General features: G+C 49.7%; 1 protein-coding gene across 1 annotated transcript; it reads left to right on the forward strand.

The window, feature by feature from the left end:
• The first annotated feature begins 9,650 nt into the window (after positions 1-9,650).
• On the forward strand, positions 9,651-212,430 carry LOC147090597 (zonadhesin-like). Its single transcript, XM_085977363.1, has 56 exons — positions 9,651-9,742; positions 31,452-31,495; positions 33,228-33,389; positions 36,483-36,745; positions 39,177-39,264; positions 40,751-40,885; positions 41,819-41,983; positions 42,997-43,094; positions 47,968-48,046; positions 49,569-49,793; positions 51,615-51,839; positions 53,663-53,887; positions 55,709-55,933; positions 63,678-63,759; positions 66,666-66,709; positions 69,546-69,716; positions 74,889-75,151; positions 80,936-81,020; positions 83,707-83,841; positions 85,216-85,380; positions 86,877-86,971; positions 88,186-88,264; positions 93,609-94,139; positions 94,235-94,261; positions 98,120-98,233; positions 99,364-99,488; positions 112,118-112,260; positions 114,943-115,086; positions 120,216-120,317; positions 123,581-123,750; positions 124,786-124,985; positions 125,714-125,855; positions 127,586-127,833; positions 132,618-132,795; positions 135,470-135,578; positions 141,382-141,467; positions 144,556-144,735; positions 146,863-147,065; positions 148,718-148,862; positions 152,206-152,447; positions 155,517-155,681; positions 157,476-157,603; positions 160,814-161,082; positions 162,072-162,280; positions 163,105-163,246; positions 165,944-166,191; positions 168,381-168,510; positions 172,514-172,742; positions 176,365-176,538; positions 187,028-187,158; positions 190,388-190,587; positions 191,741-191,879; positions 196,161-196,262; positions 203,271-203,378; positions 207,652-207,742; positions 211,893-212,430. Exons 1-56 carry the CDS (start codon positions 9,669-9,671, stop codon positions 212,035-212,037), a joined length of 8,826 nt encoding a protein of 2,941 aa, XP_085833489.1. The 5' UTR covers positions 9,651-9,668; the 3' UTR covers positions 212,038-212,430.
• Positions 212,431-259,705: the final 47,275 nt, after the last annotated feature.

A 259,705-nucleotide genomic window follows, 5' to 3' on the forward strand; every position in this document is an offset into this window, starting at 1 on the left:
AAAACTTCAGTAATAGTGCTGACTTGGCTCCCGGTATCCAGTAAACAGTTAGCAGTAACCCCCCCAATCTTGAGATCTACTACTGGACATTTACCTACTGCACGGTCAAGAAATCTGTCACGAATACCAGTACTGTTCTGAGAGCCTGCAGGTTTTCCTCGCATTGCCCGGCTCATGGCAATCGAGGGAGTTAGTTTTCCTGCACCCCAGCCAGCATTGGTGGATGTGTTTGCTACCTCGTGCTTCTGAGGACACTGTTTGGCAATGTGCCCCGCCCCGTTACACTTAAAGCAAATAGGCTGACCTTCATCAGTGAACTTTGGCTTGGCTCTAGGTTTCCCAACCTTGTCATTACCCGTGTTTTCCTTCTGTAGAGCAAGACCCCGTACTGCCTCTGTTAGTTCCCCGATAGCTTTACCCTGTTCCGCCACCACTTTAAGAACATCCTGTAAAGTGACAGCCTGGCTGCCTGGTACCCCAATGGCAGAACACTGAAGATCCCTCCCCGTACTGTCACACACTACATTCTTGCTCTTTGCAACTTTAGTGCTACAGGGCTGGTCTTCTAAGGACCATAAGACAGCTTCCTCACGTACATCGAACAGGGTAGACTGGGGGTTGTCTCGTACAAACTTGCGCAACTCTCTCCGGAGTGAGGGATCTCTAACACCATCAACAAATCTGTTTCTGACAACCCGTTTTGTGTCCGGCACAGCATCAGGTGATTGCTTTACCAAAGTTCTAATAATCTGAGAGAGTGCATGTGAGTATTCTCGGAAATCTTCACCCTCTTCTTGCTTGCGTCCATAGAAAGTTTCTAACAGCTGGGACTCACTGCGTTTTTCGGTGAAAGCCCCCCTTAGGTAACTGAACAGGTCACTGGGCTGCTTAGACTCTCCACCCAACCGTAACCTAATTTCCTGTAGGGCTGCCCCCCTCAACAAAGATCGAATGAAATCTACCTGCTCTGCAGGAGTCTGATCTCTAGCTCGTAGTACACTTTCAACCTCTTCAATGAACTCATCAACTGAACGACTATCTTTGGATACCTCACCACTGAATGGTTGGATCTGACGCTCTCTGGGTACATACACATATGACTTGGTTGCCCCATTACCTAGAGTAGCAATAATTGCCATTGCTTGGTCATGGTTTTTTTTCAACTCTGAAATCTGTGCCTTGAGTTCATCTATCTGGTTGCCCTCACCCACACTAGAGGTATTGTCCTCACCATCCGAATTGTGAGCTCCACCCGCCTCCTCAGGAGGGTCTAACATTTTGACTCAGTTCACAAGTCCCCGACAGTCACTGAATGGGATGGCCGCTGCGACGATTCTTCTCCAATGGTGTCCCTCCTCGGTGCCTTGATGGGTCCTCTCCCAGATTGGTCCTGGCGCCCTCTGGATCCCGTCTGTCTGGTCTGGTCCTCCTTAGCAACCCCAGGCAGCACTCTCCGTCCGTCTCCAGGTCCACTTGGCACCACACCGCTCTTCCCCCACTGCCGTATTTTATGTAACTTTCCCAAACCTGAGAAACTCCAAGCTAACAGACCCCACTCCTGGTACCAAAATGTGTAGCCTGGCGAAATGGAGCAGCACAGGACACGAACTTTCGTTTTTGGGGTTTTTTATTCTGTATTAATAACTTGGGTCTAGGTTTAGGATGAAATTGTAAATACATAAAACACAGTCGACAAAATACGGCAGTGGCTTGCTGTAAAACAGAACATGAGGTAAACCACAAATCATTATACAAAACAAAACATATCATACCATACATTCGTATGTCCCGTTATCACTTGTCACCTCTTACAAGCAAACAGAAAGTATTTAACTCGTTCGAAACGTAGCCCCAAGGACTCAACAACAATTTTAACAAAGGTTAACACCAGCACATGGTGGGACAATCTACAAGCATCCCCGTGATATCGAGTGATTTGGGAAACAATATCACTTTAAAACTATGTCTGGCTGCACTAAATGTTGTTTTAGTTGTACTTTACGCAGACTAAGTTCATTTCAAAAGTCATATTCACCCCAACTCTCCTCAGAGCACATCCCTCATGCTGGATCTAGAAAATGGAGGCTGTGAAGAAAGGGGAGGTTCCTTTGGCATCACATGGCCCCAACCCCTAATCCTTTTCTCCTTTTTTCAAATTCTAAAGGGGAAAATGAACCGCGCCATCTAGTGGACTTAAATATTCGCTGCATTTTCCCACTTGGCTACATTTGTGCAGACTTTGGCCTACTCCTGTCTTATGTTCATTAATAAATAGACATTCTTATTATGAACACAGCTAGCTTTTGCTAGACACTTTTATTGAGCACATGTGGACTAGGTACAGTATCTGTAGAGGCATCCATCTTGACTGCTGCCTTGTGGGTAGCCTAGTGCCTCATGGGTAATGTAGTCTTAATATACATACAGCTGGGTAGTGTAGTCTTATACATACAGCTATATACAGCTCTACACAGCTCTACGGCTCCACCTAGTGTCCACTATAGAATGACATGTTATTGATCATTACATCCCCCTTTCTTTGAGGTTTAACAAAATCAATATCAATCAACTTTCAAGAAAACAATAAAGATAATATCAGTAACACTTTTGTTAGTGCTCTATAAACATAAACATTTTCAAAACAGTCAACACATTTTCAAAGCTTTACATTGTACTCAAAGATTAAGTCTATCAGGCTTTTTTACTTCACATGTGGATCTTCTCAACACGGGTAAGTCTGATGTGTCTTCATGAGATTGTTCTGGCGGTGAATGACAAGATGCAGTTGCGGCATTGTCATCAATCTGCTCTTGTATAGATCGAGGTCTCCTTGCGATCTTTGCTTGGAGAGGGTTTCAGTGTTTCCTTCACTCTTCATGCCATAACTCTCAATGTAGTCAATGCACTCTCGAAAAACTGCTGGCAGCTGGATCCCATCATACAGCATAGTCCTCTCAGCAGCCTCGGCTAATGGAACACCAATGATTGGCCTGAGGGAAGAAGGAGTATCCACCGGAACTGCTTCCTGCTCTGGTGCAGGCTTCTTCTTTTTCTTTTTCTCTTTCCACTGCTTAACAACATCTGCTGCGGTTATATCTTTGGACTTTTTCTCCCTGTGTTTTTCCTCTTTGTGCTTTTCTTCCTTTGGCTTCTCTTTGACCTTAAAGCCTTTTTCTTTCTTCTTGGAGAAACTAGGCTTTTTGAAGACATGGATACCCTTTGGCCTTTTCATCCTTGATGGGCTCTCTGCTTCATCACTTGAGTCATCTGGTCTGCTTATGGCACAGTTTATACGGTAGACTCTCTTGACCAGTTCTAAGTCTTCACAAGCTTTGTCACCTAGTATCGAATCAAGTCTTTCAGCCACAACAGAAAACATGAGATGATGCACTTTGTCTTTGACTGTCACTTTAAGTCTGCATACACCTAAGCTATCTATTTTCTGTCCATTATAGTTCTTCAGTAGTACTGACATTTTCTGTATTTTGGGCTTTTCTTTCATGTTTTTAATGTCACTCATACTGATTAAGTTTGCTTTTGCCCCAGTGTCCAGTTTCAATGTAACTATTGCTCCATTTACCTGCAGTGGGATCATCCATTTGTCCACTTTTACTGCATTAACTTTATGTTCAGCATTGTCCATTTCTGAGGGCTGCACATTTTCTGTATCCTTTTTGCTATCGTCACATGACACCATTCCTACAAAAAATGTCTCACTTAAATCAGTGTCCTCAATCACATTAACTTGTTGCCCTTTCGTTGTTTTTACTTTTGAAAAGCATTGTTTGGCAAAGTGATTCTTTCCATTACACTTTGTGCACATTTTTCCAAACGCTGGGCATTGTCTTAACTGGTGTTTGTAACCACAGCGTTTACAATTAAAAATTTCATCCTCCGATTGCTTTTCATTTCTGTTCTGCCCACGTTTCTTCCCCTTGTAGGACACAGCACCGACAGCAGCATTATCACTCATTACAATCGCATCATTATTGATTTCACTGAAAGTCTTCACGTGCTTTCGAGCTAGCTCGCTGGCTTGGCATATTTTCACTGCATTTTCCAAATTTAGTTCTGTTTCTCTCAACAGACGTTCCCTGACTTTTTTATCATGAATACCAAACACAATCTGGTCACGAATCATGGATGATTTCAGCTCAGAGAAATTACATGTCTGTGCTTTCAGTTTCAGATCAGTTATAAAGCTATCAAAAGTCTCATTTTGTTGCTGTGTCCGAGAACGGAAGATGTATCTTTCATACGTCTCATTCTTTTTGGGAGAGCAATGTGCATCAAATTTTTTTAGCACATCTTCTGATTTTTCTCTGTTCTCCTCTGGATTAAATACAAATGTATTAAATACCTCTATTGCCTGTGGGCCTGCAACCGTAAGCAGCAACGCTTTTTTTCTTGCATCTGGCTTCGTACCGAATCTGATGGCAGCAATGTAGAGTTCGAATTGTTGTTTAAAAATCCGCCAATTGTAGTCGACATTTCCCTCGAGATTCAAACGCTCTGGTGGCTTCAAATTCTCCATGTCGCTTTTCACAATTTTTTAGCAGATATTTACAACTCTTGGTATCCTGGTACCATCTTATGTTCATTAATAAATAGACATTCTTATTATGAACACAGCTAGCTTTTGCTAGACACTTTTATTGAGCACATGTGGACTAGGTATAGTATCTGTAGAGGCATCCATCTTGACTGCTGCCTTGTGGGTAGCCTAGTGCCTCATGGGTAATGTAGTCTTAATATACATACAGCTGGGTAGTGTAGTCTTATACATACAGCTATATACAGCTCTACACAGCTCTACAGCTCCACCTAGTGTCCACTATAGAATGACATGTTATTGATCATTACACTCCTGGACATATTGGCTGGAGGAATCTATCACAGCATTGGCCATGAAGTTTAAAGTCTGCAGAGAAAGCAAGGCTGCTTGCAGTCTTTAAATCCAGCAGCATTGATGATGTCATCGGAGGCGACTTTCAGAATGGAAAGACTCATTGGGCCAGGGGTTCCCACACGCTGGGAGTCAATTGGCCAATTAGGTGAAAATCGCATTTTTCCCCCACATCAAAGTGGAGTCGGGAAACCGGCACTTCCGTTCCTCTGAAAGCAGGGGTTCAGAGGTCGAACGCGTGCGCGGGGGAGTCTGCGCGTGCGCATTGAACTTACATTTTTTTTACAGGTTTTCCCGTGAGGGTAAGTCTGCAGAAGTTAGAAATGTAAAAAGCAGGTGTAAGGCCTGCTTTTTACAAGGTAAGTGGTGAATTAATTAAAATTAAAACATTTTTTCCATAGGTTTATTTTTAAATACTTTAAAGCAAGGTAAGTTTACTTTTAGCCCCGTTAGAATATAAAATTATTTTTTTCAAAAATTTAAATTATTGTTTAAAATAGTTATTTAATGTAATTTATAGTTTATTTAAAAAATGTGATGTTCTTTTAAAATTTATTTGAAGGTTTAGTACTATTTTGGGGCCGTAGTATTTATAAGTCTTGACAGCACTTCCTGTCAAGACTTATGAATGGAGCATTCCCTGCTCTGATTGGCTCCCCATGGCCCACGTGATCCCAGGGGACGCATCGAACTAACTGCGCCCCTGGGATACGCAAGCACTGCGCGCCGGCAGCTGGAGGAGGCCCCGGAGCGGAATTCCACGGGGCCCTACAGCTCAACTGCCGGCGCGCAGGTTAAGTGCAGGTCGGGGGCTTGCACCCGCGGGAAGCCCCCGACCCGAATTTCTGGGCCATTGACAGATTAAGCGAGTGGGCGAAACTGTGACAGATGGATTTCAATGCAGGTAGGTGCGAGGTCATCCATTTTGGGCCAAAAAAAGGATAATTCGAGTGTTATTTAAAGGGTGAAAAGCTAGGAACAGTGGAGGTCCAGAGAGATTATGGGGTCCATGCACACAGATCACTAAAACGTAGTGGCCAGGTACAAAATATAATCAAAAAGGCTAATGGGATGTTAGCATTTATATCTAAAGGGCTAGAATATAAAGGGGAGTTGGTTTTGCTACAGCTACACAAAGCCCTGGTTGGACCACATCTGGAGCACTGTGTACAGTTCTGGGCACTGCATCTTAGAAAGGATATATTGGCCTTGAAAGGGGAGCAGTGCAGATTCGCCAGAATGATACCATGGCGCCATGGGTTAGATTATGAGGAGAGATTACATAAACTAGGCTTGTAATCCCTGGAATATAGAAGGCTAAGGGGTGGTCTGATTGAGGTTTTTTGGACTTTGAAAGGAATTGAGAGGGTAGATCGAGAGAAAGGATTTCAGCTGGTGCAGGGGAGTCAAGGGAAAGAGGCCACAGCCTTAAATCAGAGCCCGGCCACTCTGGAGAGAGGTTAGGAAGCGCTCCTTCATGCAGAGAATGGTAGAAGTGTGGACCTCTCTCCTACAAAAAGCAGGAGGTGCGAGCTCAATTAATCATTTTAAATCTGAGAGCGATAGATTTTTTGCTGGACAAGGCTATATAAAGGATATGGAGCCAATGCTGGAGAGAGTTAGGAGACCGATAAGCCATAAATGTGAGGTTATCCACTTTGGTGGCAAAAACAGGAAGGCAGATTATTATCTGAATGGCAATAGATTGGGAGAAGGGGAAGTGCAACGAGACCTGGGTGTCCTTGTGCACCAGTCGCTGAAGGCAAGCATGCAGGTGCAGCAGGCGGTAAAGAAGGCAAATGGTATGTTGGCCTTCATAGTGAGAGGGTTTGAGTACAGGAACAAGGATGTCTTGCTGCAGTTGTACAGGGCCTTGGTGAGACCACATCTTGAGTATTGTGTGCAGTTCTGGTCGTCTTATCTGAGGAAGGATGTTCTTGCCATGGAGGGAGTGCAGCGAAGATTCACCAGACTGATACCTGGGGTGGCAGGAATGACGTATGAGGAGAGATTGGGTCGATTGGGCTTGTACTCGCTGGAGTTTAGAAGAATGAGAGGGGATCTCATTGAAACTTATAAAATTCTGACAGGACTGGACAGACTAGATGCAGGAAGGATGTTCCCAATGGTCGGGGAGTCCAGAACCAGGGGTCACAGTCTAAGGATAAGGGGTAGGCCATTTAGGACAGAAATGAGGAGGAATTTCTTCACCCAGAGTGTGGTGAACCTGTGGAATTCTCTACCACAGAAGGCAGTAGAGGCCAATTCATTAATATATTCAAGAAGGAGTTGGATATATTTTTTAAGGCTAAAGGGATCAAGGGGTATGGGGAGAAAGCAGGGACCGGGTACTGAATTTGGATGATTAGCCATGATCGCATTGAATGGCGGAGCAGGCTCAAGGGGCCGAATGGCCTACTCCTGCTCCTATCTTCTATGTTTCTATGTTTCTATGATCTCTTTGAATGGCGGAACAGGCTCGAGGGGCTGAATGGCCCACTCCCGTGTTCCTGCGTTCCGCGTTATCAGGTTAATATCTATGTTATCGGATTGCTACAGAATCATAGAACGACACAGTACAGAAGGAGGCCATTCAGTCCATCGGATCTTTTGAACGCGCTATCCAATTAGACCCACTCCCCTGCTCTTTCGCGATAGCCCTGTAAAATAGAATCATAGAATGATGTCCATGTTGCCAGGTTGATATCAGTCTGAGAGCTAGATATTTTTCACTGGCGGACCCACCACTGAAATAGTAATGAAACTGCATTTTCACCAGCCTCATTTGGCAATGGGCTTGGATCTCAGTCAGCCCTCAGGCGATGTGCCCGCGGGTTGTATGCCAGCTGGCACAAGCACGCTACTGCCTCAGCTTTGTGAATCATTGCCGAGGGTGCCCCATTATATAACAGGAACGGTGTCTTAGTGGTTATGTTACTGGGCTAGTAATCCAGTATAGGCCTGGGCATAATGATCTCATGAAGCGAGATAAAGAAAGAAAGACTTGCATTTCTATAGCGCCTTTCACGACCACCGGACGTCTCAAAGCGCTTTACAACCAATGAAGTACTATTTGAAGTGGAGTCACTGTTGTAATGTGGGAAACGCGGCAGCCAATTTGCGCACAGCAAGCTCCCGCAAACAGTAATGGCCCAGAAATTCGGGTCTCCATGGGTGAGTACGCACGGGGTACTCACCCGTAGGCCCAATGGAAGTGCCGGTTTCCTGCATGCACTGCGCATGCGCGGGAAACCGGCACTTCCGTTCCTCTGAACGAAGGGGTTCAGAGGTCAAACGCGTGCGCAGGGGAGGCTGCGCGTGCGCATCAAACTTCGGTCTTTTTTACAGGTTTTCCCAGGAACGTAAGCCTGCAGAATTTAGAAATGTAAACAGCAGGCGTAAGGCCTGCTTTTTACAAGGTAAGTGGTGAATTAATTAAAATTAAAACATTTGTTCCACAGGTTTATTATTTTTAAATACTTTAAAATAAGGTAAGTTTATTTTTAGCCCCGTTAGAAAATAAAATTATTTTTTTCAAAAATTTAAATTATTGTTTAAAATAGTTATTTCATGTAATTTATAGTTTATTAAAAAATGTGATTTTTAAAAAAATTTATTTGAAGATTTAGTGCTATTTTGGGGCCGTGGTATTTATAAGTCTTGACAGCACTTCCTGTCAGACTTATGAATGGAGCATTCCCTGCTCTGATTGGCTCTCCATGGCCCACGTGATCCCAGGGGACGCATCGAACTAACTGCGCCCCTGGGATACACAAGCACTGCGCGCCGGCAGCTGGACCAGGCCCCGGATCGGAATTCCACGGGGGCCCACAGCTCAACGGCCGGCGCGCAAGGTAAGTGCAGATCGGGGGCTTACACCCGCGGGAAGCCCCCGACCCGAATTTCTGGGCCAATGTGATAATGACCAGATAATCTGTTTTTAGTGATGTTGATTGAGGGATAAATATTGGCCCCAGGACACCGGGGGAGAACTCCACCCTGCTCTTCTTCAAATCAGTGGCCATGGGATCTTTTACGTCCACCTGAGAGAGCAGACTGGGCCTCGGTTTAACGTCTCATCCGAAAGACGGCACCTCCGACAGTGCAGCCCTCCCTCAGTACTGACACCGGGAGCGTCAGCCTAGCTTTATGTGCTCACGTCCCTGAGTTCAAATCCCACCACTGCAGGTGGGGAAATCAAATTCAGTTAATTAAATAAATCTGCAACATAAAAGCCAGAGGTGGGATGGGAGATAAATAGGCCACACTACCATGTCATGTTTCTGCCCCCCGCCATTGTCATTTGAACATGGCGTGGTGGGGAGAGGGGGCAGCAAGAAGCAACAGATGAAGTCCATTCACAGTGGGGACGGTGGAAAAGATAAGAGGTTGTTTTTTTTTAATGAGGGGTGGGGGGGGGGGCGAGGATCTGACAATAGGCCTCCTCCACCACACCCTCTCCATTTTCCACCAATTTAAATCTCGTGCCCACCCGAAAATTGGACAGGTTCCAAGGCGGAAACCTGCGCTGGTTTAGACAGCGACCTTTTGACACTTCCTTATCTGCTTGGCTGCACGTTAGTGACTTGCTGTGATACAATCTTTCTTGCTTTGTGTAATCCTTGTCGCTAACATGCGATAAAACGATACCGAGAGCCAATCAAGGCCGCCGGGCCCCTCCTTTTTATGACAGGGAGTGTTTAAATCTAACGAGTGTCCCCCTCCGGGTTTTGCCAGGCAGGCAGTGTCCAAGCTCACCGCCATGGCAACGGGTGGTCGCAAATTCCACTTCTTGAAGATTTTAATTTTCTTCGCAGCGAGCATCGAGAGCGTGAGGTGAGTAGTCAGAAGGTCAACATCGGCCGGGGTGCTGTTTTCATTTGTTAGATAATAAGTGGTGATCCGGTTGAGATTTTGCTCGAAAGTTGGTTTTTTTTTTCCCCAGTTGTGTTGCCGCTTCCCGTGCCTTCATCCACAGGTGTGTCGAGCAGAACTGCACGCGGTCGCAGTCTTTTCACCACCCTTTCCTTCTCCAGTTCTAAGATGCGCAAGCAGTGGGTGTTTGAGACGGGTGTAATTAAGCCGTTCCCAGTCAGAGATTTTAGCAAGGCAAAGAATGTGTGTGACATTCCCCCTCACCTTTTATAAAATAAATAATCTCGGGATGCGGGTGTCGCTGGCAAGGCCGGCATTTTATTGCCCCCATGCTCTTGAGAAAGTGGCCTTTTTCTTGAACCGCTGCAGTCCGTGTGGCGAAGGTGCTCCCACAGTGCTGTTAGAGTGGGAGTTCCAGGATTTTGACCCAGCGACGATGAAGGAACGGCCAATATATTTCCAAGTCAGGATGGTGTGTGACTTGGGGGGGATCTTGGAGGCGGTGGTGTTCCCATGTGCCCGCTGCCCTTGTCCTTCTAGGTGGCGGAGGTCGCGGGTTTGGGAGGTGCTGTCGAAGATACCTTGGCGAGTTGCTGCAGTGCATCTTGTAGATGGTACACACTGCAGCCACGGTGCGCCGGTGGTGGAGGGAGTGAATGTTTAAGGTGGTGGATGGGCTGCCGATCAAGCGGGCTGCTTTGTCCTGGATGGTGTCGAGTGTTGTTGGAGCTGCACTCATCCAGGCAAGTGGAGAGCATTCCATCACACATGTATATGCATATATTTTCCTTGGAATTGTTCATAAGGTAGATGTTTTATATATGTTCTATCGGCTGTTGTGTCACAGGCATAACGTTATCACAGAGAGAGGAATGCCCGACAAGATTTGCCGCCTAAGGTCACCAAGATTTATTCGCTCACATCACTGAGAGTGTTTAGACGTGTGCAATTTGCATAATGTTGATCTCTTGACCCGTGAGCTCACTCAGCATTACGCCGATAAATTCTCTCCTGCCGAAGTTATCTATGTATCATTTAATCACTTCAAAACGCTGCCAAGCACTTCAAGACAAGGAGCTGCTTGGAAGTGGCTTTTATTACATAGGCAAGTGCCGCAGCCATTCCGCGCACAGCGAGATCCCACGCACAACACTGAGATGAATGACTTGCTTGGTCTGCCTTTGGAGTGGAGATGCTGGTTCGAGGGAGGAAGGGTGGCCCAGGAGACCGGGCGGACTCCCCTTGCTCTTCTCTGCACGCTGCCCAGCGATCACCCTGGGTGAGGTGCGGGCGGGCGCAGGTCGGTCAGCGGCGCTGGTCGCAGTGGGAGAAATCTGGATGTAAGATCATTGACTGACAAGGTTATCACACAGCATTAAAGCATATTGGGTTTGTGTGTGTGTGTGTTTGTGGGGTTTTTTTCTGCGTGTGATGCGTACCAGTGAATTGTCTAATGTGGCTGGTCAGAATGTGATGACCGCGTGGAGCTGTGTGTGGGGAACGGCCGTGGTCAGTTAGCAGATCACGCGCAAGCCCACTTATGGGGCAGTCTGGTACAAACACGTCGAGTTACACCAACATTACAGCACAGAAACAGGCCATTCGGCCCAACTGGTCTAAACATAGAAACATAGTAAAATAGGAGCAGGAGTAGGCCATTCAACATGATCATGGCTGATCCTCTATCTCAATATCATATTCCCGCTCTCTCCCCATACCCCTTGATGCCTTTTGTGTCTAGAAATCTATCTATCTCCTTCTTAAATATATTCAGTGACTTGGCCTCCACAGCCTTCTGTGGTAAAGAATTCCACAGGTTCACCACCCTCTGAGTGAAGAAATTTCTCCTCATCTCAGTCCTAAATGTCCTACCCCGTATCCTGAGACTGTGACCCCTCGTTCTACACCCCCCCAGCCAGGGGAAACATCCTTCCTGCATCCAGTCTGTCTAGTCCTGTCAGAATTTTATACGTTTCAATGAGATCCCCTCTCATTCTTCTAAACTCTAGTGAATACAGGCCTAGTCGACCCAATCTCTCCTCATACGCTGGGCTTTATGCTCCTCACAGACCTCCACCCACCCCTCTTCATCTCACCCTATCAGCATATCCTTCTATTCCTTTCTCCCTCATGTGCTTATCTAGCTTCCCCTTAAATGCATCTATGCTATTTGCCTCAACTACTCCCTGTGGTAGCGAGTTCCACATTCTCTGGGTAAAGAAGTTTCTCCTGAATTCCCTATTGGATTTATTACTGACTATCTTATAAGACTGTCACTGACCGCATCTCCTCTGGAGATCTTCCCTCCGCGGCCTCCAACCTCATAGTTCCCCAACCCCGCACAACTCGCTTCTACCTCCTTCCCAAGATCCACAAACAGGACTGCCCTGGTAGACCCATCGTTTCAGCCTGTTCTTGCCCCACGGTACATATCTCTTCCTATCTCAACTCTATTCTTTTCTCCCCTTGTCCAGTCTCTTCCCACCTACATCCGTGACTCTTCCGACGCCCTCCGCCACTTTAACAGTTTCCAGCTTCCTGGCCCCAACCATCTCCTTTTCACTATGGACGTCCAATCCCTCTACACCTCCACCCCGCACCAGGACGGCCTGAGGGCGCTCCGCTTCTTCCTTGAACAGAGGCCCAACCAGCCCCCATCCACCACCACCCTCCTCCGCCTGGCTGAACTTGTTCTCACATTGAACAACTTCTCCATTGACTCCACTCACTTCCTCCAAATTAAAGGAGTTGCTATGGGAACCCACATGGGTCCTAGCTATGCCAGCCTTTTCGTGGGATATGTGGAACATTCTTTGTTCCAGTCCTACTCAGGTCCCCTCCCTCACCTCTTTTTCCGGTGCATCTTTCGATTAGGCACTTTACAGCCTTCTGGACTCAACATCAAGTTCACCAACTTCAGACCATAACCTCAGCCCCTATTTTTTTTTCTCTCACAGGGCAGCTGTCGATGATTCTTCCATTGCCATTTACACCTCATCTAGAGCCATCTTTTGTTTCTTAACTTGTAATATTACCATCTCCTTTTGCTTTACACCATCATCCCTTTTGTCTTTTAATCTCTCCTGCCTTCCAGCCTATCACAGACCGTCCCTATTATTCTTTCCTCCCCTTCCCCCCTTTCCCTGACTCTGCACTTGCTTAACCTGTTACATCTCTAACTTTTTCCAGTTCTGACGAAGGGTCATCGACCTGAAATGTTAACTCTGTTTCGCTCTCCACAGATGCTGCCTGACCTGCTGAGCCTTCCCAGCATTTTCTGTTTTTATTTCAGATTTCCAGCATCCGCAGTCTTTTTGCTTTTATATTTATAGCCCCGAGTTCTGGTCTCCCCACACAAGCGGAAACATCTTCTCTACTTCTACCCTATCGAACCCTTTCATTATCTCAAAGACCTCGATCAGGTCACCCCCCTCAGTCTTCTCTTTTCTAGAGAAAAGAGCCCCAGCCTGTTCAATCTTTCAGCACGGCGACACTTACAATAAAACTTCCCCCTGTCCAGTTTCCATTAGAACAAAGAAAAGTCAAGAGGAGATCTGATAAAGGGGTTCCAAATGACGAGGGGTTTTGATGAAGCAAATCGGAGGTAACTATTTCCACTGAGCCGTAGGCATTCGGAACAAGTTGGAAACTCCTTCCCTTTTACGGGAACTGACTGGCCGCCAAGAAACACCAGTTGCGTTCAGCGCGGCGCCAATTCAGTCCAAATCCCTCGGAATAAATGTCCTCATCACCGCAAAGACTCTGTCGGGCAAATTGTGGGGATCCTTGCTCAAAGGGAGCGTGGGATGGAGAACTGGCACGACAGTGTTGTGTCCTTACCTCTTCCAGTGTGGCTCCCTGCTGGGAGAATGGCCGAGACGGGTACTTACGTCCCTTCAGAACCCTCTTGAAAGAGGGAGCCACACCATCAGACTTTCTTTGAAGATTGGACATGTTTTACTGTTGAGAGAGGGGTACGTAAGGGTGTTTGTGTCTTTATTTTGCCTTATTCTCGGGATGTGGGCATCGCTGGCAAGGCCGGCATTTATTGCCCATCCCCACATTGCCCTTGAGAAGGTGGTGGTGAACTTTTTGAGTGTTGATGTAGCTGCACCACTTGGCAAGTGGAGAGTGTTCCATCACACATGTCCATATATATATTACTTCAGATCTCCAGCATCTGCAGTATTTTGATTTTCTTTGTGTGTGCTGATCAAAAACTGGAAAAGATTCGTCAAGATGATACCAGTTCATCTATTAACTTTTTAACAAGAGTGACTGGAATAGGGTAAACTCAAAAGACAAGGGCCTAGAAATTCGGTGGGCTGCGTCACCAGTTAGCGCCTAAAGAGGGCACTCAGTGGCTTTAGCGCCACTGGCCGCGTTTCCCGCGATATTTAGCTGGGGCGCTAATGGCGGCGTTAACCTGTTGCGCTGCGCCGCCTCCGATGACGTCATCGGTGTGCGCAGCGCCCCGCTACCGCCCGATCTCAATATTTGGCAGCGACCGCCTCTGTAGCGCCGTTCGCAAATGGCGCCCGGTTCACGGGGCCTTCCTGTGGCAGCAGTGGCGCAAATTAAGGTGGAGGTGCGGGGCGGCCGTTTTTTTCGGCGGCCGCCTGCCAGCACCTCCGTCCCCGGCTTCCTGATCGCCCCCCCCGCGGCATTGCCGGCTGTTTTCCGAGAACCTGGCACTTCTCCTCAGTGCCGGGCTCTTTTGCCGGCACTCGCGATCTCTGATCGCGCTGGTGCAGGCCCCTCCCCCTTAAGAATGGGAGGAAGGCCTGCAGTACCGCAGCGTGCCGTGCCGCAGTGTGTGGCGCTGCGGCACGTTGGGCTGCGATATTCAGTTTCAGCGCCCTAAGAGGGACGCGGAGCACCTCGAGCCTCGCCCCGTGTCCCTCTTGGGGCGCTCAAGCTGAATTTCCGGCGGTCGCTACTGCTCCAAAGGCTGCGCTAAATCCGGCGCCCAGGCGTGCTTGGCGCCCCGTTTGCGGCTCCACCCAATTTCTCCCCCAAGAACTTTTAATTGTGGAACTTCCACATCTGCCAAAATGGAGAGGATCGCCCCCACGCCCGGCTGTGTCAGCAGTTGCCAGAATTTAATCTTGTACTTTGTTACAGCAATGCCCCAGGCACAGAATGATGACAAGACAAGTACAAATAACAAGAAATAAATTGTACAGTTTGATTTGCCATATAAAGGAGATGAAATACAAAAAAAAACATTAGCAAACTATCAATTGAGGTGAAGTTTCATTAGGAATAATCTAATCAGGAAGGCAGACAATTAGCATTTTGGTGCTAGTGACCATAATTCAGTTAGATTTAAGGTAGTTATGGAAAAGGACAAGGATAGACCATGAATAAAAATTCTAAGTTGGGGAAAAGCAAATTTTGCTGAGCTCAGAGGGGATTTAGCCATAGTGGACTGGAAACTATTTACTATTTACAATCTACATTAATGACTTGGATGAAGGGACTGAGTGTAATGTAGCCAAGTTTGCGGATGATACAAAGATGGGTGGGAAAGCAAATTGTGCAGAGGACACACAGAACCTGCAAAGGGATATAGACAGGCTAAGTGAGTGGGCAAACATTTGGCAGATGGAGTATAATGTGGGATAGTGTGAGGTTATACACTTTGGCAGGAAAAATAAAAAAGCAAATTATTATTTAAATGGAGAGAGATTACAAAATGCTACAGTTCAGAGGGACCTGGGGGTCCTTGTGCATGAAACACAAACAGTTAGCATGCAGGTACAGCAAGTAATCAAAAAGGCAAATGAAATGTTGACCTTTATTGCAAGGGGGTTGGAGTATAAAAGCAGGGAAGTCCTGCTACAACTGTACAGGGTATTGGTGAGACCACACCTGGAGTACTGCGTACAGTTTTGGTCTCCTTATTTAAGGAAGGATATACTTGCATTGGAGGCAGTTCAGAGACGATTCACTCGGTTAATTCCTGAGATGAGGGGGTTGATTTATGAGGAAAGGTTGAGCAGGCTGGGCCTATACTCATTGGAATTTAGAAGAATGAGAGGTGATCTTATTGAAACATAAGATACTGAGGGGGCGCAACAAGGTAGATGCAGAGAGGATGTTTCCCCTCGTGGAGAAATCTAGAACTCGGGGGCATAGTTTCAGAATAAAGGGTTGCCCTTTTAGAACTGAGATGAGGAGGAATTTCTTCTCTCAGAGGGCCATAAACCTGTGGAATTCACTGCCCCAGAGAGCCGTGGAGGCTGGGTCATTAAATACATTTAAGGTGGAGACAGACAGATTTTTGCAAGATAAGGGAGTGAAGGGTTATGGGGAGTGGGCGGGGAAGTGGCTTTGAGCCCAAGATCAGCCATGATCTTATTGAATGGCGGAGCAGGCTCGAGGGGCCAAGTGGCCTATTCCTGCTCCTATTTCTTATGTTCTTATGTTATCTCCCTTGGCATTGTTCAAGATAAGCTAGATGATAAGTGTTTTACGGCGCAGATAACTGCTGCTAAAGGTCAGCTGCCTGAATGCAATTTTCTTTAAGGCCATAAATGGCACATACTTGTAAATTCCTGGCTCCGGTTCAGGAGAAATGACTGGCTTTTTCCTTATAGATACATAGATACATAGAAGATAGGTGCAGGAGTAGGCCATTCGGCCCCTCGAACCTGTTCCACCATTTAATGCGATCATGGCTGATCATCCAAATTCAGTACCCTGTCCCTGCTTTCTCCCCATATCCCTTGATCCCTTTAGCCATAAGAAATATATCTAACTCCTTCTTGAATATATTTAATGAATTGGCCTCAACTGCCTTCTGTGGTAGAGAATTCCACAGGTTCACCACTCTCTGGGTGAAGAAATTCCTCCTCATCTCAGTCCTAAATGGCTTACCCCTTATCCTTAGACTGTGACCCCTGGTTCTGGACTTCCCCGCCATCGGGAACATCCTTCCTGCATCTGGTCTGTCCAGTCCTGTTAGAATTTTATAAGTTTCAATGAGATCCCCTCTCATTCTTCTAAACTCTAGCGAGTATAAGCCTAATCGACCCAATCTCTCCTCATACGTCATTCCTGCCACCCCAGGTATCAGTCTGGTGAACCTTCGCTGCACTCCCTCCATGGCAAGAACATCCTTCCTCAGATAAGGCGATCAAAACTTCACGCCTTCGGGCGTCACGTTTCAAAATGACTAAGGAAGATGAGGTTGGTCATGTTTCGCGGCGTAAAAGGGGCCACTTCTGAATCTCAGACGTTAAGACTTTGATCCGAGTGGTCCCTGTTCAGGAGCTAACCATCTCATCCCCTCAAGCACAGTAGAGAGAGATGCAGCGCATTGTAATAATTTAACAGTACAGTCCCCAACCGTGTACACCGTCCGCGCTTATCACCGGCAGCCAACTATAGCAGGCAAATGGCGCCAACAGTTTGCCATTACCATAGACATCAATTACAAAGTCGGCACTTATAACAGATTAAGTGTGCTGGCTATTTCGGGCGACTCAGTAAATTCTTCAGCAAGTTTGCCCCTTGTCAGCTGTGGCTCAGTGGGTAGCACCCTTGCCTCTGAGTCAGATGGTTGTGGGTTCAAGTCCCACTCCAGAGACTTGAGCACAAAAATCTAGGCCGACACTTCCAGTGGAGTGCTGCGCTGTCAGAGGTGCCGTCTTTCAGATGAGACATTAAACTGAGGTCCCGCCTGCCCTCCCAGGTGGACGTCCAGTCTGGTTGTTTTTTGGACGGGAGGAAGGTATACAGTGGCGTTCCCCAGGGTTGGTTCTAGGACTACTGCTTTCCTCGATCTATATTAATGACTTGGACGTGGGTGTACAGGGCACAATTTCAAAATTTGCAGATGACACAAAACTTGGAAGTACAGTGAACAGTGAGGAGGAGAGTGATAGACTTCAGGAAGACATAGACAGGCTGGTGAAATGGGTGGACACGTGGCAGATGAAATTTAACACAGAAAAGTGTGAAGTGATACATTTTGGTAGAAAGAATGAGGAGAGGACTGTAGTGTCCGTGTGTAGATAAAGACACTGAAGACAGGAGTTGGTTCATAGGTATTTACTAAGCAAGTCTGGGGGGGGGGTTTCTAAAGGATATACACAATACACAGGCTTATATAGCCCAAGTGGCAATTACCGGCATTACGCACACCTGGGGCTCTTAAAGGCACATACACCATAATTCCTCCCCTTCTAGCTAACTAGTACATCATATTTTAAGTAATTATTAATTACATGTTATATGCAAAATAATATACATTGCTGTATTAATTAATTATAAGTTAGTCTCTCAGGAGGCTTCCTGACTCGGTCCGGATAACACCTCGGGGGTGTAGTAGTTTCTGGTGGTGTAGTAGGTTCTTCTGGCAAGGCTGATTCGGCTTGAAGGCCAGTGTCGGGTTCATCGGGCTCCAGTATCACCGGATCGGAGGTAGATATGGGTATCTCTACTTCATCGTTAGATGTATAGAGTGGTGGTGTAGGTTGTCCCTTTTCGGATGACTTGATGATTTGGTCAGCATGGCGCCTTATTATGCTGTCTCCGATGTCCACGGTATACATCAGTGGTCCTAATCGTGTGCAGATAGTTCCAGGCTGCCATTTCTCGGTACGGTAGTCCCGGGCCAAAACCGGTTGGCCTATCTGGAAGGCCCTAGTTGGCCTTTCATTCATGCCCTGAAACTGCCGGTTCTCCACGTCCCTTCGGATGTTGGGCTTGACCAAATCCAGCCGGCATCTTAGGTTTCTATTGTAGAACATCATGGCGGGAGTTTGGTTAGTAACCATATGCGTTGCATTCCTATATGCAAATAAGAAGTTATCCACCTTGTGCTGAAGTTTTATGTCTTCATTACCCATGGCCTTGATGGCCTTCTTGAAGGTCTGGACAAACCTTTCAGCCAATCCATTGGTGGCGGGATGGTATGGGGCGGACGTGTAGTGCTTTACCCCATTGTTCTTTAAGAACTTTCTGAATTCTTCGGACACAAATTGCGGTCCATTATCAGAACATATCTGCTCCGGCAGCCCATTCCTGGCAAATATGGTCCTTAATACTGTGATGGTTTTTTCCGTGGTGGTGGAGGACATCTTTATTACCTCCGGCCACTTGGAGTGTGCATCAACTGCGATTAAGAACATAGAGTCCATAAATGGACCAGCAAAGTCGATGTGCACCCTTTGCCAGGGAGATGAGGGCCACTCCCATAGATGTAGAGGGGCCTGTGGCGGAGCATTTTGGACCTTCTGGCATCCTAGGCAGCTCTTGGTCATATCTTCGATGTCTCCATCGATACCTGGCCACCATACAAACGCCCTAGCTAGGTTCTTCATTTTCACTCCACCCAGATGCCCCTCGTGAAGCTCCTTTAGCACTTTATCCTGGAGTTTGGGTGGAATCACCACTCTGGATCCACACATCAAGGTTCCTCGGCACACTGACAGCTGTTCTCTTCTTTGCGAGAATGCTGGCAACAGTGGTTCGCCATGTGCTGGCCATCCCTTCACTGTTAAATCGTAGACCCGTGAGAGAGTAGGGTCATTTCTTGTCTCCCTTTCAATGGCAGAATTTGTCACCAGTAGACATTCCACTATGGTAGAGTGGAATATCTCTACTGGGTCTACTGTAGGTGCCTCTTCTATCGTTGGCAACGGTAGGCGTGATAAACCGTCAGCATTCCCATGCTGTTTTGACCCTTTGTATTCAATGTTGTATTGGTGTGCCCCTAGAAAAAGGGACCACCTCTGTAGTCTTTGTGCCATCATAATGGGGACACCTTTTTTAGGGTTGAATATGGAGATGAGGGGTTGATGGTCAGTCAGCAAGGTAAATTTTTGTCCGTGTAGGTAATGGTTGAATTTCTTCACTCCCCATACCAGGCTGAGTGCTTCCCTGTCTATCTGGGCATAGTTACGCTCAGCTGAGTTCAATGAGCGTGACGCAAAAGCTATCGGCCGTTCCGAGCCATCAGGGAATCTATGGGACAATACCGCTCCTATGCCGTAAGGGGATGCATCGCACGCCAGTCTGATTGGTAGTGATGGGTTGTAATGAGCCAAAATTTTCTCGGATGTGATTAAGTCTTTACATTTATGGAAGGCACGTTTACAGTCTTCGTTCCATTTCCAAATCACTCCTGTCTGTAGAAGATCATTAAGAGGGTGTAGAATAGTTGATAAGTTCGGTAAAAATTTATGATAGTAATTTATTAATCCCAGGAATGACCTTAATTGTGAAACATTTTCAGGTGCTGGGGCTTTTATAACTGCTTCAATTTTTTCAGGTGACTTATGCAACCCTTCCTTATTAATTATGTGGCCACAATATGATATCTGATTTTGGAAAAATTCGCACTTGGGGCGATTTGCTCATAGGCCCCGTTCTTTCAGCCTAGTGAGCACCTGCTCCAAATTGGCAAGGTGCTCGTTGTCGTTTTCTCCTGTTATAAGGATGTCGTCTAGGTAGCATTGAGTCCCCGGAATCCCTTGCAGGACTTGCTCCATAGCTCTTTGCCAGATAGCTGGAGCTGATGCTATTCCAAAAACTAGTCGATTGTACTGGTACAGGCCTTTGTGTGTGTTTATTGTGAGATACTTTTTAGAGGTCTTCTCAACCTCCATCTGTAGATATGCCTGTGCCAAGTCAATTTTTGTGAAACGTTTCCCTCCGGATAGTGAGGCGAAAATATCTTCTATCCTCGGAAGAGGATACTGTACCGTGTGAAGGACCGGGTTTACAGTCACCTTAAAGTCCCCACAGATGCGAATTTTTTTCTGTTCCTCAGAGTTATTTTTCAATGTTTTTTTTCATGACTGGAACGATGGGTGTTGCCCATTCGCTCCAATCTATTTTGGATAATACGCCTGCCTTTTCCAAATTCTTCAGCTCTGCCTCGACTGCCGGACGTATTGCGTATGGCACCGGTCTTGCCTTAAAAAATTTTGGAATTGCTGTATCTTCCACTTTTATTGAGGCGGTGATGCCTTTCAAGGTTCCTAGTTTCTCTTGAAACACTTCTTTGGCGTTGGCCAAGATGTCTTTTAATCGTTCAGGTATGATGTCATCATTGTTTTTTTCTTTACTGGTCACCGTCAGTGCCTGAATGGAGTGCCAGTCTAAACGTATCTTCCTTATCCATTCACGTCCCAACAACGGTGGACCACCATCTTGTAGAATGTATAAATACAACTTTTGCATTTCTTTGCCGTTGTATACCACAGGCACCCTTATTTTTCCTTTGGGGTAGACTTTCTGCCCCATATATGTTTTTAAGATAATGGATGTGTCTTTTAGAGGTATATGCGAAAATAGCCTCTCGTAATCTCGTCGATTTATTACGGTTAGAGCTGATCCTGTATCTAGCTCCATTTTAACTGGGGACCCTGCTATTGTGCGGGTAACCCAAATGGTTTGGTAATCCTCTTTGGCAAGTACATTATGTAATTTGAGACAGCTTAGTCTCTTGTTTCCGGAGTCGCTATCGCTATTCTGGTCTTCGGAGCTATTGTCCGTCATCATTTGTACCTTCCTGTACTTTTCTTTACTGATTTTTTGTTTTCTGTCAGTGGATTTATTTTGTCCAGATTGGCATACCCGTGCAATGTGTCCAATCTTACCACATTGCCTGCATGCTTTGCCCTTGAACCAGCAGTCCCTCTGGTTATGGGTGGATCTGCCGCAGCGATAACATCTTCCGAACTCCTGTGTCATTTTATGGGTGCCGAAGTCCTGTGTCTCTTGTTGTATCTCTGCAGCTCCTTTTGCTGCTGCTTCGTATGATACAGCCATACTGAAAGCTTTGTCCAATGTTAAATCTTTTTCAGAAAGCAGTCTTTTTTGTGTTCCTTCACTTAAGAGACCGCAAACAAATTTGTCTCGAAGATAATCCGATAGTCCTGCTCCGAATTGGCAGTACTTTGATAGCTTTCTTAATTCGTTTAGGTAATCAGCGTTACTTTCATTCTTGTGTTGATTTCTCTTGAAGAACTTGAATCGTTCCGCTATCAGCAGCGGTGTTGGGTTTAAATGCTCCTGCAGGGTATCAACAATTTCTTTAAAAGTCTTGTCCTTTGGTTTGGCTGGAGTGATTAAATTTCGTAACAGCCCGTATGTCTTCGCGCCCATTAAGTTCAGAAGTACTGAAGCTTTTTTTTCATCTGTTATTCCATTTGCAGTGCAATAAACCTCTACTCTTTCCACGTATGTGGTCCAATCTTCTATTTCGCCATCAAAAGCCTCAAAATTACCAGATTTAGGCATTTCAGAAAAGATATGGCGCTCCCCGCGCTTTTTTTTTTCTCTCTGTAGCAACAATATGGCGCTTCCCGCGCTTTCCCGCCGCTGCTACCGATAACAACGCTGTTTTACTGTGGTTTCCGTTTATTCACTGTTGGAGACTCGTTCCCGACGGAAGTCTAAACGCTGACCTGCTTGCCGCGCCGGCCGTCTCTCGAGTGCACCCTCCCAGTCCGTTATTGCTTGCCTCCGATTTTGCTGCCTGTCTCAGCTGTAGAGCCCGCCGCTGGAGCTCCAGCCTGACGCCCAGGAAGGATTAGCGCAGTACCTGTCACCAGCTTGGCCAGCTGGTGAAACCACAGTTTCTCTTACTTCCTTGAGTCTTCTGGACGCTGGAGGAATCGATGTCCTGGAGGTGCTGCCGAATTGCAGGTAAGTCCGTTTCCACTTCGTCGCCACTGTAGTGTCCGTGTGTAGATAAAGACACTGAAGACAGGAGTTGGTTCATAGGTATTTACTAAGCAAGTCTTGGGGGGGGGGGGGGGGGGGGGGGGGGGGGGGGGTTTCTAAAGGATATACACAATACACAGGCTTATATAGCCCAAGTGGCAATTACCGGCATTACGCACACCTGGGGCTCTTAAAGGCACATACACCATAATTGCTCTTAAAGGCACATACACCACAAGGACATATAAACTAAAGGGTACAATCCTAAAGTGGGTGCACGAACAGAGAGACCTGGGGGTATATGTGCACAAATCGTTGACGGTGGCAGGGCAGGTTGAGAAAGCAATTTAAAAGGCTTACGGGATCCTGCCTTCATGAATAGAGGTATAGAGTACAATAGTGTGGAAGTTATGCTGAACCTTTATAAAACACTAGTTCGGCCCTAACTGGAGTATTGTGTCCAATTCTGGGCACCGCACTTTAGGAAGGATATGAAGGCCTTAGAGAGGGTGCAGAAAAGATTTACGAGAATGAATCCAGGAATGAGGGACTTCAGTTGCGTGGATAGACTGGAGAAGTTGGGGTTGTTCTCCTTGGAGTAGAGAAGATTGAGAGGAGATTTGATAGAGGTGTTCAAAATCATGAGGGGTCTGGACAGGGTCGATAGAGAGAAACTGTTCCTATTGGCGGAAGGGTCGAGAACCAGAGGACACAGATTTAAGAACCAAAGGCGACATAAGAAAAAACTTTCTTACTCAGCGAGTGTTTAGGATCTGGAATAAACTGCCCGAAAGGGTGGTGGAGGCAGACTCAATCATGGCTTTCAAAAGGGAGTTGAATAAGTACCTGAAGGAAAGAAATTTTCAGGGCTACGGGGAAAGGGCGGGGGAGTGGGACTAGTTGAAGCGCTCTTGCAGAGAGCCGGCACGGGCTCGACGGGCCGAATGGCCTCCTTCCGTGCTGTAACCATTCTATGAAAAGATTCCAGGGCACTATTTCAAAGAAGAGCAGGGGAGTGCCTGCTCGGTGTCCTGGGCCAATATTTGTCCCTCAATCAACATTACTAAACCAGATTGGGCTAGAAATTCAGTAGGCTTTGCGCCCAGTTTTCGCCCAAAGAGGGCTTTTGCGCCACTTGCTGAGCTTTCGCCGATATTCAGCGCTGCGGTAATGGCGGCGTTAGCCAGTAGCGCTGCGCCGCCACCGATGACGTCATCGGTGTGCGCAGTGCCCCGCTACCGCCCCGCTACCGGCCCGACCGCCATATTTAGTTGCGGCCGCCTCTTCCGCAGCGGCCGCAAACAGCGATCAGAAAACGGGGCCGTCCTGTAGCCTTAGTGGGGCACTTTAAGGTGGAGGTGCGGCCGGCTGCTTTTTCGGCGGCCGCCTGCCCGCACCTCCTTCCCCGGCCTCCTCCACCGCCCCCCCCCCCCCCCGCGGCATTGCCGGCTGCTTTCCGCGAACCCGGCAATTCTCCGTGGTGCCGGGCTCATTTGCCGGCACTATCCAGCGGCGATCTCCCCGTTGCAGGCACCTCCCCCTTAAGAGAAGGAGGAGGCCTGCAGTACCGCAGCCTGCCGCTCCGCAGCGGGTGGCGCAGCGGCGCCTAGAGCGCTGAAATTCAGTTTCAGCGCCCCAAGCGGGGGCGGGCACACCCTGGAATAGCGCCCGGTTCCGACTTGGGGCGCAAAAACTGAATATCTGACGGGCACAACTGGCTCCGCGCTCAGCGCTAACTTTTGGGCGCACACCAGCTGGCGGGCCCAAAGTGAATTTCTAGGCCATTATTTGGTCATTATCACACTGCTGTTTGCTGTGCTGCGTTTCCCACATTACAACAGTGATTACACCTCAAAAAGTGCTTCATTGGCTGTAAAGCGCTTTGGGACATCCGGTGGTCGTGAAAGGCGCTCGAGAAATGCAAGTCTTTCTTTTTCTTTCTCGTATTTGTCAAATCAGCCTGTTTGTCTTGGTCGTCGGATTCAATATAAGGCCTCAAAGTAGAACCATGAAGGAGAAAGAGAGGAGAGAAACGCACAATCGAAACTGGCCAGGAATTCGCAATTTTATCCTTAGCACCTTGAACATTGCTTGATTTAAGGCGGCCAAGAAGATGTTAGCTCACCTCAGTCTGTTAGAGCAGCGAAATGAAGAGGCTTAAAACTGACAATATAGTCTCCCCAATTAATTTTTTTTTAATTCATTAATGGGACGTGGGCGTTGCTGGCAAGGTCAGCATTTATTGCTCATCCCTAATAGCCCTTGAGAAGGTGGTGTTGAGACACCATTTCAGAGGGCAGTTAAGAGTCAACCGCATTGCTGCAGTCTGGAGTCACATATCGGCCAGACCGGGTAAGGACAGCAGATTTCCCTCCCGAAAGGACGTTAGTGAACCAGATGGGTTTTTACGACAATCCGGTAGTTTCATGATCACCATTACTAGTTTTTTTTTTTAATTCCAGATTAATTTAATTAACTGAATTTTAATTAACTGAATTTAAATTCCCCAGCTGCTGTGGTGGGATTTGAACTTATGTCTCAAGATTATTAGTTGAGGCCTCCGAGGATTACTAGTCTAGTAAGATAACCACTACACTACCGTACCCAAATCCTAGTATCACTCTGGTCAATCTGCGCTATACTCTCTTTCAAAACCAGTACAGGAAACTTTCCATTAACCGGCACCTAAATAACCGGAAATCTCGGTTAACCGGCAAAATTCAGGAGTAGGTTCAGGTAAGTTTTATTACTTGCCTTCCTCCATGTGTTGCTGTGCAAGGGTGTGGCTGCAGCTGTTGCTAAGCTACAGAGACGCTTGCAACTTGTGGCCATTTTTCTGAAGCTGTTGCTAAGCAACAGGGTTTGTTGCTTCTTTTACTATAGCGTTCGGTTATCCGGAATTTTTGATGAACCGGCACCACGTCAGTCCCGTCGGTGCCGGATAAAAAAAAGTTTCCTGTATATCCTTCCTGAGGTGTGGTGTCCAAAACTGATTGCTCCTATCTGCACTACTTACTGCGGCTCCTAACGTAGTGTCATCAGCAAACTTGGATATACGGCTCTCTGTTCCTTCAGTCAAGCCATTGATAAATATAGTGAAAAGTTGAGGCCCCAGTACAGGTCCCCGGGGGAAAACCACTAGTCACATCCCACCAATTAGAGTACATACACTTTATCCATGGATCAATGCTTGGGCCTCAGCTAGTTACAATCTACATCTATGATCTGGATGAGGGGAGCAAATGTAATATCTTCAAGTTTGCTGATGATGCAAAGCTGGGTGGGAATGTAAGTTGTGAGGAGGATGCAAGGAGGCTTCAAGGGGATATAGACAGGCTAAGTGAGTGGGCAAGAACATGGCAAATGGAGAAATGTGAAGTTATCCACTTTGGGAGGAAAAATAGAAAAACAGAGTAATTTTTTAAATGGTGAGAGATTGGGAAATGTTGGTGTTCAGAGGGACCTAGATGTCCTTGTACACGAATCACGGAAAGTTAACATGCAGGTACATCAAGCAATTAGGAAATCAAATGGTATGTTGGCCTTTATTACAAGAGGATTTGAGTATAAGAGTAAAGGGGCTAGATTTTCAGTATAGACAGTTTTGGGGCGCTAAGCTTAGCGCCCACCCGAAGTTAGCGCCCGCCCCAAAGTAGCGCCCCGTTGCCGGAAATTCAGTGGCTTCGCCCTAAGAGATTGGTGGAGCGCTAAAAGAGGCGTTCCACTCCTATCTTTAGGCGCTAAGCCGGCGGTCCAGAGGGATAGCGCCCAGGCGGGGCGCAGCGCGGGTGCGGTCATTTTTGGACTGACAGCAGACCCCGTGGCGCCGACCAGCTCTTAAAGGGGGAAGGGACGAATTGGTCTGCTGCCACGCCCTGCACACTGCAGCCTTGCAAAGAGGCCTCAACACTGCTGCTCAGCCCCAGGGAGTCATGGCAACGCCAGAGAAGGCCCGTCAGCGTGCCCTGCGCTTCTCAGAGGGTGATCTGGACATAATGGTCACAGCTCTGGAGGTGAGGCGCAAGATCTTGTTCCCAGAGAGTGGGAGGAATCCAACCCACCACGACTACACCAAAGCCTGGAAGCAGATCGCCCAGAGGGTGACGTTCACCGGCGATGCCCCCAGGACCCACAAACAATGTCGTAAAAAATACAACGATCTGACCAGGGTTGTGAAGGTGAGTAGCCTTTCCAGTCTCCTCCTCATTCTTGCATGTACACCTGACATGATGGGCAAAGGGAGCTGAAAGCCCTATTGGCCAGCCCTCAACCAGCAGCATTGGGACAGTCATGAGCATCACATGGCCATTCGGCACTCTACACTTTGTCCAAGCTATTCCACCATGGGAGGCAGTGCACACTACATCAGGGCTTCACTCTGTCCAAGCTATTCCACCATGGGAGGCAGTGCACACTACATCAGGGCTTCACTCTGTCCACGATATTCCACCATGGGAGGCAGTGCACACTACATCAGGGCTTCACTCTGTCCAAGCTATTCCACCATGGGAGGCAGTGCACACTACATCGGGGCTTCACTGCGCACTTACAGCCCGTCCTTTCTCTTGCAGGCTAAAGTAGCGTTTAATCGCCAGGCGCGTGCCAGGGGTGGCCGCGCCAAGCTGCAGAAGCTCACTCGGCTGGAGGAGCGCGTGTGTGTGCTCATGGGAGCCCGTGTGATTGTCCCCACAGCGTGCGGAGTATCCGACCCTCCACTGCCCGGCAATGGTAAGGACCTCGCCTTTTGGCCCTCTCGCGTCGCACTGGCCCATCCGAGCTACCTCCTTTGCCACTGTCCCACCAATGCGCTGAATGCCACCAGTCCTAACTCCCTCGCTGATGCCGTCTCCTCACTCTGAAGCTACTCTTGTGCATTCCTGCTTTCAGCTGGTGACGACCAGGACCCTGAAGCTGCCAGTGACAGCACCTCCGACCAGGAGGAGGAGGAGGAGCAAGCCGGACCTTCGGGGAAACAGTCACGTCCCGCAGGAGAGGAGGAAATGCTTGACACCTCCTCACTGGATGAGTGCCTGGAGGAACTGTCGCAGGGCAATGCAGCTTCTGGGACCAGTGGCGTCCAGCCACCCAGGAGCCGTGCGCGTGGCCCGCGGCCTTCCCCCCAAAGGGGGGAAGGGTCAGAGGGGAGTGCTGCTGATTGGCACACTCGCCGCCACCAACGCGGCAAGGGTCCCCTAGTTCGGCCCCCTCCTCCCCAGCGGGAGAGTCGCGACTCCAGTCCGGACACCTTCACCTCGGAGGAGGTGCGGAAGCTGGATAAGATGGCCGAGGATTCGGACCGGCGCCACACGGAGCTCATGAGCGTGGTGGGGCGCATGCCTGAGGCCATCGAGTCGCTGGCGACCAGTGTGCGCGAGTTCGGGGCAGCAACTGCCGCGAGTGGCCGCATGCTGACTGATGCCGTCAAGACCCTGGCGGCTGTGATGCGCGCGCACACCAGGACCACAGGGGCACTCACTGCTGCCACACGCGCTGTCTCAGGCAGGCATCGCCAGGGCAGCCGCCGCGCTGGACCATCCCAGCAAGCCGCCCCTCGGCTGATTGTTGCGGATCCTGCAGTGCGGGCCCGGCCGAGTGCCACCGCGCCACAGCACCAGCCAGCGCATCCCAGACGCCAGCTGGCCCACATTGCGCCATCCGTCGCCGCCATTCCCCCACTGGGGCGTCAAGGGCAAGCGGCTGCAGCTGATGGTGGCCAGGCTCAGGTGCGCCACTCAGCAGACGGCCCCTCGAGGCCCAAACGCCGTGTAGGCCGCCCCCCAGCGGCATCTGGCGGAAGGGCATCTGAGCCTCAGGCGCCTTCCCCCAGCCTCGCAGCAGCCACTGGGCAGAGCTTGCGAAGGAGCAGCAGGCCGGGCAGGGGAGGCAAAAGGCTGGGCAAGGTCTCGCCCTCGCGGGCCACTCAGTAGAGGGTGTGGGCAGCTTTCCTTTTATATGGCGGTGGCCATCTTTATTTTGCCCATGGTTGTGTTGTTGGAGGGCTTGTTTTTTGCGTTAGGCCGACGTTGAGGCCCGGTTTGAAGAAAGGTGGAGTGACTCCTCCCCAGTTTGTGGGAGTGAGTCGTTTGTTGGGCTTTTTGTGGGGCCCGTTTATTGTTTTTGGGGATTCATGTGGGAAGGGCTTTTCATTTTTGTGTAATAAAAAATTATCTTTATTCATGCAGTCTCCATGGTTGTTCTTCTTAGTGTTTGTTGGCTTCGCCGGCTGAGGGCTTGCGGAGCGGCTGCATTCATCTTCCCTCATGGCCCCTGGCCATTCCCTGACAGGGGGCTTAGAAGTACCGTGTAATAAGGTGGCGTCGTGCGGCCCTTGGCCCTGGTCGCTCCCTCCTGGGAACGTACTCCTGCTCCTCCTCCTCCTCCTCCTCATGCTCCTCCTGCTCCTCCTCCTGAGGTGCTGGTCCAACGTCAGGTGGCAGTGCCTGAGTCCTGCGGATAGCCAGGTTGTGTAGCATGCAGCAAACCACCACAAATTGGGAGACCCGGTCCGGCGAATACTGGAGAGCTCCTCCGGAGCGATCAAGGCAGCGGAACCGCTGCTTGAGGACCCCAATAGTTAGCTCGATGATGTTGCGGGTGGTTTGATGGCTCTCGTTGTAGGCCTCTTCAGCAGCGGTCCTGGGCGCGCGGAGCGGGGTCATGAGCCAGGTGCACAAAGGATAGCCTTTGTCCCCGAGTAGCCATCCTCTTGGGGGAGGCTGTGCCTGGAACATGTCATGCACAGTACTCTGCCGCAGGATAAAGGCATCGTGGCTGCTGCCTGGGAAGCTGGCATTGACTGCCATGATGCGCTGCTTGTGGTCACAGACCAGCTGCACATTCAGAGAATGGTTGCCCTTCCTGTTGCGATACTGCTCGCCATGCTCCAGAGGGGCCCGCAAAGCCACATGCGTACAGTCAATGGCGCCCTGCACCAAGGGGAATTCCCCGAGTCTGGAAAATCCCAATGCGCGCTGATGCTGGCTCTCCAGGGCCATGGGGAAGGAGATGAATTGGCTTCTCCTTCTGAACAGTGCTTCGGTCACCTGGCGGGTGCAGCGATGCGCGCCGTACTGGGAGATGTTTGCTATGTCCCCAGCAGCGTATTGGAAGGAGCCGGTGGCATAGAAGTTCAATGCCACCGTCACCTTCACTTCCACCGACAGAGACGTCCTGCACCTGAGCTTTGGCCGCAGATCTCGGCGAAGCAGGTGGCAGATCTCTGCAATCACCTCCTTTCGGAATCGGAGCCTTTTAACACATCACGCGGCACTCATGTTTAGGTAGGAGCGCTGCTGGCGGTATAGCCTGACTGGGTAAGGCCTACGTGGCCGACGCCTGTAGCCCCCTCTGCCTCTAGCCAGGGCTGCCCCTCTCACAATGCGTCTGCGAGCCCTACGGACATGGAGCTGCAGCTCCGCGTTGGCACCCCATGCAACCCCCATCAAATCCTGGCAAACACTCTAATTTCCAAAAGGCCACTTGCAGCGCTCTGGCCTGAGTCCAAAAATACCTGGCTCTTGCTGCTTGAAACAGTTAGCTATCCTCCTTGTTGTGTCTCCAGAAATGCGTTGCACAAGAGTGTTTTCTGAAAAAAGGCTGGCCTTTATACTGGAGAGTACGTCCCCTTTAATTTGCGCCCCCCGGGGCCCGCTAGTTGTGTTGCGTTCCTTTTTCCAAACGCTCCGGCCGCCAGCCGCACAATGGGGCGGTCCGACTGAAGTTTGGAATCGGGGCGCACAAAGGGCGTTGCACGAGGATGTGACGTCATTTTCTGCGCGCGCATCCGGGCGGGCGCTAAACTTTGCGCCGGCGCTAACGGGCAACTTAATTTGGGGCGGGGCGCAAACTGCGCTGCGCCCGGGCGCTACACGCATAGCGCCCGAAAATCACTTCTCTTAAGGCGCTAACTGCTGGCGCAAGCGACTGAAAATCTAGCCCAAGATGTCTTACTGCAATTATATAGGGCCCTGATGAGATGACACCTGGAGTATTGTGTACAGTTTTGGTCTCCTTATCTAAGGAAGGGTATACTTGCCATAGAAGGAGTGCAACAAAGGTTCCCCAGACTGGTCCCTGGGATGGGGGGATTGTCCCATGAGGAGAGATTGAGTAGACGAGGCCTATATTCTCTAGAGTTTAGAAGAATGAGAGGTGATCTCATTGAAACATACAAAATTCTTACAGGGCTTGACAGGGTAGATGCAGGGAGGATGTATCCCCTGGCTGGGGAGACTAGAACCAGGGGTCACAGTCTCAGAATAAGGAGTCGGCCATTTGGGACTGAGATGAGGAGAAATTTCTTCACTCAGAGGGTGGGGAATCTTTGGAATTCTCTACCCCAGAGGGCTGTGGAGGCTCAGTCGTTGAGTATATTCAAGACAGAGATCGATAGATTTTTGAATATTAAGGGAATCAAGGGATATGGGGATAGTGCAATTCTGGCCTCTTATGAATCCCCGATTTTAATCGCTCCACCATTGGCGGCTGCGCCTTCAGCTGCCTGGGTCCCAAAATCTGGAATTGTCTCCCTAAACCTCTCCACTTCTCTCTCTCCTCCTTTAAGGCAATCCTTAAAACCTACCTCTATAACCAAGCTTTTAGTCACCTGTCCTGATATCTCCATATGTGGCTCGGGGTCAAATTTTGGTTGATAATCGCTCCTGTGAAGCGCCTTGGGACGTTATACTACGCTAAAGGCGCTGTATAAATGCAAGTTGTTGTTGTATCATACCAGATACCTCTTTGAATGGATCCCAGTGTTTGTTTGCAGGTTTACCCATTAACGGTTCGCTTTGGGACGTCCTGAGGATGGGGGCGGCCGCCATATAAATGAAAGCTCTTCCTTATCCTCAGGCGCCCCTTGCAATTGGGGCGCTTCTCTTGATGTCGTTTTTGCGTGTGCCGGGGGGGGGGCGGCGCTGTTGTGGAGGAGGGTTTCACTCGAGCTGCAAGAATAATCTGACTTCTTCCTTCTGTTTTCACCCAGACCCTCGCAAGTCCTGGATTGCTATGCCGACGACCCCGTGAAAGGTACAGTCCATTATCACATCGGGCACGTCCCATCAGGACTGAACCACAGCGGCTTCTGGCCAGGCTAGCCGGTCAGGTAGCATCTGCGGTGGGGGGGGGAGCGGGGGGGGGAAACAAGGGGAGTCTTGGCCAACGGGATCAGGCCCGGCTGTGATGCCTCCATTGGTTGAATAGCCCACTTAGACTCCCTGCCCAAGACTAACCCGTGGAGAGTGGCCACTCCAGCAAGCTACCGGGGGGATGACGCCAGTTCCCAGCAAGGAGGGGAGGGAAAGTTAGCGGAAAAGCGGAAATTAAGCAAGCAATTCTGCTGCTCCGTCTCTCTGTGCTTCGCGCCCAGTCTGACCCTTTCCAACCTCTCGTCACAAAGCCTGGTCCATCACTTGCAATGAACCATACTGTCCTCAGTCTCTGGCACTGCGGATGTTGTCCTTCGGTCGACTCCACTCCCCCGATGGTAATTTTCGTACTCGTACTCAGGGATGACGGCTGGGGGGACCGAACCTCTTGTGTTGTGGCTCAGTGGGCCGCACTCTCGCTCTCTCTCTCTCTCTCTCGCCTCCGAGCCAGAAGGTCGTGGGTTCATAGTCCCGCTCCAGAGACCCGAGCGCAAAAAACTGGGCCGACGCTCCCGGTGCCAGTGCTGAGGGAGCGCCGCACTGTCGGAGGTACCGTCTTTCGGGCGAGACGTTAAACCGAGACCCCCCCCACCCCCCGTCCTCCCTCTCAGGTAAAAGGTCCCACGGCACGATTCGAAGAAGAGCAGGGGGGATCTCCACTCCCCCGCCACCAACCCCCACCCCGGTGTCCTGGGCTAACATTTATCCTTCAGCCAAGACCTAAAACTGTTGTTCTGATCATTTATGTCATTGCTTGCTGTGGAATCTTGCTGTGCACAAATTGGCTGCCACGTTCCCTACATTACAACAGCGACTACACTTCAAAGGTACACCACACCTGGAGTACTGGGCACAGTTATGGTCTCCTTATCTGAGGAAGGATATACTTGCCTTAGAGGCGGTGCAACGAAGGTTCACTAGATTGATTCCTGGGATGAGAGGGTTGTCCTATGAGGAGGGATTGTGTAGAATGGGCTGATACTCTCTGGAGTTTAGAAGAATGAGAGGTGATCTCATTGAAACATACAAGTTTCTGAGGGGGATTGACAGGGTAGATGCTGAGAGGTTGCTTCCCCCTGGCTGGGGAGCCTAGAACCTGGGGTCCCAGTCTCAAGATAAGAGGTTGGCAATTTAGGACTGAGGTGAGGAGAAATTTCTTCACTCGGAGGGTGGAGAATCTTTGGAATTCTCTGCCCCAGAGAGCTGTGAATGCTGAATCATTGAGTATATATATGAGATCGATAGATTTTTGGACTGTAGGGGAATCCAGGTATATGGAGATCGGGCGGGAAAGTGGAGTTGAGGTCGATAGTCAGCCATGATCTTATTCAATGGCGGAGCAGGCTCGAAGGGCCGTATGGCCTACTCCTGCTCTTATTTCTTATGTTCTTAAGACAACACTTCAAAGGTACTACATTGGTTGTGAAGCACTTTGGGACATCCTAGGGTCGTGAAAGGCGCTATAGAAATGCAAGTTCTAAGTTACGGTTCCCTCCCTGCTTACCAGAGTCGCAATGGCCCACTCTCCACCAACGCCATCAAGCCTGCTTGGCACGAACTGACCCGGCCCGCGTTACTTGTTTTTTTGTGTGACTGTTGTCTTCCGCCTGTAGTATACATCACGCGCTGTGACTTCAACGATGACGCGGAACCCTACTGCGACTGGGTCCAGCCAGCCGGCATCGATGGCGGAGACTGGAACAGGATCAAAGCGTCGGCGCTAACCAAGCCATCGACGGACCACCCTGCACCATGGGAGAACGCGAGCAAGACAGGTAGGGGCCTTTTTCTAAATTTGTTTTATGGGATGTGGGTGTCGCTGGCGAGGCCAGCATTTATTGCCCATCCCTAGTTGCCCTTGAGAAGGTGGTGGTGAGCCGCCTTCTTGAACCGCTGCATCCGTGTGGTGAAGGTGCTCCCAAAGTGCTGTTAGGGAGGGAATTCCAGGATTTTGACCCAGTGACGATGAAGGATCGGCCAATATACTTCTAAGTCAGGATGGTGTGTGACTTGGAGGGGAACTTGGAGGTGGTGGTGTTCCCATGAACCTGCTGCCCTTGTCCTTCTAGGTGGAAGAGGTCGCGGGTTTGGGAGGTGCTGCCGAAGAAGCCTTGGCGAGTTGCTGCAGTGCATCTTGTAGATGGTACACACTGCAGCCACGGTGCGTCGGTGGTGGAGGGAATGAATGTTTAAGGTGGTGGATGGGATGCGAATCAAACGGGCTGCTTTGTCCTGGATGGTGTCGAGCTTCTCGAGTGTTGTTGGAGCTGCACTCACCCAGGCAAGTGGAGAGTATTCCATCACACTCCTGACTTGTGCCTTGTAGATGGTGGAAAGGCTTTGGGGAGTCAGGAGGTGGTGGGGTGGGTGGTGTTGGGGGGCGTTTCTTGACTTCAGCGGACAATAACGGGAGGGGGAGTCAGTGTTACGGCCCCCTGGCTCTCCTCTGGCCTCATTTCAATTCGCCCGAGCCACCCGCGGTCGCCAAACGCGCGTTCCGCTGTCGGCAACTTTGAGCGGCGGGGAACGAGACGATTTGTGCATGGCGTTGGCCGGCAGGTAGGGCAGGTTGGGAGGGGGGTGAAAGTTTGAGAATGAGCCAACTTGAATACTCCTCCTGGCCATATAGTTGTACAGAGCCTTGGTTAGCCCCCCCCCCCCCCCATCAGGTATGGTAGCATATTGGTCATATCAATAGTCTAGTAATCCAGAAACCTGGACTAATGATCCAGAGACGTGAGTTCAAATCCCACCACGGCAGCTGGGGAATTTAAATTCAGTTAAATAAATCTGGAATAAAAAACTAGTATCAGTAATGGTGACTCATGAAACTACTGGATTGTCATAAAAACCCACATTGGAGGTTGGGTCAATTGAGTACAAAGGTAGAGAAGATATGCTGAACCTTTATAAAGCGCCGGTTAGGCCACAACTGGAGTATTGCGTCCAGTTCTGGTCACCACACTTTAGGAAGGATGTGAAGGCCCTTGAGAGGGTGCAGAGGAGATTTACCAGAATGGTTCCGGAGATGGGGGATCTGAGCTACAAGGACAGGTTGGAGAAGCTGGATTTGTTTTCATTAGAGCAAAGGAGGTTGAGGGGTGATTTGATCGAGGTGTAGAAGATTATGACGGGTTTGGATAGGCTAGACGGGGAAAGGCTGTTCCCACTAGTTGATGGTACAAGGACTAGGGGGCACAGATTGAAGGTTTTGGGCAAGAGATACAGGGTGGAATGTGAGGGAAGAACCTTTTTACGCAGTGAGTGGCGAGGACCTGGAATCCGCTGCCGACGGAAGTGGTGGAAGCGGAGACACTCAATATTTTCAAGGGGAGACTGGATAGGCACTTGAGGGAAATAAACTTGCAGGGCTACGGGGATAGAGCGGGGGAATGGGACTGACTGGATTGCTCTACAGAGAGCCGGCACGGACTCGATGGGCCGAATGGCCTCCTTCTGTGCCATTATGACTCTAAGGGGGCGATTTGCCAGCCCTGGGGAGGCGGGTTTGGAGGTGGGACTGCCGGGAAAATGGCAGAATTTGGGGGCGGGTGCCCAACCCGCCCCCAACCCGCCTCCATGCCATCTTGCCAGGAGGCGGGTAGCCGTCCCGCGCCGGGTCCCGTCTCCTTCGAGGCGGGAAGGGATAACATCCACTTAACTGCCTGTTAACAGGTAGTTAACAGGCAGAAAATAGGATTATCCCCATTTTGCCCACTCAAGTGCGGACTTCCCGAAGGCTCCAAAACCCGCCAGGGTCACCGAGTCGGAGGGGTCCAAAAGTGCGCTGTGGAGGTGAGTGATGGGTGCAAGTGTGGCGAGGTGAGTATCTGAGGTAAGTGCAAAGTGTTAGAAAAAGTGTACTTACCTTTGTTTCTTCCTGCAGGCTTCAGTCGGTGGGTATGCGGAGAGTCTCGCACCTCCGCGGTAGAGAGGACAGATGGCCGTTGCATTCTCCAACGCAGCAAGCATTTAATTTCTACAAAAGAAAGAGGTTTGATGAGGTCTTGAATTCAAAAACTCATCATACTACAGAGAATGTCAATGTTTGACACCTTCACAGAGCTGTCAAACGATGACAATTCATCTGTCAAAAACTTTTGACAGATGAAACGTCATAAGCTGAAGTTCTCTGCAACCGGCTTTCCCTTAATTGGTCTGCTGAGCCCGCTGGGGTCAATCAAGGTCAATCAAGGGAAAATAGCGTGGGTTGGCCAGAAGTTGATGGAGGCGGGACTGAAACCCGAAAAGCGGGAGTCCCGCCTCCAAAAGCACCCCATTGGCAAAATCCAGACCTAGGACTCCATAAGTGTGGTCTAACCAAGGTTCTTTAAGTTTAAAATAACAACAGAGGACGCTGGAAAAACTCAGCGGGCCAGGCAACATCCGTGGAGAGAGAAATAGAGTCAACGTTTCGGGCCGAAACCCTTCGTCAGAACTGAGAAAAAAAGGCAGGAAATGAAACAAAAGGCAGTTTGGGGGCTGGGAAATGGGGGAGGGGATGAAAGAAGAGACATTAAGAGATATTCAAGGCGAGACGAGATGGTAATAGGACAGGTAAAGAAACAAACAATGGCTCCAGATGAAGTGTGAAATGCACTGGCAGAGTGAGAGACAGTTGCCATGTGGGAGAGAGGAAAAAAGGAAAAGGCACAAACCAAAAGTGTGGATAAAAAATATAAAAATATAATAGGGGCCGAGGTTATGATCTGAAGTTGTTGAACTCGATATTGAGTCCGGAAGGCTGTAAAGTGCTTAATCGGAAGAACTTCCCTGCTCTTCAATTCTATTCCTCTAGAAATGAACCCCAGGCTTTAATTTCAATGACTGGCTGAATAAGATGTCTTATTATCTTGTCTCTCAAACAGGCTATTACATCCACCAGGAGGCCAGCAACCTCGTTGGCCAGCAGTTTATCCGTTTGGAAAGCCCGCCTCTGAACATCAGCGAGGACGTGTGCGTCGAGTTCTCATATTACATGTACGGATGGGTTGGTGACCTGGCGACGCTCAGAGTTCTGGTCGGGAACGGTTCGGGTGAGGCGCTGCTGTGGATCCGGATCTCGGCGCAGAGTCACGCCTGGCTGTCGGGGGCGGTCACCGTCCCGGTGCAGACGGCCAGCAACACTCGGGTGAGGAGCCGCTTAATTACCGAGGGTCTTCCCGCCTCTTCCCATCAGGCCCCCGTCCCCCGCTTATCCTCCCGGCTGACAAATTCACTGCCCAGACATCAACAGGAGAACTTTCAACAGCTCAGGACGTCCCAAAGCGCTTTACAGTACTTTTTGAAGTGTCGTAAATGTAGCCAATTTGCTCACAGCAAGATCCCATAAACAGCAATGAGATAAATCACCAGATAATCGGTTTTAGGTGTTGGGTGAGGGATAAATATTGGCCCAGGACACCGGGGAGAAATGCCCTGTTCTTTAAATCAGTGTTTCTCAGACTAGTGTCCGCGGACCCCTGGGAGTCCATTGAGACTTTTCAGGGGGGCCGAGACCAGAGGCGGCCGCAGGGCATTTCAAGCCTGCTCCTCTTTGTAAAACCGACACTGAATTATTCTCAACGGCTGGACCCACCCTCCTCCCAGAGGCCCACGGTCATGAAGTAACACTGGGCGGCCAGTTGGTGGCGCCGTCCAAGGAGTATAAATACTCGGGCGTGGGCCCAGCTTGCTCAGGATGTTTCTGTAACCAGGAACTAGTGATGTAACTAGAATCTCATGGTTTTGAAATAGTTGATTAAAGCCTTGTTTTATACCCAAACCAAGTGCTCAGTAGTCATTTTACATCAGCCCTCACTTCACTTTGTGACCAGCACTCCCTTCTGCTCGAGCCAACTCCTCCCGCCAGCGCCGGGGCCGGAGCCGCCACCCCCGTGCCATCCTCCCGACTGCGGGGCCCTTCAAACACGTGCCTGAACGCCTTCACGCGAACACGCACGATCCCACAGTGCCGCTGTTACAGAACATGCCGGTGGGACAGGACGGCGGTGAGTCGCGCTTCCAGCAGCGTCCCGGCATGTGCGCGGGAGCTCGTGCCCTCACTCACCTTGGCCAGCCTGCTGACGGCTTTAAAAATTGTCCAGCACTAACTGGCTAATAGTGCCCATCTGTCGCTGCGGAGTGCCCAGGACTGGTGTGAGAAACTGGCACACCCATCTCACTGATATCTGTCAGTAAACGCCTGCTTTCTTAAAAGCATTATTGAAACACTCTTTATAAGGCAATGACTATCTCCAACAAGCGAGAGTCTAACCACCGCCCCCTGACATTCAACGGCATTACCATCGCCGAATCCCCCACCATCAACATCCTGGGGGTCACCATTGACCAGAAACTTAACTGGACCAGCCACATAAATACTGTGGCTACAAGAGCAGGTCAGTAGCTAGGTTATTCTGCGGCGAGTGTCTCACCTCCTGACTCCCCAAAGCCTTTCCACCATCTACAAGGCACAAGTCAGGAGTGTGATGGAATACTCTCCATTTGCCTGGATGAGTGCAGCTCCAACAACACTCAAGAAGCTCGACACCATCTAGGACAAAGCAGCCGGCTTGATTGGCACCCCATCCACCACCTTAAACATTCACTCCCTCCACCACCGGCGTATCGTGGCTGCAGTGTGTAACATCTACAAAATGCACTGCAGCAACTCACCAAGGCTTCTTCGGCAGCAACTCCCAATCCCGCGACCTCTACCACCTAGAAGGACAAGGGCAGCAGGTGCGTGGGAACACCACCACCTCCAAGTTCCCCTCCAAGTCACACACCATCCCGACTTGGAAGTATATCATCGTTCATTCATTGTCGCTGGATCTAAATCCTGGAACTCCCTCCCTAACAGCACTGTGGGAGCACCTTCACCACATGGACAGCAGCGGTTCAAGAAGGTGGCTCACCACCACCTTCTCAAGGGCAACTAGGGATGGGCAATAAATGCTGGCCTTGCCGGCGACGCCCACATCCCATAAGCGAATTTTTTAAAAAGGTACCGTCTTTCGGATGAGACTTTAAACCGAAGCCCGGTCTGCCCTCTCAGGTGGACGTAAAAGAATCCCACGGCCACTACTTTGAGGCAGAGCAGGGGAGGAGTTAACCCTGGTGTCCTGGGGCCAATATTTATCCCTCAACCAACATCACTAAAAAAAAACCAGATGATCTGGTCATTATCACATTGCTGTTTGTGGGAGCTTGCTGTGCGCAAATTGGCTGCCGCGTTTCCCAGGTCACAACAGTGACTACACTTCAAAAAAAAGTACTTCATTGGCTGTAAAGCGCTTTGGGACATCCGGTGGTCATGAAAGGTGCTGTAGAAATGCAAGTCTTTCTTTGATAACGGGAAGCTGAGTGGGGTGGCAGGTTGGAAATCTTCCCCATTGTTCATTCTCCGTGGCTGATGGGAGCCCTCCTGGGATGGGCCTCAGCATGTGTGGCTCGGAGTCTACGGCCTCCATCCTCCAAATACCCGTCGGTCCTGCCCGACCGATTCCTCACTTTTAAGTCCACTTCCTTCGACCGGCCGTCAATGACATTTGCGGATTCTTTCTTTTTGTTTTTGCCAGCAGGTTATTTTTGAGGCGGCCCCGGGCCAGAATAAAGACTTTAACACTGCGCTGGACAATGTCGCCATAACGACGGGGCCTTGCTTCTGTAAGTGAAAATCAAGCCTGAACTAAGGGTGGCAGGTGATAAGGATGGAAATACCGCCAATTGCCAATTGGCCGCCCGTTATAGAAACCGCCTGATTCTCGTTTCTATTAGGAACATAGGAACCATTCAGCCCCCCTCGAGCCTATTGCGTTGTGCAATGAGATCATGGCTGATCTGCGACCTAACTCCATATATTAGGCCTTTGCCCCACCTCCCTGAATACCTTTGGTTAAAAGAAAGCTATCAATCTCCGATTTAAAATTAACAATTGATCTAGCATCAATTGCTGTTTGCGGAAGAAAGTGCCAAACTTCTACCACCATTTGTGTGTAGAAGTGTTTCCTAATTTCACACCTGAAAGGTCTGGCTCTAATTTTTAGACTATGCCCCCCTAGTCCTAGACTCCCCAACCAGCAGAAATAGTTTCTCTCTCTCTACCCTACCTGTTCCCCTTAATATCATGAAAACTTCGATCAGATCACCTCTTAACCTTCTAAATTCCAGGGAATACAACCCTAGTTTGTGTAATCTCGCCTCGTAACTTAACCCTTGGAGTCCGGGTATCATTTTGGTAAACCTACGCTGCACTCCCTCCAAGGCCAATATATCCTGCCTAAGGTGTGGTGCCCAGAACTGCTCACAGTGCTCCAGGTGTGGTCTAACCAGGGCTTTGTACAGCTGCAGCATAACTTCTACCCCCTTGTATTCTAGTCCTCTCGATATAAAGGCCGGCATTCCATTAGCCTTTGAAGTCAATGGTAATTACAATCCGTTTCGATAAGGGGTTGTGATCCACGGGGCCTGTTTCACACTAGGGCGCCAGTTGGAAAATTCATCCCAATTTCCTCATGCTCTACCGCACAGGTTTTAGCAACTGGACTCTGGGGGTCCACAAGGAGTCGGAAGAGTGGGGGGCGGAGAGGTGACCTCCAGGTTATCGGGCGTCTGTATAGATTGATTTACCAGGACATAAGTTCTGTTGCTGTCTGCCATGGTTCTTCTTTGGGTGTCTGAAGTTAGGATTAGGGGGGCGGTGGCGGTGGGTGGGGTGGTTGTCTCTCAGTCGGTGCTGATATTCGGAGGGGGCTTCCCGGGGTCTGTCAACATCTCGGGAGGTTCCCCCACACGCGGAGTGCTTATGAAAGACCCAGACGTGAGGCGAGGAGAACGCCCCGCGGCGGAGAGCTTTGGGACCCCTAGGTCCAAAGTCGCCTGTTCCTCCCCAGCGCGCTACGCTCTCCACACGTCGCGTCTCAAATTGACTCCCACACTGTCTCTCAAATAAACAAGAAAATGAAGAGTGGGGGGGGGGGGAAAAAAACAACAATTTTTTTCATGGGGGGCCCCCAATGATTTTCCTCCCGAGTTGCTGGCTGCAGCGTCCAGGTGATTAGTCTCCGGGAGAGACAATCCCGCAAGGGTGGGCAACCCCGGTTAGAACGAGAGCAGCACGGACTCACTGTGTTTATCGCACTGTTCTACGCAGCTTGTATCCATGGCTGTGATTTTGATGAGGTGCCAGACAAGTGTGGATGGACCACAGGGAAATATAATGGTGATCTTCCCTTTGAAGGCTGGATACAGGGGATTGGTGCGGCGGTCGACTTCTCCAGGCCTGGCTGTAAGAAAACATTGTTTTTATTCATTCTCTAATTTTAGAGGGTCAAATATATAATTCTGTGGAAGTAAGTGAAACACACAAGCACGGGTGCACACATGCATGCACAGATACACACACGCACAAACACGTGTACATATACACATGCACAAACACACACACATGCACAGATACATGCACAAACACGTGTATGTATACACACGCACAAACACACACACATGCACAGATACACACACGCACAAACACGTGCAGATACACACATGCACAAACATGTGTACATACACACACGCACATACACAAACACATATGCAGATACACACACAAAGACATGTAAATATATACATGCACAAACACACACACATGCACAGATACACACATGCACAAACATGTGCAGATACACACGCACAAACACGTGTACATACACACGCACAAACACACACACATGCACAGAAACACACACACACAAACACAGGCACATACACACACGCACATACACACACATATGCACAGATACACATGCAGATACACGCACAAACACACGTATACACACACACGCACATACACACAAACATGCACAGGTACGCACACGCACAAACACACGCGCAGCTACACACACACAAGCACATGTAGATACACACACGTACATGCACACACACATGCACAGATACACACACACATAAACTCATGTACATACACACACACAAATGCACACACACTCGCACATATGCACAATCGTGCACATGCACGCACACACGCACAACACACAAATGCATGCACACACGTGTGTGCGGGCACATAGCCAGACACACAAAAGACATGCATGCTCGCGCACAAAGCGAAAATAATACCCCACTCACCTAATCATTAGCAGAGCATTGGGCAGGGCTGTGATACCCTTTAATAGATGCTGTCTGAAGTCTATCCATCCTGTTCCAGTGGGTAGCTACATGCTGCTTGATCCAAAGTACACCGCACCAGGACACAGGTTCTACTTGAAGAGTCCGTTAGTCAAGTTATCCCAGTGCCTCTCTCTGACTTTCTACTATTACCTGTATGGGAACGCGACAACAGTGGCAATAAACGTATACGCACAGCGACAAGGCAAGTAGGGACCTTCCAATCCAGTCACTTTTAGGTGGTGACCCTGCTGTCCAACTTGTGTTTGGCTCTACCTCACATTTTCACACACCTCGCTCCCTCCCCCTCTCTCTCTCCGTATCTTTCCCCAGTTCTCTCGCTCCACTCTCTTTCTCTCCCCCTCTCTCTCCCTCCCTCACTCCCTCCCTCACTCCCTCCCTCGCTCTCTCCCTCCCTCACTCCCTCTCTCGCTCCCTCCCTCACTCTCTCCCTCCCTCTCTCCCTCTGCCCCTCACTCCCTCCCTCTCTCTCCCTCCCACTTTCTCTCCCTCTCGCCCTCCCTCTCTCTCCCTCTCTCACTCCCTCCCTTTCTCTCCCTCTCTCGCTCCCTCCCTCTCTCTTTCTCTCTGTCTCTCTCTCTCTCCCTACCTCACTCTCTCCTCCTCTCTCTCCCTCCCTCCCTCCCTCTATCTCCCCCTCTCATCCCCTCCATCTCTCTACCTCTCTCACTCACTCCCTCTCTCTCCTTCCCTTGCTCACTCCCTCCCTCTCTCCCTCACTCTCTCTCTCCCTCCCCCACTCCCTCCCTCTCTCTCCCTCACTCACTCCCTCCCTCTCTCCCTCCCTCTCTCTTTCTCCCTTGCTCTCTACCTCCCTCGCTCTCTCCCTCCCTCCCTCACTCCCTCCCTCTCATTCCCACCCTCGCACTCTCCCTCCCTCCCTCTCTCTCCCTCCCTCGCTCACTCCCTCCCTCTCTGCCTCACTCTCTCTCCCTCCCTCCCTCACTCACTCCCTCCCTCTCTCCCTCCCTCACTCCCTCTCTCCCTCCCTCGCTCTCTCCCTTCCTCACTCACTCCCTCTCCCTCTCTCTCCCTCACTCTCCCTCTCTCTCCCCCTCCCTCACTCCCTCTCTCTCCCTCTCTCTCCCTCTCTCTCCCTCCCTCGCTCTCTCCCTCCTTCTCTCCCTTCCTCTCGTGGACACGCTCCAGTAAGACCCCTCCATCAGCATCCTAATGGCATTTTCTTGTTTTCGATAGGAGGATCTATCGGAAGCCCATTACTGCACATTGAGGGCAACAAGGGGCAGGAATGGCGAAAGGCCAAGGTTGTTCACTGCGGAGCCTCGCCAGTTCAGGTAAGTGGGTGAAGAGTCTCGCTCGGGGTGACCCTGAGGTGGTCCCTGTTACGTCCGTGTATAATCAGACACAGACTGCGGAGAACAGTACAAATGATGTTTACTCAACGTGGCTCAGACTGCAACTGAACTGTACAGATTACTACTCAGCGTTATATACAGGTGTGGTCACTGCCGGTACTACAGTATACATGAGCTGTACAAAGTAGTTCCCCACTTAAAGGTACATACATTACAATTCCTCCCCTTTTAGATTAATAGTACCATAACACTCATTTAACAATTAAATATCAAACTAATTACAATTAACACTTTTAACATGCAACATTAGCTGAAAATAGTCTATTTATAAATTCAGTCTTTGGGGAGGCTTCCTGATCCTTTCTGGATAGCGCCTTTCCCGAGTGTCTTGCGCTTGGTGCGGAGGTGATTCTGGCCCCCTGTCGTCGGTTGGTTCATCAGCTTCCGATGCTACTGTTTCTGGGGTAGATGCGACCTGTACATCGGGTTCCTCACCAGGTACGTATGGGCGAGGCATGGGGTTGACTTGTTCCTGTGACTCTAGGATCTGGTTAGCATGGCGTCTCACGATGCTCTCCCCAACGTCCACTGTGTACACTAGTGGGCCCTGCCGTGTGCATATCGTTCCTGGCTGCCATTTTTCTGTTCTGTATGATACGGGGCGGATGTGTAATGCCTTACCCCATTCTTTTTCAAGAACCTCCGGAACTCTTCGGACACAAACTGTGGTCCGTTGTCGGAGCAAATCTGTTCTGGCAAGCCATTCCTGGCAAAAATGGTCCGTAGGACTGCAATAGTTTTCTCCGTGGTGGTGGAGGACATTTTGATGACCTCAGGCCATTTCGAGTGCGCATCCATGGCTATTAAAAACATTGAGTCCATGAATGGACCAGCAAAATCAATATGCACCCATTGCCATGGAGATGAGGGCTACTCCCATGGGTGTAGAGGGGCCTGTGGTGGTGCATTTTGGACTCTCTGGCATCCTGAGCAGCTCTTGGTCAGGTCCTCGATTTGTTTATCGATTCCCGGCCACCACACATAAGCCCTGGCTAGGCTTTTCATTTTTACCCCTCCCAGATGACCCTCATGAAGCTCATTGAGCACTCTATCCCTTAACTTGGGTGGAATTACCACTCGGGATCCACACATCAAGGTCCCCCGGCACACTGACAGCTGTTCTCTCCTTGTCGAGAATGCTGGCAACAGTGAGTCGCCATGTGCTGGCCATCCCTTCACCATCAAATCATATACCCGAGACAGTGTCGGGTCATTTCGGGTTTCCTTTTCGATACAAGCGTTAGTTACCGGTAGGTATTCAACTATAGTTGAGTGGAATATTTCGACAGGATCCACTGCTGGTTCTTCCTCCGCAGTAGGCAGTGGCAGGCGTGATAGCCCATCAGCATTTCCATGCTGTTTCGTGCCCTTATATTCAATCTCATAGTGGTGCGCCCCTAGAAAAAGTGACCATCTTTGTAGTCGTTGCGCAGTCATCACTGGAACGCCCTTCTTCGGATTAAAAATGGAGACAAGAGGCTGGTGATCAGTCAGCAAGGTGAATTTCTGCCCGTGCAGATAGTGATTGAACTTTTTCACTCCCCACACTAGGCTGAGGGCCTCCCTGTCAATCTGGGCGTAGTTACACTCGGCTGAGGTTAGTGATCGTGACGCAAAGGCTATTGGCCTCTCTGAGCCGTCCGAGAATTTGTGCGACAGCACCACTCCAATGCCATAAGGCGGCACATCACATGCCAACCGAATTGGTAATGCTGGGTTGTAATGGGCCAATACCTCTTTCGATGTGATTAGTGTTTTGCTCTTCTGGAAAGCTCGTCTACATTCGTCACTCCACTTCCATGGCACCCCAGTTTGCAGTAGGGTGTTCAGTGGGTGTAGTATTGTAGACAAATTTGGCAAGAACTTATGGTAGTAGTTTACCAGCCCGAGGAACGACCTCAGTTGTGACACATTTTCCGGTGTTGGAGCCTTGACTACTGCCTCAATCTTCTCTGGGGACTTATGTAACCCCTCTTTATCGATAACGTGGCCACAATACGAGATTTGTTTTCTAAAAAACTCGCATTTGGGGCAGTTAGCTCGGAGCCCATATTCCTGCAATCCAGTGAGCACCTGCTCCAGGTTGGCAAGGTGATCACGGTCATTTTCACCCGTGACCAGGATGTCATCCAAATAACACTGCGTCCCTGGGATCCCTTGCAGGACTTGTTCCATTGCCCTCTGCCAAATAGCCGGAGCTGATGCTACCCCGAATACCAGCCGGTTGTATTGGTAGAGACTTTTATGGGTGTTGATTGTGAGGTATTTTTTTGATGCTTCTTCTACCTCCATTTGCAGGTACGCCTGGGCCAGATCAATCTTAGTGAAGCATTTCCCTCCAGATAGCGAGGCGAAAATATCTTCAATCCGCGGAAGTGGATATTGTACGGTGTGAAGGACCGGGTTCACTGTTACCTTAAAGTCCCCACAGATGCGAACCTTCTTTGGTTCCCCAGGCGTGCTGCTCAACGACTTTTTCATCACAGGGATGATGGGTGTAGCCCACTCGCTCCAGTCTACCTTGGACAGTACACCTGAACGTTCCAGACTCTCCAGCTCTGCTTCGACGTCTGGGCGGATCGCATAAGGTACCGGTCTGGCCTTAAAAAATTTGGGCTTGCGTTTTCTTCAATTTTAATCATCGCTGTCATGCCTTTTAGTGTTCCGAGTCCTTGCTGGAACACTTCTTTCGCATCAGTTAGGATCTTTGACTGTCGCCCAGGTGTGACGTCGTCGTCCTTTTTGTCAGCCACAGTCAGTGCCTGTATGGAATGCCAATCCAGTTGTATTTTCCGGATCCATTCACGTCCCAGTAATGGTGGTCCTCCATCTTGCAATACATACAGGTCTAGTTTTGGTGTTTCCTTACCGTTATATATGACGGTCACCCTTATTTTTCCTTTGGGGTAGACTTTTTGCCCCGTGTACGTCTTCAAAATAATTTTTGTGTCTCTCAAGGGTATGTGTGAGAATAGCCGCTCGTAGTCCCATCGGTTTATGACTGTTAGGGCTGATCCTGTGTCCAATTCCATCTTTACCTGGACTCCTGCTATCTTGAGAGTGACCCAAATGGTTCGGTGATCCTCCGTTGTGATCACATTATGTAGTTTCAGACAACTCAGCTCCCTGCTTTCGGAGCCGTTATCACTCTTTTGTTCGTCTGAACTATTCTCTGTCATCTTATGTACCTTCTGGTACTTTCCTTTGGTAGTTTTCTTATTGCTGGTTTTCTTTCCCAACCTGCAGACTCGTGCTATGTGTCCTACTTTTCCACACTGTCTGCACACTTTGTCTTTGAACCAGCAATCATTCTGGTCGTGTGTTGTTCTGCCGCAGCGATAGCACTTCTCTGTTCCATATGACATTTCGTTTGTGCCATATTCTTGCGGTCTCTGTTGTATCTCTGCAGCACCCCGTGCTGCTGCTTCATATGATACCACAATGCTGAAAGCCTTTTCCAGCGTAAGGTCCTTTTCAGATAAAAGCCGTTTCTGGGTTCCTTCACTTTGAAGCCCACACACAAACTGGTCCCTTAAGGTATCTGCCAGTCCCGCTCCAAACTGGCAGTGTTTCGATAGTTTGCGCAGTTCTGTTAAATAATCAGCATTGCTTTCATCCTTATGCTGGTTCTATTTGTGAAACTTGAATCTTTCTGCTATCAGCAGCGGTGTGGGGTTTACATGTTCCTTTAGTATCGTTACTATGTCTTCAAAATGCTTTTCCATTGGCTTCATTGGGGTTACTAGATTTCACAATAAACCATACGTCTTTGCACCCATTAAATTCAACAATACTGACGTTTTCTTGTCATCTGACACCCCATTTGCCTTGCAGTACACCTCTATTCGTTTGACATATGTAGTCCAATCTTCGACTTCATTGTCAAATGTGGTGATACTGCCACTCTTCGGCATTTTGGGTCTGGTTTAAAATGGCGTCTCCCAATGGCTTAAAATGGCATCTCCCACGCTTTCCTTCCTCCCCCGCTGCTGCCGACGCCGCTCCCGGTGGTTCTCGTGGCAATGGCAGTGCCCTGTAGGTTTCGCGTGCTTCTCTCTCCCTCTCTCCGACGCTGCTCGGCCCCTGAACACCAGCTGCGCCCTGTGCGCTCTGCCCTCTCTCTCTCTCCCCCGTCGACGCTGCTCGGCCCTTTGCTGTGCCGCTCGGTCGGGCTCTAGCCCGCCGCTGTCCGGGAAGGGTCTGCGCACTACCTGTTGCCAGCCCGTTTCGCTGGACCACCTCGACTGGAAAGCCAAGCCTGGCTCTCGACAGCCTCCCCCGCAATTCTCGAGTCTCTGCTGGATGACTGGGCGGTTGCCCGTGGTCGACGCCCGAGTCTCTGGCCTTGACCTCCAATCCACTGATCTCCAGGAACGAATCCCCGGGAGGAGATGCAGAGTTGCAGGTAGGTTCGAACCTGCCTCGTCGCCAATGTTACCTCCGTGTATAATCAGACACAGACTGCGGAGAACGATACAAACGATGTTTACTCAATGTGGCTCAGACTGCAACTGAACTGTACAGATTACTACTCAGAGTTATATACAGGTGTGGTCACTGCCGGTACTACAGTATACATGAGCTGTACAAAGTAGTTCCCCCCTTAAAGGTACATACATTACAGTACCAGTGGGGGTGGGTAACAGGCATTGATTAGGGTGGCACTGGCGGTCTTAAGCGCGTCGAGACAGGGTGTTAAGGTTGCCAACGGCTCAGTGCCACTTCCTGCGGGCACCTAACCAATCTAACCGAGGGCTTCCCTGGAGCTTTTATCTAACTTGATCCTCTCCAGTTTGTTATAGAAGGTGTTCAAGGAACGACCCCAGACTTTGAAGCTGCCGTGGACAGAGCCTGCATCTTTCCCTGCCGCGGTAAGAACTAAATGAATATCTCTAATCCCTCCCCTCGTGGCTCAGTCACCCAGTACAGACCCGGAAGGTTCCGGGGCTTGCGCTGACCTCAGCTGAGGAGGCCGCTACCCCCTCAGCGCTCCTGGGCGAGAGGGAGTGGGGAGGGTGGGGGGCTGGAGCGGGGGATGGGGTGAGGGGAATCGATCAGGTTTTCCCACTCGTCTCTGCGATCTAGCTGGGCAGGTGTGAGTGGAACTTTGCAAAAAGGCAGCAGGATCGGTCCCAGCAATGAAGGTGACGTAATAAAGACTCACTACGCACTTGGTTGCACAGAAAGCAAGGCTTTAATCGACTTGTAACAAAACATGGAGGTCTAGTTAGTAGTCACTAGCTTCCTGTTTCCAGATTGTCTCTGGCCAAGTTGGGCCCACGCCCTAGTATTTATACTCCTCGGACGGCGCCCTCAGCTGGCCGTTCAGTAGTACTTCCTGAGTTACTTCTTCTAGAAGTTGCGATTTATGACAGAAGGCTTCACAGCGCCCAGCGCCAGGATGCAAGCCCCATTGGAATAGTCCGCCAGGCAGCTCAGATCGGCGATGACGGCTTGTTATCGTAACACTGAGTTGAAGGTCCCACATTCCAGAATCTTCACCGGTCACTAAGAAGGGGCAAAACAGAGGTTGTAACCAACAGTTACAGGCCCCAGCCCTGAAACGGATGAGGCGTTTGGCGCGATTTTTAAAAATTAATGGGGGGGGAAATTTCGGTTGACTTGCACCTCCCGTTCGCGCCCTAAGAGCGCCCGGGCGTGGCAATGTTAGCGGCGCTCGCGAAATTGACCAGTCGTTTAGAGGTGGCGCTAAACACTACCGCCGGCATCTCCTGCGCCCGCAGATCACGATGCCAGTCGAGAGTGCAACACCCCGGACCGAATATTGAGTCGCGCTCCCTGCCTTAGTGCCTGCCGCTAGGAACGACAGGTAGAGGGGAACGTTTTCAAGTCGGGAAGGGGCTGGGGGAGCGCTATTTAAAGGCGGGCGCTTCCTGCCTTTACTTGTCGGCAAAATTTTTAGTTTTAACGCCGTCCTAAAGAGTTTCAGCCCTCAGCACCACTTTTGAGGTTCCTAAGCGCCGAGCTCTTTCCCTGGGCCTATCCATTAGTGCTTCCAACACAATTGCTTTCGAGGTCTCTCCAGGCCGAGATTCAAGGCTGCAGTGAGCAGGGTGTGGCTGGACAGCAAGATGGCCCCTCCCCTTTATGAACTGGATGGCGCTAGTCTGTCTGGCTTCCATGGTAACGGTCATCGCCTGAGCTTCAGTAGCGTTCTGAGGTAGCGCCTCGCTCCCTGACGTTAGCGCCTTGAGAGAGGTGTGCAGCGCCTGATTTAGCGCTCAAATCACCTCCAGGGGCGATAGAGGCGAATTTTGCAGTCGGAGGCGATAATTAGTGCCGGGCGCTAAACTTTGCGCCCCGCCGATATTAGCGCCCCAAAATGGGCGATACCCAATTTTAACCCGCATGATCTTTTCTTTTGTCAAACAGGCACTTCGACTTCAACCATCAGCTCAACGACCACAAGCCCAACCATGACTACAGGTGTCCAAACCAAACCTACTACTACAGGCCTCCCTACGACCACACCTCCATCGACAACAATTAATTGTGACTCACAGCGCACGAGCACAGCCTCCTCAACAACAGTGCTCCCCACCCAAATCACAACAACCGGAGCCATCCCGCCATCGACCACCCAAACTTTTTCAACAGGTAAGACAGGTGGCCCCAGTTACCAAATGTTCCGTTATTAGAAGCCATCGTGAATCCTTCTGACCCGTTCCGGCCTGCGACTGGCCGCAGGTTATCTGTCACTTTAGACTCACTTCATCCAAACCCCTCCATTAGAGAAATGACGAAGGGTCATCGACCTGAAACGTTAACTCTGGTTCTCTCTCTACAGCAGGTGCCTGACCTGCTGAGTGTTTCCAGCATTTCCTGTTCCCTAACCATTAGATACTGGCCCGTAACTTGCTCAGTCTAGTTGTAGCTTTAAGCGTGCGGTGGATGACTAACATTCCAGTTTAAACAAGTCAAACGAATCCCAGATGTCCATGCTTCTCAACATAACTGGAGCATGTTCGTCTCCAATGCGTTTATCTGATTTATTTCATAGAACAATACGGCACAGGAGGAGGCCATTCGGCCCATCGTGCCTGTGCCGGCTCTTTGAAAGAGCTCTCCAATTAATCCCACTCCGCCCCTGCTCTTTCCCCACAGCCCTGCAAATATTTCCCCTTCAAGTATCTATCCAATTCCCTTTTGAAAGATACTATTGAATCTGCTTCCACCGCCCTTTCAGGCAGCGCATTCCAGATCACAACTCGCTGCCTGAAAAAAAATGTTTCCTCATGTTGCCTCTGGTTCTTTTGCCAATCACCTTAAACCTGTGTCCCTCTGGTTACCGCCCCTTCCGCCACTGGAAACAGTTTTTCCTTATTTACTCTATCAAAACCCTTCATGACGTTGTTCTGTTATGGTATGGATGGGGTTAAAAACCAGGCAACACTTACAGAAGAGATCCAATTCCTTTTGATAAATTACCAACTATTAATATTTGGGAGAATACCTGAAGGAGAGGCTATTACATTCACCTCAAAAATCTTCAAAGTTGTGATTTTTTCCTATTCGTTCCTGGGATCTGGGCGTTGCTGGCAAGGCCGGCATTTATTGCCCATCCCTAGTTGCCCTTGAGAAGGTGGTGGTGAGCCGCCTTCTTGAACCACTGCAGTGCGTGTGGTGATGGTACTCCCACAGTGCTGTTAGGGAGGGAGTTCCAGGATTTTGACCCAGCGACGATGAAGGATCAGCTGATATACTTCTAAGTCAGGATGGTGTGTGACTTGGAGGGGAACTTGGAGGTGGTGGTGTTCCCATGCGCCTGCTGCCCTTGTCCTTCTAGGTGGAAGAGGTCGCGGGTTTGGGAGGTGCTGCCGAAGAAGCCTTGGCGAGTTGCTGCAGTGCATCTTGTAGATGATACACTCTGCCGCCACGGTACACCGGTGGTGGAGGGAGTGAATGTTTAAGGTGGTGGATGGGGTGCCAATCAAGCGGGCTGCTTTGGCCTGGATAGTGTTGAGCATTTTGAATGTTGTTGGACCTGCACTCATCCAGGCAAGTGGAGAGTATTCCATCACACTCCTAACTTGTGCCTTGTAGATGGTGGAAAGGCTCTGGGGAGTCAGGAGCCGAGATTCAAGGCTGCAGTGAGCAGGGTGTGGCTGGCCAGCAAGATGCCCCCTCCCCTTTATGAACTGGATGGCGCTAGTCTGTCTGGCTTCCATGGTAACGGTCATCGCCTGAGCTTCGGTAGTGTTCTGAGGTAGCGCCTCGCTCCCTGACGTTAGCGCCTTGAGAGAGGTGTGCAGCGCCTGATTTAGCGCTCAAATCACCTCCAGGGGCGATAGAGGCAAATTTTGCAGTCGGAGGCGATAATTAGTGCCGGGCGCTAAACTTTGCGCCCCGCCGATATTAGCGCCCCAAAATGGGCGATACCCAATTTTAACCCGCATGATCTTTTCTTTTGTCAAACAGGCACTTCGACTTCAACCATCAGCTCAACGACCACAAGCCCAACCATGACGACAGGTGTCCAAACCAAACCTACTACTACAGGCCTCCCTACGACCACACCTCCATCGACAACAATTAATTGTGACTCACAGCGCACGAGCACAGCCTCCTCAACAACAGTGCTCCCCACCCAAATCACAACAACCGGAGCCATCCCGCCACCGACCACCCAAACTTTTTCAACAGGTAAGACAGGTGGCCCCAGTTACCAAATGTTCCGTTATTAGAAGCCATCGTGAATCCTTCTGACCCGTTCCGGCCTGCGACTGGCCGCAGGGTATCTGTCACTTTAGAATCACTTCATCCAAACCCCTCCATTAGAGAAATGACGAAGGGTCATCGACCTGAAACGTTAACTCTGGTTCTCTCTCTACAGCAGGTGCCTGACCTGCTGAGTGTTTCCAGCATTTCCTGTTCCCTAACCATTAGATACTGGCCCGTAACTTGCTCAGTCTAGTTGTAGCTTTAAGCGTGCGGTGGATGACTAACATTCCAGTTTAAACAAGTCAAACGAATCCCAGATGTCCATGCTTCTCCACATAACTGGAGCATGTTCGTCTCCAATGCTTTTCTCTGATTTATTTCATAGAACAATACCGCACAGAAGGAGGCCATTCGGCCCATCGTGCCTGTGCCGGCTCTTTGAAAGAGCTCTCCAATTAATCCCACTCCGCCCCTGCTCTTTCCCCACAGCCCTGCAATTTTTCCCCTTCAAGTATCTATCCAATTCCCTTTTGAAAGATACTATTGAATCTGCTTCCACCGCCCTTTCAGGCAGCGCATTCCAGATCACAACATCTCGCTGCCTGAAAAAAAATGTTTCCTCATGTCGCCTCTGGTTCTTTTGCCAATCACCTTAAACCTGTGTCCCTCTGGTTACCGCCCCTTCCACCACTGGAAACAGTTTTTCCTTATTTACTCTATCAAAACCCTTCATGACGTTGTTCTGTTATGGTATGGATGGGGTTAAAAACCAGGCAACACTTACAGAAGAGATCCAATTCCTTTTGATAAATTACCAACTATTAATATTTGGGACAATGCCTGAAGGAGAGGCTATTACATTCACCTCAAAAATCTTCAAAGTTGTGATTTTTTTCTATTCGTTCCTGGGATCTGGGCGTTGCTGGCAAGGCCGGCATTTATTGCCCATCCCTAGTTGCCCTTGAGAAGGTGGTGGTGAGCCGCCTTCTTGAACCACTGCAGTGCGTGTGGTGAAGGTGCTCCCACAGTGCTGTTAGGGAGGGAGTTCCAGGATTTTGACCCAGCGACGATGAAGGATCAGCTGATATACTTCTAAGTCAGGATGGTGTGTGACTTGGAGGGGAACTTGGAGGTGGTGGTGTTCCCATGCGCCTGCTGCCCTTGTCCTTCTAGGTGGAAGAGGTCGCGGGTTTGGGAGGTGCTGCCGAAGAAGCCTTGGCGAGTTGCTGCAGTGCATCTTGTAGATGATACACTCTGCCGCCACGGTACACCGGTGGTGGAGGGAGTGAATGTTTAAGGTGGTGGATGGGGTGCCAATCAAGCGGGCTGCTTTGGCCTGGATAGTGTTGAGCATCTTGAATGTTGTTGGACCTGCACTCATCCAGGCAAGTGGAGAGTATTCCATCACACTCCTAACTTGTGCCTTGTAGATGGTGGAAAGGCTTTGGGGAGTCAGGAGCCGAGATTCAAGGCTGCAGTGAGCAGGGTGTGGCTGGCCAGCAAGATGCCCCCTCCCCTTTATGAACTGGATGGCGCTAGTCTGTCTGGCTTCCATGGTAACGGTCATCGCCTGAGCTTCGGTAGTGTTCTGAGGTAGCGCCTCGCTCCCTGACGTTAGCGCCTTGAGAGAGGTGTGCAGCGCCTGATTTAGCGCTCAGATCACCTCCAGAGGTGATAGAGGCGAATTTTGCAGTCGGAGGCGATAATTAGTGCCGGGCGCTAAACTTTGCGCCCCGCCGATATTAGCGCCCCAAAATGGGCGATACCCAATTTTAACCCCCATGATCTTTTCTTTTGTCAAACAGGCACTTCGACTTCAACCATCAGCTCACCGACCACAAGCCCAACCATGACGACAGGTGTCCAAACCAAACCTACTACTACAGGCCTCCCTACGACCACACCTCCATCGACAACAATTAATTGTGACTCACAGCGCACGAGCACAGCCTCCTCAACAACAGTGCTCCCCACCCAAATCACAACAACCGGAGCCATCCCGCCATCGACCACCCAAACTTTTTCAACAGGTAAGACAGGTGGCCCCAGTTACCAAATGTTCCGTTATTAGAAGCCATCGTGAATCCTTCTGACCCGTTCCGGCCTGCGACTGGCCGCAGGTTATCTGTCACTTTAGAATCACTTCATCCAAACCCCTCCATTAGAGAAATGACGAAGGGTCATCGACCTGAAACGTTAACTCTGGTTCTCTCTCTACAGCAGGTGCCTGACCTGCTGAGTGTTTCCAGCATTTCCTGTTCCCTAACCATTAGATACTGGCCCGTAACTTGCTCAGTCTAGTTGTAGCTTTAAGCGTGCGGTGGATGACTAACATTCCAGTTTAAACAAGTCAAACGAATCCCAGATGTCCATGCTTCTCAACATAACTGGAGCATGTTCGTCTCCAATGCGTTTATCTGATTTATTTCATAGAACAATACGGCACAGGAGGAGGCCATTCGGCCCATCGTGCCTGTGCCGGCTCTTTGAAAGAGCTCTCCAATTAATCCCACTCCGCCCCTGCTCTTTCCCCACAGCCCTGCAAATATTTCCCCTTCAAGTATCTATCCAATTCCCTTTTGAAAGATACTATTGAATCTGCTTCCACCACCCTTTCAGGCAGCGCATTCCAGATCACAACTCGCTGCCTGAAAAAAAATGTTTCCTCATGTTGCCTCTGGTTCTTTTGCCAATCACCTTAAACCTGTGTCCCTCTGGTTACCGCCCCTTCCGCCACTGGAAACAGCTTTTCCTTATTTACTCTATCAAAACCCTTCATGACGTTGTTCTGTTATGGTATGGATGGGGTTAAAAACCAGGCAACACTTACAGAAGAGATCCAATTCCTTTTGATAAATTACCAACTATTAATATTTGGGAGAATACCTGAAGGAGAGGCTATTACATTCACCTCAAAAATCTTCAAAGTTGTGATTTTTTCCTATTCGTTCCTGGGATCTGGGCGTTGCTGGCAAGGCCGGCATTTATTGCCCATCCCTAGTTGCCCTTGAGAAGGTGGTGGTGAGCCGCCTTCTTGAACCACTGCAGTCCGTGTGGTGAAGGTACTCCCACAGTGCTGTTAGGGAGGGAGTGCCAGGATTTTGACCCAGCGACGATGAAGGATCAGCTGATATACTTCTAAGTCAGGATGGTGTGTGACTTGGAGGGGAACTTGGAGGTGGTGGTGTTCCCATGCGCCTGCTGCCCTTGTCCTTCTAGGTGGAAGAGGTCGCGGGTTTGGGAGGTGCTGCCGAAGAAGCCTTGGCGAGTTGCTGCAGTGCATCTTGTAGATGATACACTCTGCCGCCACGGTACACCGGTGGTGGAGGGAGTGAATGTTTAAGGTGGTGGATGGGGTGCCAATCAAGCGGGCTGCTTTGGCCTGGATAGTGTTGAGCATTTTGAATGTTGTTGGACCTGCACTCATCCAGGCAAGTGGAGAGTATTCCATCACACTCCTAACTTGTGCCTTGTAGATGGTGGAAAGGCTTTGGGGAGTCAGGAGCCGAGATTCAAGGCTGCAGTGAGCAGGGTGTGGCTGGACAGCAAGATGCCCCCTCCCCTTTATGAACTGGATGGCGCTAGTCTGTCTGGCTTCCATGGTAACGGTCATCGCCTGAGCTTCAGTAGCGTTCTGAGGTAGCGCCTTGCTCCCTGACGTTAGCGCCTTGAGAGAGGTGTGCAGCGCCTGATTTAGCGCTCAAATCACCTCCAGGGGCGATAGAGGCAAATTTTGCAGTCGGAGGCGATAATTAGTGCCGGGCGCTAAACTTTGCGCCCCGCTGATATTAGCGCCCCAAAATGGGCGATACCCAATTTTAACCCCCATGATCTTTTCTTTTGTCAAACAGGCACTTCGACTTCAACCATCAGCTCAACGACCACAAGCCCAACCATGACGACAGGTGTCCAAACCAAACCTACTACTACAGGCCTCCCTACGACCACACCTCCATCGACAACAATTAATTGTGACTTACAGCGCACGAGCACAGCCTCCTCAACAACAGTGCTCCCCACCCAAATCACAACAACCGGAGCCATCCCGCCATCGACCACCCAAACTTTTTCAACAGGTAAGACAGGTGGCCCCAGTTACCAAATGTTCCGTTATTAGAAGCCATCGTGAATCCTTCTGACCCGTTCCGGCCTGTGACTGGCCGCAGGGTATCTGTCACTTTAGAATCACTTCATCCAAACCCCTCCATTAGAGAAATGACGAAGGGTCATCGACCTGAAACGTTAACTCTGGTTCTCTCTCCACAGCCGCCGCCTGACCTGCTGAGTGTTTCCAGCATTTCCTGTTCCATAACCATTAGATACTGGCCCGTAACTTGCTCAGTCTAGTTGTAGCTTTAAGCGTGCAGTGGATGACTAACATTCCAGTTTAAACAAGTCGAACGAATCCAAGATGTCCACGCTTCTCCACATAACTGGAGCATGTTCGTCTCCAATGCTTTTCTCTGATTTATTTCATAGAACAATACGGCACAGGAGGAGGCCATTCGGCCCATCGTGCCTGTGCCGGCTCTTTGAAAGAGCTCTCCAATTAATCCCACTCCGCCCCTGCTCTTTCCCCACAGCCCTGCAAATATTTCCCCTTCAAGTATCTATCCAATTCCCTTTTGAAAGATACTATTGAATCTGCTTCCACCGCCCTTTAAGGCAGCGCATTCCAGATCACAACATCTCGTTGCCTGAAAAAAAATGTTTCCTCATGTCGCCTCTGGTTCTTTTGCCAATCACCTTAAACCTGTGTCCCTCTGGTTACCGCCCCTTCCGCCACTGGAAACAGTTTTTCCTCATTTACTCTATCAAAACCCTTCATGACGTTGTTCTGTTATGGTATGGATGGGGTTAAAAACCAGGCAACACTTACAGAAGAGATCCAATTCCTTTTGATAAATTACCAACTATTAATATTTGGGACAATACCTGAAGGAGAGGCTATTACATTCACCTCAAAAATCTTCAAAGTTGTGATTTTTTTCTATTCGCTCCTGGGATCTGGGCGTCGCTGGCAAGGCCGGCATTTATTGCCCATCCCTAGTTGCCCTTGAGAAGGTGGTGGTGAGCCGCCTTCTTGAACCGCTGCAGTCCGTGTGGTGAAGGTACTCCCACAGTGCTGTTAGGGAGGGAGTTCCAGGATTTTGACCCAGCGACGATGAAGGATCAGCCGATATATTTCCAAGTCAGGATGGTGTGTGACTTGGAGGGGAACCTGGAGGTGGTGGTGTTCCCATGCGCCTGCTGCCCTTGTCCTTCTAGGTGGAAGAGGTCGCGGGTTTGGGAGGTGCTGCCGAAGAAGCCTTGGCGAGTTGCTGCAGTGCATCTTGTAGATGGTACACACTGCAGCCACGGTACGCCGGTGGTGGAGGGAGTGAATGTTTAAGGTGGTGGATGGGGTGCTAGTCAAGCGGGATGGTGTCGAGCTTCTTGAGTGTTGTTGGAGCTGCACTCATCCAGCCAAGTGGAGAGTATTCCATTACACTGCTAACTTGTGCCTTGTCGATGGTGGAAAGGCTTTGGGGAGTCAGGAGGTGAGACACTCGCCGCAGAATACCCAGCCTCTCACCTGCTCTTGTAGCCACAGTATTTATGTGCCTGGTCCAGTTAAGTTTCTGGATTGTACGTGTTGTGCAATTGGCAGCTCTTTTTGGAGATTAATGGACACATCTTTAAATGAGATTTCTCCCAGTCATTGTTTTGAAAAGTATTTCTCCGCCGGTCTTATAACGCTAAGTTGTCTATCTGAAGCTATCAGAGAGAGAGATAGGCCAGAGAGTTATTCCGGGAACTTTGGAGTAATTTTAACTTTGGGCGATAGTGTCAAACAGGCGATATCCAATTGATCGCCCATTATACATCCCACCCAATCTTCACTTCCACCAACTTTATTGTGTCAGCCATGGCTCAGTGGATCGCACTCTCTCTCGCCTCATAGTCAGAAGGTTCAAGTCTCACTCCAGAGGCTCAAGCACAAAAAATCCAGGCCGACACTCCCAGAGCCAGTACCGAGGGAGCGCCGCACTGTCGGAGGTGCCGTCGTTCTGATGAGACGTTAAACCGAGGCCCCGTCCGCTCTCTCGGGTGGACGTAAAAGATCCCATGGCCACTATTTCGAAGAAGATCAGGGGGGCGTTCTCCCCGGTGTCCTAGAACCAATATTTATCCTTCAAACAACATAAAAATAAACAGATGATCTGGTCATTATTACATTGCTGTTTATGGGAGCTTGCTGTGCCCAAATTGGCTGCCGCGTTTCCCACATTACATCAGCGACCACACTTCACAATTCAGTTTACCCTGAAATTTAGCGTAACTAAGACAACCATTACCTCTTTATCTTCCAACAATGAATACTCACAATTAACAATGCGAGCACAGCGATCCCAGGAATCACACTATGGGCTGTATTTTCGGGATACCAGGCATACCAGATGTAAATGGCATTCGCACGGCTGAGGCCAATTTGTTACCTTTGAAAAATGTTGAGTAGTTAGGCTAATTCCAGTCAGACTGTGTGGGCCCGCCAAAGTACAGACAACCTGTCCATCGAAAACTGCTCTTCAATACATTAAAAATGAATTCAGTTAGGAGGAGGTTCGTGTGGAGCATAAACACCAGCATAGGCCTGTTGGGCCGAATGGCCTGTTTCTGTGTTGTACATTCTATGTAACTCTACGTAACAACAAGAGCAACGCCGTGCACTTCTAGAGCACCCTTAACACAGAAAAAATATCCCAAGGCGCTTCACAGAGGCGTAGTCAGACAGAAGAGGAGGCTGAGGGGCGACCTGATAGAGGTCTTTAAAATTATGAAGGAGTTCGATAGGGTAGACGTAGAGAAGATGTTTCCGCATGTGGGGGGGACCAGAACTAGGGGCCATCAATTTAAGATAGTCACTAAGAAATCCAATAGCAAAGTCAGGAGAAACTTCTTTACCCAGAGAGTGGTGAGAATGTGGAACTCGCCACCACAGGGAACGGTTGAGGCGAATAGTATAGATGCATTTAAGGGGAAACTGGATAAGCACATGAGGGAGAAAGGAATACAGGAAACTTTTGTTTAACCGGAGGTTAAAAGTCCGGAAAGCTCTATCTACTGGCAAAATTGAGGAGCCGTTTTCTATACGTTTTTTTACTTCTCATTGCTTTTTTTTTCCCCAGTCAGGCTCTGCAAGGTCTGTAGCTATAGCAACAGCTTCAGCTAGAGACGCTTGCAGCTGCAGCCAACTGTTTTGAAGCTGTTGCTAAGCAACAGGGTTTGTTGATTCACACGGAGCTGAAAATCTCCGTAAGTTTCAACATTAGCGCTGGTTTATACGGCAGTTTTGATCTAACGGCACCAACTCGGTCCCGTCAGTGTCGGATACCAGAAAGTTTTCTGTAGAAGGATATGCTGATCATATGAGATGTCTCAGAGCGGCTGCAGAACATTTTGGAGGGGGAGGGCGAACAGCCAGTTGTCGTGGTGCATATAGGTACCGACGATATAGGTAAAAACCGGGATGAGGTCCTAAAAGCTGAATATAGGGAGTTAGGAGGTAAATTTAAAAATAGGACCTCAAAGGTAGTAATCTCAGGATTGCTACCAGTGCCACGTGCTAGTCAGAGTAGAAATAGAAGGATATTTCAGATGAATACGTGGCTAGAGGAATGGTGCAAGGGGGAGGGATTCAAATTCCTGGGACATTGGAACCGGTTCTGGGGGAGGCGGGACCAGTACAAAACGGACAGTTTGCACCTGGGCAGAACCGGGACCGATCTCCTAGGGGGAGTGTTTGCTAATGCTCTGGGGGAGGGTTTAAACTAAACTGGCAGGGGGTTGGGAACCTGAGCGAGGAGACAGAGGAAAGGGAAACAAGGATAAAAGCAAAAGACAGGAAGGAGAAAAACAAAAGTGGCAGGCAGAGAAATCAAGGCCTAGAAATTCAGTTAAGGCCCGCCAGCAGGCTAACGCCCAAAAGTTAGCGCTGCGCGCGGAGCCAGGTGCGCCCGTCAGATATTCGGCTTTTGCGCCCCAAGTCAGAACCGGGCACTATTCCAGGGTGTGCCCACCCCCGTTTGGGGCGCTGAAACTGAATTTCTGCGCTGTAGGCCCCGCTGCGCCACCCGCTGCGGAGCGGCAGGCTGCGGTACTGCAGGCCTCCTCCTTCTCTTAAGGGGGAGGTGCCTGCAACAGCGAGATCGCCGCTGGATTGTGCCGGCAAATGAGCCCGGCACCACGGAGAAGTGCCGGGCTCACGGAAAGCAGCCGGCAATGCCGCGGGGGGGGGGGTGGAGGAGGCCAGGGAAGGAGGTGCGGGCAGGCGGCCGCCGAAAAAGCGGCCGGCCGCACCTCCACCTTAAAGCGCCCCAGTAGCGCAGCAGTACGGCCCCGTTTTTCAATCGCTGTTTGCGGCCGCTGCAGAAGAGGCGGCCGCAACTAAATATGGGGTTTGGGCCGGAAGCAGGGCGGAACCGGGGCACTGCGCACACCGATGAAGTCATCGGTGTCGGCGCAGCGCTACCGGCTACCGCCACCATTACCGCAGCGCTGAATATCAGCGCACCTCTTACACTGGCGCAGAAACCCTATTTGGGCGGTAACTGGGCGCAAAGCCCACTGAATTTCTAGCCCCAAGGGTTTAAATCAAACATGGCCACAGTAAATAATAATTCTAAAAGATCTAAGAGCGTTAAAAAAACAAGCCTGAAGGCTTTGTGTCTTAATGCAAGGAGCATTTGTAATAAGGTGGATGAATTAGCTGCGCAAATAGAGGTAAACGAATATGATATGAGTGGGATTACGGAAACATGGCTCCAGGGTGGCCAAGGCTGGGAACTCAACATCCAGGGGTATTTGATATTCAGGAAAGATAGGCAAAAAGGAAAGCGAGGTGGGGTAGCATTGCTGGTTAAAGAGGGGATTAACACAATTGAAAGGAAGGATATTAGCTCTGATGATGTGGAATCTGTATGGGTAGAACTGAGAAATACCAAGGGGCAGAAAACGTTAGTGGGAGTGGTATATAAACCTCCAAACAGTAATGCAGAAGTCGGGGATGGCATTAAATGGGAAATTAGAGAAGCGTGCAATAAGGGCACAGCAGTTATCATGGGTGACTTTAATCTACATATAGATTGGGCTAACCAAATTAGTAACAATACTGTGGAGGAGGAATTCCTGGAGTGTATACGGGATGGTTTCCTGGACCAATATGTCGAGGAACCAACCAGAGATCAGGCCATCTTAGACTGGGTATTATGTAAAGAGAAAGGATTAATTAGCAATCTTGTTGTGCGAGGCCCCTTGGGTCGGAGCGATCATAATATGATAGAATTCTTCATTAAGGTGGAGAGTGAAATAGTTGACTCAGAGACTAGGGTCCTGAATTTAAATAAAGGAGACTATGATGGTATGAGGTGCGAGTTGGGTAGGATTGATTGGGGAATGTCACTCAAAGGGTTGACGGTGGATAGGCAATGGCAAACATTCAAAGACCGCATGGATGAACTACAGAATCTGTTCATCCCAGTTTGGCATAAAAATAAAACAAAAAAGGTGACTCAACCGTGGCTAACAAGGGAAATTAGGGATAGTATAAGATCCAAGGAGAGGACATATAAATTGGCCAGAAAAAGCAGTAAACCTGAGGATTGGGAGCAGTTTAGGATTCAACAAAGGAGGACAAAGGGATTAATTAAGAGGGGGAAAATAGACTATGAGAGTAAGCTTTCAGGGAACATAAAAACTGACTAAAAGCTTTTATAGATATGTGAAGAGAAAAAGATTGGTGAAGTCAAGTGTAGAAGTCAGAATCAGGGGAATTTATAATGGGGAACAAAGAAATGGCAGACCAATTAAATACATACTTTGGTTCTGTCTTCACAAAGGAGGACACAAATAACCTCCCAAAGATGTCGGGGAATATAGGGTCTAATGAAAGGGAGGAACTGATAGAAATCAGTATTTGTAGGCAAATGGTGTTAGGGAAATTGATGGGATTGAAGGCCGATAAATCCCCAGGGCCTGATAATCTACATCCTAGGGTACTTAAGGAAGTGGCCCTAGAAATAGTAGATGCATTGCTGGTCATCTTCCAAAATTCGATAGACTCTGGAACAGTACCCATGGATTGGCAGGTAGCTAATGTTACCCCACTGTTCAAAAAGGGTGGTAGAGAGAAAACGGGGAATTACAGACCGGTAAGCCTGACATCAGTAGTGTGGAAAATGCTAGAGTCCATTATAAAGGATGTAATGGCAGAGCACTTGGAAAAAAGTGACCGGATCGGACAAAGTCAACATGGATTTACAAAAGGTAAATCGTGCTTGACTAATCTACTGGAATTTTTTGAGGATGTAACTGGTAAAATAGATAAGGGAGAACCAGTGGATGTGGTGTATTTGGACTTTCAAAAGGCTTTCGATAAGGTCCCGCATAAGAGATTAGCGTGTAAAATTAAGGCACATGGGATTGGGGGCAAGGTATTGACTTGGATAGAGAACTGGTTGGCAGACAGGAAGCAAAGAGTTGGAATAAACGGCTCTTTTTCCGAGTGGCAGGCAGTGACTAGTGGGGTACCGCAGGGATCGGTGCTAGGACCCCAGCTATTCACAATATATATTAATGATCTGGACGAGGGAACTAGATGTAATATCTCCAAGTTTGCAGACGACACAAAGCTGGGTGGGCGAGTGTGCTGTGAGGAGGATGCCAAGAAACTCCAGGATGATTTGGACAGGTTGGCTGATTGGGCAAAAACATGGCAGATGCAATATAACGTGGATAAATGCGAGGTTATCCACTTTGGTGTCAAAAACAGGAAGGCAGATTATTATCTGAATGGCAATAGATTGGGAGAAGGGGAAGTGCAACGAGACCTGGGCGTCCTTGTGCACCAGTCGCTGAAGGTAAGCATGCAGGTGCAGCAGGAGGTTAAGAAGGCAAATGGTATGTTGGCCTTCGTAGCGAGAGGGTTTGAGTACAGGAACAAGGATGTCTTGCTGCAGTTGTACAGGGCCTTGGTGAGACCACATCTTGAGTATTGTGTGCAGTTTTGGTCGCCTTATCTGAGGAAGGGTGTTCTTGCCATGGAAGGAGTGCAGCGAAGATTCACCAGGCTGATACCTGGGATGGCAGGAATGACGTATGAGGAGAGATTGGGTCGATTGGGCTTGTACTCGCTGGAGTTTAGAAGAATGAGAGGGGATCTCATCAAAACTTATAAAATTCTAACAGGACTGGACAGACTAGATGCTGGAAGGATGTTCCTGATGGTCGGGGAGTCCAGAACCAGGGGTCACAGTCTAAGGATAAGGGGTAAGCCATTTAGGACAGAAATGAGGAGGAATTTCTTCACCCAGAGAGTGGTGAACCTGTGGAATTCTCTACCAAAGAAGGCAGTAGAGACCAATTCATTAAATATATTCAAGAAGGAGTTGGATATATTTCTTAAGGCTAAAGGGGTCAAGGGATATGGAGAGAAAGCAGGGACAGGGTACTGAATTTGGATGATCAGCCATGATCTCATTGAATGGCGGAGCAGGCTCGAGGGGCCGAATGGCCTACTCCTGCTCCTATCTTCTATGTTTCTATGTTTCTATGAAGAGGGGTGGGAGGAGGCTCGTGTGGGGCATAAACACCGGCATGAACCAGTTGGGCTGAATGGCCTGTTTCAGTGCTGTATGTCGTTCTATGAAAGGTGGGGGAAGAAACAGGTTGACCTGTAACTGTTGCAAGCAATAGAAAATAGTTTTTGCAGTCGAACAAGGCTTCAAAGATGGAACTGTTGTTACTGCCACTGTCATAATGTATTTGAAATCATTTCCTCAGGTACACCTGGGTTCACTACACATGACCCAACTACAACCTGGCCCACACGGACACTACCGACAACACACCCGTCTCCCATAAGGTGATGAAGAGAAAGGTCCACGAGACAAATCCGACCACACAATCCGGCGCTGTTCGACATCGGCCGCTTCCGTTCCACGGGAGCCACAGACCCTGAATGTCCGCGGACTCTCTGCCGGCCTTTCTCTGTGGCAGCAGCCCGGGTTTTGCCCGTGTAAACGGGGTCCCTGCCGCACTCCCACTGGTGACGTTACGGCAGCGTGGTGGCAGAACGTCTGAGGAAATTCAGGGCCTATTCAAGTGTCGCGCGGGGTATCCTTATCTATCCTTGTCTTTAACAGCCCACTTTAAAGGCGCTAAGCTGGCACTTCAAATCAACTACCCTGTATGGTCATCTTTCCCTTCTGATCCCTCACTTGACTAAGGCTTAGTTAGACATTCAATGGACATTCCACATTCTTGACTAAGGCTTAGTTAGACATTCAATGGACATTCCGCATTCTTGACTAAGGCTTAGTTAGACATTCAATGGACATTCCGCATTCTTGACTAAGGCTTAGTTAGACATTCAATGGACATTCCGCATTCTTGACTAAGGCTTAGTTAGACATTCAATAGACTTTCCGCATTCTTGACTAAGGCTTAGTTAGACATTCAATGGACATTCCGTATTCTTGACTAAGGCTTAGTTAGACATTCAATGGACATTCCGAATTCTTGACTAAGGCTTAGTTAGACATTCAATGGACTTTCCGCATTCTTGACTAAGGCTTAGTTAGACTTTCAATGGACTTTCCGCATTCTTGACTAAGGCTTAGTTAGACATTCAATGGACTTTCCGCATTCTTGACTAAGGCTTAGTTAGACATTCAATGGACATTCCGCATTCTTGACTAAGGCTTAGTTAGACATTCAATGGACATTCCGCATTCTTGACTAAGGCTTAGTTAGACATTCAATGGACATTCCGCATTCTTGACTAAGGCTTAGTTAGACATTCAATGGACTTTCCGCATTCTTGACTAAGGCTTAGTTAGACATTCAATGGACATTCCGCATTCTTGACTAAGGCTTAGTTAGACATTCAATGGACTTTCCTCATTCTTGACTAGGGCTTGTTTAGACGTTCAATGGACTTTCCTCATTCTTGACTAGGGCTTGGTTAGACATTCAATGGACTTTCCTTATTCTTGACATCGCTTCTGCTTGTCTATTTCCCACTCTGGTCCTCTGATCAGAGTTCATGTTTGATTGCCCGTCTACACCCTCGTCACTGAAGATCTGAAAGGCTCCGATCATGTTCTTTACCAATCTTCCATTCTCAAATGAGAAGGCATCCCTCTTTGTCAGCCTTTCGTCAAACTTCCACAGACTGTGGGTTCGTAGTCACACTCCAGAAACTTGAACCCGTAACCTAAGCTGACACTCCAGTGCGGTGCTGAGGGAGTGCTGCACTGTCGGAGATGTCTTTCAGATCAGAGGTTAAAGCAAGGCCCCCCATCTGCTGGTCCAGGGGGAGGGTTACGGTCCCGCGGCACTCTTTGAAGAGCTGTCCTGTTCTCCTGGACAGCAATCCTCCCTCAGCCACAAACAGATTATTTGGTCTAAAAGCAAAGAATGCTGTAAACACGCAACAGGTCAGGCAGCATCTGTGGAGCGAGAATCAGTGTTAACGTTTCAGGTCAATGACCTTACATCAGAACTGATGAGACAGAGGGCTAGAAATTCAGTAGGCATTGCGCCCAGTTTTCGCCCAAAGAGGGCTTTTGCGCCACTTGATGAGGTTGCGCCGATATTCAGCGCTGCGGTAATGGCGGCGTTAGCCAGTAGCGCTGCGCCGCCGCCGATGACGTCATCGGCGGGCGCAGTGCCCCGCTACCACCCCGATACCAGCCCGACCGCCATATTGAGTAGCGGCCGCCTCTCCCGCAGCGGCCGCAAACAACGTTCAGAGACTGGGGCCGTACTGCAGCCTTAGTGGGGCGAGTTAAGGTGGAGGTGCGGCCGGCCGCTTTTTCGGCGGCCGCCTGCCCGCACATCCTTCCCCGGCCTCCTCCACCACCCCCCCCCCACCGGCATTGCCGGATGTTTTCCGGGAGCCCGGCACTTCTCCGTGGTGCCGGGCTCATTTGCCGGCACTAGCGAGCGGCGATCTCGCTGTTGCAGGCACCTCCCCCTTAAGAGAGGGAGAAAGGCCTGCAGTACCGCAGCCTGCCGCTCCGCAGCGGGTGGCGCTGCGGCAACTAGCGCGCCGAAATTCAGTTTCAGCGCCCCAAGCGGGGGCGGCCATACCCTTGAACAGCGGCCGTCTTCGACTTGGGGCGCTGAAACTGAATATCCGACGGGCGCGAGTGGCTCCGCGCCCAGCGGTAACTTCTGGGCGCAAGCGAGCTGGCGGGGCCTAACTGAATTTCTGGCCCAATGTTTCTCTCTCCAATCTGTTCTCGCTGGCTTACATTGACTCCTGGTCCTTGAACACCTCCATTTTACAATTCCCACTCTTGTGTTCAAATCCCTCCATGGCCTCGCCCACCTCCCTATCTCTGTAACCTCCTCCAGCCCTACAACCCTCCGAGATCTCTGCGCTCCTCCAATTCTGACCTCTTGTACATTCCCCGCTTCCTTCGCCCCACCATTGGCGGCCGTGCCTTCAGCCATCAAGGCCCTAAGCTCTGGAATTCCCTCCCTAAACCTTTCTGCCTCACCACTTCTCTCTCCTCCTTTAAGCCTCTTCTTAAAACCTACCTCTTTGACCAAGCTTTTAGTCACCTGTCCTAATATCTCCTTACGTGGCTCGGTGTCAATTTTGTGTCTGATAATTGCTCCTGTGAAGAGCCTTGGGGATGTTTTACTACGTTAAAGGCGCTATATAAATGCAAGTTGTTGTTGATGAAGTTTATTCTATTTTCTTGGGTCTTAAGGTTCTGTTGAAGAACCAGCTGATTTCTTTATTCTGTTTCTACGCAGCCCCTCATGGCCTCTGGAGTGTAACATTGACGAGCCGTCGAAAGGTACGGTCCATTCTCTCGTTCTACATAGGTGAACGTCTCCTTCTCCTCCTTCCAATCAGTCCACACTACAGCACCGTCTGTCATATTCCACTGCAGCCAGTCAGAGGAACAGGACGAGGCCACTCAGCCCCTCAAGCCTGTTCCGCCATGCCATTAGGTCATGGCTGATCTTTATCTCAGCTCCAATCCTTTCCTTGTACAACCGGCTCATACGTTAAGTCTCCTCATGACCGTTCAAAAAATCCTAGAAATCGCTGATGATTTGTCACTCGACCCTGCTCCCCGTCAGTTACAATCAATTACGAAGTAATCAATTACGTTCGCAGAAAGGCCACCTAATATCCGATGTGCGTGCACCAGATTTCAATGCGTTGTGCGATCGAGACACTGAGGCATTTAAGCATCCCATTCCGGTGAACAACTAGAAGACTTGCAAGAAATTCCTGAGTATTAACTGCAGAATACTGACACTCCCAGTGCCAGTGCTGAGGGAATGCTGCACTGTCGGAGGTGCCGTCTTTCGGATGAGACGTTAAACCGAGGCCCCGTCTGCCCTCTCAGGTGGACGTAAAAGATCCATTTTTTTTTTTTCAATTTTTTTTTTATTTGCCATATATGCAGCAAACGTGTGTACTGCACAATGAAATGTTGATTTTTACGAGTCCTCTCAACATTGGAATAAATATGGCATAACAATGATAAAAATACTAATAGAAATACAGTAATAATAAATAAAACAACAGTAATAAATAATAATAAATTAATCGTTCATGAGTCTTATGGCCTGGGGGTAGAAGCTGTTTCGAAACCTGCTGGTACGAGACCGTACGCTTCGGTATCTCTTACCGGACGGGAGCAGGGCGAAGAGGTTGTGGCTGGGGTGGCTCATGTCTCTAATGATTCTCAGGGCCTTCCCCCGGCACCTCTCGGGGTAGATATCCTGCACAGCAGGTAGTTTAATTCCTATGGTATGTTGTGCAGCTTTCACCACCATCTGTAGAGCCTTGCGGTCTGTGGCGGTGCAGTTGCCATACCAGGTAGTGATGCAGCCGGACAGGATACTCTCGATGGTGCACCAGTAGAAGTTGGTGAGAATCTGGGGGGCCATTCCAAATTTCTTCAGTCTCCTGAGGAAGAACAGGCATTGGCATGCCTTCTTCGTTACGATCCCACGGCCACTATTTCGAAGAAGAGCTGTTGAGTTCTCCCCGGTGTCCTGGGGCCAATATTTATCCCTCAACCAACATCACTAAAACAGATTATCTGGTCATTATCACGTTGTTGTTTGTGGGAGCTTGCTGTGCGCAAATAGGCTGCCGCGTTTCCAACATTACAACAGTGGCTACACTCCAAAAAGTACTTCATTAGTTGTAAAGTGCTTTAGGACATCCTCAGCTGGTGAAAGGTGCTGTATAAATCAAAGCCTTTCTTCCTTTAATGAATACCCGGGAGTAAGATACTGGCTGGAGCCAAATCGAGGGATCAGATGATTTATATATTGAATAACAGATACCCGGGAGTGAATCACAGGCTGGGATCTAATGGAGGGGTTTGGGTGGTTTATATATAGAATAACAGATACCCGGGAGTGAGTTACAGGCTGGAATCTAATCGAGGGGTTTGGGTGGTTTATATATAGAATAACAGATACCCAGGAGAGAGTTACAGGCTGGAATCTAATCAAGGGGTGTTTATATATAGAATAACAGATACCCGGGAGTGAGTTACAGGCTGGAATCTAATCGAGGGGTTCGGGTGGTTTATATATAGAATAACAGATACCCGGGAGTGAGTTACAGGCTGGAATCTAATCGAGAGGTTCGAGTGGTTTATATATAGAATAACAGATACCCGGGAGTGAGTTACAGGCTGGAATCTAATCGAGGGGTTCGGGGGGGATTTATATACAGAATAACAGATACCCGGGAGTGAGTTACAGGCTGGAATCTAATCGAGGGGTTTGGGGGGTTTATATATAGAATAACAGATACCCGGGAGTGAGTTACAGGCTGGAATCTAATCGAGGGGTTCGGGGGGGTTTATATATAGAATAACAGATACCCGGGAGTGAGTTACAGGCTGAAATCTAATCGAGGGGTTCGGGGGGTTTATATCTAGAGTAACAGATACCCGGGAGTGAGTTACAGGCTGGAATCTAATCGAGGGGTTTGGGGGGTTTATATATAGAATAACAGATACCCGGGAGTGAGTTACAGGCTGGAATCTAATCGAGGGGTTTGGGGGGTTTATATATAGAATAACAGATACCCGGGAGTGAGTTACAGGCTGAAATCTAATCGAGGGGTTCGGGGGGTTTTTATCTAGAGTAACAGATACCCGGGAGTGAGTTACAGGCTGGAATCTAATCGAGGGGTTCGGGTGGTTTATATATAGAGTAACAGATACCCGGGAGTGAGTTACAGGCTGAAATCTAATCAAAGAATTCCAATGGACACCACACTGCCACCATGGATTTTCTTCCCTCTTTTGAAAGCTTTGAATCCCTGAATCCAATCCTTTGCCCAAGCTGTCAGGCTTGGTAGGTCAGACTGGGCCATGAGTGCTCGTGGGCTATTCAACCACGGAGAGCCTCAATGCCGAGGCTAATCCTGTTGATGTACGCACATGCGCACAACACAGCGTTGCACGACTGGACGGTGATCAGGGCTGGTAACCCTGGCTGATTTCCCCCCGCCCCTCCCTAGCAATGGGGAGCTGAGATGAATAGATTGGCCGCCACACCCCCACCCCCCCCCCAGGTGAAATCAGCAAAGTCGACCTGGGATCGCGCTCGCTCTGTGAAACGAGATTAACCGGGTCATTTAACCGTCCGCAGATTACATCACGCGTTGCGACTTCAACGACAACCTGAAGCCCTACTGCGACTGGGTGCAGATATGCAATGCTGACAGCGGAGATTGGATCAGGACTAACGGGGAGACGCCCACCGAACACACTGGTCCCTCCCATGACTACCCAGCACCGTGGGACAAGGAGCAGACGAACGGTAAGAAGGTGGCAAAGTGAGCATGAGTAGCACAAAGGAGGGATAGCGGTGTGAGTCACAGTAAACTGGCTGCACCAATCCTCTCTCAGCTTCAGTGGCACCAGGGGGTAGAATCCGCCCAATATCCCTGAGCGATACTGTACCGTGTGACCTTTAGCGATACCGTATCGGTTAAGCGGCGCCTCGATTTTAAAATTCTCACTCTTGTTTTCAAATCCCTCCCTGGCCTCGCTCCCCCTCCCTATCTCCGTAATCACCTCCATCCCCGCAACCCTCCGAGATCTCTGCGCTCCACCAGTTCTGGCCTCTTGAGCATCCCCGATTTTAATCGCTCCACCATTGGCGGCCGTGCCTTCAGCTGCCTGGGCCCCAAGCTCTGGAATTCCCGCCCTAAACCTCTCCGCCTCTCTCCTCCTTTAAGACGCTCCTTAAAACCTACCTCTTTGACCAAGCTTTTGGTCATCTGCCCTAATTCCTCCTTATGTGGCTCGGTGTCAAATTTTGTCTGATAATCGCTCCTGTGAAGCACCTTGGGACGTTTTACTATGTTAAAGGTGCTATATAAATGCAAGTTGTTGTTGTTGAACCATGTGACTTTTAGCGATACTGCACCATGTGACCCTTACTGCAGCAATACTGTATCACATGACTCAGTAATTGTGCGCCAAGTGACACCAGTGACATCACAGCACATGACACTGCAGTGATGCTGTATCACATGACTTAACCAGCTGAGAGACACTGTACGATAGGAACATAGGAACAGGAGGAGGAAATTCAGTCCCTCGAGACTGTTCTGCCATTCAATGAGGTCATGGCTGAGCTGTGACCTAACTCCATCTACCCGCCTTTGGCCCATATCCCTTAATACCTTTGGTTAACAAAAGGTTATCAATCTCCGATTTAACAATAACAATTGATCCAGCATCAATTGCCGTTTGCGGAAGAGAGTTCCAAACTTCTACCACCCTTTGTGTGTAGAAGTGTTTCCTAATTTCACTCCTGAAAGGTCTGGCTCTAATCTTTAGACTATGCCCCCTAGTCCTAGACTCCCCAACCAGCGGAAATAGTTTCTCTCTATCAGTTCCCCTTAATATCTTGAAAACTTCGATCAAATCACTCCTTAACCTTCTAAATTCTAGGGAATACAACCCTAATTTGTGTAATCTCTCCTCATAACTTAACCTTTGAAGTCCGGCTATCATTCTGGTGATGTAACTTAGTGATGTTGTCTTCTTCTCCTTCTTAGGCAGTCCCTCGGAACCGAGGATGACTTGCTTCCACACTAAAAATGAGTTCTCAGGTGACTGATGAGTCCAATGCGGGACCGACAGTCTCTGTCACAGGCGGGGCAGACGGTGGTTGAAGGGGGCGGGTGGGTGGGGTGCTTGGGTTGACGTGCGCTCCTTCCGCTGTTTGCACTTGGCTTCCGCTTGCTCCTGGCGAAGAGACTCGAAGTGTTCATAAAACATAGAAATATAGAAGATAGGAGCAGGAGTAGGCCATTCGGCCCCTCGAGCCTGCTCCGCCATTCAATGAGATCATGGCTGATCATCCAAATTCAGTACCCTGTCCCTGCTTTCTCCCCATATCCCTTGATCCCTTTAGCCTTAAGAAATATATCTAACTCCTTCTTGAATATATTTAATGAATTGGCCTCAACTGCCTTCTGTGGTAGAGAATTCCACAGGTTCACCACTCTCTGGGTGAAGAAATTCCTCCTCATCTCAGTCCTAAATGGCTTACCCCTTATCCTTAGACTGTGACCCCTGGTTCTGGACTCCCCGCCATCAGGAACATCCTTCCTGCATCTAGACTGTCTAGTCCTGTTAGAATTTTATAAGTTTCAATGGAATCCCCTTTCATTCTTCTAAACTCCGGCGCCTTTCCGGATGCTTCTCCTCCACTTTGTGCGGTCTTGGGCCAGGGATTCCCAGGTGCCGGTGGGGATGTTGCACTTTTTCAAGGAGGCTTTGAGGGTGTCCCTGAAGCGTTTCCTCTGCCCACCTGGGGCTCTCTTGCCGTGTCGGAGCTCCGAGTAGAGCGCTTGTTTTGGGAGTCTCGTATCGGGCATGCGGACGATGTGGCCAGTCCATCGGAGCTGATCGAGCGTGGTCTGGGGCTGTTGTATCAAGCGACTCGCATGAGAGTGAAACTGTACCTTACGGCCAATGTTCCCTTTAATTTAGTTTTGGGGTGCGCAGCCCCCTTTAAGGGGCTGCGCGTCCCATTCAAAATAACGTGTACGCCCTGGGCTACCTTCCGCACTCCCTGCACAACAATTTCCCCCCACTCCCCGCTCCCCCATCCTGTAAAACACAAACCTGCAGTAAAATGCAAGAAGAAATAGTTCTGTAGAATGTTTACGCAATGTATTAATATTAACGCAACTCATATCAACAACAACAACTTGTATTTATATAGCGCCTTTAACGTAGTAAAACGTCCCAAGGCGCTGCACAGGAGTATTTTAAGACAAAAAATTTGACCCTGAGCCACGTAAGGATAAATTAGGGCAGGTGACCAAAAGCTTGGTCAAAGAGGTTTTAAGGAGCATCTTAAAAGAGGAGAACGAGGTAGCAAAGCGGAAAGGTTTAGGCAGGGAATTCCAGAGCTTAGGGCCCAGGCAACAGAAGGCACGGCCACCAATGGTTGAGCGATTATAATCAGGGATGCGCAAGAGGGCAGAATTAGAGGAGTGCAGATATCTCGGGGGGGGTGGCGGTTGTAGGGTTGAAGGAGATTACAGAGATAGGGAGGGGGCGAGGCCATGGAGGGATTTGAAAACAAGGATGAGAATTTTGAAATCAAGGCGCCGCTTAACCGGGAGCCAATGTAGGTCAGCGAGCACAGGGGTGATGGGCGAATGGGACGTGGTGCGAGTTAGGACACGGGCAGCCGAGTTTTGGATGACCTCGAGTTTACGTAGGGTGGAATGTGGGAGGCCGTCCAGGAGTGCGTTGGAATAGTCAAGTCTAGAGGTAACAAAGGCATGGATGAGGGTTTCAGCAGTGGATGAGCTGAGGCAAGGGGCGGAGACAGGCGATGTTACGGAGGTGGAAATAGGCGGTCTTTGTTATGCTGCGGATATGTGGTCGGAAGCTCATTTCAGGGTCAAATATGACACCAAGGTTAAGAAGAGTGCAGTTTCAGCCTCAGACAGATGTTAGGGAGAGGGATGGAGTCAGTGGCTCGGGAACAGAGTTTGTGGATTGTCGCCGTATATTACACTGCTCCAGCGGCTGTGTGCATAGACATAGAAACATAGAAGATAGGAGTAGGAGTAGGCCATTCGGCCCCTCGAGCCTGCTCCGCCATTCAATGTGATCATGGCTGATCATCCAAATTCAGCACCCGGTCCCTGCTTTCTCTCCATATCCCTTGATCCCTTTAGCCTTAAGAAATATATCCAACTCCTTCTTGAATATATTTAATGAATTGGCCTCTTCTGTGGTAGAGAATTCCACAGGTTCACCACTCTCTGGGTGAAGAAATTCCTCCTCATTTCTGTCCTAAATGGCCTACCCCTTATCCTTAGACTGTGACCCCTGGTTCTGGACTCCCCGACCATCGGGAACATCCTTCCTGCATCTAGTCTGCCCAGTCCTGTCAGAATTTTATAAGTTTCAATAAGATCCCCTCTCATTCTTCTAAACTCCAGCGAGTACAAGCCCAATCGACCCAATCTCTCCTCATACGTCATTCCTGCCATCCCAGGTATCAGCCTGGTGAATCTTCGCTGCACTCCTTCCATGGCAAGAACATCCTTCCTCAGATAAGGCGACCAAAACTGCACACAATACTCAAGGTGTGGTCTCACCAAGGCCCTGTACAACTGCAGCAAGACATCCTTGCTCCTGTACTCCTGTGCAGTTATGGTGAATTTTACCGAGGCATCCCGTATTTGGTTAAGCCCCTCTCCCCCACCGGAGATGGGCCTGTGCGCTAATCCGCCCGCTCGCAGGAGTGGCGATGTGCTTTGAGAGTGTCCCGCCATTTATTTTCAGTTGAGCTGCAGCCTCTCAGGGCCTGGCTTGCTCAGTCGGTAGAGCATGAGACTCTTAAGCTCAGGGTCGTGGGTTCATGAACCACGTTGGGCGAATATTTTGTGTCGGCCGTGGCTCAGTGGGTCGCACTCTCTCGCCTCCGAGTCAGAAGGTTGTGGGTTCAAGTCCCACTCCAGGGACTTGAGCACAAAAATCTAGGCCGACGCTCCCAGTGCCAGTGCTGAGGGAGTGCTGCACTGTCAGAGGTGCCGTCTTTCGCACGAGACGTTAAACCAAGGCCCCGTCTGCTCTCTCAGGTGGACATAAAAGATCCCCGGCCACTATTTCGAAGAAGAGCAGGGGGAGTTCTCCCCAGTGTCCTGGCCAATATTTATCCCTCAATCAACATCACTAAAATAGATTATCTGGTCCTTATCACATTGATGTTTGTGGGAGCTTGCTGTGCGCAAATTGGTTGCTGCGTTTCCTCCATTACAACATTTGTAAGAAGTCACACAACACCAAGTTATAGTCCAACAGTTTTATTTGAAATCACAAGCTTTCGGAGCGCTGCTCCTTCATCAGGTGAAGTGGAGAGATGCCTATAGACACAGATTATATAGTCAGAGAATAATGCCAGATAATTACAGGTAATCTTTCCAACTGCCATTTATCACACCTCGGCATCTACACAGATGCGGCCGGACCTGCTGTGATTTCCAGCAAAGAAAATGTTTTTTGTCTGTTTTTTGTTTTTCATACAGACCCCAGCATCTGCAACATTTTACCCCTTGTGACCCCACCTCATTGTTCTTTGATGCAATGTTTTCCTGACTGACCTGTTTGGACACCATTCACACCTTTGATTGCTGTGATTATCTCTCTGCCGAGGTGTGATAAATGGCAGTTAGAAAGATTACCTGTAATCATCTGGCATTATTCTCTGACTATATAATCTGTGTCTTTATGCATCTCTCCACTTCACCTGACGAAGGAGCAGCGCTCCGAAAGCTTGTGATTTCAAATAAAACTGTTGGACTATAACCTGCTGTTGTGTGACTTCTTCCATTTGTCCACCACCGGCATCTCCACACCATTACAACATTGACTGCAAGGCGCTTTGGGATTTCCTGAGGTCATGAAAGGCTCTATAGAAATGTAAATCTGTCTTTCTTCTTTCAAACAGGCTACTACATCTACCAGGAAGCCAGTAACTTGGTTCCCAATCAGTTCATCCGTTTGGAAAGCCCGTCGTTGAACGTCAGCTGGGACGTGTGTGTCGAGTTCTCGTACCACATGTACGGATGGGTTGATGACGGGGGGATGCTCAGAGTTCTGGTCAGGGCCGGTCCGCACGAGACGCTGCTGTGGAACCGGACCTTGCCGCAGAGCTACGTCTGGCTATCGGGGGCGGTCACCGTCCCGATGCAGACGTACACCAGCATTCGGGTGAGAAACCACTTTCAAGTTTTTTTTTAATTCGTTCCTGGGATGTGGGCATCACAAGCATTTATTGCCCATCCCTAATTGTCCTTGAGGGTTTTTTCCTAGCAGTTTGATACAACTCTAGGCCATTTCAGAGGACAGTTTAGCATCAACCACATTGCTGTGGGTTTGGAGCCACATATAGGCCAGACCAGGTAAAGGCAGCAGATTTCCTTCCCTAAAGGATATTGGGTTTTTATGACAATCCACTAGTTACATAGTCACCATTTCTGATACTAGCTTTTTAATTCCAGATTTATTTAATTAACAGAATTTAATTTCCCCAGCTGCCGTGGTGGGATTTGAACTCATTTCTCGCGGACCATTAGTCCAGGCCTCGCTGGATTACTAGTCCAGCAACATAACGGCTATGCTACCATTCCCTGATGTACCGAATAGGGTTATTCCTGGACGTGTTCCTGGAGGCTTCATCATGTGACTGCCCGCCTCCAACTGCCCCGCCCCCCACCAACTCTCCCGCCATTGGTCAATGCACTCGGCGCCACGCCTTCCCACGGCCCAATCGGAAAGCCAGCAGGCTCTTCGCTACCTGATTGGATGATTCTTGACTCTCAATCAAACAGCCTTTCTCCCCATCAAAAAAACAACCTACAGGAAACTTTCTGGTATCCGGCACCGACGGGACCGAGCTGTTGCCGTCCCATCAAAACTGCCGGAAAAACCAGCACTAATGTTAAAACATACGGAGCTTCTGAGCTCCGTGTGAAGCAACAAACCCTGTTGCTTAGCAACAGCTTCAAAACAGTCGGCGTAGCTTGCAAGCGTCTCTGTAGCTAAGCAACAGCTTCAGCTAGACCTTGCAGAGCCACGACTGGAGAAAAAAAGCAACGAGAAGTAAAAAAACTTATCTGAACCGACTCCTGAATTTTGCCGGTGGATAGAGCTTTCCGGACATTTAACCTCCGGTTAAACGAAAGTTTCCTGTATATTAAATAAACGAAAGTGCTCGAGCAGAATGTAAAAAAAAACCACACCACATAAATCTTTTTAAATGTCCTCCCCTATGACTTTTCTCCCGGGTGTGTCCCGGAAATTAATCTTCAATTCCTGGAGACTCCTGGAAGGTTAGCAACCCTATCAGTGAAGATTTTTGAATCCGTACTTAGCAGCATCTTATATAAAAAGGTACAAAGTGAGGAGAGGAAGTGACCCAAATTGTTGGCTGCATCTAGAGCCCACTAATAATGATTCTATCATCAGAATCCAGCTCCTCATTAATCTACTTTAATGAGCAGGCAGTTCATTACCTAGCTGAAATAGAAACCTCAAGCAGCGCTATTAACATCTCTATAACCTTCATATCAACCCCCCCACCACCACCCCCCCACCCCCCCCACACCCCCGCCTCTCTCTCACAGCAGGTATCAAACCAGCTCTTCATAGAATCATAGAATCACCGAATGGTTACAGCACGGAAGGAGGCTGTTCAGCCCATCGAGCCCGTGCCGACTCTCTGCAAAAGCGCTGCAGCTAGTCCCACTCCCCCGCCCTTTCCCCGTAGCCCTGCAAATTTTTTTCCTTCAGGTACTTATCCAACTCCCTTTTGAAAGCCACGATTGAGTCTGCCTCCACCGCCCTTTCAGGCAGCGCATTCCAGATCATCACCACTCGCTGTGTAAAAAAAAATTCTTTTTACGTCACCTTTGGTTCTTCTGCCAATCACCTTAAATCTGTGTCCTCTGGTTCTCGACCCTCCCGCCAATGGGAACAGTTTCTCTCTATCTACTCTGTCCAGACACCTCATGATTTTGAACACCTCTATCAAATCTCCTCTCACTCTTCTCTGCTCTAAGGAGAACAACCCCAGCTTCTCCAGTCTATCCACCTAACTGAAGTCCCTCATCCCTGGAATCATTCTCGTAAATCTTTTCTGCACCCTCTCTAAGGCCTTCACATCCTGCCTAAAGTGCGGTGCCCAGAATTGGACACAGTACTCCAGTTGGGGCCGAACCAGTGTTTTATACCGGCTCATCATAACTTCCACACTTTTGTACTCTATACCTCTATTCATGAAGCCCAGGATCCCATAAGCCTGTTTAACTGCTTTCTCAACCTGCCCTGCCACCTTCAACAATTTGTGCACATATACCCCCAGATCTCTCTGTTTGTGCACCCCCTTCAGGATTGTACCATTTAGTTTATATGTCCTCTCCTCATTCTTTCTACCAAAATGTATCACTTCACACTTTTCTGCATTAAATTGCATCTGCCACGTGTCCGCCCATTTCACCAGCCTGTCTATGTCTTCCTGAAGTCTATCACTCTCCTACTCACTGTTCACTGTACTTCCAAGTTTTGTGTCATCTGCAAATTTTGAAATTGTGCCCTGTACACCCACGTCCAAGTCATTAATATATATCAAGAAAAGCAGTGGTCCTAGAACCGACCATATCTAAAGAGGATTGGAATATTATGGCCAGTACCTCCGCGATTTCCTCCTTCAATTCCCTCAGCATCCTAGGATGCATCTCATCCACTCCTGATGATTTATCTACTTTAAGTACAGCCAGCCTTTCTAATACCTCCTATTTATCAATTTTTGTCCTATCAATTATCTCCACTACCTCCTCCTTCACTATGTCTATGGCAGCATCCTCTTCCTTGGTGAAGACAGATACAAAGTACTCATTTAGTACCTCAGCCATACCCTCTGCCTCCACACATAGGTCTCTTTTTTGGTCCCTAATCGGCCCCACCCCTCCTCTTACTACCCTCTTACTATTTATATGCCTATAGAAGACTTTTGGATTACCGTTTATGTTGGCTGCCATTCTATTCTCATACCCTCTCTTTGCCCCTCTTATTTTCTTTTTCACTTCTCCTCTGACCTTTCTATATATAGCCTGATTCTCAGATGTATTTGCAACCTGACATCTGTCATACGCCCTCTTTTTCTGCTTCATCATATTCTCTATCTCTTTCGTCATCCAGGGAGCTCTGACTTTAGTTGCCCTGCCTTTCCCCCTAGTGCGAATGTACCTGAACTATTTCCTCTTTAAAGGCAGCCCATTGTTCCACTACAGTTTTGCCTGCCAATCTTTGATTCCAGTTTGCCCGGGCCAGATCCGTTCTCGTCCCACTGAAATTGGCTTTTCCCCCAGTTAAGCATTTTTACTCTAGATTGCTCCCTGTCCTTTTCAATAGCTAATCTAAACCTCATGATACTATGATCACTGTTCCCTAAATATTCCCCTACTGACACTTGCTCCACTTGACCCACCTCATTCCCCAGAACCAGATCCAGCAATGCCTCCTCCCTCGTTGGGCCGGTAGGTGTCAGTAGATCGTCAATTAACTCCCTTTTCAAGTCCGCTCCACACATCCTCCACCCTGTGAGAGAACAAAACTGTCGTCTCCCCTTTACTTGAGTCGTGCATATTTGTATCCTGTAGTCATAGAATCATAGAATAGTACAGCATAGAGGGAGGCCATTCGGCCCTTCGAGTCTGCGCCGGCTCTTTCGAAGAGCAATCCGGTTAGTCCCACTCCCCCGCTCTTTCCTCATATCCCTGCAATTTTTTTCCCCTTCGAGTATTTATCCAATTCCCTTTTGAAGGCTACTATTGAATCTGTATCCACCGCCCTATCAGTCGGTGCATTCCAAATCCTAACCACTCGTTGCCTAAAAAAGTTTTTCCTCATGTCGCCTCTGGTTCTTTTGCCAATCACCTTAAATCGGTGCCCTCTGGTTATCGACCCTTCAGCCACTGGAAACAGCCTCTTTATTTACTCTATCTAAACCCTTCATGATTTTGAACGCCTCTATCAAATCTCCTCTTAGCCTTCTCTGCTCCAAGGAGAACAACCCCCAGCTTCTCCAGTCTGTCCGCGTAACTGTCATCCCTCACCCCTGGAACCATTCTAGTAAATCTCTTCTGTACCCTCCCCAAAGCTTTCACGTCCTTTCTAAAGTGTCACAGAATTGGACACAGTACTCCAGCTGGGGACGAAGTAGTGTCTTATATCGGTTTAGCCTAACTTCCTGGCTTTTGTACTCTGTGCCTCTATTTATAAAGTCCAGGATCTGATCTGCTTTATTAACTGCTTTGTTCTGTGCACATCCCCCAACTTAAACTGCTTGATAACTTCAAACTTATCTGTCCCTTACATTATTTATGGAGACGCTTAACCACCTCTCGGGTGGGCATTAAAAGGTGGGCCGCTATTTCGAAGAAGTTCTGCCCGGTGTCCTGGGGCCAATATTTACCCCTCGACCAACTTCACTAAAACAGATGGTCTGGTCATTATCACATTGCTGTTTGTTGGGAGCTTGCTGTGCGCAAATTGGCTGCTGCGTTTCCCACATTACAACAGTGACTACGCCTCAATAAAAGTACTTCATTGGCTGTAAAGTGCTTTGGGACGTCCTGAGGTCATGAAAGGCGTTATAGAAATGCGAGTCTTTCTTTTATATGCTCCTGTCATCAGCAGGTTTAATAACAATATACTGCAGACACCGCGAGCCGTATCAATCACAAACATTTAAATAATCCTGAGGGAGTGTTTGGCCGAAGTTTTGCAGAAGGCCACAGTTTTTACGTTTTCCCGCCTTTCAATTGGGGCCTTCTCGCAGCTGGTCTCCATCGGCCGCCCGCAGCTCCCGATCGTCGAGGCCCCCCGTGAGTCCTGCCGCTGACGTGTCAGGCCTTTACCACCAGCACCAGGCCTTGCCAGGGGTTTGGACTGCATCTGGGCTTCCCCCCTCCCCCCCCCACCCCCAGCCTGGCCACTTAAAGGATGCGCGATTGGAAGTAACAGCGGTCTCAGGGCTGCCGCACTTCGGGTAGGCTGCTCCTGTTTAGTGTAGGGGGTGGGTAGCGCCTACTCTGAATAGCATGAGCCTCAACCTTTAACCAGCGCCTTTAACTTCGCAAAACGGCCCAAGGCGCTTCACAGGAAAAAGAAAGAAAGACTCGCATTTGTTTAGCGCCTTTCACGACCACCGGACATCTCAAAGCGCTTTACGGCCAATGAAGTACTTTTTGAAGTGTGGTCACAGTTGTAATGTGGGAAACGCGGCAGCCAATTTGCACACAGCAAGCTCCCACAAACAGCAGTGTGATAATGACTTAGATAATCTGTTTTTAGTGATGTTAGTTGAGGGATAAGTATTGGCCAGGACACTGGGGATAATTCCCCTGCTCTTCTTTGAAATAGTGCCGTGGGATCTTTTACATCCACCCGAAATACCAGACAGGGCCTCGGTCTAATGTCTCATCTGCAAGACAGCATCTCCGACAGTGCAGCACTCCCTCAGCACTGCATTGGAGTGTCAGCCTAACTTTATCTGGAGTGGGACTTGACCCCACAACCTTCAATGACTCAGAAGCAAGGGTGCTGCCAACTGAGCCACAGCCGACACTAGGAGCACAACCCAAAAAAAAAACTGACAGAAAGCCATAGAAGGAGATGTCGGGACAGATGACCAAAACCTTGGTCAAAGAGGTAGATTTTAAGGGGCGTCTTAAAGGAGGGGAGAGAGAGAGAGGGGGAGAGATTTAGGGAGGGAATTCCAGAGCTTGAGGTCAAGGCAGCTGAAGACATGGCCGCCAATGGTGGGACAATGGGAATCGAAAGATGCGCAAGAGGCCAGAATTGGAGGGTTGCGGGGCTGGAGGAGGTTACAGAGCTAGGGAGGGGGGCGAGGCCATGGAAGGATATGAACACCAGAATGAGAGTTTTAAATGTTCTCCCATTAATGACCCTTGCGGTTTCTTTTGCTGACAGATTATCTTTGAAGCGGTCCAGGGTTCAACGGAATTTGGTGACATTGCTCTGGACAACATCGCTGTAATAACCGGGCCCTGCTTCTGTGAGTGAAATTAAACACAAACCTTGCACGCGTTACATGTTCACACTGAGCGACTGACGGGATATTTGATACTGGACGTAGAAGCACTGGCGAAAGCGCAAGAAAGATTTACAAGAACCAAACCAGAACTGAGAGGTTGGAACTATCAGGAAAGATTGAACAGGCAGGGGCCTTTTTCTCCAGAAAAGAGAAGGCAGAGGGGTGACCTGGTAAAAGTCTTCAAAATTATGAAGGGTTTCGATAGGATAGACGTAGAGAAGATATTACCACATTGATGAGGCCAAAACTAGGGGCTGTAAACAATGTTCCTTTTAAACTAAGCACAACCACAAAAAAAATTAAAGTGAACTCTGGCCATAAATATCAGACAGTCCAAAACTCAGAAGACGAAAGTGGGACAGATCCTGAGTTTGGTAATGGGACAGATCCTGAGTTTGGTAATGGGACAGATCCTGAGTTTGGTAATGGGACAGACCCTGAGTTTGGTAATGGGACAGATCCTGAGTTTGGTAATGGGACAGACCCTGAGTTTGGTAATGGGACAGATCCTGAGTTTGGTAATGGGACAGACCCTGAGTTTGGTAATGGGACAGATCCTGAGTTTGGTGGTGGGACAGACCCTGAGTTTGGTGGTGGGACAGATCCTGAGTTTGGTAATGGGACAGATCCTGAGTTTGGTGGTGGGACAGATCCTGAGTTTGGTAATGGGACAGATCCTGAGTTTGGTAATGGGACAGACCCTGAGTTTGGTAATGGGACAGACCCTGAGTTTGGTAATGGGACAGACCCTGAGTTTGGTAATGGGACAGATCCTGAGTTTGGTAATGGGACAGACCCTGAGTTTGGTAATGGGGCAGATCCTGAGTTTGGTAATGGGACAGATCCTGAGTTTGGTAATGGGACAGACCCTGAGTTTGGTAATGGGACAGACCCTGAGTTTGGTGGTGGGACAGATCCTGAGTTTGGTAATGGGACAGATCCTGAGTTTGGTAATGGGACAGATCCTGAGTTTGGTAATGGGACAGATCCTGAGTTTGGTAATGGGACAGATCCTGAGTTTGGTAATGGGACAGACCCTGAGTTTGGTGGTGGGACAGATCCTGAGTTTGGTAATGGGACAGACCCTGAGTTTGGTAATGGGACAGATCCTGAGTTTGGTAATGGGACAGACCCTGAGTTTGGTAATGGGACAGACCCTGAGTTTGGTAATGGGACAGACCCTGAGTTTGGTGGTGGGACAGACCCTGAGTTTGGTAATGGGACAGATCCTGAGTTTGGTAATGGGACAGATCCTGAGTTTGGTAATGGGACAGATCCTGAGTTTGGTAATGGGACAGATCCTGAGTTTGGTAATGGGACAGACCCTGAGTTTGGTAATGGGACAGATCCTGAGTTTGGTAATGGGACAGACCCTGAGTTTGGTAATGGGACAGACCCTGAGTTTGGTAATGGGACAGATCCTGAGTTTGGTAATGGGACAGATCCTGAGTTTGCTAATTGGACAGACCCTGAGTTTGGTGGTGGGACAGACCCTGAGTTTGGTGGTGGGACAGACCCTGAGTTTGGTAGTGGGACAGATCCTGAGTTTGGTGGTGGGACAAACCCTGAGTTTGGTAATGGGACAGACCCTGAGTTTGGTAATGGGACAGACCCTGAGTTTGGTAGTGGGACAGACCCTGAGTTTGGTGGTGGGACAAACCCTGAGTTTGGTAATGGGACAGACCCTGAGTTTGGTAATGGGACAGATCCTGAGTTTGGTAATGGGACAGACCCTGAGTTTGGTAATGGGACAGACCCTGAGTTTGGTAATGGGACAGACCCTGAGTTTGGTAATGGGACAGACCCTGAGTTTGGTGGTGGGACAGACCCTGAGTTTGGTAATGGGACAGATCCTGAGTTTGGTAATGGGACAGATCCTGAGTTTGGTAATGGGACAGATCCTGAGTTTGGTAATGGGACAGATCCTGAGTTTGGTAATGGGACAGATCCTGAGTTTGGTAATGGGACAGATCCTGAGTTTGGTAATGGGACAGACCCTGAGTTTGGTAATGGGACAGACCCTGAGTTTGGTAATGGGACAGATCCTGAGTTTGGTAATGGGACAGACCCTGAGTTTGGTAATGGGACAGACCCTGAGTTTGGTAATGGGACAGATCCTGAGTTTGGTAATGGGACAGATCCTGAGTTTGCTAATTGGACAGACCCTGAGTTTGGTAGTGGGACAGACCCTGAGTTTGGTGGTGGGACAAACCCTGAGTTTGGTAATGGGACAGACCCTGAGTATTGTAATGGGACAGACCCTGAGCTTGGTGGTGGGACAGACCCTGAGTTTAGTAATGGGCCAGACCCTGAGCTTGGTAATGGGACAGACCCTGAGTTTGGTAATGGGACAGACCCTGAGTTCGGTAATGGGACAGACCCTGAGTTTGGTAATGGGACAGACCCTGAGTTTGGTGGTGGGACAAACCCTGAGTTTGGTAATGGGACAGACCCTGAGTATTGTAATGGGACAGACCCTGAGCTTGGTGGTGGGACAGACCCTGAGTTTAGTAATGGGCCAAAAAGTATCAAGCTTCCTTAAGGATTTAGCTTTCATGGGTACCACTGCAGTAGAAAGACTCACTGTGCGTACAGTTAGAACAAGAGTAGCTTTGATCCACTGTGTTTATCGCACTGTTCTACGCAGCTTGTATCCATGGCTGTGATTTTGATGAAGCATCGGACATGTGTGGATGGACCACGACGAAATATGTAGGTGATGGAAACGATGACGGCTGGATACAGGGGATCGGCGCGGTGGTCGACTTCTCCAAGCCTGGCTGTAAGAAAACATTGTTTTTATTCATACTCGGGATGTAGGGGTCCTGAATTGTAGGGGTTCAAATATCTAATTCTGTGAAAAGGCGTTAAACACCCCCACTGTAGGGGTTTTGGTTTGGGGTTTGTGTCTGGTCAGTCAGTCGTGTGCCTGAGCTGCCCCAGCCCCGTGCGGTTCGAATCGCTTCCCCTTTTTGGTTCTGACCACCAGACTTATTTACAAGTAGTGATATAGACAAACAAGACCAGTGGTTCGATGCAAAGAAAACCAATATTTATTAAAATAGAGAACAATTACTATAGAGAAAATCACTATGGATGCAGCACAATTATTCTTAACGGGGGAGGAGAAATGGACACATCGAGGGAAAATAACTAGAATGACTCTTTAGCAATTCCCCTTAAATCCCACCCTTTACACCTATCTAGGTTGTCTTGTGATGGGCCAGAAAATTGATGCTCACCAGTCTAGGATGTTGAAACGCCTGCTCCGTGCCCTGTTGCCTGTCGATGTCTTAGGTTTTCACCGCCCCAAAGCAGAGATACCTCAGAAATTAAACGTAACTGCGGGTATTCTACTTCCCTGGACGGGCTCTTCATCGACGGTCCTTTTTGCTGGGTTGATGGTACGGCAGGGCACCAGAGGCGAGGCAGGAAAGAGAGAGAGAGAGAAATGGCCTCCCGAGGGACTAGTTATACCCTTCCCGGTAGCCCTTATCTCCCGCCAGATCAGCTCATTTCTTTTGTCTAATCTGGACGTATTGAAACTCATACAAAAGGTACCGATCTGGGCCCATCGACCTGGATGGCCAGTAATCGGTTTTAAACGCCTCATCAGTGTTCCCCTTTGTCCAACTGGTTTCGTAATGGGGCCATTCCAGTCTGAATGCCCCGTTGATCGTTTTGAAGCACTTGGGTAAACAATGTTGACGTCCTCTAAACGAAGGCCTGAATGCAGCTGAGCTTGTCCCACTACATATTGAATAGGCCTTGTCTGCTCTTGATTGTTTGTGCAAACAACCTTGATGGCTTTTAATCAGAGGCCCGAATGCCACTGGGTTTGTTTCTCATGCATAAATGCAGAAGGTCTGTCTGCATTCAAGTTCTGGAAAGTTCCTTCTCACAGTCATCAGAATACAAGCTTGTCAGTCCAAACTGAAACTTACAGGCTTTGGCCATGAGGCTGACCGCAGCCATCTTGTTGAGCCCTGGATTTTAAACTCAGTCCAACCAGGGCTTCTTTAATAAACCAAAAGTAAATCCTCGGGGGAAGACATGAAACTTGCGAATCCTTTCACCACGATCATTTGTAGAGTAATGGGCAGAGCTGTGATACCCTTTAATAGACGCTGTCTGAAGCCTATCCATCCTGTTCCAGTTGGTAAATACATGCTGCTTGATTCAGCGAACAACAAACCAGGACACAGGTTCCACTTGAAGAGTCCATCAGTTCACTTATCCCAGTGCCTCTCTCTGACTTTCTACTATTACCTGTATGGGAACACGACAACAATGGCAATAAACGTCTACGCAGAGCGACAAGGCAAGTAGCAAGCTTCCAGTCCAGTCACTTTAGGCCCTGTGTGCTATGGGAAAGGACCAGCTAAACATACACACACACACACGCACACATACATACATAAAAACGTAAGTAGGAGCAGGAGTAGGTCATTTGGCCCTTCGAGCCTGCTCCGCCATTCAATAAGATCATGGCTGATCTTCCACCTCATCTCCACTTTCCTGCACTATCCCCATATCCCTTGATTCCCTTAATATTCAAAAATCTATCGATCTCAGTCTTGAATATACTCAACGACTGAGCCTCCACAGCCCTCTGGGGTTGAGAATTCCAAAGATTCACCACCCTCTGAGTGAAGAAATTTCTCCTCATCTCAGTCCTAAATGGCCGACCCCTTATCTTGAGACTGTGACCCCTGATTCTAGACTCCCCAGCCAGGGGGAAACATCCTCCCTGCATCTACAATGTCAAACCCTAGAAGAATTTTGTATGTTTCAATGAGATCACCACTCATTCTTCTAAACTCAAGAGAATATAGGCCTAGTCTACTCAACATACACACGCATATACACACATGTACGCCCATACACACCTACACACAGGCATGCGCACATACAAACGCATATACACACACGCACACACGCTTATACACACACACAAGCACATGTAAAGACGCATATACACGCGCGCACACACGCACATGCATATACACACATGCGCACGCTTATAGACCTACACACACACGCACATACTTACATATGCGCACTCACACACACACAAGCATATACGCACACACATGCACATATGCAGTAGCACACATTCACACACAAGCACGCGCACGCACACACCCATGCGCACGCCCATACATACACATATACTTCTTCTTCTTCTTAGGCAGTCCCTTGGAACCGAGGATGACTTGCTTCCACACTAAAAATGAGTTCTCAGATGACTGATGAGCCCAATGCAGGACCTACAGTCTCTGTCACAGGTGGGGCAGATGGTGGTTGAAGGGAGCGGGCGGGTGGGGTGCTTGGGTTGACGTGCGCTCCTTCCGCTGCCTGCGCTTGGCTTCCGCTTTCTCCCGGTGAAGAGACTCGAGGTGTTTGGCGCCTTCCCGGATGCTTCTCCTCCACTTTGTGCGGTCTTGGGCCAGGGATTCCCAGGTGTCGGTGGGGATGTTGCACTTTTTCAAGGAGGCTTTGAGGGTGTCCTTGAAGCGTTTCCCCTGCCCACCTGGGGCTCTCTTGCCATGTCGGAGCTTCGAGTAGAGTGGTTGTTTTGGGAGTCTCGTATCGGGCATGCGGACGACGCGACCCGCCCATCAGCGCTGACATCGATACACATATACACACAAGCACGGATACACAAGCACACACACTTCCAAAGCATCCTCTCTGCTTGCAATAAAGCCCTTTCGCCCAAGTAGATCTTTACACACACAGGCTATCTCTTCCTGATATGCTGCTGTAATTCCCCGTCCAATGACACTTTGTTACCCGTCTTGTTTGGTGCATTAGGATTTTTAGAATGGCGGTTATTGAGCATTACTGGAAACCTCGGGCAGCAATGGACACAGGCCCAGGCGGTTTACTGTGGAGCATCACCGATTCAGGTAAAGGCATGGACGGGGCTGTCGATTGGTGAAGGGATGGACAGTACTGTGGGATAGTGAAGGGAAACTGGGGTGGAGTTGACCACTAGTGGGGGTATCTGGATCATTCTGCTCTCTGTGACGGACCTGTGTTGGCCAAATTCGGTGCGGCTTTTTAGTAAGGGCTGGAATCCCAAGCTGTGCCTCCCTCGCCGGCTGCTCTTGGCCGGAGTGCGATATGATGCACTCCGGGGGTAATGGGACGAAAGAGCGCCCGCCCCTGCCACCCACCCCCCCAACCATCTCCCACGCACTGCGCTCCTGGCCGTGGCTCGGTGGGTAACACTCTTTCGCCTCGGAGCCAGAAGTCCATGGGTTCAAGTTCCGTAGAGACCTGCGCACATAATCCCCATAATCTGAGGGAGCGCTGCGCTGTCGGAGGTGCCGTCTTTCAGACGAGACGGTAAACTGAGGCCCCGTCTGCCCTCTCGGGTGGACGTAAAAGATCCCACACCGCAAGAGGAAGAAGAGCAGGGGCGTTTTCCCTGGTGTCCTGGGGTCAATACTTATCCCTCGACCAACAGCACTAAATACAGATGATCTGGTCAGTATCACATTACTGTTTGTGGGAGATTGCTGTGCGCAAATTGGCTGCCACGTTTCCCACATTACACCAGTAAAAGTGCAGTGGTAAAGTGCTTTGGGACATCCTGAGGTTGCTCCCTTGGGCAACAGCAACTCGCCAAGGCTTCTTCGGCAGCACCTCCCAAACCCGCGACCTCTACCACCTAGAAGGACAAGGGCAGCAGACGCATGGGAACACCACCACCTCCAAGTTCCCCTCCAAGTCACACACCATCCTGACTTGGAAATACATCGGCTGTTCCTTCATCGTCGCTGGGTCAAAATCCTGGAACTCCCTCCCTAACAGCGCTGTGGGAGCACCTTCGCCACACAGACTGCAGCGGTTCAAGAAGGCGGCTCACCACCATCTTCTCAAGGGTAATTAGGGATGGGCAATAAATGCTGGCCTTGCCAGCGACGCCCAGATCCCATGAACGAATCAAAAAAAAAGGAGATGGAAATCATGGAATCCTGGCTCCGGATACAATCTATGGGCACAAAGCAAAGGCCAGAGACACTTGGAGCGTAGGGAGGCTCCTGAGGGTCACAGGTCAGGAGGAGTTGGGGCCACAGGTGTATCATGGTCTAATTCGATGTGCTTCTCTTTCCAGTTTGTGATAGAAGGAGTTTCAAGGGATGACGCCACCTCTGAACTTGCAGTGGACCAAGTCTGCATCGTGGCCTGCACTGGTAAGAAAGTCTTCAGCTACGGCACCTCAATTATTGACACTGCTCCAAGTCAAAGGTCCAGAAAAGTTCAACAAAGGGGGCATTTTAACCTCACCCATCCATCGGGAATCCCACAGGATCGAGTGGGACTCTGGTTTTACACCCTGCTCAATATTACTCTCCGTTCGTTTCTGTAACACCCTGCACCAACGCCTCTCCTCCATTGTCCAGCTGTGGGACAGATGTCGCTTGGCTCCACACTTAGAACAACAGCAACTTGTATTTATATAGCACCTTTAGCATAGTAAAACGTCCAAAGGCGCTTCACAGGAGTGGTTATAAGACAAAAAAAATTTGACACCGAGCCACATAAGAAGTTAGGGCAGGTGACTAAAAGCTTGGTCAAAGAGGTAGGTTTTGAGGAACGTCTTAAAGGAGGAAAGAGAGGTAGCGAGGCGGCGAGGTTTAGACAGGGAATTCCAGAGCTTAGGGCCCAGGCAGCTGAAGGCATGGCCACCAAAGATTGAGCGATTATAATCAGGGATGCTCAGGAGGGCAGAATTAGAGGAGCGCAGGTATCTCCGGGGGGAGGGGGGTTGAAGGAGATTACAGAGATAAGATGGGGGGGTGAGACCATGGAGGGATTTGAAAACAAGGATGAGAATTTTGAAATCGAGGCGTTGCTTAACCGCGAGCCAGTGTAGGTCAGCGAGCACAGGGGTAATGGGTGAACGGGACTTGGTGTGAGTTAGGACACGGGCAGCCGAGTTTTGGATGACTTCAAGTTTACGTAGGGTGGAATGTGGGAGGCCAGCCAGGAGTGCATTGGAATAGTCAAGTCTAGAGGTAATAAAGGCATGGATGATGGTTTCAGCAGTGGATGAGCTGAGGCAAGGATGGAGACGGGCGATATTACGGAGGTGGAAATAGGCAGTCTTAGTTATGGCGCGAATAGCCAGTTCACGTTCCTAAGTGTAGCTGTTACGAACTCCAGAACCTACTCGTCCTGTACCGTGCTCTCTTAGCTTACAGGCCATCCTTGGATGGATATTAGTTAAGCAATGCCTCGATTTTAAAATCCTCATCCTTGTTTTCAAATCCCTCCATGGCCTCGCCCCCCTCCCTATCTCTGTAACCTCTTCCAGCCCTACAGCCCTCCGAGATCTCTGCGCTCCTCCAATTCCGGCCGCTTGCGCATCCCCGGTTTTAATCGCTCCACCATTGGCGGCCGTGCCTTCAGCCGCCTGGGCCCCAAGCTCTGGAATTCCCTCCCTAAACCTCTCCGCCTCGCTCTCCTCCTTTTAAGACGCTCCGTAAAACCGACCTCTTTGACCAAGCTTTTAGCAATCTGCCCTTTATGTGGCTCGGTGTCAAATTGTGTCTTTATAACACTCCTGTGAAGGGCCTTGGGACATTTTACTACATGGAAGGCGCTATATAAATAGAACTGTTGTAGGGGGTTTTGGTTTGGGGTATTTGCCTGGTCAGTCAGCCGTGTGTCTGAGCTGTTGACAGCAACCACTTAAGCCCTTGAGTCAACACTGCTGAGGGCTTGTGCAAACAGAGTCCTTTGTTCCGTGTTGAAATTTCCTAACCGCAGTTGATTGACAGCTTCAAGTACTTAAGTACTCAGAGGCTGGTATTTTTTTCAATCCTTTCGTCATCCAGTGCTGGGAGATATTCAGACAGGCTGTCTTTCTCTTTTGCCACGAGGCCTGCTGCAGCCATCTTTGATGCCCTGGGTTTTTAAAGTACATTCCAACCAGGTTTTCTTTCATCAAATAATCTTCGGGGGCTGCCGAAATTTTGCAAACCTTACACTGTGCAACTTGAAACCAATAAACAGGCTTTTCTCAATGGGATTGAAGCGGTTCCAAAGTGCCCATTATATATCGCACAAGTAAATTTGGTTTAAGCTGCAAGGACATCTTCTGGTTTTCGTTGGAAGTTAGGAGACTTTTGAGGCTGTCTAATTGAGGTTTTCACAGTTACGAAAACTTCCATACAAGTCCCGTTCACCCATCACCATTCCTCCCCCACCACCCCCCACTCTGCTCGCTGACCGACATTGGCTCCCGGTTCGGCATCGCCTCAATTTTAAAATTCTCATCCTTGTTTCCAAACCCCTCGCCCCCCCTCCCTATCCCTGTAACCTCCTCCAGCCCTACAGCACCTCCGAGATCTCTGCGCTCCTCCAATTCTGGCCTCTCGCGTGTCCCCCGATTTCCATCGCCCCACCATTGGCGGCCGTGCCTTCAGCTACCTAGACTCTGGAATTCCCTCGCGAAACCTCTCCACCTCTCTCTCCAATCCTTTAAGACGCTCCTTAAAACCTACCTCTTTGACCAAGCTTTTGGTCACCTGTCCAAATATCAATTCAATTCAATTCAATTCAATTCAATTCAATTTTATTTGTCATATATGCAGCAGACGTGTGTACTGCACAATGAAATGTTGATTTTTACGAGTCCTCCCAACATTGGAATAAATATGGCATTACAATGATAAAAATACTAATAGAAATACTAATAGAAAGACAGTAATAATAAATAAAACAACAGTAATAAATAATAATAAATTAATCGTTCATGAGTCTTATGGCCTGGGGGTAGAAGCTGTTTCGAAACCTGTTGGTACGAGACCGTATGCTTCGGTATCTCTTACCGGACGGGAGCAGGGCGAAGAGGTTGTGGCTGGGGTGACTCGCGTCTTTAATGATTCTCAGGGCCTTCCCCCGGCACCTCTCGGGGTAGATATCCTGCACAGCAGGTAGTTTAATTCCTATAGTGTGTTGTGCAGCTTTCACTACCACCTGTAGAGCCTTATATATCTCCTTATATGTGGCTCGTTGTCAAACTTTGTTTGATGACGCTCCTGTGAAACACCTTGGGGGCGTTTTACTCAATGCAAGTTGTCATTGTTATGAGGGAAATTGGCTAGAAATTACACCTGGCAAATTGCTTGCTCGGCCACAGGGTTGGAATGCCAGGAGATGCCCAGTTGAAAGTCGGAGGTTGGCAGGACCAGAAAAAGAAAGTCAGTCACACCTTCCACCGAAAGGCACTTGAGTTGTGGAATAAGTTACCAGGGCCGCATAGCGAAATGGGTTCGAGGCAATTGTGGAGGGGCGACGGGAGATGGGAACGGCAGATATGTTTGGTTGACATAGGCAGAAGGGGTGGAACTTGTTACGGCCCAGAGGACTTTCTCCTGTGTCCCTCAAAGTCCTTCTATTCTCAGGTTTAATATGCATTCTGGATCTCTGTGCGACGATAAGGCAAAACGTGATTCATATTGTATCATAATCATAGAATGATACAGCACAGAAGGAGGCCATTCAGCCCATCGTGCCTGTGCCGGCTCTTTGAAAGAGTTATCCAATTATTCCCACTCCTCTTCTCTTTCCCCCATAGCTCTGCAACATTTTCCGATAAAGATATAATGCATAGCTAAAGATTAGAAAACCATTTTACATTGTTAATTCTGATACATTATCTATAAAAATCTAAGCATTTTAGCTCAAGACTGGAGACAGTTTCAAACCTGGAATAGAACTTACAGAATTGGCGTTACTGTAATTGGAGTTTCAAAGATCAGTGCTGGGACCACCGTTGTTCACAATTTACATTAACGATTTAGACTTTGGAATCAAAAACACAATTTCTAAACACTAGTACGATAGCAAAATACTGCAGATGTTGGAAATCCGAAATAACAACAGAAAATGCTGGAAAAACTCAGCAGGTCAGGCAACATCCGTGGAGAGAAATTTGAGTTGACGTTTCGGGTTTGACCCTTCTTCAAAACTGGAGAGAAAAGGAACTAGATCGAAGGCAGGGCTGCGATCGGACAAAAGAATAAAAGAACCAAAAGAAGTAAAAGAGATTAGAAGCTAGACGAGATGGTAATATGCTGGGATTAGGTGTAAAGTGTACTGGCAGGGCAAAAGACAGCACCTCATCTTCTGATTAGGCACTCTGCAGCCTTCCGGTCTCAATATCGAGTTCAACAATTTCAGATCATAACCTCGGCCCCTATTTCATTTTTACTTATATTTTTCCACTCCTTTCCTCCCCCCCCCCCTTTCCTTTTGTTTCTCTCTCACACCTGGCAGCTATCTTTTGCCCTGCCAGTACACTTTACACCTAACCCCAGCATATTACCATCTCGTCTAGCTTCTAATCTCTTTTACTTCTTTTGGTTCTTTTATTCTTTTGTCCGATCGCAGCCCTGCCTTCGATCTAGTTCCTTTTCTCTCCAGTTTTGAAGAAGGGTCAAACCCGAAACGTCAACTCAAATTTCTCTCCACGGATGTTGCCTGACCTGCTGAGTTTTTCCAGCATTTTCTGTTGTCATTACACAATTTCTAAATTTGGGGATGACACCAAATTGGGGGGATTAGTCAATACTGAGGAGGACTGCTACAAATTACAGGAGGACATTAATAAACTTGCAGAATGGGCATATAATTGGCAAATGAAGTTCCACACAGATAAATGTGAGGTATTACATTTTGGTAGGAAGAATAGGGAGGTCACTTATCACTTGGAGGGAGCGAGTCTAGGTGGGGTAGAGGAACAAAGGGATCTCGGAGTACAAATACACAAATCACTAAAAGTAGCGACACAGGTTAGCAAGGCCATAAAAAAAGCAAACCAAGCACTAGGGTTTATTCCTAGAGGGACAGAATTGAAAAGTAGGGAGGTTATGCTAAACCTGTATGAACCTTGGTTAGACCACACTTAGAATACTGTGTACAGTTCTGGTCGCCATATTATAAAAAGGATATAGAGGCACTGGAGAGGGTGCAGAGAAGATTTACAAGGATGATACCAGAAATGCGAGGGTATACCTATCAGGAAAGGATGAACAGGCTGGGTCTCTTTTTTCTTGAAAAAAGAAGGCTGAGGGGTGACCTAATAGAGGTCTTTAAAATTATGAAAGGTTTTGACAGAGTGGATACAGAGAGAGTGTTTCCACTTGTGGGGAAGAGCATCACTAGAGGCATCAATATAAGATAGTCACCAAGAAATCCAATAGGGAATTCAGGAGAAACGTCTTTACCCAGAGAGTGGCGAGAATGTGGAACTCGCTACCACAGGGAGTGGTTGAAGCGAATAGTATAGATGCATTTAAAGGGAGGTTAGACAAGCATATGAGGGCAAAGGGAATAGAGGGTTAAGCTGATAGATTTAGATGTGGAAAGACAGGAGGAGGTTTGAGTGCAGCATAAACGCCGGCATAGACTGGTTGGGCCAAATGGACTGTTTCTGTGCCGTATATCCTATGTAATCCTATGTAATTACCTAGAAGTGGCAAACCAGCTAAGATTACTGTGATTTGTGTCCTTCACAACCAACCACAGATTGGACAACTCCACAGTCTACCACCGGTGGGACATCTCCACAGTCAACCACCGATAGGATATCTTCACAACCAACCACAGATTGGACAACTCCACAGTCTACCACCGGTGGGACATCTCCACAGTCAACCACCGATAGGATATCTTCACAACCAACCACCGAGGGGACACCTTCACAACCAACCACCAGTGGGACATCTTCACAACCAACCACCAATGTGACATCTTCACAACCAACCACCAGTGGGACATCTTCACAACCAACCACCAGTGGGACACCTTCACAACCAACCACCAGTGGGACACCTTCACAACCAACCACCGGTGGGACATCTTCACAACCAACCACCAGTGGGACACCTTCACAACCAACCACCGATGGGACATCTTCACAACCAACCACCGATGGGATATCTTCACAACCAACCACCAGTGGGACACCTTCACAACCAACCACCGGTGGGACATCTTCACAACCAACCACCGATGGGACATCTTCACAACCAACCACCAATGTGACCACACCTCCAGGTCAGTATTTGTGGCCAGTAATTTGTGTAGTCAGTAATTTGAGTGGTCAGTAATTTGAATGGTCAGTAATCTTTACAACCCTTTTTATTTTACAGAAACAACATCAAAACCACCTCCGCCAGGTATGTGACATTCCCATCGCACATAATAAGCAAGTAACGGTCAACCATAACCCCTATGGCCCTTTCAAGTTGCTTAGGAACCCTTATTGTCCTTCCGTGAAGTGTCTAACAACCTCACCAGCTCAGTCACGAGTCTCCCTTCAAGGATGGAATTGAATTAATTGAGCTGTACGGGCTGGAAGACCCCAAATTTGATCTGATCCCTGGTGCGTTGCAGGGCATTACTTGGTTTACAATTGGCCTCAGCGCCCCTCAACGGGGGAGAGTTGAAAAAAAATCAGGCTACCGATTATAACCCCACCACCTCTGTTGGAAATTGACTGTGTTCGGACGTCAGTGGAGGACAGGGATGACTTCAGCTGCGATTCCCCCCCCCCCCCAAGGCCAAAGAGCCTGTTAATGCTCACTGTCTGGGCTCACATAGGAAGAATGGCTACTTGGGTTACATGCTGGAGAATGGCTGGCACAATGGAGCTGTACCCTACCCTAGAGTTAGCACCTTCAAAAACAGCTTACCTTGTCATTATCACATTGCTGTTTGTGGGAGCTTGCTGTGCGCAAAATGGCTGCCGCGTTTCCCACATTTACAGCAGTGACTGCACTTCAAAAAAAGTACTTCATTGGCTGTAAAGCGCTTTGAGACGTCCAGTGGTCGTGAAAGGCGCTATATAAATGCAAGTCTTTATTTGTTCTGGAGAGGAGGGAGAATATTCGGGGGAAAGTAATCCATGTAACTGAAACAGCCCCATGTATTGAAATCAATGGGTAATTTTTTTACTTCATTCACGGGATGCCGGCGTCGCTGGCAAGGCCGGCATTTAATGCCCATCCCTAATTGCCCTTGAGAAGGTGGTGGTGGGCCACATGCTTGAACCGCTGCAGTCCCGTGTGGTGAAGGTGCTCCCGCAGTGCTGTTAGGGAGGGAGTCCGAATCCGATGCCTAGGTTGAAGCCGGGTGGTACGTCTGGTTTTATTCTTATTGTTTTTCCTTAGTGCTTTAATACAACTGAGTGGCTTGCTAGGCCATTTCAGAGGGCAGTTAAGAGTCACATATAGGTCAGACCGGGTAAGGACGGCAGATTTCCTTCTCTAAAGGACATTAACCCCCATACATTGAAATCAATGGATAATTAAGATCCATACATTGAAATCAATGGATAATTAAGATCCGTACATTGAAATCAATGGGTAATTAAGATCCATACATTGAAATCAATGGGTAATCAACACCCATACATTGAGGCCTTCAAGTTTATGAAAGGCTTTGATTGGGTAGACGTAGAGAAGATCTCTCCACTTCCAGGTGAGACCAGAACTAGGGGCCATAAATATAAGATAGTCACTAATAAATCCACTAGGGAATTCAGGAGAAACTTCTTTACCCAGAGGAGCGTTAGAATGTGGAACTTGCTACCACAGGGAGCAGCATAGGTGCTTTTAAGGGGAAGCTAGGTAAGCACACGAGGGAGAAAGGAATCGAAGGATATGTTGATGGGGTGAGATGAAGTCGGGTGGGAGGAGGCTCGTGTGGCGCACAAACACCAGCACAGACCAGTTGGGCCGAATGGCCTGTTTCTCTGCTGTAAATACTTTGGCCGTGAAATTCGGTAGGTTAGCGCCTCCCGTTGGCGCCTGGCAGGAGCGCTTGCCTGGTCGCGGCGAATCCAACGCCACACGTGGCCTTAGTGCTGGCGCTAACTGTTAGCGCCTCGGCCTCTAGCGCCTCTCACATGGTGACGTCGATGCGTGTGCAGCACCCCGTTAACGGCCCCGGCGCAAAAATCACCTTCCGCCCCCCCCACCTCGCTTTAGCGCCTGGCGCCGACAACGCCGGTGAGAGGCAGCGTTGCGCAGGAGCGGTAATTAAAGGGAATGCTTCCGTGCCGCTTGAACATCGCGAAAAAAGGCGCTTTCAGCGATCGCACCGTGTGTTACTAGCTCTAGTCTGCCGCCTGCACAAAAACCTTTCACACCTTCTCCCCAAACATCTCCAAATGCTGCATTTTCTGAAAGTGATGGGGGGAGCGGGGGGGGAGGCTGCAATGGTAGTGGCCCAGGTCACGTTGAAAAACACCACTGGTGACTGTGGGGTTATACAGCGTGACTGGCCCTTCCCTTTAAGAGATGGAAGCAGCCTGTGAGATTAAAGAGCGTCGTCTGGACTGCGCGTGACCTTCTTTATCGCTCTGCTGGTAGCGCCCCGCCCCGCTCTCAGAGGTTAGCGCCCTAGGTTAGGAGTGTGGCGCTTGGTTTACCACTTATCGACGATGGTAGCATAGTGGCTATGTTACGAGACTTGATCCGGAGACACGTAGTTCAAATCCCACCCCAGGCAGCTGGGGGGAATTTAAATTCAGTTAATTAAATAAATCTGGAATAAAAAAAACTAGTGTCTGTAATGGTGACCATGAAACTACCTGCCTGGTTCACTAATGTCCTTCAGGGAAGGAAATCTGCTGCCCTTACCCGGTCTGGCCTATATGTGACTCCAGACCCACAGCAATGTGGTTGACTCTTAACTGCCCTCTGCGGTTCAAGAAGGCGGCTCGCCACCACCTTCTCGAGGGCAATTAGGGATGGGCAATAAATGTCGGCCTTGCCAGCGACGCCCGCATCCCGTGAACGAAGTAAAAAAACTTCCCTCTTGGAGCGCTAACAATGAATTTCGCAGGAGTGGGCAATGATTGGGGCCTGGCGCTAATCCTTCAACTTTTAGGGGGAAAAATTCGGTTGATTAGCGCCTCCCATTAGCGCCCTAAGAGGGTGCTAATGGGGTGCAAAGCAACTAGCGCCCGGGCGCAGCGATGTTTGTGCCGCTCGCGAAATTGACCAGACATTTTGCGGTGGCGCTAAAACACTACCGCCACAATCTCCTGCGCCCACAGATCATGACGTCAGTCGAGTGTGCAACACCCCGGTAGCGCCCTGGACCGGATATTGAGTCGCGCCCCCTGCCTTTCCGCCTGCCGCTAGCAACGACAGGTTGAGGGGAGCATTTGGCAGTCAGGAAGGAACTGGGGGAGCGCTATTTAAAGGGGACCGCTTCCTGCCTTTTTTTGTCGGCGACATTTTTGCACCACGCATTCTGAGAGAGAGAGAGAGAGAGACTTCTGGAGAGATTCAACGCTGTGTGAAGGAGTTTTGGGTACTGAGCAGCACTTTGCAGGTTCATTTTGATTTGACCTTCCTTGCATCGATTTAGAAGAGACTGTGGGGGCTGCACTCTGAGCTCTTTCCCTGGGCCTCTCCATTGTTCTTTCCAGCAGATTTGATGTACAGGTCTCTCCAGGCCGAGATTCAAGGCTGCAATGAGCAGGGTGTGGATGGAGAGCAAGATCGACCCTCCCCTTTAAGAACTGGCCGGCGCCAGTGTGTCTGTGTTCCATTGCTGACTGACATCACCTGAGCTTCGCCAGCGCTCTGAGGTAGCGCCTCGCTCCTCGGCGTTAGCGCCTTAAGAGAGGTGTGTAGCACCTGATTTAGTGCTTCAATCACCTCCAGGGGCGATAAAAGCCAAGTTTGCAGTCAGAGGCGATAATTAGCAGCAGGCGCTAAATTTTGAGCCCGGCCGATAATTGTGCCCCAAACGGGGCAACACCAAATTTCTCACCTTAAATTTTTCACGCCCCCTTTGTAACTTTCAAATGGGTAAACATGGTGTTATTCCTACTTGCTCCAGTGATGGCGCTGTAACCTCTCTCAGCCTGTAACAACTAACACGGTTAAACTAGCTGGCCATCTCCCCCAGCTCCGTTAACCTGCGCGACGGCAGCAATGCTTATAACTCGCGGAAAACGATCGTATGAGGTGACACAGCTAATTTAACTTTAACTGCTTTTCCCCCCCCTCCACCATCAGCCGGGTCCTGCATCATCTCCGGAGATCCTCATTATATAACTTTCGACAACAGGATGTTTACCTTCTTGGGAACCTGCACCTACACCCTTGCCAGGAGCTGCCGGAATAAGACGGGTATGTATAGAAGGAAGAAAAAAATAAACTGCAATTCTGAAATTTAAGCAGAAGCTTATGCCAGTGAACAGCATCCGTGCAGGGAAAAGGTCGTGCTGATGGGGCGGCACCCGAAACGTTAACCTGGTTTTTTTCTCTGTACAGATGCTGATGGGCGTGTGATTATTCCCAGTACTCACAGTGGGTCGCACTCTCTCTCGCCTCTGAGTCCAGAAGGTCGTGGGTTCGAGCCCCACTTCAGAGACTCGAGCACAAAAATCCAGGCTGACACTCCCGGTGCCAGTGCTGAGGGAGCGCAGTGCACTGTCGGAGGTGCCGTCTTTCGGATGAGACGTTAAACTGAGGCCCCGTCTGCTCTCTCAGGTGGATGTAAAAGATCCCTCGGCCACTATTTCGAAGAAGGGCAGAGGAGTTCTCCCCGGTGCCCTGGCCAATATTTACCCCTCATCCGACACCTAAAGCAGATTATCTGGTCATTGTCACATTGCTGTTTGTGGGACCTGCCCCGTTTCCTACATTACAACAGTGACTACACTTCAAAAAGTACTTCATTGCCTTTGAAGTCATTTGGGACGTCCTGAAGTCATGAAAAGCACTGTATAAATGCAAGCCTTTATTTGCAGTCCGCGTGCGTGCTTGTGTACGTGTGCGCCTGTGCGTGTCTGTGCATGCGCGTGTGTGTGTCTGTACACCAGTGCATGTACGTGTGTGTGTGTGTCTGTGCATGTGTGTCTGTGCATGTGTGTGTTTGTGTCTGTACACCAGTGCATGTACGTGTGTGTGTGTGTCTGTGCATGTGTGTCTGTGCATGTGTGTGTTTGTGTCTGTACACCAGTGCATGTACGTGTGTGTGTGTCTGTGCATGTGTGTCTGTGCATGTGTGTGTTTGTGTCTGTACACCAGTGCATTTACGTGTGTGTGTGGCTGTGCATGTGTGTGTTTGTGCATCTGTGCATGTGTGTGCGTCTGTGCGTGTGTGTGCATTTGTGCGTGTCTGTGCGTGTGTGTGTCTGTGCGCGTGTGTGTCGGTGAATATTTGATGGCCTATTCTCTGGTATGTGTGTATAGCTCTCTCTGTATCCACTACGTCTCCAGTCAATACGTTTCCTTGTGGTTCTGTGTTTTTCCAGGACACTGGTTCAGTATCGAAGGGAAGAACGAGGAAAGAGGAATGCCTGGAGCGACTTACCTGAGGAAACTTTACATCACCATCAATAGTGTCACCATCACTCTGATGAAGAACAGGAGGATTATGGTTTGTCTTCTTGTTGCAAGTCACTCCCACTGAGAGTTTTGTTGGTTCCTCACCATCTAAACAGGGTGTACATTTAACATCTCAACTGTATTTTAAAAAGCATTGTTCTCTCTCACTCCTGTCCTCTCTCACTCCTGTCCTCTCTCACTCCTGTCCTCCCTCACTCCTGTCCTCTCTCACTCCTGTCCTCTCTCACTCCTGTCCTCTCTCACTCCTGTCCTCTCTCACTCCTGTCCTCTCTCACTCCTGTCCTCCCTCACTCCTGTCCTCTCTCACTCCTGTCCTCTCTCACTCCTGTCCTCTCTCACTCCTGTCCTCCCTCACTCCTGTCCTCTCTCACTCCTGTCCTCTCTCACTCCTGTCCTCTCTCACTCCTGTCCTCTCTCACTCCTGTCCTCCCTCACTCCTGTCCTCTCTCACTCCTGTCCTCTCTCACTCCTGTCCTCTCTCACTCCTGTCCTCTCTCACTCCTGTCCTCTCTCACTCCTGTCCTCCCTCACTCCTGTCCTCTCTCACTCCTGTCCTCTCTCACTCCTGTCCTCTCTCACTCCTGTCCTCTCTCACTCCTGTCCTCTCTCACTCCTGTCCTCCCTCACTCCTGTCCTCTCTCACTCCTCTCCTCTCTCACTCCTGTCCTCTCTCACTCCTGTCCTCTCTCACTCCTGTCCTCTCTCACTCCTGTTCTCTCTCACTCCTGTCCTCTCTCACTCCTGTCCTCCCTCACTCCTGTCCTCTCTCACTTCTGTCCTCTCTCACTCCTGTCCTCTCTCACTCCTGTCCTCTCTCACTCCTGTCCTCTCACTCCTGTCCTCTCTCACTCCTGTCCTCTCTCACTCCTGTCCTCTCACTCCTGTCCTCCCTCACTCCTGTCCTCTCACTCCTGTCCTCTCTCACTCCTGTCCTCTCTCACTCCTGTCCTCTCTCACTCCTGTCCTCTCTCACTCCTGTCCTCCCTCACTCCTGTCCTCTCACTCCTGTCCTCCCACACTCCTGTCCTCTCTCACTCCTGTCCTCCCTCACTCCTGTCCTCTCTCACTCCTGTCCTCTCTCACTCCTGTCCTCTCACTCCTGTCCTCTCTCACTCCTGTCCTCTCACTCCTGTCCTCTCTCACTCCTGTCCTCTCTCACTCCTGTCCTCTCTCACTCCTGTCCTCCCTCACTCCTGTCCTCTCTCACTCCTGTCCTCTCTCACTCCTGTCCTCTCTCACTCCTGTCTCTCTCACTCCTGTCCTCTCTCTCTCCTGTCCTCTCTCACTCCTGTCCTCCCTCACTCCTGTCCTCTCTCACTCCTGTCCTCTCTCACTCCTGTCCTCTCTCACTCCCTTCCTCTCTCACTCCTGTCCTCTCTCACTCCTGTCCTCCCTCACTCCTGTCCTCTCTCACTCCTGTCCTCTCTCACTCCTGTCCTCTCTCACTCCTGTCCTCTCTCACTCCTGTCCTCTTTCACTCCTGTCTCTCTCACTCCTGTCCTCCCTCACTCCTGTCCTCTCTCACTCCTGTCCTCTCTCACTCCTGTCCTCTCTCACTCCTGTCCTCTCCCACTCCTGTCCTCTCTCACTCCTGTCCTCTCTCACTCCTGTCCTCTCTCACTCTTGTCCTCTCTCACTCCTGTCCTCTCTCACTCCTGTCCTCTCACTCCTGTCCTCTCTCACTCCTGTCCTCTCTCACTCCTGTCCTCTCTCACTCCTGTCCACTCTCACTCCTGTCCTCTCTCACTCCTGTCCTCTCTCACTCCTGTCCTCCCTCACTCCTGTCCTCTCTCACTCCTGTCCTCTCTCACTCCTGTCCTCTCACTCCTGTCCTCTCTCACTCCTGTCCTCCCTCACTCCTGTCCTCTCTCACTCCTGTCCTCTCTCACTCCTGTCCTCTCTCACTCCTGTCCTCTCTCACTAATGTCCTCTTTCACTCCTGTCCTCTCTCACTCCTGTCCTCTCTCACTCCTGTCCTCTCTCACTCCTGTTCGCTCTCACTCCTGTCCTCCCTCACTCCTGTCCTCTCTCACTCCTGTCCTCTCTCACTCCTGTCCTCGCTCACTCCTGTCCTCTCTCACTCCTGTCCTCTCTCACTCCTGTCCTCTCACTCCTGTCCTCCCTCACTCCTGTCCTCTCTCACTCCTGTCCTCTCTCACTCCTGTCCTCTCTCACTCCTGTCCTCTCTCACTCCTGTCTCTCTCATTCCTGTTCTCTTTCACTCCTGTCCTCCCTCACTCCTGTCCTCTCTCACTCCTGTCCTCTCTCACTCCTGTCCTCTCTCACTCCTGTCCTCACTCATTCCTGTCCTCTCTCACTCCTGTCCTCTCTCACTCCAGTCCTCCCTCACTCCTGTCCTCCCTCACTCCTGTCCTCTCTCACTCCTGTCCACTTTCACTCCTGTCCTCTCTCACTCTTGTCCTCTCTCACTCCTGTCCTCTCTCACTCCAGTCCTCCCTCACTCCTGTCCTCCCTCACTCCTGTCCTCTCTCACGCCTGTCCTCTCTCACTCTTGTCCTCTCTCACTCCTGTCCTCTCTCACTCCTGTCCTCTCTCACTCCTGTCCTCCCTCACTCCTGTCCTCTCACTCCTGTCCTCTCTCACTCCTGTCCTCCCTCACTCCTGTCCTCTCTCACTCCTGTCCCCTCTCACTCCTGTTCTCTCTCACTCCTGTCCTCTCTCACTCCTGTCCTTTCACACTCTTGTCCTCTCTCACTCCTGTCCTCTCTCACTCCTGTCCTCCCTCACTCCTGTCCTTCCTCACTCCTGTCCCCTCTCACTCCTGTCCTCCCTCACACCTGTCCTCTCACTCCTGTCTTCCTTCACTCCTGTCCTCTCTCACTCCTGTCCTCTCTCACTCCTGTCCTCTCTCACTCCTGTCCTCTCTCACTCCTGTCCTCTCTCCTGTTCTCTCTCACTCCTGTCCTCTCTCACTCCTGTCCTCTCTCACTCCTGTCCTCTCTCACTCCTGTCCTCTCTCTCTCCTGTTCTCTCTCACTCCTGTCCTCTCTCCTGTTCTCGCTCACTCCTGTCCTCTCTCACTCCTGTCCACTCTCACTCCTGTCCTCTCTCACTCCTGTCCTCTCTCTCTCCTGTTCTCTCTCACTCCTGTCCTCTCACTCCTGTCCTCTCTCACTCCTGTCCTCTCTCACTCCTGTCCTCCCTCACTCCAGTCCTCTCTCACTCCTGTCCTCCCTCACTCCAGTCCTCTCTCACTCCTGTCCTCTCACTCCTGTCCTCTCTCACTCCAGTCCTCTCTCACTCCTGTCCTCCCTCACTCCAGTCCTCTCTCACTCCTGTCCTCTCTAACTCCTGTCCTCTCTCACTCCTGTCCTCTCACGCCTGTCCTCTCTCACTCCTGTCCTCTCTCACTCCTGTCCTGTCTCACTCCTGTGCTCTCTCACTCCTGTCCTCTCTCTCTCCTGTTCTCTCTCACTCCTGTCCTCTCTCACTCCTGTCCTCCCTCACTCCAGTCCTCTCTCACTCCTGTCCTCCCTCACTCCAGTCCTCTCTCACTCCTGTCTCTCTCACTCCTGTCCTCTCTCACTCCTGTCCTCTCCCACTCCTGTCCTCTCTCACTCCTGTCCTCTCACTCCTGTCCTCTCACTCCTGTCCTCTCTCACTCCTGTCCTCTCTCACTCCTGGCCTCTCTCACTCCTGTCCTCTCTCACTCCTGTCTCTCTCACTCCTGTTCTCTCTCACTCCTGTCCTCTCTCACTCCTTTCCTCTCTCACTCCTGTCCTCTCTCACTCCTGTCCTCTCTCACTCCTGTCTCTCTCACTCCTGTTCTCTCTCACTCCTGTCCTCTCTCACCCCTGTCCTCTCTCACTCCTGTCTCTCTCATTCCTGTTCTCTTTCACTCCTGTCCTCCCTCACTCCTGTCCTCTCTCACTCCTGTCCTCTCTCACTCCTGTCCTCTCACTCCTGTCCTCTCTCACTCCTGTCCTCTCACTCCTGTCCTCTCTCACTCCTGTCTCTCTCACTCCTGTCCTCTCTCACTCATGTCTCTCTCACTCCTGTCCTCTCTCACTCCTGTCCTCTCACTCCTGTCCTCTCTCACTCCTGTCCTCTCTCACTCCTGTCCTCTCTCACTCCTGTCCTCTCTCACTCCTGTCCTCACTCATTCCTGTCCTCTCTCACTCCTGTCCTCTCTCACTCCAGTCCTCCCTCACTCCTGTCCTCCCTCACTCCTGTCCTCTCTCACTCCTGTCCACTCTCAACTCCTGTCCTCTCTCACTCTTGTCCTCTCTCACTCCTGTCCTCTCTCACTCCAGTCCTCCCTCACTCCTGTCCTCTCTCACTCCTGTCCTCTCTCACTCCTGTCCTCTCTCACTCCTGTCCTCTCTCACTCCTGTCCTCTCTCACTCCTGTCCTCTCTCACTCCTGTCCTCTCTCACTCCTGTCCTCTCTCACTCCTGTCCTCTCTCACTCCTGTCCTCCTCTCACTCCTGTCCTCTCTCACTCCTGTCCCCTCTCACTCCTGTCCTCTCTCACTCCTGTCCTCTCTCACTCCTGTCCTCTCTCACTCTTGTCCTCTCTCACTCTGTCCTCTCTCACTCCTGTCCTCTCTCACTCCTGTCCTCTCTCTCTCCTGTCCTCTCTCACTCTGTCCTCTCTCACTCCTGTCCTCTCTCACTCCTGTCCCCTCTCACTCCTGTCCTCTCTCACTCCTGTCCTCTCTCACTCCTGTCCTCTCTCACTCTTGTCCTCTCTCACTCTGTCCTCTCTCACTCCTGTCCTCTCTCACTCCTGTCCCCTCTCACTCCTGTCCTCTCTCACTCCTGTCCTCTCTCACTCCTGTCCTCTCTCACTCTTGTCCTCTCTCACTCTGTCCTCTCTCACTCCTGTCCTCTCTCACTCCTGTCCTCTCTCACTCCTGTCCTCTCTCACTCCTGTCCTCTCTCACTCTTGTCCTCTCTCACTCCTGTCCTCTCTCACTCCTGTCCTCTCTCACTCTTGTCCTCTCTCACTCCTGTCCTCTCTCACTCCTGTCCTCTCTCACTCCTGTCCTTCCTCACTCCTGTCCTCTCTCACTCCTGTCCTCTCTCACTCCTGTCCTCTCACTCCTGTCCTCCTCACTCCTGTCCTCTCTCACTCCTGTCCTCTCTCACTCCTGTCCTCTCTCACTCCTGTCCTCTCTCACTCCTGTCCTCTCTCCTGTTCTCTCTCACTCCTGTCCTCTCTCACTCCTGTCCTCTCTCACTCCTGTCCTCTCTCACTCCTGTCCTCTCTCACTCCTGTTCTCTCTCACTCCTGTCCTCTCTCACTCCTGTCCTCTCTCACTCCTGTCCTCTCTCACTCCTGTCCTCTCTCACTCCTGTCCTCCCTCACTCCTGTCCTCTTTCACTCCTGTCCTCTCTCACTCCTGTCCTCTCTCACTCCTGTCCTCTCTCACTCCTGTCCTCTCTCACTCCTGTCCTCTCTCACTCCTGTCCTCTCTCACTCCTGTCCTCTCTCACTCCTGTCATCCCTCACTCCTGTCCTCTCTCACTCCTGGCCTCCCTCACTCCTGTCCTCTCTCACTCCTGTCCTCTCACACTCCTGTCCTCTCTCACTCCTGTCCTCTCTCACTCCTGTCCTCTCTCACTCCTGTCTCTCTCACTCCTGTCCTCTCTCACTCCTGTCCTCTCTCACTCCTGTCCTCTCTCACTCCTGTCCTCTCTCACTCCTGTCCTCTCACTCCTGTCCTCTCTCACTCCTGTCCTCTCTCACTCCTGTCCTCTCAATCCTGTCCTCTCTCACTCCTGTCCTCTCTCACTCCTGTCCTCCCTCACTCCTGTCCTCCCTCACTCCTGTCCTCTCTCACTCCTGTCCTCTCACTCCTGTCCTCTCTCACTCCAGTCCTCTCTCACTCCTGTCCTCCCTCACTCCTGTCCTCTCACTCCTGTCCTCTCTCACTCCTGTACTCTCTCACTCCTGTCCTCCCTCACTCCTGTCCTCTCTCACTCCTGTCCTCTCTCACTCCTGTCCTCTCTCACTCCTGCCCTCACTCACTCCTGTCCTCTCTCACTCCTGTCCTCTCTCACTCCTGTCCTCTCTCACTCCTGTCCTCTCACTCCTGTCCTCTCTCACTCCTGTCCTCTCTCACTCCTGTCCTCTCTCACTCCTGTCCTCTCTCACTCCTGTCCTCTCTCACTCCTGTCCTCTCTCACTCCTGTCCTCCCTCACTCCTGTCCTCTCTCAGTCCTGTCCTCCCTCACTCCTGTCCTCTCACTCCTGTCCTCTCTCACTCCTGTTCTCTCTCACTCCTGTCCTCCCTCACTCCTGTCCTCTCTCACTCCAGTCCTCTCTCACTCCTGTCCTCCCTCACTCCTGTCCTCTCACTCCTGTCCTCTCTCACTCCTGTTCTCTCTCACTCCTGTCCTCCCTCACTCCTGTCCTCTCTCACTCCTGTCCTCTCTCACTCCTGTCCTCTCTCACTCCTGCCCTCACTCACTCCTGTCCTCTCTCACTCCTGTCCTCTCTCAATCCTGTCCTCTCTCACTCCTGTCCTCTCACTCCTGTCCTCTCTCACTCCTGTCCTCTCTCACTCCTGTCCTCTCTCACTCCTGTCCTCTCTCACTCCTGTCCTCTCTCACTCCTGTCCTCTCTCACTCCTGTCCTCCCTCACTCCTGTCCTCTCTCAGTCCTGTCCTCTCTCACTCCTGTCCTCTCTCACTCCTGTCCTCTCTCACTCCTGTCCTCTCTCACTCCTGTCCTCTCTCACTCCTGTCCTCTCTCACTCCTGTCCTCTCTCACTCCTGTCCTCTCTCACTCCTGTCCTCCCTCACTCCTGTCCTCTCTCAGTCCTGTCCTCTCTCACTCCTGTCCTCTCTCACTCCTGTCCTCTCTCACTCCTGTCCTCTCTCACTCCTGTCCTCTCTCACTCCTGTCCTCTCTCACTCCTGTCCTCTCTCACTCCTGTCCTCTCTCACTCCTGTCCTCTCTCACTCCTGTCCTCTCTCACTCCTGTCCTCTCACTCCTGTCCTCCCTCACTCCTGTCCTCTCTCACTCCTGTCCTCTCTCACTCCTGTCCTCTCTCACTCCTGTCCTCTCTCACTCCTGTCCTCTCACTCCTGTCCTCTCACTCCTGTCCTCTCTCACTCCTGTCCTCTCTCACTCCTGTCCTCTCTCACTCCTGCCCTCTCTCACTCCTGTCCTCTCTCACTCCTGTCCTCTCTCACTCCTGTCCTCTCTCACTCCTGTCCACTCTCACTGCTGTCTCTCTCACTCCTGTCCTCTCTCACTCCTGTCCTCTCTCACTCCTGTCCTCTCTCACTCCTGTCCTCTCTCACTCTTGTCCTCTCACTCCTGTCCTCTCTCACTCCTGTCCTCTCTCTCTCCTGTCCTCTCTCACTCCTGTCCTCTCTCACTCCTGTCCTCTCTCACTCCTGTCCTCCCTCACTCCTGTCCTCTCTCACTCCTGTCCTCTCTCACTCCTGTCCTCTCTCACTCCTGTCCTCTCTCACTCCTGTCCTCTCACTCCTGTCCTCTCCCACTCCTGTCCTCTCTCACTCCTGTCCTCTCTCACTCATGTCCTCTCTCACTCCTGTCCTCTCTCACTCCTGTCCTCTCACTCCTGTCCTCCCTCACTCCTGTCCTCTCTCACTCCTGTCCTCTCTCACTCCTGTCCTCTCTCACTCCTGTCCTCTCTCACTCCTGTCCTCTCTCACTCCTGTCCTCTCACTCCTGTCCTCCCTCACTCCTGTCCTCTCTCATTCCTGTCCTCTCTCACTCCTGTCCTCTCTCACCCCTGTGCTCTCTCACTCCTGTCCTCTCTCACTCCTGTCCTCTCTCACTCCTGTCCTCTCTCACTCCTGTCCTCCCTCACTCCTGTCCTCTCTCACTCCTGTCCTCTCTCACTCCTGTCCTCTCTCACTCCTGTCCTCTCACTCCTGTCCTCCCTCACTCCTGTCCTCTCTCACTCCTGTCCTCTCTCACTCCTGTCCTCTCTCACTCCTGTCCTCTCACTCCTGTCCTCCCTCACTCCTGTCCTCTCTCACTCCTGTCCTCTCTCACTCCTGTCCTCTCCCACTCCTGTCCTCTCTCACTCCTGTCCTCTCACTCCTGTCCTCTCACTCCTGTCCTCTCTCACTCCTGTCCTCTCTCACTCCTGGCCTCTCTCACTTCTGTCCTCTCTCACTCCTGTCTCTCTCACTCCTGTTCTCTCTCACTCCTGTCCTCTCTCACTCCTCTCCTCTCTCACTCCTGTCCTCTCTCACTCCTGTCCTCTCTCACTCCTGTCTCTCTCACTCCTGTTCTCTCTCACTCCTGTCCTCTCTCACTCCTGTCCTCTCTCACTCCTGTCTCTCTCATTCCTGTTCTCTTTCACTCCTGTCCTCCCTCACTCCTGTCCTCTCTCACTCCTGTCCTCTCTCACTCCTGTCCTCTCTCACTCCTGTCCTCTCTCACTCCTGTCCTCTCTCACTCCTGTCCTCACTCATTCCTGTCCTCTCTCACTCCTGTCCTCTCTCACTCCAGTCCTCCCTCACTCCTGTCCTCCCTCACTCCTGTCCTCTCTCACTCCTGTCCACTCTCACTCCTGTCCTCTCTCACTCTTGTCTTCTCTCACTCCTGTCCTCTCTCACTCCAGTCCTCCCTCACTCCTGTCCTCCCTCACTCCTGTCCTCTCTCACGCCTGTCCTCTCTCACTCTTGTCCTCTCTCACTCCTGTCCTCTCTCACTCCTGTCCTCTCTCACTCCTGTCCTCCCTCACTCCTGTCCTCTCACTCCTGTCCTCTCTCACTCCTGTCCTCCCTCACTCCTGTCCTCTCTCACTCCTGTCCCCTCTCACTCCTGTCCTCTCTCACTCCTGTCCTCTCTCACTCTTGTCCTCTCTCACTCCTGTCCTCTCTCACTCCTGTCCTCTCTCACTCCTGTCCTCTCTCACTCCTGTCCTCTCTCACTCCTGTCCTCTCACACTCTTGTCCTCTCTCACTCCTGTCCTCTCTCACTCCTGTCCTCCCTCACTCCTGTCCTTCCTCACTCCTGTCCTCTCTCACTCCTGTCCTCCCTCACACCTGTCCTCTCACTACTGTCCTCCTTCACTCCTGTCCTCTCTCACTCCTGTCCTCTCTCACTCCTGTCCTCTTTCACTCCTGTCCTCTCTCCTGTTCTCTCTCACTCCTGTCCTCTCTCACTCCTGTCCTCTCTCACTCCTGTCCTCTCTCACTCCTGTCCTCTCTCTCTCCTGTTCTCTCTCACTCCTGTCCTCTCTCACTCCTGTCCTCTCTCACTCCTGTCCTCTCTCACTCCTTTCCTCTCTCACTCCTGCCCTCCCTCACTCCTGTCTCTTTCACTCCTGTCCTCTCTCACTCCTGTCCTCTCTCACTCCTGTCCTCTCTCACTCCTGTCCTCCCTCACTCCTGTCCTCTCTCACTCCTGTCCTCTCTCACTCCTGTCCTCCCTCACTCCTGTCCTCTCTCACTCCTGGCCTCCCTCACTCCTGTCCTCTCTCACTCCTGTTCTCTCTCACTCCTGTCCTCTCTCACTCCTGTCCTCTCTCTCTCCTGTCCTCTCTCACTCCTGTTCTCTCTCACTCCTATCCTCTCTCACTCCTGTCCTCTCTCACTTATGACCTCTCTCACTCCTGTCCTCTCTCACTCCTGTCCTCTCTCACTCCTGTCCTCTCTCATTCCTGTCCTCTCTCACTCCTGTCCTCCCTCACTCCTGTCCTCTCTCACTCCTGTCCTCCCTCACTCCTGTTCTCTCTCACTCCTGTCCTCTCTCACTCCTGTCCTCTCACTCCTGTCCTCTCTCACTCCTGTCCTCTCTCACTCCTGTCCTCTCTCACTCCTGTCCTCTCTCACTCCTGTCCTCCCTCACGCCTGTCCTCCCTCACGCCTGTCCTCTCACTCCTGTCCTCCCTCACTCCTGTCCTCTCTCACTCCTGTCCTCCCTCACTCCTGTCCTCTCTCACTCCTGTCCTCTCACTCCTGTCCTCCCTCACTCCTGTCCTCTCTCACTCCTGTCCTCTCACTCCTGTCCTCTCTCACTCCTGTCCTCTCTCACTCCTGTCCTCCCTCACTCCTGTCCTCCCTCACTCCTGTCCTCTCTCACTCCTGTCCTCTCACTCCTGTCCTCTCTCACTCCTGTCCTCTCTCACTCCTGTCCTCTCTCACTCCTGTCCTCCCTCACTCCTGTCCTCTCACTCCTCTCCTCTCTCACCTCTGTTCTCTCTCACTCCTGTCCTCTCTCACTCCTGTCCTCTCTCACTCCTGTCCTCACTCACTCCTGTCCTCTCTCACTCCTGTCCTCTCACTCCTGTCCTCTCTCACTCCTGTCCTCTCTCACTCCTGTCCTCTCTCACTCCTGTCCTCTCTCACTCCTGTCCTCTCTCACTCCTGTCCTCTCACTCCTGTCCTCTCTCACTCCTGTCCTCTCTCACTCCTGTCCTCTCTCACTCCTGTCCTCTCTCACTCCTGTCCTCTCTCACTCCTGTCCTCCCTCACTCCTGTCCTCTCTCAGTCCTGTCCTCTCTCACTCCTGTCCTCTCTCACTCCTGTCCTCTCTCACTCCTGTCCTCTCTCACTCCTGTCCTCTCTCACTCCTGTCCACTCTCACTGCTGTCCTCTCTCACTCCTGTCCTCTCTCACTCCTGTCCTCTCTCACTCCTGTCCTCTCTCACTCCTGTCCTCTCTCACTCCTGTCCTCCCTCACTCCTGTCCTCTCTCACTCCTGTCCTCTCTCACTCCTGTCCTCTCTCACTCCTGTCCTCTCTCACTCCTGTCCTCTCTCACTCCTGTCCTCTCACTCCTGTCCTCTCACTCCTGTCCTCTCTCACTCCTGTCCTCTCTCTCTCCTGTCCTCTCTCACTCCTGTCCTCTCTCACTGCTGTCCTCTCTCACTCCTGTCCTCTCTCACTCCTGCCCTCTCTCACTCCTGTCCTCTCTCACTCCTGTCCTCTCTCACTCCTGTCCTCTCTCACTCCTGTCCTCTCTCACTCCTGTCCACTCTCACTCCTGTCTCTCTCACTCCTGTCCTCTCTCACTCCTGTCCTCTCTTACTCCTGTCCTCTCTCACTCCTGTCCTCTCTCACTCTTGTCCTCTCACTCCTGTCCTCTCTCACTCCTGTCCTCTCTCTCTCCTGTCCTCTCTCACTCCTGTCCTCTCTCACTCCTGTCCTCTCTCACTCCTGTCCTCCCTCACTCCTGTCCTCTCTCACTCCTGTCCTCTCTCACTCCTGTCCTCTCTCACTCCTGTCCTCTCTCACTCCTGTCCTCTCACTCCTGTCCTCTCACTCCTGTCCTCTCCCACTCCTGTCCTCTCTCACTCCTGACCTCTCTCACTCCTGTCCTCTCTCACTCCTGTCCTCTCTCACTCCTGTCCTCTCACTCCTGTCCTCCCTCACTCCTGTCCTCTCTCACTCCTGTCCTCTCTCACTCCTGTCCTCTCTCACTCCTGTCCTCTCTCACTCCTGTCCTCTCTCACTCCTGTCCTCTCACTCCTGTCCTCCCTCACTCCTGTCCTCTCTCATTCCTGTCCTCTCTCACTCCTGTCCTCTCTCACTCCTGTGCTCTCTCACTCCTGTCCTCCCTCACTCCTGTCCTCTCTCACTCCTGTCCTCTCTCACTCCTGTCCTCCCTCACTCCTGTCCTCTCTCACTCCTGTCCTCTCTCACTCCTGTCCTCTCTCACTCCTGTCCTCTCACTCCTGTCCTCCCTCACTCCTGTCCTCTCTCACTCCTGTCCTCTCTCACTCCTGTCCTCTCTCACTCCTGTCCTCTCTCACTCCTTTCCTCTCTCACTCCTGTCCTCTCTCACTCCTGTCCTCTCTCACTCCTTTCCTCTCTCACTCCTGTTCTCTCTCATTCCTATCCTCTCGCTCTCCTATTCTCCCACACTCCTGTTCTCTCTCGTACGGAACCCCATACCCCTGCAAACGGTCAGTATCTGCAGGAGAAGATATGGGAAAGTTGGGAAACACAGGAGGAAAACTTGTTTATTTATTTTTAAAATGGAGCTTGAGAAACGACAACCTACCCACGATCGAGAGCTACGGGATGAAAACTGCCCACAGTGTTATCATTCTACCCAGAATCCATAGCTATAGGGTAAAAATTGGCCATATTGGCGTCATTCTACCCAGAATCGATTGCTATAGGGTAAACAGTGGCCACATTGGTGTCATTCTACCCAGAATCCATTGCTATAGGGTAAACAGTGGCCATATTGGTGTCATTCTACCCAGAATCCATTGCAATAGGGTAAACAGTGGCCATATTGGTGTTATTCTGCACTGAATTCATTGCTATAAGGTAATAATTGGGCATATTGGTGCCATTCTACCCAGAATCCATTGCTATAGGGTACAAACTGGGCATATTGGTGTCATTCTACCCAGAATCCATTGCTATAGGGTACAAATTGGCCATATTGGTGTCATTCCACCCAGAATCCATTGCAACAGGGTGAAAAGTGGCCACAGTGGTGTCATTCTACCCAGAATCCATAGCTATAGGATACAAATTGGTCACAGCAATGTCCTCCTACTTGGAGTCAATGGTGCCAGGGCACAGGCTGACTTTAGAGGCGCCACCCTACCGATGAAGTGTTTCTGACTCAATGACAGTAAGGGCAAGCTGCTTTTATACGGTGCCTTCAGCGTAGGAAGGCATTACGAGGTGCTTCACTGAAGACAGAAGTTGATGCCAAACACAACTCTTCCCCTTTTGATTGCAGCTGGGCCAAACGAGAATCCGCTTGCCCAAGGTTGTAGGGAACACCCACATCACTCAATCTGGGCAGTACATAATAGTCTCGACGGACTTCGGCCTGCTGGTGCTATACGACGGAAACCATTTTGTGAAGATCACCGTACCCGGGTGAGTCCCGTGCCTTTTGAGCTTGAGTGCGCCGACTGTGTTTCATTCAAGCGAATCTGGCCGTAAAGTTATCCTATTGTAGCGAGAGGGTTCGAGTACAAGAACAAGGATGTCTTGCTGCAGTTGTACAGGGCCTTGGTGAGACCGCACCTTGAGTATTGTGTGCAGTTTTGGTCGCCTTACCTGAGGAAGGATGTTCTTGCCATGGAAGGAGTGCAGCGAAGATTCACCAGGCTGATACCTGGGATGGCAGGAATGACGTATGAGGAGAGATTGGGTCGATTGGGCTTGTACTCGCTGGAGTTTAGAAGAATGAGAGGGGATCTCATTGAAACTTATAAAATTCTGACAGGACTGGGCAGACTAGATGCAGGAAGGATGTTCCCGATGGCAGAGGAGTCCAGAACCAGGGGTCACAGTCTAAGGATAAGGGGTAGGCCATTTAGGACAGAAATGAGGAGGAATTTCTTCACCCAGAGAGTGGTGAACCTGTGGAACTCTCTACCACAGAAGGCAGTAGAGGCCAATTCATTAAATATATTCAAGAAGGAGTTGGATATATTTCTTAAGGCTAAAGGGATCAAGGGATATGGGGAGAAAGCAGGGACAGGGTACTGAATTTGGATGATCAGCCATGATCTCATTGAATGGCGGAGCAGGCTTGAGGGGCCGAATGGCCTACTCCTGCTCCTATCTTCTATGTTTCTATGTTTCTCACCTCTGTTTTACACTCGCCTCTGTGAAGGTCCCAGAGCCCGCTGGCCAGTGACCCCACGTCCACTCTTGCCATGCGCTGCGCTGACTTGACCCAGATTCTGATGCTTTGCCAATTAGCTGCAGATTGCCGACCCGCTCCGGCTGACCATCGGCCTAGATATTGCAGAGCCTGCATTTCTACGCCGCCTTTCACGACCACCGGACGTCCCAAAGCGCTTTACAGCCAATGAAGTACTTTTTGGAGTGTAGTTACTGTTGTAATGTAGGAAACACGGCAGCCAATTTGCGCACAGCAAGCTCCTTTCTCCCCTGGTTCACAACAACATGTTTCGAGTAAGCGTGTGAGACTTCGTAGTGGAGTATACGGGACGGACTTTATTGATGCACAGTAAAGGTGATCGGCCTTTAACTGTGAACAGAGAGTGACTTTGCCGGTTTCTGTATCTGTCGAGCACGCTCTGAGATACCGTTGAAAACCATGCTCCTTTCTACACCATGGCCCAGAAATTCGGGTCGGGGGCTTCCCGCGGGTGCAGGCCTCCGACCTGCACTTACCTAGCGCGCCGGCCGTTGAGCTGTGGGCCCGCGTGGGATTCCGATCCTGGGCCTGCTCCAACTGCCGGCACGCAGTGCTTGTGTATCCCAGGGGCGCAGTTAGTTCGAAGCGTCCCCTGGGATCACGTGGGCCATGGAGAGCCAATGGTAGCAGGGAATGCCCATTCATAAATTTGACAGGAAGAGCTGTCAAAACTATAAATACTATAAGTCCCAAAACATCACTAAAACTTCAAATAATTTTTTTTTTTTAAATCACATTTTTAAAATAACTATAAATTACATGAAATAACTATTTTAAACAATAATTTAAATTTTTGAAAAAATTAATTACATTTTCTAACGGGGCTAAAAATAAACTTATCTTTCTTTAAAGTATTTAAAAATAATAAATCTGTGGAAATTTTTTTTTAATTTTAATTAATTCACCACTTACCTTGTTAAAAGCAGGCCTTGCGACTGCTTTTTACATGTGTAACTCCTGGAGACTTACCCTCCCGGAGAAACCTGCAAATAAAACGTAAGTTCCAGGCGCACGCGCTGCCTCTCCGGCGCACGTGTTTGACCTCTGAACCCTTTCCTTTAAGGGAACGGAAGTTCCGGTTTCCCGCGCATGCGCAGTGCATGCACGAAAACCGGCACTTCCGTTGGGCCTACAGGTGAGCACCCAGCGCGTACTCACCCGTGGGGACCCGAATTTCTGATGCATATTTTTAACTTCATCAAAGGAAAATGTCAAAATAACGTATCTGTTTCCCAAATCCTCTGAAAACAGACTATCGGAGTAAACAGTTTGCAATTGTTTACCTCAGAACCACTTCCCTTAAACAAGACTTCCTTTACCTACTGTTTTTTTTAATTTGTTCTTGAGATGTGGGCATCGCTGGCAAGGCCCAGCACTTATTGCCCATCCCTTGAGAAGGTGGTGGTGAGCCACCTTCTTGAACCGCTGCAGTCCGTGTGGTGCTTATTGTTTCTCGTAGCGGTATTTTACAGCTGAGTGGCTCGCTGGGCCTTTTCGGAGGGCAGTTAAGAGTCGACTACATTGCTGTGGTGCCTGGAGTCACATATCGGCCAGACCGGGTAAAGACGGCAGATTTCCTTCCCTAAAGGACATTAGTAAACCAGATGGGTTTGTAGAGCTGTTGGCCATTCTGGAGTGATGTATGTTGGACATTGGCCCCCCCGGAGGCGCTAACGGGAGGCGCAAATGCACCGAATTTTTAGCCTATAACTTGTTACACCGCGTGTGACTGTATCTGTTGCTTGTGTGACGCACCCTATGATACGGAGCGACCCTCAGCCTGAAAGTACCTACCCCAGAGGTCCCTCGTTTCCCCCCCCCCCCCAGCCTGAGTGAGTTCACCCCTGGACGCTGTTGTAAAGGTCTCTTTTTTTTCTCTCTCTCAGCTCCTACACCGCACAGATGTGCGGACTGTGCGGTGACTTTAACGGCGACGACGCCAATGATTATCAAAAGCCGGATGGGAGCATGGCGGTGAATGACACCATGTTCGGAGATAGCTGGAAAACGAAAGATGACGAGGACGAGAGGTAAGGGCTGGTTACTCACATCTTCAGGTCAATCCCAGCTTTAACGTTTCAGAAAACGATGTACTGTAGGAGTCTACGTACTCCTAACAAAATATACTGAACTCGGAGAGGTTCAACAGAAAAGGTTTAATTGTTGAGACCACATGTTGAACACAAAAATGGCGTCAGAGACTACACCAAGTCCGACTGTCTTTCATCAAGTCGGACGGCTTGCACCTGAACCAGAGCGGGACAAATATCCTTGCGGGGAGGTTTGCTAGCACTGTTGGGGGGGGTTTAAACTAACTTGGCAGGGGGATGGGATACAGAGGGGAGCTGAAATAGGGGGGGATGTGCTGCCAATTATAGAGAAAAAAACAAGTCAGCTTGGTAGACAGGGCAAATATATAAGGGCAAGGCTGGATGGCATCTATTTTAATGCAAGGAGTCTTGCAAATAAGGTGGATGAACTGAAGGTGTTGATAAACACATGGGAGTATGATATTGTTGCAATCACGGAGACATGGTTGAGGGAGGGGCAAGACTGGCAGCTCAATATTCCGGGGTACAGAATCTTCAGGCGAGACAGAGGGGGGGTATAAGAGGAGGGGGTGTCGCAATATTAATTAAGGAGTCAATTACTGCAGTAAGGAGGGATGATATATTAGCAGGGTCCTCTAATGAGGCCATATGGGTGGAGCTTAAAAACAAAAAGGGGGCAAGCACTTTGCTGGGAGTGTACTATAGGCCTCCAAACAGTCAGGGGGAGATAGAGGAACAGATATGTAGGCAAATCTCAGAGAAATGTGCAAATAATAGGGTAATAATAATGGGGGATTTCAACTTCCCCAATATTAACTGGGATAGTCAGAGTGTGAAAGGCTCAGAGGGTGTAGAATTCTTAAAGTGCATCCAGGAGAGCTTTTTGAGCCAGCATGTAGAAAGTCCTACAAGAGAGGGGGCGGTACTGGACCTAATTCTAGGGAATGTGGCCGGCCAAGTGGAAAAAGTGCTAGTAGGTGAGCACTTTGGTGATAGTGACCATAATATGGTAAGATTTAAGGTGGTCATGGAAAAGGACAGGGATGGGCCGGAAATAAAGGTTCTAAATTGGGGGAAGGCCGATTTTAATAGGATAAGGCAGGATCTGGCCAAAATGGACTGGGATCAGCTACTTGTAGGAAAATCCGCATCGGAGCAATGGGAGGCTTTCAGAAGGGAGATTGAGATCATACAATGGCAACATGTTCCCGTAAAGGTCAAGAGTGGTTCCAAAAACCACAGGGAACCGTGGATGTCAGGGGATATACGAGAATGGATTAGGAAAAAAAGGAGGGCTTTTGGTAGATACAAAAGGCTAAAGACGGAGGAAGCCCTAGAGGAGTACAAAAAGTGCAGTGGGATACTTAAAAAAGAAATTAGGAGATCAAGGAGGGGCCATGAAATAACACTGGCGAGCAAAATAAAGGAAAATCCGAAGATGTTTTATAAGTATATTAAGGGTAAGAGGATAACTAGGGAAAAAATAGGGCCCATTAGGGACAAAAGTGGCAATCTGTGTGTGGAGCCGGAAGATGTAGGAGGGGTTCTAAATGAATTTTTTGCATCTGTTTTCACTATGGAGAAGGACGATGTAGACATAGAAATAGGGCGGGGGGACTGTGATATGCTCGAACATATTAACATCGAGAGGGAGGAGGTATTGGCGGTTTTAGCTGGCCTAAAAATGGATAAATCCCCAGGCCCGGATGAAATGTATCCCAGGCTGCTGTGTGAGGCAAAGGAGGAGATTGCGGGGGCTCTAACACATATATTCAGGACCTCTCTGGCCACAGGGTATGTGCCAGAGGACTGGAGAACCGCTAATGTAGTACCATTATTCAAGAAGGGTAGTAGGGAAAAACCGGGGAACTACAGGCCAGTGAGCCTAACATCAGTGGTAGGAAAATTATTGGAAAAAGTCCTGAGGGTCAAAATTTGTCTCCACTTGGAGAGGCAAGGATTAATCAGGAATAGTCAACATGGCTTTGTCAAGGGAAGATCATGTCTGACTAATTTGATTGAATTTTTTGAGGGGGTGACTAGGTGTGTGGATGAGGGTAACGCAGTGGATGTGGTATACATGGATTTCAGTAAGGCCTTCGATAAAGTCCCGCACAGGAGGCTGGTCAAGAAGGTAAGAGCCCATGGAATCCAGGGTGCCTTGGCACATTGGATACAAAACTGGCTTAGTGGCAGAAGGCAGAGGGTGATGGTCGAAGGTTGTTTTTGTGACTGGAAGCCTGTGGCCAGTGGGGTACCACAGGGATCGGTGCTGGGTCCCTTGCTGTTTGTGGTCTACATTAATGACTTGGATATGAATGTAAAGGGTATGATCAGTAAGTTCGCGGATGATACAAAAATTGGTAGGGTGGTAAATAGCGAGGAGGGTAGCCTCAGTCTGCAGGACGATATAGATGGGTTGGTCAGATGGGCGGAACAGTGGCAAATGGAATTTAACCCGGAAAAGTGCGAGGTGATGCACTTTGGGGGGACTAACAAGGCAAGGGAATACACAATGAATGGAAAGATCCTAGGCAAGACGGAGGGTCAGAGGGATCTGGGTGTGCAAGTACACAGATCCCTGAAGGCGGCGGAACAGGTGGATAAGGTGGTAAAAAAGGCATATGGGATACTTGCCTTCATTAGCCGAGGCATTGAATATAAGAGCAAGGAGGTTATGATGGAGCTGTATAAAACACTGGTTAGGCCACAGCTGGAATACTGTGTGCAGTTCTGGTCGCCACACTACAGGAAGGATGTGATCGCGTTAGAGAGGGTGCAGAGGAGATTCACCAGGATGTTACCAGGGCTGGAGCGCTTCAGCTATGAAGAGAGACTGGGCAGATTGGGTTTGTTTTCCTTGGAGCAGAGGAGGCTGAGGGGGGACATGATTGAGGTGTACAAAATTATGAGGGGCATAGATAGGATGGATGCTGAGGAGCTTTTTCCCTTAGTAGAGGGGTCAATAACTAGGGGGCATAGATTCAAGGTAAAGGGCGGGAGGTTTAGAGGGGATTTGAGAAAGAACTTTTTCACCCAGAGGGTGGTTGGAGTCTGGAACTCACTGCCTGAAAGGGTTGTGGAGGCAGGAACCCTCACAACATTTAAGATGCATTTGGATGAGCACTTGAAATGCCATAGCATACAAGGCTACGGGCCAAATGCTGGAATATGGGATTAGATTAGACAGGGCTTGATGGCCGGCGCGGACACGATGGGCCGAAGGGCCTCTATCCGTGCTGTATTACTCTATGAGTCTATGACTCTATCAGTCCACAGCTTAGACTGCCCCTCCCCCGCTCTGGGCTTAACTATGTTGCAGATCGAGTTTCTTAAAGGTGTGATCCTTCTTAAAGAGCAGCACGGTGGCATAGTGGTTAGCACTGTTGCCTCACAGCGCCAGGGACCCGGGTTCAAATCCGGCCTCAGGTGACTGTCTGTGTGGAGTTTGCACATTCTCCCCGTGTTTGCGTGGGTTTTCTCCGGGTGCTCCGGTTTCCTCCCACAGTCCAAAGATGTGCAGGTTAGGTTGATTGACCATGATAAAAATTGACCCTTAGTGTTAGGGGGGATTAAATACGTGGGGTTATGGGGTTACGGGGATAGGGCTTGGGTGGGATGGCTGTCAGTGTAGGGACTGGGTGCTAGGGTTTGGATGATCAGCCATGATCTCGTTGAATGGCGGAGCAGGCTCGAAGGGCCGAATGGCCTACTCCTGCTCCTATCTTCTATGTTTCTATGACGCCTGATTTATAGTCTATGGACCGAAAAGCGGATTGTGTCCTTTCTGTGATCGGTACGCCACAGTACGTCAGTTTAGAAGAATGAGAGGTGATCTCATTGAAACTTGTAAAATTTTCAGGGGGTGGGGATTGACAGGGTTAGACGCTGAGAGGCTGGTTCCCCCCTGGCTGGAGAGTCTAGAACCAGGGGTCACAGTCTCAGGATAAGGGGTCGGCCATTTTAAGACTGAGATGAGGAGGAATTTCTTCACTCAGAGGGTTGTGAATCTTTGGAATTCTCGACCCCAGAGGGCTGTGGAGACTCAGTCGTTGAGTATATTCAAGGCTGAGATCGATAGATTTTTGCACTCGAGGTGAATCAAGGGATATGGAGATTGACGTAAGAAAACTACTAGGCACTTGGTCTGAGTATTAAACAAAGCTTTAATCAACTGTTTTTCAACATGGTCTAGTTGTGTCCTTCACTAGTTCCTGTTAAAGAATGTCCTGCGCAAGCTGGGCCCATGCCCGAGTATTTATACACTCCCTGGACAGCGCCACCAGCAGGCCGCCCAGTATCATTTCATAAGTCATTTCCACATGAATGACAAGATTCATGTCAGAGATCGAGTGAGGAAGTTGAGGTCAAAGGTCAGCCATGACCTTATTGAACAGGGGAGCAGGCTCGAGGGGCCGTATGGCCCACTCCTGCTCCTAATTCTTATGTTCTTATGTTTAGATTCAGTCTTGAGGCACAATTATTCAGATTTCCCGATGGCCCGATGAGTAAAGACATGCCCCAATGTGGTACCAATCCATACAGACCAGACAAAGAGAGAACTTGCATTTATATAGCGCCTTTCACCACCTCAGGATGTCCCAAAGCGCTTTACAGCCAATGAAGTACTTTTGGAAGTGTGGTCACTGTTGTAATGTGGGAAACGCGCCAGCCAATTTGCGCACAGCAAGCTCCCACAAACAGCAATGTGATAATGACCAGATCGTCTGTTTTTAGTGATGTCGGTTGAGGGGTAAGTATTGGCCCCAGGACACCGGGGAGACACTCCTCCCACCCCCCTGCTCTTCTCCCAATAGTGACCGTGGGATCACCTGAGAGGGCAGGCGGGGCCTCGGTTTAACGTCTCGTCCGAAAGATGGCACCTCCGACAGTGTGGCACTCCCTCAGTACTGCCGGCAGCTCGTCCGAATGATGTAAGCGAGGCCCGAGGCCCAATTCCGGGCCAGACTCGGTCATCCCTGTTGGGGCTCACGCTGTCTGCGCACCACTGGTTAAGCGCTTGAAATCCGGCCAGGACCGATCTCTAGGTGTCCCGCTGTCCTTCGACGGTAATGCAAAGACTCGCTGATTTCTGTTCCGTGTTCCAGATGTCGATCGATTGACCCACTTCCATGCGAGAAGGATATCTACGACAAGGTGATCAGCACTGACCAATGTGGCCGCATCATTGACCCAACAGGATCGTTCAGGTATGACCTCAGTCTTAGATTCAACAGCAAAATACTGCGGATGCTGGAAATCTGAAATAACAACAGCAAATGCTGGAAACACTCAGCAGGCCAGGAGAGAGAAACAGAGTCAAAGTTTCGGATCGAACCCTTCGTCAGAATTCTCGGTCTACCTGGACCCCTCCCTCTGGCCTCCTACCCTCTCTAGATCTTTTCATTGCTAACTGCCGGCGTGACATCGGCCGTCTCCAGTTCTCTGCTGCCCTCGCTCACTCCAACCTACCTCCCTCCCTCTGAACTTCCAGCACTCAGTTCTCTCCGACCCAACCCTAACATTGTCATTAAACCTGCTGACCAGGGTGGTGCTGCTGTTGTTTAGCGAACCGACCTCTACCTAGCGGAGGCTGAACTTCAACTCTCCGACACCTCCTCCTACACCATGGCCCACAGTGTCCATTCATCACTGTGGGCATTGTCCATTCATCACTGTGGGCCCTTGTCCAGTCATCACTGTGGGCCCTTGTCCATTCATCACTGTGGGCCCTTGTCCAGTCATCACTGTGGACCCTTGTCCATTCATCACTGTGGGCCATTGTCCATGCATCACGGTGGGCCCTTGTCCATTCATCACTGTGGGCCCTTGTCCATTCATCACTGTGGGCCATTGTCCATTCATCACTGTGGGCCCTTGTCCATTCATCACTGTGGGCCCTTGTCCATTCATCACTGTGGGCCCCTGTCCATTCATCACTGTGGGCACTTGTCCATTCATCACTGTGGGCCCTTGTCCATTCATCACTGTGGGCCATTGTCCATTCATCACTGTGGGCCCTTGTCCATTCATCACTGTGGGCCCTTGTCCATTCATCACTGTGGGCCATTGTCCATTCATCACTGTGGGCCCTTGTCCATTCATCACTGTGGGCCCTTGTCCATTCATCACTGTGGGCCCTTGTCCATTCATCACTGTTGTCCCTTGTCCATTCATCACTGTGGGCCCTTGTCCATTCATCACTGTGGGCCTTGTCCATTCATCACTGTGGGCCTTGTCCATTCATCACTGTGGGCCCTTGTCCATTCATCACTGTGGGCCCTTGTCCATTCATCACTGTGGACCCTTGTCCATTCATCACTGTGGGCCCTTGTCCATTCATCACTGTGGGCCCTTGTCCATTCATCACTGTGGGCCCCTGTCCATTCATCACTGTCGGCCCTTGTCCATTCATCACTGTGGGCCCTTGTCCATTCATCACTGTGGGCCCTTGTCCATTCATCACTGTGGGCCCTTGTCCATTCATCACTGTGGGCCCTTGTCCATTCATCACTGTGGACCCTTGTCCATTCATCACTGTGGGCCCTTGTCCATTCATCACTGTGGGCCCTTGTCCATTCATCACTGTGGACCCTTGTCCATTCATCACTGTGGGCCCTTGTCCATTCATCACTGTGGGCCTTGTCCATTCATCACTGTGGACCCTTGTCCATTCAGCACTGTGGGCCATTGTCCATTCAGCACTGTGGGCCATTGTCCATTCATCACTGTGGGCCCTTGTCCATTCATCACTGTGGGCCCTTGTCCATTCATCACTGTGGACCCTTGTCCATTCATCACTGTGGGCCCTTGTCCATGCATCACTGTGGGCCCCTGTCCATTCATCACTGTGGGCCTTTGTCCATTCATCACTGTCGGCCCTTGTCCATTCATCACTGTGGGCCCTTGTCCATTCATCACTGTGGGCCCTTGTCCATTCATCACTGTGGGCCCTTGTCCATTCATCACTGTGGGCCCTTGTCCATTCAGCACTGTGGGCCCTTGTCCATTCATCACTGTGGGTCCTTGTCCATTCATCACTGTGGGCCCTTGTCCATTCATCACTGTGGGCCCTTGTCCATTCATCACTGTGGGCCCTTGTCCATTCATCACTGTGGGCCCTTGTCCATTCATCACTGTGGGCCCTTGTCCATTCATCACTGTGGGTCCTTGTCCATTCATCACTGTGGGCCATTGTCCATTCATCACTGTGGGCCCTTGTCCATTCATCACTGTGGGCCCTTGTCCATTCATCACTGTGGGCCCTTGTCCATTCAACACTGTGGACCCTTGTCCATGCATCACTGTGGGCCCCTGTCCATTCATCACTGTGGGTCCTTGTCCATGCATCACTGTGGGCCCCTGTCCATTCATCACTGTGGGCCCTTGTCCATTCATCACTGTGGGCCACTGTCCATTCATCACTGTGCGCCCTTGTCCATTCATCACTGTGGACCCTTGTCCATTCATCACTGTGGACCCTTGTCCATTCATCACTGTGGACCCTTGTCCATTCATCACTGTGGGCCCCTGTCCATTCATCACTGTGGGCCCTTGTCCATTCATCACTGTGGGCCCTTGTCCATTCATCATTGTGGGCCCTTGTCCATTTATCACTGTGGGCCACTGTCCATTCATCACGGTGGGCCCTTGTCCATTCATCACTGTCGGCCCTTATCCATTCAACACTGTGGGCCCTTGTCCATTCATCACTGTGGGCCCTTGTCCATTCATCACTGTGGGCCACTGTCCATTCATCACTGTGCGCCCTTGTCCATTCATCACTGTGGTCCCTTGTCCATTCATCACTGTGGGCCCTTGTCCATTACTTGCGGGGCCAGATTATCTCTCGGATTCAACTGGACTTGCCCGCAAATGGTCCCGATATCCCCTATTATCCGGAGAAGAAGAGTTGCTATTCCATAGCGCCTTTCACGTCCACCGGACATCTCAAAGCGCTTTACAGCCAACTAAGTACTTTTTGAAGTGTGGTCACTGTTGTAATGTGGGAAACGCGGCAGCCAATTTGCGCACAGCAAGCTCCCACAAACAGCAATGTGATAATGACCAGATAACCTGTTTTTGTTATGTTGGTTGAGGGATAAATATTGGCCCCAGGACACCGGGGAGAACTCCCACTGCTTTTCTTTGAAATAGTGGCCGTGGGATCTTTTACGTCCACCCGGGAGAGCAGACGGGGGCCTCGGTTTAACGTCTCATCCAAAACTCGGCACCTCCGACAGTGCAGCGCTCCCTCAGCACTGGCACTGGGAGTGTCAGACTGGATTTTGTGCTCGAGTCTCTGGAGTGGGACTCGAACCCACGACCTTCTGACTCAGAGGCGAGTGCGCTACCCACTGAGTCACGGCTGATGCTCAAGGAGTGCACCTTTACTGCCCGATAACTACGTAAACGACGAGTGCGACCCAAAGCCTGTACTTGTGCCTGCAGTAACATTGGTTCTAATTAACAGGGACTGTGTTAAGATAGTGGGCCCCATGCCCTACTTCAACAACTGCGTGTACGACATGTGCCAGTTCCAGGGTTACCAGCCTCCTCTGTGCGACCAGCTGCAGGCCTACACGGAAGCCTGTCTATCTGCCAGGGCCAACGTGACAAACTGGAGGACACCAGACTTCTGCCGTAAGTCTGCCTGGAGATCTTGAGCGCTGAAAGGTTGGACGGTAACGACTGGGGGTTTTTTTCCCTTTGGGCGGGCGGGGATCCCCTGCCATGACTGTGGCGGAACATTGGCGAAACACGGCCAACCTCCCACCGTAGTTTCGGCTGACACCCCAAAGAGAAAAAGTGCCAGACACCCGCCGACCCCCTTACACTGGGGTTTCCGACTGTGGTGGGGGGGGGGGGGGGGGCGGGGGGAAGATCGGAGGGACCTGAGCGGAAAACTCAGGTGGACAGCCTCCAGTGTCCGAAACTGGATGCTTGAATGGGCTCTGCCCGTGCACAAAACTGACCATTACAGGCCCGTGGCACCACTCCTCCATGGTCCCCTTTTAAACATATAACCCCGTTTCCTCACAGTTTTGGACACGGCGAAAGGAGTCCCACCCCACCCCCATGACTCTACCATGGTCTATGTTAGATAGCCTCTCAGATTCAGTGTCACAGGTCTCTCCCGTAAGTGGACCCTGTGATCCTTATAATCTGGAGTGCACCTTTATCGCCCACTATCTCGTGAAATGATAGCAACAACTTGCATTTATATAGCGCCTTTAGCACAGTAAAACATCCCACAGTGCGATTACTAAACAAAATTTGACACCGAGCCACATAAGGAGATATTGGGGCCAAAAGCTTGGTCAAAGAGGTAGGTTTTAAGGAGCGTCTTAAAGGGGGAGAGAGAGGTAGAGAGATTTAGGGAGGGAATTCCAGAGCTTAGGGCCCAGGCAGCTGAAGGCACGGCCACCAATGGCGGAGCGATGGAAATCGGGGATGTGCAAGAGGCCAGAATTGGAGGCGTGCAGAGATGTCTGGGGGTTGTAGGGCTGGAGGATGAGAATTTGAGGTCACATTGACCAGCACCCTCATGGTGTGTCCTGGCCCATGTGACCTCGCGTGTGCCACCACATGCGTGTCTGCTAGCCTTGGGAAAAGCGGGCTGATAAACATTCTAGGGAGACGAGGCACAGGAATGACCATTGTCTGTTTGTATCACAGCTCCAACCTGCTGGCCAAACTCCCACTACAGCCTGTGTGTCAGTCTGTGCCCCAGCACCTGTCTCCACCCCAACGGGTCTGACTGTTCAAGCACCTGCATCGAGGGATGTGAATGCGACCCCGGATACGTTCTCAGTGACAGAGAGTGCGTTTCCCTCTCCGACTGTGGCTGCTCAGACGCTCAGGATGACTATCACGTGGTGAGTAGCCTTCACATATAACAACATAAGAATTAAGAGTAGGCCATAGGGCCCTTCGAGCCTGCTCCGTCATTCAATAAGATCATGGCTGATCTTCGACCTCAACTCCACCTTCCCAACCGATCCCCATATCCCTTGATTCCCCTAGAGTCCAAAAATCTATCGATCTCAGCCTTGAATATACTCAACGACTGAGCATCCACAGCCCTTTGGGGTAGAGAGTACCAAAGATTCACAATCCTCTGAGTGAAGAAATTCCTCCTCATCTCAGTCCTAAATGGCCGACCCCTTATCCTGAGACTGTGCCCCCTAGTTCTAGACTCTCCAGCCAGGGGGAAACAACCTCTCAGCATCTCCCCTGTCAATCCCCCCTCAGAATCTTATATGTTTCAATGAGATCACCTCTCGTTCTTCTAAACTCCAAAGAGAGTGACGTAATTAAGACTCACTACACACTTGGCTGTACATAAAGCAAGGCTTTAATCGACTTGTAACAAAACATGGAGGTCTAGTTAGTAGTCACTAGCTTCCTGTTTCCAGACTGTCTCTGGCCAAGTTGGGCCCACGCCAGAGTATTTATACTCCTTGGGCGGCGCCCTCAGCTGGCCGTTCAGTGGTACTTCCTGAGTTACTTCTTGTAGAAGTTTCGCTTTATGACAGAGAGTATAGGCCCAATCTACTCAATCTAATTGGAACTGGTTAATGACGGAGCCTCTCTCCTCTCACAGATCAACGAGTCCTGGTACCTACCCGGCTGCACGGAGCAATGTACCTGCGTCAGTCCGAACAAAACCGAGTGTCGGATCACGAGTTGCTTGAATTTGGAGACGTGCGAGCTGCAGGATGGCATCTATGGCTGCCACCCTAAAGGTGAGGTTCTGCTTTCATTCATTCTCGGGTTGTGGGCGTCGCTGGGCAGGCCGGCATTTATTGCCCAACCCTAGTTGCCCTCGAGAAGATGTGGGTGAGACCGAATGGCTTAAGAGGCCAGTTAAGGGTCAACCACATTGGTGTGGGGCTGGCGTCATGAATAGGCCCAGACCAGGGTAAGGACCAGTATTCCCCTCCAGGAAACCCACGCAGCCGACTTACTGGCATTTCTAACCACCGCCCCTTGACATTCAACGGCATTACCATCGCCGAATCCCCCACCGTCAACATCCTGGGGGTTTACCGTTGGCCAGAAACTTAACTGGACCAGCCACATAAATACTGTGGCTACAAGAGCAGGTCAGAGGCTGGGTATTCTGCGGCGAGTGTCTCACCTCCTGACTCCCCAAAGCCTTTCCACCATCTACAAGGCACAAGTCAGGAGTGTGATGGAATACTCTCCACTTGCCTGGATGAGTGCAGCTCCAACAACACTCAAGAAACTCGACACCATCCAGGGCAAAGCAGCCCGCTTGATTGGCACCCCATCCACCACCTTAAACATTCACTCCTTCCACCACCGTCGTACCGTGTCTGCAGTGTGTACCATCTACAAGGTGCACTGCAGCAACTCGCCAAGGCTTCTTCGGCAGCACCTCCCAAACCCGCGACCTCTACCACCTAGAAGGACAAGGGCAGCAGGCGCATGGGAACACCATCACCTTCCAAGTCACACACACCATCCTGACTTGGAAATATATCGGCCGTTCCTTCATCGTCGCTGGGCCAAAATCCTGGAACTCCCTCCCTAACAGCGCTGTGGGAGTACCTTCACCACACGGACTGCAGCGGTTCAAGAAGGCGGCTCACCACCACCTTCTCGAGGGCAATTAGGGATGGGCAATAAATGCTGGCCTTGCCAGCGACGCCCACATCCCATAAACGAATAAAAAAACATTTTTTTTTAAATTTCAAAGTAAAAATTGCGCATGCGTGGTATTTTGAATGGCCTGCGTAGCCCATTAAACCCCCTGAATTGAAGTTCTCAAACTGGCATGTGAACTCCTGTTCTATTGGATTAACAGTCCAGCCACATAATGACTACGCCACCGTACCATACTGGGCCTCCAGCAGTACCTCACCCATTCCCGTGTGAGCTTCGGCAGTGTGTCCACACCCTATACGCCCACTGGAAAGCCTCACGACTAGGCCCAGCCCTGTGCCCGACTGACGTCAGCACCTTTCAGCGCCCCTTGGCTGATTATTTCCCGCCCCGCCCCGCCTCCCCTATCCAAACCCAGGAGCCTTAAGGCCTACTGTGGGCCCAAAATGTATTACCTCAGCTGAGATCCGCTAACTTAGCACAGGCCCGGATTCAAGCCTGGGGCCTCCTGGCCCGCTAAAGCTCACTGCCTTAACCAACTGAACCATCGCGGGGGCTGGCAGTTGTAGCTATTTGGCGAGGCGAGTGGGGCGGGGTGGGGTGTCGGGAGGTCATGTAGCAAAACCTCTACGAATAAGCCCAGCCAGGGTTGGCAGCCCTAACAGGAAGGGTGCGCTGCATGCAAGCCTACTAAACGCGTTATGCGGACGGTGCAGTATAAGCTGCGACCTAAGATCACCTCCTGCGCGGTTAACGATCACCAGAAGAAGGGGAACCCCCACCCTGAACTTAGGTCCAGGGTGACTCCCTCAGGAGACTGACCCGCGATTCTGCTGTCTCGCTACAGGCCACGAAACATGCAGTGCCTCCGGGGACCCCCACTACAGCACGTTTGACAAACACTTTTACGACTTCATGGGGAACTGCACCTACACCCTCTCCAAGGTCTGCCGCGCCTCCTCCGCCCTGCCCTACTTCAACGTGGAGACCAGCAACGAGCACCGCGGCACGTCCACGCGAGTCTCCTACGTGAAGGCCGTTCACGTCGAGGCCTGCGGTTATCACGTCAGCCTATTGAAGAACCGAAAAGTCAACGTGAGTATCTCGGGGTGGGGGGGGTGGGGGGCGGAAACGAAGGGGTCCTCGTCCATTGAACGAAAGTCCCTCCGTCCAGCTTCCTGATGTTGAATGCTACCCAGTGGAGCCCACTTCGCACATTTGAGGCCTTTACTGGGGTTTTTTTGAAGTGTAGTCGCTGTTGTAATGTAGGAAAGGCTACTGCACAATTTGCGCTCATAAAGCACTGGTTAGGTCACAACTGGAGCATTGCGTCCAGTTCTGGTCACCACACTTTGGAAAGGATGTGAAGGCCCTTGAGAGGGTGCAGAGGAGATTTACCAGAATGGTTCCGAGGATGGGGGATCTTAGCTACAAGAACAGGTTGGAGAAGCTGGATTTGTTTTCATTGGAGCAAAGGAGGTTGAGGGGTGATTTGATCGAGGTGTACAAGATTATGACGGGTTTGGATAGGATAGACGGGGAAAGGCTGTTCCCACTAGTTGATGGTACAAGGACTAGGGGACAGATGAAAGGTTTTGGGCAAGAGATTCAGGGGGGGATGTGAGGGAAATAATTTTTTACGCAGCGAGTGGTGAGGACCTGGAACTCGCTGCCGACGGAAGTGGTGGAAGTGGAGACACTCAATGTTTTCAAGGGGAGACTGGAGAGGCACTTGAGGGAAATAAACTTGCAGGGCTACGGGGATAGAGCGGGGGAATGGGACTGACTGGATTGCTCTACAGAGAGCCGGCACGGACTCGACGGGACGAATGGCCTCCTTCTGTGCCGTTATGACTCTATGAGCTAGAAATTCACTTTGGGCCCGCCAGCTGGCTTGCGCCCAAAAGTTACCGCTGCGCGCAGAGCCACGTGCGCCCGCCGGAAATTCAGTTTCAGCGCCCCAAGTCGAAGCCGACCGCAATTCAAGGGTGTGGCCGCCCCCGCTTGGGGCGCTGAAACTGAATTTCGGCGCGCTAGGTGCTGCAGCGCCACCCGCTGCGGTGCGGCAGGCTGCGGTACTGCAGGCCTTCCTCCTTCTCTTAAGGGGGAGGTGCCTGCAACAGCGAGATCGCCGCTCGCTAGTGCCGGCAAATGAGCCCGGCACCACGGAGAAGTGCCGGGCTCCCGGAAAGCAGCCGGCAATGCCGCGGGGGGGGGGGTGGAGGAGGCCGGGGAAGGAGGTGCGGGCAGGCGGCCGCCGAAAAAGCGGCCGGCCGCACCTCCGCCTTAACTCGCCCCAATAAGGCTGCAGGACGGCCCCGGTTGCTGAACGTTGCTGCGGAAGAGGCGGCCGCAACTAAATATGGGGGTCGGGCCGGTAGCGGGGCGGAACCGGGGCACTGCGCACACCGATGACGTCATCGGTGTCGGCGCAGCGCTACCGGCTACCGCCGCCATTAACGCAGCGCTGAATATCAGCGCAAGCTCCTCTAGTGGCGCAGAAGCCCTCTTTGGGCGGAAACTGGGCGCAAAGCCCACTGAATTTCTAGGCCTATGATTCCCACAAACAGCAATGTGATAATGAGCAGATAATCTGTTTCAGTGACGTTGATTGAGGGATAAATATTGGCCCCAGGACACCGGGGAGAACTCCATTGCTCTTCTTCCAATAGTGACCATGAGATCTTTCACCTCCACCCAAGAAGCCTCACATCTCACTTGAAGGGTGGCACCTCCAACAGTGCCGGCCTTCAGAGATGTGCCGGTTCCTGACTGCGGCGGGATAGTGAGGACTCCTCAGCGTAGGGAATCCCTGCCCACACTCGCCTCGGAGTCAGAAGGTCGTGGGTTCAAGCCCCACTCCAGGGACTTGAGCACATAAATCCAGGCCGACACTCCCAGTGGTAGTGCTGAGGGAATGCCGCACTGTCGGAGGTGCCGTCTTTCGGATGAGACGTTAAACCGAGGCCCCGTCTGCTTTCTCAGGTGGATGTAAAAGATCCCACGACACTCTTCAAAGAGGAGCAGGGGGGGAGGTTCTCCCCAGTGTCCTGGGGCCAATATTTGTCCCTCAACCAACATAACAAAAACAGATGATCTGGTCATTATCACATTGCTGTTTGTGGGAGCTTGCTGTGCGCAAATTGGCTGCCGCGTTTCCCACAGTACAACAGTGACTCCACTTCAAAAAGTACTTCATTGGCTGTAAAGCGCTTTGGGACGTCCAGTGGTTGTGAAAGGCGCTATAGAAATGCAAGTCTTTCTTTCTTTTTTGTTTCCTTTGGCTCCGCCTGACGACATTTGCCTTGTGAGGGGGCGAGCGAAGACTCCGCTTCTTGCGCGGCCAGTCGAAAACTCCTGGGGAAAAGCAGCAGGGACCTGGTGCACACGGAGTAGAGGGGGTTTTCAATGGTCTCCCGCCAGGATACCCCGGTGGGTTGGAGGGGGGAGTGGCGGGGCAATCTATATTAATGACTTGGATGAAGGGACTGAGTGTAATGTAACCAAATTTGCTGATGATACAAAGATAGGTAGGAAAGCAAATTGTGTGGAGGACGCAAAGAATCTCCAAGGGGATGTAGATAGGCTAAGTGAGTGGGCAAAAATCTGGCAGATGGAGTATAATATGGGAAAATGCGAGGTTATCCACTTTGGTAGGAAAAATAAAAAAGCAAATTATTGTTTAAATGGGGAGAGATTACAAAATGCTGAGGTACAGAGGGATCTGGGGGTCCTCGTACATGAATCACAAAAAGTTAGCATGCAGGTACAGCAAGTAATGAGGAAGGCAAATGGAATGTTGGCCTTTATTGCAAAGGGAATGGAGTATAAAAGTAGGGAAGTCCTGTTACAACTGTACAGGGCGTTGGTGAGACCACACCTGGAGTACTGCGTACAGTTTTGGTCTCCTTATAAGGAGGGATATACTTGCATTGGAGGCAGTTCAGAGAAGGTTCACGAGGTTGATTCCTGGGATGAAGGGGTTGACCTATGAGGAAAGGTTGAGCAGGTTGGGCCTATACTCATTGGAGTTTAGAAGAATGAGAGGAGATCTTATTGAAACATATAAGATTCTGAAGGGGCTTGACAGGGTAGATGCTGAGAGGATGTTTCCCCTCCTGGGGGAATCTAGAACTAGGGGGCATAATTTCAGAATAAGGGGACACCCTTTTAAATTGGAAATGAAGAGGAATTTCTTCTCTCAGAGGGTCGTGAATCTTTGGAATTCTCTTCCCCAGAGAGCTGTGGGGTCTGGGTCATTGAATATATTTAAGGTGGAGATAGACAGATATTTGAAAGGTAAGGGAGTCGAGGGTTATGGGGAGCGGGCAGGGAAGTGGAGTTGAGGCCAAGATCAGATCAGCCATGATCGTATCGAATGGTGGAGCAGGCTCGAGGGGCCGAATGACCTCCTCCTGCTCCTACGTCTTATGGTCTTACGGGAGGGGGTTGGGGTGGGGAGGGGGGGTGATTCCAATGGTCTTCCGCCAGGTTTCCTGGGGAATCTTGGCCTCCGAGCACAGCAAATGTAGACGTCAGACTGGAGGGAGTCACTCCAGAGTTCCAGATCACTGCTGAAGATATCGGGACTGTTCACGCTACTGCATTTGGACGACCTAGCGCCTGGCCCATTAAAATCTAACGATCAATTGAACGTAGAGATTGCCCGCTCAGCAATTCCACAGTAATGTCTAATAGATTAGATAGACCCCACCATAAAGCTTTACTGCACCTGAGGCCTTAAATAGAAACAGAGTCCGAATTCAGAGATGAAGGTCCCTTTGATGTAACAAGTCTACACATTGGTCCAAAACTGTGCCTGAGCTAAGCTGGTGTTCATCGGAGAGCTCGTTTGTACACTAGCACAAGGTGTGCCCGCACCGGTGACACGGCCAAAGGCTGCTTTATCGAACGCCGCACGAGGCCCATGAGGCTCCAGGGCTCTCCCCTGACCGTGCTCGCGAAAGCAAACCATCGTGGCCACGCCCGATTGTCGAAGTAATGACTGCACCAGGACTGACCATTTCCAATACGTAAAAGAAAGAAAGAACCGCCTTTCTACAGCACTTTTCCCGACCTCAGGACGAGGGCAGCAGCCGCATGGGAACACCACCACCTCCAAGTTCCCCTCCAAGTCATCCTGACTTAGGAGTATATCGCCGATCCCTTCATCGTCGCTGGGTCAAAATCCTGGAACTCCCTCCCTAACAGCACCGTGGGAGTACCTTCACCACACGGACTGCAGCGGTTCAAGAAGGCGGCTCACCACCACCTTCTCAAGGGTACTTAGGGATGGGCAATAAATGCTGGCCTTGCCAGCGGCGCCCACATCCCATAAGCGAATTTTTTAAAAAGGACGTCCCAAAGCGCTCTACAGCCAATGAAGTACTTTTTGAAGTGTAGTCACTGTTGTAGTGTAGGAAACGCAACAGCCAATTTGTGCACAGCAAGCTCCCACAAACAGCAATGTGCTAATGACCAGATCATTTGTTTTTGTTATATTTGTTGAGGGATAAATATTGGCCCCAAGGACACCGGGGAGAATTCCCCTGGAGTGTCGTGGGATCTTTTACGTCCACCTGAGAGGGCAGTCAGGTTAACGCCTGATCTGAAAGACGGCACCTCCGACAGTGCAGCACTCCCTCGGCACTGCACTGGGAGTGTCAGCCTGGAATTTTTGTGCTCAAGTCTCTGGAGTGGGACTCGAACTTACAACCTTTCTGACTCAGAGACGAGAGAGAGAGAGAGAGTGCTACCCACTGAGCCACGGCCGGCACTGTGCAGTCACTAACTGAGAGGCGGGGGCCAGCGGGGGCCGGCGGAGCCGCAATCGAGGGTCTGACCACACTTCTGACAGCGCGCGCGCGCTTCTCTTGCAGTTGAACGGACGGAGGGTCCTCACCCCCATCATTATCGTCGACCTGATGGAGATCCGGATCAGCGGGGGCTACGTCTCGCTGGAGACCAACTTCGGCCTGCGGGTGCGGTACGACGGGAACCATCACGTGGACGTCACCGTTCCGTCTTCCTACGAGGGACAGCTCTGCGGCCTATGCGGTAAGCACGATGAAACGGGAATCTCCTTCCCACCCGACGCCCTCTCGCTCCGGCATCGGGACTAAAAGGGTTAAATTACGAGGACAGGTTGCACAGGCTGGGCTTGGATTCCCTCGAGTTTAGAAGATTAAGGGGTGATCTAATCGAGGTGTTGAAGATGATTGAAGGAGTCGAGAGGGTAGATAGAGAGAAACTATTTCCTCTGGTGGGGGGAGAATCCAGAACAAGGGGGCGTAACCTTAAAATTAGAGCCAGGCTGTTATCGGGTGATATAGGGACCATCGCTGTTCACAATTTACATTAATGATTTAGACTTTAGAATCAAAAACACAATTTCTAAATTTGCGAATGACACCAAATTGGGGGGATTAGTCAATACTGAGGAGGACTGCAACAATTTACAGGAGGGCATTAATAAACTTGCAGAACGGGCATATAATTGGCAAATGAAGTTCAACACAGATAAATGTGAGGTATTACATTTTGGTAGGAAGAATAGGGAGGTCACTTATCACTTGGAGGGTGCGAGTCTAGGTGGGGTAGAGGAACAAAGGGATCTCGGAGTACAAATACACAAATCACTAAAAGTTGCGACGCAGGTCAATGAGGCCATAAAAAAAAGCAAACCAAGCACTAGGGTTTATTTCTAGAGGGATAGAATTGAAAAGTAGGGAAGTTATGCTAAACCTGTATCGAACCTTGGTTAGACCACACTTGGAGCACTGCGGACAGCTCTGGTCGCCATATTATAAAAAGGATATAGAGGCACTGGAGAGGGTGCGGAGAAGATTTACAAGGATGATGCCAGAAATGCGAGGATATACACATCAGGAAAGGATGAACAGGCTGGGTCTCTTTTCTCTTGAAAAAAGAAGGCTGAGGGGTGACCTAATAGAGGTCATTAAAATTATAAAAAATGTTGATAGAGTTGATACAGAGAGAATGTTTCCACTTGTGGGGAAGAGCGTAACTACAGGCCATCAATATAAGATAGTCACCAAGAAATCCAATGGGGAATTCAGAAGAAACTTCTTTACCCAGAGAGTGGTGAGAATGTGGAACTCGCTACCACAGGGAGTGGTTGAAGCGAACAGTATCGATGCATTTAAGGGGAGGCTAGTCAAGCATGTGAGGGCGAAGGGAATAGAGGGTTATGCTGATAGATTTAGATGAGGAAAGACAGGAGGAGGCTCGAGTGGAGCATAAACGCCGGCATGGACTGGTTGGGCCGAATGGCCTGTTTCTGTGCTGTTCCTATGTAATCCTATGTAGCAAGTTCCACATTCTCACCACTCTCTGGGTAAAGAGGTTTCTCCTGACTTCCTTAATGGATTTATTAGTGACTATCTTATATTGATGGGCCTGTGGCGGAGACCACATAGGGACAATAAGACAATGTATAGCCAATGTTGTTATATGTACCTAAATACAATTCACTATGTATAGCCAATGTTGTTATATGTACGTACTTGGTTGGGTTATCGGGGCAGGGTCCCTTTAAGGGCATCGGTAGGGTGATGACGTCATAGCCCTGCAACGAGGCTGAGACCCTCAGTCCTCATGGAGAGTGAATAAAGTAACACGCGTTTTGCCTTTGCTGCAACAAAAGTCTCAGAGCCTGTTGATTTCTAGCGACCCCAACAGGCCCTTGTTCTGGTCTAGCCCACAAGTGGAGACATCTTCTCTACATCTACCCTATCGAACCCCTTCATAATTTTAAAGACCTCTATCAGGTCACCCCCTCAGCCTTCTCATTTCTAGTCAGTCTTTCCTGATAGTTATAAACTCTCGTTTCTGGTGACATCCCCTTAAATCTTGTTTGCACCTCCTCCTGTGAAGAGCTGAGGTGGGGGCGGGGGTGATGGGGTGGGGGGGAACAAGGAAAGGTTTGCGCTGAGGGAGAACTAAGGGACGATTTCCTTCTGGCAAGCAGCAGCCACCAGGCCCCAAGGCCCGAGGAACAAAATAAACCATCCCACTCACCATGGGGCTCCTCTTCAACTGGACGCCGGCCACTGCCCCGGAGGCTTTGATCTGAGCATCTTCTTGGGCGAGTGGAAATGGCTGCTCATTTCAGGAAACTGAGGCGGGAGACTGGGAATGCTCCCTACCGCCTTGTTACCCTAGCAACGCAGGCTCCGCCCAGGTGGAAAGGCCCCAGAGATCCCGGGGCGACGTCCAATGGCATCACTGATCTCTGACCCCCTTATTCCTCACCTTTGCCCCCCGGGGGGCAAAGGTGAGGAGGGTCGGCCTACCGCTCCTGCCTGCTGCCCCCAAATGGTCAAGGGCTTGAGGCATCTTAGGCTGGTTTCCCCTCAGACGTGCCTCTTGGTTGCATCAAGTAGCTAGAAGGAGTAGGGCATCAGGCGCATGGGAACACCATGGCCTTCAAGTGCCCCTCCAAGTGCGCACCATCCCGACTTGGAAATATATCGGTCGTCGCTGGGTCAAAATCCTGGAGCTCACTCCCTAACAGCACTGTGGGAGCACCTTCACCGCACGGGGCTGCAGCGGTTCAAGAAGGCGGCTCACCACCACCTTCTCAAGGGCAACTAGGGGACGGGCAGTAAATGCTGGCCCTGCCAGCGACGCCCACATCCCAGGAACCAATTTTAAAAAACGTGCAGTAATGACAGGCAGGTGACTAACAGCCCCACTGTCTCCGATACAGGAAACTACAATGGAATCAGACCTGACGATGACCTCAAGCCGGACGGTGATGTCGCTGATGACTCTGAGGATCTCGGAGCCAGTTGGTTGGTGCCAGGCACCAGCACTCAGTAAGTGCAGTTTTTAATCTACTTACTGGATAGTAGTCTTGCTGCCGCTGCACTTTTAGCTCCCTGATGCTTCTGAATTTCCAGTAAATATAAGAAGCGCACCTCATTTTTCTTCGTAGCTGCCCCCACTGGATCCGACAGCTAGTCCACGACCTGACGTAAGGTGCTAGCTAACGTCTCGTCTTACTAACCCATGGGTCCGAGACTCTGGCCTCAGCAACTTTAACACTTTGTTGAGAAATATAAGATTAGCAGATCTACTGTATATCATATTGATGCGTCAATCGCAGTAAACACACACGTCCCACCCACCCACATTACTTACATAGAGTCACACAGCACCGAAGGAGGCCATTCGGCCCATCGTGCCTGTGCCGGCTCTTTGAACGAGCTCTCCAATTAGTCCCACTCCCCCCTGCTCTTTCCCCCCATAGACCTGCAATTTTTTTTTTCCTTTTCAAGTATTTATCCAATTCCCTTTTGAAAGTTAAAAGATAGAATGGTAGATGATAGAATTTGCCTCCACCGCCCTTTCAGGCAGCGCATTCCAGATCACAACAACTCGCTGCGTAAAAAAAGATTCTCCTCACCTTCCCCTCTGGTTCTTTTGACGATTATCTTAAATCTGTGTCCCCTGGTTACCGACCCTCCTGCCAGTTTCTCCATATTTACTCTGTCCGAACCCCTCATGATTATGAACACCTCTATTAGATCTCCCCTTAACCCTCTCTGCTCTAAGGAGAACAACCCCAGCTTCTCCAGTCTCTCCACGTAACTGAAGTCCCTCAGCCCTGGGACCATTCTAGTAAATCTCTAAACATGTAGGCAGACCTATGGATTGAACCTTGGTATCTTAAGTTCAAGCTACCCACTTTACACCAGGGGGCACTCACCATATTTAGCCCCTTCCATAACATGCCTACTTTTGGTCACAGAATATGATGTCACCACAGCACCATGTCCTTATCTGAGGAAGGATGTTCTTGCCATGGAGGGAGTGCAGCGAAGGTTCACCAGGCTGATACCTGGGATGGCAGGAATGACGTATGAGGAGAGATTGGGTCGATTGGGCTTATATTCGCTGGAGTTTAGAAGAATGAGAGGGGATCTCATCGAAACTTATAAAATTCTAACAGGACTGGACAGACTAGATGCAGGAAGGATGTTCCCGATGGCTGGGGAGTCCAGAACCAGGGGCCACAGTCTAAGGATAAGGGGTAAGCCATTTAGGACTGAAATGAGGAGGAATTTCTTCACCCAGAGAGTGGTGAACCTGTGGAATTCTCTACCACAGAAGGCAGTAGAGGCCAATTCATTAAATATATTCAAGAAGGAGTTAGATATATTTCTTAAGGCTAAAGGGATCAAGGGATATGGGGAGAAAGCAGGGACAGGGTACTGAATTTGGATGATCGGCCATGATCTCATTAAATGGCGGAACAGGCTCGAGGGGCCGAATGGCCGACTCCTGCTCCTATCTTCTATGTTTCTATGTTTCTCTGTTTAAGAACATAAGAAGTAGGAGCAGGAGTAGGCCATAGGGGTTTTCTTATGAGGAAAGGTTGAGCAGGTTGGGCCTCTACTCATTGGAGTTTAGAAGAATGAGAGGGGATCTTATTGAAACATATAAGATTCTGAAGGCGCTCGACAGGGTAGATGCAGAGAGGATGTTTCCCCTCGTGGGGGAATCTAGAACTAGGGGGCATAATTTCAGAATAAGGGGACACCCTTTTAAATCGGAAATGAGGAATTTCTTCTCTCAGAGGGCTGTGAATCTTTGGAATTCTCTTCCCCAGAGAGCTGTGGAGGCGGAGTCATTGAATATATTTAAGGTGGAGATAGACAGAATTTTGAAAGGTAAGGGAGTCGAGGGTTATGGGGAGCGGGCAGGGAAGTGGAGTTGAGGCCAAGATCAGATCAGCCATGATCGTATTGAATGGCGGAGCAGGCTCGAAGGGCCAAGTGGCCTATTCCTGCTCCTATTTCTTAGGTTCTTATGATCTAATCTATCGATCTCAGCCTTGAATATACTCTCCGACTGAGCATCCACAGCCCTCTGGGGTAGAGAATTCCAAAGATTCACCACCCTCTGAGTGAAGAAATTTCTCCTCATCTCAGTCCTAAATGGTCGCCTCCTTATCCTGAGACTGTGACCCCTGGTTCTAGACTCACCAGCCAGGGGAAACAACCTCTCAGCATCTACCCTGTCAATCCCCCTCAGAATCTTATATGTTTCAATGAGATCACCTCTCATTCTTCTAAACTCCAGGGAGTATCGGCCCAATCTACACAATCTCTCCTCATAGGACAGCCCTCTCATCCCAGGGATCGCTCTAGTGAACCTTCGTTGCACCGCCTCTAAGGCAAGTATATCCTTGTTCACTAGACTCATACACTAGACAGTAGGCCACATCCCTTATCTCTTCAAGGTTTCTCTGTTCAGCACTTTCCCACTATATTTCCACGGTAACCTTTCTTAAATATTTTAAATTTATGCACTCCTAAATTCATGAGTGACAAATCCCAGCTAAGGGTCTAAGACACCTAATCTGGAGCCGTCTTTTGTCTCCACTAGTCCGATCACCATCTCGTCTGGTTTTGAATACCTCTTAATGTCTCTTCACTTCTTTTGTTCTCTCCCAGCCCTGCCTTTCGATCTATTTCATTTCCTTTCCAGTTTTGAAAAAGGGTTTCGACCCGAAACATCGACTCTAATTTCTCTCCACGGATGTTGCCTGGCCTGCTGAGTTTTTCCAGCATTTTTTGTTGTTATTTCAGCTAAGGGTCTGTTGTCTACAGGAATACAGATAGTTCTTACACCAGCTACAACAATAACTTGTATTTATATAGCGCCTTTAACGTAGTAAAACGCCCTAAGGCACCACACAGGAGCAATTATCAGACAAAATTTGACACCAAGTCACATAAGGAGATATTAGGGCAGGTCAAAGAAGTAGATTTTAAGGAGCATCTTAAAGGAGGAAAGAGAGGCGGAAAGGTTTAGGGAGGGAATTCCAGAGCTTGGGGCCTAGACGGCTGAAGGCACGGCCGCTAATGGTGGAGCGATAAAAATCAGGGATGCGCAAGAGGCCAGAATTGGAGGAGCGCTGTGATCTCGGAGGGTTGTAGGGCTAGAGGAGGTTACAGAGATATCTTGCTCAAGCTGCTTATTCTGCAAAGAGGTGTTTTAGACACACGCTGTACATTCTATATTTGTGATTCTCTCTCTACCCATGTCAAATACCTAACAGCGGTTAGTTTTCTGTACTATTACCCCTGGAACCTATACACCCAGTGTCATACGGAGCTGTTGGAGCAAGGCAGGTACCAAGTTCGATCCCAGCTCTGCGCTGCGTTTGCTGATCTCAGTCCTGCCCAATGGTAGAGGAGGTTCCAATTCAGCTCAGGGGTGGACGAGCAGGGAAAACAAACCACGTTTTTCACATCCGATCACGACCCAGTGAACCCCCCCACCCCCCCAACCTCGCCCACCACCCGCCTCCCCCAGCTGGAAGGGGCGTAGGTGTGAACGCAGGTGGAGGACAGGATTGGGTTCTGCTGTGACACCCTGCGTATTGAATAGAGTGTTGGGACTCGGTGCCTGGGTGCAGGCTTGGCTGAGATTGTGGAGGGGCTGGTCGAATTCTAGCCCAGCCAGGAGTCAACATCTACAGGAGGAAAGGGTGGCGGGGTGGGAGGTGGGGTGGAGGGATTGGCAAAACTAGTAACCAGGAATTAACTGACAGGTGTAGTTTACCAAACCATCCCTAAACCATGTCCATTTCATGTACCAAACCATGTCCATTTTGTGTACCAAACCATGTCTATTTCATGTACCAAACCATGTCCATTTCATGTATCAAGCCATGTCCATTTCACGTACCAAACCATGTCCATTTCATGTATCAAACCATGTCCATTTCATGTACCAAACCATGTCCATTTCATGTACCAAATCACGTCCATTTCGTGTACCAAACCATGTCCATTTCATGTGCCAAACCATGTCCATTTCATGTACCAAACCATGTCCATTTCATGTACCAAGCCATGTTCATGTCATGTACCAAATCACGTCCATTTCGTGTACCAAATCACGTCCATTTCATGTACCAAACCATGTCCATTTCATGTACCAAGCCATGTCCATTTCATGTACCAAGCCATGTCCATTTCATGTACCAAACCATGTCCATTTCATGTATCAAACCATGTCCATTTCATGTACCAAGCCATGTCCATTTCACGTACCAAACCATGTCCATTTCATGTACCAAACCATGTCCATTTCATGTACCAAATCATGTCCATTTCATGTACCAAACCATGTCCATTTCGTGGACCAAACCATGTCCATTTCATGTACCAAATCATGTCCATTTCATGTACCAAGCCATGTCCATTTCATGTACCAAACCACGTCCATTTCATGTACCAAATCATGTCCATTTCGTGTACCAAATCACGTCCATTTCATGTACCAAACCATGTCCATTTCATCTACCAAATCATGTCCATTTCATGTACCAAACCATGTCCATTTTGTGTACCAAATCACGTCCATTTCGTGTACCAAACCATGTCCATTTTGTGTACCAAATCACGTCCATTTCGTGTACCAAACCATGTCCATTTCATGTACCAAACCATGTCCATTTCATCTACCAAACCATGTCCATTTCATCTACCAAATCATGTCCATTTCATGTACCAAACCATGTCCATTTTGTGTACCAAATCACGTCCATTTCGTGTACCAAATCACGTCCATTTCGTGTACCAAATCATGTCCATTTCATGTACCAAACCATGTCCATTTCATGTACCAATCATGTCCATTTCATGTACCAAACCATGTCCATTTCATGTATCAAGCCATGTCCATTTCATGTACCAAACCATGTCCATTTCGTATACCAAATCATGTCCATTTCGTATGCCAAACCATGTCCATTTCATGTACCAAATCATGTCCATTTCGTATACCAAACCATGTCCATTTCATGTACCAAATCACGTCCATTTCATATACCAAACCATGTCCATTTCGTGTACCAAACCATGTCCATTTCATGTACCAAACCATGTCCATTTCATGTACCAAATCATGTCCATTTCATGTACCAAACCATGTCCATTTTGTGTACCAAATCACGTCCATTTCGTGTACCAAACCATGTCCATTTTGTGTACCAAATCACGTCCATTTCGTGTACCAAACCATGTCGATTTCATGTACCAAACCATGTCCATTTCATCTACCAAACCATGTCCATTTCATCTACCAAATCATGTCCATTTCATGTACCAAACCATGTCCATTTTGTGTACCAAATCACGTCCATTTCGTGTACCAAATCACGTCCATTTCGTGTACCAAATCACGTCCATTTCGTGTACCAAATCATGTCCATTTCATGTACCAAACCATGTCCATTTCATGTACCAATCATGTCCATTTCATGTACCAAACCATGTCCATTTCATGTATCAAGCCATGTCCATTTCATGTACCAAACCATGTCCATTTCGTATACCAAATCATGTCCATTTCGTATGCCAAACCATGTCCATTTCATGTACCAAATCATGTCCATTTCGTATACCAAACCATGTCCATTTCATGTACCAAATCACGTCCATTTCATATACCAAACCATGTCCATTTCGTGTACCAAACCATGTCCATTTCATGTACCAAATCATGTCCATTTCATGTACCAAACCATGTCCCCTTCACACGCTGAAGCCGTGTCACCTTTCCCAAAGCTTAGTTCATTCATTTGATCTGCAATATTCGCAGGTGCACACCCAACCACCCTCCCTCGGACTGCGACGAAGAGGGCTTCAAGAAACCCTGGAGCTGTGGATTCATGAAGGCCCCGAACGGTGAGTGTCCCAAAGCACCCATCACTATGGAGAGGAGATTAGCAGTGGGAGCAAGACCGTGTAAACTACTATCGGACCCACAGGGCGTTGGTGAGACCACACCTGAAGTACTGCGTGCAGTTTTGGTCTCCCTATTTGAAGAGGGATATACTTGCATTGGAGGCAGTTCAGAGAAGGTTCATGAGGTTGATTCCTGAGATGAAGGGGTTGTCTTATGAGGAAAGGTTGAGCAGGCTGGGCCTATACTCACTGGAGTTTAGAAGAATGAGAGGTGATCTTATTGAAACGTATAAAATGCTGAGGGGGCTCGACAGGGTAGAAGCAGAGAAGGCGTTTCCCCTCGTGGGGGAATCTAGAACAAGGGGGCACAGTTTCAGAATAAGGGGGCACCCTTTTAAATCGGAGATGAGGAGGAATTTCTTCTCTCAGAGGGTCGTGAATCTTTGGAATTCTCTTCCCCAGAGAGCTGTGGAGGCGGAGTCAGTGAATATATTTAAGGTGGAGATGGACAGATTTTTGAAAGGTAAGGGAGTCGAGGGTTATGGGGAGCGGGCAGGGAAGTGGAGTTGAGGCCAAGATCAGATCAGCCATGATCTTATTGAATGGCGGAGCAGGCTCGAGGGGCCGAATGGCCGACTCCTGCTCCTGTTTGTTATGTTCTTATGTTTGTAGGAATTCTACAGATTGGAATCACTGGGATATACAGTCAGAGTCTTACAGGAACCAAAGGGAGTTATGATGAACCTGTATAAAACACTGGCTCGGCCTCAACTGGAATATTGTGTCCAATTCTGGGCGCCGCACTTTAGGAAGGATGTGAAGGCCTTAGAGAGGGTGCAGAAAAGATTTACAAGAATGATTCCAGGGATGAGGGACTTCAGTTACGTGGATAGACTGGAGAAGCTGGGGTGGTTCTCCTTGGAGCAGAGAAGGTTGAGAGGAGATTTGATAGAGGTGCTCAAAATCATGAGGGGTCTGGACAGAGAAGATCGAGAGAAACTGTTCCCACTGGCGGAAGGGTCGAGAACCAGAGGACACAGATTTAAGGTGATTGGCAGAAGAACCAAAGGCGACATGAGGGAAATCTTTTTTACGCAGCGAGTGGTTAGGATCTGGAATTCACTGCCTGAAAGGGTGGTGGAGGCAGATTCAATCGTGGCTTTCAAAAGGGAGTTGGATAAGTATCTGAAGGTAAGAAATTTGCAGGGCTACGGGGAAAGAGCAGGGGAGTGGGACTAGCTGAAATGCTCTTGCAGAGAGCCGGCACGGGCTCGACGGGCCGAATGGCCTCCTACTGTGCTGTCACCATTCTATGATTCTAGGACAGTAAGGAATCCTGGGATAGATCCACACTGTCCAACGAGAATTATACACAAATGAACCCGTGACATCACCTGAGATACACAGAATCCCAAAGGAAAAAAGGAAAGACTTGCATTTCTATAGCGCCTTTCACGACCACCGGACATCCCAAAGTGCTTCACAGCCAATGAAGTACTTTTGAAGTGTGGTCACTGTTGTAATGTGGGAAATGTGGCAGCCAACAAGCTCCTACCAACAGCAATCTGATAATGACCAGATAATCTGTTTTTAGTTACGTTGGTTGAGGGATCAATATTGGCCCCAGGACACCGGGGAGAACTCCCCCCTGCTCTTCTTCAAAATAGTGGCCTTGGGATCTTTTACATCCACCCGAGAGGTCAGACGGGGCCTCGGTTTAACGTCTCTAAAAGACGGCACCTCCGACAGTGCGGCACTCCCTCAGCACTGGCACTGGGAGTGTCAGCCTGGATTTTGTGCTCAAGTCTCTGGAGTGGGGACTTTGAACCCACTTTGGACCTTCTGACTCAAAGGCAAGAGAGAGCGACCCACTGAGCCACAGCTGACACACTTTAGTTATGTGGAGAGACTGGAGAAGCTGGGATTGTTCTGCTTGTTATGAGGTGAGGTTGGAAAAATTCGGACTGTTCTCCTTGGAACAGAAAAAGGTTAACATAGAAACATAGAAGATAGGAGCAGGAGTAGGCCATTCGGCCCCTCGAGCCTGCTCCGCCATTCAATGCGATCATGGCTGATCATCCAAATTCAGTACCCGGTCCCTGCTTTCTCCCCATACCCCTTGATCCCTTTAGCCTTAAGAAATATATCCAACTCCTTCTTGAATATATTTAATGAATTGGCCTCTACTGCCTTCTGTTGTAGAGAATTCCACAGGTTCACCACTCTCTGGTTGAAGAAATTCCTCCTCATTTCTGTCCTAAAAGGCCTACCCCTTATCCTTAGACTGTGACCCCTGGTTCTGGACTCCCCGACCATCAGGAACATCCTCCCTGCATCTAGTCTGTCCAGTCCTGCCAGAATTTTATGAGTTTCAATGAGATCCCCTCTCATTCTTCTAAACTCCACCGAGTACAAGCCCAATCGACCCAATCTCTCCTCATACGTCATTCCTGCCATCCCAGGTATCAGCCTGGTGAATCTTCGCTGCACTCCCTCCATGGCAAGAACACACTTCCTCAGATAAGGCGACCAAAACTGCACACAATACTCAAGGTGTGGTCTCACCAAGGCCCTGTACAACTGCAGCAAGACATCCTTGTTCTTGTACTCGAACCCTCTCGCTACGAAGGCCAACATACCATTTGCCTTCTTAACCGCCTGCTGCACCTGCATGCTTACCTGTTAAGAGGTGACCTAGTAGAGGTTTTTAAGATGATGAGAGATTTTGATCGAGTAAATAGGGAAAAAATATTCCTTCTGGCGACTGGGTCAATAACCAGAGGTCACAGATTCAAAATCGTCGGAAAAAGATCTAGAGGAGGAGAGGAGGAGAGGAGGAGAATTTTTTTCACTCAGAGATTTGTGAGGATTTGGAACGCTCGACCTGAAAAGGCGATGGGAGCTGATTCCATCAATCATTTTAAAAGGGAGTTGGACGGCTGCTTGAGGATGAGGAACTTACAGACGAAAAGCGGGGGGGCGGGACTAAGCACAACTGCTCTTTCAAAGAGCCAGCACAGGCACGACGGGCCGAATGGCCTCCTTCTGTGCTGTAAGTTTCTCTGATTCGATCCTTTCTCTGTTTCAGGGCCATTTCAGGAGTGTAACAAGCACATCCCTGTGGAGAACTACTTCCAGGCCTGTGTGTACGATCTATCCTGCGGGATCCACGGGGAGATGGTGTCGCTGTGCTTAGCCCTGCAGACCTACGCGGCCCTCTGCGCCCAGGCGGGTGTCCCCGTGACCTGGAGAAACCAAACCTTCTGCCGTAAGTAGCCCTCTTCACCCTGTCGGCACCCCCACCGCCCCTCTCAAAGGCCGGAATTTTGCCAGCGGCGGGACTGTTGTCAAAATGGCAAAGATTGACAGCGGGCAGGAAACCCGCCATCAACCCGCCTCCAATCAATCTTCCCAAGTGTCAGGTCCCCGATTTGCGCGTGGAACCAACACCTAGCGGCGGGAAGAGGATTATAGCCACTTACTTGGCTGTTAACAGGTACTTGATGCTTGTTAACAGGCTCTTTTTCAATTTTGTCGCTTCTTCCTCGGGTTCCCCGATGTCCGGACACTAGGCCAGGTAAGTGTGGCGTATAGTGAGTCTGCTGTAATGTTTCTGCATTGATGACAGCTGCATAAGTGGTGTGAAGGATCCAATGGCGCACTGGTGAGTTTCAGAGGTAAGGAAATGTTGGGGAAATCATTTTTAATACATTTACGGATTTCTGTAGGTAACAAGTTTTGAAATCAATGTCTAGTCCCACCTCATTGGGAGAACCTCTCTCACCAGTGACAGATCGCTTCTGTAACCTCATCTGCAGCTGCCATCTGTTCTAGCCTAAGGAGGAAGTCACTGGAGAGTTTGGGTGCAAGAGCTCACCTGTGAACAGTCATTGTCAGTGTTTGCAGCACCTCAATGCTGTCAATCACCGAGAAATCAGCTGTCAAAAAAAATGCGCGTGGCCCCTTTAAGTAAAGAGAAGGTTGAGAGGTGACCTGATAGAGGTCTTTAAAATTATGAAAGGGTTCGACAGGGTAGATGTAGAGAAGATGTTTCCACTTGTGGGGGAGACCAGAACTAGGGGCCATCACTATAAGATGGTCAGTAATAAATCCAATAGGGAATTCAGGAGAAACTTCTTTACCCAGAGAGTGGTGAGAATGTGGAACTCACTACCGCAGGGGGTGGCTGAGGCGAATAGCAGAGATACATTTAAGGGAAAGCCGGATAAGCACATGAGGGAGAAAGGAATAGAAGGGTATGTTGATGGGGTTAATGAAGCAGGGGTGGGAGGAGGCTCGTGTGGAGCATAAACACCGGCACGGACCAGTTGAGTCCAGTTGACCCCAGCCACAACCTCTTCGCCCTGCTCCCGTCCAGTAAGAGATACCGAAGCATACGGTCTCGTACCAGCAGGTTTCGAAACAGCTTCTACCCCCAGGCCATAAGACCCATGAACGAGTCATTTATTATTATTTATTACTGTTGTTTTATTTATTATTGCTGTATTTCTATTAGTATTTTTATCATTGCTATGCCATATTTATTCCAATGTTGGGAGGACTCGTAAAAATCAACATTTCATTGTGCAGTACACACGTCTGCTGCATATATGACAAATAAAATTGAATTGAATTGAATTGAAATGGAGTGGATAGAGAGAAGCTATTTCCTCTGGTGGGGGGAGTCCAGAACAAGGGGGCGTAAACTTAAAATTAGAGCCAGGCCGTTCAGGGGTGATGTCAGGAAGCACTTCTTCACACAAAGGCTAGTGGAAATCGGGAACTCACTCCCCCAAAAAGCTGTTGAGGCTGAGGTTCAAATGAAAATTTCAAAACTGAGATTGGTAGATTTCTGTTAGGCAAGGGTATTGAGGGTTACGGAACCAAGGTGGGTAGATGGAGTTAAGATACAGATCAGCCGTGATCTAATTGAATGGCGGAACAGGCTCGAGGGGCTGAGTTTCTAAGCTGTGATCTCTATGTTAAGTGAGATTGACAGGGGTAGATGCTGAGAGGTTGTTTCCCCCTGGCTGGAGTGTCTAGAACTAGGGGGCATAATCTCAGGATAAGGGGTCGGCCATTTAAGACCGAGATGAGGAGGAAATTCTTCACTCAGGGGGTTGTGAATCTTTGAAATTCTCTGCCCCAGAGGGCTGTGGAGGCTCAGTCGTTGAGTATATTCAAGGCTGAGATCGATAGATTTTTGGACTCTAGGGGAATCAAGGGATATGGGGATAGGGCGGGAAAGTGGAGTTGAGGTCGATGATCAGCCATGATCTTATTGAATGGCGGAGCAGGCTCGAGGGGCCGCGTGGCCCTACTCCTGCTCCTATTTCTTATGTTCTTAAGTCTCTATTGTTTGGTGTTTATTTTCCCCTCTCTCTCTCCCCCACAGCCCCGAGCTGCCCGGCCGGCAGTCACTACGAACCCTGCAGCAGCGCCTGTCCCGCCTCCTGCACCGATCTGTCGGCTCCCAACGACTGCAGCCAGCCCTGCGTCGAGGGCTGCGTCTGCAACGACGGCTACGTGCTGAGCGGCGACAACTGCGTCGCCTTCGGTCAGTGCGGCTGCGTGGACCCGGACAGGAACTACCACCTGGTGAGTGGCTCCTCCGCGCTTACCGAGGACACAACGCCCGCTTAATCTGATGCGTTATTGGATTTAGGTTCTAATTACCTAGAGGGGGCCTGGAATAGAAAGACGTGGTAGTTACGCTACAGTTTGTACAGAGCTCTGGTTAGACAACAACAACGACCTGCATTTATATAGCGCCTTTAACGTAGAAAGGCACTTCACAGGAGCGATTATCAAACACAATTTGACACCGAGCCACATAAGGAGATACTAGGACAATTGACCAAAAGCTTGGTCACAGAGGTCGGCTTTAAGGAGCGTCTTAAAGGAGGAGAGAGGTGGAGAGAATTCGAGGGAATTCTAAAGAGCTTAGGTCCTCGGCAGCTGAAGGCATGGTGGAGCGATGGAAATCGGGGATAGAAACATAGAACAATAGGAGCAGGAGTCGGCCATTCGGCCCTTCGAGCCTGCTCCGCCATTCAATACGATCATGGCTGATCCTCTATCTCAATACCATATTCCCGCTCTCTCCCCATACCCCTTGATGCCTTTTGTGTCGAGAAATCTATCTCCTTCTTAAATATATTCAGTGACTTGGCCTCCACAGCCTTCTGTGGTAGAGAATTCCACAGGTTCACCACCCTCTGAGTGAAGACATTTCTCCTCATCTCAGTCCTAAATGTCTTACCCCGTATCCTGAGACTGTGACCCCTCGTTCTAGACCCCCCCAGCCAGGGGAAACATCCTCCCTGCATCCAGTCTGTCTAGCCTTGTCAGAATTTTATACATTTCAATGAGATCCCCTCTCATTCTTCTAAACTCCAGTGAATACAGGCCTAGTCGACCCAATCTCTCCTCATACGACAGTCCTGCCATCCCAGGAATCAGTCTGGTGAACCTTCGCTGCACTCCCTCTATGGCAAGTATATCCTTTCTTAGGTAAGGAGAACAAAACTACACACAGTACTCCAGGTGTGGTCTCACCGAGGCCCTGTACAACTATAGTAAGACATCCTTGCTCCTGTACTCAAATCCTCTTGCAATGAAGGTCAACATACCATTTGCCTTCCTAACTGCTTGCTGCACCTACATGTTTGCTTTCAGTGACTGGTGTACAAGGTCACCCAGGTCCCTTTTTACATCAGCATTTCCCAATTTATCACCATTTAAATAATACTCTACCTTTCTGTTTTTCCTACCGAAGTGGATAACTTCACATTTATCCACGTTATACTGCATCTGCCATGTATTTGCCCACTCACTCAAGTTGTCTAAATCGCCTTGAAGCCTCTTTGCATCCTCCTCACAACTCACAATCCCACCTAGTTTCATGTCGTCAGCAAACTTGGAAATATTACATTTGGTTCCCTCATCCAAATCATTGATATATATATGCTCAAGAGGCCAGAATTAGAGGAGCGCAGGGATCTCGGGGGGTTGTGGGGTTTTAGGAGGTTAGTGATAGGGAGGGGGGTGGCGAGGCCATGGAGGGATTTGAGAACAAGGATGAGAATGTTAAACCCTAAGCGCTGCTTCACCTCGGGTCAGTGTCGGTCAGCGAGCACAGGGGGTGATGGGTGAACGGGACTTGGCGAGAGTTAGGACACGGGGCAGCAGAAAATGGGACGAGGAGAGGAAACGACGAAATAACCGCTGCCCCGTTTACTGTCCGACAGCTGGGAGAGAACTGGATGACGAACGGGAACTGCACGGAACGCTGCACATGCTCCGGCCCCAGCAACATAACCTGCGAGGCCTGGGAGTGCGGCCCCCTGGAGAGGTGCAATGTGCTGGACGGCGTCCTGGACTGTCAAACATCAGGTCAGTGATGAGACGAAATACAACCCGGAATGAATTCTGCAACTGCACCAGACCGCCTGCAGAGGCAGCACTGGTGATACCTTGGGATTCAGGTCCTGGGTTTGAACCCATGATGTACCTGCCCTGGGAGTGTTTGATGGGACAGTGTAGAGGGAGCTTTACTCTGTATCTAACCCGTGCTGTACCTGCCCTGGGAGTGTTTGATGGGGCAGTGTAGAGGGAGCTTTACTCTGTATCTAACCCGTGCTGTATCTGCACTGGGAGTGTTTGACGGGACAGTGTAGAGGGAGCTTTACTCTGTATCTAATCTGTGATGTACCTGCCCTGGGAGTGTTTGATAGGACAGTGTAAAGGGAGCTTTACTCTGTATCTAACCCGTGCTGTACCTGCCCTGGGAGTGTTTGATGGGACAGTGTAGAGGGAGCTTTACTCTGTATCTAACCTGTGCTGTACCTGCCCTGGGAGTGTTTGATGGGACAGTGTAGAGGGAGCTTTACTCTGTATCTAACCTGTGCTGTACCTGCCCTGGGAGTGTTTGATGGGACAGTGTAGAATGGTTACAGCACAGAAGGAGGCCATTCGGCCCATCGAGCCCGTGCCAGCTCTCTGCAAGAGCACCTCAACTCATCCCACACCCCGGAGGTTATACCCATCAGGAAAGATTGAACAGACTGGGGCTCGTTTCTCTAAAGAGAAGGCTGAGGGGTGACCTGAGAGAGACCTTTAAAATTATGAAAGGGTTCGATAGGGTAGAGAAGTCTCCCCTTGTGGGGGAGCCCAAAAATATAAGATAATCACTAATAAATGCAGTAGGGAGTTCAGGAGAAATTCCTTTACCCAGAGAGCGGTGAGAATGTGGAACTCGCTACCACAGGGAGTGGTTGAGGCGAATAGTATAGATGTATTTAAGGGGAAGCTGGGTAAACACATGAGGGAGGAAGGAATAGAAGGATATGCTGATAGAGTGAGATGAAGAGGGGTGGGAGGAGGCTCGTGTGGAGCAGAAACACCGGCACGGACCGGCTGGGCTATACATTCTGTGTAATTCAGTACAATATTGGCTTCAACAGCTCCGCACTTTAACTGCCTTCCCCCTCCCCCTCCCCATTTTCCTGGATTCTCCCAATCTCATTCACATTCTGCAATTCTTCCCACCACCAGTTGCCCTTTAATGTTCTTGCTCGTGCTGGAACATCTATTAAACCGGCTCCTAAACCACTTCCTTCTCTGTGAAAGTGGTTAGTAGCTTTGTACTGGGGCGATTGGGGATGGGCAAAAAAATGCCGGCCTTGCCAGCGACGCCCACATTCCGTGAATGAATGGAGAAACAAAAAAGCACTTGACCTTTACATCTAGTTTCTCTGTTTTTTAGCCAGATCCAAACACATCTTCCTCAGTCTTCTAAGTGAGTTTCTGGATGTAGGGCTGGTTCCTATTCCATGCCCCGTGGGCTTTCTTACCACCCTTTGACAGTTTGAAGCAGCAACACAGTGGCCTTGTAAAGTAAATACTGGGCGTGGAAAGCTACAGCACAGGGAGTGCCACTATCTGTTTTATTTGCAGCTTTCTCAAAGTTAAGGAGGCTCGTCAAGAAAGGCCATTCCTTTCTAAACTGCTGTTGACCATTTCTTTGCTAGGTATCTATTGGACCCCTCCAGCCTGCCCCTCACAATAGACTCCGTTATGTTACCCGTTGCTGACAGAAAGAAAGACTTGCACCACCTCAGGAAGGGAGCTTTACTCTGTATCTAACCCGTGCTGTACCTGCCCTGCGAGTGTTTGATGGGACAGTGTAGAGAGAGTCTAACCCGTGCTGTACCTGCCCTGGGAGTGTTTGATGGGACAGTGTAGAGGGAGCTTTACTCTGTATCTAATCTGTGCTGTACCTGCCCTGGGAGTGTTTGATGGAACAGTGTAGAGGCAGCTTTACTCTGTATCAGGGACACACCAGTATATTAATACACTCCTAGGGACTCCCTGTCCTAACTTCAGAGTGTCGGTATCCCTACCCAAAGGGAAATAATGCACTCATTGCAAAAAATGGGTGTTACTAGTGAAGGGCTACAGTAAGAAACTGTTATTAAGTTAACAGGTAAAGAAACTAGCTGAGAAAAATCTGAGGATTGGAGTTTGAAAGCCTCTAGTTTACACACAGCGTAACAGCGTCATATGGTGGCAGAACATACGTATTACAGGGACAATTATTTCAAGTTAAACGCCCGGAATAACTCCCCCGGGAGTGTGTCAGTATTTACAGGGGATCCCCGGGAGTGTGTCAATATATACAGGGGATCCCCGGGGGTGTGTCAGTATTTACAGGGGGTCCCCGGGAGTGTGTCAATATATACAGGGGATCCCCGGGAGTGTGTCAATATATACAGGGGTTCCCCGGGAGTGTGTCAATATATACAGGGGATCCCCGGGAGTGTGTCGCTATTTACAGGGGATCCCCGGGAGTGTGTCAGTATTTACAGGGGGTCCCCGGGAGTGTGTCAGTATTTACAGGGGGTCCCCGGGAGTGTGTCAGTATTTACAGGGGGTCCCTGGGAGTGTGTCAGTATTTACAGGGGGTCCCCGGGAGTGTGTCAGTATTTACAGGGGGTCCCCGGGAGTGTGTCAGTATTTACAGGGGGTCCCTGGGAGTGTGTCAGTATTTACAGGGGCTCCCTGGGAGTGTGTCAGTATTTACAGGGGGTCCCTGGGAGTGTGTCAGTATTTACAGGGGGTCCCTGGGGAGTGTGTCAGTATTTACAGGGGGTCCCCGGGAGTGTGTCAGTATTTACAGGGGGTCCCCGGGAGTGTGTCAGTATATACAGGGGGTCCCAAGAAGTGTGTCAGTATTTACAGGGGGTCCCCGGGAGTGTGTCAGTATTTACAGGGGGTCCCTGGGAGTGTGTCAGTATTTACAGAGGGTCCCTGGGAGTGTGTCAGTATTTACAGAGGGTCCCGGGAGTGTGTCAGTATTTACAGGGGGTCCCTGGGGAGTGTGTCAGTATTTACAGGGGGTCCCGGGAGTGTGTCAGTATTTACAGGGGGTCCCGGGAGTGTGTCAGTATTTACAGGGGGTCCCTGGGAATGTGACAGTATTTACAGGAGCTCCCCGGGAATGTGTTAATATTTTCCGGGCTGACTCCAATGGAAAGGAACGTTGGGAGAGATGTATAACGGCCGGCAGACCCGTTATCGCCCGATTCACACTACCGCTGAAAGTTATAATTACCACCGCCTCCTTTTCCTTTTGAATGTGCTTTTGTGAAGGAGCTTTGGGGTGTTTTTCTGTGCTAACGGCGCTGTACAGATCCAAGTTTACTGTTCTTGACCGCCTGTGCGCGTCTTCCCGCAGGCTCTGCCTCGTGTCACGTTGCCGGGGACCCGCACTATTACACGTTCGACAACGCCATGCACACCTTCCTGGGCACCTGCACCTACACGCTGGTCACCATCTGCAACGCCACCATGGTCGCCCCGTTCACCATCAGCGCCAAGAACGAGGAGCGCGGGCTGCCTTACGCCTCCTACCTCAGCCTGATCAACATCGACATCCAGGGGCAGCGCTTCACAATGCAGAAGAACAGGAGGCTGCTGGTAGGTCACAGTAGAGGGGCATTGCTTTCGGGGACTGCTTGGGTAGTCACGGTTCCGAGCAGAGCTGCGATCGATCTCGCGGATCTTTGCAAAAACGGAATTTACGTCTTTACGGCTGCCGGGCACGACGCCGCGAGTCCCAGCTGGAACGGAGATGGTTGGGTCATTTCTCCCGTCAATCACGCCTGGAGACTGCTCCTCTGTAACTGACTGGGATTGATTTCACGCACATAATTTATATTACGTAGCTATCCTGTACTCACTGCAATTTGCTGGAGAAATAATCCAGCTATTACCAGGAGACTTTGCTGCAGTTCATGAGTAAGTAGACTCTGTTTGCTGTATTTTATCAGTAAATAGACTCTGCTGTATTTTATCAGTAAGTAGACTCTGCTGTATTTGAAACGTAAATAGACTCTGTTTGCTGTATTTTATCAGTAAGTAGACTCTGTTTGCTGTATTTTATCAGTAAGTAGACGCTGTTTGCTGTATTTTATCAGTAAATAGACTATGTTTGCTGTATTTTATCAGTAAGTAGACTCTGTTTGCTGTATTTCATAGGTAAATAGACTCTGTTTGCTGCATGAGTAAATTAAAACCGCAGGTCCCACCCTGCCTACAACTCATTGGCTGATATGGCGGTGTCACTATTCACTCTGTATTTATATTTTTATCTCAGGGTGTCCCAAAGCACTTCACAGCCAATGAAGTACTATTTTGAAGTGTAGTCACTGCTGTAATGTAGGAAACTTGCCAGCCAATTGGTGCACAGCGAGCTCCCACAAATAACAATGAGATCGCGACCAGACAAACTGTTTTTTAGTGATGTTGGTTAAAAACTCCCCTGCTCTCCTTCGAAATAGTGCCATGAGATTTTTTTTACCCCCACCTGAGGGGGAAGACTTGGTTTAACGTCTCATCTGAAAGACGGCACCTCCGACGATGGAGCACTCCCTCAGTACTGGCACTGGGAGTGTCAGCCTGGATTATGTGCTCAAGTCTCTAGAGAAGGACTCAAACCCATGACCTTCGGACTTAGATGCGAGAGGGCGACCCACTGAGTCACGGCTGGCACCTTGCTGCTAACTGATCTCAACCATTGTTCTGGTGGTGGGGGGAATGGGGGAGTTCGGGACTTGGCCTCATCGACCTTGAGCTGAGGAAGGATCCTGATCACCATCGCGGTAAACACCCACCCCCGTCCTATTTTCTGTAAACGTGGTCAGAATTGGGCTTGGCCGCGATGCCTCCCACAGTCGAATTGCCCACAGCCACGCACCTCAGCACCAGACACAGGCAGGCCCAAGGTGCTTTTATGTTCTAAATGTAACCGGTGGCAAAATTCCCGGGATTCGCTGTCCTCGGGGGAAATATAAAATGGCCGACCCGCCATTGCTCCTCGGCAGTGGGAGACCCGCCCTCCCACGGGGCCTTGTGGGCTGCCACCTTCTCGCTATCTCCAGCTGCTGTACAAGGAAATAAATAGACAGGAGGGGTAGAGAGAGAGAGAGAGAGAGAGAGAGAGAGTGCGGGCCTCAGGAGGTGGGCCTCCAGCAGCGAGCCGGCTACAGGCGCGATGAGCCGAAGGGTCCACTGCTGCTGTAAGATTAAGATCACAGGCTCACACACAGATTTCCCAACAAGGCTTTTGAAGCTGTAAGGCTTTTATTAAAGAGCTACAGTTTTAAAGCATAATCAGATATTACATATGGTTTAAGCTGACTATAATAGACATACAACCCGTGACAGTAGAAAGCGATCTACGACTCCCGAAGCGGAACGCCACAACGGGACGGACGGTTGGTTGGATGTCTGATGAGGCAGCATGGAGGTCTTGGGTCAGCAAGTCTCTGCAGTCAGCGCATCAGTCTGTTGATTCGTCCCCCTGGCTGTTGGAGGTGTTAGGCATAAGCCAGCATTGCTCCACCTCAGAGGCTAAACTTAGTCAAGGTGTTAGGCCTGAGCCAGCATTGATTTCCACCTCGAAGAAGCCTTGGCCCCTCGCTGTCTGATTCCCTCTCTCAGCCCTCTATTCTTATAGTTATTTCAGTGGGCTGTGATCTATCTAGTGTCAATCATCTACAGGAACCTTTCTTTTATCCGGCACGGACGGGACCGACGTGGTGCCGGTTCATCAAAAATTCCGGATAACCGAAAGCTATAGTAAAAGATACGGAGCTGAGAGATCCGTATAAAGCAACAAACCCTGTTGCTTAGCAACAGCTTCAGAACAATGGGCACAAGTTCCAAGTGTCTCTGTAGCTTAGCAACAGCTGCAGCCACACCCTTGCACAGCAACAAATGGAGTAAAAACAGTAATAAAAGTTACCTGAACCTACTCCTGAATTTTGCCGGTTAACCGAGATTTCCGGTTATTTAGGTGCCGGTAAATCTAAAGTTTCCTGTATAATCCAAGTGTGGTGCGGAAAGACATTTCTCACTGCCCCTTTCTGCCTGGCTGACGAGGCCTTTCTCTTATCTTTCTGAGGAATGTTTTGTTATGCTTCTTTAAGAACATTTTATGACTTTTCGGCTTCATTTTGTCTAGCTGTGGTACCACCACCTTGTGTTGTCTTGCATTTTACGATCCCTGATGTAATCAAACTCACTACGCCCTTGCTTTGAGCGTAAAGCAAGGCTTCAATCAACTTGTTTCAGAATATGGAGGTCTAGTTGTACTTCACTAGTTCCTGTCTTACAAAATATCCCTGAGCAAGCTGGGCCCACGCCCGAGATACTCCTTGGATGGCGCCACCAGCTGGCCGTCCAGTGTTATTTCATGAGTAGTTTCTTTATGATGATGAGATTTATAACATTCCCCTTATCACTTTCAGGCCTTTCAGTGTTTGTTATTTGACCTTGCTGATACTTCCCCCATTTATTCCTAACTGCAGTTTTAATTTCTCTTCTAAGAGTCAAACTTCATTCATGAATCTAATAACTGTTTCTTACACTGCGTTGGCAAGCTCCAACAGGCTTCCGCGGCTCTCTCGAAAGCGGCGCACAGGCGCCACGGTTATAAATGTCCGGTGATCACGGGGAGGTCCTCGTCTCTCTCTTGCCTTACAGCTGAACGATAAGAAGATCGGGACGCCGTTCGAGGACGACGTAATGGGGGTCGACATCTACACCAGTGGCATCTATAACGTCCTGGAGACCAGGTTCGGGCTGCTGGTCAGGTTCGACGGCAACCACCACCTTGAGATTAAGCTGCCGAATACATACTATGGAAAGGTGAGAAGGAGTGTTACCGTAACTATAACGTGACGCGGCGCTAGCGAACCCGGGAGTGCGGTCACCGCGAGTCAGGTATCCTTGATTTCAAGGCACTTTCCCCAACAAGGTAGCGATGCCTTCAGCAATTTAGTCAAGCTTTAGACAGGCAAGGCTTGTTGATTGACAGCTATTAGACATAGAGAAGATGTCTCCACTTGTGCGGGGAGTCCAAAACTAGAGGCCATCAATATAAGATAGTCACTAATATATCCAATGGGGAATTCAGGAGGAACCTCTTTACCCAGAGAGCGGTGAGAATGTGGAACTCGCTACCACAGGGAGTGGTTGAAGCGAATAGCAGAGATGCATTTAAGGGGAAGCTAGATAGAGACATGAAGGAGAAAGGAATGGAAGGTTATGTTGATGGGGTGAGATGAAGAGGGGTGGGAGGAGGCTCGTGTGGAGCATAAACACCGGCTTCGATCAGTTGGGCCGAATGGCCCGGTTCTGTGCTGTAAATTCTACGTAATTCTTTTTCCATAATAAATTCACAGGATGCGGGCGTTGCTGGCAAGGCCGGCATTTATTGCCCATCCCTAGTTGGCCCTTGAGAAGGTGGTGGTGAACCGCCTTCTTGAACCGCTGCAGTCCGTGTGGTGAAGGTACTCCCACAGTGCTGTTAGGGAGGGAGTTCCAGGATTTTGACCCAGCGACGATGAAGGAACGGCCGATATATTCCCAAGTCAGGATGGTGTGTGACTTGGAGGGGAACTTGGAGGTGGTGGTGTTCCCAGGCGTCTGCTGCCCTTGTCCTTCTAGGTGGAAGAGGTCGCGGGTTTGGGAGGTGCCACCGAAGAAGCCTTGGCGAGCTGCTGCAGTGCATCTTGTAGATGGTACACACTGCAGCCACGGTGCGCCGGTGGTGGAGGGAGTGAATGTTTAAGGTGGTGGATGGGGTGCCGATCAAACGGGCTGCTTTGTCCCGGAGGGTGTTGAGTTTCCAGAGTGTTGTTATGCGGTGGTCTTTTTAGAAAACGTATTCATTCTCGGGATTGGGCTTCGCTGGCAAGGCCGGCATTTATTGCCCATCCCTAGTTGCCCTTGAGAAGGTGGTGGTGAGCCGCCTTCTTGAGCTGCTGTAGCGGCTTCGATACGACAGCGTGGCTTGCTAGGCTTGACAGGGAAGATGCTGAGAGGTTGTTTCCCCCTGGCTGGGGAGTCTAGAACGAGGGGTCACAGTCTCAGGATAAGGGGTCAGCCATTTAAGACTGAGATGAGGAGGAATTTCTTCACTCAGAGGTTTGTGGATCTTTGGAATTCTCTACCCCAGAGGGCTGTGGATGCTGAGTCTTTGAGTATATTCAAGGCTGAGATCGATAGATTTTTGGACTCTAGGGGAATCAAGGGATATGGGGATCGGGCGGGATAGTGGAGTTGAGGTCTAACGTAAGAAAACTACTAAGCACTTGATTGAGTATAAAACAAGGCTTTAATCAACTGTTTCACAACCATGAGATTCTAGTTACATCACTAGTTCCTGGTTACAAAAACGTCCTGAGCAAGCTGGGCCCACGCCCGAGTATTTATACTTTCCTTGGACGGCGCCACCAGCTGGCCGCCCAGTGTTATCTCATGAGTCATTTCTACATGAATGGCAAGATTCACGACAAGGTCGATGATCAGCCATGATCTCATTGAATGGCGGAGCGGGCTCGAGGGGGCCGTACGGCCTACTCCTGCTCCTATGTTCTTATGTTCTTGTGTCAGGGGGCGGTTCAGAGTCAATCCAGTAAACCTCTGTCTCTGTTCCAGGTGTGCGGTATGTGCGGTAACTTCAATAACGACGGCAGTGACGAGCTCCGGATGCCCAACGGCCTCCTGGCCAAAAATGTCACCCAGTTTGGAAACAGCTGGCAGGTCGAAGGAGACAACGATCCGCGGTAAGAGAAACGAGAACAAAAGAACTTGCATTTCTATAGCGCCTTTCACCACCTCCGGACCTCCCAAAGCGCTTCACAGCCAATGAAGTACTTTTTTTGAAGTGGAGTCACTGTTGTAACGTGGGAAACGCGGCAGCCAATTTGCGCACAGCAAGCTCCCACAAACAGCAATGTGATAATAACCAGATCATCTGTTTTAGTGATGTTGGTTGAGGGATAAATATTGGCCGCAGGACACCGGGGAGAGCTCCCCCCTGCTCTTCTTCGAAATAGTGGCCATGGGATCGTTTACGTCCACCCGAGAGACCAGACGGGGCCTCGGTTTAACGTCTCATCCGAAAGGCAGCACCTCCGACAGTGCAGCACTCCCTCAGTACTGGCACTGGGAGCGTCAGCCTAGATTATGCACTCGAGCCTCTGGAGTAGGGCACGAACCCACGACCTTCTGACTCAGAGGCGAGAGAGTGTGCGACCCATTGAGACCCTGATCCCCTCGAAGATCCTGAGCTCAGTGTGGCGAGGGGGGCTTGCCACACAGCTGCAATTATACAGGGCCTTGATGAGACAACACCTGGAGTATTGTGTACAGTTTTGGTCTCCTTACCTAAGGAAGGATATACTTGCCATAGAGGGAGTGCAACGAAGGTTCACCAGACTGGTTCCTGGGATAGGGGGATTGTCCTATAAGAACATAAGAACATAAGAAATAGGAGCAGGAGTAGGCCAATCGGCCCCTCGAGCCTGCTCCACCATTCAATAAGATCATGGCTGATCTGATCCTAACCTCAAATCTTCTATCACTCTGCATCTACCCGAACCCATGTGATCTCCCGGGAGAGGCGAAAAACCAGATAAAGACCCAATGGCCAATTTGGGAGAAAAAAATCTGGGAAATTCCTCTCCGACCCATCTAGGCGATCGAAATTCTTCCAGGAGATCACTCTGTCCATATATTTTCTACAGTACTTACCTTCTGTAAAGGCGATCTCCACCCCAGCCAGGAACAGGAATAAAACCATCTCCTGAAATCTAACACAGAATTAGAACACAGTAGGAGCAGAACAAGGCTACATGGCCCCTGGGCCCACTCCACTACCCACAGGGCCATGACCATTCCGAACCTAGACTCATGTCCAATTTCCTGCCCGCTCCCCATAACCCTTAATTCCCTTTACTTCTAGGAAACTATCTATTTCTCTTTTAAATTTATTTAATGATGTAGCTTCCACAGCTTTCTGGGGCAGCAAATTCCACAAACCTACCACCCTCTGAGTGAAGAAGTTTCTCCTCATCTCAGTTTTGAATGAGCAGCCCCTTATTTTAAGATTATGCCCCCTAGTTCTAATTTCACCCATCATTGGGAACATCCTCACCACATCCACCCGATCAAGCCCCTTCACAATCTTATATGTTTCAATAAGATCGCCTCTCATTCTTCTGAACTCCAATGAGTAGAGTCCCAATCTACTCAACCTCTCCTCATATGACCACCCCCTCATCCCCGGGATTAACCGAGTGAACCTTCTTTGTACTGACTCGAGAGCAAGTATGTCTTTTCTTAAGTATGGACACCAAAACTGTATGCAGTATTCCAGGTGCGGTCTCACCAATACCTTGTACAACTGCAGCAATACCTCCCTGTTTTTATATTCTATCCCCCTAGCAATAAAAGCCAACATTCCATTGGCCTTCTTAATCGCTTGCTGCACCTGCATACTAACTTTTTGAGTTTCGTGCACCAGGACCCCCAGATCCCTTTGTACTACAGTACTTTCCAGTTTCTTGCCATTAAGATAATAACTTGCTCTATGATTTTTCCTGCCAAAGTGCATAACCTCACACTTTCCAGTATTGTATTCCATCTGCCAAATCTCTGCCCACTTACTTAGCCTGTCTATGTCCCTTTGCAGGTTTTTTATGTCCTCCTCACTCACTACTTTCCGTCCCATCTTTGTATCATCTGCAAACTTTGATATGTTACACTCGGTCCCCTCCTCCAAATCGTTAATATAGATTGTAAAGAGTTGGGGACCCAGCACTGACCCCTGCGGAACACCACTAGTTACTGGTTGCCAATCTGAGAACGAACCATTTATCCCAACTCTCTGCTTTCTGTTCGAGAGCCAATCCTCCACCCACGCCAGAATATTACCCCCAATCCCGTGATTTTTTATCTTGAGCAATAATCTTTTGTGTGGCACCTTGTCAAATGCCTTTTGGAAGTCTAAATACACTACGTCCACTGGTTCCCCTTTATCCACCCTGCATGTTACTTCCTCAAAAAACTCAAGCAAATTTGTCAAACATGACTTCCCCTTCATGAAGCCATGCTGAGTTTGTCCTATTAAATTATGTTTATCCAAATGTCCCGTTACTGTCTCCTTAATAATGGACTCTAACATTTTACCAACCACAGATGTTAGGCTAACAGGTCTATAGTTTCCAGCCTTCTGCCTACTACCCTTTTTAAATAAGGGTGTTACATTAGCAGTTTTCCAATCTGCTGGGAGGAGAGATTGAGTAGACTAGACTTATATTCTCTAGAGTTTAGAAGGTTGAGAGGTGATCTCATTGAAACATACAAAATTCTTACAGGGATTGACAGGGTAGATGCAGGGAGGATGTTTCCCCTGGCTGGGAAACATAGAAACATGGAAGATAGGAGCAGGAGTAGGCCATTCGGCCCTTCGAGCCTGCTCCGCCATTCAATGCGATCATGGCTGATAATCCAAATTCAGTACCCTGTCCCTGCCTTCTCCCCATACCCCTTGATCCCTTTAGCCTTAAGAAATATATCCAACTCCTTCTTGAATATATTTAATGAATTGGCCTCTACTGCCTTCTGTGGTAGAGGAGTCTAGAACCAGAGATCACAGCCTCAGAATAAGGGGCCGGCCATTTAGGACTGAGATGAGGAGAAATTTCTTCACTCAGAGGGTGGTGAATCTTTGGAATTCTCTACCCCAGAGGGCTGTGGAGGCTCAGTCGTTGAGTATATTCAAGACTGAGATCGATAGATTTTTGGATATTAAGGGAATCGAGGGAGATGGGGATCGGGTGGGAAAGTGGAGTTGAGGCTGAAGATCAGCCATGATCTCATTGAATGGCGGAGCAGGCTCAAGGGGCCGAATGGCCGACTCCTGCTCCTATTTCTTATGTTATGTTCTTATGGCGGCGGCTAGTTGATAAGGCTGTGTTTTTGTCACTCAGCTGCCAGTCCGATGACAGGGAGGATCTGGATCCGATGTGCACGCCTGCGGAGGAGGCGGTGTCGAGGGCCCGGTGCAAGGAGCTGCTGTCGGCAAAGTACCAGAAATGCCACGGTGTGGTTAGGCCAGCCCCGTTCATTGAGAACTGCGTGTACGACCTCTGCATGTTCACTGGCATGGCCTCCGCGCTCTGCGACAACCTCCAGCTCTACGTCGAGGCCTGCAGGAGCGAGAACATCGACATCAAGTGGCGGAACGACACCTTCTGTCGTAAGTGGCACAGCCTGAATGTTGGTTTGTCATCCCTCCGAACCCCTTTTCCCCCGGGAGCCGCTGGCTTTTGCCAGGGGGCCCATGGTGCCATCCCCTACCAAACTCACCCAGGAGGCCACTCGTCGCGTGCACGCCTCAGCGGGCTATTTAACCCGGGAAGGCATCGCAATTCTGGATCTGCTGGCACCAAGCCCTGTACAGCTGGGCTCACTGGCAGTGGTCATCGGAACATGAGGAGGCCATTCAGCCCCTCGGGCCTGCTCCGCCATTCATTCAATTAGATCATGGCTGATCTGTATCTTAGCTCCATTTATGTGCCTTTGCTCCCTATCCCTTGATACCCCCAAAAAATCTATCAAGCTCAGATTTGAAAGCTCCAATTGACCCCCCGCATCCACAGGCTTTAGGGGGAGAGAGTTCCAGATTTCCACTGCCCTTTGTGTGAAAAAGTGCTTCCTGATTTCCCTCCGGAATGGCCTGGCTGTAATTTTTATTTTTTATTCCTTCCTGGGATCTGGGCGGCACTGGCAAGGCCAGCATTTATTGCCCATCCCTAATTGCCCTTGAGAAGGTGGTGGTGAGCCGCCTTCTTGAACCGCTGCAGTCCATGTGGTGATGCTTCTTTGCAGCGGTTTGGTACAACTGAGTGGATCGCTGGGCCATTTCAGAGGGCAGTTAAGAGTCAACCACATTGCTGTGGGTCTGGAGTCGCATATCGGCCAGACCGGGTAAGAACGGTAGATTTCCTTCTCTAAAGGACATTAGTGAACCGGATCGGTTTTTACGTAAATCCGATAGCTTTTTAGTCTGGATTTAATTAATTAACTGAATTTAAATTCCCCAGCTGCCCCGGTGGGATTTGAACTAATTTCTCCGGGTTATGAGTTCAGGCCTACTGGATTACCGGTGCAGCGATGCAGTGCGTCATTATAAAGGCAGCGCCCAGCCCAGCCGCGTTTCAGTGACATCTGCCTTCGTTCCCCCAGCTCTGCCCTGCCAGAAGAACAGCCATTACACGGAGTGCGCCTCCGCCTGCCCGGCTACCTGCACCGACATCTACGCGCCCTCGACCTGCGAGAGCGACCGGCCCTGCGTGGAGGGCTGCGAGTGCGACCGCGACTTCGTGCTGAGCGACGACCGCTGCGTCAAGCTGGAGAACTGCGGCTGCGTCGACTACACCGGTGATTACCACGAGGTGAGGCTCGCGTGTGGCGGCGCGGCGGCCTCCGCAGCTGGTGGGGGTGGGGAGGGAGGGGGGGTTGCCAGGAAACGGGGAGGCGTGGCCCCGTGGATGGAACCGAACGCGCATTAAATTTCTAACCGCGTTCTGGTCGCCCGCTTCTTTCGGACAAGCCTTGGACTTATCGGCCTTTATATATTAGCGAATCACTTAAAATAATAACTTGCATTTCTATAGCGCCTTTCCTGACCTCAGGATGTCCCAAAGCGCTTTACAGCCAACAAAGTACTTTTTTTTGAAGTGTAGTCGCTATTGTAATGTGGGAAATGTGGCAGCCAATCTATGCACAACAAGATCCCACAAAGCGCAATGTGATAATGACCAGATGATCTGTTTTTTAGTGATGTTGGTTGAGGGATAAATATTGGCCCCAAGACACCGGGGATAACTCCCCCCCTGCTGTTCTTCCAATAGTGGCCATGGGATCTGTTACATCCACCTGAGAGAGAGCAGACGGGGCCTCGGTTTAACGGCTCATCCGAGAGACGGCACCTCCGACAGTGCAGCACTCCCTCAGCACTGGCACCGGGAGTGTCAGCCTGGACTATGTGCTCTGGAGTGGGACTCGAACCCACGACCTACTAACTCGGCCGTGACACCCCCACGGCCTCACCCGCCCTCCCAAAAACGGCCCAAAAGGTTGCGCTCGGAGCCAATGACTTACTCTCGACGCTAGCGACGGAGGTAAAAGCCGTCCTGTGTAGCGGAGGCCAGCGCGCCTGCTGTTCAAGTTCACGACGTGGCCTGACCGCCCACTCTGCCGCTTTCTCTTCTTCCAGTCCGGAGACAGCTGGCTGAACAAGCACTGCGACACGAAATGTACCTGCAGGAAAGGGAACCTGCACTGCAAGAAGCACAAGTGCGGCGACAACTCGGTCTGCGCGTTGACGAAAGACGGAAAATACAAATGCAGGCCCGTCTGTAAGTACTCCTCGGAACTCTTATGTTCATTAATAACTAGACATTCTTATTATGAACACAGCTAGCTTCTAGCTAGTCATTTATTCAGTACACATTCTCTAGGTACAGTATCTGTAGAGATGCAGCATGTGTGCTCCTGTGTACAGGCTGCCATCTTGACTGTTGCCTTGTGGGTAGCCCAGTGCCTCATGGGTAATGTAGTCTTAATATACATACAGCTGGGTAGTGTAGTCTTATACATACAGCTATATACAGCTCTACACAGCTCTACGGCTCCACCTAGTGTCCACTATAGAATGACATGTTATTGATCATTACAGAAATCCCCACCACCACCCCCCCGCCCCCCGTCCCCAACCCTTTTATGTTCCCATTCTGCTCCTCGCTGGAGCGGGGGGACGGTCTGGCCTCGACGGCAGGACTGCACTGCACGCGCCTGAATTGAGATCAAATGCTCGGCTCTCCTAAACAGCGCTTCCAGAAATAAAGATGCAAGTAAGAAAGCAGGCTGCACGCTCTGCTGACCCCAACATACCATCTTTACACCTGGGGCGTGATTTTCCCAAAGGAGGCGGCTTCCGAACCCGCCCTCAGTTTTTTTGCCATTTTGCCAACTGTCCCCGCCTCCGAACCCGGCCTCCTCGGGGCTGGGAAAATGGCCCCCAAAGTGTGAGTGGTGAGAATGGGGAACTCGCTACCACAGGGAGTGGTTGAGGCGAATCACAGAGATGCATTGAACGGGAGGCTGGATAAGCGTGTGAGGGAGAAAGGAATAGAAGGGTATAAAAGAAAGACTTGCATCGCTACAGCGCCTCCGGACGTCCCAAAGTGCTTCACAGTCAATGTAGGATATGTTGATGGGGGTGAGATGAAGAGGGGTGTGAGGGAGGCTCGTGTGGAGCATAAACACCCTGGCACGGACCAGTTGGGCCGAATGGCCTGTGACTGTGCTGTGGCCTCGATGTAAATAGGGGTGAATTTCCACGGAGGTTTGTCCGCTGTTTGTCGAAATAGCGGCCGTGGGATCTTTTAACGCCCACCTGAGAGAGCAGACGGGGGCCTCGGGTTTAACGTCTCATCCGAAAGATGGCACCTCCGACAGTGCGGCTCTCCCTCAGTAACTGCACTGGACATAAGAACATAAGATGTAGGAGCAGGAGTAGGTAATTCGGCCCCCCGAGCCTGCTCCACCATTCAATAAGATCATTGGCTGATCTGATCTTGGCCTCAACTCCACTTTCCCTGCCCGCTCCCCATAACCCTTGACTCCCTGGGAGCGTCGGCCTGGATTATGGGCTCAAGCCTCTTGAGTTTCTGTGCTCTTTAAGGGAGAGGAGCGGGAGAATCCCGAGTGGAAATTCAACAACCTCCTCCCCCCCACCCCCTCGTTACCTTTGCTTTGCTAGTCCAGTATCACAACCACTACACTGCCGATCCTGTGTACAATACACGCAGCGCGCTCATCCACACTATGAAGCTGGTGTTGAAAACTACAGAAAACTTTTTTTTATCCGGCACGGATGGGACCGATGTGGTGCCGGTTCATCAAAAATTCCGGATAACCGAAAGCTATAGTATAAGATACGGAGCTGAGAGCTCCGTATAAAGCAACAAACCCTGTTGCTTAACAGCTTCAGAACAATGGCCACAAGTTGCAAGCGTCTCTGTAGCTTAGCAACAGCTGCAGCCACACCCTTGCACAGCAACAAATGGAGGAAGGCAAGTAATAAAAGTTACCTGAACCTACTCCTGAATTTTGCCGGTTAACCGAGATTTCCGGTTATTTAGGTGCCGGTAAATCGAAAGTTTCCTGTAAGACAAAGTCGGCAGGTGCTATTTGACATGAATCTTGTCATTCATGTGGAAATGACTTATGAAATGATACTGGGCGGCCTGCTGGTGGCGCTGTCCAGGGAGAGTATAAATACTCGGGCATGGGCCCAGCTTGCTCAGGACATTCTTTAACAGGAAGGACACAACTAGATCTCCATGTTGAAAAACAGTTGATTAAAGCTTTGTTTAATGCTTAGACCAAGTGCCTAGTAGTTTTCTTACATCACTATTCATGTACCACACCACTGACACCCGACTGGACCACTCTACGCCAACACATTTACAGAAGAGACCTTGTAAAATGATGCGTTTTCATTCAGTGGCCAGTGTTTATCGAATATAAACACTCTAGAATATTAACTCCCCCTCTTCCTCACCTCCACGCCCACCAGAGCAAGAGCATAGAATCACGCGGCCCAGGAGGAGGCCATTCGGCCCATCATGCCTGTGCCGGCTCTTTGAAAGAGCTCTCCAATTAGTCCCATTCTCCCCTACTCTTTCCCCACAGCCCTGCCAATTTCTCCTATTCAAGTATTTATCCAATTCCCTTTTGAAAGTTACTATTGAATCTGCTTCCACCGCCCTTTCAGGCAGCGCGTTCCGGATCACAACAACTCGCTGCATAAAAATAATTTCTCCCCATCTCGCCCTCTGGTTCTTTTGCCAATTATCTTAAATCTGTGCCCTCTGGTTACCGACCCTCCTGCCGGCGGAATCAGTTTCTCCTTATTTACTCCAGCAAAACCCTTCATGATTTTGATATTAAATCTCCCCTTAACCTTCTCTGCTCCAAGGAGAACAACCCCAGCTTCTCGAAGAAGATGATAGTTATAAAACAATTCTATTCTGTTTGCCTCTTACCAGCTTTCGAGAAGTGCCTGATCTCGGGCGACCCTCACTATCTGACCTTTGACGGGTTGGTTCACCACTTCCAAGGCAAAGGCATTTACATACTGACCACCACCTTCAATAAGTCTGAGACCCTGGAGCCGTTCAGCATCGCAGGCAAGAATGAAGTGCGATATAGCCACTCAAGCATCTCCTACTTGTCTGCGGTCTACATCGACGTATATGGACACGTGATAGAATTTCACATGGACAAAGTCTTCCTGGTAAGGGCTACTGTGACGTACCGTTACATTGCACTAGCACATCTCCCGTGGCATTGCTCTGGGGTCGTTGCCGCTGACTGATAATAATAGATGTGTTCTCAGGATGGTTCTATTCCCTCGAGTATAAAAGTTTAAGGGGCGATCTAATTGAGTTGTTTAAGATGATTAAAGGAGTTGATAGGATGGATAGAGAGAAACTATTTCCTCTGGTGAGGGGAGTCCAGAACAAGGGGGCATAACCTTAAAATTAGAACCAGGCCATTCAGGGGTGACGTCAGGAAGCACTTTTTCACACAAGGGGTAGTGGAATCTGGAACTCTCCCCCCAAAATGCTGTTGAGGTCGGGGGGGGGGGTCAATTGAAAATTTCAAAACTGAGATTGCTAGATTTTTGTTAGGCAAGGTATTAAGGGTTACCGAACCTAGGCAGGTAGATGGAGTTAAGATACAGATCGGCCACGTTCTAATTGAATGGTGGGACAGGCTCGAGGGGCTGAATGGCCTCCTCCTATGTTCCTATCTTGCCCCTGCTTGTCAAGAAGCATTTCTCCCCTGCAAAGAGGGGTCGACATAAAGAGTGAGGGACTTAAAGGAGGAGAGGTGGAGGGGGTCTGGGAGCGTTAATAAGAGTTGCAAAATAAGCTGCCAGCGAAAGACATCAAAGGGAACAGTGTAAATGGGCTGAAGAACCAACAAGATTTGTTCATGGGGACAGAAGACGTGGGGGTGGGCGGTACGGAGAGAATGGATAAGTGGGGTTTGAGATCAATCAAACAGGGACAAGCTTGTTGGGCGTTCCTGGGCCTATAATTTCCAATGTTCTGTCATTACTTACCAGTATGTATATACAGTTATACGACAGTAATTCCACCCGTTGAGGCTAGGAGTCTAATGCTAAAGGACTGGAAACTTTGAATAGCTGACCTATCGAGCAGGTAGGTCCCATTGTCTTATTTAGTTTCTGATTCCTCTGATACTCTTGGGCTGTTCAGCCGGGGCACAGCTCCCTCTCAGCAAGAACAGAGAATGCTGGAGACACTCAGCAGGTCAGGCAGCATCTGTGGAGAGAGAAAGAAAGAAAGGCTTACATTTCTATAGCGCCTTTCACGACCACCGGACGTCTCAAAGCGCTTTACCGCCAATGAAGCTCTTTTTTTGGAAGTGCGGTCGGCGTTGTAATGTGGGGAAACGCAGGCAGCCAATCCGCGCGCAGCAAGATCCCACACACCGCGACGGGATAACGGCCAGATCATCCGTTTTAGTGATGTTGATTGAGGGATAAATGTTGGCCAGAAACAGAGTTGACGTTTCGAGGTCGGTGACCTTTCGTCAGAACTGGAAAAAGTTGGAGATGTGACAGGCTTTTAAGCAAGTGCAGGGGCAGGGAAAGGGCGGGGGGAGGGGAGGAAAGAACAAAAGGGACGGTCTGCGATAGGGTGGAAGGCAGGAGAGATTAAATGACAAAAGGGATGATAGTACAAAGCAAAAGGAGATGGTAATGGGACAAGTAAAGAAACAAAAGATAGGTCCAGAGGAGGTGTAAATGAGAATGGCAGAATCATTAGCAACAATTGCCGTCTGGAAAAAATAGGGCCAGTGGTTATGGTCTGAAATTGTTGAACTCAATGTTGAGTCCAGAAGGCTGTAAAGTGCCTAATCGAAAGATGAGGTGCTGTTCCTCAAGCTTACGTTGAGCTGCGTTGGAACAGTGTAAGAGCCCGAGGACAGAGAGATCAGAGTGGGAGTGAAGCGGTGAATTAAAGTGACAGGCGACCGGAAGCTCGGGGTCACGCTTACGGACTGAACAGAGGTGTTCCGCAAAGCGGCCGCCCAATCTGCGTTTGGTCTCCCCAATGTAGAGGAGACCGCATCGTGAGCAGCGAATACAGTATACTAAATTGCAAGAAGTACAAGTAAATCACTGTTTCACCTGGAGGGGGTGTTTGAGGCCCCGGACGATGGAAAGGGGGGAGGTAAAAGGGCAGGTGTTACATCTCCTGCGCTTGCACGGGAAGGTGCCGTGGGGAGGGGAGAGGGTTTTGGGGGGGTGATTGAGGAGTGGACCAGGGTGTCACGGAGGGACTTTACACAAAGTTTCACTCATTGCTCCGCTCACCTGGTATTTCAAATCAATTTATTTCTTTATACCGGCCGATGTTTTAAATAAAGTTATCTACCTTCTTGACACAGCTGGATAAGGAAATGATAACGCCGCCATACAAGTCACGGGAAGGTTTCCACGTTTACCAGAAAGCCACCACCCTGTACCTGGAGACAGAATTCGGCCTCTCGGTCAACTTCGATGGGTACGAAAATGCAGGTAAGAGAGATTTGCAAATATCTGGTTTAATTTGCCCTGTGTGTAACGTAAGGGGTCTGTGGGCAGTGTGGTGGGCAGTGGTACCAGTCGTACCAATGGTACGTGCCTCCTGAGGTCGTGGGTTCAAATCCTCCCACGGCCAGGTAGGGAACTGAATTCAAGAAAAAAAAGAGACCTGCATTTATATAGCGCCTTTCACCACCTCAGTGCTTTACAGCCAATGAAGTACTTTTTGAAGTGTAGTCACTGTTGTAATATGGGAAATGCGGCAGCCAATTTGCGCACAGCAAGTTCCCACAGACAGCAAGGTGATAATGATCAGATCATCTGGTTTCGTTAGGTTGATTGAGGGATAAATATTGGCCCCAGGACACCCTTGCTCTTCTTCAAACTAGGGATTTTATACGTCCATCCGAGAGAGCAGACGGGGCCTCGGTTTGACGTCTCATCCGAAAGACGGCACCTCCGACGGTGCAGCACTCCCTCAGCACTGCACTGGGAGTGTCGGCCTAGATCTTTACGCTCGTGCCGCTGGAGTGGGACTCGAACCCACGACCTTCTGACTCAGAGCCGAGAGAGCGCGACCCACTAAGTCACGGCTGACACTTCAGTAGGTGATAAGTCTGGCCTTTTGTGATCTGCCACCAGAACATCATCATGACAGGAGCTACCTCCTTGGTCCTGAAAAACCCAGTCCACTCCGGCCGTCATGTGATGCCAGTCCCCACACTATGTGGTTGACGCTTAATGCCCTCTTGATGTAGCCCAGCACTCAAAACAAGTGAAGAAGGCCCACCACATCCTTCTTGGGACAGGTAGGTGGGAGAGAGAGGCGCAAGACAGAGGAGCTTGAGTGAGTGTCTCCGCTTCCACCTCTTCCGTCGGCAGCGAGTTCCAGGTCCTCACCACTCGCTGTGTAAGAAAGTTTGTCCTCACATCCCCCCCTGTATCTCTTGTCCAAAACCTTAAATCTGTGTCCCCTAGTCCTTGTACCATCAACTAGTGGGAACAGCCTTTCTCCGTCTAGCCTATCCAAACCCGTCATAATCTTGTACACCTCGATCAAATCATCCCTCAACCTCCTTTGCTCTAATGAAAACAAATCCAGCTTCTCCAACCTGTCCTTGTAGCTCAGATCCTCCATCCCCGGAACCATTCTGGTAAATCTCCTCTGCACCCTCTCAAGGGCCTTCACTTCTATAAACACTGGCATTAAATGCAGCCGAACCGGTGTCTGGATCCCGAGAATTGCGTCTGCTATTCCTTTAAGCAAGGACATCCGTCCAGTGTTGGAGCTGCAAGGCCGTGTATTGCGTTTCCTTCTCAAAGCCACCTCCATATTGGTGTAAGAGGCAAAGTACTCCAAAACTGAAGCAAAGTTTCACTCTGTGCTCCGCTGGTCTGGTATTTCAAATCACATTATTTCTTTACCTCGGCCGATGTTTTTTAAATAAAGTTATCTCCCTTCTCGAGACTGTTGGATCGCGAAAAGGTGAAACTACTCGTCCTTGTTTTCACGTCCCTCCATGGCCTCAACCCCTCCCTATCTCTGTAATCTCCTCCAACCCCACAACCCTCCCGAGATCTCTGCACTCCTCAAATTCTGGCCCCTTGAGCAGCCCTGGTTTCTATCGCTCCACCATTGGCGGCCGTGCCTTCAGCCGCCTGGGCCCCAAGCTCTGGAATTCCCTCCCTAAACCTCTCCGCCTCTCTCTCCTCCTTTAAGAGGCTCCTTAAAACCGACCTCTTTGGGTCATCTGCCCTAATATCTGCTTGTGTGGCTCGGTGTCAAATTTTGTTTCATAATCGCTGCTGTGAACGTTTTACTACGTTAAAGGCGCTATATAAATGCAAGTTGTTGTTGCGCGTCCCGATGAACTATCATTGTGTTCTGGAGCACAGGAACAGCCCCTCAACGCTATCGTCCCTGGGTGGGCTCGAACCCCCAACCAGTCGGCCAAACGCGCTAACCGATTGCGCCTCAGAGACATGCCTGGCCCCGCTGTTGGTCCGCGGACTTCATTTTGACAAAAAAAGAATGATGCTGCAGATGGGGTGGGGGACACTTAAAATGGAATAACGTCTTCTTCGGAGCCCATACCTTGGTGTGTAGGCCGTATTTATTGCCCATTCCTCTGTTACAATGCAGGCCAGAGCGGGTACCTGTCCCCCGAAGGACATGAGCCAACCAGTTGGGTTTGTAACCGCAATCTGGCAGCTTCGATATCCTGTTCTGGTACCCGCTCACGAGTTACTCATTGAAACATAGAAGATAGGAGCAGGAGTAGGCCATTCGGCCCCTCGAGCCTGCTCCGCCATTCAATGAGACCATGGCTGATCATCTAAACTCAGTACCCTGTCCCTGCCTTCTCCCCATATCCCTTGATCCCTTTAGCCTTAAGAAATATATCCAACTCTTTCTTGAATATATTTAATGAACTGGCCTCTACTGCCTTCTGTGGTAGAGAATTCCACAGGTTCACCACTCTCTGGGTGAAGAAATTTCTCCTCATCTCTGTCCTAAATGCACTACCCCTTATCCTTAGACTGTGACCCCTGGTTCTGGGCTCCCCTGCCATCGGGAACATCCTTCCTGCATCTAGTCTGTCCAGTCCTGTCAGAATTTTATAAGTTTCAATGAGATCCCCTCTCATTCTTCTAAGTCATTGCCAGTGGCGAACTTTGAACTCGCACCCGACGGGCTGCGAGTGCGGTCGCCAGCTCGGCTTGGACGTATTCCTGGAGGTCCCATCGCGTGACCTCCCCGCCTCCAGCCGCCTCGCCCACACCCTCCCGCCATTGGTCGCCCGACACGCCCATCCTCGCGACGCTCCGCCTTCCCAGCCAATTGGAAAAACAAACAAACTCTTGGATCATTTCTCTCGGTCGCTCAGTCGTTGAGTATATTCAAGACTGGGATCGATAGATTTTTGAAAATTAAGGGAATCAAGGGATATGGGGATCGGGCGGGAAAGTGGAGATGAGGTCGAAGATCAGCCATGATCTTATTGAATGGCGGAGCAGGCTCGAGGAGCCGAATGGCCGACTCCTGCTCCTATACTTATGTTCTTATGTTCTCTCACTAACAAGCTAAATCGTTCAAAGACATTGTTTTTTTAATGCTCCCGTGACTTTTCCCCCTGGTTGCTCGCAGCGGTGTCCTGGAGATGAATCTTCAATTCCAGGAGACTCCAGGCCAATCCCGGAGGGTTGGCATGGCAACCCAAGTTCCAAGTCCACAACCAGAACCGCTACATTACTTGACCTACTGTCCCACCAAACTGCAGCCTCCTTCCTCCGGCCCCGACTCGCACCCTCTGCTCTACTAACTCCGGTCTATCGCACATCCCCTCCACCCTCCGCTGCACCAGCCATCCCGACTCTTCCGCCACAGCCCCCTCTAAAATTCTATTCCCAAGCTCCTCAGTTTTACGCATCTCTCTCGCACCGTTGCAAGCCCCCTCTAAAACTCGCCTCTCTCTCGGTGCCACCCCCAGACTCCGTCCCTAACCTCTCTGCTGCTTCCTGCTCCACCTCAAAAGACCCCTGGCCACGTTTTAGGTTAGGTCTAAGCTGCCGATTGCCTCCACGGCTGCAGTGTGTGCACCATCTACAAGATGTACTGCAGCGACTCGCCAAGGCTTCTTCGGCAGCACCTCCCAAACCCGCGACCTCTTCCACCTAGAAGGACAAGGACAGCAGGCGCCTCGGAACCCCACCACCTCCAAGTCACACACCATCCTGACTTGGCAATATATTGGCCGTTCCTTCATCATCACTGGGTCAAAATCCTGGAACTCCCTCCCTGACAGCACTGTGGGAGCGCCTTCACCACACGGACTGCAGCGGTTCAAGAAGGCGGCTCACCACCACCTTCTCCTGGGCAATTAGGGATGGGCAATAAATGCCGCTTAGTGCCAGCGACGCCCACATCCCGTGCACGAATAAATAAATAAAAAAAGATGCCGCTTAACACCAAGCTCCCACGTTTGTCCTCCTCCAGATATTATCATTCCCAGTCTGTACAAGAGAAAAGTCCGGGGGCTGTGCGGCAACTATGACGGGAGGTACAGGAATGATTTCACCTTGCCGGACGGCACACGGGTTTCCGACCTCAACGTGTTTGGGAACAGCTGGAAAGTGATTGATGACGGAGGCGACGGTGATGACGGAGACGACGGAGACGACCGACTGTGGGAGCAGGCACAGCCATCCGACACAAGGAGAGACAAGTGAGTAACAGCAAATGGGAAACACAACGGCCATGTCTCCATTAGAGGCCCAGTAGCTCCATGTGGTAGGCACTCAACCCTCTCATTGAAACTTATAAAATTCTAACAGGACTGGACAGACTAGTTGCAGGAAGGATGTTCCCGATGGTCGGGGAGTCCAGAACCAGGGGTCACAGTCTAAGGATAAGGGGTAAGCCATTTAGGACTGAGATGAGGAGGAATTTCTTCACCCAGAGAGTGGTGAACCTGTGGAATTCTCTACCACAGAAGGCAGTAGAGGCCAATTCATTAAATATATTCAAGAAGGAGTTAAATATATTTCTTAAGGATAAAGGGATCAAGGGATATGGGGAGAAACCAGGGACAGGGTACTGAGTTTGGATGATGAGCCATGATCTCATTAAATGGCAGAACAGGCTCAAGAGGCCGAATGGCCTACTCCTGCTCCTATCTTCTATGTTTCATTGTTTCTAAGAGAGAAAGAGCTTACATTTATATAGCGCCTTTCATGACCTCAGGCCATCCCAAAGTGCTTTACAGCCAATTAAGTGCTTTCTGAAGTGTAGTCACTGTTGTAATGTAGGAAACGCGGCTGCCAATTGGCACCCCATCCACCACCTTAAACATTCACTCCCTGCACCACTGGCGCACCATGGCTGCAGTGTGCACCATCTACAAGATGCACTGCAGCAACTCGCCAAGGCTTCTTTGGCAGCACCTCCCAAACCCACGACCTCTTCCACCTAGAAGGACAAGGGCAGCAGGCGCATGGGAACACCGCCACCTCCAAGTTCCCCTCCAAGTCGCACGCCATCCTGACTTGGAAGTATATCGGGCGATCCTTCATCATCACTGGGTCCAAATCCTGGAACTCCCTCCCTAACAGCACTGTGGGAGCACCTTCACCACACGGGACTGCAGCGGTTCAAGAAGGCGGCTCACCACCACCTTCTCAAGGGCAATTAGGGATGGGCAATAAATGCCGGCCTTGCCACATCCCATGTTGGTGAAAAATAGATTCACTCGAGTCTGTCTTAAAGTAAAAGTACACAGTTTATTAACAGAACGTTCTGGGAGAAGAACCATAGACCCCGCGGTCTAGTGATAAGTTTCTCACCGTTACAGTGATATCAAACTTCTTTTATACAGGCAAAACACTACACACACATGTGCTCACCCAATTATGTTCCCCCAGCAACAATTCTCTTGTCCTCATCCAATCACGTTCCCCCAGCAACAAGGTATTGAAACTTCTTTTATACATTATAGCAAAATATTACACACAGGTGTCTTCAACCAATCACGCTCCCCCAACAACAACTCCCCTGTCCTCACAGGGATGATATGGAACCTTCTAGAACTTTGGGCGGTTTTTAATAGTTAATTACAAAATGGGCAGTTTTGCAGCTACCAATTACTGTAACTCATCAATACACACAATTTTGATTCATCTACTTTGCATTATAGAATAGTAGAATTACATTAATACATCCAAAGGGCTTCCAGCAAATAGTTTGCAGAAGGCTGCACCACTGAATAATTGTGAAATATTTAGTGTTTCCCACATTCAATAACTGTTCAACAATAATGTCAAGCACAATGGTTTTAATGGGAGCAGACACAAACAGTTAATTCCTGCCCCGTCTTAATCTGAGTTTGTTTTGTCTTGTGCCCATGTTTCTTATTTACAAGTTCACTTCTTACAATACATTCTTTAACTCTTTATGTTGCTGTTTTAAGCCATATAATTTTCACCATAACATCCCATAAACGATTTTTTTTTTAATTGCGCACAGCAAGCTCCCATGAACAGCACTGTGATGATGATCAGATTGTCTGTCTTTTCCTTTGATGATGTTGTTTGAGGGATAAATGTTGGCCAGGACACCGGGGAGACACTCCCCCCTGCTCCTCTTCGACATGGTGCCGCCACCCAGGTCAATTGTAGACCCTCAACTATACTGACCGGTGATCGAGCACGGGGCTGCTGTGGTGTCGGCCATGGTTCAGTGGGTGGCACTCTCTCTCTCTCTCTCTCCTCTGAGTCAGAAGGTCGCGGGTTCGAGTCCTGCTCCAGAGACTTGAGCACGTAATCCAGGCCGACACTCCCAGTGCCGTACTGAGGGAGCGCTGCACTGTCGGAGGTGCCGTCTTTCGGATGAGACGTTAAACCGAGGCCCCCGTCTGCTCTCGCGGGTGGACGTAAAAGATCCCAGGGCCGCTATTGGAAGAAGAGCAGGGGAGGAGTTCTCCCCGGTGTCCTGGGGCCAATATTTATCCCTCAACCAACATCACTAAAAAGAGATGATCCGGTCATTGGCCCCGAAATTCGGGTCGGAGGCTTCCCGCGGGTGCAAGCCTCCGGCCTGCACTTACCTAGCGTGCCGGCCGTTGAGCTGTGGGCCCACGTGGGATTCCGATCCTGGGCCTCCTCCAACTGCCGGCGCGCAGTGCTTGCGTATCCCAGGGGCGCAGTTAGTTCGATGCGTCCTCTGGCATCACGTGGGCCATGGAGAGCCAATGGTAGCAGGGAATCTGTATTCATAGATTTGACAGGAAGAGCTGTCAAATCTATGAATACAATTCAGCCCCAAAACTTCAAATACATTTTTTAAAAAGCATCACATTTTTAAAATAACTATAAATTACATAAAATAACTACTTTAAACAATAATTTAAATTTTTGAAAATATTAATTACATTTTCTAACGGGGCTAAAAATAAACTTATCTTTCTTTAAAGTATTTAAAAATAATAAACCTGTGGAAAAAATGTTTTAATTTTACTTAATTCACCACTTACCTTGTTAAAAGCAGGCCTTGCGACTGCTTTTTATAAGCGTAGTTGCTGGAGACTTACCCTCCCGGAGAAACCTGTAGCAAAAACGGAAGTTCCAGGCGCACGCGCTGCCTCTCCGGCGCACGCGTTCGACCTGTGAACCCCTTCCTTCAAGGGAACGGAAGTTCCGGTTTCCCGCACATGCGCAGTGCATGCACGAAACCGGCACTTTCGTTGGGCTTACGTGCGAGTACCCAGCGCGTACTCACCCGTGGGGACCCGAATTTCTGGGCCAATAAATTATCACATTGCTGTTTGTGGGAGCTTGCTGTGCGCAAATTGGCTGCTGTGTTTCCGACATTGCAACAGTGACTGCACTTGAAAAAAAAATGTACTTCATTGGCTGTAAAGCGCTTTGGGACATCCTGAGGTCGAGTAAATGATTTAGTTGACCCTTTGCTGGCAGCTACTGTCAGCGGCGTTACTACAAATGAACACGTCGAGTGACATTTCTCTGTCCGCTATTGGAGCCCGATCATTTTAACGGCAGATGGAAAATTGTCGAAGGACTGATCAAAATTTGTCCGCTGCCACGGGGAAAGAGCAGGAGGGGAGAGGGGCAGTAGGACTTATTGGGACAGCTCTTTCAAAGAGCTGGCGCAGGCACGATGGGCCGAATGGCCTCCTTCTGTGCCGTAAGATTCAGTGACAGCGCCGTCACTTCTAGCCCGCGAATGGCCAGCTCCCGTACAGAACGCAAGCCCCTGGCTGGACATAGCCCGTCCTTTTGTCGCGCCAGCCTTCGTTTCGGCTGCTAAGTTGTGCTTTTTTCCGCCCGGGACAGGCGTGAAGCCGTTGACCAGGACAGCGATCCCGAGCCCGAGACGGGATTTTTGGTGGGCTGCACCAGCGACCAGCTGGCCGTGATCAACAGCACGGCTTACTGCCGGGCCATTTTAGACCGTCAGGGGCCCTTCCGAGACTGCCATCCGTACATCGATCCAGAGACGTATTACCGGTGAGCATCATTCTACAGCACTTGGCTGCGGTGGGGTTTTATACAACGCGCGGTGCGCAAAGGGGGTAGACTTCAAGGGAGCCTAAAGAATTCCCGTTCTTCACACCTTTGAGGCGAGTTCTTTTCTTGACTCCATGTACCACGTCCCTGCTGGGCTGGCTGGCAAAGGCCATGAGCAGCGACACGCTGGCAGGCCCCACGGAGATAGTGTGGATGCAATTGGCTTGGTTGTGCGTGAGGTAAATGGGAGAAATATTGGAACACAAAAAGCAAAATTCTGGAAATCTGAAATAGAAACAGAAAATGCCGGGAGTGCTCAGCCGGGTCAGGCAGCATCTGCGGAGAGAGAAACAGAGTTGACATTTCGAGGTCGATGACCTTTCGTCAGAACTGGAAAAAGTTAGAGATGTCACAGGTTTTAAATGAGTGCAGAGGCAGGGAAGGGGAGGAAAGAACAAAAGGGACGGTCTGTGATAGGCTGGAAGGCAGGAGAGTTAAATGATAAAAGAGTGATGGTGCGAGGCTAAAGGAGATGGTAATGGGACAAGTACAGAAACAAAGGATGGGTCTAGAAGAGGTGTAAATGGGAATGGCAGAATCATCGACAGCTGCCATGTGAAAAAATAGCGGCAGAGGTTATGGTCTGAAATTGTTGAACTCGATTTTGAGTCCAGAAGGCTGTAAAGTGCCTAATCGAAAGATGAGGTGCTGTTCCTCGAGCTTACGTTGAGCTTCGTTGGAACAGTGTAAGAGACCGAGGACGGAGAGATCAGAGTGGGAGTGGAGCGGAGAATTAAAGTGACAGGCGACCGGAAGCTCGGGGTCACCCTTACGGACTGAACGGAGGAGTTCCGCAAAGCGGTCACCCAATCTGCGTTTGGTCTCCCCAATGTAGAGGAGACCGCATCGTGAGCAGCGAATACAGTATACTAAATTGCAAGAAGTACAAGTAAATCGCTGCTTCACCTGGAAGGGGTGTTTGGGGCCCTGGGCAGTGGGAAGGGAGGAGGTAAAAGGGCAGGTGTTACGTCTCCTGCGCTTGCACGGGAAGGTGCCGTGGGGAGGGGAAGGGGTGTTGGGGGTGATTGAGGAGTGGACCAGGGTGTCGCGGAGGGAGCGGTCCCTTCGAAATGCTGAAAGGGGAGGGGAGGGGAAGATGTGCTTGGCGGTGGGATCACGCCGGAGGTGGCAGAAATGGCGGAGGAGAAACATTGGGCCTGATTCCTGACGTAAGAAAACTACTAGGCACTGGGTCTAAGCATTAAACAAAGCTTTAATCAGCTGTTTTACAACATGGAGGTCTAGTTGTGTCCTTCACTAGTTCCTGTTAAGAATGTCCTGGGCAAGCTGGGCCCGTGCCCGAGTATTTATACTCTCCCTGGACAGTGCCACCCGCAGGCCGCTCAGTATTATTTCATAAGTCTTTCTTTCATGAATGACTGATTCATGTCAATCACCGTCTAGCGACCTCTGCTGGGAAGAACACCTGCGTTGATGGTGGGTGTAAGATCAGACTGAGCTTGTCTGTGATAACCCTGAGCAATGAGAGCCTGCTCGGACACGCTGTCTAAGCCTCTTGGATGAGGTAGTGGAGGGCTGCCTGTGTGAGGCTAGACAAGTACTGCCCAATAGATATCGTCAACTAGACCGACACTGTTTTAGCCGCATGCATAAATTTTAGTAGAAAACGCCTTGCGTACAATACAGGTAACTGTGCTTCACACGTGAATGTTTACTGAGTAGATGTTGAGTAGATTGGGCCTGTACTCTCTGGAGTTTAGAAGAATCAGAGATATCTTTGAAATTCTCTGCCCCGGAAGGCTGTGGAGGCTCAGTCGTTGAGTACATTCAAGGCTGAGATCGCTAGATTTTTGGACTCTAGGGGAATCATCTTCCAAAATTCGATAGACTCTGGAACAGTTCCCATGGATTGGAGGGTAGTTAATGTAACCCCACTATTCAAAAAAGGGTGGTAGAGAGAAAACGGGGAATTATAGACCGGTAAGCCTGACATCGGTAGTGGGGAAAATGCTAGAGTCCATTATAAAAGATGTAATAGCAGAGCACTTGGAAAACAGTGACAGGATCGGACAAAGTCAACATGGATTCACAAAAGGTAAATCGTGCTTGACTAATCTACTGGAATTTTTTAAGGATGTAACTGTAGAATAGATAAGGGAGAACCAGTGGATGTGGTGTATTTGGACTTTCAGAAGGCTTTTGATAAGGTCCCGCATAAGAGATTAGCGTGTAAAATTAAGGCACATGGGATTGGGGGCAAGGTACTGACTTGGATAGAGAACTGGTTGGCGGACAGGAAGCAAAGAGTTGGAATAAAAGGGTCTTTTTCCGAGTGGCAGGCAGTGACTAGTGGGGTACCGCAGGGATCGGTGCTAGGACCCCAGCTATTCACAATATATATAAATGATCTAGATGAGGGAACTAGATGTAATATCTCGAAGTTTGCAGACGACACAAAGCTGGGTGGGCGTGTGTGCTGTGAGGAGGATGTCGAGAAACTCCACTATGATTTGGACAGGTTGGGTGATTGGGCAGATGCAGTATAATGTGGATAAATGCGAGGTTATCCACTTTGGTGGCAAAAACAGGAAGGCAGATTATTATCTGAACGGCAATAGATTGGGAGAAGGGGAAGTGCAACAAGACCTGGGTGTCCTTGTGCACCAGTCGCTGAAGGTAAGCATGCAGGTGCAGCAGGCGGTTAAGAAGGCAAATGGTATGTTGGCCTTCGTAGTGAGAGGGTTCGAATACAAGAACAAGGATGTCTTGCTGCAGTTGTACAGGGCCTTAGTGACACCACACCTTGAGTATTGTGTGCAGTTTTGGTCGCCTTGTCTGAGGAAGGATGTTCTTGCCATGGAGGGAGTGCAGCAAAGATTCACCAGACTGATACCTGGGATGGCAGGAATGACGTATGAGGAGAGATTGGGTCGATTGGGCTTATACTCGCTGGAGTTTAGAAGAATGAGAGGGGATCTCATTGAAACTTATAAAATTCTAACAGGACTAGACAGACTAGATGCAGGAAGGATGTTCCCGATGGCGGGGGAGTCCAGAACCAGGGGTCACAGTCTAAGGATAAGGGGTAAGCCATTTAGGACAGAGATGAGGAGGAATTTCTTCACCCAGAGAGTGGTGAACCTCTGGAATTCTCTACCACAGAAGGCAGTAGAGGCCAATTCATTAAATATATTCAAGAAGGAGTTGAATATATTTCTTAAGGCTAAAGGGATCAAGGGATATGGGCAGGGTACTGAATTTGGATGATCAGCCATGATCTCATTGAATGGCAGAGCAGGCTCGAGGGGCCAAATGACCTACTCCTGCTCTGATCTTCTACATATCTATGTATCTATGTATCAAGGGATCTGGAGATCGGGCGGGAAAGTGGAGTTGAGGTCGATGATCAGCCATGATCTTATTGAATTGCAAAGCAGGCTTGAGGGGCCGTATGGCCTACTCCTGCTCCTAATTCTTATGTTCTTATGATCTCGTTGAAGCGTATAAGATTCTGAGGGGGATTGACAGGGTAGATGCTGGGAGGCTGTTCCCCCTGGCTGGGGAGTCTAGAACTAGGGGGTACAGTCTCAGGATAAGGGAGTCGGCCATTTCAGACTAAGATGAGGAGGAATTTCTTCACTCAAAGGGTTGTAAATCTTTGGAATTCTCTATCCCAAAGGATGCTCAGTCGTTGAATATATTCAAGACAGAGATCGATAGATTTTTGGACTCATGGGGAATCAAGGGATATGGAGATCGGGCGGGAAAGTGAAGTTGAGGTCAAAGATCAGCCATGATCTTATTGAATGGCGGAGCAGGCTCGAGGGGCTGAATGGCCGACTCCTGCTCCTATTTCTTATGTTCTTAGCAAACTTCTACCACCTTTCAGTAACCAATGGAGTAAAGCAGCCACAACGATCAAAACACTCGCACACTCTGCTTTTCCTTTTAACAGCAAACGTCCGTTTTCAGGTCTTCTCAAATCTTTAGCCCAACGTTTCCACTTGTGGGAGAATCCAAAACTAGGGGCTATGAAGACGAGATAATTACTAATAAATCCAATAGGGAAATAAGGAGAAATTTACTCACTCAGAGAGTGGTTAGAATGTGGAACTCGCTACCTAGTAGGGGGGAGGTTCCTAGAGAGCAAATAATAAAAATGACAACAGAGAAGGTCATAGACTTAGGTAGCAGTGGGGAAATTAAAAACCAGAGCCTGTCAGGAAGGGGCAGAAGGTATGGCGTAAAAGGTAAAGTAATAAAAAGGGCAAAAGCAGGATCTAAGTGTCACAAAACATATTTGAAAGTTTTCTATCTGAATGCACGTAGCATTCGTAACAAAATAGACGAGTTAATGGTACAAATAACTACATATGGGTATGATCTTGTGGCCATTACAGAAACATGGCTGCAGGGTGACAATGCCTGGGAATTAAACATACCAGGTTATTTAACGATCAGGAAGGACAGGCAGGAAGGAAGGGGAGGTCGGGTGGCTATGTTAATAAAGGAAGGAATCACTGTAATACAGAGAAATGATATTGGGTCAAAAGATCAGGATAATGAAACAGTTTGGGTGGAGATAAGGAATAATAAGGGGAAAAAAACACTAGTGGGCGCCGTCTATAGACCTCCGAACAGTTGCAACTCTGTTGGACAGAGTATCAATCAGGAAATAGTTGAAATAAGGGAACATCTATAATTATGGGGGATTTTAACTATCATATTAATTGGACAAATCAAATTGGGCAGGGCTGCCTTGAGGATGAGTTCATTGAGTGTATTAGGGATGGGTTTCTTGAGCAGTATGTAACTGAACCGACCAGGGGGCAAGCAACCTTAGATCTGGTCCTGTGTAACGAGACAGGATTAATTAAAAATGTCCTAGTAAAGGATCCCCTTGGAGTGAGTGACCATAACATGGTTGAATTCCATATTCAATTAGAGGGTGAGAAGGTTGGATCTCAAACAAGCGTGCTAAGCTTGAATAAAGGAGACTATGAAGGTATGAGAGCGGAATTGAGTAGAGTGGATTGGGAAAATAGATTAAAGGGTAAGACGATACATGATCAGTGGTGTACATTTAAGGAGTTATTTTACGACTTCCAAAAAATATATATTCCACTGAGAAGAAAAGGGTGCAAAAGAAAAGACAGCCATCCGTGGCTAAGTAAAGAAATTAAGGATAGTATTCGACTAAAAACAAGGGCATATAAGGTAGCCAAATCTAGTGGGAGGATAGAGGATTGGGAAAACTTTAAAAGACAGCAAAAAATAACAAAAAGATTGATTAAGAAAGGGAAGATAGATTATGAAAGTAAATTAGCAAAAAATATAAAAACAGATAGTAAGAGTTTTTATAGTTATATAAAAAGAAAAAGGGTGGCTGAAGTAAATGTTGGTCCCTTAGAGGATGAGACCGGGAAATTAATGGTGGGAAATATGGAGAGGGCAAAAACACTGAATGAATATTTTGTATCAGTCTTTACAGTAGAGGACACTAAGAATATCCCAACACTGGACAAACAGGGGGCTATAGGGGGGGAGGAGCTAAACACGATCAAAATCACTAAGGAAGTAGTACTCGGTAAAATAATGGGACTCAAGGCGGATAAATCACCTGGACCTGATGGCTTACATCCTAGGGTCTTGAGGGAAGTGGCGGTAGGGATTGTGGATGCATTGGTAATAATTTTCCAAAACTCCCTGGACTCAGCAAAGGTCCCGGCAGACTGGAAAACTGCTAATATAACACTCTTATTTAAAAAGGGCAGTAGACAGAAGGCTGGAAACTATAGACCGGTTAGCCTAACATCTGTGGTAGGTAAAATTTTGGAGTCCATTATTAAGGAGACAGTAACAAGACATTTGGATAATCATAATTTAATAGGACAAAGTCAGCATGGTTTTATGAAGGGGAAGTCATGTTTGACAAATTTGCTGGAGTTCTTTGAGGAAGTAACATACAGGGTGGATAAAGGGGAACCAGTGGACGTAGTGTATTTAGACTTCCAAAAGGCATTTGACAAGGTGCTACACAAAAGATTATTGCTTAAGATAAAAAATCACGGGATTGGGGGTAATATTCTGGCATGGATAGAGGATTGGCTATCTAACAGAAGGCAGAGAGTTGGGATAAATGGTTCATTCTCAGACTGGCAATCAGTAACTAGTGGTGTTCCGCAGGGGTCAGTGCTGGGTCCCCGACTCTTTACAATCTATATTAACGATTTGGAGGAGGGGACCAAGTGTAACATATCAAAGTTTGCAGATGATACTAAGATGGGAGGGAAAGTAGTGTGTGAGGAAGACATAAAAAACCTGCAAGGGGACATAAACAGGCTAAGTAAGTGGGCAGAGATTTGGCAGATGGAATACAATACTGGAAAGTGTGAGGTTATGCACTTTGGCAGGAAAAATCGTAGAGCAAGTTATTATCTTAATGGCAAGAAACTGGAAAGTACTGAAGTACAAAGGGATCTGGAGGTCCTGGTGCACGAAACTCAAAAGGTTAGTATGCAGGTGCAGCAAGTGATTAAGAAGGCCAATGGAATGTTGGCTTTCATTGCTAGGGGGATAGAATATAAAAGTAGGGAGGTATTGCTTCAGTTGTACAAGGTATTGGTGAGACCGCACCTGGAATACTGCACACAGTTTTGGTGTCCATACTTAAGAAAAGACATACTTGCTCTCGAGTCAGTACAAAGAAGGTTCACTCGGTTAATCCCGGGATGAGGGGATGGACATATGAGGAGAGGTTGAGTAGATTGGGACTCTACTCATTGGAGTTCAGAAGAATGAGAGGCGATCTTATTGAAACATATAAGATTGTGAAGGGGTTGGATCGGGTGGATGCGGGGAGGATGTTCCCGATGATGGGTGAAACTAAAACTAGGGGGCATAGTCTTAGAATAAGGGGCTGCTCTTTCAAAACTGAGATGAGGAGGAACTACTTCACTCAGAGGGTGGTAGGTCCATGGAATATGCTGCCCCAAAAAGCTGTAGAAGCTACATCATTACATAAATTTAAAACAGAAATAGACAGTTTCCTAGAAGTAAAGGGAATTAAGGGTTACGGGGAGCGGGCAGGAATTTGGACATGAGTCTAGGTTCGGATCGGACATGGCCCTGTGGGTAGCGGAGCGGGCCCAGGGGCTGTGTAACCTGATCCTGCTCCTATTTTGTGTGTCGAATTCTGTTAGATTCAGGAGATGGTTCTGTGATAGTAGATTGGCGGTTGGGATCAGATCAGCCATGATCTTATTGAATGGCAGAGCAGGCTCGAGGGGCCGATTGGCATACTCCTGCTCCTATTTCTTATGTTCTTATGGCTGAGGCCAATATGATTTCAAAAGGAAACTAGCCGAGTATATGAGAGTAAAGGGAATGGAAAGCTATGCAGCCAGGCTGAGATGAGGCAGAGTATAAACACCAGCACAGATTCGTTGGGCCGAATGGCCTGTTTCTGTGCTGTATATTCTATCTAATTCTACGTACAAAATTTAAGTTCACACGCACACGCCATGCGAATGAGTATTGAGATCACATGACCACCAACCGTCTACTCATTTACCTATTTACAAATCAGAAATGCAATTTACCACATCTGGAGTCCCAATCAGCCGCATGTGGCCAGTGGCTAATGTATTGGGCAAAGGTGGTCCAAGCCAACTAGCAATAACCTTAGCAAGGGGGATGGTAGGAAAATGGCAGAGAGGTGAAGATTTGTGTCCTCTGTGCTGTCGGGGTAATGTAGAGGGAGCTCTGTACTGTCAGGGTAATGTAAAGGGTGCTCTGTACTGTCAGGGTGATGTAGAGGGAGCTCTGTACTGTCAGGGTAATGTAGAGGGAGCTCTGTACTGTCAGGGTGATGTAAAGGGTGCTCTGTACTGTCAGGGTAATGTAGAGGGAGCTCTGTACTGTCAGGGTAATGTAGAGGGAGCGCTGTACTGTCAGGGTGATGTAGAGGGAGCTCTGTACTGTCAGGGTAATGTAGAGGGAGCTCTGTACTGTCAGGGCGATGTAGAGGGAGCTCTGTACTGTCAGGGTAATGCAGAGGGAGCTCTGTACAGTCAGGGTGATGTAGAGGGAGCTCTGTACTGTCAGGGTGATGTAGAGGGAGCTCTGTACTGTCAGGGTGATGTAGAGGGAGCTCTGTCCTGTCAGGGTAATGTAGAGGGAGCTCTGTACTGTCAGGGTAATGCAGAGGGAGCTCTGTACTGTCAGGGTGATGTAGAGGGAGCTCTGTACTGTCAGGGCAATGTAGAGGCTGCTCTGTACTGTCAGGGTAATGTAGAGGGAGCTCTGTACTGTCAGGGTAATGTAGAGGGAGCTCTGTACTGTCAGGGTGATGTAGAGGGAGCTCTGTACTGTCAGGGTGATGTAGAGGGTGCTCTGTACTGTCAGGGTGATGTAGAGGGAGCTCTGTACTGTCAGGGTGATGTAGAGGGAGCTCTATACTGTCAGGGTGATGTAGAGGGTGCTCTGTACTGTCAGGGTAATGTAGAGGAAGCTCTGTACTGTCAGGGTGATGTAGAGGGAGCTCTGTACTGTCAGGGCAATGTAGAGGGTGCTCTGTACTGTCAGGGTAATGTAGAGGGAGCTCTGTACTGTCAGGGTGATGTAGAGGGAGCTCTGTACTGTCAGGGTGATGTAGAGGGAGCTCTGTACTGTCAGGGTAATGTAGAGGGAGCTCTGTACTGTCAGGGTGATGTAGAGGGAGCTCTGTACTGTCAGGGTAATGTAGAGGGAGCTCTGTACTGTCAGGGTAATGTAGAGGGTGCTCTGTACTGTCAGGGTAATGTAGAGGGAGCTCTGTACTGTCAGGGTAATGTAGAGGGAGCTCTGTACTGTCAGGGTGATGTAGAGGGAGCTCTGTACTGTCAGGGGCAATGTAGAGGGTGCTCTGTACTGTCAGGGTGATGTAGAGGGAGCTCTGTACTGTCAGGGTAATGTAGAGGGAGCTCTGTACTGTCAGGGTAATGTAGAGGGAGCTCTGTACTGTCAGGGTAATGTAGAGGGAGCTCTGTACTGTCAGGGTGATGTAGAGGGAGCTCGGTACTGTCAGGGTAATGTAGAGGGAGCTCGGTACTGTCAGGGTGATGTAGAGGGAGCTCGGTACTGTCAGGGTAATGTAGAGGGAGCTCGGTACTGTCAGGGTGATGTAGAGGGAGCTCGGTACTGTCAGGGTAATGTAGAGGGTGCTCTGTACTGTCAGGGTGATGTAGAGGGAGCTTGGTACTGTCAGGGTAATGTAGAGGGAGCTCTATACTGTCAGGGTGATGTAGAGGGTGCTCTGTACTGTCAGGGTAATGTAGAGGGAGCTCTGTACTGTCAGGGTGATGTAGAGGGAGCTCTGTACTGTCAGGGTAATGTAGAGGGAGCTCTGTACTATCAGGGTAATGTAGAGGGAGCTCTGTACTGTCAGGGTGATGTAGAGGGAGCTCTGTACTGTCAGGGTAATGTAGAGGGTGCTCTGTACTGTCAGGGTAATGTAGAGGGAGCTCTGTACTGTCAGGGTAATGTAGAGGGAGCTCTGTACTGTCAGGGTAATGTAGAGGGAGATCTGTACTATCAGGGAAATGTAGAGGGAGCTCTGTACTGTCAGGGTGATGTAGAGGGAGCTCTATACTGTCAGGGTGATGTAGAGGAAGCTCTGTACTGTCAGGGTAATGTAGAGGGAGCTCTGTACTATCAGGGTAATGTAGAGGGAGCTCTGTACTGTCAGGGTAATGTAGAGGGAGATCTGTACTATCAGGGAAATGTAGAGGGAGCTCTGTACTGTCAGGGTAATGTAGAGGAAGCTCTATACTGTCAGGGTGATGTAGAGGGTGCTCTGTACTGTCAGGGTAATGTAGAGGGAGCTCTGTACTGTCAGGGTAATGTAGAGGGAGCTCTATACTGTCAGGGTGATGTAGAGGGTGCTCTGTACTGTCAGGGTAATGTAGAGGAAGCTCTGTACTGTCAGGGTAATGTAGAGGGAGCTCTGTACTATCAGGGTAATGTAGAGGGAGCTCTGTACTGTCAGGGTAATGTAGAGGGAGATCTGTACTATCAGGGAAATGTAGAGGGAGCTCTGTACTGTCAGGGTAATGTAGAGGGAGCTCTGTACTGTCAGGGTAATGTAGAGGGAGCTCTGTACTGTCAGGGTGATGTAGAGGGAGCTCTGTACTGTCAGGGTGATGTAGAGGGTGCTCTGTACTGTCAGGGTAATGTAGAGGGAGCTCTGTACTGTCAGGGTAATGTAGAGGGAGCTCTGTACTGTCAGGGTAATGTAGAGGGAGCTCTGTACTGTCAGGGTAATGTAGAGGGAGCTCTGTACTGTCAGGGTGATGTAGAGGGAGCTCTGTACTCTCAGGGTAATGTCGAGGGAGCTCTGTACTGTCAGGGTAATGTAGAGGGAGCTCCAGCGTGTTTCTCCCACTCTGTTAAAGATGAGGTGCTGAAAGTTGCCATCTGTCCCCAACAGGAACTGTCTATTCGACCAGTGCCAGTTCTACAATAACTCCGTGATGCTGTGCGCCAGCTACCAGGTGTATGCCCAGGTCTGCCAGGCAAACGGAACCAAACTACCAAACTGGAGGCGCGACACCGGCTGTGGTGAGTCTGGGCGTGGAACCCGAGGCCGGAGGTCTCGGCGGGGGAATGGCGGTGGTGGGGGGGGGGCTGATCAGTCGCCGTGCTTTGAGTCAACACCCGTTTCACTTTCACCCGGGTCAGTGAGGAGTGATCCAGCCCCTGACCAATTTTTTTTTTCCTCTTCCCTAATTCAGGGGTGCTGAGGCCAACGTACCACCGCCCGGGCTGGCATGACAGACCTAGGACCTGATCTCAGGGCCTGTTCCACCAGTAAGGGCAATGCATTTACCCACTGACCCAGGGGTTACACTCCCAAGGGATGAAATTCAACTTCACAGGAGCGTTATCAAAACAAAATTTGGCACTGAACTACGTCAGATATTAGGACAGGCTTGGTCAAAGAGGGAGGTTTTAAGGAGCATCTTAAACATAGAAACATAGAAGATAGGAGCAGGAGTAGGCCATTCGGCCCTTCGAGCCTGCTCCGCCATTCAATGAGATCATGGCTGATCATCCAAATTCAGTACCCTGTCCCTGCCTTCTCCCCATATCCCTTGATCCCTTTAGCCTTAAGAAATATATCCAACTCTTTCTTGAATATATTTAATGAACTGGCCTCCACCGCCCTCTGTGGCAGAGAATTCCACAGGTTCACCACTCTCTGGGTGAAGAAATTCCTCCTCATTTCAGTCCTAAATGGCTTACCCCTTATCCTTAGACTATGACCACTGGTTCTGGACTCCCCGGCCATCGGGAACATCCTTCCTGCATCTAGTCTGTCCAGGCCTGACAGAATTTTATAGGTTTCGATGAGATCCCCTCTCAATCTTCTAAACTCCAGTGAGTATAAGCCCAATCGACACAATCTCTCCTCATACGTCATTCCTGCCATCCCAGGTATCAGCCTGGTGAATCTTCGCTGCACTCCTTCCATGGCAAGAACATCCTTCCTCAGGCAAGGCGACCAAAACTGCACACAATACTCAAGGTGTGGTCTCACCAAGGCCCTGTACAATTGTAGCAAGACATCCTTGTTCCTGTACTCGAACCCTCTTGCTACGAAGGCCAACATACCATTTGCCTTCTTAACCGCCTGCTGCACCTGCATGCTTACCTTCAGTGACTGGTGCACAAGGACACCCAGGCCTCTTTGCACTTCCCCTTCTCCCAATCTATTGCCATTCAAATAATAATCTGCCTTTTTGTTTTTGCCACCAAAGTGGATAATCTCACATTTATCCACATTATAGTGCATTTGCCATTTTTCTGCCCAATCACCCAACCTGGAGGAGAGAGAGGCGGGGAGGTTTAGGGAGAGATTTCTAGAGCTTAGGTCCTCAGCAGCTGAAGGTCCGGCCGCCAATGGTGGAGCAATTAAAATCGGGGGATGCGCAAGAGGCCAGAATTGGAGGAGCGCGGAGATCTCGGAGGGTTGCAGGGCTGGAGGAGATTACAGAGATAGGGAGGGAGGCGAGGCCGTGGAGGGATTTGAAAACAAGAATGAGAATTTTGAAATAGAGGCATTGCTCAACCGGGAGCCAAATGGGCAGTATCGCAACTGCCTCCCATTATACATCCTGTCCGATGCTCAGTTCTGTTGACTTTGGTGCATAGCTGGCTGGGCTCAGTCATTTCTGGCTGTCGCTCATGGTACAACGGATCAGACTGAGGGCCAGGGCGTAGGAAGGTCTGACCGAGGGAGTTGCCGAATACGGCTTTCGCCCCCCCCCTCCCCCTTCCCAGTGCAGATGCCCTACAGAGCCAATCATAAGAACATAAGAAATAGGAGCAGGAGTCGTCCATTTGGCCCCTCGAGCCTGCTCCGCCATTCAATGAGATCGTGGCTGATCTTCGACCTCAACTCCACTTTCCCGCCCGATCTCCATATCCCTTGATTCCCCATAAGTCCACAAATCAATCGATCTCTGTCTCGAAAAAACTCAACGACTGAGCCTCCACAGCCCTCTGGGGTAGAGAATTCCAAAGGTTCACAACCCTCTGAGTGAAAAAAATTCTCCTCATCTCAGTCCTAAATGGCCGACCCCTTATTCTGAGACTGGGATTGTTCCCGTGGATATTTAAAAAGGACAGCAAGTCTTAAAACCTATAAAATTCTGTCAGGTCTGGACAGACTAGATGCAGGAAGGATGTTCCCGATGGCCGGGGAGTCCAGAACCAGGGGTCACAGTCTAAGGATAAGGGGTAAGCCATTTAGGACAGAAATGAGGAGGAATTTCTTCACCCAGAGAGTGGTGAACCTGTGGAATTCTCTGCCACAGAGGGCGGTGGAGGCCAATTCATTAAATATATTCAAGAAAGAGTTGCATATATTTCTTGAGGCTAAAGGGATCAAGGGATATGGGGAAAAGGCAGGGACCGGGTACTGAATTTGGATGATCAGCCATGATCTCATTAAATGGCGGAACAGGCTCGAAGGGCCGAATGGTCTACTCCTGCTCCTTGTTTCTATGTTTCTAGAACCAGGAAAATATAGGACCATTAGCTTAACTTAGAATCATAGGATGGTTACAGCACAGAAGGAGACCATTCGGCCCGTCGAGCCCGTGCCGGCTCTCTTATTACCTGGACATAGTCATTATTAGAGACTCCCAACATGGTTTCCGGAAAATAAAGTTATGTCTCACCAACTTGGTTGAATTTTTTGAGGAGGTGACTAGGTTGGTGGATGAAGGTAGCCCTGTCAAAATTAGTTATTTGGGGGGCTAAATTTGGTTGATTTGTGCCTCCATTCAGCGGGAGGTTAGCGGCGGTGCTAACCGTTAGCGCCGCCGCTAACCGTTAGCGCCGCGCGGCCGGCGATGACATCATCACCATGCGCAGCCCCTGCTCACGACCCGGCTCTAACATTGGGTGGCGCCCCCCCCCGCGACTTACCGCCGGATGCTATGTCCACCGGGGTCAGGGGGGGAGCATATCTACGGCCGGGGCGGCGCTAGTTAAAGGGGAGGTGGTGGGCGGCCATTTTTGTTGCTGGCACCTGCCCCCCTTGCTGCCCTCGGCCCCCGTGAAGCCCCCCCCCCCCGCGGGGTGCCGGCTGCTTGCCGTGAGCCCGGCACTCCCGATCCCTGGTGGCCCAGCTGGGCACCGGGACTTGCTGTGCCAGGCCCCTCCCTTTTAATAAGGGGAGGAAGGCCTGCGGTACCACGGCGCGACTTGCCGCAGCGCGTGGCTTAATTTGGTCGGAAGTGTCGCTCTCTCTTGTGACGGACTGTGGATTTCTGTCTCGCAGCAAAGGCGTGCCCTCTTCACAGCTCGTACAAGTCCTGCATGGCGACCTGCCCTCCCACCTGCGCCAACCTGGCCGCCCCATCGGAATGCGACATGCCGTGCCAGGAAGGGTGCGAGTGCGACAAGGGGTTCGTCTACAGCGGGTTTGACTGCGTGCCTTACAGTCAGTGCGGCTGCATGTATCAGGACAAGTATTACGAGGTAAGTCAAGTTGACAACAACTCGCATTTGTATGGCGCCTTTAACGCCCCAAGGTGCTTCACATGAGCGATTATCGAACAAGTATTGACACCTAGCTACGTAAGGAGGTATTGGGACAGGCGGTCAAAAGCTTGGCCAAAGAGGTAGGTTTTAAGGAGCGTCTTAAAGGTGGAGAGATAGCGACTGCCAGTGGCCTATTGACCACAAGGAACATTTTTATTTATTCGTCTCTGGGATTAGGCTGCCCCTGCCCATCCCTAATTGCCCTTGAGAAGGTGGTGGTGAGCCACCTTCTTGAACCGCTGCAGTCCGTGTAGTGATGGTACTCCCACAGTGCTGTTAGGGAGGGAGTTCCAGGATTTTGACCCAGCGACCGTCATAAATTGCAACTTCTACAAGAAGTAACTCAGGAAGTACTACTGAACGGCCAGCTGAGGGCGCCGCCCGAGGAGTATAAATACTCGGGCGTGGGCCCACCTTGGCCAAAGACAGTCTGGGAACAGGAAGCTAGTGACTACTAACTAGACCTCCATGTTTTGTTACAAGTCGATTAAAGCTTTGCTTTACGTACAACCAAGTGCGTAGTGAGTCTTTATTATGTCAGCGACGATGAAGGATCAGCCGATATACATCTAAGTCAGGATGGTGTGTGACTTGGAGGGGAACTTGGAGGTGGTGGTGTTCCCATGCGTCTGCTGCCCTTGTCCTTCCAGGTGGAAGAGGTCGCGGGTTTGGGAGGTGCTGCCGAAGAAGCCTTGACGAGTTGCTGCAGCGCATCTCGTAGATGGTACACACTGAGCTGAGCCTAACTCTGTCCTCCCCCAACATCCACACGTAGACTTACAGCAGGGATCATTGGAAATCCACCAACAGTGGATGCCCTGGACAAATAGCCCTATTTCTAACCCAAAGGCAATAAAACCAACTGAAGCTTCTCAACTCAGGGTAATCCAAGTAGAGACTGGACCTTCCTAGTCTCAGTGCCATGAGTGAATACCTTACTGATTTCTTATTGTCCCTCCGCATGGTGAGAGGGGATGGCGAGGCCAAAATTGGGTCCAATACCAACGTCCTGGCTGGGATCAGCCTATTGTGCTTCTTGTGTCCATACAGTGTATTGACTTGCCTCCATTTTTTTTTTATTGAAATGCAGGTTGGGGATAGGTTTGTCACAGAGGATTGCACAAATTTCTGCAACTGCAATATGACACAAACCATTCTGAGTGTACGCATGGTTTGTCCTCCGAAAACCAGATGTGCTGTCATCAACGCCATCAGAGCCTGTGTCGAAAGTAAGAACGGAAATCATAAGAACATAAGAAATAGGAGCAGGAGTAGCCTGCTCCGCCATTCAATAAGATCATGGCTGATCTTCCACCTCAACTCCACCTTCCTGCCCTATCCCCATATCCCTTGATTCCTTTAATATTCAAAAATCAATCGATCTCGGTCTTGAATGTACTCAACGACTGAGCCTCCACAGCCCTCTGGGGTAGAGAATTCCAAGGATTCACCACCCTCTGAGTGAAGAGACTTCTCCTCATCTCAGTCCTAAATGGCCGACCCCTTACTCTGAGACTGTGACCCACTAGTTCTCGGCTCCACAGCCAGGGGAAATCTCCTCATCCCTAAAGATAAGACACTGGCCTTTCACCTCTGGGGTCGAAGTTCAAATCCAACCCCCTGTAATGGGACAAAGGAATCCTCTGCCTATTGGCTGCAAGGCGTCCACGCAAAGTTGTCCCTAATTTGCAATCTCACCTGGAAAATGGAAAAATATCACCCATTGCTTGGGCCTGAGACGCATGGTTGGGGGTTAAGTACATCTAATATTGTTATACCTGTGCTGGGAGTGTTTGATATTGATTGGGTGCCCAAAAAGAATGAGTTCCATAAGCCAGCCCCCTATGAGCACAATAAAGTCATTAATCCTGCAGCACCGTCAGAACACTGAACTTTCAACCCCGAGTCTCAGAGGACAAAGTTGAAGAAAACTGGAAAGGAAATTAAATAGATCGAAGGCAGGGCTTAGTAGAATTTCACCAGGCCAGTTTCTCCTCTTAGCAACCACCAAGGTCAATTCAGTGAGAGATTTGACTTCATTACTGCTGTCTCTGGCTGCACCCTGTTGTTACGACACCTGTAAATTAATTAAGTCATGCAAGACTTGTAGATTTTCAATTTTGCATTAAAATTCATTTTTTAAGTCTGCTAGGTGTACTTATTGCTGTCATTAAACAGACCAGACCTGGGTGTGGGCCTGGTCTGTTCAATGACAGCAATAAGTACACCTAGCAGACTTAAAAAATGAATTTTAATGCAAAATTGAAAATCTACAAGTCTTGCATGACTTAATTAATTTACAGGTGTCGTAACAACTGGGTGATTCCAGAGACAGCAGTAATGAAGTCAAATCTCTCACTGAATTGACCTTGGTGGTTGCTAAGAGGAGAAAATGGCCTGGTGAAATTCTACTAAGCCCTGCCTTCGATCTATTTCATTTCCTTTCCAGTCTTGACAAAGGGTTTCGACCCGAAACGTCGACTCTAATTTCTCTCCACGGATGTTGCCTGGCCTGCTGAGTTTTTCCAGCATTTTCTGCTGTTATCTCAGAGGACAAATGCTCCTCTGTCTGCTCAAGGTCAGGGCGTTCGCTGGCTCACATCTCTGGCACTCCACTAAGATCAAAAGAAAGGCTTGTTCATAATATGCCGCGGAACAACTTACATAGGATGGGCAACACAGAAACAGGCCGTTCAGCCCAACCGGTCCGTGCCGGTGCTTATGCTCCACTCGAGCCTCCTCCCACCCCTCTTCATCTCACCCTATCAGCACATCCTTCTCCCTCATGTGTTTATCCAGCTTCCCCTTAAATGCATCTACGTTATTCACCTCAACCACTCCCTGTGGTGGCGAGTTCCACATTCTCACCACTCTCTGGGTAAAGCGGTTTCTCCTGAATTCCCTATTGGATTTATTAGTGACTATCTTATATTGATGGCCCCTAGTTCTGGTCTCCCCCACAAGTGGAAACATCTTCTCTACGTCGACCCTATCGAACCCCCTTCATAATTTTAAAGACCTCGATCATCCCCCAGCCTTCTCTTTTCTAGAGAAAAGAGCCCCAGCCTGTTCAATCTTTCCTGATAGTTATGAACTCTTAGTTCTGGTGTCATCCTTGTGAATCTATTTGCACTTTCTCCAGTGCCTCTATATCGTTTTTTGTAATATGGAGATCAGAACTGTGCACCGTGCTCCCAAGTGTGGGTTGTATTCCCTGGAATTTAGAAGGTTAAGGAGTGATCTGATCGAAGTTTTCAAGACATTAAGGGGAGCAGATAGGGTAGATAGAAACTATTTCCGCTGGTTGGGGAGTCCAGGACTAGGGGGTGTACGGAATTAGCCCACACGCTAGTGGGGCTGGGGTTATTTGTCTCTGGCCAGTCAGAAGCCTCTGAGCTGCTCCAGGGACCCCCTTGCGGTTTCGAAGCGCTCCCCTATTCCTGAGTTCTGACCCCCGGACTTATTCGGTGGCGATGTAGACAGAAAACAACGTGACTCGTGGTTTGGGTGCAAAACAGACCAGCATTTATTGAAAACAAAAGAAAGAAAAATCGATATGGCTCTTATGCCTGGTACAACACTTTTGCTGAAACGCAGTACACTTAGTGTCCACTAGAGGGCTCCCTGCTCAGTGCAACACTACTTTATTTAATACATGCAGTACACTCAGTGTCCACTAGAGGGCTCCCTGCTCAGTGCAACACTGCTTTATTTAATACAGTACCTTTTACTTAAAATCCCTTTGCACACTACAGCACCTTAGCTTAGTGGCTTTTATTTAAAAACAGCACTTTAATACAGTTACTTTAAAAACAGCTAACAGCGTTCGCCACAGCACTTCAGCTTGATGCAACACTCCTTTAAATACAGTTTTACATACAGTACTTTAAAACAGCTATTCCTTTTTAATACAGTTTTAAATACCGAATTCAGTGTTCACTATAGCACTTCTCTGCTAGGTGCAACACTGTCTTACTTAAATAGGGGAGGAGAGGACGGACACAACAAGGGAAAAATCGACTAAAATCACAGTTCTTAACAAAATTCCCTTTAATTCCCACCCCTATACCTATTCTAAGTTGCCTTGTGGAAGGCCAGAAAAATATATGCTCACCACTGGAAATGCCTGCTCCGTGTCCTGTGAACTTAGATCTTCACTGCCCTGAAGTAAGAAACACCCCAGTGTTTTAAAAGTAAACTGCTGGTGTTCTACCTCCTCAGGCAGGCTCCCACACTGTAGAGGAACACACGGAGGCGAGGCCAGAGAGAGAGAGAGCTTCTGGGAAGCTATCTTTTATACCCCCATTTGGGGCCCGCCCAGATCCTGAGGTATCTGGGCTAAACAAAAGAGATCCAAACTGTCCACTTGTCTGGGATGGGTTTGGATAAAGTTGCAGTTTAAATGTGTCCATTGTCTGTGATGGCTTTCGAATAAAGCTGCAGTGGTTTGAATGTGTTTTCATTGTCTGTGATGGGAAAGCTATTTCCTTGATTGCTTGAGTAAATAGCCTTGAAAGTATTGTAAACAGAAAGTCATTGTCCTGTGGTCAGCTGAAACTGCAGCCTAAGTGGTTTGTAAACATAGTATCAGTTTCTGTAAACACTTCGATTGTCTGCTGCAGGGCGGGGGGAAACTCCCCTTTGATTGACAGATTTGACTGCCATTGAACCTTTCTTCACAGACACAGAAAGCTGTTTTCCATGTCCTTTGTCTTCGGCCATGCGGTCTGACGGCCATTTTTGATCCCTGAAATCTTTTAAAGGCACATCATCCAGGGATTCTTTAATCAAAGAAATTAATCTTCGGAGCTGTAAATTATTGTGAATTCTTACAGGGGCATAGTCTAAAAATTAGAGCCAGACCTTTCAGGAGTGAAATTAGGAAACACTTCTACACACAAAGGGTGGTAGAAGTTTGGAACTCGCTTCCGGAAATGGCAATTGGTGCTAGATCAATTGTTAATTTTAAATCGGAGATTGATAGATTCTTGTTAACCAAAGGTATTAAGGGATATGGGGCAAAGGCGGGTATATGGAGTTAGGTCGCAGATCAGCCATGATCTCATTGAATGACGGAACAGGCTCGAGGGGCTGAATGGCCTCCTCCTGTTCCTATGTTCTAGAGAAAAGAGCCCCCACCTGTTCAATCTTTCCTGGTAGTTATAACCTCTCAGTTCTCGTGTCATCCTTGTGAATCTTTTTTGCACCTTCTCCAGGGCTTCTAGACACTTTTCATAATAACTTCTTGGCCCTCATTCTATCATTGTTTTGTGGCAAGTAAATGTAAGTCAGAGTGGCAACGGATGACAAGGTCTAATTAACGGCTTGCAACATGACCCCAATTAATGGCTTGCAAGTTAAAAAATAATCAGCTGATAATCGTTTGGTTTTCACATGTGTGGGGGGGGTGGTTGGGCAGGTGGAGAATGTGTGTGTGATCAAGACTCAATGAATTCATGTTTTATTGAGGAATTATTCAATGGTTAATATATCACTGATTTGTTTCCCAGATTGTTCCGCGGACATCTGTCAGAATGGCGGCACATGCTACGAGTCGGTGAATGGAACTATATGTGTGTGTCCTCCCGGCTACGTGGGGCCACACTGCGAATGTAAGTTTTCCACCTTCATTACGTTAACCTCTCCGCCTCTTCTGAAGGTGCTGAGGCAGATCGAAACCATGAGGGGTTTTGTTAGACTAAGTGAGTGGGCAGTAAGGTGGCAGATGGAGTATAATGTAGGGAAATGTGAGGTTATTCACTTTGGTAGGAAGAATAGAAAAACAGAATACAGGAAACTCTTTATTATCTGGCACCAACGGGACCGGCGTGGTGCCGGTTTATCAAAAAGTCTGGATTACAGAGAGGTATAGTTTAAAAGGTACGAGAGCTCCGTACACAGCAACAAATCCAGGCTTCCCTGTTGCTTAGCAACATGTGCAGGAACTCCGGCCACAGACCAAGCATCCCTGTTGCTTAGCAACAAGTGCACGAACTCCGGTTACACAGCCACAGATCCAGGAACTGCCACTAATATGAAGTAAAACTTACCTGAACCTACTCCTGAATTTTGCCGGTTAACCGAGATTTCCGGTTATTTAGGTGCCGGTTAAAAGAGAGTTATATGGTGAGAAACTTTCAAATGTTGGTGTTCAGAGAGATTTGGGTGTCCTCGTGCAAGAAACACAGAAAGCTAGCATGCAGATACAGCAAGCAATAAGGAAGGCAAATGACATGTTGGCCTTTATTGCAAGGGGGTTGGAGTATAAGAGTGAGGAAGTCTTGCTACAATTGTACAGGGCCTTGGTGAGACCACACCTGGAGTACTGTGCACGGTTCTGGTCTCCTTATCTAAGGAAGGATATACTTGCCTTGGAGGCGGTGCAACGAAGGTTCACTGGATTGATTCCTGGGATGAGAGGGCTGTCCTATGATGAGAGATTGTGTAGAATGGGCCTATACTCTCTGGAGTTTAGAAGAATGAGAGGTGATCTCATTGAAACGTATAAGATTCTGAGGGGGATTGACAGGGTAGATGCCGAGAGGTTGTTTCCCCTGGCTGGAGTGTCTAGAACTAGGGGGTCATAGTCTCAGGATAAGGGGTCGGCCATTTAAGACTGAGATGAGGAAGAATTTCTTCACTCAGAGGGTGGTGAATCTTTGGAATTCTCTGCCCCAGAGGGCTGAGTCTTTGAGTATATTCAAGGCTGAGATCAATAGATTTTTGGACTCTAGGGGAATCAAGGGATATGGAGATCGGGCGGGAAAGTGGAGTTGAGGGCGATGATCAGCCGTGATCTTATTGAATGGCGGAGCAGGCTCGAGGTGCCGTATGGCCGACTCCTGCTCCTATTTCTTATGTTCTTATGTTAGAGTAAATAAGGAGAAACTGTTTCCACTGGCGGGAGGGTCGGTAACCAGAGGACACAGTTTAAGATAATTGGCAAAAGAGCCAGCGGTGAGATGAGGAGAATTATCTTTACGCAGCGAGTTGTTGTGACCTGGAATGCGCTGCCTGAAAGGGCGGTGGAAGCAGATTCCATAGTAACTTTTTAAGAAGTGATTTGAATAAATAGTTCAGAGGAGTGGGAAGCTGCAGGGCTACAGCTAAAGAGCAGGGGGGAGTGGGATTAATTGAACAGCTCTTTCAAAGAGCCGGCACAGGCACGATGGGCCGAATGGCCTCCTTCGGTGCCGTCAGATTCTATATCTCACCTCCTGGTGAAATGCAGTCCAGGACAGTTAGAAAACTGGCGCAAATTTAGCCAAGAGGTTAAGGCCCTGATATTTCTCGGCCGTGACTTTAGCCCCTGAACTGTGTGGCGGATGGCGGGTGGGGGGGATTTTCGGCTACACCAGGTGAATTTCCTGGGTCCGCCTCGTTCGCGTGTTATAGGTGGGCTCCCAGCGGGTGCTAAAAGGCTACTGCAACCTTTGGGCGCCTGCAGCAGCAGACTGAGGTCAGATACCCACAAGGCAATATTGCCAGAGGGGCCCTTTACAAAAAAAAATCATCATTTTGCAAGGGGCTTCTAGCGACCCTCAGCAACTCTAGATGCCAGTAATGTGCAGCATAGATTTACCAGAATGATACCAGGACTCCAAGGGTTAAATTACGAGGAGAGATTACACAAAGTAGAGTTGTACTCCCTGGAATTTAGAAGGTTAAAGGGTGACCTGATCGAAGTTTTCAAGATATTAAGGGGAGCTGATAGGGTAGATAGAGAGAAACTATTTCCGCTGGTTGGGGAGTCTAGGACTAGGGGGCAGAATTAGAACCAGACCTTCCAGGAGTGAAGTTAGGAAACACTTCTACACACAAAGGGTGCTGGAAGTTTGGAACTCTCTTCCGCAAACGGCAATTTTAAATCGGAGATTGATAGATTCTTGTTAACCAAAGGTATTAAGGGATATGGGCCAAAGGCGGGTACAGGAAACTTTCTGGTATCCGGCACCGACGGGACCGACGTGGTGCCGGTTCATCAACAATTCCGGATAACCGAACGCTATAGTAAAAGATACGGAGCTCAGAGCTCCGTATAAAGCAACAAACCCTGTTGCACAGCTTCAAAACAATGGGCACAAGTTGCAAGCATCTCTGTAGCTTAGCAACAGCTTCAGCTACACCCTTGCACAGCAACAAATGGAGTAAAAAAAGTAATAAAAGTAAAAAAAGTTACCTGAACCGACTCCTGAATTTTGCCGGTGGATAGAGCGTTCCGGTTATTTAGGGGCCGGTTAATCGAAAGTTTCCTGTATGTGGATTTACGTCACAGATCAGCCATGATCTCATTGAATGGCGGAACAGGCTCGAGGGGCTAAATGGCCTCCTGCTGTTCCTATGTTCTAGAGAAAAGAGCCCCAGCTTGTTCAGTCTTTCCTGATACAGGTAGACTACCTTTTATCCGAACTTCCGAAAACCGAAACCCTCTAAAAACCGAAGGTTTTTTCGTTCAGCGTAAGTCGTGCGCACGACATGCCCAGAGTGGCGCACGACTTACGCTGAGCAGAGGGTCAGCGTAAGTCGTGCGCACGACCCCGACCCCCGCCGACGACCCCCCGCGGACCCCCCCGCGGACCCCCGCTGACCCCGACCCCCGCGCCCCCCCCGCCGACCCCGACTCCCGCCGACCCCCCCCGCCGACCCCAACTCCCGCCGACCCCCACCGCCGACCCGACGACCCCCGACCCCCCGCCGACCCCCCCGCGGACCCCCGCCGACCCACCCCCGACAAATTTCCCAGTCTTATAAAATACCTTCCGAAATCCGAAATTTTCCGAAAACTGAAACACGGCTGGTCCCGAGGTTTTCGGATAAAGGATAGTCTACCTGTAGTTATAACCTCTCAGTTCTGGTACCATCCTTGTAAATCTTTCTTGCACCTTCTCCAGTGCCTCTAGATCCTTTTTATAATAACTTGTTTATACTCTTTCTGTCATTTTTCTGTGGAAAGTAAATGTAAGTCAGTGTGGCAATGGATGATGAGGTCCAATTAACGGCACAGAAGGAGGCCATTCGGCCCATCGAGTCCGTGCCGGCTCTCTGTAGAGCAATCCAGTCAGTCCCATTCCCCCGCTCTATCCCCGTAGCCCTGCAAGTTTATTTCCCTCAAGTGCCTATCCAGTCTCCCCTTGAAAACATTGAGTGTCTCCGCTTCCACCACTTCCGTCGGCAGCGAGTTCCAGGTCCTCACCACTCGCTGTGTAAAAAAGTTTTTCCTCACGTCCCCCCTGTATCTCTTGCCCAAAACCTAAAATCCGTGTCCCCTAGTCCTTGTACCATCAACTAGTGAGAACAACCTTTCCCCGTCTAGCCTGTCCAAACCCGTCATAATCTTGTACACCTCGATCAAATCACCCCTCAACCTCCTTTGCTCTAATGAACACAAATCCAGCTTCTCCAATAAAAACAGAAAATGCTGGAAATACTCAGCCGGTCAGGCAGCATCTGTAGAGAGAGAAACAGAGTTAACGTTTCAGGTCGATGACCCTTCATCAGAACTGGAAAGAGTTGGGAGATGGAGCAGGTTTTTAAGCAAGTGTAGGGGCCGGGAAAGGCGGGAGGGGAGGAAAGAACAAAAAGGACAGTCTGTGATAGGGTGGAGGGCAGGAGAGATTAAGAGACAAAAGGGATGATGGTGCAAGGTAAAAGGAGATGCTAATGGGACAAGTTAAGAAATAAAAGATGACTCTAGATGAAGTGTAAATGGCAATGGCTTCTCCAACCTGTCCTTGTAGCGAAGATCCCCCATCCCCGGAACCATTCTGGTAAATCTCCCCTGCACCCTCACATAGAAACATAGAAACATAGAACAATAGGAGCAGGAGCAGGCCATTCGGCCCCGCGAGCCTGCTCCACCATTCAATAAGATCATGGCTGATCCTCTATCTCAATACCATACTCCCGCTCTCTCCCCATACCCCTTGATGCCTTTTGTGTCTAGAAATCTATCTATCTCCTTCCTAAATATATTCAGTGACTTGGCCTCCACAGCCTTCTGTGGTAGAGAATTCCACAGGTTCACCGCCCTCTGAGTGAAGAAATTTCTCCTCATCTCAGTCCTAAATGTCCTACCCCATATCCTGAGATTGTGACCCCTCATTCTAGAGCACCCAGCCAGATGAAACATCCTCTCTACATCCAGTCTGTCTAGCCCTGTCAGAATTTTATACGTTTCAATGAGATCCCCTCTCATTCTACTAAACTCTAGTGAATACAGGCCTAGTCGACCCAATCTCTCCTCATACGACAGTCCTGCCGTCCCAGAAATCAGTCTGGTGAACCTTCGCTGCACTCCCTCTATGGCAAGGAGACCAAAACTGCACACAGTACTCCAGGTGTGGTCTCACCAAAGCCCTGTATAAATGTATGTAAGAAATCACACAACACCAGGTTATAGTCCAACAGCTTTATTTGAAATCACAAGCTTTCGGAGCGCTGCTCCTTCTTCAGGTGAAGGAGCAGCGCTCCGAAAGCTTGTGATTTCAAATAAAGCTGTTGGACTATAACCTGGTGTTGTGTGATTTCTTACATTTGTCCACCCCAGTCCAACTCCGGCATCTCCACACCCTGTATAAATGTAGTAAGACACGGTGGCATAGTGGTTAGCACTGTTGCCTCACAACGCCAGGGACCCGGGTTCAAATCTGGCCTCGGGCGACTGTCTGTGTGGAGTTTGCACATTCTCCCCGTGTTTGCGTGGGTTTCCTCCGGGTGCTCCGGTTTCCTCCCACAGTCCAAAGATGTGCGGGTTAGGTTGATTTGGCTATGATAAATTGACCCTTAGTGTTAGGGGATTAAATACGTGGGGTTACGGGGATAGGGTGGGATATGTGTCGGTGCAGGCTCGATGGGCCGAAATGGCCTCTATCTGCACTGTGGATTCTGTGATTCTTGCTCCTCTACTCAAATCCTCTTGTAAATAAGGAGAAACTGTTTCCACTGGCTGGAGGGTGGGTAACCAGGGGACACAGATTTAAGATAATTGGTGAGAAAAGCCAGAGATGAGAACATAAGAGACGAGGAGAATTTTTTTTTAACAAGGCGAGTTATTTAAGATAATTAGCAAAAACGGATGAAAATTATTTTTACGCAGCGAGTTATTGTGATCTGGAATGCGCTGCCTGGAAAGGTGGTGGAAGCAGGTTCAATAGTAACTTTCAAAAGGGACTTGGATAAATGCTTAAAGGGGAGAAAGTTTGCAGGGCTACGGGGGAAAGAGCAGAGGGGAGCGGGTTGAATTGGAGAGCTCGTTCAAAGAGCCAGCCACAGGCATGATGGGCCAAATGGCCTCCTCCTGTGCTGTATGATTCTATATTTCAGGTACTGGTGAAATTCAGTCCAGAACAGTTACAAAACTGGCACATGTTTAGCCAGGAGGGTACAGTCCTACAACTGTGTGGCGGGTGGCGGTGGGGGGGGGATTTTTGGCTACACCAGGTGAATTTCCTGGGTCCGCCTCGTTGGCGCGTTACCGGTGGGCTCCCAGCGGGTGCTGAAAGGCTACTGCGGCCCTTGAGCGCCCGCAGCAGCAGAGTGAGGTCAGATATTGCCAGAGGGCCCCTTTATTCAAAAACTGTGCAGGTATGAGCAGCATCCAGTGTTGTTATGGAAGGAGTTAAGAAAAATGTGGCTTGTGGCTTCACTCCATCTTTGCACCCAGACGGAATCAGCCCCTCAGAGATATTTCCCAACCCCGTTCGCCATACGGTAAACCTGAGGGAAATCCAATCTGTCGTGTGCTAATAACATGCCGTTATCCCCAGTCAGTTCATCATGTTAATAACATGCAGTGTCAGCCGTGGCTCAGTGGGTGGATTGCACTCTCTCTCTCGCCTCTGGGTCAGAAGGTTGTGGGTTCAAATCCCACTCCAGCGACTTGAGCACGAAAATCTAGGCCGACACACCCAGTGCAGTGCTGAGAGAGTGCCGCACTGTCGGAGATGCCGTCTTTCGGATGAGACGTTAAACCGAGGCCCCGTCTTCCCTCGCCGGTGAACATAAAAGATCCCATGGCCACTATTTCGACAGAAGAGCAGGAGAGTTATCCCCGGTGTCCTGGGGCCAATATTTATCCGTCAATCAACATCACTAAAAAAAAAACAGATGATCTGGTCATTATCACATTATCTGGTCCCACTCCAGGGACTTGAGCACAAAAATCCAGGCCGACACTCCAGTGGAGTGCTGCACTGTCAGAGGTGCCGTCTTTCGGATGAGGCATTAGACCGAGGCCCTTTCTGCTCTCTCAGGTGGATGTAAAAGATCTCATGGCACGATTTCGAAGAAGAGCAGGGGGGAGTTCTCCCCAGTGTCCTGGCCAATATTTATCCCTCCACCAACATAACAAAAAAAACAGATTATAGAGTCATAACGGCACAGAAGGAGGCCATTCGGCCCATTGAGTCCGTGCTAGCTCTATGCAGAGATCTGGTCATTATCACATTGCTGTTTGTGGGAGCTTGCTGTGCACAAATTGGCTGCCGCGTTTCCTACATTACAACAGTGGCTACACTTCAAAAAAAGTACTTCATTGGCTGTGAAGCGCTTTGGGACATCCGGTGGTTGTGAAAGGCGCTATATAAATGCAAGACTTTCTTTCTTTTCTATTTCCTTATCAGATGGACCATGTGACTCAAATCCCTGTCAAAATGGAGGCACCTGCAATGTGGTCGATGCCAAATTCAAGTGCTCGTGTCCTGTTTTATACAGCGGGGACCATTGCAATGGTAAGGGCTTGGCGTGTGTGTTTTTAAACGACTAAGAACTCTCCTGGAAGTTAAGTAGATGTAAGGGGATTAATTCAGCTGACCGCCTGCCGCACTGTTAAGAGTGAGGAGGCCGAAGCAAAGAGTTTGGGATGGGAGGGCGAGTTAAATGTTGCCTCTACACTTTGGGGACCGGTGTTTGAGACCTGCCCAGACTGAGGGCATGAGATGATGAGGGTTCCAATTTTCTCCTCGTGACTCTGAAACAATGATCATCTGAACATACGAACATACGAATTAGGAGCAAGGGTTGGCCACTCGGCCCCTCGAGCCTGCTCCGCCATTCAATAAGATCATGGCTGATCCGATTACTCCACATTCCCGCCTACCCCTCGATACCCATTCACCCCTTGCTTATCAAGAATCTATCTACTTCTGCCTTAAAAAATTCAAAGACTCTGCTTCCACTGCCCTCTGAGGAAGAGAGTTCCAAAGACTCACGACACTCTGTGAGAAAAAATTTCTCCTCATCTCTGTCTTAAATGGGCGACCCCTTATTTTTAAGAAGTCACACAACACCAGGTTATAGTCCAACAGCTTTATTTGAAATTACAAGCTTTCGGAGCGCTGCTCCTTCATCAGGTGAAGTGAAGAGTTACATATAGGCACAGCATATATAGTCAGAGAATACTGCCAGATGATTACAGGTAATCTTTGTAACTGCCCTTTATCAGACCTGTTTGGACACCATTCACACCTTTGATTGCTGTGATTATCTCTCTGCCGAGGTGTGATAAAGGGCAGTTAGAAAGATTACCTGCAATCATCTGGCAGTATTCTCTGACTATATATGCTGTGCCTATATGCAACTCTTCACTTCACCTGACGAAGGAGCAGCGCTCCGAAAGCTTGTGATTTCAAATAAAGCTGTTGGATTATAACCTGGTGTTGTGTGACTTCTTACATTTGTCCACCCCAGTCCAACACCGGCATTTCCACATCATGACCCTTATTTTTAAACAGTGACCCTCTAGTTCTAGATTCTCCCACAAGAGGAAACATCCTCTCCACACCCACCCTGATGGACGTGGTCACTAATCATCTTCCAAATGCCTCAAACCTCCCCCACCCCTCCCCAAGCGTTTCTATGGCGATTGATTCAGAGTATTTTGATGGTTTTGTTGCTGCGGCTTGATCGCATTTCGGGCTGGCGGCATGGCACGCCAGCAAGATTAAGGCGTGGTTTCGGCAAAAAGTCAATTCGGAGCAAATTAAATCTTGCGAGCAGGAGAAGGGGGCACAGCTTCATACGTAGGACTGTTGTCAGGAAGCTCTTCACGCAGTGAGCAACGTATGGCGTGAACCTCCTGGTCCAATAAATTGAACAAAAGCTATGGAATTCTTTAAGGGACAGCTAGTATATATCCAAAGTTGCCGATGACACACAGATAGCATAAAATTACAAAGGGATACCGACAGATTAAGTGAATGGGCAAATGGATTTCAATGTAGGCAAATGTGAGGTCATCCACTTTGGACCTAAAAAGGATAGAACAGGGTACTCTCTAAATGGTGAAAGACTAAAAACAGCAGCGGCCCAAAGAGACTTGGGGGTCCAGGTACAGGAAACTTTTTTTTATCCGGCACCGACGGGACCGACGTGGTGCCGGTTCATCAAAAATTCCGGATAACCAAAAGCTATAGTAAAAGATACGGAGAGCTTAGAGCTCCGTATAAAGCAACAAACCCTGTTGCTTAGCAACAGTTTCAGAACAATGGCCACAAGTTCCAAGCGTCTCTGTAGCTTAGCAACAGCTGCAGCCACACCCTTGCACAGCAACAGATGGAGGAAGGCAAGTAATAAAACTTACCTGAACCTACTCCTGAATTTTGCCGGTTAACCGAGATTTCCGGTTATTTAGGTGCCGGTAAATTGAAAGTTTCCTGTGCATAGATCATTAAAATGTCATGAACAGGTACAGAAAATAATCAAAAAGGCTAATGGAATGCTGGCCTTTATATCTCGAGGACTAGAATACAAGAGGGTATAAGTCATGCTGCAGCTGTACAAAGCCCTGGTTAGACCACACCTGGAGTACTGTGAGCAGTTCTGGGCAACACATCTTAGGAAGGACATATTGACCTTGGCGGGAGTGCAGCGTAGGTTTACCAGAATGATACCCGGACTCCGAGGGTTAAGTTACGAGGAGAGATTACACAAACTAGGGTTATATTCCCTGGAATTTAGAAGGTTAAGGGGTGATTTGATCGAAGTTTTCATGATATTAAGAGGAACAGATTGGGTAGAGAGAGAGAAACTATTTCCGCTGGTTGGGGAGTCTAGGACGAGGGGGCATAGTCTAAAAATTAGAGCCAGGCCTTTCAGGAGTGAAATTAGGAAACACTTCTACACACAAAGGGTGGTAGAGGTTTGGAACTCTCTTCTGCAAACGGCAGTTGATGCTAGATCAATTGTTAATTTTAAATCGGAGATTGATAGCTTTTTGCTAACTAAAGGTATTGGCCTAGAAATTCAGTTGCCTTAGCGCCGCTTTTGAGGCGCTAGAGGGACTAGCGCCAGAGTTATGGCCAGTTTAAAAATTCCCTGGGGCCCTAAATCGGCGTTGCACCGGTAGCGCTGCGCCGGCACCGATGACGTCATCGGTGTGCGCAGCGTCCCGGTTGCCGTGGTAACCCGCCCGAACTCCGAAATTGAGTTGCGGCCGCCTCGCCCGTGGCAGCCGCAAGCAACGTTCTGGCAGAGGTGCCTTACTCCAGTTTGCGCCGGCGCATTAAAGGCCCCGCGGCGGCCGGCCACTTTCCCGCCGGCCGCCTGCCCGCAGCTCCCTCCCCGGACTTCTCCCCCCGCCCCCCCCGGAACAGATGCAAGCCCGGCACTTGTCCGAGGTGCCGGGCTCATTTTTAAGCTGATTTGCGCGGGCCGCAGCCGGGTGCAGGCAGCTCCTCCTTAACGGGAGGAGGAGACCTGCACGTCCCCAGCCTGCCGCACCGCATCGGGTGCCGCAGCGCTGGAATTGCGGCGCGAAACGGCAGTTAGCGCTGATGTACCGCCGCAAAGACCCTTCAGTAGCGCCGGCAGCCGTTTGGGCGCGGCGCCACTGAATTTTTGGCGCGCGCAGGGGACTTAGCGCCGGCACTAACTTCCGGCGCTAAAGCCCTGGCTAAGCCAAAACCCAATTTCTAGGCCATTTTTTTTTTATTATTAAATTTGTTTTATTCTAACTAAAGGTATTAAGGAATATGGGCCAAAGGCGGGTATATGGAGTTAGGTCGCAGATCAGCCATTAATCGGAACTGGCTCGAGGGGCTCAATGGCCTACTCCTGTTCCTATGTTCCTATGTTCATGGGATCAGGGCGTCGCTGGCAAGGCCAGCATTTATTACCCATCCCTAGTTGCCCTCGAGAAGGTGGTGGTGAGCCGCCTTCTTGAACCGCTGCAGTCCGTGTGGTGAAGGTGCTCCCACAGTGCTGTTAGGGAAGGAGTTCCAGGATTTTGACCCAGCGACGATGAAGGAACGGCCAATATATTTCCAAGTCAGGATGGTGTGTGTGACTCGGAGGGGAACTTGGAGGTGGTGGTGTTCCCACGTGCCTGCTGCCCTTGTCCTTCTAGGTGGAAGAGGTCGCAGGTTTGGGAGGTGCTGCCGAAGAAGCCTTGGCGAGTTGCTGCAGTGCATCTTGTAGATGATACACACTGCAGCCACGGTGCGCCGGTGGTGGAGGGAGTGAATGTTTAAGGTGGTGGATGGGGTGCCAATCAAGTGGGCTGCTTTGTCCTGGATGGTGTCGAGCTTCTCGAGTGTTGTTGGAGCTGCACTCATCCAGGCAAGTGGAGAGTATTCCATCACACTCCTGACTTGTGCCTTGCAGATGGTGGAAAGGCTTTGGGCAGTCACTCGCCACAGAATACCCAGCCTCTGGCCTGCCCTTGTGGCCACAGTATTTATGTGGCTGGTCCAGTTAAGTTTCAGATGTTATTCAGCAGGGAGCCACGTCACAGGTTAGAGCAGGAACCAAGGCCAATCTGCAGGGTCCATGCCGTTCAGAGAGACAAGGACGGTAGCCAATAGTGAAGGACACCTCGCTCTTTCGCAACACGGAGAGTTTTGAACCCTGTGCGTGGGGAGGATCTGCAGTGCGACCGTCATCCATTCCCAGAACTGCAGCTCTCAGTCGGAGACAGGAATTTCAGCTCTGCATGCCTGGAATTCCAGACTATAAAGACCTTCCGGGCTACTCAACGCTGACAGATTTTTCTTCACCTCTTCCTAGATATCACTGCTGTCATCATTGTTGGGGTACTAGTGCCAGTCCTGATCCTTCTCATCATCGGGGCAGTCGTGATTTGCTTCGCCCGCTGCAGGTACGTTTTAACAAAGTCTCGCTGCCGCATGTCAGTTCAACATTTCGCCCTTATTAATTTGAGGAACGTTGGGGCTGAGGAGTTGAATGCTTTCAGTTTCGGCGTCCAAAGGCTCCCCGGTTCAAGTATAATGAGGTTAACCCCGGAGCAAAGCTCCCTCTACGCTGCCTCAACAATGAGCTCTCCAATTCCCCATGACAGCCATCCTGTAGCCGCTCTCACTGAGACTGACAGTGTAGGAACAGGACTGTGGGCCCATGCCCACTGTGAATTGGATTGAGACGACTTTAACTCATGCCAGCTCTTTGCAAACTAATCCCACTGCCCCACTCTCTCCCCATAGCCCCGTATCAAACCCAAACTAATCCCACTGCCCCGCTCTCACCCCATAGCCCCGTATCAATCCCAAACTAATCCCACTTCCCCGCTCTCTCCCCATAGCCCTGTATCAATCCCAAACTAATCCCACTGCCCCACTCTCTCCCCATAGCCCTGTATCAATCCCAAACTAATCCCACTGACCGCGCTCTCTCCCCATAGCCCTGTATCAATCCTAAACTAATCCCACTGCCCCGCTCTCCCCCATAGCGCTGTATCAATCCCAAACTAATCCCACTGCCCCGCGCTCTCCCCATAGCCCTGTATCAATCCCAAACTAATCCCACTGCCCCGCGCTCTCCCCATAGCCCTGTATCAATCCCAAACTAATCTCACTGCCCCGCACTCTCCCCATAGCCCTGCATCAATCCCAAACTAATCCCACTGCCCCACTCTCTCCCCATAGCCCTGCATCAATCCCAAACTAATCCCACTGCCCCACTCTCTCCCCATAGCCCTATATCAATCCTGAACTAATCCCACTGCCCCGCTCTCTCCCCATAGCCCTGTATCAATCCCAAACTAATCCCACTGACCCGCTCTCTCCGCATAGCCCTGTATCAATCCCAAACTAATCTCACTGCCCCGCTCTCTCCCCATAGCCCTGTATCAATCTCAAACTAATCCCACTGCCCCGCTCTCTCCCCATAGCCCTGTATCAATCCCAAACTAATCCCACTGCCCCACTCTCTCCCCATAGCCCTGTATCAATCCCAAACTAATCCCACTGCCCCACTCTCTCCCCATAGCCCTGTATCAATCCCAAACTAATCCCACTGACCGCGCTCTCTCCCCATAGCCCTGTATCAATCCTAAACTAATCCCACTGCCCCGCTCTCCCCCATAGCGCTGTATCAATCCCAAACTAATCCCACTGCCCCGCGCTCTCCCCATAGCCCTGTATCAATCCCAAACTAATCCCACTGCCCCGCGCTCTCCCCATAGCCCTGTATCAATCCCAAACTAATCTCACTGCCCCGCACTCTCCCCATAGCCCTGCATCAATCCCAAACTAATCCCACTGCCCCACTCTCTCCCCATAGCCCTGCATCAATCCCAAACTAATCCCACTGCCCCACTCTCTCCCCATAGCCCTATATCAATCCTGAACTAATCCCACTGCCCCGCTCTCTCCCCATAGCCCTGTATCAATCCCAAACTAATCCCACTGACCCGCTCTCTCCGCATAGCCCTGTATCAATCCCAAACTAATCTCACTGCCCCGCTCTCTCCCCATAGCCCTGTATCAATCTCAAACTAATCCCACTGCCCCGCTCTCTCCCCATAGCCCTGTATCAATCCCAAACTAATCCCACTGCCCCACTCTCTCCCCATAGCCCTGTATCAATCCCAAACTAATCCCACTGCCCCGCTCTCCCCCCATAACGCTGTATCAATCCCAAACTAATCCCACTGCCCCGCGATCTCCCCATAGCCCTGTATCAATCCCAAACTAATTCCACTGCCCTGCTCTCTCCCCATAGCCCTGTATCAATCCCAAACTAATCTCACTGCCCCGCACTCTCCCCATAGCCCTGTATCAATCCCGAACTAATCCCACTGCCCCGCTCTCTCCCCATAGCCCTGCAGCAATCCCAAACTAATCCCACTGCCCCACTCTCTCCCCATAGCCCTGTACCAATCTCAAACTAATCCCACTGCCCCACTCTCTCCCCATAGCCCTGTATCAATCCTAAACTAATCCCACTGCCCCACTCTCTCCCCATAGCCCTATACCAATCTCAAACTAATCCCACTGCCCCGCTCTCTCCCCATAGCCCTGCAGCAATCCCAAACTAATCCCACTGCCCCACTCTCTCCCCATAGCCCTATATCAATCCTAAACTAATCCCACTGCCCCGCTCTCTCCCCATAGCCCTGTACCAATCTCAAACTAATCCCACTGCCCCACTCTCTCCCCATAGCCCTGTATCAATCCTAAACTAATCCCACTGCCCCGCGCTCTCCCCATAGCCGTGTATCTTCCCCTGCTTCAAATATTTTTCCAATTTTGCCTGAAAAGATGCAATGGTCTCTCCCTCAGCCACTCCTTGTGCCAAGGCATTACACGCCCCAACAACCCTCTGTGTAAAGATACTTCCCTTATCCTCTCTCCTCACTCTTTTCGTGACAATTTTAAATTGGCGACCCCCTCGTCACTGTTTCCCCAAACAGAAGGAATAGTCTCTCCCTCCCCACGCTACTGAATCCTTTCACAAACTGACCTGCTGTGCCTTTCCTTGCTTTAAACCCACAATAGTAAATTGCCTGTGATGTTGCCCGTGGGCAGTCGATGAAATTAAGGCAAGCAGGGGGGGTGATTTCAGGAACTCGCTTCACAGGCCCGAGCGTGCGATTACACTGATACAGGCATCTGTTTACATACTAAATGTTTGCACAGGCAATTCCCATGTTAAATATCGTCATAACAATGTAACCAAAAATGGTGTCTACCTAATTTTGGACAGGAAGTGCACAAATACACAAGATTTTTAATGCAATGTATATAGAAGCTTTGGCTCAGTTGGTAGCACTCTCTCTCTCTCGCCTCAGAGTCAGAAAGTTGTGGGTTTGAGCCCCACTCCAGAGACTTGAGCACGTAATCTAGGCTGACACTCCCAGTGCATTACCGAGGGAGTGCTGCACTGTCGGAGGTGCCGTCTTTCAGATGAGCCGTTAAACCGAGGCCCCATCTGCCCTCTCGGGTGGACGTAAAAGGTCCCGCGGCCACTCTTGGAAGAAGAGCAGGGGGGGGAGTTCTGCCCAGTGTCCGGAGCCAATATTTATCCCTCAACCAACATCACTAAAAATCAGATTATCTGGTCATTATCTCATTGCTGTCGGTGGGAGCTTGCTGTGCGCAAATTAGCTGTCGCGTTTCCCACATTGCAACAGTGACTACACTTCAAAAGTACTCCATCGTCTCGAGGTAGTGAAAGATGCTTATAAGCCTATCATTATTTCTTGAATTGTTGATTAGTGTTTCCAAAGTCAGTGATCCCATCCAAAAATAATTTCTTGAGTTTGCATTTCCGTCCCTCTCTCTCGCTCTCTGCCGGCGCCTCATTGGACAGGAGTGCAGGTCAAAGGTGAGGCTATTGTTGTCCCATTACTGTGTCTCAAGCTTGCACGTACTGAGGCCGTGCGACAGTGGTGCCTCATAACCCATCCCCTTATGGCTTGAAAAAAACGAAAGACTTGCATTTATATAGCACCTTTCACGACCATTGGACGTCCCAAAGCGCTTTACAGCCAACGAAGTACTATTTGAAGTGTGGTCACTGTTGTAATGTAGGAAACGCGGCAGCCAATTTGCGTACAGCAAGCTCCCACAAATAGCAATGTGATAATGACCAGATAATCTGTTTCTAGTGATGTCATGTGAATATTGGCCCAGGACACCGGGGAGAACTCCCCTGCTCTGCTTAAAAATAGTGCCTGCAGGATCTTTTACGTCCAAATGAGAGAGCAGATGGGGCCTCGGTTTAACATCTCATCTGAAAGACGGCACCTCCGACAGTGCAGCACTCCCTCAGTACTGGCACCGGGAGTGTCAGTCTCTGTTTTTGTGCTGAAGTCTCTTGGAGTGCGGACTTGAACCCACGACCACCTGACGCAGAGGTGAGGGTGCTACTCCCCTGAGCCACGGCTGACTCAAAGTTAACTGCAAGACCCTGGAAAGGGGTGGGGGGTGGGAGTTAGCAAGTTGCCACGGCTGTGAGGTTGCTGCTCGGTACCCAAATAATCCCAAGTGCCTTTGTTTTGTGAATAGGTATGGAGGAACGAAGGCAAGCGACAGATTGAGTGACAGCAGCTCCCTCGACAGCAGCATCGAGTTTAGACAAATCTTGCAGAATTGGCCACCAGATCAAAATGGGAGACACAGCGGAATATCAAACCCAGAATACAACTACTAACCGCGATGGTGCCTGGGACTGAACGACAATTTTTTTTTAAATGCTACATTTTAAATGTGTTGGATTGTTTATGGTGTGAATGCTGCTAGGGTGTCGCTTATTGTTAAGTGTTATGGAGTGAATAGCGCACGTCCGATTTTTGGCCGGTTCGAAAATGTCGCTCCACGCATGCGCAGGACCAGCTGAAGATATCGCCCCGCGTGGGACCACCCAATGACACCGTTCCACGCATGCGCGGCGCCCTCCAGTGATGTCACTCCCGTGCTTGCTGGATGAATAAATTCCACGGAAGTCTTTTGTGCGTTTGTTTGCGTCAGTGAAGCCCCGCGTAATTCGTGCGGCGCTACTTTGTCTGTTCTGTCAATCCTACATCAATACAGTCTTTGAATTGCAGCCTGTGTCGCCTTGCAGTTTTGTCACGTGGAGTCTGCGGATGGGTGGCGCGAGCGTTCGAGGCTGACGCCCCACACGGGTCATGGCACCTTAACGTCAGCCTCGGCACACGAACATGAACAGCCCGTCTCCTTTTCCCTTCCTTTGCAGGTGTCAGCCGTGGCTCAGTGGGCAGCACTCACGCCTCTGAGTCGGAGAGCGCTGCACTGTGGGAGGTGTCGTCTTTCGGATGAGACCCCATCTGCCCTCTCGGGTGGACTATTTCGAAGAAGAGCGGGGGGAGTTCTCCCCGGTGTCCTGGAGCCAATATTTATCCCTCAACCAACATCCACTAAAAACAGATGATCTTGTCCTTATCACATTGCTGTTTGTGGGAGCTTGCTGTGCACAAATTGGCTGCCACGTTTCCTACATTACAACAGTGACTACACTTCAAAAGTAATTAATTGGCTGTAAAGCGCTTTGGGACGTCATGAATGGCACTATATATATATATTTTGTTTTATCTCCCTTTAAAGTGCTGCCCTGAAAATATGAGGGCCTAGAAATTTGGTTGGTAGCACCGGCGCTGAGCGCCTAAAGAGACCTAGAATTGGGGCGATACCCTATGTTGGGGCGGTCACTATGAAGATAGCGACAACTCAGATATTGACTATACATTTAACGCCTGCGCTAAGTGTTTGCGCGCGCCCGCGAGCACAAGCAGATCATGACGTCATTTCAGTGTGCAACGCCTTCTAGGAGCGCCTGAGCGCATATTGGGTGGCGATCGGAGCCTTAACGCCTAGCGCTATTAGTGACAGTTCGAGGGAGGGCTAGCAAGCCCTTCTCGGAGTAGGGGAGCGCTATTTAAAGGGGACAGCTCTAGTGCAGAATCTTCAGCCACTTGGCCTGCTCATTGCGATCGTTGCTGGAGAGAGTTGGCGAGCTACAGTGGAGCAGAGTTTTGGGAATTTAGCTTTAGAGTACTTGGGACCTTCAAACCTGTCCGAAGCACTTGCAGCACTACACCTAAAAGCCTTTTGACCAACTGGCATCGGAATGGGAGCTGCTTTGGAGGGCGGCGGCCTCATGGCCCAACACTGTGAAGGGGCAGAGAGACGGCGGGAGAGAGGGCCGGGATTGGCCAGAAGGAGGAGGGGCAATGGAGGTCGGCCAATCCGACGGGATGCTGCGAGGGTCTTTAGGCAGCAGGTGTCAAGCCTTGACATGTCGGAGGAGCAGTGTTTGGGAAGGCTCCGATTCTGGAGGGACATTGTTACTGATCTGTGCCACCTGCTTGCTGAGGATCTGCAGCCGCGTGAACGGTGCAGAACCTCTCTGTCCGTGATCGCTAAACTGACTGATGGCCTCAATTTTTATGCCAACGGATCCTTTCAGTCAGCCATTGGGGACATTGCGACTATCGCTCAGGTTGCAGTCCACTGTTGCATCTGGCAAGTTACAGATGCCCTGATATACCTATCAATTCGTCCAATAAAAAGCGACGAGTTAGGAACGTAACTAAAGGTTTTTATTGACTAAATAACAGAGCCCACCCTCGTGGGTGATCGGGTCCAACAAGGAGGAATACCAGCCAGTCGACTACCTTTATACCTGGGCAGGTAGGTGGAGCCATGGGCGGAGTCGGAGGTGGTCAGCCCAGGTATAACAGCGCGACAAGAGGCGACCTCGTATCGTGATACAACAGTGATAACGGTGCTAACAATACAACAGTGATAACTATAGTGTAACGATAAAAGTGGTTTACCACATTCACCCCTTGTTTAGATTTGAGTCCGGCGGGGTGAAGTGTACTACCAGTTCTGGTATGTCAGTCTGTCCGGAGGCCTCGTAAGCCTCTCCGATCGTCGCAGCGGCGGTGCTGCATTATCCGGTGTTAGTGCTGGTGTCTGCGTGGTCGGCGAAGGCTCGTGGGGTTCCGGCATGCCGTCTACCTGGGCTGGAATTGGGGGGGTGGTGGGGGGGGGTAAAGGTGGTGTCTCCGGAGTGCCCGAGGGTGCGAGGTCTCGTAAGGAGACAGTGTCCTCCCGCCCGTCTGGGTAAGCCACGTAGGCGTACTGGGGGTTGGCGTGCAGGAGGTTCACCCTCTCGACCAGGGGGTCTGTTTTATGGGCCCTCACGTGCTTTCGCAGCAAGACGGGCCCCGGAGAGGTCAGCCAGGTTGGTAGAGTGGTTCCCGTAGTCGACTTCCTGGGGAAAACAAACATTCGTTCATGGGGGGTGGCGTTAACGGCAGTGCAAAGTAGTGACCGGATGGAGTGCAGCGCTGTCGGGAGGACTTCCTGCCAGCGGGAGGTTGGGAGGCCCTTAGACTTTAAGGCTAAGAGGACGGCCTTCCATACCGTCGCGTTCTCTCTTTCCACCTGGCCGTTCCCTCGGGGGTTGTAGCTGGTGGTCCTACTTGCTGCAATACCTCTCGCTAGTAGGAACTGACGGAGTTCCTCGCTCATGAAAGAGGAGCCCCGGTCACTATGTATATAGTTTGGGAACCCGAACAAGGCGAAGAGGTCGTTCAGGCATTTAATGACCGTGGTACTGGTCATGTCTGGGCAGGGGAAGGCAAAGGGGAAACGGGAGTACTCATCAACAATGTTGAGGAAGTACACATTACGGTCAGAGGACGGGAGGGGCCCCTTAAAGTCGATGCTCAGGCGCTCGAAGGGGCGGGTGACCTTGATCAGGCTTGCTCTGTCCGGCCTAAAGAAGTGCGGTTTGCACTCGGCACAGGTCTGGCAGTTCCTGGTTATGGTCCTGACCTCCTCGATGGAGTAGGGCAGGTTGCGGGCCTTAATGAAGTGGTAAAGTCTGGTGACCCCGGGGTGGCAGAGGTCGTTGTGGAGGGTCTGAAGTCTATCACTTTGCGCGCTGGCGCATGTAATTCGTGACAGAGCATCAGGGGGTTCGTTCAGCTTACCTGGCCGGTACAAGATATCATAATCGTAGGTGGAGAGCTCGATTCTCCACCTCAAGATCTTGTCATTCTTGATTTTGCCCCTCAGCTTGTTATTAAACATAAAAGCGACCGAACGTTGGTCGGTAAGGAGGGTAAATCGTTTGCCTGCCAGGTAGTGCCTCCAGCGTCGTACCGCCTCCACAATCGCCTGGGCCTCCTTCTCGACCGACGAGTGTCGGATCTCAGGGCCCTGTAGGGTCCTTGAGAAGAAGGCCACCGGTCTCCCCTCCTGGTTAAGGGTGGCGGCTAGGGCGAAGTCGGATGCATCGCTCTCGACTTGGAAGGGGATGGACTCATCCACTGCGTGCATAGTGGCCTTGGCAATGTCTCCCTTAATGAGGGAGAAGGCTGCGCACGCTTCCTCTGTAAGGGGGAAGGATGTGGACTTCATGAGGGGTCTGGCTTTGTCCGCATAATTGGGCACCCATTGGGCATAGTAGGCGAAGAGCCCCAGGGTTCTCTTAAGTGCCTTAGGGCAGTGGGGGAGGGGTAGCTCCATGAGGGGGCGCATTCTTTCGGGGTCGGGGCCGATGAGTCCGTTCTCTACTACACAGCCAAGGATGGCAAGGCGCGAGGTGTTAAACACACATTTCTCCTTATTGTAGGTGAGGTTCAGCCGTTGGGCTGTACGGAGGAATTTCTCCAGATTCACGTCGTGGTCCTGCCGGTCGCGGCCGCAGATGGTGACGTTATCTAGGTAGGGGAATGTGGCCTGCAGTCCGTTCTGGTCAACCATCCGGTCCATCTCCCTTTGGAAGACCGAGACCCCGTTGGTGACACCGAAGGGGACCCTAAGGAAGTGGTATAGGCGCCCATTCGCCTCGAAGGCGGTGTACTGGCGGTCCTCGGGGTGGATAGGGAGTTGGTGGTAGGCCGACTTAAGGTCGATGGTCGAGAATACGCGGTATTGTGCAATCTGATTGACCATGTCAGATATGCGGGGAAGGGGGTATGCGTCCAGCTGGGTGTATCTGTTTATGGTCTGGCTGTAGTCGATGACCAGGCGATTTTTATCGCCGGTCTTAACGACCACGACCTGGGCACGCCAGGGGCTGTTGCTCCCCTCGATGATGCCCTCCTTCAGGAGACGCTGCACCTCAGAGCTAATGAAAGCTCTGTCCCCAGCGCTGTACCGCCTGCTCTTGGTAGCGACGGGTTTGCAGTCGGGGGTGAGGTTAGCGAACAGGGAAGGTGGCGGCACCTTGAGGGTGGATAGGCTGCAGGTGTTACGCGGTGGGCGGTTTAACCTTCGCTGGTTGTCGACTGTGAGTGGGGGGAGGGGTCCACCGTATGCTAGGGTTACACTTTGGAGGTGGGACTGGAAGTCCAGCCCTAGTAGGACGGCAGCGCAGAGCTGGGGGAGGACGAGGAGTTTAAAGTTTTTATACTCTGTACCCTTAACCGACAAGGTCACAGCACAGTAGCCGCTAATGTCCGTGGCGTGGGACCTCGATGCCATCGAGATTCGGTTGCGCGTTGGCAGGACAGGGAGGGAGTAGTGGCTCACCGTGTCTGGGTGGATGAAGCTCTCCGTGCTTCCGCTGTCGAACAGGCAGGTCGTGGCGTGGCCGTTTACTTTGATGTCCATCATCGACTTGGACAGGTGGTGTGGGCGGGCTTGATCCAGAGTGACGGAGGCTAGTGTGTAGGTAAGCGAGTCGTTGTCGTCTGCGGGCGAGGCGGTCGTCGGGTCCGGGGGCCCGGTGGCAGTCGGGCGTGGTGGGTAAAATGGCGTCTCCCACGAGATAAGACAAAATGGCGGAGAAGATGGCTGCCCCCATAACTCACATGAGGCACTATTGGGGTCGGTTGCCTTGATCAAAGATGGCCGCCCCCATGACTCACGTGTGGGGATACTGGCCTCAGTTGCCGTGAAAGAAGATGGCCGCCCCCACAGTTCGCATGAGGCACTGCTGGCCTCTGAAGATCCGCTCCTGCAGGCCTTAGAGAAGTGGCCTTTCTTCCTGCAGGTTGCGCAGGTAGAGTTCCTGGCTGGGCAGCGCGACCTCAGGTGCTTCTCCTGGCCGCAAAAGAAGCAGCCGGCGGCCCGATCGCGGGTGCCCGATGTTGGAGCCGGTACCGGGGGTGGCGGGCCCAGTCGGGTCCGGGACGCCGACGCTGAGGTAGGTCCCGGGGGCGGCGCTGCGAAGGGTATTGCGGTAGGGGTCGGGCCCGAGTCCCAGGGTCGCGAGCAGTACCTGGAAAACGCCTCCTGGTCCTGATGGGCCACCTCCAGGGAGAGAGCGAGGGCTTCAGCTTTGTCCAGGTCGAGGTCTTTAGCTTCAAGCAGTCTTTGCCGTGAGTAGTCGGACCGTAGGCCTTTCACAAAGGCATCGCGGATATTATCTTCCGTATTTTCAACAGCCGTCACCGCTTTAAAGTCACAGTTCCTGCCGAGTGCTCTTAGCGCCCGTAAAAATTCAGCTACAGACTCTCCTGGCTGTTGCGGGCGGGATCTTAGGAGGTGCCTGGTGTACATGTAATTTACCGGGCTGCGGTACTGCTGTTTCAGTAGGTTGATAGCGGCCTCGTATGTAGTCGTATCCTGGATGAGTGCGTATACTCTCGGGCTCGCTTGGGCGTTCAGAAGTCTTAGTTTGGATCTCTGCGGGGCGCCGGATTCTTCCAGGTAGGATTCGAAGCAGTCCAGCCAGTGTTTGAAGTTGAGGGCTGAGTTTGCTGCCTGTGGGTTTAGATCCAGGTACGGTGGTTTGAGGGCTTGCAGCCAAGCCGGCTGGTGTGGCTGGTGTAGCCCGGTGTCTGAAAGCTGCTGTGGCTGTGCTTCTGGGAGGGCTTCTGGCTGGCCAGTAGTAGACATCTTTAAAATTTAGTCAATAAAATTGATATACCTATCAATTCGTCCAATAAAAAGCGACGAGTTAGGAACGTAACTAAAGGTTTTTATTGACTAAATAACAGAGCCCACCCTCGTGGGTGATCGGGTCCAACAAGGAGGAATACCAGCCAGTCGACTACCTTTATACCTGGGCAGGTAGGTGGAGCCATGGGCGGAGTCGGAGGTGGTCAGCCCAGGTATAACAGCGCGACAAGAGGCGACCTCGTATCGTGATACAACAGTGATAACGGTGATAACAATACAACAGTGATAACTATAGTGTAACGATAAAAGTGGTTTACCACATGCCCTTTATAGGCGAAGGCGTCAATTCATGACCTTCCCTCTGACCCTGCACAAGCAGGCGGAGCGCGCGCAGGGTATCGCTTCTATTGCGGACTTCCCCATGGTGCAGGGGGGCGACTGACAGCACACACGTGGCTTTGAGGGCGCCATGCCAGCATCCTTAGGACTTCCGCAACCGCAAGGGGTTCCACTCCCTCAACGTGCAGCTGGTCTGTGACCACCGCTAAATCATCATGGCAGTCACTGCGCATTTCCCAGGGTGCAGCCACGATGCCTTTATCCTGCGGTTGACCTCAGTTTGTAACCTTTTTGAGGGGCTGGCTCGAACACGAGGCTGGCTTACTAGGGACAAGGGCTATCCTCTCTGCCCATGGCTGATGACAACACTCCGTGTGGCCGACACCCCAGCAGAAGAGCTGATCAGCAGCGGCCATCAGGCGACCAGGCACAGTAAACAGCACACTATTGGTGTTCTCAAAAAGCGTTTCCGATGTCTGGAACATTCGGGGGGATCCCTGCAGTACTCGCCGCAGCAAGTGGGACACATCATCGTCGTCTGCTGCATGCTCCACAACTTGGCGAATCGACGCACCCAGCCAATTCCACCTGTCCCTCAACGACCAGCAGAGCAGGCGGAGGAGGATGAGGATGAGGAGGAGGAGGAAGAGCAGGCGGAGGAGGAGGAAGAGCAGGCGGAGGAGGAGGAGGAGGAGGAGGAAGATGGAAGGGCCATACGTCAGAGGCTCATCAGGACTACTTTCGAGACCCCTGTGGCGGAATGATGAGAGTCTTAACTCCTGCGCACTTTGGATGTTTGACGGCCTCTGAATGCCAGCATCACTGAAAGTAGTCACGTGCACCATGCCACATTGAAACTTCTGTTTATTGTCACAAAAGTCTTTCATTACAGCAAAACAACGTAATGTCAACAGAAACCATAAGTAACAAAATAACTGTGAACTCTTCGGCAAAGCCGCAAAACTCAACAAACCTTCTGCAAATATAACAACAGGTGAGGGTGTCCTTGAATTTGGACAAAGAAGCATCTCAGCACCTCCCTCTACAACTGGCCCCTTGAGGGAGAACGACTTCTCTTTCGCACCCGGCTCCTTCCCTCCCTGCTGCTCCTACGTAATTGGACCCCAGTGGCGGGCTCAAGGCTGGGGGACGCCTGCTGACTGTGTGGAAGCGCAGAAGCCCCTGAGGGACGGCCTGGCCGACCTCTGGGCTTGGAGGGTGCAGACGCAGGATGCTTGATGTGACCATGGCTGGAAGCAGTGTGGACTGCAGGTGGTGGCAGCTGCACTGCAGACGTACCAGCGCTGGCATGTGCAATGGTCTTCTGCCGAGAGAGGACACCTGCACCATGGTCGGACGACACACTGGCTATCTGAGGGGAGCGGCTCGGCTCATCCGCCACAATCGCATGCTCCACTGATTCCTGGCCTTGTATGGGACTGGAAGGGCCCGGGGTGATCCTAACTGATGCAGAGAGGGTGGCTGCAGTGAGAGATCGCATTGCCTCAATCTGGGTGTGGAGGAGCCCAGCAAGTGACTGCGCGGCAACAGTGAGGACCTGTGTGCCAGGTGCCAGTGCTTCGGAGAAGCCCTGGACAGTTCTTCCCATTGCTTCGGACAAGGCAGGTGCCGACCGCTCCACTGCCTCGGACAAGCCCTGGACAGACCTTTCCAGGGATTGTCCGAAGCCCTGAACAGTCCTTTCCATAGCGGCCTCAAAGCCCTGGACAGTCCTCTCCATTGTTGGGCCGAAGCCCTGGATAGTCCTGTCCATTGTTGCCCCGAAGCCCTGGATAGACCTGTCCATTGTTGCCCCAAAGCCCTGGAGAGTCCTGTCCATTGTTGCCCCAAAGCCCTGGAGAGTCCTCTCCATTGTTGCCCCAAAGCCCTGGAGAGTCCTCTCCATTGTTGCCCCAAAGTCTAACATACTCTTAGCCAATGAACCTATTGACTCAGGCATCTTCTCCACTGCAGCCATCAGCTCCGTGTGTCTGAGCCGGGCCAGGTTGCTCATTTCAGCCAGGCGACGCACCTCCTCTGCACTCTGTGCAGCAGTCATCACTACCTGCCTTGCCCTCCGGGGAGACGGTGGGCGAACTTGCCTATCCCCCTTGCGTTGCTGCATGCCGCTTGTTCCGGCAACTGGTTCATCCTCAGAGCTCCCCCCCTCCCCTCCAGGGGACTACTATCCCCAGTCTGTAGATGTGTCCGCTCACCGGATTCTGCAACGGCTGGTCCGGATTCCTCCTACTCCTCGCCTCCGGTGGCACTGGCACTGGCAGCTTCAGTGCGTTGAGCCCGAGTTAGTGCTGATTCATCTGAAAGCAGGGAGGTGGAAGAGTGGCTTTAGCAAAAGGACAGGTTTGCGGAAAGGCATGCCAGATTGCGGCAAGGCTCTGACATGGCTGCACACTGAGGATGCATGCTGGCGGGGGGACCAAGTGGAAGGCAACAGGTGAAAAAGGTGAGAGTCTTACCCTCGCTGTCGGTAATGGGGTCGGCAGATGCAGTGGTCACTGGACCAGACAGACGTCCTCCAAGCATCTGGTGCACTCTATCCTCCAGATCCGTCAGAGTGACCACTTGTGGAGGTCCGCCACCGGTTAAACGCTGCTCCTTTCGGATCATCGCCAGCTTGGACTGCAGGGGAAAGAAGGGGAAGTTCTGTAACATGATGCCTTGAGAGATCATCTCATGCCCCCCATGGTGCAAGAGCCCTTACATGAGGCCTTGAGAGATCATCGCATGCCCCCCATGGTGCAAGAGCCTTTACATGATGCCTTGAGAGATCATCTCATGCCCCCCATGGTGCAAGAGCCCTTACATGATGCCTTGAGAGATCATCTCATGCCCCCCATGGTGCAAGAGCCCTTACATGAGGCCTTGAAACATCTGTCCATGTGTGTGCCCAGAAAGGGCCATGGGTGCTTGCTGACAGATGGCCATTGGGGCATCATGGCAACAGGGTGCCCGAAGTCAGCTGCAGATGGACGGAATCAGAAGGTTGCTAAACCATCACTCACCCTAACGATCCGTGTGAGGTCGTTGAATTTCTTCCTGCACTGAACAGGGGTCCTGGTCGCCATGACCCTCACAGCAACCTCCCTCCAAGATCGTCGGTAAGCCTTCTGATTCGGCCTCTTGCCATTGTCCGGATACAGGACATCGCGACGGCGCTCAACTGCAGCCACCAACTGGTCCAGAGCCTCAGTGCTGAAGCGCTCTGCTCTCTGTCTAACCTTCTCCATGCTCAACAAGTTTCTAACGCCAGAGAAGGGCGAGCGCCGAATCTGAGGCCTACAGGGCGTTGGGTGTTGAAGCTCAGGCTGACTGACCCACCCCTTTAAGAGCCGGCCGGCGCCTGGAAGTCTCGTGGTTTCCCGTAATTGAGATCACCTGCGCTGCGCCCGTCCGCGTCGATATTGAGTAGCGCCTGAACTTTTGCGCCTTAGGAGCACCGTGCAATGGCTGAATTAGCGCCTCAATCCCCTTTGGGGGCGATGCAACCCAATATCTCGCCAGGCAGCGATAAGTTTCGTCTGGCTATAAACTTTGCGCACCGCCAGTTCTAGCGCCTCAAGCGGGGCTATACCCAGTTTCTAGGCCGAGGTCTCTTAAACATCGCTGAAGAGTAAATGAGACAGCTCAGGCGGAAAGCACACCTGTCCTTAGCGCCGCTGAGTGTGACAGTCGATAGCACCCCTCTATTCTACTTACACCCACCGCTCCTCTCGCACGCCTGTCCTCTGAGGTCAAGGTGTGGCTCAGTGGGCAGCACACTCGCCTCTGAGTCAGAACGTTGTGGGTTCAGGTCCCATTCCAGAGACTTCAGCACTTAAATCTAGGCTGACACTCCAGTGGAGTACTGAGGTAGTGCTGCACTGTCAGAGGTGCTGTCTTTCGGATGAGGCGTTAAACTGAGGCCCTGTGGATGTAAAAGATCCTATGGCACTATTTCGAAGAAGAGCAAGGGAGTTCTTGCCAATATTTATCCCCTCAACATAACAAAAAAAAACAGATTATGGAGTCAAAACGGCACAGAAGGAGGCTGTTCGGCCCGTCGAGCCCGTGCCGGCTCAATGCAGAGATCTGGTCATTATCACATTGCTGTTTGTGGGAGCTTGCTGTGCGCAAGTTGGCTGCCACGTATCCCACGTTACAACAGTGACAATACTTCATTGGCTGTAAAGTGCTTTGAGACGTCCGGTTGTGAAGGAATAAGCCAATACATGAGAAACTGGGTTTAAAAATCTAAAAAACCTCAGAGACATAAGCTGTAAACAGCTGAGATAAGATCAGTTGTTAAACAAAGTTGTAAAAAACCACAAGCTTTGAAATGGGAATTAGTTACTAAAACAATGAAAGATTGAAGCAAACCATTGGTGGTTCCGAAAGGTTTACGGTTTGCTGCCAACACAATGAAAAGACCCAAGTGAGGTGTTATAAATTAACATGTTGGAACAGAAACACAAACATTAAAAGAACCATGGCCCAGAAATTCGGGTCGGGGGCTTTCCGCGGGTGCAAGCCCCCGACCTACACTTACCTAGCGCGCCGGCCGTTGACCTCTTGGCCTGCGTGGAATTCCTCTCCGAGGCCTGTCCCAGAGGCCGGCGCGCTGTGCTGGCGTGTCCCAGGGGCGTAGTTAGTGCGAAGCGTCCCCTGGGATCACGTGAGCAACAGGCAGCCAATTGGTTCAGAGGATCGGAAGTGCCGGTTTCCCGCGCATGCGTAGTGCATGCAAGATTCCGGCACTTCCATCAGGTCCACGCGTGAGTACTCCGTCCGTACTCACGCGTTGGGACCCGAATTTCTGGGCCATTGTGTTTTGAAAAGATGACATCAAGTAAAAAAAACACCTGCTGGTCAAATAGTTTTTATGTTAAACTTGGATGACAGGAAACATAAGATTAAATATGCAACCAATTGAGATAGCTAGAAATGCATGAAGCATTCAGTTAAAGTGGTTGTGATTTATATATAGTAAAAACCATACCAATAAGAACACTTTGAAGATATGACTTCAATAGATGACACCAAGCAATTACATTGTGTTTGTATTAAACTTGGATCACCACGAAGTCACAACGTCTGCTAAAACCAGTAAAGCCAATATTAAGAATTAAATGGAAAATCTTCGATAAGAATGGCATCAAACAGAAATCATTGCTGTCATTGTTTTTATGATGATTTTTGAAACACCTAAAGGTAGAGACATAATTATGGATGCAATTGTTGAATTGACAGTAAGATAGAAAGCATTCAACAGAGGTATCAATAAAGACAATTAGCTTACATCAGCAGAAACTTCAAAGAATAAACCACTGCAAAAAGAGTATAAAACATAGACCTTTTCAACAGAAAGGCAGAAGTCGCTGAACGGGCCAAGTGTTTCTCAACTCTTCAGAGGCATCTCTGTATGTCTTTAACTTTGAGTCTCGGGTGATCAAAGAGGTACAGGAAACTTTGTGCTATCCGGCACCGACGGGACCGAGCTGTTGCCGTCCCATCAAAACTGCCGGACAAACCAGCGCTAACGTTGAAACATACGGAGATTTTGAGCTCCGTATCTGGCAACAAACCCTGTTGCACAACAGCTTCTAAACAGTCGGCCGCACCTTGCAAGCATCTCTGTAGCTTAGCAACAGCTTCAGCGAGACCTTGCAGAGCCTGACTGGTGAAAAAAAAGCAACGACAAGAAAAAAAACCTAACGAAACGGCTCCTGATTTTTGCCGGTGGCTCGAGCATTCCGGACAGTTAACCTCTGGATAAACCAAAGTTTCCTGTACTATTATTTTATTTTGGTGGATGTTCTGGATTTAGAAATAAGTAAGAAAAGTAGAAATGTAACGAAGTTAAGATTTGAAAATTAGGATCTCTGAGAAAGAAGAAATGTAAGCTATTTGTTTTTGGACTGTTAAAGTTGCGATGGACTCACCAGCTGTTAACTGCATGTCGGTTCTTTAATAAATGTATATATTTTTAGAATTGTCTCAAATTAATATTTCTGTATAAAACTCGCAAACTCAAATCTCTGTACATTCTTTGGTGAAGAGTTGCAGAGTCCTGGGGGGTATTCCGGACCCTTATAATATCCGGAAGGTTACAGTCTAGTTAAACTTATTAAAAATGCTATCTGGAGGATGGTAACATCTTCAGTCGTTCCTTTCCTTTAGGGAGAGATAGCCTGAACCTTTAGACCCATTTAAGCGTCTTGTAGAATTTGGCTATCTCTAACTTTAGTTGAAGATGAACGTCTGGGGAATACGCCTGATCTGGGGTAGCCTGAAAGTGCAAGGACTTGTTGGCGCCCAACGTGTGTGTTAACGAGTTGATACAGAACCTATACTTATATTTATTATATCTATATATATCCTGTAGATTGTTAAGTATAGAAGGAGTGTTTACTGACAGTGGTTCTAAGACCCAGATTTAAGTCTCCAGAGTCGACAAGACTCTGATCAGGCCTTGTAGAACTTAAATCAGAACACCCTCCATATACCATTGAGGTCTAGAAATTTCTTATAAAGTTCATATTAAATCCTAACCAAGGTTAGGTCCTGACGCAATTAAAAACCCTAACCGAGGTTAGGTCCTGAAGAAATTGCAAACCCTGTCGGAATTGGCCAAGTCTTTTTATTAGGAAATTCAAACGATTGCTTTACTAGGGGAAATAATTCTATCCCTGTACCTCCACAAAACCAAGTGATGATTTTTGAAATAGAAGGCTTTAATGCCGAAGGAGCTGTTAGAACTCATGGCACGATTAACGTTGATCCCCAGAATCAGGGGATCCAGAATATCCTGTGGGATAATCAAACAAATACTCCAAATCCACTAAATTCCTTAATGATAAGGTGCACACCTGTACAATTGGGAGGCCTAATGAAAGGTACCCAACAAGGTGGTGACAACCATGGCCGAATAGCAGGACCCGAATAGCAGAGCCTATGCTCCTGGGGGCCAAGGATTCCAGTTAAGGCGGCAAGCTCATGATGAAATAAATGACCAGAATCTTCGAGAAAAATATAGACAGCTTAAAATCCATAATAAAAAAACGGCCTGGAAAACATACTACCCTCAAGAAGGAGGAACAAAAGTCAGTTAAAATAATTAAAGACAACTCAGCAAATGAAGTTCAGGACCCTGAGGACGAGCAATCCCAGGATTGGAGGCCTGGCACCCAGCCAGGGCCTCTTGAATTCCCCTATACATTGGCAACCTTGCCCACAAATACACAAATGCCCTGTTTGATACGGGAACTGATTACACTGTAATAGATCCTGCAATTATAAAAACTCAGTGGACAGATTTGGGAGTCCCAATTTGTAAAAAACCATTAGGGGGATTCACACAAGATGAAACCAAAATAATTAATTTTTACAAGATACCTATCATTATATGTGGAATAACAGTGACCCTAGATGTAGGACTGGTACCACAATTGGCCTGTTCCCTCATTATAGGACAACCAGACATGCAACATTACCTTAAAATTTCAACCAGACCTGTACAAGCATCCAGCTGGGATGGGGATAGTAGTAGGGACTTTTCGAGATTCCTATTCTTTTTATCCAGAATAATTACTGTCTATACCCCTTGGCCATAAGACAGCGCAATACGCTGAAACCGCAGCATTACGGTATGCTTTAGAGAAAGCAGACCCTATTAAACCCACACTAATCTGCACAGATAGTGACTACTGTAAAAGAGGATATAACCAAGATCGAGTTTTCTGGGAAAAAACAAATTTTACCAATCATAAGGGTAAACCAACAAAACATAAGTCATTGTGGGAAGATATTCTCCATTCGAGAATGGAGAAACAGAATTGTCAGGTGATTCATGTAAATGGGCATACCACTGGGACAGTACACTCAAAAGGAAACAGCCTTGCAGACGAACAAGCGAAACGTTTGGTCTGCATGACACCCCCTCGAGAGGGGTCTGCCAATGTTAGTGTAATCACTAGGGCAGAACGGGCAGCTAATCAGGATGAGGAACTGATTCAGCTATTAGACCCGACAAAAGAGAATCCACCAGGATATCCACCAAAGTACTTTTACTCGGAAACCCCTACGGGTATTGCACTAGTTAAGTTGCCCAAGGGAAACCGAGAAGTACCCCTGAGACACAAACGAGAACAGCTTGTAAAAGAAACTCACGAGGGCATAAGTCAAGCACATTGTGGTGTCAGAACAACATTCTGCAAATTGACTCCCTTACATTGGTGGCCAGGCATGCTTAAAGCCTATAAAACATACGTGGCAAATTGTGAGCCATGCTATTTGACCAATAAGTCATCTCTAATTAAGCCACCGCCATTGGCTCCTGTGAAAGCTGATGAGCCAATGGGAAAATTCTTTATTGACTTTATTGGACCACTTACCCCACCTTTGGGATATAGACATGTTCTTGTTTGTGTAGATGGATGACTTCCTTTTGCTGGTTGGTCCCCACAAAATCTGTTTCGGAAAACACACTTGCCAGGGCTATTTCTGATATAATTACTGTAGCTGGTGCACCCAAAATCTTACACTCCAATCAAGGCAGAGCCTTTGTCTCTAAGGTCTTCAAAGACTACTGCGAACAAAGGGGGATTGGCTTAGAGCACAGCACGCCACGTCATCCGCACTCAGCGGGGCTGGTGGAACTTAAAAACCAGGGAGTAAAAAAGCTATTGGTCAAACTGTTGAGAATCAGGGGAAATAAGTAGACCACCATCATTCCGGAGGTGCAGCTATCACTTAATAATGTGCCCGCATCTGCATCAGGGACAGTGTCCCCTAAAACTCCATATTATCTGATGTATGGGATTGAGATGCATACACCGCTTACCCATAGTTCTTTTATTGCCTCTACACACTTTGAGTCCTTGACCCGACAGCGAAAGTTAGATTTTAAAAAAGAAGTAACAGAGGAGATTCATCGAATTGATCAGAGGATAAGGGAAGCAAATAGGCAGAAAAAATTGACAAACAAAGCATGGCAACCCATAGTAAGAGAATGGGTACAGGAAAAGAAGTTTGAGCAGAAACCTGGTTTAAGACCGAAGTGGAAAAATCCTGTTCAGATACAATCTGTTATTAACGAAAGAACAGTTAAAATACATATTAACCAGCCGAATGGCAAGTATATTTTTAAAACTGTCTCCATAGACAATATCAAAAGATGTCCTGAAGGATACCGAAAAGGAGGAACAATACAAGGTGCAGTCGTGCACTGTCTTTAAAGACCCAACTTGGAGCACGACACAGGAAATGGATGCGATCGAAATACTGACGACGGGAAGTCAGAAGGTGTCACCGACACTTCCGCACGTTGCTTGGCAACGCATCAGGAATTGGATTTGCGAAAAGCAACAACCGAAACAAGGAAAGATCAACGAGTTACTTCAGCAAAGGAGGAAGAAACCGCAGATAAAGAAGGAATCAACTGAGTGCCTGGCAAGGCCTTTACCACAACACGCATCTGTACACAGGCCAGATCGAAGGAACAGCGTGTCAAGCTTCAACTTATGTCAACTGACGTTTTCTTGACTCGTATGAATAACTCATCTCTACGGAACGTACATCTGCCAATTGGACATTTTAAGTACATGTTGTTTTGCTAATTGCATGACTATGTACTTATCATCCTTTTAAATTGTGTACAATTTAAAATAAGACAAGACATTGTCCTAGGATGACTTCAAAGGAATTTTTATGTAGCACATGATCGTGCATCTCGTGAACTTACTATGCCATTGTAACCTCATGACTATCATTGGCCAAACTTTGCCCTGATGTTATGAGCTCACCTTTTGGTCAAGAAGGGGGTGTGAAGGAATAAGCCAATATTAAGATATTAACACATGAGAAACTGGGTTTAAAAATCTAAAAAAACTCAGAGACATAAGCTGTAAACTGAAATACAGGCTTCTGAGATAAGATCAGTTGCAAAACAAAGTGTAAAAAACCACAAGCTTTGAAATGGGAATTAGTTAAAAATACTAAAACAATGAAAGATTGAAGCAAACCATTGGTGCTTCCGAAACGTCTACGGTTTGCAACCAACACAATGAAAAGACCCAAGTGAGGTGTTATAAACTAACACGTTGGAACAGAAACACAAACATTAAAAGAACCATGTGCCTTTGAAAAGATGACATCAAGTAAAAAAAACACCTGCTGGTCAAATAGTTTTTATGTTAAACTTGGATGACAGGAAACATAAGATTAAATATGCAATCAATTGAGATAGCTAGAAATGCATGAAGCATTCAGTTAAAGTGGTTTTGATTTATATATAGTAAAAACCATACCAATAAGAACACTTTGAAGATATGACTTCAATAGATGACACCAAGCAATTACATTGTGTTTGTATTAAACTTGGATCACCACGAAGTCACAATGTCCACTAAAACCAGTAAAGCCAAATATTAAGAATGAAATGTAAAATCTTCGATAAGAATGGCATCAAACAGAAATCATTGCTGTCATTGTTTTTATGATGGTTTTTGAAACACCTAAAGGTAGAGACATAATTATGGATGCAATTGTTGAATTGACAGTAAGATAGAAAGCATTCAACAGAGGTATCAATAAAGACAATTAGCTTACATCAGCAGAAACTTCAAAGAATAAACCACTGCAAAAAGAGTGTAAAACATAGACCTTTTCAACAGAAAGGCAGAAGTCGCTGAACGGGCCAAGTGTTTCTCAACTCTTCAGAGGCATCTCTGTAAGTCTTTAACTTTGAGTCTCGGGTGATCAAAGAGGTACTACTATTTGATTTTGGTGGATGTTCTGGATTTAGAAATAAGTAAGAAAAGTTGAAATGTAACGAAGTTAAGATTTGAAAATAAGGATCTCTGAGAAAGAAGAAATGTAAGCTATTTGTTTTTGGACTGTAATGTTGCGATGGACTCACCAGCTGTTAACTACATGTCAGTTCTTTAATAAATTTATATATTTTTAGAATTGTCTCAAATTAATATTTCTGTATAAAACTCACAAACTCAAATCTCTGTACATTCTTTGGTGAAGAGTTGCAGAGTTCGGGGGGGGTATTCCGGACCCTTATAATATCCGGAAGGTTACAGTCTAGTTAAACTTATTAAAAATGCTATCTGGAGGACAGTAACATCTTCAGTCATTCCTTTCCTTTAGGGAGAGATAGCCTGAACCTTTAGACCCATTTAAGCGTCTTGTAGAATTCGGCTATCTCTAACTTTAGTTGAAGGTGAACGTCTGGGGAATACGCCTGATCTGGGGTAGCCCGAAAGGGCTAGGACTTGTAATTATCCCTTCACGGTGGTCGTGAAAGGCGCTGTAGAAATGCAAGTCTTTCTTTCTTTCTAAGGTGCAACGCACACTGGCCGTAAGCAATGAGCAGAATAAGCTGGGTCCGAGCTGGTGGGGGGTGCAATCCTGCTCTTAGGAGGGCGGGCGGGGGGGGGGGGGGGGGAAGAGGGGAATTAGAGTCTGTGTTGAGAATACGAGCTCCGAGTCAAGGGCGTGGGGAGGCAATAGAACTGTGAGGGGCAACCGCTGCAGCATGCCACGTTGCCTGTGCAGGGGGTCACATTGTTGAAGGGGCCCACAAGACAATTGCTGAGTTGGCCTGGCATCAGTGAACAGGTTGGTGTTGCTTGATGGCACTACTAGCGGGGCGCTAAGGGTTAAATTACGAGGACAGGTTGCATAGACTAGGCTTGTATTCCCTCGAGTTTAGAAGATTGAGGGGCGATCTAATCGAGGTGTTTAAGATGATTAAAGGATTCGATAGGATAGATAGAGAAACTATTTCTTCTGGTGGGAGGGGAGTCCAGAACAAGGGGGCATAACCTTAAAATTAGATCTAGGCCCGTTTTTCGCAGACCGACTCTTGGGAGTTTCATTTCCTTTGGAGCCACTCGGTGTCGCCCTCGATCGCCGAGACTCGCGGAACAGAGGAGGGGTGACTGGGGCAGGTGAGGGGAGACCAGTGTTTTGGTGGGTGGAGACAGTATTAGAGGGTAAAATGAAGAATCTGCCCCTCGCTCTCGCTCTCGCCCTCTCTCTCTCTCTCCCTCTCTCTCTCTCAAATTGAACCTTTTCAGTGCAAGCTTTAATAATGAATAAGCGTGCTAGAGGCCAGCCGAATAATTAGCAGGTCCTTCCCCTTTCCAATCTGTAAAATTAGAGCCAGGCCATTCAGGGGTGACGTCAGGAAGCACGTCTTCACACAAAGTGTAGTGGAAATCTGGAACTCTCTCCCCCAAAAAGCTGTTGAAGCTGGGGGTCAATTGGAAATTTCAAAACTGAGATTGATAGATTTTTATTAGGTGAGGATATTAAGGGTTACGGAGCCAAAGTGAGTAGATGGACGATGTTCAGGCTTGGGCTGAGAAGTGGCAGGTAACATTCGCACCACACAAGTGCCAGGCAATGAACTATCTCCAACAAGCGAGAGTCTAACTGATGCGCCTCAATAACTTCAAGGCTCAAAGTTAACTGGATAAAACTAGGCTTTTATTAGCAAAGAAAGATGCCTGTGTCTTCACCTAGCATTCTGCTGTTCTGCTGCAAGACAAGCCTGGGCTTGTCTTAAGTAGGGCCAGGTATGGGCGGAGCCGACACACCCAATGGGGAGAAAGGGGGTGGTGCCCTATATACAATACAAGGTAAAAACACAGGAGCAGGCAATACAAACACAGGAGCAGGCAATACAATATATGTAGTTAAATACAGAGTCTGATGAATGACATATTTCATCACACTAACCACCTCCCCTTGACATTCAGCGGCATTACCATCGCCGAATCCCCCACCATCAACATCCTGGGGGTCACCATTAACCAGAAACTTAACTGGACCAGCCACATAAATACTGTGGCTACAAGAGCAGGTCAGAGGCTGGGTATTCTGCAGCGAGTGTCTCACCTCCTGACTCCCCAAAGCCTTTCCACCATCTACAAGGCACAAGTCAGGAGTGTGATGGAATACTCTCCACTTGCCTGGATGAGTGCAGCTCCAACAACACTCAAGAGGCTCGACACCATCCAGGGCAAGGCAGCCCACTTGATTGGCACCCCATCCACCACCTTAAACATTCACTCCCTCCACCACCGGCGCACCGTGGCTGCAGTGTGTACCATCTACAAGATGCACTGCAGCAACTCACCAAGGCTTCTTCGGCAGCACCTCCCAAACCCGCGACCTCTACCACCTAGAAGGACAAGGGCAGCAGGCACGTGGGGACACCACCACCTCCAAGTTCCCCTCCGAGTCTCACACACCATCCCGACTTGGAAATATATCGGCTGTTCCTTCATCGTCGCTGGGTCAAAATCCTGGAACTCCCTCCCTAACAGCACTGTGGGAGCACCTTCACCACACAGACTGCAGCGGTTCAAGAAGGCGGCTCACCACCACCTTCTCGGGGGCAACTAGGGATGGGCAATAAATGCTGGCCTTGCCAGTGATGCCCACATCCCATAAAACACGAATTTAAAAAAAAAGATGGAGTTAAGATACAGATCAGCCATGATCTCATTGAATGACGGAACAGGCTCGAGGGGCTGAATGGCCTCCTCCTGGTCCTATGTACTGCTGATTCCTTCCATCACTCTACTGATGATTGAGTGGAGGCTGACTGGGCAGTACTTGGCCGGGTTAGAGTTATCCTGTGTTTCTAGACAACCATCCACAGCAACAGATAGATGCCATCCTTTTTGAAGGGGCTGCTCCTCAATTTTTGGCTGCACTTCAGTCCCACACTCTTGATCTTTGGTCACCTGGTGCAGAGGGGAGAGCGGGCTGTGAGGCAATAAGCCATATTTCAGAAAGATACACCATAATATGAACAGAATTCTGATATTTATTAATACATGATATACTGGCCTAGAAATTCACTGGCGCCCCGTTTGGGACGCCAGTCTCGCCAAGGCACCGGAAGTACCGCCCCGGAAGGAGTCGCGAACGCCCGCCGGAAATTCAGTTTCAGCGCCCCAGACGGAAGCGCAGCACTACTCGAGGAGCCCCGCATCCTTCTTGGGGCGCTGCAACTGAAAATCGCAGCGCAACGTGCCGCAGCGCCACACGCTGCGGCACGGCGCGCTGCGGTACTGCAGGCCTGCCTCCCCTTCTTAAAGGGGAGGGGCCTGCTGCAGTGCAATTGGCGATCGCGAGTGCCGGCAAAAGAGCCCGGCACCGAGGAGAAGTGCCGGGCTCCTGGGACACAGCCGGCACAACACGGAGCAGGGGGCTCAGGAGGCCGGGGATGGCGGCGCGAAGGGGTGCTGGCAGGCGGCCAGCAAAAAAAATGGCCGCCCCACACCTCCGCACCTCTACCGCCGCAGGTAGGCCCCCCTGAACCGGTCGCAAATTGCGACCGGCGTTAAAGCAGGGGGCGCTGCCAAATGTTGCGATTGGGGCGGTAGCGGGGCGCTGCGCACACCGATGATGTCATCGATAGCGGCGCAGCGCTAACGGCTAGCGCCGCCATTAGCGTCCCGCTAAATTTAGCGGGAGACGTGGCCAGTGGCGTAAAACCCACTAAGTGCCCTCTTTGGGCGCTAATGAGTGGCACAGCCCACTGAATTTCTAGGCCATTGGGTTTAAAAGTCTAAAACCTCAGAGACACAAGCTGTAAACAGAAATACAGGCTTCTGAGATAAAGATCAGTTGATAAAAAAGTTGTAAAAACCAAACAAACTTTGAAATGTGAATTAGTTAAATATACTAAAACAATTACCCTATTGAAATGGCAGTTTGGCGATTCCAGAAGGTCTGGAGTTTGGGAATAACACAATGGAAGACCCAGTTTAAGATGTTATAAGCTAACACGTTGAACAGAAACACAAACATTAAAAGAGCCATGTGCCTTTGAAAAGATGACATCAAGTAAAAGAAACACCTGCTGGTCAAATAGTTTTTATGTTAAACTTGGAAGACAGGAAACACGATTAAATATGCAACCAATTGAGATAGCTAGAAAACAAGCAAACACTCTGGTTAAAATGGTTTTAATTTAATTTACATATAGTAAATATGATACCAACAAGAACACTTTGAAGATGTGACTTCAATAGATACACCAAGCAATTACATTGTTTTTGTATTGAACTTGGAGCAGTTAGGAGACTCAACGTCTGCTAAAAACCAGTTAAGCCAATATTAAGAATTGATTGAAAGGATTTTGTAAGAATGGCATCAAACAGAAACCATTGCTGTCATATTGTTTTTATGATGGTTTTTGGAACACCTAAAGGTAGAGACATAATTATGCACGCAATAGTTGAATTGACAGTAAGATAGAAAGCATTCAACAGAGGTATCAATAAAAACAATTAGCTTACTTCAGCAGAGAACATCAAAGAATAAACCACTGCAAAAAGGGTATAAAAATAAGAGCTTTTCAAACAGAAAGTCAGAACTCGCTGAACAGGCAAGCGGTTCTCAACTTCACAGGCACGCTCTGTAAGTTTTTAACTTTGAGTCTCAGGTAATCAAAGTAATTGATTTTGGTGGATGTTCTGGATTTAGAGATAAGTAAGAAATGTAGAAATGTAACAAAGTAAAGATTTGAGAATAAGGATCTCTGAGAAATAAGAAAAGTAAGCTATTCGTATTTTGAATTGTTAATGTTGCAACTGAATCAACAGCTGTTAACTGAATGTCAGCTCTTAAATAAAACTATATATTTTTAGAATTGTCTCAAAGAGTATTTCTGTATAAACTCACAAACCCAATTTCTGTACACTCTTTTGTAAGGAGTTGCAGAATTCTGGGGGGTATTCCGGACCCTCATAATATCCGGATGGTTACAGTCTAGTTAAACTTATTAAAAGTGCTATCTGGAGGATGGTAACATCTTCAGTCATTCCTTTCCTTTAGGGAGAGATAGCCTAAACCTTTAGACCCATTTAAGCGTCTTATGGAATTCAGCTATCTCTAACTTAAGTTGAAGGTGAACGTCTGGGGAATACGCCTGATCTGGGGTAGCCTGAGACAGGGCTAGGACTTGTAATTATCCCTTCAGGGCAAGTCGGAAGATCTCCTGGTAGGACTGCTCCTGGGCCTGGCCAAGGTGGCCATCAACAGGTCCAACAACGAACAGTTGAGGGGGAGGGGGGGGCGTTCAGCCTGACTGCCCGCCTCTCTTCCACGGCTACGTTCATGCCTGGGTGTCCCTGGAGATGGAGCAGGCGGTGTCCACCGGCACGCTCGAGGCCTTCCGCGACCAGTGGGCACCGGAGGGACTAGACTGCTTCATCACCCCCTGCCCCGGGAACCAGATTTTAATTTGATTTTGTTAAGCTTCCTTTAAATTTTGTTTAGGTTGTGCCCCTTTAAGAATTCTATGCAGGAAAAAAATTTGCAGGGCGACCAGGGAAAGGGCAGGGGAGTGGGATGAGATGAAGTGCTCTTGCAGAGAGCCGGCATGGGCTCAACGGGCTGAATGGCCTCCTTCTGTGCTGTAACCTTTGAGAGTCTAAAAAGGGGGCGCATGCTATCTCCGAATTGGCGATGACATCAGTCATCAATTAAGTTTTAACCAATATGCAGTTTTGGTCACCTTACCTGAGGAAGGACGTTCTTGCCATGGAGGGAGTGCAGCGAAGATTCACCAGGCTGATACCTGGGATGGCAGGAATGACGTATGAGGAGAGATTGTGTCGATTGGGCTTATACTCGCTGGAGTTTAGAAGATTGAGAGGGGATCTCATCGAAACCTATAACATTCTGTCAGGCCTGGACAGACTAGATGCAGGAAGGATGTTTCTGATGGTGGGGGAGTCCAGAACCAGGGGTCATAGTCTAAGGATAAGGGGTAAGCCATTTAGGACTAAAATGAGGAGGAATTTCTTCACCCAGAGAGTGGTGAACCTGTGGAATTCTCTGCCACAGAGGGCGGTGGAGGCCAGTTCATTAAATATATTCAAGAAAGAGTTGGATATATTTCTTGAGGCTAAAGGGATCAAGGGATATGGAGAGAAGGCAGGGACAGGGTACTGAATTTGGATGATCAACCATGATCTCATTGAATGGCGGAGCAGGCTCGAAGGGCCGAATGGCCTACTCCTGCTCCTATCTTCTATGTTTCTATGTTTCTATGGTGGATGCCATCGTCATGGCTGCCCTGGAGCAGCTTGGCTAGGGGTGCGGCAAGCTCTGGTGTACGTGTCTTCTGCACTTCAGCTGGGATGTGCTCCCAGCCCGTGGCCTTTTGCCGTGCCCAGGGGGCTGAGTCGCTTCCCAATGTCATGTGGAATGCGCCACATAGGCTGGACACTGATACGCGCTGGGGAGCTCGGGAGGAGGCCGAGCAGGACCGCGCGCTCAGCACCTCTGGGTGAAGACGTTTGCCTGACTGTATCGTCACCGCTAGGAGGGAGGGAGGGAGGGAGACCGGCTGCAGCTCTTGAAAGGCTGACGTGCCCACGGAAATATGGGTCAGCAAGGTGGCAGATTGAGAGGAGGAAGGTCGTAGCCGCACGTGAACATTGACAAGAGATATGCCCAGTAAAAGCGCCATGGGAGGTGCTGCTGAAGGTGAGCTCTATGGAAAGAGGAAATAGGAACGGGAGTTGGTCATTCAGCCCCTCGAGCCTGTCCCTCCATTCACTCAGATCATGGCTGATCTGTGAAATGAGACACATGATCGAAGATACGGTGACAGTGGTAAGGAACATAGGAACAGGGGGAGGCCATTCAGCCCCTCGAGCCTGTTCTGCCATTCAATTGGATCATGGCTGACCTGTACCACAACTCCATCGATCCGCCTTGGCTCCGCATCCCTCGATAATCTTACCCAACAAAAATCTATCCATCTCAATTTTGAAAGCTCCAATTGAACCCCAGCAACTACAACCTTTTGGGAAAGAGAATTTCAGGTTTCTATGACCATTTTGTATGGAAAAAGTGCTTCCTAATTTCACTTCTAAATGTCCTGGTGTAGGAATTGACGAATTCCTAACTAATAACTGAGGTCAACTCAGGAGATCAATCAAACAGGTCTTTAATGTAAGACTAAACGAGTTCAAACAGTTTGTTGAGATCGATACAGGAGAACCACGAAAACAGGTCTTAACAAGATGGAGATTCCACGAGGACTGCTTGGGCAGTCACGTGGTTTGCGACGTGACGTCATCGCGTTTACCCGCGTTTTCCCGCGATTTTAAAGGGGCCACGCCCCGTACATACAAAACACTATATACAAAACAAAGTAATGTCTAACACCATGGTACAGGCTTAGGCTGGTGTTAGAACATCGTTAAAGGGAATTATATACAGTTGGCCAGAGTCATTCAGTGGCTCCACCACATGCGCCCCCTCAGAATTCGCTTTAACGGACAAAGTCAAACGGTGAGGGGGTCTGATGAGCCTGTCGGAACGACTCCTGTACTCCTGAGGCGGAGGCTGCTGGGCGGCTGGCGGTCTGGCGGGCGGTTGCGCTTGGTCTGCCGTAACGGCGATGGGTGGCCGACCTCGTCTCGGCGGTTGTGCTGTCTCGACGGGGCGGACGAGGTCCAGATGTGCTGGCTTTAAGCGATCGACTGAAATGTGGTCCGGTTTACCACCGACATCTACCGTGAAGGTTTTGTCCCCGGCCTCCAACACGCGGAAGGGACCAGTATATGGGGCCTTGAGTGGATCCCTATGAGCATCGCAGCGAATAAAGACGTATTCAGCCTTGTGAAGCTCCGTGGGAACGTGCGAACTCTGCAGCCCGTAGTGCGAAGTGGGCACCGGCGCGAAACATCTGGCCGCCTCCTGGTGACTAGTAAGCTGGTCAGACGCGGACCAAGGCTTCGTCGATGCTGGTAGGAAATCCCCTGAGACGCGCAGCGGTTGACCGTACACCAGCTCCGCCGATGAAGAGTGACGGTCTTCTTTGAGGGCCGTGCGAAGGCCCAACAGGACCCACGGTAGCTTGTCTGCCCATCCAGCGACCTGGAGGCTGGCCCTCAGGGCGGCTTTCAGTGACCGGTGGAAACGTTCACAGAGACCATTCGCCTGTGGGTGGTAGGCTGTGGTGCGGTGTAATTTGACACCGAGTCCTTGGGCCACTGCATTCCAGAGTTCGGAGGAAAACTGCGGTCCCCTGTCTGAAGAAATATCTGCGGGCACTCCGAAACGGGCGACCCAGGTGGAAATGAACGCCCTGGCCACGTCCGCCGAAGTAGTGGATGATAGGGGAACCGCCTCCGGCCATCTGGTGGTGCGGTCAACCATGGTCAAGATGTGTGAAAAACCATGGGAGGGTGGGAGTGGACCCACCAGGTCCACATTGACATGATCAAAACGTCGCTCCGGAACTGTGAAAGTGGCCAACGGAGCTTTGATGTGGCGCTGTACTTTGGCCTTTTGGCAGACCACACAGGTATTGGTCCAGTCGCGGACATCCTTGTGCATGCCGTGCCATATGAATTTCGCTGACATCAGCTTCTGAGAGGCCTTCATTCCTGGGTGTGACAACCCATGTATGGCGTCGAACACTTTGCGGTGCCAGACGACCGGTACGACAGGGCGAGGGTCCCGTACGGAGACGTCACACAAGAGCGTGGTTACCTGCCGAATGGAACTTGACGTCTGCCAACTGGAGGCCAGTGACAGTCGTTCTGTAGGCTTGGACTTCTGGGTCTGAGGCTTGATCCACTGCCATGAGGGCGTAATCGATGCCTAAATGAACCGTATTGACGGTCGCGCGGGAGAGGCAGTCGGCCACCAGGTTGTCCTTACCGGCCACGTGCTGTATATCCGTGGTGAATTCGGATATGTAGGTCAGTTGACGTTGCTGTTGGGATGACCACGGTTCGGCGGTCTTGGCCATGGCGAAGGTGAGCAGCTTATGGTCCACGAAGGCGGTGAAGAGACGCCCTTCCAGGAGGAAGCGAAAATGGCAGATGGCCAGAAAAAGGGCGAGCAACTCCCGGTCAAACGTGCTGTATGCTCTCTCGTTCTGCCGTAGTTGACGGCTGAAGAATGCCAACGGCTGCCACGTCCCATTTACCCACTGCTCTTGCACGGCGCCGATTGCGTAATCTGACGCGTCGGTGGTGAGGGCGATGGTGGCTCCTGGCAGCGGGTGCGCCAGCATAGTCGCGTTGGCCAAGGCGCTTTTGGTATCGGCGAACGCCCAGGCCATGTCATCCATCCAGTCTACCGTATTCTTGCCAGTCTTGCCCTTGAGGGCCTCGTACAGGGGCTGCATAAGTAGTGCTGCCTTAGGCACGAAACGGTGGTAAAGGTTTACCATGCCTAGGAATTCCTGCAGGACCTTAAGGTTTTGCGGGCGTGGAAAGGATGTCACCGCCTCTACCTTCGCTTGTAAAGGAACCGCTCCCTCTGAAGTGATGCGATGCCCCAGGAAATCAATTTGGTGCAGGCCAAACTGACACTTGGCCGGGTTGATAATCAGGCCGTGTTGGCTGAGACGTCGAAAAAGGGTGCATAGGTGACAGATATGTTCTTCTTTAGTGGGACTGGCAATGAGAATATCATCCAGGTAGATGAAGAGGAACTTGATCCTGGTCTGCACATCGAGGGCGGACGCGGGTAAAATGCTGCACTGTGCTCCGGTGTCGCACAGAAAACGACGACCGGAGAGAGTATCGGTGATAAACAGCAACTTGCCCGCGTTGTCAGTCGCCATCGCAGCTGCGGGGCGCCCGTTAGACCCGTTCCTCGGTGTTTGTAGTTATCGTTGTTTTTTTGGGGGGGAAAGCTGCAGGGAGGGCGGCAACGTCTCGCTTTTGCGCCGAACTGCGCGTGGTAGAAACACAGCCCAGCAGGCTGACGAGCTGGGGCGGCGTCTGTGGGGATGGGCGCCTTGTGGTGGCGCAGTAATGCTGAGTAACTGCGAAAATTTTGTCCGCCTCTGCCGTGAGTGCTGCGCAGTCCTCAACTTCGGATCTGGCCAGGGCAGCTTGCACCTGTTCCGGCAGCTGGCTGAGGAATAATTCACGGAATAGGAAGCATTCCGGTTCTGAGCCAAGGAGTGTGAGCATTTGGCTCATTAACTCCGAAGGCTTGGAGTCCCCGAGCCCGGGCATAGCGAGCAATCGACGGGCGCGCTCCGATTTAGTGAGCCCGAAAACTTGCAGCAACCGCGCCTTGAGGGTCTCATACTTGCACTCCGCTGGAGGGTTCTCGAGGAGGCTGACGATCCACGAGGCAGTAGAGCTGTCGAGTGCGGAGACCACATAGAGATATTTGGTCTGATCCGCAACGATGTCCCTCAGGGCGAACTAGGCCTCGACCTGAATGAACCACGAGGTCGCTTGCTGCTCCCAGAACTGCGGTAGCTTCAGCGAAATGGCGTTGGCCTCCATGTTGTGTCCTTTTTGCGAAAAACGTTCACAAAAAAACAGGGTCACCAATGTAGGAATTGACGAATTCCTAACTAATAACTGAGGTCGACTCAGGAGATCAATCAAACAGGTCTTTAATGTAAAACTAAACGAGTTCAAACAGTTTGTTGAGATCGATACAGGAGAACCACAAAAACAGGTCTTAACAAGATGAAGATTCCACGAGGACTGCTTGGGCAGTCACGTGGTTTGCAACGTGACATCATCGCGTTTTCCCGCGCTCTTAAAGGGGCCACGCCCCGTACATACAAACACTATATACAAAACACAGTAATGTCTAACACAATGGTACCGGCTCAGGCTGGTGTTAGAACATCGTTAAAGGGAATTATATACAGTTACCCAGAGTCATTCAGTGGCTCCGCCACGCTGGCTCTAATTTTAAGATTATGTACTCCTCATTCTGGATTCCCGGAGGAAATGGTTTCTCTGTATCTACCCCATGGAATCCTTTCAAAATCTTAAGCCACCTCGATCAGATCACCCTTCAATCTTCTGAACTCAAGGGAATGCAAACCTGGTTTAAGAACATAAGAACATAAGAAATAGGAGCAGGAGTCGGCCATTCGGCCCCTCGAGCCTGCCCCGCCATTCACTAAGATCATTGGCTGACCTGATCTTGGCCTCAACTCCACTTCCCTGCCCGCTCCCCATAACCCTCGGCTCCCTTACCTTTCAAAATCTGTCTATCTCCACCTTGAATATATTCACTGACTCTGCCTCCACAGCTCTCTGGGGTAGAGAATTCCAAAGATTCTCGACCCTCTGAGAGAAGAAATTCCTCCTCATCTCCGATTTAAATGGGTGCCCCCTTATTCTGAAATTATGCCCCCTAGTTTTAGATTCCCCCACGAGGGGAAACATCCTCTCTGCATCTACCCTGTCAAGCCCCTTCAGAATCTTATATGTTTCAATAAGATCCCCTCTCATTCTTCTAAACTCCAGTGAGTATAGGCCCAACCTGCTCAACCTTTCTTCATAAGTCAACCCCCTCATCTCCGAAATCAACCTCATGAACCTTCTCTGAACTGCCTCCAATGCAAGTATATCCTTCCTTAAATAAGGAGACCAAAACTGTACGCAGTTTTATGCAACCTCTCTTCATCATTTAACTCACTAAGCCCCGGGATCATTCTGCTGAATCCGCGCTGCACCCCCTCCAAGGTCAATATGTATACTTTGTACTTGGTATTGCCTCCAACATTTCATTCTCCTCGCGTCATGTGCTGTGTGAAAAGCACTGGAGGAAACTTAATTACTCTCAGCCGTGATTTACGAGGATGACACCAGAGCTGAGAGGTTATAACTATCAGGAAAGATTGAACAGGCTCTTTCCTCTAGAACAGAGAAGGCTGAGGGGGTGACCTGATCGAGGCCTTTAAAAATTATGAAGAGGTTTTATAGGGTAAATGGAGACAATGTCCTCCCTAATTTTTATTTTGGGTGCTCGGCCCATTCACTGTTTCATGCGCGGGAAAAAAACTTAACGTGGCCGCGCAGCTTAGAGGGAGCGTTGGATGTAGAGATGCTTCCACTTGTGGGGGAGACCAGAACTAGGGGCCATAAATATAAGACCGTCACTTGTAAATCCAATAAGGAATTCAGGAGAAACTTCTTTACCCAGAGAGTGGTGAGAAGCTGGAACTCGCTACCACAGGGAGTGGTTGAGGCGAATAACGTTGATGCATTTAGAAACATAGAAACTTAGAAAAATAGGAGCAGGAGCAGGCCATTCGGCCCTTCGAGCAATATGATCGTGGCTGATCCTCTATCTCAATACTATATTCCCGCTCTCTCCCCATGCCCCTTGACGCCTTTTGCATCTAGAAATCTATCTATCTCCTTCTTAAATATATTCAGTGACTTGGCCTCCACAGCCTTCTGTGGTAGAGAATTCCACAGGTTCGCCACCCTCTGAGTGAAGAAATTTCTCCTCATCTCAGTCCTAAATGTCCTACCCCGTATCCTGAGACTGTGACCCCTCGTTCTAGACCCCCCAAGCCAGGGGAAACATCCTCCCTGCATCCAGTCTGTCTAGCCCTGTCAGAATTTTATACGTTTCGATGAGATCCCCTCTCACTCTTCTAAACTCTAATGAATACAGGCCTAGTTGACCCAATCTCTCCTCATACGACAGTCCTGCCATCCCAGGAACCAGTCTGGTGAACCTTCGCTGCACTCCCTCCATGGCAAGTATATCCTCTCTTAGGTAAGGAGACTAAAACTCTAAGGGGAAGCTGGATAAACGTTTGAGGGAGAAAGGAATAGACGGATATGCTGATGGGGTGAGATGAAGGGGGGTGGGAGGAGGCTCGTGTGGAGCATAAACACCGGCACGGACCAGTTGGGCCGAGTGGCCTGTTTCTGGGCTGTAAATACTTTGTAATGCTTTGAAATATTGTCCTGTACTGACCCGCACTATACTGACAGATAACTTACTTTGTTTTCTCATTGCAATTGGAACTTGGTACCAATAAAAGGGGGAGGTTGGGGACTGGGTTACAGCAACGAGCCAGCAGATAAGGAAGCCACGTTAGAACTGCACGTCTCCGCACGTCAGCAGAATAGTTAGGAAATAGCAAATGTGTCCGATAAGCCATGCGCCAGATCTCAGTTTGTGCCTTTGACGAGCTTCTGTACGTTGAGTTTTTATTGGTGTACTGAACTCATTGGGTGTTTTCGAATGACTTTACTGAGCTCAAGCACAAAGAAATTAGGAGCTGGATCAGCTCCAGGAACAGCAAGCTCGGGTTTGAAAGTACGGGTAAAACTGGCAGTGGCAAATGCTTGAGAAGTTAGAGGATAACATAGGATATACGTCACAGAAACAGGCCATTTGGCCCAACCAGTCCCTGCCGGCGTTTATGCTCCACACGAGCCTCCTCCCGTCTTTCCTCATCTAAATCTATCAGCATACCCCTCTATTCCCTTCTCCCTCATATGCTTGTCCAGCCTTCCCTTAAACGCATCAATACTATTCGCCTCAACCACTCCCTGTGGTAGCGAGTTCCACATTCTCGCCACTCTCTGGGTGAAGAAGTTTACATAGAAACATAGAAACATAGAAGGTAGGAGCAGGAGTAGGCCAGTCGGCCCCTCGAGCCTGCTCCGCCATTCGATGTGATCATGGCTGATCATCCAAACTCAGTACCCCGTACCTGCCTTCTCCCCATATCCCTTGATACCTTTAGCTCTAAGAAATATATCTAACTCCTTCTTGAATATATTTAAAGACTTGGCCTCAACCGCCTTTTGTGGTAGAGAATTCCACAGGTTCACCACTCTCTGGGTGAAGAAATTCTTCCTCATCTCTGTCCTAAATGGCTAACCCCTTATCCTTAGACTATGACCCCTGGTTCTGGACTCTCCGACCATCGGGAACATTCTACCTGCATCTAGTTTGTCCAGACCTGTCAGAATTTTATAAGTTTCGATGAGATCCCCTCTCATTCTGAATTCCCTGTTGGATTTCTTGGTGACCATCTTATATTCATGGAGATAGTGTCAACTCTAATTATTAACCTGCTCTGTGTTCACCTCAATGGGCTAGATCAGGGGTGGCTCAGTGGGTTGCACTCCCTCGCCTCAGAGTCAGAAGGTCGTGTGAGTTCCAGCCCCACTCCCAGTGCCAGTACTGAGGGAGCGCTGCACAGTCGGAGGTGCCGTCTTTCGGATGAGACGTTTTTAACCAAGGCCCCATCTGCCCTCTCAGGTGGGCGTAAAAGATCCCACGGCCAATATTTCGAAGAGTTCGTCCTGGGACCAATATGTATCCCTCAGTCAACTTCACACAAAAACAGATTATCGGGGCATCATCACATTGGCTGTAATGCGCTTTGGGACGTCCTGAGGTCGTGAAAGGCGCTATAGAAAGGCAAGTCTTTCTTCTTTCTATCAGTGCCAATGAACAGTCAATCCTCTGTGAAAATGTACCTAAGCAAAACTGTCAATGTTCACAGCTGAGTGAAGGATGGGGCACAGAGAAGGGATGAGAGGGCTGGCCTATGAGGAGAGGTTGAGTAGAATGGGCCTATATTCTCTAGCATTTAGAAGAATGAGAGGTGATCTCATTGAAATGTATAAAATTCTTAGAGGGATTGAGAGATTCTGAGAGGCTGTTGCCCCTGGCTGGAGAGTCTAATAAGAACATAAGAACATAAGAAATAGGAGCAGGAGTAGGCCATGCGGCCCCTCGGGCCTGCTCCGCCATTCAATAGGATCATGGCTGATCTGAACCTAGACTCACGTCCACTTCCCTGCCCTCTCCCCGTAACCCCTAATTCCCTTATCTGCTAGGAAACTGTCTATCTCCATTTTAAATTTATTTAATGTCGCAGCTTCCACAGCTCTCTGGGGTAGCAAATTCCATAGATTTACTACCCTCTGAGTGAAGAAGTTTCTCCTCATCTCAGTTTTGAAAGGGCAGCCCCTTATTCTAAGATTATGCCCCCTAGTTTTAGTCTCACCCATCAGTGGAAACATCCTCACCGCATCCACCCGACCAAGCCCCCTCACAATCTTATATGTTTCGGTAAGATCGCCTCTCATTCTTCTGAACTCCAATGAGTAGAGTCCCAACCTACTCAACCTTTCCTCATACGTCAACCCCCTCATCTCCGGAATCAACCGAGTGAACCTTCTCTGAACCGCCTCGAGAGCAAGTATATCTTTTCTTAAATATGGAAACCAAAACTGCACGCAGTATTCCAGGTGTGGCCTCACCAATGCCCTGTATAACTGCAGCAAGACTTCCCTGTTTTTATACTCCATCCCCCTTGCAATAAAAGCCAAGATTCCATTGGCCTTCCTGATCACCTGCTGCACCTGCATACTAACTTTTTGTCTAGTCTAGAACTAGGGGGAATAGTCTCAGGATAAGGGGACTGAGATGAGGAGAAATTTCTTCACTCAGAGGGTGGTGAATCTTTGGCATTCTCTGCCCCAAAGGGCTGTGGAGGCTGAGTCTTTGAGTATATTCAAGGCTGGGGCAGATAGATTTTTGGACTCATGGGGAATCAAGGGATATGGGGATCGGGGCAGGAAAGTGGAAGATCAAAGATCAAAGGTCAAAGATCAGCCATGACCTTATTGAATGGCGGAGCAGGCTCGAGGGGCCGAACGGCCGACTCCTGCTCCCAATTCTTACGTTGTGAGAAAAAAAATTATGGAGAATCAGTCGGGTGGGGGGAGGAGGGAGGAGAGAGGTACTCTGTACATAGTGTTCCCTCCAACATTTCCTTCTCCTTTCACCACATGCTCAATGACAAAACATAATTCTCTGATGCCCAGCTCCCAGCAGGGAGCGATCCTTGAAGGAAGCACGGGTCAGAAATTCGGTGCTGCAGTATTGTAGTCTCATCTGTCACCTGCGCTCCCTTTCAGCTTGACACCCCACTCGGAGCAGGGAATCTGTGAATATACACTGTAAATCTATCCCAAAACGAACCTTGTCTTATTTTGTTTTAAGCTAAGACCGCTTGACTGCTCCTGGAGCACTGGCATCGCACAGTGCGGAACCCCTGGAGTAGAAGAGGGATACTGAAAAAAGAACTTGCTTTTCTATCGCGCCTTTCACAACCTCAGGAAGTCCCAAAGCGCTTTACAGCCAATTAAGCACATTTGAAGTTAGTCGCTGTTGTAACTAGTAATGAGTGTCAGCTGTGGCTCAGTGGGTAGCACACTTGCCTCTGAGTCAGAAAGGTTGTGGGTTCGAGTCCCACTCCAGCAAGACGTGAGCACATAAAGCTAGGCTGACACTCCAGTGCAGTGCTGAGGGAGTGCTACACTGTCGGAGGTGCCGTCTTTCGGATGAGACGTTAAACCGAGGGCCCTGTCTGCTCTCTCAGATGGACGTAAAAGATCCCATGCCAGTATTTCGAAGAAGAGCAGGGGAGTTCGGCCTGGGGCCAATATTTATCCCTCAACCAACATCACTAAAAACAGATTATCTGGTCATTATCACATTGCTGTTTGTGGGAGCTTGCTGTGTGCAAATTGGCTGCTGTGTTTCCTACATTACAACAGTGACTCCACTTCATTGGCTGTAAAGTGCTTTGAGACGTCTGGTGGTCGTGAAAGGTGCTCTATAAATGCAAGTCTTTCTTTCTTTTAATGTAGGAAACGCAGCAGCCAATGTGCGCACAGCAAGTTCCCACAAACAGCAATGTGATAATGACGAGGCCATCCGTTTTAGGTGTTCGCTAAGGGATAAATATTGGCTAGGAAACGTCTTCCAATAGTGGCCGTGGGATCTTTTACATCCTTCCTGAGAGAGCAGACGGGGGCCTCGGTTTGATGTTTCATCCGAAAGATGGCACTTCCGACAGAGCTTGACGACTCCAAGAGCAATATTTTGGCGTAGCATTGTGCTATGGCACCTCCGACAGTGCAGCACTCCCTCAGTACTGGCACTGGGGGCTGTCGGCCTGGATTATGTGTGCAGGTCTCTTGGAGTGGGACTTGAGTATCGGACACATTTGCTATTTCCTAACTATTCTGCTGACGTGCGGAGACGTGCAGTTCTAACGTGGCTTCCTTATCTGCTGGCTCGTTGCTGTGGCCCAGTCCCCACCCTCCCCCTTTATTGGTACCAAGTTGCAACTGCAATGAGAAAACAAAGTAAGTTTATCTGTCAGTATAGTGTGGGTCAGTACAGGGCAACATACAGAGAGTAATTAAGTTTCAGCCAGTGCTTTTTGGCTGAGCACATGACGGAAGGAACAGGAAATGTTGGAGGCAATACCAAGTACAGAGTATTCTCCCTTATTGTTACTATTATCATTGTACGCTGAAGCAAGCAGTTAGGAAGGCAAATGGTATGTTGGCCTTCATTGCAAGAGGATTTGAGTACAGGAGCAAGGATGTCTTACTACAGTTGTACAGGGCCTTGGTGAGACCACACCTGGAGTACTGTGTGCAGTTTTGGTCTCCTTACCTAAGAAAGGATATACTTGCCATAGAGGGAGTGCAGCGAAGGTTCACCAGACTGATTCCTGGGATGGCAGGACTGTCGTATGAGGAGAGATTGGGTCGACTAGGCCTGTATTCACCAGAGTTTAGAAGAATGAGAGGGGATCTCATTGAAACGTATAAAATTCTGGCAGGGCTAGACAGACTGGATGCAGGGAAGATGTTTCCCCTGGCTGGGGGGGGGGTCTAGAACGAGGGGGTCACAGTCTCAGGATACGGGGTAGGGCATTTAAGACTGAGATGAGGAGAAATTTCTTCACTCAGAGGGTGGAGAAGCTGTGGAATTCTCTACCACAGAAAGCTGTGGAGGCCAAGTCACTGAATATATTTAAGAAGGAGATAGATAGATAGCTTTCTAGACACAAAAGGCATCAAGGGGTATGGAGAGAGAGCAGGAATCTGGTATTGAGATAGGGGATCAGCCATGATCATATTGAATGGCGGAGCAGGCTCGAAGGGCCGAATGGTCTACTCCTGCTCCTATGTTTCTATGAATTCTCTGATGCCAGGCTCCCAGACCTGCTCTTCCTTTCAGCGTGGCTGCCCGTTGGGTGAAGGGGGGGGGGGTGAAATCGGTGAATTTACACTGTAAATCTATCCCAAAACAAAACTAAAAATACTTGACTGTTCCTGGAACAGTGGTCTAGCACAGTGTGGCACCCTGGAGTAGAATCATAGAGTCATAGGCCTAGAAATTGGGTGGGCTGCGCCACCAGTTAGCGCCTAAAGAGGGCACTCAGTGGCTTTAGCGCCACTGGCCGCGCCTCCAGCGATATTTAGCTGGGGCACTAATGGCGCCGTTAGCCTGTTGCGCTGCGCCGATTCCGATGACGTCATCGGTGTGCGCAGTGCCCCGATCTCGATATTTGGCAGCGACCGCCTCTGTAGCGACGTTCGCAAATGGCGCCCGGTTCACGTGGCCTTCCTGTGGCGGCAGTGGCGCAAATTAAGGTGGAGGTGCGGGGCGGCCGTTTTTTCCGGCGGCCGCCTGCCAGCACCTCCGTCCCCGGCCTCCTGATCGCCCCCCCGCGGCATTGCCGGCTGTGTCCCGAGTGCCCGGCACTTCTCCTCGGTGCCGGGCTCTTTTGCCGGCACTCGCGATCTCCGATCGCGCTGGTGCAGGCCCCTCCCCCTTAAGAATGGGAGGAAGGCCTGCAGTACCGCAGTGCGCCGTGCCGCAGCGTGTGGCGCTGCGGCACGTTGCGCTGCGATATTCAGTTTCAGCGCCCTAAGAGGGACGCGGAGCGCCTCGAGCCTCGCCCCGTGTCCCTCTTGGGGCGCTCAAGCTGAATTTCCGGCGGTCGCTACTGCTCCAAACGCTGCGCTAAATCCGGCGCCCAGGCGAGCTTGGCGCCCCATTTGCGGCTCCACCCAATTTCTCCCCCTTAGAGTTATTCAGCACAATAAGAGGCCCTTCGGCTCATCGTGTCCGCGCCGGCCATCAAGCCCTGTCTATTCTAATCCCATTTTCCAGCACTTGGTCCGTAGCATTGTATGCTATGGCGTTTCAAGTGCTCATCTAAATGATTCTTGAATGTTGTGAGGGTTCCTGCCTCTACCACCCTTTCAGGCAGTGAGTTCCAGATTCCAACCACCCTCTGGGTGAAAAAGTTTCTCCTCAAATCCCCTCTAAACCTCCTGCCCCTTACCTTGAAACTATGCCCCCTGGTTATTGACCCCTCTACTAAGGGGAAAAGTTCCTTTCTATCTACCCTATCTATGCCCCTCATAATTTTGTACACCTCAATCAGGTCCCCCCTCAGCCTTCTCTGCTCCAAGGAAAACAACCCCAGCCTGTCCAGTCTCTCTTCATAGCTGAAACGCTCCAGCCCAGGTAACATCCTGGTGAATCTCCTCTGCACCCTCTCCAATGCAATCACATCCCTCCTATAGTGTGGCGACCAGAACTGCACACAGTATTCCAGCTGTGGCCTAACTAGCGTTTTGTACAGTTCCATCATAACCTCCCTGCTCTTATATTCTATGCCTCAGCTAATGAAGGCAAGTATCCCATATGCCTTTTTAACCACCTTATCTACCTGTCCTGCTGCCCTCAGGGATCTATGTACATGCACACCAAGGTCCCTCTGATCCTCTGTACTTCCTAGGGTCCTACCATTCATTATGTATTCCCTTGCCTTGTTAGTCCTCCCAAAATGCATCACCTCACACTTTTCAGGGTTAAATTCCATTTGCCACTGTTCTGCCCATCTAACCAACCCATCTATATCATCCTGTAGCCTAAGGCTTCCCTCCTCGCTATTTACCACTCCACCAATTTTCGTGTCATCTGCGAACTTACTGATCATACCTCCTACATTCATATCTAAATCATTAATGTACACTACAAACAGCAAAGGACCCAGCACCGATCGCTGCAATACACCACCGGACACAGGCTTCCAGTCACAAAAACAACCTTCGACCATCACCCTCTGCCTCCTGCCACTAAGCCAATTTTGGATCCAATGTGCCAAATTGCCCTGGATCCCATGGGCTCTTACCTTCTTGACCAGTCTCCCATGCGGGACTTTGTCAAAAGCCTTACTGAAGTCCATGTAGACCTTACAACTGCACTACCCTCATCCACACACCTAGTCACCCCCTCAAAAAATTAAATCAAATTGGTTAGACATGATCTCCCCCTGACAAAGCCACGCTGATTATCCTTGATTAATCCTTGCCTCTCCAAGTGGAGACTAATTCTGTCCCTCAGAATTTTTTCCAATAATTTCCCTACCAGTGATGTTAGGCTCACTGGCCTGTAATTCCCTGGTTTATCCTTACCACCCTTCTTGAATAATGGTACAGTACTACGTTAGCTGTTCTCCAGTCTTCTGGCACCTCCCCTGTGGCCAGAGAGGTTCTGAAAATTTGTGTCAGAGCCCCTGCAATCTCCTCCCTTGCCTAACACAGCAGCCTGGGATACATCTTGTCAGGGCCTGGAGATTTATCCACTTTTAAGCCCGGTAAAACCGCTAGTACCTCCTCCCTCTCAATACTAATTTGTTCGTACATCACAATCCCCCTGCCTGATTTCTACACCTACATCGTCATTCTCCATTGTGAACACAGATGCAAAATATTCATTGAAAACCTCACCTACATCTTCCAGCTCTACACACAGATTGCCACTTTGGTCCCTAATGGGCCCTACTCTTTCCCTGGTTATCCTCTTGCCCTTAATATACCTATAAAACACCTTTGGATTTTCCTTTATTTTGCCCGCCAGTGTTTTTTCATGCCCCCTCTTCACTCTCCTAATTTATTTTTTAAGTACCCCCCCCGACACTTTCTATACTCCTCTAGGGCTTCCACTGTTTTTAGTCCTTTGTATCTGCCAAAAGCCTCCCTTTTTTTCCTAATCCATTCTTGTATATCCCTTGACATCCAGTGTTCCCTGGATTTGTTGGTCCCACCCTTGACCTTTACGGAAATATGTTGACGTTGTACTCTCTCTATTTCCTTTCTGAAAGATTCCCACTGCTCTGATGTGGATTTTCCTACAAATAGCTGATCCCAGTCCACTTTAGCCAGATCCTGCCTTATCATGTTAAAATCGGCCTTCCCCCAATTTAGAACCTTTATTTCCAGTCCATCTTTGTCCTTTTCCATGACTACCTTACATCTCACCGAATTATGGTCACTGTCACCAAAATGCTCTCCTACTGACACTTCTACCACTTGCCCGGCTACATTCCCTAGAATTAGGTCCAGTACCGCCCCCTCTCTTGTAGGACTTTCTACATGCTGGCTCAAAAAGCTCTCCTGGATGCACTTTAAGTATTGCGCACCCTCTAAGCCTTCCACACTCTGACTATCCCAGTTAATATTGGGGAAGTTGAAATCCCCTACTATTATTACCCTATTATTTCTACACTTCTCTGAGATTTGCCTACATATCTGTTCCTCTATCTCCCCCTGACTGTTTGGGGGCCTATAGTACACTCCCAGCAAAGTGCTTGCCCCTTTTTGTTTTTAAGTTCTACCCATATGGCCTCATTAGAGGAACCTGCTAAGATATCATCCCTCCTTACAGCAATAATTGACTCCTTGATTAATATTGCAATACCCCCTCCTCTTTTACACCTCCCTCTGTCTCGCCTGAAGATTCTATACCCCGGAATATTGAGCTGCCAGTCCTGCCCCTCCCTCAACCATGTCTCTGTGATAGCAACAATATCATACTCCCATGTGTTCATCAACACCTTCAATTCATCTGCCTTACTCGTAAGACTCCTTGCATTAAAATAAATGCCATCCAGCCTTGCCCTACTCCCTTGTGCCGTTACATATTTGCTCTGCCTTCCAGGCTGACTTGTTTTTTCCTCTATATTTGGCTGTGCATCACCCTCTACTATAGCTCCACACAGTATCCCATCCCCCTGCCAAGTTAGTTTAACCCCCCCCAACAGCACTAGCAAACCTCCCCGCAAGGATGTTGGTCCCGTTCCGGTTCAGGTGCAACCCGTCCGACTTGTACAGGTCCCACCTTCCCCAGAAGCAGACCCAGTGATCCAGGAAACTAAAGCCCTCCCTCCTGCACCAACTCTTTAGCCACGCATTCATCTGCTCTATCCTCCTAATCCTACTAGCATGTGGCACCGGGAGTAATCCAGAGATTACAACCTTTGAGGTCCTGCTTTTTAATCTGCTACCTAGCTCCCTAAATTCTTGTTGCAGGACCTCATCCCTCTTTCTACCCATGTTGTTGGTACCAATGTGAACCACGACCTCTGACTGTTCGCCCTCCCCCTTCAGAATGTCCTGCAGCCGTTCAGTGACATCCTTGACCCTGGCACCAGGGAGGCAACATACCATCCTGGAGTCATGTCTGCGGCCACAGAAACGTCTATCTGTTCCCCTTACGATAGAATCCCCTATCACTATTGCTCTCCCACTCTTTTTCCTCCCCTCCTGTGCAGCTGAACCGCTCGTACTGCCACGGACTTGGCTCTTGCTGCATTCCCCTGAGGAACCATCTCCCCCAGCAGAATCCAAAACAGAAAATCTGTTGGAGAGGGAGATGGACCCAGGGGACTCCTGCACCACCTTCCTAGTTCTTTTACTCTGTCTGGCGGTCACCCATTTCCTGTCTGCCTGTGCACTCTTTACCTGCGGGAAGGGAACAGGAAGCAGAACATTAACTGAAGAGGGGTACTGAAAGAAGAAACAAAGAAATTTCATTTCTATAGCGCCTTTTGTGACCTCAGGACATCCCAAAGCGCTTTACAGCCAAATAAATATTTTTGAAGTGTAGTCACTGTTGTAATGTAGGAAACGCGGCAGCCAATGTGCGCACAGCAAGCTCCCACAAACCACAATGTGATAATGATCAGATAATCTGATTGTTTTAGTGATGTTGATTGAGGGATATATATTGGCCAGGACACCGGGGAGAACATTTTTATATATATTTTTTTATCCACACCTTTGGTTTGTGCCTTTTCCTTTTTTCTCTCTCCCACATGGCAACTGTCTCTCATTCTGCCAGCGCATTTCACACTTCATCTAGAGCTGTCTTTTGTCTCTTTACCTGTCCTATTACCATCTCGTCTCGCCTTGAATACCTCTTAATGTCTCTTCACTTCCCTTTTGTTCTTTCATCCCCTCCCCCATTTCACACTTCATCTAGAGCCGTCTTTTGTCTCTTTACCTGTGATATTACCATCTCGTCTCGCCTTGAATACCTCTTAATGTCTCTTCACTTCTCTTTTGTTCTTTCATCCCCTCCCCCATTTCACACTTCATCTAGAGCTGTCTTTTGTCTCTTTACCTGTCCTATTACCATCTCGTCTCGCCTTGAATATCTCTTAATGTCTCTTCACTTCTCTTTTGTTCTTTCATCCCCTCCCCCATTTCCCAGCCCCCCCAAACTGGCCTTTTAATCTGTTTCATTTCCTGCCTTTTTTTCTCAGTTCTGACGAAGGGTTTCGACCTGAAACGTTGACTCTCTTTCTCTCTCCACGGATGTTGCCCTGGCCTGCTGAGTTTTTCCAGCGTTTTCTGTTGTTACTCCGGGGAGATTGGGACTCTACTCATTGGAGTTCAGAAGAATGAGAGGCGATCTTATTGAAACATATAAGATTGTGAAGGGGTTGGATCGGGTGGATGCGGGGAGGATGTTCCTGATGATGGGTGAAACTAGAACTAGGGGGCATAGTCTTAGAATAAGGGGCTGCTCTTTCAAAACTGAGATGAGGAGGAACTACTTCACTCAGAAGGTGGTAGGTCCACGGAGTATGCTGCCCCAAAAAGCTGTAGAAGCTACATCATTACATAAATTTAAAACAGAAATAGACAGTTTCCTAGAAAGGGTTACGGGGAGCGGGCAGGAATTTGGACATGAGTCTAGGTTCGGATCGGTCATGGCCCTGTGGGTAGCGGAGCGGGCCCAGGGGCTGTGTAACCTGATCCTGCTCCTATTTCGCGTGTCTAATTCTGTTAGATTCAGGAGATGGTTCTGTGATAGTAGATTGGCGGTTAGGATCAGATCAGCCATGATCTTATTGAATGGCGGAGCAGGCTCGAGGGGCCGATTGGCCTACTCCTGCTCCTATTTCTTATGTTCTTATGTTAACTGCCCTGCTCTTCCAATAGCAGCCGTAGGATAATTTCACGTCCACCCGAGGGGGCAGACGGGGCCTGGGTTTAACGTCTTATCCGAAAGACGGCACCTCCGACAGAATTTGACTATTCCTAGAACCGTATGTGTTGGCGTAGCGCCGTGCATTTGCGCTGGTCCAACGCGCTGCTCTCACCGGGTGGATCGTTGCTGGGCGGAACATCGATCGGCCCGCCCGCCCCCCCATTCGTACCCCGCTTTTAAAGGGCTCATGCAACTGGGTAAAGAGATTCCGCGTCTGCGCACAGCCTGTTCACAAGCCTCAGGCCGTGTTTAACCGTGGGCGACCACTTTCTCTATTAAAGGAAAGATCCATCGGCTATAAATCACACCGCAGCCTGGCCACCATCACCCTTGTTTCTTAAATCTAAGTGGCAGCGACGTGAAAGCCGGCGATAATCCAGCGAAGTTGCCATCTCCGTCATTTGCAGAGGGGGAGGGCGAAGCTATGGAGATTAGGGTGATTCCGGCGAGAGGTGACCGTGGAGCGGATCGCAACACCGAGGGAAATATGGAATACCGTAAGTTTTTTTTTATTCGTTCATGGGATGTGGTGGTGAGCCGCCTTCTTGAACCGCTGCAGTCCGTGTGGTGAAGGTACTCCCATGGTGCTGTTAGGGAGGGAGTTCCAGGATTTTGACCCAGCGACGATGAAGGATCGGCCGATATATTTCCAAGTCAGGATGGTGTGTGTGACTTGGAGGGGAACTTGGAGGTGCTGGTGTTCCCATGCGCCTGCTGCCCTTGTCCTTCTAGGTGGAAGAGGTTGCGGGTGTGGGAGGGGCTGCCAAAGAAGCCTCGGCGAGTTGCTGCAGCGCATCTTGTAGATGGTGCACACTGCAGCCACGGTGCGCCGGTGGTGGAGGGAGTGAATGTTTAAGGTGATGGATGGGGTACCAATCAAGCGGGCTGCTTTGTCCTGGATGGTGTCGAGCTTCTTGAGTGTTGTTGGAGCTGCACTCATCCAGGCAAGTGGAGAGTATTCCATCACACTCCGGACTTGTGCCTTGTAGAATACCCAGCCTCTGACGAGTGAAGTAAGTCATTTACTCCATCATTTCTTCTTCCTTTTGCAGCCATTCAAGGGTCCCAGTTGTACGGATAACCGTAGCTGTCATAAAGACAGTGGGGTTTGATTGACAGCTGGTTGACAGCTGACGTCATATCCGGGGGTGGGATCCGATGCCATCTTGGCCATGCTTGAGATACTGTACTAAGAGACACAAAGTCAGGACTGAATAAATGGCACTCCACTACAACTGCTTGGGAGACTTGTAATTACGTTATTAAGATAACATTACACCAGTGACGTAGATGTGCCGTTGTAATGGCCCCAGGAAAATATGGGCAAATTTTTAGTGATGTTGGTTGAGGGATATTGACCAGGACGCTGTGGGAGAACTCACCTGCTCTTCTTCCAAAAGTGGCCGTGGGTTCTTTTGAAATGAAAAAAGAACTTGCCTCTCTATAGCGCCTTTCACCACCTCAGGACATCCCAAAGCTCTTCACAGCCAATGAAGTACTTTTTGAAGTGGAGTCATAGAAACATAGAAACATAGAAGATAGGAGCAGGAGTAGGCCATTCGGCCCCTCGAGCCTGCTCCGTCATTCAATGAGATCATGGCTGATCATCTAAACTCAGTACCCTGTCCCTGCCTTCTCTCCATATCCCTTGATCCCTTTAGCCTTAAGAAATATATCCAACTCCTTCTTGAATATATTTAATGAATTGGCCTCTACTGCCTTCTGTGGTAGAGAATTCCACAGGTTCACCACTCTCTGGGTGAAGAAATTCCTCCTCATCTCTGTCCTAAATGGCCTACTCCTTATCCTTAGACTGTGACCCCTGGTTCTGGACTCCCCCACCATCGGGAACATCCTTCCTGCGTCTAGTCTGTCCAGTCCTGTTAGAATTTTATAAGTTTCAATGAGATCCCCTCTCATTTTGCTAAACTCCAGCGAGTATAAGCCCAATCGCCCCAATCTCTCCTCATACGTCATTCCTGCCATCCCAGGTATCAGCCTGGTGAATCTTCGCTGCACTCCCTCCATGGCAAGAACATCCTTCCTCAGACAAACATAAGAACATAAGAAATAGGAGCAGGAGTAGGCCAATCGGCCCCTCGAGCCTGCTCCACCATTCAATATGACCATGGCTGATCTGATCCTAACCTCAAATATACTATCACTCTCCATCCCACCCTAACCCATGTGATCTCCCAGGAGAGGCGAAAAACCAGATTTTTAAAAACCCAATGGCCAAATTGGGAGAAAAAATCTGGGAAATTCCTCTCCGACCCATCTAGGTGATCGAAACTCGTCCAGGAGATCACTCTGTCCCTATATTTTCTGCAGCGACCAAAACTGCACACAATACTCAAGATGTGGTCTCACCAAGGCCCTGTACAACTGCAGCAAGACATCCTTGTTCCTGTACTCAAACCCTCTCGCTACGAAGGCCAACATACCATTTGCTTTCTTAACCGCCTGCTGCACCTGCATGCTTACCTTCAGCGACTGGTACACAAGGACGCCCAGGTCTCGTTGCACTTCCCCTTCTCCCAATCTATTGCCATTCAGATAATAATCTGCCTTCTTGTTTTTGACACTGTTGTAATGTAGGAAACGCGGCAGCCAATTTGCACACAGCAAACAGCGATGTGATAATGACCAGATAATTGTTTGTGCAGTTTTGGTCGCCTTACCTGAGGAAGGACGTTCTTGCCATGGAAGGAGTGCAGCGAAGATTCACCAGGCTGATACCTGGGATGGCAGGAATGACGTATGAGGAGAGATTGTGTCGATTGGGCTTATATTCACTGGAGTTTAGAAGATTGAGAGGGGATCTCATCGAAACCTATAAAATTCTGTCAGGCCTGGACAGACTAGATGCAGGAAGGATGTTTCTGATGGCCGCGGAGTCCAGAACCAGGGGTCATAGTCTAAGGATAAGGGGTAAGCCATTTAGGACTGAAATGAGGAGGAATTTCTTCACCCAGAGAGTGGTGAACCTGTGGAATTCTCTGCCACAGAGGGCGGTGGAGGCCAGTTCATTAAATATATTCAAGAAAGAGTTAGATATATTTCTTAAGGCTAAAGGGATCAAGGGATATGGGGAGAAAGCAGGGACAGGGTACTGAATTTGGATGATCAGCCATGATTGCATTGAATGGCGGAGCAGGCTCGAGGGGCCGAATGGCCTACTCCTGCTCCTATCTTCTATGTTTCTATGTTTCTATGTTTAGTGATGTTGGTTGAGGGATAAATATTGGCCCCAGGACACCAGGGAGAACTCCCCCCTGCTCTTCTTCGAAAGAGTGGCCGTGGGATCTTTTACATTCACCAGAGAGGGCAGCTGGGGCCTCAGCTTAATATCTCATCCGACAAACAGTAGCTCCGACAGTGCAGCGCTCCCTCAGTAATGGCACTGGGAGTGTCGGCCTGGATTACGTGCTCGAGAGTTTGAACCCACGACCTCATGACTCAGAGTGCTACCGCTAAGCCACGGCTGACATCTACCCTGAGAAGATTTCCATCACTTCATTAGCCGAGAGGTTGATGCGCAATCGAACGAGGTACTTGGTTTTAAAAAAACAATTGTTCTCAGGGTGTAGAAGACGCTGGCAAGAATGTGCTAATGCCCATTCCTAGTTGCTCTGAGATGGTGGTGGTGATGGGGCTCTCCTTGAGCCGCTGCAGTCCTTGGGGTGATGGTGTTAGGTCGGGAGTTCCAGGATACTGACCCATCGACAATGAAGAATCATCTTCGGGTGTTATACGCTGGCTCTATCGCAGCACTGCTAGAGGCCCAGGAATGGGCTGTTGGCCCCGTAGGTGAGTGAGGCAGCAGATTTAAACAAAGGGACAAAACTGGGGATGTGGCTGTATGGTAATGAAAGTGTTGGACAGGTTCAGTCCATCCCCACTAGAATGCCAAATCAACTTGCCCCACAGAAATGTATATAGTTATCCAGGCCTACACTCCCACCACCTGGCCTCTGCAGGCCTATATTCCCACCCACAGGGCCTCTTCAGGCTTCTACTCCCACCCACAGGGCCTCTTCAGGCCTATACTCCCACCCACAGGCCTATACGCCCACCCACAGGCCTATACTCCCCCATCCACAGGCCTATACTCCCCCATCCACAGGCCTATACACCCCCATCCACAGGCCTATACTCCCACCCACAGGCCTATACTCTCCCATCCACAGGCCTATACGCTCCCATCCACAGGCCTATACTCCCACCCAGAGGCCTATACTCCCACCCACAGGCCTATACTCCCACCCACAGGCCTATACTCCCACCCACAGGCCTATACTCCCCCACCCACAGGCCTATACTCTCCCATCCACAGGCCTATACGCTCCCATCCACAGGCCTATACTCCCACCCAGAGGCCTATACGCCCACCCACAGGCCTATACTCCCACCCACAGGCCTATACTCCCACCCACAGGCCTATACTCCCACCCACAGGCCTATACTCCCATCCACAGGCCTATACTCCCATCCACAGGCCTATACTCCCACCCACAGGCCTATACTCCCACCCACAGGCCTATACTCCCATCCACAGGCCTATACTCCCATCCACAGGCCTATACTCCTACCCACAGGCCTATACTCCCATCCACAGGCCTATACTCCCACCCACAGGCCTATACTCTCCCACCCACAGGCCTATACTCCCATCCACAGGCCTATACTCCCACCCACAGGCCTATACTCTCCCACCCACAGGCCTATACTCCCATCCACAGGCCTATACTCCTATCCACAGGCCTATACTCTCCCACCCACAGGCCTATACTCCCACCCACAGGCCTATACTCCCACCCACAGGCCTATACTCCCACCCACAGGCCTATACTCCCATCCACAGGCCTATACTCCCATCCACAGGCCTATACTCCCACCCACAGGCCTATACTCCCATCCACAGGCCTATACTCCCACCCACAGGCCTATACTCCCATCCACAGGCCTATACTCCCACCCACAGGCCTATACTCCCACCCACAGGCCTAGACTCCCACCCACAGGCCTATACTCCTACCCACAGGCCTATACTCCCATCCACAGGCCTATACTCCTATCCACAGGCCTATACTCCCATCCACAGGCCTATACTCCCACCCACAGGCCTATACTCTCCCACCCACAGGCCTATACTCCCACCCACAGGCCTCTACTCCCACCCACAGGGCCTTTGCAGGCCTATACTCCCACCCACAGGCCTATACTCCTGTAACATTTGCATATTGAATTATCATTGGCCCGCAGGCATCTATAAGGAATACCTATTATATTCACATGTGATCACATGCTGAGTTGTCATTGGCCTGCAGGCATCTGTAAGGACTACTATTGTTTTGAAGACCCAGGCTAGGGGTCCTAATGCCATGCTTTCCCCAATGGTGATGCAATGAGTAAGATCACAGACCTAATGCTTAATAAAAGAGTTAAACTGTAATACTCCGTTGTCCTGCAATTTATTAGTTTTATACAAAGTGTGTAAAACAAGACAACTCCCACCCACAGGGCCTCTCCAGGTCTACACACCCACCCACAGGCTTATACTCCCACCCACAGGGCCTCTCCAGGCCTACACTCCCACCAACAGGGCCTCTCCAGGTCTACACTCCCACCCACAGGGCCTCTCCAGACCTATATTCCCACCCACAGGGCCTCTGCAGGCCTATATTCCGACCCACAGGCCTATACTCCCACCCACGGGGCCTCTGCAGGCCTATATTCCGAGCCACAGGCCTATACTCCCACCCACAGGGCCTCTCCAGGTCTACACTCCCACCCACAGGGCCTCTCCAGGCCTACACTCCCACCCACAGGGCCTCTCCAGACCTATACTCCCACCCACGGGGCCTCGGCAATCCTACAGTCCCACCCACAGGGCCTCTCCAGGCCTATACTCCCACCCACAGGGCCTCTCCAGGCCTACACTCCCATCCACAGGGCCTCTCCAGGCCTACACTCCCACCCACAGGGCCTCTGCAGGCCTACACTCCCACCCACAGGGCCTCTCCAAGCCTAGACTCCCATCCACAGGGCCTCTCCAGGTCTACACTCCCACCCACAGGGCCTCTCCAGGCCTACACTCCCATCCACAGGGCCTCTCCAGGCCTACACTCCCACCCACAGGGCCTCTCCAGGCCTATACTCCCACCCACAGGGCCTCTCTAGGCCTATACTCCCAT

The sequence above is a fragment of the Somniosus microcephalus genome, unplaced genomic scaffold (genome assembly GCF_052327205.1).
Source record: "Somniosus microcephalus isolate GS21.2 unplaced genomic scaffold, FLI_Smic_1.0 unresolved_chr4, whole genome shotgun sequence".
Lineage (NCBI taxonomy): Eukaryota > Metazoa > Chordata > Chondrichthyes > Squaliformes > Somniosidae > Somniosus > Somniosus microcephalus.

Bases quoted from the DNA above. Each gene is read 5' to 3' on its own strand.
- LOC147090597 (XM_085977363.1), top strand. From the start codon at position 9,669: ATGGCAACGGGTGGTCGCAAATTCCACTTCTTGAAGATTTTAATTTTC. The intron at 41,984-42,996 runs GCAAGTAGGGAC...TGTTTTCGATAG, and splicing joins CGTATACGCACAGCGACAAG to GAGGATCTATCGGAAGCCCA. The intron at 53,888-55,708 runs GTAAGACAGGTG...TTTGTCAAACAG, and splicing joins CACCCAAACTTTTTCAACAG to GCACTTCGACTTCAACCATC.